General features: G+C 36.6%; 1 pseudogene; it reads right to left on the reverse strand.

The window, feature by feature from the left end:
* Nucleotides 1-4,272: 4,272 nt before the first annotated feature.
* LOC130019328 (BTB/POZ domain-containing protein KCTD20-like) lies at nucleotides 4,273-146,750 on the reverse strand (annotated as a pseudogene).
* Between the last annotated feature and the right edge of the window lie 141,608 nt (nucleotides 146,751-288,358).

The following is a 288,358-nucleotide window of genomic DNA, read 5'->3' on the forward strand; positions in this document are numbered from 1 at the left end:
CTTCTCTCAGTCACCAGTTCCTGGTAACACTGGCAAATTCCCCTCTACAGCTTTCTAGTTCACTCACACCCTATAGGTTGGAGCTCAAAGCATACCAGCTCAATCTGTGTATGTTATGTGGAAAACTGGAGCACCACGAGGATGACCTAGTTTTGAGAGCCCAAAGAAAAGAATCATTTACACAACATAGTACAAGTTCATGCCATAATTCTATATCTGGATTTTGGCTTTTTCAAAGGACTGATTAGTATATTAGTGATGACTTGCTTTCACTTACTTAGTAGTACATACATTATATTAGCACATATTATGCAGTCCAGTCACGCTTCCTTGGTGGTAGCATGAAAATTGAAAGTATAAAGAAACCACCAAACAGTTATTTGGGATGGCCAACTACTGGTGGATAAGGTCAAAGCCAAACCTGACCTCTGATATAGGTTTTACATATCACTGTATCACTGTCATCCCATTGTTCCTCAATTTACTCGAGCAGGTGCCAGTAAGGTCTGTATTCCTCCCAGCCTGAGATTTTAGCAGCCTTCCTTTATTCATCTTTCCCAACAGTTGGAGGATCTTTCAGGGTCAGGGGAATGAGACCTGTTATAGTTACTGGTTTTGGCATATCGAATGTGCCACAGGGAACTTGCCAGGCTCTGTCTGTGTGGGTGGGATACTCTTGGTAGCTTGGTAGCTTTCTGGGCTCTCCAAGATATATATATATATATATATATATATATATATATATATATATATATTCCTCTCTGTGATTTTGTAGTGTAGTAATTATGGAAAATGGGTAGGAAGTGTCTAATGTGTCGTGTGACCACAAAGCTGCCACATGGTCCAGAAAGCATCCTGGAGTATGGTGGCTGTTGGGTAGTGGAGGTTGGCTGCCAGGGCTGGGTCTGGTGGGGCGTGGAGGGCTCTCATTCGCCACACTCTGGGGTGCCTCAAGTTAAAACAGCCAGGCCCGGAGTCCGCACAGAGTCTGCTTCATCCCCTGACTCCTTGGTAGTCTGCTAGTGGGATACCCTCAACTCTGATCCTTTACTTTCTCCTGTCCCAGAATCCGGCAAGTTCTCATCATGCGTGAGTACATCTCCATCTACGTTCACCAGGCTGGTATCCAAATTGGCAATACCTGCTGGGAGCTCTACTGCCTGGAATACAGCATCCAGCCCAATGGCGAGATGCCCAATGACAAGACCACTGGGGGAGGAGATGATCCCTTCAACACCTTCTTCAGTGAAATGGGTGCTGGCAAGCATGTGCCCAGGGCAATGTTTGTAGACTTGGAGTCCAGAGCCATTGATGAAATTTGCACTGGCATCTTCCATCAGCTCTTCCACCCTGAGCAGCTCATCACAATAAATAATAAATAAATAAATAAATAAATCCCAAAACCCACTGGCTACATAAAATGACCCTAACCTTAAATCTAAACCCTGGCCATCAGCCCTGCAAAAGTTCCAGTGGTAATTAGAATTTCCGGTGGAGGTCTTTTTTTTTTCTTTTTTGGTCACACCCAATGATGCATAGTGGTTACTCCTGGCTCTGCACTCAGGAATTACTCCTGGCAGTGCTAAGGGACCATACGAGATGCTGGAAATGAAACCCGGGTGGGCCGCCTTCAAGGTAAATGCCCTTCTTGCTGTGCTATTGCTCCAGCCCCTCAGGTGGATGTGACTCGGTTTAACCCCCTAAACGCTTTTCTGAGTAAGGAATATTGTAGGCAAATGCAAAGAACACTCTTCAAAGCCAGGAGAGCAGTTCATCTGACTTTCTCTTTGAAAGACTCTGACTGAAGCTGTCATAAAATGGAATCAATTACCACGCCCTTTATCTCTTGGGAATGGAATTTAAGAAAATCGTTTTCCTGAGGGAACATTGAGTCACCATTTGTGATGAATGGAAGTTTAGAAGGCTAACTTTCGCACTGAGAGATGTTCTAAGACATACACTTTCAGTTCTAGACTCTAAGCTCTACTAATACCAGCCATGGAAACACCAAAGGAAGGCAGTTCTTTACCAAGAGTGTGGGTGTGGGGGGAGGGCTTGGAACTTGTCATATAGCATATATGATTAGCAGCTGACATCCAAATTACTAGGTCCTATGTCCCTTTAGCTCATTCATCCTTTGAGGATGACAATAGTAATTCTTAGCCAGTGGTTTAACAGTGGAATACTTTAAAATCTAAAGTGTCCTCCTGGTCCTTCAAACTCCATACTATTAAAAAAATTGCACCAGGATAAAGCCAGGCTAGCTGATGTTTCTCTTCCAGTTTCACCCTCAAATGCTTCATCCCTTCCCTTAAAACTTTCTATTGAAAAACTGAGCATGTGTGAGAAATTTCCACCCAGATCTTGAAAACCTTTAAGTTGTTCGTTCTAAAGATCTCCAAACCACAACAACGAGCAATGAGCTATGCTGAAGAGTAGACCTGTGACTTCATACCAGAGTACAAGCCTGGATAGCAAAGTAGCTTTATCTGAGAGGTTCTTTCATTCCAAACAATCTGTTTGGGCTGAAAAACAAATTAAATCTTGAGTTTCATAAACATTTTGATACTATTATCCATCCTGTCAAAGAATCTATGGCTTTGGATTGTTCATTGCATCATAAAAAAATAAGTTGTTAAAAATTTCCTCTTGGACAGATTGAATGAGGTCTGGTTCTATCCAGAAGCCATCTAAATGCAGAGGCATTTTCTTTAATACCTAGTGAATATCCTGCTTGTAGAGCTAGAGATTGTCTCCTTTTGTTTGGTCCCTTTGCTGCTATGTCATTTGCCTGATATGAAACAAAACACAACAAAAACCCAAGGACAGAATTTCAAGAGTGAGGACAGCTCTGCTGAATATGAGGCAATAGGAGTCTTGACTTCCTTTCCTGCTCCTGGGGTTTTGTAGACTCTAAACAGCACCAACCCCCCAATTTCAAATTGGTGCAATGCTGGTAGTTCCATTACCAGTGAGTGCTTTTCCACCCCTGCTCCAGAGGCACAGACTTCCTGGAAAGGACACACATTGATTATGGGAGAAAGGGAAAGGATAGGGGAGACAAACCATGGAGAGAGTTAGCTTTGAGCATCCCAAACAGAGAAATGCTCCAAGGAAGGGTGGACCCACAGTTGGCCCTAATCCTGAAAGTCATTAAAGCTATCTGAGAAAGAGGGGCATTAAGTCAGTCCAGTTTATACACCTGTGGTAGGTGGTGCATTAATATATCCTGGTCTTCCAAGACATCCTCTCTAATAGCCTCCAGATTAGTGAGTGATTTTCTCCGAACACACAGGAAATCCACATAGCCACTCTTTCCTTCTTCCTTTTCCTATCACATCTGGATAAAGGGGCACTGCACATAGTTACAGATTACTTCAGATCGGCCACCAGGTCACCTCTTAATTTTTTCTTTACACAGAGGGTAACCTTCAATGTGAATGTTTTTTTTTCCTCTCTGGCCCTCTAATTCCATTTTTAAATTTTTTTTTCAATTTTTATTAGTGAGACACCATGAGGTACAGTTGTAGACTTACAATTTTTTTTCTTGGGTTTCAATTATACAATGATCGAATAACCATCCCTCCACCAGTGCCCATTTCCCACCACCACAGATCCCAGTATCCCTCCCACCCCCCATCCCCCTTCCCACCCTGCCTCTGTGGCAGGGCATTCCCCTCTGTTCTATCTCTCCTTTTGGGTGTTGTGGTTTGCAAAAGAGGCATTAAGTGGCAATCATGTTCGGTCTATAGTCTGCTTTCAGCATGCTTCTCCCATCCTGGGAAGATCCTCCCAACATCCTTTATTTGGTGCTCCTTTCTCTATCTGAACTCCCTTTTCCCCTAGCATATGTGGTTGGCCTCCAAGCCCTGGAGCAAACCTCCTGGTACTAATCTCAGCCACTCTTGGGTGTTGGTCTCCTATTTTGTTACTTTATGTTCCCCAGATGAATGCAATCTTTCTATGTCTATCCCTCTCTTTCTGACTCATTTCTCTTAACATGATACTTTCCATGTTGTACCACTTGTATGTAAATTTCATGACTTCATCTTTTCTAACCGCTACATAGTACTCCATTGTGTAAATGTACCAAAGTTTCTTTAACCAGTCATCTGTTCTCTGGCACTCAGATTTTTCCAGATTCTGGCTATTGTAAAATGTGCTGCAATGAACAAACAAGTGCAGATGTCACTTCAACTATACTTTTTTGCTTCTCCGGGATATATTCCCAGGAGTGGAATGTTTTTTAGGCTCTGTTCCTTTAACACTATTTTAGAGACATCCGTAAAGAATTTGGGAATATTCTTTGCCCATGGGTGAGGGTGGTCTTCATCTCAGTCCACAGAATCCTCATCTGTTAGCACAATGAGGTGGCACTCTTGCTCCCCTTTCTTGGCACATACCACCATGATGGGCAGGATGAGCTCCTCGAGGTAGTGATCAAACTGCTTGTGAGCACCATCGTTTGACAGTTCACTCAGCAGAGCACTCAGATTCTGACACCTGATAGTGTCGAAGTCAAAGTTAATGCAGAGGTAATCACATGTATCTCTGAGGTCGGGGATAGAGGTGCCATCAGGACAATTGATAATACCCATTTTATAATAGTTCAGCACAGTTTGGAATACGGTTGAGCTGATTCCTTCAGCAATCTCATACTCTACCTTCTCATTGGGCCTGGTGAAATTATGTTATCTTCCTGGTCCAAACATCCTTCCCAACATGGTATCTGGATGAGCAGTGAAAATGTGTGGATTCACTACAAAACGTGTGCCATCCACCAGAAGAGTCACTTTCTCCGGTGCCTGGGAATGAGTGTTACTGCTGTCGCTCATGGTGCTGTTTCCAAATCATTCTGGAGCAATAAAGGGTTCATGCTTCCATTTCGTCCCACTTTGGAACCAAGAGCTTTGGATATCTTCGGGAAGTGGCATTATGTGAGGGAACTGAGATGTGCTGGTGAGCAGACATAGTCCAGTGAGAGGTCTGACACTTGGGCCAAACTCGCCCGGGAGGCGTGCGCAAACGGTGCCGCCCCAGGAGCTACAGAGGGGACCCGCCACCATTGCCACAGTGGCGCGTGCCCCCATCCCTGCCTGCGCGGCCACGCAGCTGAGTCACTGGCACTTCTAGACTGCTTTTAAAATTGTTCCCTGACATCTAAAAATATGTTACCAGTAGAATTGAATGGAACATTTTATTCTTTCCAAAATATAAAGTATGTTGATGTAATAAGATGGAACTTTGACCTTGCTATTGGTGTATAACATTTATCTTAAAAGTCTAGTAACTGAAAAACATGACAATCATTGATTTGGCCCAAAAATCTCTGTTTAATGCTTGATTTATGAAAATTACTTCTAACTATTCCACATTCTATTGACAGTAGCAACTTTGAGTTGCAGAATCCACAGGTAAGAGGGATTGCACATATGCATTGCCAGGTGGTATATTGGATCTTAGTATATTGCATTACTCTGGTTTTCTCTTCATAGCATGATGTCTGAGTGATAAGACCCTGTACTCTCAACTAGACAGGGGAACCTCCTCAATATCTTTTTTCCTCCTCGTTAAATAAGGTTCTAGTCTAAATCTACAAGTCTCAATTCTGTCACATGTAATTAATCCAAACAGTTCTCTAATCTGCTAACACCCAAGCTAAAATAAACGGTCTCAATCCAGATAAAAAAAAAGTTTCTATATTTTGTGTCACTAGCCACTCAGAAACAATAATTACTGCTAAGAGTTCATGTGGTATATCATTTTTGTTGAAGATATGTAAATGATAAATCAGAGAACATTTGATTTTGAGGATTAAAGGAAATGTCAAATGCTAAACATAGGAGAAATCCAAATACACTGATGATTTATTATGTTTTATCTCAAATAATCCTCACAGAAAATGTGTGGGACATATAGTAAAAGTGAGGCAAGAAAGATTAGCTACTTGATCTCGGTCACCCATAATAGTCAGTTTAAACACAGATTTTCAACCAGGCTGCAATCAGCTATAACACTCTGTAGTATCCTTTCTGACACTTTGGTAGTTTAATTGAAATTCCACTGCTGAATTTCTATGAGCCTTTTCGAATTTTCAAATAAATAAATAAATAAGTTAGCAAAGGTAACTAATTCAACAACTTCAATATAGTTTCATTTTCTTATGAGTAAATACCTTTTAAAATATATTTTTAATTGTGCTGATAATTTCCATTTTATGCAAGCTTGTTTCACAACAACTGAACTTTTCTTCAACTAAAATATTTTTCCATATGAACAAGGTTGCAACTTTTAAGAAACTTCAGGCTCATATACCACTTATTTATAGATCTTAGATTTTGAACTTTCTAATTCTGATTAATTTAATTTTTAGATAACTTAATTTATATAGCATCAGTTTATAGTTTATGTTTTATGGGATATAATTTGACACCTCTAGTAGTTATATTTTTTCTATTTTTTCTTTTTATCATACGTAGTGCTAGGCACTCATGACAACAATGCACTGCAAATTTTAGTTTCATTTTATTGTGAAGAACATATTTGTGCTGTTAAGGAAAGGGATGAATAAGATTTCTAATTCTGGCTGAATTGTTATTTCTATGGCATTGCAATCTTTCATGGAATGAGCAAACAAAAAAGTATATACTGAATGAAGCAGACTCTGCCTTAAATTTGAAAAATAACACTATTTAAAGTTTTATTAAACTATAAGTTGATAAATAAATTGAACTGATATACATATGTTATATAGTATTGATTATATAACTTATTTATATAGCGTATTTATTATATTGAGACTGGTCACGGTCCAATCTAAGTCAAAATATGTTTTCAGCTCTGGGTATTAATCACCATGAAATAAGATAGCCACTTTCAAATTTACAATTGTTGAACACATATATAATAGACATCCCCAATAAAAAAATAAAATGTTGAAAAGAAACTGAGTATAATGGGTTCAAACTCTATATTCATCAGGGAAATATTCATTAAGTTTATATCTTAAGGACAATCATCTGTCCCTTGATGGTCTATCCTCTGTGATGCCCAGCACAAAGACCAAATATACTTTTCTGGTTTGAGGAGTAACATCAGTTCAGATCTCTGCATTTGTGACTTTCCTTCTCAAGCAGTTATTATTATTATTTTAAAACTTTATTCTGTCTGGTTTTGTATGTTCAAGTTGAAAAAAGATGTTTTGTTAACATAACTGTGTCTAACAGTTATGTTGGTATACCAACATACCAACATAAATACCAACAGCTCTGTTGGTATCTTCCCTGTTGCATGAAGGCTCATGCCACTTGAGAAGAGATTCCTCCGCAGATGATTTCTGAGAACTGTTTCTCTAACCCTAAATTCTCCTGGGATGATAGATTCTATCTACAATAACATATCTAAATATATGTAACAAACAATTGTCGAATAACATCTTGAACTATTTTCAGAATGTGATATCTGAATAACGTGATCGTATTCTAAATAATTAGATGCTGATACCTTTAAAATAAAATAGCAGATTCCTTAATTATCATTTATTTTGCATTTTACTCTAAGAAGTAAATCAGAGTGAAACTAATTATATAATCTGTACTTCTCTTTTAAAATTGTTCCGCCATAGATGTGATTTTCATACCTGTGATATCTATAGTCAGGGTTTTTTTTTTCACAACTGTATTTTTCTAAGTGCTATTTACATTTTCACATGACATTCTTTGTTTCTTTCTGTGTCTACTCTTCTTACATGAGCATTCTAGCCATTTAACTAGAATTAATTTTGGTTACTTATACTCGTTTTCATATATCATGATCCTATTTCCAAGAAGGTAACATTTTGAAGTTTTGCAAGAAGTATAAAGTTGTCATAACATCATATAATGTAATATAGATAATCCCCGTGGAACTTTTTTCTTTAACTTGTATATGTTGTCAAAAATGCAACTTTATTGGATACTTTAATAACTTTATTCACATAAAAATGGCTGATGTCTATTAACATGACTTTTTCATTTACTAAAGCAAAGGAACTCACTTTTACTGATTCAATAAAATATTATTTTATGTAATTAAAAATCCAATATAAATATCAAAATTAAATACGTGGTTTGAATATATAGAGTACTTTAAAGGACATCATCATTTTCATTTGACATTTAATATTCAATGTCATTTGGCATTTTATTATTTCTTACATATGTGCCTATCTTTCATAATATTATGTGCTTCTTTACTGCAGTGAAATCATTAGTTATTATAAATTTAACATTATTAAAAAATCCAACTAGAATATTTACTGACCCTCATAATCGACCCACTCACACTTGAGAATATATAAAAATAAGTAAAACTAATTAAACGAAGACTTCTGTTTTTCGATAGACTATAGTATATCATGACAAGTTAATCCTCATGCAGTAGTACGTAGAAAAAATCATAATAGGTATATTCTAGAAAATATAAAATTGCTTTGGAAGGAATAGAATTGCAGAGACAACATTTAAGAGGGAAAAATGCTTTATTTTTTTCTCAAGAAACTGGCAATCTTTAGCCTTTTTTTTCTGTAGGACGATTTTCTGCTGTGCATACAGACTGAAGGGTTAGGATAAGAAGAAGACTGTAGAAACCAGTAGATTGTTAATGTTTTTCCAGGAAAGTATAAGATGAATTTATTCATAAGAACACAAGTTTCTGACTTAGTTCATCCCCACAGAAAACTTACCAAGGTCATGTTTGGAAGACTGACCTTGGATAAAATTTCTAAAAATAAAAATGAGGTTTTCTATAGTAACCTGTGCCTTGGGAGATGCTATTCTACTATGGAGAAGCTGCTAGAAGCAGACACTCAAACATAGACTCGGTGACTACTTCAAGATACTTTTCAGACTTTGAATTTTTGTGGGCTCAGGAGAAGAAATGATAAACATGAAAACTTCTGAATTGTCAGAACAGAATTTCATGCAGTCTTGTAGCCCTGAGTCCTCTTCTGATCCACATATGACTATCTGACTATTGCCAGGGGCGATCCTTGAATACAGCCTAGTGTGGGTTAAAAACAAAAAACAAACAAAAAAAAACTTGATATGCTGTGAATATCATAGGAACATATTTGGATTTTATTCCAAAATTCTAGAGAGCTTTAATTCAAACATTTCTTATCTAAGGATTTGAAAAGACTGACTTGAATGATAAATATAGGTTGAAAGGGTTTGGTAAGAAAATAATACGAGTAAATAAAGAAAACACACACACTTAAATTGAGATTGATTTTCTTTGTTGTTGTACTGAGGTAGAAATAATGTATATTATTTGTACAAAACATGAACAAGAGTTTGGGCATACACCATTTGAAAATGAGAGCTTATTAAATGCAGGTAAGATTGATGAAAAGGCAGAAATTGACTAATAAAGTGATGGCAAAATACAATATCAGCTGTGTACCTGAGCTTATTATCCACCAAAACGTCTAGCATTTTTTTGTCATAAAAAAATTAGAATTACGATAGCACAGCAGTAGTGCATTTGCCTGCGCACAGCCAGCCAGGCCAAGCCGGGTTTGATTCCTCTGCCCCTCTTGGAGAGCCCGGCAAGCTACCAAGAGTATCTCACCCGCACGGCAAAGCCTGGCAAGCTACCATGATGTATTCACTATGCCAAACACAGTAACTAAAGTGTCACAGTGGAGACGCTACTGATCCTTCTCGAGCAAATCAATGAATAATGGGAGGATAATGCTATAATGCTAGTGCTATCATTCACTGACATAGAATTACTTTATGCCAACCCAGGTTTGATTCCTCAGCCCTTCTTGGAGAGCCCTGCAAGCTACCGATATTACCTTGCCTGCACGACAAAGCCTGGCAAGCTCCTCGTGACATATTCAATATGCCAAAAACAGTGACAACAAGTCTCACGATTTGTTGTGAGATATTACTGGTGCCTGCTTGAGCAAATCGATGCACAACGGGAGGACAGTGCTACAGTGCAGTGGTACAATGCAGAATAAAAGTAGTGAATGGTAGTAAATTATTCTCTCCCTTAGCTTTTAAAAGTTTCATTATGTCAAAAGGCACCCCTCCCTGTTTTCCATAGAGAACTGACAACTACTTGTATGTGTACAACTACTTGTATATACTAGTATATTGTATACAACTACTTGTACTAAAATAAAAAGCATACTACTGGGCTATGAAACTCACATAGAAACATATTACTTTTGATAAAATTAAACAATTATTTTATTGTTGACCCTTTTATTATTACTATTTTATTGTGGCTGTAATTGGTGTGTTTGATATCAAGCACTGCATACAATGCCCCAAATTCCACTGGGAGTGATCCTTGAACACAGAGACTCACAGAAGCCTTACACACTGCTAGCTATAACCCATCAACCAAATATACACACACACAAATTATTTTGTTTGAGGTTTTAACTGTAGAACTACTACAGTGTCTGTTTTGTGTTGACAGTTTTTTTATCTGGTATAGTGATGAAATCTTTGCTTATACCATAATCCAAACTAATACAAAAAACAGTCTATGAAAGTTCTATAAGATTTTTGGGGGGAGCATATGGGATGCTGGGAATCGAACCCAGGTCAGCTGCGTGCAAGGAAAACACCCTGCCCGCTGTGCTAATTCTCCAGCCCTCTATAAGAATATTTTTTTCTTTTGCTTTTTGGGTCACACCTAGCTTTGCACAGGGGTTATTCCTGGCTCACGCACTCAGGAATTACTCCTGCCGGTGCTCGGGGGACCATATGGGATTCTGGAAATCAAACCCGGGTCAGCAGCATGGAAGGCAAATGCCCTACTCACTGTGCTATCACTCTAGCCCCACCGTCTATAAGAATTTTTAAACATAATTTCCTCCAAAATTTTTTTAATGTTTCTGAAAACCATTTTAATTACTTGAAATAATCTCTCTAAACCATTGTTCAAATAATAAGATTAAATTTTGGACAATATTCAATGATATAATCATAGATTATATTGATGAGAAGCTTGTTATTGTTATTAAGATAAGATTTCAGTAATTATAACAAATTTGCATCTCATAAAATGAGTTGGGATTGTTTTACTATATAGATGATAATAGTTGTTCCAGTTAAATAAAAATGAACTTGGGTCTCATAATATTCAGTGCATGGAGTCCTCAAATCTGGGATATTCTCATTAATTGTTATTTGACAAGTTTTCCTTTATTGAATTTACCTTCTTGCTCTGTGGGGACAGCATTGATTCTTATCTGGGCACTCTCAAATTTATCTTATAGTTATTTGATATGCTGTTCATTTATTTAATGGCTTTACATCTTCTGTTGTTTTCTAGAAGGCACCTATATTTCATCTGGAGCACATTGATATCCGTCATCAGCTGTTATGATACTCTGATTCCAACCTCCACTGAGTTTTTAATTTTACCAACTGTACTCTTCAGTTCTGTAACTTCTGATTGTAATTTTCTCTGTCAGAGTCATTTCCAAGTGTGTGGGTTCAGCACAGGAGGCCTATGTGTGTGTATTTTGAAGAGTGATGAGTAGAGTTGTTGTATTGCCTCTTACACAATCACATGGTTCGAAGTAAAAGCAGGGTTCTGAGCATAGAGTCGGATGTGGGTCTGCAGAGATAGCAGAAGTCAGACATGGAAGCTTTTAGAATCCAGGTGCAACTGAAAATCAGCTTCCAGTCCCCAAAAGGCCTCAGGAGTATCAGTGTTAATAAATGAAGAAACTTAGACTTAGGTGTTGATTCTCGATAGCCACGGTTACAGAAAATGTGGTTCTTTTTTTCCACTAGAGCCCCGAACTTCTGGTGGGACGGGGCCAAGCTCAACTTCAATGACGTTCTGTAGTAACCAGAGTTATACTCAGTGATGCTCAGTGGGCCACATAATGTCGGGGATCAAACTAGATGTTTGACAGATACACATCATGAACTTCACAACTTCAGTTATTTCCACTGCTCCTGCAATTGCTCATTTCATTTTATATAGGTAAATATCTTATGTTTTCAAGCACATATGTTTTATATTAATTAGAATGGTGTACTGTATGGTATTATATTATTACAATCACAACCATCCTGTTGTTTGTCAATTGCCTCAAGCAGGCCCCAGTAACATCTCCTTCGTCCTAGCCCTGAGATTTTTTAAAAAGTGCCATATTAAAGGCTCTTCCAGGGTTAGGAGAATGAGAACCATCATTGTTACTGGTAATTGGCATATTGGGTTCACCACAGGGAGTTTGCCAGACTCTGCCATGTGGGCAGGTTACATTTGGTAGCCTGCCAGGTTGTCCAAAGTGAGAATGAGATAATAAGATCTCCCATGGCTGCAAATACAGCCACACGCTCCGGGAGCTGGGTTTTTTAATCTCTGGGTCTTGGCCGTTGATGGGATTACATGGCACCAGGGTGCCAGTTGGTGGACGTGTCCCCTGCCTACTGGAATTTGGAGGATCTGGGTGAAGGATGCTCAGCACCGATCCGAGCAGGCTTGAAGATCTCAGCCAGGGGACCTGCATGCCTTTGTTCCTCTGCTGGTACCTTCATGCGTGTGGAGAGTGGTCTCAGCATGGTGGTGGCTGGTTCTGGAGGTCTTCGGCTGCCTGAGCCCTGATCAGGGCGGGGAGGGAAACATAACCCGCTCCCCTGCAGGGGGCCCTGGCACGGACAGCTAGACGCGGGGGCAGGAGAGTCTGTGCTGCGCTGTTCTCTTCCGGGAGCTGGGTTTTATAGTCTCTGGGTCTCTTACATTATACAATCTTAAATTATTAATCATTAAAATTAATCATTAAAATTCAGGATGTTTATACACTGTATTAAGTTCACCACTGTAAAAAACTACGCACGCTGAAGGTTGTGTGTTCGTGTGCTCTCTGGATGGCTCTATCTCACCGCCCGCGTTCGGTGCCCTAGAGCCGCTGTGTGTGGCCTGCATCAGGACGGCTGTTGGCCAAGGGCAGATGAAGGAAGAGATGAGGGCCAGACTGGTTGATCTTTGTAGCAGTTTATTACAAGGAAGTTTATCCCATAGAAGAAATTTATGTTATGGAGGGCCTAGATTCTCTCAAGCACAAGTTCTCCTTGCTAGTCTCTTGGTAGTCCATCTTTCAGCCCTGCTCTTTCATTCTCTAGCTCCCTTCTAGTCTGGGCTGACACTCCACCCAGTCAGGTAGCCAAATCAACATAAGAAAGCCCTTCCTGACTGCTCAAGGGCAAGATACCTCTTAAGGTGTTTTTCTCTTTTCCTCAGTCCAATAAACTATCAACTATTCCTGAGGTTGTGCAGGAAGGAGAGAACAGTGTTATCCTACACACCACTAAATGTTGAGTGCAGTTTTTTACCATATAATAGATATTATTTATCCAATTTATCCACCTTCTTTCCACTTGCATCCCAATAACCACCAAATGGTTTCATAGTCCATAAACCTATCTCTGTTATATTTACTTTGTCCTTTTCTTTAATTTTCTCCACATATGAAAAAATACTACTCATCTAGAAAAAAGAATTAACTACTTCAATTTGCAATGGTGAGGGTAGACTTAGAGAATGGCACGCTTAAATAATTATACGTTAGATAGAGAAAGAGTGTAGGATTTCCTTCACCTGTATTATATAAAGAATTTTAATAAAAAAGCTTTATAAATCACTATTAAGCCATATATTAAATAATATGTTGTTTAAAGAAAATTAGTTAATTATGAGTATAAGTACACTATGAAAATGAATCTTTAATATTAAGCATACATATTTGGATGCAAGAAATTTCCTCCCTAAATATAGGCCTGTTTTGGGGGGTATGGTGCCTCCAGCAGGTCAATCTGTACCTGTGAGGTGATTGATCAACAGCCTGATGGCAACATCAGACTTTCAGATACCCCAAAATTGCTGCTGTGCCTTTGGCCAGACCCCAAAATTTTGGGGCAAAGTTTACCAAGAAAGTAAATGGCCAAAAGTTAGGTATATGGGAGACACACCCACAAACCACCTCTGGCCTAGCTATATAATTGGAGGCATGGCCTCTTTGTTCCTGATCGAACTGCTTAATGGCCACGATCCCAGAGACTCAGAAACTAATCTTGGAACCCAAAGGCTTTTGGCAGAAATGCGTCCTGTTCCTGCAGTAGGTTACTGGTGATGGGCCACTCCAGGTGGGAATAGGTTTCATGCCTTGGCCTGTTCCCCCTGGTGGCCTGGTGATCACCATCCTCCAGAGGCCACTTGAGAGTCAGGTTTGGGCCTGCAGTGACGAGACACACGGGGCCTCACCACATGGGGGTGGAGTCGACTCTTTCTCCCCATCCCAACGAGACCCCTAGTCGTCGCCTGTAAACAGCCTCTCTGGCTCCTGATCAAGCTGATCAATGGCCATGATACTGGAGACAGAAACAAATCTTGAAACCCAGCAGGTTTAGGCAGAAATGCATCTGGACTGAATACAAGGTGGCTGCTGGCTCAGAACTTATTGGAAAGCCAGGTATGAGCTGACAGTGACGGGGCAACTTCAGTCTCATGGGAAGGGGGGCGGTACCAGTTTGCCCTTCACGCCCTACTGAGGTCATGGGTTGCCCCCCAAGAAAGGCTCTCTGGCATGGCAATGGCTCTAGAAGCAAAAGGACTTAGTCCAGAGCCCAGCAGTTTGCAGAAGAAAAGTGAATGGACCATGCGTTAAACTACGGTGCCATGCCTCCCCAAGAGGGCAAGGGTGTTGCTCCGTCTGTCTTTTTCCCCCCTGGTAGCAAGGTTATTACATGCTGTTTATTATATAGAAATTATTTATAATTTATGAAAATAAAGGTATTGTATGACAGTGAATTTTTCATCTAAAATATATTCTATGATGTCAAATCACTTAATCACTTAACTTTCCGTTAGTCGTCGATTTGCTTGAGCGGGAGCCAGTAACATCTCCATTTGTCCCTGTTTTGTGCTAGTGTAGCCCAATGGCATCTGTTCGCTCTGGGAACATGAAGAGCCTCAAACCGATCGTTCATGATCTTGATGAAGAAGTCTGACCATCTGGTAGGTGGGTGGCCACGTGGTTTTTTGACATCCCATAGAATCCAGTCAGTAACAGCTCTAGTCCAGGGGTCATCTTTAAATCTCATTATGTGAACAGCCCATCTGATTTTTGACACCTTGGTAAATGAGACAGCGTCCCTGATTCTTGATTGTCGACGGATGTCAGAAATCGGGATTCTTTCTCTCATTTGAGTGAAACGTGATATTCCAAGCATAGCTATTTCAATTCTTCTTTGGGAGACCTGAATAACATTCTCATCCTGATTGCATAGGTCCCAGGTCTCTGAGGCATATGTTAATGCAGGAAGAACAGTGGAACAAAGAGATGTGACCGGAGCTGGAGATTCTTCGTCCTCTTAGCTATTTCTTCGACGTTCTTGAAGGCGTTAAAAGCCCCTCTCTTCCTCCTGCGCAGCTAGGGTGCCAGGTCATTTGTCATGTTGATATCTCGACCTAGGTACACATAGCTGTTGCATTCGGAGATGGTCGTTCCATTGAGAGCGAATGGGGCATCAGGAACGAGGCTGTTTCTCATAAACATTGTCTTTGTAAGATTCAGCTGTAGTCCTACCTTTCCACACTCACGGTCAAAGTCGGTCAGAGTTTGTGCCGCTTGGCTGATGTTTGGTGTTATTAAAACAATGTCATCAACAAAGCGGACGTGGTATAGTTGCCGACCATCTATCTTCACTCCCATTCCATCCCATTCCAGTCGTTGCATGATGTTCTCGAGGGTGGCACTGAAGAGTTTCAGTGAAATGGTATCACCCTGCCGAACCCCTCTCTTGACATCAATGATTACTTCTTTGTAGAATGGTGAGATCCTGGTAGTGAATCCACAATACAGCTCACGGAGGATATTGATGTATTGGGCTTGAATGCCCTGATTGACTAGGGCTTCAATGACCGCTTCCGTCTCAACAGAATCAAAGGCCTTCTTGAAATCAATGAACGTTAAACAGAGCAGCATCTTGAACTCCCGAGAAACCTCAATGAGCTTGGTTATCGTGTGGATATGGTCGATGGTGCTGAATCCTTTGCGTAACCTGGCTTGCTCGCATGGTTGTCCTTCATCTAGTGTTCTGCAATCCTATTTAGGATGACTCAAGTGAACAACTTGTCGATGACAGATAATAGGCAGATCGGGCGATAGTTGCCAATGTCATGGATGTCTCCCTTCTTGAACAGTAGTATGGTCCTGCTGATTTTCCATTGGGATGGAACCTTGCATTCAGACAGGTACCAGGTGAAGAGCCAAGCCAGTGTATTGATGAGTACTGACGGCAGGTTCTTCAGGTGTTCAGGTCTGACCTTGTCTGGGCCGTGTGCTGTTCGTTTCTTTACCGATGAAATGGTGTGTCGGATTTCGGAAGGGAGAACATTGGGAACAACATATCCATCCTGTGGAATTTGGTATGTCAGCAAGTGGACATGGCTATCGAAGAGATTTGAGAAGAAGTCATGGATAATCTTCTCCATTGCCGTTCTGGAGGATGTGATGGATCCATCAGGACGTCAGAAGGCAGTCATCTTGGTCTTGTAGTTGGTAAAGGACAGGCGGGCGTTACAAATACTTTTCCCAGTTTCTGCCACATCTACCAGCACTTCTGCTCTTCTCTAGTTGAGGTCTTCCTTGATCGCATCTCTGCAATGCTTTGCGAGCTCGGACGTTTGCTTGTGGTTGCCTGAGGCATGCGCCAAACCACGCTGGCAAATAAGCTCAAGAGTTTTCAAAGACAGGCATTTTTTTGTGGCTATCTTTCTCTTGGCGTTCCTCGCAGATTCATGGAGGTTCTGTACCAGTCGATCGTATTCCTCGTCAATGTTGTCAACAATGGCATCTTCCCACGTTGCCGCAATAGTGCCAAAGAGCTCCCAGTTGGTGGTCTTTCTGGGAGTTCTCTTTTTAAACTTTGCAGCCCTTTGTCCCTGTTCTGTGAAGTAGAATTTTGCACGAAGGAGATGGTGGTCCGATCCCGTTCGCAATTTTGGGACAACAGCGACATTGGTCAGGCAAAACCGTCGATTGAATATGATGTGGTCTATTTCGTTGTGGAATCGTCCTCTGGGAGACTCCCATGTCCAACGTTTAGTTTCTGCCTTCTGGAACTGTGAGTTACCATGGATTGTCCTGGTCGACATGATGAACTCAGACAGTCTCTCACCCTGTTCGTTCCATTCTAGGCGATGGGTCCCGATGTGAAGTTCTTCAGCTGATCTTCTCGGTCCTATCTTGGCATTAAAATCACCCACAATGATCTTGTAGAAGGTGTGGTCTTCTTTATAGAACTTCTCCAGTTCCATGTAGAGCTTCTTAATTTCTCTTTCATCATAATGAGATGTTGGTGCATAGACAACGAAGATAGAAACTGCAGGCAGTGAGCCACATCTATTCAAATGTAAACGTCCGATTCCGATTCGGGTTGTTAGGCATTCGAATGAATCAATGCTCTTGGCCAAGATTGTGTTGACAAGGACACCAACGCCTCCGACAACTCTTTTATCGCTTGTTCCAAGGAACAATTCTTCTCCAGTGTCGAAAACGGCATGGTGAGATCCATGCCTTCTTGTCTCGGTCAGACCAATGATGTCGTACTTGATCATTCGCGCTTGTACCATCAGGTCCTCGATGGATGCATCTGATGCTGGCATACGTGCATTGAAAGTACAGACGATCATTTTTGTCTTCCTTCGTTGTGGCAGCCTAGTCCGGCCTTGAGATTTTATCGGCCTCTACTTTCTCATCCTTCTCAGTGCTGCCATGTCGGTGAAGCCTTCAGGGTCAGGTGAATGAGACCAGTTGTAGTTATTGGTTTTGGCATATCGAATACACAACGGATAACTTGCCAGGCTCTTCCGTGCAGGCGGAATACTCTCGGTAGCTTGCCAGTGTTTCGGAGACGGATAGAGGCTTTTGGGACAACCTCTAATTGCCCTCGTAGGTGTTAACATATTGAACCCTATCAAATATGGTGCGACAATTCCGGAAGATGGGTATTTAGTGTCTTATGATGTGTCGAATAGGTTAAATTTACATAGATGGTTTTATTTTCTTACCTTTTATAGTATGTTTATATCATTTATAGTCATATATGTATTATATATATGCCCAATAGAATTAACAATTGTGGGTCGGTAGAGGAAAATGCAATATGTGGTATAGACAAATTTTGTGTCTAATATATGTGTGTGTATATTTGTGTATGTGTGTGTGCACGTGCATGCTACTGACATATTGGGATAGAAGTCAAAGATGGCCCAGATCATACCATGCAACATCAATGCCTTATATATTAATAACTTCTAGGTTGAAATAACCTGATAGTATTATCATGCAAACAGATGATATGTTAGATACAGACTTCTTTATTGTATTGCTTTTTTTTTTTACTTTATCTATTGTACTAATTGCTCTGATAATCTGTGGAAACGTGATATAATATACTTCCAGAGTTATAAGTTATTTGAATTTGTGAGAAACAGGTGAGTACAGGTGAATTTAAGGAAAAAAAAATTATAAAGCATTTTGCTCTTCAATAGCAAGCTCAACGTTATTTTAACCACCCATTAATTTCAATGAATTAAAGGTTATTATGGTTCACTTAACTTTATATTTTATGTTATGTAAAATATTTGCCATTCTAAGATATATGGTCAAAAAAATTACCAGAGGTAAAAATATTGTTCATATATCTAAAGTGTTAAAAGAATTCAGTATAATTAAAAGTAGTAAAAAGTAAATTGTATCAAATGGGCAAATGTCTAATGATTAATGATTAAACTAAGCAGTGGTAAAATAAAAGATCACAAATTTCATCATAAATGGAGGAGTAGAAGAATAATTAATTTTTTAAATCTTGAATTATTAGAAGGTAAACTGTTTTTTCTTTTTTAATTTATTGATTAATTATATATTTTTGCCTATCTTCATATTATAGTTGAAGTTTGGGGGAATGCATTATTGTATTTGTGTATATATGTAAAGGCCCTCCCGTTGATCGTCGATTTGCTCGAGCGGGCCCAGTAACGTCTCCATTGGAGACTTTGTTGTTACTGTGTCTGGCATATCGAATACTCTCGGTAGCTTGCCGGGCTCTCCGAGAGGGGCGGAGGAATCGAACTCGGGTCGGCCATGTTGGCCGCTTGTAAGGCGAACGCCCTACCCGCTGTGCTATTGCTCCAGCATGTAACCATTACTTCAAGTTGTAGTTTCCAGATAATAAAATTAAATAAGAAAAATTCATTAAAAATTCCAGCATGTATCATAATGTGCTCTTCATATTAGAAGAAACATTTAAAAATTTTATAGTTCTGTTACAGAATATGATAATTCATGACTTTTCATATTTAATTTAATGCTATTAAATATTATGATTTCATAAAATGCATTTATAATATAATTTAAAATAAATATGTTTATTGCATTAAATATTTTAACTATCAATTATTAAATATGTAAATTATTTTTCCAACATTCTAGTAATTATAAAATATATTACATATTTGCTTCAATTTTCTTGTTGAGCAGAAAATTTGTTTAAGTTAGTAGGTATCGTATTGAAATAGATCAGAAATACTTTTAATAGAATTTCAATCACATTGTAAAAACTGTAATAATCCTGACTATAATAAAGGCAGTTTAGATATTCCTTTTCATCTAGACCTTATTTATAAGCACACATTTTACTTTTTCTAGGATTCTCTGTTAGTAAAGTTGTTTAACATTGCTATAACTATAATTAGCATGATATTTATTCTTGTAATACATTCAAAGTGTTGTTTTGTAACTTTGTAATATATAGGTAACCTCAATATCCACTTGATCCTTTGGTGGAAAACTGGAAAATAAATCATTTTCCGTTCTCAAGATCTGTTTGCAGTATTATTGAGCATAATTCAAATTTTCTACATCACTTATATATACATTTAATTTTATGCTAATTAAAACAATATATTAAACTGCTTTACAAGATATATACATTTTATTTTGCTTTGTTTTTAACTTTTATTCTATTTTGTAATTACTCATAAAAGCTGATGACTTCTTAATTAATATATCATTATTGGGAATATATATTTTTTTATGAGCTACTTTCTCTTTTAGGAGGTTCACACCTGGCAGTGTTCAGGTCTTGCTTTGAACTCAGGTATCAATACTAAAGACAGGACTTTAGTGGATCATATGGGGTGCAAGGTATTAAACGAGAGGTTTGCTGCATGATAGTCAAGTGCCTTAGCTACTATATTGTTCGTAAGATCTCACTATTTTCTTTAGTGATTTATTTAGCAGATAGCCCAAAGGGTAGGGCGTTTGCTTTGCATGAGGCGCCCCTGGCTGACCCAGGTTTCATTCCTCCGCCTCTCTTGGAGAGCCTGGCAAGCTACCAAGAGTATCTCGCCTGCACAGCAAAGCCTGTTGTGAGACGTTACTGGTGCCTGCTGGAGCAAATCGATGAACAACCAGAGGACAGTGCTACAGTGCAGTGCTAAAATGAAGAGATAAACTTTTGTCACCAGTTCACCTTTTGATGTGTTTTAAGTTTTTTTTTTTTATTTTAATTGCTGGGGAAGATATTGGTTATAGTCAATGAGCCCTAAGATTTCCTAAATTTCAACATATTACATTGTTCCTTCAAAGAGGGCAAGGAAAACATTTTTGTTCAGATGCAAAACTACAGCTTCAGGGAGTAGAGTGTTAGTACAGTTAGTAGGGCTTTTGCTTTCTTTACTTGAAGCTATTCCAGGCTTGATCCCTGGCACCTCATATGGTACTCAGATCTCTCACAACTGTGATCTTCTAGCAGAGAGCCAGGAGTAAGGACAAAGCATTGTAGAGTTTGTTTGTTTGTTTTTTCCATTGTAGATGGAAAAAATAACACTAAGCAATTGGTTATTGATACAAAAAGTTACATAATGTTTTCTTTAGCACAGTAGCACTCTCCTCCTGTTCATCCATTTGCTCAAACAGGCACCAATAACTCCATTGTGAGGCTTTTTGTTACTGTTTTTGGCATATCAAATATACTGCGCGGGGAGTTTGCTAGACTCTGCTGTGCAGGCAGGATACTCACCAGGGTCTCCAAGAAGGACGGAGGAATCGAACCCAGGTCTGCTGCAGGCAAGGCAAACGCCTATTCGCTGTGCTATCAATCCAGCCCACATAATGATCAATCAACATTTTTATTCATATATTTATTTTGAGGATTGGGTGTCAATTCTCCCTACTTAATTCTATAGTTATGCATATCTAGCAAGATTATATGTTAAGATATATAGAAACTACTTCATTGTTGGTGGGAATGCCGACTGATTCAGCCCTTTTGGAAAACAGTATGAACGATTCTCAAAAAATTAGAAATTGAGCTCCCATTTGACCCAGCAATACCACTCCTGGGAATATAATCCCAGAGAGGCAAAAATGTATAGTCGAAGTGACATCTGCACTTGTTTGTTCATTGCAGCACTCTTTACAATAGCCAGAAACTGGAAGAAAACTGAGTGCCCAAAAACAGATGACTGGTTAATGAAACTTGGGTACATCTACACAATGGAGTACTATGTAGCTGTTAGAAAAGATGAAGTCATGAAATTTACATACAAGTGGTACAACATGGAAAGTATCATGCTAAGTGAAATGAGTCAGAAAGAGAGGGATAGTCATAGAAAGATTGCATTCATCTGGGGGATATAAAGTAACAAAGTATGAGATTAATACCCAAGAATAGCTGAGATCAGCACCAGGAGGATTACTCCATAGTTTAGAGGCCAGTTGGGTGTTCTATGGGAAAGGACAGCTCGGATAGAGAGGGGAGCACCAAATAAAGGGTGTCTGGAGGATCCTCCCAGGAGGGGAGAGGCATGTTAAAAGTAGACTATAGACTGAACATGTTTGCCACTCAATGCCTCTTTTGCAGACCACAACACCCAAAAGAATAGAGAGAACAAAAGGGAATGCCCTGCTAAAGAGGCAGGGTGGGATCGGGGGATGGGGGTGGGAGCGATATTATCCATGGTGGTGGAAATGGGCACTGGTGGAGGGATGGGTGTTTGATCATTGTATAGTCGAGACCCAAGCACAAAAATTTGTAAATCTACAACTGTACCTCATGGTGTTTCACCAATAAAAAAAAGGGTGGGGGGGGTGGAAGAATCATTAGGATCCCAGTACTGGGATCCGTGGTGGTGGGAAATGGGCGCTGGTGAAGGGATGGGTATTTGACCATTGTATAATTGAAACCCAAGCACAAAATTTGTAAGTCTACAACTGTACCTCATGGTGTCTCACTAATAAAAATTAAAAAAACAAGATATATAAAATAAATTTCACATCTTACTTCCATTTCAGTTCTAGCATTTAATAAAATCTCTCCATGATTTAAAATTTTACTGAGATGTAGAACTTAATGTTTCTATCATCTGTTCTACAATAATCTAATTAGACATTAAACATGGAGGCTGCCTCTAAATAATATCTATGCCATTCACTTGAAGTAAATGTAACATGGGAAGTGATGTTTTATTTATGTTTTAAAGCAATATGTTATGCGATTATTTCAGAGTATTATATTTGCATTTTTTCTTATTCAATTATAGATCATTTACTTAAACCAGTGTTTCTCAATATTTTTCCAAAACTGATCCCCTTCTGACCTTTCCTCCTTCCTGTACCTGTCCTGCTGATTGGCCCCTATTCCTTTGCTTTGTTTCCTGTTTGCATGTTTTTTTTTACCTGTGGCAACTTTAAATATACAGAGAGTTCACAGTGAAAGCCAGTTAACAATTGTTTTGCTCAGATGAATCATGAGATCCTGGTCCATTAGACAGAGAGTAATAATGACTTTCATCAAACTGAACTATGCAAAGTCTACAAATATGTTTCTTTGAGTTTGTATTATAATAATCATCAGGTAGTAAAAGAATAGGACATTTTTCTTAAAAATATACCATTCAAAAATTTAAAAATATATAACATTCAGTGGGAGAGTAACTAAAGGAAGGTTATGACTTGTCACATTTTATAGGAACTTATGAATATTATTCTTTCCACCAAGCATGATTAATTTAATTTGAAATGAAAATCTTGACTCATTTTGACCCCCTTATTATAAAACAGATAAATTAAAGGATTAATGGATTTTTAAGCTAATTAAAATCTACTTTAAACTGCACATACACTTCAAGAATGAAACTTTTACAAGTTTAAAAGATGAATTTCTATTAAACATTTTATAATGCAGTACAGATATATTTTTAATATTTTAATTGCTTGGGTTGCTTATGCCTACTTCATTTTTAAAAGTAAGAAATTTAAATCAACTTAGTCAAATCAATTTTGGATGAAAAATTTTTATCCATAATTGATAAGGAAATACACTAGAGAATGGAATTTGCAATAATAATTCAAAATTCACAAGGAATATTTTAATTTATCTGTCTAAATATAAACCTGTTATATCTTTTTTCTACAATATAATCTAAGAAGTCAACATTTTTACATAACTGAGGCAGGAAAGTTTTTATATATTTACATTGAGAAACCATGGGGCTGAAAGATAAACCAGTGGATAAATATGTCATGTCCCTGACTTGGGTTCAACCATTTGCTTCTCATATAATCCCTCTAACAAGGCCAGGAGTGATTCCTGAGTGCAGAATTATCAATAACCCCTAAGCATCACCAGATGTAGCCATAAAGAAGTGAGACATAATATCGTAATTTTAACTTAAAAAATTTTAAACATTAACAATAACATATAACTATAATTTGTTTTTTTAAAATTGCTCTTTTCCTAAACCAAATAAAACATCTATTTCCTATTCCAAAGGACACCCCCATTACTTATTGACGAAAATTCCAAAAACTAAACAAACATTAGAAATAATGCTAAGGTAATTGAATTGGTACAACTTTTTCTTTATTATAAGTAATTACTTGGAGGGGAGAAAAACAGAAAGTAGAGCCACTCTTTCCCCTAGTCTTAATTACTACTAAGTTCTAGAATCCTGCACCTCTTTCCTGTCACTGTCCTCCTGTTGTTCATCGATTTGCTCCAGCGGGTTCAGTAACGTCTCCATTGGAGACTTTGTTATTACTGTGTTTGGCATATTGATTACATCAAGGGCAGCTTGCCAGGCTCTGCTGTGCGGGCAAGATACTCTCTGTAGCTTGCCGGGCTCTCCGAGAGGGGCGGAGGAATCGAACTTGGGTCGGCCATGTTCGCTGCGTGCAAGGCAAACGCCCTACCACTGTGCTATCGCTCAAGCCCAAGGAGAAATTTGGACAATTTAATTCAAAATAAATATTAAACTTGTCTTTTCATTTGTTTATATATGTATATTAGTTAACTTAAGCAATGATATAAATAAACTGTAGCACTCGAATGCTGTTGTCCCATTGTTCATCGATTTGCTTAAATGGGCACCAGTAATGTCTCCATTATGAGAACTGTTACTATTTTTGGTATATTGAATATGCCACAGACAGTTTGCCAGGCTCTGCCGTGCAGGTGGGATATTCTCGGTAGCTTGTTGGACTCTTGGAGAGGGATGGAGGACTCGAACCTGGATCAGCCACTAGCAAGACAAACACCATACCTACTGTGCCATTGCTCCAGCCCCATTACATTTGCAGACACTAAAATAAGTCCAACAACTTATCAATATGTATATTATTCATATATATGGTGGACAATATACTGAATTTAAATTTTAGTTATGCTCATGGGAAGGGGGGCGTTCCGGCCCGTCCTTCATGCCCTATCGAGGTCACCAGTTGCCTCCCACGAGCAGCTCTCCAGCATGGCCACGGCCCCAGAAGTACAAGGACTTAACGCAGAAAACCAGCAGCTGGGAGCAGAAAAGCAAATGGACTATGTGTTAAACTGCGCCATCATGCCTGCCCGGAGGGGAAAGGGTGTTGCTCCATTCACCCTCTCCTCTCTGGAAAGAAAGATGGCGGCCGCATGGGAGCCTTGTGGACAGCAGGTTTGAGCCGGGGGTCGGGGGCGGCAAAAACCTCATGGGAAGGGGGGCGTTCCGGCCCGTCCTTCACGCCCTACCGAGGTCACCAGTTGCCCCCCACGAGCGGCTCTCCAGCACGGCCACGACTCCAGAGCACAGAAACCAATCTCTTAATTATGTAACTTTTAGTAGAAATACTTCCAGGGTTAATAAGTAAAATAGCAGAAATCCAAAACCGCGTGCAACATCATTTAATTCTTGAACCCAGCTGTAGAAAGCAAATCATTTCACAACGTTTTTTCAGCATGTCTGATTTGGGGGGGGGGGGGGGTCATAAACTCGAAATAATAATGGTGCATCTTTTATCGAAACAATGTATCTAGTCAAAGTAGATAGAGTGTTAACTAGAACCCATCTGCCTCACAGGAATTGGGAGGGCGTGGGAGGTGGGGTTCTATTGGGGTTCATGGTAAAAAATAAGTATTGGTAAAGGGAAATGTGTTTGATATTTACATGACTGAGACCTAAACCTGAAAGCTCTGTAACTTTTCCCACAGTGATTCAATAAATAAATAAATTTAAAAAAATAAATTTTAGTTATGAAAGATACAGGTAAAATTTATCTAGGATTATTATGTAGTCATAAGAAGTGAATAATCTTATCACTTGATCACTTGACATCCTGTTACTCATCCATTTGCTTGAGCGGGCACCAGTAACGTCTCCATCCATCCCTGTCACATGCTAGTGTAGCCCAATTGCATCTGCTCATTCAAGGAACAAGAAGAGCCTCAAACCTGATCGTTCAGGGTCTTGACAAAGAAGTCTGACCATCTCATAGGTGGGCAGCCACATGGTCTTGGACATCCCATGGAATCCAGTTGGTAACTGCTCTAGTCAAGCAGTAGTCTCCAAATCTCATTAAGTATCCAGCCCATCTGATTTTTGAACCCTTGGCAAACGAGACAGAGTCCCTAATTCTTGATCATAGATGGAGGTCGGAACTCCATAATTCTTTCTCTCATTTGAGTGAAGCGTGATACTCCAAGCATAGCTCTTTCGATTCCTCTATGGGAGACCCGAATAGTGTTCTCAGCCTGTTTTCATAGAGCCCTGGTTTCTGAAGCATATGTTAATGCAGGAAGAACAGAGGAATCATAAAGATGTTCCCAGAGCCGGAGTTTCTTCATCCTTTTATCTATTTCTTCAACACTCTTGAAGGCATTCCAAGCCGCTCTCTTCTTCCTGTGCAACTCAGGTGCCAGGTTATTTGTCATGTTGACTTCTCGACCTAGGTACACATAACTGTTGCATTTGGAGACGTTCATCCCGTTGAAAGCTGAGAGATAGTGTGTTGACAACATTCTCCTGTTGCTTGTCCATTTGCTTTCCTTGGAAAGCATCCAAATTAACAACAAAAATAACTAACAGAAAATATCGAAATATTATGATTCTGATAAAGTGACCTGAACATACATTAGCAAATACATAAATGCAGTGTTAAAATAACTATATCTATATAAATACATAAAATGTTATTATTAGTGAGTAATGAAGACTCTTCGGAATATGGTCTATTTAGAATCTATTCCTTTTAATATATTTTGTACATTCAGACTCTTATGATGAAGAAATGTGTGAGCAATAAGATTTTACAAAACAAAGTCAGGCTACAAAATAAAACCCAACTGAATAGAAGAAAATAATTTTACTTTTTATACCAGATAAAGGGTTAACATCCATCCAATATACATAAATTATTTATAAAGTTCAAAAAAAAGGAAAAATAAATCAGAGAAATAGAAAAGAAAAAACTTAAAAGAAAATAAAAATTGTAGACAAGCAATGAAATAGTATCCACAAAGTGGATATAGTATTGGCCAATAAGTATATGAAAAAGTGTGTATTGTCAATTATTATAAGGTAAATGCAACTAAAACTGAAGATGTGATATCACCAGTGAGAATGAGTTATATCAAAAAGACTGAAAAAAAGCAGTTTTAGTGAGGACATGGTGTAAAAGGAATGTACACTATTGGTGGGAATTTTGTCTGCATCAGCATTTGTAGAAAACATTATAGCTTGGCTAAAAGAGAGTACATAACCGTGAGGGGTTAAATATTTTTCTTGTTCTAAGTTAATACCCATTCAATGCCTGGCATTGCATATGATACCCTGAGCACTCCTATGAGTGAGTTATACTTGGACACAATGCTAGGAGTAAGCCCTGAACACTGCTATTCTGGCCTCAAAGCCAAAACAAAACACACACAAAAAAAATCAGTATAGGGATCTCAAAAAGGTAGCACTGTAGCACTGTCTTCCCTTTGTTCATTGATTTTCTTGTGGGGCCACCGGTCATGTCTACATTGTGAGACTTGTGTTACTGTTTTGGCTTGATGAATATGCCATGGGGATTTGCCAGGCTCTTCTGTGCAGGCGGGTTACACTTGGTAGCTTGCAGGGCTTTCCGAAAGTCTCAGAGGAATCGAACCTAGGTGGGCCGTGTGCGAGGCAATCACCCTACCCGCTGTGCTATCACTCCAGCCCCTCAAAAAGGTAAGAGTTGAAATTTCAAATACCCATTTATTTCATTTTTGGCATCTATCCCACCACACAAACATTAATTCAAGAAGAATTAGAAAAATGCACACTTTTGTTCATTGCAACAATTAGTTAAGATATAGAAACAACTCAGGTAAAAGAATAAAAGAGGTTTGGCATATACATTATATATATATGTATATATGCATATATTTGTGTGTATGTATGTATATATAACAAAAAAGTGTTAGGAGCAAATACTTTTTTTATGACATAATATTGTTGTGCACAAGTTTCAGATCTCCAATTGTGTAGAAACCAAGTCCATGCACGGTAATGCAGAAGAAAAGAAACTTTATTTCTAGCCCAAGCCAGCCCTAGCTCGAGCTAGGGTCCAAGCTTGATCCAACGCAGTGGAGACTTGACAAGGACCCTGACTCCAAGTCTCAAGCAGTTTATATAGGGTTCAAAGTTAAGAAGCAATTTATATACTGGTCTATTTTTAGCATCGGTACTATTACAACGGTGGTCAGGAGTTAGGCAATGGTTAGTAACAGTTTCTAAGGAGAGTGCAGTGACCCTTCAAGAACAGCCAGACCCAACTGCCAAATTCCTTATCTCAGCAAATTACTCAGCTGGGAATCTACCAGAAAATGCATGTTCTGCTCCGGGTAAACAGAAACTGAGGCCTAGCTGAGACTTAATGTTAGCTGGAACTTGTCGTGGCATCATTTTAACCTTCACAATGTATGTCAGAATAGTGGTCACTATTATCTTCTTAAAATTTACATATATATATATATATATATATATTGCACTGTAGCACTGTCCTCCCATTGTTCATTGATTTGCTCGACTGGGTACCAGTAACATCTCTATTGTGAAACTTGTTGTTACTGTTTTTGGCATATTGAATATGTCACGGGGAATTTGCCAGGCTCTGCCATCAGGTTGGGATAATCTAGGTAGCTTCCTGGCATATATATATATTTATATATATATGCATATATATGCATATGTATGCATATATATGCAAAAACACAATAACGAAATGCTATACAATCATAAGAAAAGATAACATTTTGCATTTCACTGCAATTTGGATGAAGTTGTAGAATATACTCTTATATAAATTAAATTAGAGACAAATAATAGTCTCACTCTTCTATAAGAGAGAAATCAAGAAATTAGTAAAACTGAGACTGATGAATAAGGTAATGCAAAGAAATCATACTAAATTATTCTATGTCAAATAAGCCTTGTATGAGTCTCTTCTAGAAACTGTGATTCAACATTAAAAACAAAAGAAAAATAGAAAACTATTTTGCACATTGTATCTGAATTTTTCACATAGATTTTAAGAAATTTGCAACTCTATTTATTAGTACAGTATCATAAAATGCACATATATATAAATTTAAAAGTTGATGTTGATAATTTATATCATAGCCATTAACATGAAGTTATATATAGCAGCCAGAGAGATGGTATAGTGGGTAAAGTGCTCATCATCACTGGGCATACGTGGGACCACATACAGTCCCCTGAGCACAGCTAGGAGTAATTCTTGAGAGCAGACTGAGGAATAATCACCACTGATTGTAGCCTATAAACAAATCAAAACATACAAAACAGTATTTGAGCAAATACTTATTTTATGACATAATGAAATATATCAGACTAGTGGTCACTTTTACCTTCTTGAAATTCATAAAAAATCACAAGGTCATAACATTAGATTCCCTATACTGTATCATCTTAATATCAGACCTACTTAATATACTATAATAATTCAAAAAGTATTAAAGTCTGAATTGGAGAAATAGCTCAGACCTTGAAGTGTGTGTCTTGCATGGACAAGGCCCTGAATTCAATTCCAGTGCTAAATGGATCCTAGAGTAACTGAGTATAGCACTGATGACCACTTAGTAACATGAAGTGAAATCTTGGTGTTTCTCAATGATGGTCAGCAGGGTGCTAGTGCCCATTTAAATACAAATGCACTGTAGCACTGTAGCACTGTCCTCCCATTGTTCATCAATTTGATCAAGCAGGCACCAGTAACATCTCCATTGTGAGACTTGTTACTGCTTTTGGCACATCGAATATGTCACAGGGAGTTTGCCAGGTTCTGCCATGAGGGTGGAATACTCTTGGTAGCTTGCCAGCCTCTCTGAGAGGGATGAAGGAATCAAACTCGGGTAAACCACGTGCAAGGCAAACATACTACCCACTATAAATAATTTAGATAAGTAACACTAACAAAAACACCAATTGGGGATCTGTTAATGTTTTTTGATCAAAAGTAGCAACAATGTTCATGAAAATAAACAGCAAAACTAATGGATTGGGGAAACCAGGGTAATATGACACAGGGAAACAGATTGAATGTGTCAAGTGGACTGAAGTGGAAGATTATTGGCATTTTGTGGGTAGGGCTGTCATAAAATTGTGCTCTTAAAATACATAATAGCACAGCGGTAGGGCGTTCACTTTGCACACAGCCAACATGGCCGACCCGAGTTTGATTCCTCCGCCCCTTTTGGAGAGCCCGGCAAGCTACCGAGAGTATCGGTAGAGCATGGCAAGTCACACGTGTTGTATTCGATATGCCAAACACAGTAACAACAAAATCTCCAATGGAGACGTTACTGGGCCTGCTCGAGCAAATCGATGAACAATGGGAGGGCCTTTACCTTTCTCTAAAATACATAAATACTGTTTTTTTATTTTTTATAATTTTATTTGCTCAAGCGGGCCCAGTAACATCTCCATTGGAGACTTTGTTGTTACTGTGTTTGGCATATTGAATACTCTCGGTAGCTTGCCGGTCTCTCTGAGAGGGGCGGAGGAATCGAACTCCAGTCGGCCATGTTGGCTGCGTGTAAGGCGAACGCCCTACCCGCTGTGCTACCGTGAGAGCAGTTACAAAGATTTCAGGTCTAAGGCTCAGTCATAAAATGAAACACCGGTACCTTCACCAGTGCCCATTCTCCACCACCAAAAACCCCAGTATACCCCCACTCACACCCTCCCCCTACCTGTGGGGCAGATGATTTCCACATTACTCTCTCTCTACTTTGATCACATTCAATATTTTGACACCAGACCCACCATTACTATTTGAGATTTTACCCCAACACTCAGATCTGCTGAAAAGGCAACTGTAGACAATTTGTGTTCTATTGCTGGTTATGAATAACATATGATGTCGCGTGGCTGCAGTTGGGCCATGTGATTTTGAAATTCTGAAGTTTTAACACTTAAATCTCGAGGGATTTCTGCCAAAAGCCACTGGGTTTCGAGATTTTTCCTGAGTCTCTGGGATAATGGCCATTGAGCAGCTTGAACAGGAGCCAGAGAGGCCATTCGTGGGCGATGACTTGGGGGTCTCATTGGGGTGGGGAGGACAGGCCCGGCTCCACCCATTTTGTGAGTCCCAACAAGCTTTGTTACTGTGGACCCAGACCTGACTGTCCAATGGCCTCTGGAGGATGATGACCACCGAGCCGCCAAGTGGGAGCAGGCGGAGGGATAACAGCCTTTCCCCCCTGGGGTGGTCTGGCAACAGTAACCTACTGCGGGGTCCGGATGCAGTTCTGCCAAAAGCCATTTAGTTTCAAGGTTTGTTTCTGAGTATCTGGGATCATGGCCGTCAAGCAGCTTGATCAGGAGCCAGAGAGGCCGTTCGAGGGCAATGACTTGGGGTCTTGTTGGGGTGGGGAGGACAGGACCGGCTTCCCCTACCCCATGCCGTGAGACCCTGTGTGTCTAGTCACTGGGGGCCCAAACCTGACTGTCCAGTGGCCTCTGAAGGATGGTGGCCAATGGGACGCCAGGGGGAACAGGCCAAGGAATGAAACCTATTCCCACCTGGAGTGACCCATCACTGTTAACCTACTGCAGGGACCAGACACATTTCTGCCAAAAGCTTCTGGGTTTCCAGATTTGTTTCTGAGTCTCTGGGATCATGGCTATTAAGCAGTTCAATCAGGAACAAGAGAGGCCGTGCCTCCAATTATATAGCTGAGCCAGAGGTGGTTTGTGGGTGTGTTTCCCACATACCTAACTTTTGGCCGTTTACTTTCTTGGTAAACTTTGCCCCAAGTTTTGGGGATCTGGCCAAAGGCACAGCAACAATTTTGGAGTATCTGAAAGACTAAAGGCGCCATCAGGCTGCTGATGCACTTGCCTCACAGGTACAGGTAGACCTGCTGGTGGCACCATACCCCCAATTACTATCTGTTTTTAAATCATTAATATATTAACATTTTTTGAAAAAACTTGAAACTGCAATAAAACTTGAATTCTGCTCCTGTTATATTTTTACAACCTGATCTATTAAAAAATAATAAGATTTTATGTCATCAAAGGGAGGTAAAGTCCTTCAAATATTGTTGGCAGTTGTTGTTTCCTAAAATCCACATGATTTATGTTGTAAAATTTCTGTGGGTGCATATTGATATAGTTGAAAATGTACATAAGTAGAAGCTCATTATATGTTCAATATAGAAGCAATTATATTTACTTATATTAATTTGTGTAAACTCAAAAAGAAAGCAGCAGCAGTGGTCTATCTCTCCCGCCGCCAGTGTTTGGTATTCTTACATTGTCTACCTCAGGGAGATCGATGGCGAGGGGTAGGAGAAGGAAGGGAATGAGGTCCAGGCTGGTTGGAGTTAGTTGCAGTTTATTCCATTCCCATCTCCATTCTCCTCTGACTCTCTTCCTGCTTCTTCCTCCCCCATTCTATTTTATTCTCCTCGACCCCCCTTCATTCTCCTTCTGGCTCTGGAATCTGGATCTGGATCCCCTTTCTCCTTTTCCTTCTGGAGTCTGGATACTGATTCCCCAGCCCACTCTTCCAGTCTAGTTAAATCCCAAAACCATGAGGGGTTGGGGTAATCATTACACATAAGTGTGGTCACAATCAACAGTGGTAAAGTTCTTTCCCTCCAGGAAAGCAACTTCTTAGGACAGATACTCTCTCAGCAGGATGACCCACCCTAGAACAGAATCCCACGGATGTGTTTTTCCTCTCCTTGTCCAACAAACATATAAGCAATCATAATATTAATAATTTTGTATGGACACAGTAAGAAATACACTGAGCTTATAGAATTGCTCTCCTAGGTTGATCTCAATCTCAAACTACAGTGCTCAGGCCATCTAGTCTTTCCTATCCCTAGCAGGGTCCTGGTTTTGTCGTTGCTTTTGGATCATGACAGCATTTGTCTGTGATCAAACTCTTAACTTATAGTTAAGAATCATGGCACTTTGGCCTGGCCCATTTGGATGCCAGGGTAGCTCACAGCCTGCCCTGGGTCCATTCAGTCCCTCCTCAGGACCCTGCTTTTGGGGTATTAGGAGCTAAGGGCAACTGAGGCTTAAGTTGAGAAAGCAGATGCCCGGGAGTGAATAATATTCAAAGCCAATTAAATCGTAAGTTACAAAGCATAATATTAAGGGTCTCCCTTTATCTATACAAAAGCGACATTGCATTAAAGTATTCAAAAGACATAAGGAGAGGAGAAAGACAATTTTAAAACTTACAATACAATTTCACTGTCCTAGAAAGATCTGACCTTACAAATTGAGAGATTCTGATTAGGGGAAATGCTGATTAACTGGTTGGGGAAGAGAGCAGAGAGAAGTGATTACAGATAAATGAAGGAATGGGAGTGACTCGGGAGCACTGTCATGGGTGTAACCTGATAAACCTAAGCTTCTTGTGGAAAGGGAGAAAGGACAAAGCAATGTCATCCTACAGTAATTAAAAATGTAAACAAGTTCAAAGGGAAGAAACTGTATAACACAACACGCAATATATGGGATATAACATAAACTTATTTAGATCATCTGAAAGTAACAATTTAAGCCTCACCAGATATTGTTAACAGAAAAGAAAGTGCATGGGGGGAATATTTAATATGCTACCATTTGTATAACTGAATACATAAAAATCAGATGTACTATCTATACAAATGTAGCTATTATTATAGCTACTATATACAGCATTATTATAACGTAATATTTTAAAACAGAAAGACATAAATGATAAAATGTGAAAAATGGAGCAACAAAAAGAAAAGGGAAAGTGCTTACTTTTCATGAAACAAAGAGAATGATGGAAGTTGAACTAAACTTTAAGTTTTTTTATTTTTTTTTTCTTCTCTGACCTTTGCTGGGAATGTAGCGTGAGAATGAATGTATAACTGGATGTGATGAATGGAACTCTACATAATTGATTAATGTCAAGCATGTTGAAAATAAGAAAGCACAATCTCTATTAGGATTAAGAAGAAAAAATTACATATCTGCCTATCTCTTTTTATATGTATATTTTTTTCTGAAACACTAGCACACATGAGAAAAGCAAATATCTCAAAAACAAAGCAAGGCAAAAACACACTTTTAAAAAGTTAGTAAGTCTATCAGAAGAACGACTCAGTAACTGGACAGAAAAATTATATTTTTATGGTGATGAAAGTAGAGAATTTTAGACTACAATGGTATAGACACCTTAGGAATAACTAACTAACTGCACTGTAGCACTGTCTTCCCATTGTTTATCGAGTTGTTTGTACGGGCACCAGTAATGTCTCCATTGTGAGGCTTTTTGGTACTGTTCTTGGCATATCAAATACGCCATGAGGAGCTTGCAAGGCTCTGTCATGTGAGGGAGATACTCTCGGTAGCTTGCCAGATTCTCCGAGAGGTATGAGGAATCGAACCCAGGTTTATCATGTGCAAATCAAACGCCCTACCCCATGCCCAAGAAAAACTAACTGCCACCTTAAATTTTGTATTGCTTTGTATTCAGTCAAAACTTCTTCCAGTTATTATTTTGTAAATATATTTTTGCAATTAAAATATTTATTGCATATTACCCCAAAGTATCTTAGTCACCAAAAATAATTATGATACAGAAAAGACTGGAGAAATTTTTCCTTAAATTGTTTGCTATGTGAAGAACTGGCTAAATCTAAATGGTAAAACAATAGGACGTTCACAAGAGACTGAAGCAAACCAGAATATAGTAGGAGAAAATCATCCTCTCCTCTGGCTACATATAAAGATGGGGGGGGGGAATGTAATGCAATACTTTAAAATAGAAAGAAATAAATATGGAGGTGAAATGAATCCCTTAAAGTAACTGGAACATTAGAATCTAACTGATGCTGCATTCAGATTATAAAAGCAAGTACTTAGAAATAGGACTGGAAACCATAATATGTTCATAAACAATTTTAAAAGGTGGATTGGCGAAATCGCATAGCTCTTTCCTGGTATGCTGCAGAGTAGGTTCGATCCCCAGTATCCCATACAGGCACCAGAGCCACATCAGGAGTGAACCTTGAATGTAGAGCCAAGAGTAAGAATAAATAAGCCCTGAGAACAGCTTATTATAGGACCCCCAAAAAACCAAGAAATGACATTAAACTTCCTTTTGTTTTTGTTTTTGTTTTTGTTGTGTTTTGTTTTGTTTTGTTTTGTGTATACCCAGAGATGCCCAAAGTTTCTCCTGGCTCTTTAGTCAGGAATTACACTTGGTGGTGCCATAGAAGATGCCAGGGATCAAACCCAAAATATCCACGAGCAAAACAGTCACCCTACATGCTCTCCTAATTCTCTGGTTCATAAATAGTTTTCTTATTCATATTCTGAAAACACATATTCACTATGAATGCTGCATATATATCAATGTTTCCTAAAGTTTATTAAAGTTGATAAAATACTTTATTTCAAAACTGGTTCAGTCCATGTTTATAATTTTTCAAAACTGGTTTTAAAAAATGTACATCTTGCCTTTCCTCCCACTAAATTATATCCTCAGTGAAATAATAGTTTTTACAGAGAATGTGTGTGCTCTTGTGTGTATGTGTGTTTGTGTGCATGTGTGTGTGTGCGGGTGTATGCGATGCATTAATTAATGTGATGATTGAAAAGAAGGAAATAATTAGAAATTTCCCCCTAGTATGCTGGGCTCACAAAACGTAACTAAACTCATCTACTACTTATTTGAAAGTGGGCTGAGCCAGGTCCACCACTCTGTAATTTCATCAGCCTTCCTCTACAGATTTACAACTAATCTTGTATGGGATGGAAGTTAAGTCACATTGGTCTTACAACTGAAAACTTTGGGCTTCCTTTGGGAGGGAGGCATGCTAAGTCCCTGTCTTGTCAGCCCTCCCTACACCCAGTAGCCATATCCACAGTTCATAGATGCTGCCATGTTAATAATTAACTCAATTGCTTCAGGACTAATCTCTGCAGAGACACAGAACTGATGAAATTTTTAAGTGTACCAGTTTTCAAGTTGAAAACTCTGGAGTCTTCTCAGAATGGGGTAGAGCATCCTCCCTCATTTCCCCATGTTTCCAGAAGCTCCCACACTCATATCCCACAGCCAATGCCATGGAAACTCACTAGGCAAGTCTAATATTTGAGTTTTTCAAGTGTGTAGCCACACACGCAGTCACATGACAATTCCAAATTCCACAATACTGACATGCCAGGTGGAGCACACCAAAATTAGATGGAACAGAAACATAAAAGGCAACTAAGCTCAATAAACAAAAACAATCACACCGAAGGCTCAACAAGCAGCAAAGAGCTTAGTAAGGTCCCAGACAAGGACTTAAGATCCCATGGTGGAAAAACAATTGGCACAAATTTTCTTTTACTGAAATATTTTATAATAATTTGTTTAGCCATACAGGTTTAATAAGTATATAACATAGTGTACTCTGTACTTACTAAGGGGGCAGACTTGGGGAATGTATAGAAAACGTGGGGCAGTGGTGGAGGTAAGGTTGCATTGATGGTGGGATTAGTGCTGGATCACTGACGATACAACTGTATTATGAAAAACTTTGTAAACATAGTGTTTAAAGATTTTTAAGATTTAAAATAAAATAATATGTGGGGTTGGATTAGCCTGATATTTATACTGCAAACTAGAGCAATGGCTACATTTTCTTAAAATTACAAATATGTGCTTAAAAAGGAGAGAAATTGGAATTATTTGAATTCTTCATTAGAACAATAAAATGCAGGAAATGTAAACAAAAGGAAGAAGTACATGGAAACAAATAATTATCATAGTGTTCATTAGTTCAAGTAGATCAACCACATAAAATGTAGTTAAATGTACATTAACGGGAATACAAAGCATACTAGAGGAAGTTTTAAACAATGTTTTAAAATTAAGAGCAGGGGTCAGCAGACAGTTCAGAGGTTGATTTAAGCACATGGTTAAGATCGGTTTATCTGGTTTCGGACACCATATGGTTTCCCTGTATCCTGGTAAGATGTTGGATGCTCCTACTGAGGTTTCCAATATTCCTGGAATAGCAGAAGAGGTGATTGCATCCTGGCACACTTGCATCTAATCTATGGCTCTGCCGGCTGAAAATCTCTTGTGGAGTCCTAGGGATTGAACCCAGCTGGGTCAGGTCGGCTGTACGCAAGGCAAAGGCCCTACCGCTGTGCTATCGCTCCAGCCCCATATATATATATATATATATATATATATATATATATATATGGAGCGATATATGGAGCGATAGCACAGCGGTAGGGCCTTTGCCTTGCACGCAGCCAACATGGCCGACCCGAGTTTGATTCCTCCGCCCCTCTCGGAGAGCCCGGCAAGCTACCAAGGGTATCTCGCCCACACGGCAGAGCCTGGTAAGCTCCCCGTGACGTATTCGATATGCCAGACACAGTAACAACAAAGTCTCCAATGGAGACGTTACTGGGCCCGCTCAAGCAAATATATATATATATATATATATGATATATATTTGTATAAATATATATATATATCAGATATATATATATGTGTGTGTGTGTATATATATATATATATATATATATATATATATATATATATATCTCCATGGATGTGAGTGGAGTGCACTTATTTATACTTTACAACCAAATGAAAATATAATAAACTACATAAAAGATAAGTAAAATTCTACTATGTAGACAGTGTATAGTTTTTAAAAAGCTCATTTATTCATAGTCATATGTATATGCATCTTCATAACTACTCAGACAAAAATAGTAAAGTAAGTAAAGTAAAGGCCCTCCCATTGCTCTTCGATTTGCTCGAGCGGGCCCAGTAACGTCTCCATTGGAGACTTTGTTGTTACTCTGTTTGGCATATCGAATACATCACGGGGAGCTTGCCAGGCTCTGCCCCATGGGCGAGATACTCTTGGTAGCTTGCCGGGCTCTCCGAGAGGGGCGGAGGAATCGAACTCGGGTCGGCCATGTTGGCTGCGTGCAAGGCAAATGCCCTACCACTGTGCTATCGCTCCAGCCCCAGACAAAAAAAAAGAAGTCAAATTTATTTTTATATATTTATTTAAAATTTTTATTAGTGAAACATCATGAGGTACAGTTGTAGACTTACAAATTTTTGTGCTTGGGTTTCAATTATACAATGTTAGGATACCCATATCTCCACTAGTACCTATTTTCTACCACCACAGATCACAGTATCCCTCCCACTCCCCTTCACCCCCATACCACCCTCCCTCTGTGGCAAGACATTCCCTTTTGTTCTCTCTCTCCTTTTGGGTGCTGTGGTTTGTAAAAGAGGCATTGATTGGAAATCATGTTCGGTCTATAGTCTACTTTCCGCATGCATCTCCGATCCTGGGAGGATCCTCCCAACACCCTTTATTTTGGCTCCGTTCTTTATCTGAGCTGCCTTTTCCTCTAACATGTGCGGCTGCCCTCTATGCCAAGCAGTGAGCCTCCTGGTACTAATCTCGGCTATTCTTGGGTGTTTGTCTCCTATTTTGTTTCTTTATATTCCCCAGATGAATCCAATCTTTCTATGTCTGCCCCTCTCTTTCTGAATCATTTCACTTAGCATGATACTTTAATGTAGTGCCACTTGTATGTAAATTTCATGACTTCATCTTTTTTAACAGCTATATAGTACTCCATTGTGTAGATGGACCAAAGTTTCTTTAACCAGTCATCTGTTCTGTGGCACTCAGGTTATTTCCAGTTTCTGGCTATTGTAATCATTGCTGCAATGAACAAATAAGTGCAGATGTCACTTTGACTACACTTTTTTGCCTCTCTGGGATATACTCCCAGGAGTAGTATTGCTGGGTCATATGGGAGCTCAATTTCTAATTATTTGAGAATCGTCCATACTGTTTTCCAAAAGGGCTGAATCAGTCTGCATTCCGACCAGCAGTGGAGGAGCGACCCTTTCTCGCCACATCTGTACCAACACTGGTTGTTTTTGTTCTTTAGGATATGGGCCAGTCTCTGTGGTGTGAGATGATATCTCATTGTGGTTTTGATCTGCATCTCCCTGAAGATCAATCATGTAGAGCATTTTTTCATGTGCCTTTTTGCCATTCAGATTTCTTCTTTGAGAAATTGTCCATTTCATTGCTCCATTTTTTGATGGGATTGGATGTTTTCTTCTTGTGGAGTTCAACCTGTGCTTTTTATATCCATGATAACAACCCTTCGTTGGATAGGTATTGTGGGAATATCCTTTTCCATTCTGTAGACTGTCTTTGTATTATGGTCAGTGTGTTTTCTGAGGTGCAGAAGCTTCTTTTTTTTTAAGATAGTCCCATTTGTCTAGCTCTGTTTTCACTTGCTTGGCCAGTAGCGTGATATCTTTGAAGATAACCATTAGCTTCAATGTCATGGAGTGTTTTTTGCCAACTTTGTCTTCAATGTACCTTATGGATTCCAGTCTGATTTTGAGGTTGTTAATCCATTTTGATATTACTTTTGTAGATGCTGTTAGGCAGAGATCTGAACTTGTTTTTCTTTGGATGTAGCTGTTCAATGTTGCCAGAAAAATTTGTTAAAGAGGCTTGCTTTGAACCACTTCACATTTCTTGCTCCCTTGTCAAAGATTAGATGATCACATGTTTGGGGAGAGAAGTTAGTATATTCAACCCTGTTCCATTGGTCTGCAGCTCTGCCTTTGTTCCAGTACCATGCTGATTTAACTATTACTGCTTTGTAGTAGAGTTTGAAATTAGGGAGCTTATTCCTCGCATTTTCTTTTCCCCTAGAATTACTTTAGCAACGAGGTATTTCAGGTCTGACATTTCCGTTTGTAATTTTATTTGCAGTTTCCTCGTTTCTACCATCAAATCCTCTTGTCTTTTATTGACATTGCTTTTCATTGTTTCTTTTAGCTCCCTTAGCATCCTCAGTAGCTCCCTTCTAAATTCTTTGTCAGAGAGGTTGTCTAGCACTTCATTACTGTTGGTGTGTTCTGGGCTAACCTCTTTAATAAATAAGCTTGGTGGGCTTCTGCATTGCTTTACCATTGTCACCTGTGTGGTTTAGACCTTCACATACACTCTTACTATTCTGCTTGAGATGCAGAATGAATTGAGATATGCTTGATAAATTATTGGCTAATGTGTTTCTGGTGGTTAAGCTAACCTAGTGAAATTTCCATCTAAGAGGGTAACTTATGGTTCCTATGGGATATGCAGGGGGAGAAAAACTCATGGCCACATTAGCAGCCGTGGTTCAACCTGTGCTTTTTATATCCAGGTGGGTACCTGGATGAGTGAGCAGAGATTTCCCGGAACGTTACAGGCTTGGGTGCACGTGGTGTGCCTCAATTCCCATTCCCCGCAGACCAAGGGTGAAAATCAGCCGTTCTCCGGGGATCTGGTTAGATGCACAGCCCCGGGAAGGGGCCCTGTCACTGGACGAGTACCTGGGTCATATAAGTCAAATTTATAATTCACTTAACAATAAAAACAAATGTTAACTTATGTTTTAAATTGCTTATTTCCATAAGCATCAGAAAATTAAAGGTTACATTAATTGAATTGGTGAAATAGATATACATTAATTTCAAGTAAATCAAAATTGGGGCGATAATAGAGTGGGCAGGAAATCTGTCTGAAAGAAGCTAAATGGGACACAATTGCTTATGATTCCCTGAGCTCACCAGAAATGACCCCTGAGCACAAAGCAAGGAGTAAGTCTCTGCACTAGGTATGGCCACAAAAACAAAGGAAAATAAAATGAAACAAAACAAAAAATGTTTCTAGAAACTCATGGTACTGATGACAAAGATTATTGGCACAATCACTTTCAATGTTATTTGACCCTAGAATATGAAGTTGAACTTTAACTAATACATACATACACACATACAATACATACAATACAATACAAGTAATACATGCATACATATAATACAATGCAATACAAAAATACAATACAAAACCACAATAATAAACATATACTCACAACAAACAATAATTAAAACAATGCCGATAATAATTAATTATTATTAAAACTTAATTATGGTAAATAACAATAAACATGATTTTTATTTGTAATATTTCAGTCATATCACAATGAAACATAACTTGTATTTTGTACAAGAAAAATACAGAAAAAAATCAAAGGGCATTAATAAAGGGATAATTATTATCTGGCATTAGATGTAAATACATATATATAAACAAATTCATACTTACATACATATATCACTGTGAGTAATGTGAAGTATTTTACATTACTTGAAAAACACTGTGAAGCCCCAAATTTAGTAAATATAAAAATTGTATAAAGTAATTAAAATACAAGAATACAAATAGAATAATTTTTATAGCATTTCTATTTATAGATATACATTTATAATATAAAATATCTATTTTATAGTTATCTACTATATGGTCTAAATACAAACATCATTATTCATTGATTTTATTTTTCCATGTGTATAATTTGTTGCTTAACTTTTTAAATTAAAATTCAATATTCATCTATTTTAACCAAGGTTTATTTTATTTTATGTTCTGTGGCAGTACCATCTGCTACCTCCCACTAAATCAGTTTTCAACTCTATGAAAATATCTTCAATCTAAAGATCCTGTCGAAAAATCATTCCTTTACTAATTCTCAATTTTCAGTTTCATGACAGGTATTACCAGATTAGTGTTAAGTAACAATTTGATGATGTATGGCACAGTGATTAAGCAAAGTTAAGCTAAAGCTTATTATGCATTAGTACAATTAACAAATGATATATCTAAGCAAGTACATCTTTGTTTAAATGTACTGTTCTTTTCTGCATCTTTAGTGATTCACAAAATGCTCTGTTTTTTACTGGGTGCCTGATGATCAATTGTTATCATGAAAACATGCACAACAATTTCTTATTATATTTAAAATGCATTAGAATAATAAAAAAATAAAGGTAGGACAAATAGCACACAGAGGATAGAAATCTAAGTTTAAATAGTATAAAACATGATTACATTTCCAAATGATTTAAAACCATTTTCAAACTCATTGAATATATTTGCTTCTTCAAAGGACTACTGGAGTATACTTGACTTTCATGGCACAAACTATGGAAAACAAATGAACAATCTGCATTCTTTTCTCAGTCCTTCGCTCATTTTAATATTACTCTTTCAGAGTTAACCCCTAACCAAATAAAACCTAATGCAAACCCTAATATTTCATTTTATCTCACTTTAGGCATTTGTTTCCATTTTTTAAATATTTTTTTCTGTGTGATTTTATTTTTTAAATGTATAGCTTCTCAAAAGTATCTATTGGCAGAGGAGAGAGAATTTACCTATATTTTTACTATATACTTTTGAAATGTAGTTGTCAAAAGTATATAATTGCAGGGGAGAGAAAGAAAGAGAATATAGTGGGTAAGTTACTTGCCTTGTATATACCATACATAGTTTCCTTTAGAACCATAAATTTATCACCAAGAACCATCAGGCATAAATCCTGAGAATAGGGCCAAACCACAAAGCAAGAAAGAAAATTAAAAAAGTGCAATTTTTAATCAACTCAATCATCACTTTAATTATGTGACTAATCTTGTCTTTTTAGTCTTTAAAATGCCCTCAAGTTGAAGTCCAATATTTCTTCTTTCATTTTTATTGAGGTCACACTCAGTGTGAGGTCACACCCCTGACACTGTGCTCATCGATCACTACCTTTGGTGCTAGTGGGACCATATGATACAGTAAACTTGGGACTCTAAAAAATATGTCCATTATTTCTTCTGATGTGCATGAAATGATTTTATCTATTAGATAAAATGTGATTTTTTGTTTAGTTGCTTGGTTGCTTGGTTGATTGGTTTGGGGACTTCACCTAGCAATGGTCAGTCTTAACTTCTGACTCTGCTCTCAGAATGGTTCTTGGAGGGTGTCATAGGACCATAATATTGCTGGGAATAGAACCTGGATCAGACTTGTGCAAGGGATAGTTCGTAACCCCTATATTATCTCTGCACCCAAAATGTTGATGACATTTAAAACAAGTCTTTGTTTCTATGTTGTCCCTAGTTATTTTCATTTCTAAACAATTCTAAGCAATATTGTTTGTATTTTTATATCCTTCCAGCCTCTAAAATATTATTTTCTAAAGTAATTTATGACTTAAAGAACTTTTTTTTTTAAATTAGGAGTACTGCTATTTGTTGAGTCACTGATTAGCTGATTGAATTGGGCATGAACACCACCTTACTTTTTTTTTCATTTTTTATAATTTTATGTATTGAATCCCCGTGAGAGCAGTTACAAAGCTTTCGGGTCTAAGTCTCAGTAATACAATGAAACACCTGTACCTTCACCAGTGCTCATTCTCCACCCCCAAGACCCCCAGTATACCCCAATCCCACACCCTCCCCCTACCTGTGGGGCAGATGATTTCCACATTACTCTCTCTCTCTCTCTCTCTCTCTACTTTGATCACATTCGATATTTTGACACCAGACCCACCATTATTATTTGAGATTTTATCCCAACACTCAGATCTGCTGAAAAGGCAACCGTAGACAATTTGTTTTCTATTGCTTGTTATGAATAACATATGATGTTGCGTGGCTGCAGTAGTGGCCACACGGTTTTGAAATTCTGAAAATTTTAACATTTAAATCTGGAAGGATTTCTGCCAACACCTGCTAGGTTCCAAGATTTGCTCCTGAGTCTCTGGGATCGTGGTCGTTAAGCAGCTTGATCAGGAGCTAGAAAGGCTGTTAATGGGCAGCGACTCGGGGTCTTGTTGGGATGGGGAGGAAAGGGCTAGCTCCACCCACATTCCACGAGGCTCCATGTGTCTCGTCACTAAGAGCCCAAACTTGACTGTCCAGTGGCCTCTTGAGGATGGCGGCCACCCAGCCATCAAGGGGGAGCAGGTGGACGGACTGCACCCTTTCCCCCATGGGGTGACCCCGAGACAGTAACCTACTGCGGGGTCCAGATGCATTTCTGCCAAAAGCCACTGGGTTTAGAGATTTGTTTCTGAGTCTCTGGGGTCATGGCCACTAAGCAGCTTGATCAGGAGACAGAGAGGCCGTTTGTGGGCGATGACTTGGAGTCTCATTGGGGTGGGGATGACAGGATCAGCTCTAGCCCCATCCCGTGAGGCCTGTGTGTCTCGTCACTGTGGGCCCAAACCTGACTGTCCAGTGGGCTCTAGAGGATGGTGACCACTGGGCTGCCAGGGGGAACAGGCCAAGGCACAAAACCTATTCCCACCTGGGTTGGCCCAGCACCAGTAACATACTGCAGAGATTGGACGCATTTCTGCCAAAAGCCGCTGGGTTTCTAGATTTGTTTCTGAGTCTCTGGGATCATGGCCATTAAGCAGTTCAATCAGGAACCAGAGAGGCCATGCCTCCAATTATATAGGTGAGCCGGAGGTGGTTTGTGGGTGTGTTTCCCACATACCTAATTTTTGGCCATTTACTTTCTTGGTAAACTTTGCCCCAAGTCTTTGGGGTCTGTCCAAAGGCACAGCAGAAATTTTGGGGTATTTGGAAGTCTGAAGGCGCCATCAGGCTGCTGATGCACTCGCCTCATAGGAACAGATTGACCTGCTGGCGGCACCATATCCCCTTAAAGAACTATTAATTAAAAAATAAATATCTAATAAAAATAATATTACTCTTAATTTTGGATATTTTGGAGAGCCATATATAAATAATTAACTAATTGACTATTTTGGCATTTTAATCACTTAATCCCCGTTATTCATCGATTTATTCGAGCGGGTGCCAGTAACGTCTCCATTCATCCCGGTTGCATGCTAGCGTAGCCCAATGGTATCTGTTCGTTCTAGGAACATGCAGAGCCTCAAACCGATCATTTAGGGTCTTGACGAAGAAGTCTGACCATCTTATAGGTGGGCGTCCACGTGATCTTTTGATGTCCCATGGAATCCAATCAGTAATGGCTCTAGTCCAGCGGTTGTCTGTAAACCTCATTACGTGTCCAGCCCATCTGATTTTTGATGTCTTGGCAAATGAGACAGCGTCCCTGATTCTTGAGCATTGACGAAGATCAGAACTCCAGATTCTATCTCTCATTTGAGTGAATCGTGATATTCCAAGCATAGTTCTTTCGATTCCTCTTTGAGAGACCCAAATAGTGTTCTCATCCTGTTTTCGTAGGGTCTAGATCTCTGAGGCATATGTTAATGCAGGGAGAACGGTGGAATCGAAGAGATGTGCTCGTAGATGGAGGTTCTTTGTCCTTTTAGTTATTTCTTCAATGCTCTTGAAGGCATTCCAAGCCGCTCTCTTCCTCCTGCGCAACTCAGGTGCCAGGTCATTCATCATGTTGATTTCTCGACCTAGGTATATATAACTGTTGCATTCGGAGATGGTGGTTCCGTTGAGAGCGAACGGAGTGTCAGGAACAAGGCTGTTTCTCATAAACATTGTCTTCGTAAGATTCAGCTGTAGTCCGACCTTTCCACATTCACGGTCAAAGTCGGCCAGCATTTGTGCCTCTTGGCTGATGTTTGGTGTTATTAGAACGATGTCATCAGCAAAGCGGAGGTGGTGTAGTTGCCGACCATCTATCTTCACTCCCATGTTTTCCCATTCCAGTCGTCGCATGATGTTCTCGAGGGTGGCACTGAAGAGTTTTGGTGAAATGGTATCACCCTGCCGAACCCCTCTCTTGATATGGATGATTGCTTCTTTGTAGAATGGTGAGATTTTGGTAGTGAATCCGCAATAGAGCTCACGAAGGATCCTGATGTATTGAGTTTGTACGCCCTGATTGGCTAGGGCTTCCATGACTGCTTCCGTCTCAACAGAATCAAAGGCCTTTGTTAAATCAATGAACGTTAGACAGAGCGGCATTTTAATATTTTTTGTAAATAAGAAACTAATAATAAGAACAGTGAAATTTTCTGTGTCACACATATGAGAGAGGCTTCTCTCACATATTCTGAGGGTAACATATTTTATACTACATTGTTTTGAAGGTCTCCCTGGGACATTTTACTTCTAGTCACCTTTCTGTAATAACACTGCTGCCTGTTAACTACACCCCACAATTACTTTCTTAGGAAGCTGCTAAGCACATTACAAAGAATTAGGATCCCCAGAGACTTGGAAACTTTTTTATAATGATTTTCATAAGCACCAGCATTTGAAAATATCAATAGCTTTGTCCTCTCTCTGATTATTTTCTCTGTGACTCCACAGAGAAAAAGTTAAGATTGTGGGTTTATTTTGAAACAACTAAAAATTGAAACTGAATTGGACATTCTTATTGAGATGTAGTCATTAAAATAAAACTTAAAATGTGATACTGGCTTGGCAAAGATGTAGCAGACAGGCCTTAACCAGAGGAAATTTTAACACAAAGTGAGGGTAAATATGTCATTGAAAGATGGCAGCAGTTAGTCAGTAGCGGGAATTTTGATATCATTATTTATGGTAATATACCATCAAATAGACTCTATATGATAAAAATGTGACTTTTGCTCTTAAGTATTGAGAAAAGTTGGGAGACTATATCTAATTTAAAAAATATTTTTTACTATGAAATTAGTATCTTGAGGAAATACATGGAACCAGGGTAAACCTGGGAAATATTTTCAAAGTATGAATTATATTTATTTTTTAAAAATTTTTTATTAGTGAAACACCATGAGGTACAGTTGTAGACTTATAAATTTTTGTACTTGGGTTTCAATTATACAATAATCAAGTACCTATCCTTCCACCAGTGCCCATTTTCCACCACCATAAAGTATCTTTAGAAAAAATACCCAATAAATCAACAGTACTGCAAGAAAAAGAATCTCTAGGAATCAGTGTATGGATGGAAGGAACTTTGTGGAGATTTTAGAGAAACATAAAGCAAATACGAATGCTTTTTCAAGTCAAAAAGTCCACCAAGAAATTAAGATCATGGTCCCCATGGGCCCATTTGACAAGAAAATTCTGAATTCTGGGAAGAATTGCTCCATCACTTCCGTACAAGTGTCTGTGGTAGATGTTAATTTTCAAAATACTTGTAACTGAAGTTGTGGCTGACAGAAGAGCACATAATTTGCCTATGAAAGACCTTGAGCTCTATCCCCAGCAGCAAAGGTCTTTACTAGAAGTGGCCCATGTGGCCTCATGGCCCAAAAACCTAAAAGAAATATAGAAAAATATATTTGAAGATTTAAACTCTATTTAATACAGAGCACAAACTTTATAGTATATGATCTTTTGTTTAAATGTTTGGGTACATGAAAATACACAGGCATCTGCTTCTTTATGCAGAAACAACTTAAAGTGTAAAAAAATGTTAATGAACATCCAGCCTTTCTTCTTGAAAACCAATATGGACATTTGTCCAAAAACTAGAAATTGAGCTTCCAGATGACTCTACAACACCACTTCTGGGAATATATCCCAAGGGTGTAAAAAAGCACAGTAGAAATGACATCTGTTCCTATATGTTCATCGCAGCACCATTCACAATAGCCAAAATCTGGAAACAACCCAAGTGGCCAATGACTGGTCAAAGAAACTTTGGTACATCTACACAATGGAATACTATGCAGATGTTAGAAGAGATGAAGTCATGAAATTTGCTTATAAGTGAATAGACATGGAGAGTATCATGCTAAGTTAAATGAGTCAGAAAGAGAGGGACTGCACTCATTTGTGGAGTGTAAAATAACAAAACACGAGTCTGACACCCAAGGATAGTATACACAAAGGTCAGGAGGATTGCTTCATAGTTGGAAGATTACCTTACAAGTGGTGGAGAGAAGGCACCTGGAATAGAGAAGGGATCACTAAGAAAATGATGGTTGGAGGGATCAATCCAGCTGGGATATGTGTGCTGAAAGTAGATAAAGGACCAAACATGATAACTTCTCAGTATCTGTATTGCAAACCATAATGCCCCAAAGTAGAAAGAGATTATGGGGAATATTGTCTGCCATGGAGTCAGGGGGAGGTTGGGAAAGGGGGGGTATACTGGGGCAATTGGTGGTGGGGAATGTGCACTGATGGAGGGATGTGTGTTTGATCATTGTATGAATGTGACTCAAAAAGATGAAAGTTTGTAACTGTATCTCATAGTGATTCAATAAAATTAAATAAATACATACATAAATAAAAAAATAAATACTCAAAGCTCTTAAGGGAATAATTAAACAAAGCTATAATTTAGAAAGATATATGAAAGTGAAAAAACTCTAAATTTTCTAAAGTAGATCATCCAACGTTTCTCCCTGAAAATCAGACAACTCTTTTGCAAAACACAACACCCAAAAGGAGAGAGAGAACAGAGGGGAATGCCCTGCCACAGAGGCAGGATGGGATGGGGGGGATGAGGGGTGGGAGGGATACTGGGATCCGTGGTGGTGGGAAATGGGCACTGGTGGAGGGATGGGTATTCGAAATAAATAAATTTTTAAAAATCTCTAAATTTATAAACACAGAGAGTAGTTTAAGAAACCCTAATTCGGACAGGAGTTAATTTTGATTGAAATGTAAGTATGTCTCAGGAGGTTAAACCAAGAACAAAGAAGAAAATATACAAAAGTCAAAAGTCACTACCAGAGATTTTAGTGAGAGAGAGGGTTGGTGGCAGGTGTATGAATAGTGCTGATGGCAGAGGGGGGTTGGATAATTGAGGTACTTAAATGAAACTTGAAAATTGAATGCATATAGAGCAGAAAATCTCCTACTTTGCTCCCACTGCTTAAGGAATATGTGTAATTTTATCCAAGTAACTAAACCAAAGATTAATCACACATTGTTTTAAGCCCTCTCTGAGTCTTGAATCTTTGACTCATGATATAACCATATAATTTTTGTGATATGATACAGTTCTCAGAATTTTTTGCAGGGCAGTTTGTTTAAAAGTGGCAAAAATTCTCTACTATTTAAATATTTTTTCTGACATAGAGGAAGAAGGACAAGGAAAGTAAAATAAGTGTATTTTTAGAGACAATGGGGATAAAAAGAACTTTCAACATAATTCAAGCAGATTTGATAAAATTGACCAGATCATGGAAGGATTCACATAGAAAAATTAAATATTTCTCCAATGCAAACAAAATGCTGATGCTTTATAGGACTTGTCATCAATCAAAGTGACAGTTCTGAGAAATACACATCAAGTTTTCCCATTAAAAAGAAAACTATAGAGGTTTCTAGAACTATTAAATCCAAGTATCTATCTTTTATCTTCCATCAATAATTTTTACTATTCCACTTCATCAAAATATATATTCTTGTAATATTTTGTTTTAGAATTCATTGATTTTGTGGGATTTCTTTGTCACTAAGAATATTGAGTCTCGGGGCTCGAGTGATAGCACAGCGGGTAGGGCTATCATGCATTTGCCTTGCATGCAGCCGACCCGGGTTTGATTCCCAGCATTCCATATGGTCCTCGGAGCACCACCAGGGGTAATTCCTGAGTTCAGAGCCAGAAGTAACCGCTGTGCAGCGCCGGGTGGGACCCAAAAAGCCAAAAAAAAAAAAAAAAAAAGAATACTGAGTCTCACAGAACAACATCAAAGAAGAAAAATATCTCTTGTCTGTTGGCATGGAGAGATAGCCATAGAAGAAGGAACTTAAGGAAGAAATGACAGTTGAGAAATCTGATTCCCAGAGGAACTTTGACAGTAAAATAATTAGCATATGAGCAAATTGTGCTTTATTATTAATAAAATAACGTTAGGTTGATTTCAATTTTTCATCTTTCATAATATAAATCAACTTTTATTAATTCTATACTTTAGAGAAGGTAATTTTTCATCAGAGCACATAATTAATGTTCATTTAATTATTGTTGTGTTATATACATTTATCATTTTATTCCTATTAGTTATAAAATACTAACTGATTTGAAAAGAATATGTATAGTGGTTTGCTTGCACTGTTATATGGTAAATGTGGGTAATGTCTGAAGAGTAATGGTTATATGCTTCATACAATGATAATGAAATATGTCATTTAATAATGAAACAAATAATCTTTACTGAAAGTGTAATATTTTTAAAAGAAAAAATGCATTTTAAAAGATCACTGAAAATAGTAGTTTGCTTCACAATATAATGCGCTTCAAAATTTCACAAATATTTACATTTTACAAAATTGAAGTGATTTCCATGTGTTTACCTGAGCAAAGATGAAAGATCACAGTAAAGGTTTTATTAAAAATGCATCTAATTTTTCTATTGAATTTACTTTCTCTAAGCTCTCATCCAGGATATTTTACATAAATTTCCCTAATAGTGCAGATTAGATTCATTACAAGAAATCTCTAACCAAAAGTGTCAAAGTATTAGACACTTATTCGTCAGTATTCTTGACATTTAGCACTGGCTTGGTCCATGGAAGGGTGGATGAAATAGGGCTAAGAAAGAGGTCGAACTCTTTTGTTAACACCAGATGTCCTCTTCTGATCATGTGGAATAAAAATACTTGAAATATCTCACCATTAGTGTTCTGCTTGGGAAGAAATTGAAGCAATCAACAGTTCATCCTATTTTGATCTGTGAATATTAGATCTTTCAAGAAGAGTGACCTGATGTAAAGCAGATTTTTTTAGCTGAGGATATCCGTGAAGGGGAAATCAAGGTTCTTGGCCAGTTGCAAGACAAGTACTTGGGACAAATACTAGAGACACCTTTTCTTGAGGATGCATTGCAGCAGATATCTCTACATAAAAATGGGGTAGGTCTAGCCAGTGTTATCAGTGAGGAACTAAGAAAAATGATCTGAAAAACATAAAAGGAAAGAATATTAACAGAAGATGGAATAAATGACTGTTTTGGATTTTTGCCAATTTTTCTCCCTGCGATGGACATAAAAAAAATCATGACAGAGATCAGTTAGGACTCAAATACTTCTTAATTTTGAAAAACAGAACAAATTGCTTTTCTTAGAGGAAATTATTTTAATACTTAATACTTTCATTGAGTATTAAACCAAAATGTATCTGTCATTTCCTTTTTTCTTTTTTGAAGTTTCCACGTAGCACAATTAAGTTTCTGTTAAAGGAGAAAGTAATTCTGAGTCTATGAAAGATACCTAGACATAAAAGATTTTATCTTAATAGGACTATTTTCATTGAAACAATCTTGATAAGGCAGTGATATCAATTTATAAAGAAGCCGTAAATTTAAACATCCAGAATAAGAAAATCTTTGAAGCCTAACTATACAAGCTTCCAGTAGAAATATATTCTTTTCATGCAGAGTGAATAGCTAATAATGATCATCTCCAAATCTCAAAATGTAATTATATAATCACCCATAGTAACCAAAGACCTTGTAAAATAGGATTTCAAATGATAGATGTATAAAATGAGTACAGAGTTGCTTTTCCTCAAAATCCTGCTTAGCATATAATTATATGGGTAATATACAATAAAGCAACTGACATAATACTAATATATTTTCCCATCATTACAATGATTTTTGCATTAATAACTGAAACCCTAGCACAAAATTTGTAAGCCTATAACTGTACCTCATGGTGTTTCACTAATAAAAAAAGAAAAAAAAGTTTGCATAGAGGAGGGAAAAAAAAGAACATAACAAACCCATAGTGAGATATAACGATTTTCACATTTAAGAATTTTTTTAATTTGTTGATTTTAGTGTGGTAACTTTGTTATCTAATAAATTTCAACTCTAAAATGTAAAAAAAAAACCAAAAACTAAAATTTGTATATTATGAGGGGTTAATTTCTTATAAAATCATTGACTAATGGTAAATAGATATTAATGTAGTAACGTTAATTTGAAATAAAATAACAAAATTTAATCTTTAAAAATGTTCACAATGATATTCAATAAGATGTTCTTTTTAATCAATATTTTATCTCTTCACCATGTTTGAAAAATTTGTTTATAGTTGAATTTCAGGCATACAATGTCCCAATATCATGTGTCAATTTTTTTAACCAACATCCCTAGGTTCTCTGTCCCCAAATCAGCTCCTCAACAAACACATTTTTAAGTTTGATTGTTGCTGTTTGGATGTTATGCTTTCAGATTTGCTGGTTCTGTGACTCAGGTTTATATTTATACAATATCCCTATACCGCTAATACCTCCAGGCTTTCTGCCTCTAGCCCTTGTTACCACATATTTTCCTCTACTTACTTTACCCCTTAGATTTCTTTCTTCCCATCATTGTCATTATTATATTTACAGATAAGGGTAATTTTGATAACTTTTGTAAAAAAACTATGCACGCAGAGGGTTGTGTGTTCACGGGCTCTCTGGACAGCTCTGTCTCACCGCCCCCCCCCCCCCCCTTCAGTGTCTTGAGCCGCTCTGTGTGGCCTTGATGGGGAAAGCTATTAGCCAAGGGCAGATGAAGGAAGAGACGAGGGCCAGGCTGGTTGATCTTAGTAGCAGTTTATTACAAGGAAGTTTATCCCATAGAAGAAATTTATGTTATGGAGGGCCCAGGTTCTTTTAAGCATGTGTTCCCCCTTGCTAGCCTCTCCTTGGTCCATCTGGCGGCCCTGCTCTCTCCTCTCTTTCTCCAGCTTTCTTGCCTCTCCAACTCCCCTGCACTCTGGTCTGACACTGCACCCAGTCAGGCAGCAAAATTAACATAAGAAAGCCCTTCCTGAGAGACCACCTAAAAGGTATTCTAAAGTCCTTCCAGACTGCTCAAGGGCAAAATACCTCCTAAGGTGTTTTTCTCTTTTCCTCAGCCCAATAACTATCAACATAACAATATTAGCTGTTTTTGTATGGACACAGTAAGAGATAACATTGAGGCTTAGGGCAGCTCTCCTGGAACATCTTGCCACTACAAGCAAGCACTATAGCAACTACAGCACTCAGACCAGATTAATCATTCCTAACCCTAGCAGGGTCCAAATCTAGTTATTACTTTTGGATCATGACCAAGCTCTTAACTTATAGTTAAGTATAATGGTGCTTTGGCCAGGCCCATTTGATGCCAGGGTAGCACATAGCTTACTACTTGCCCTGATCACATCCAACCCCTCCTCGGGACCCTGCTTTTGGGGATGCTAGGAAGTAAAGGCAGCTGAGGCTTAGGTGAGAAAACAGGTGCCCAGGAGGGAAATATTACTGAGAGTCACATTACAAAAGCATGTCTTCTTGTGTCCATACAAAAATGATATATCTCTGAGTAAACTATGCAAAGGACTTAGGGAGAAGAGAAAAACAATATTTACAAGTCAACAAAGCACAAGAAAGTTACAAATAAACACAGAGGAATGGGAGCACTGTGATGGGAGCAACCCAATAAACCTAAACTACCTAAGGCTATGCAGGAAGGATAATAGAGTGTTATCCTTGATCACTTGATCACTTGACTTCCTGTTAATCTTCGATTTGCTGGAGCAGGTACCAGTAACGTCTCCATTTGTCCCTATCCCGTGCTAGTGTAGCCCAATGGCATCTGTTCGTTCTAGGTACATGAAGAGCCTCAAACCAATCGTTCATGATCTTGATGAAGAAGTCTGACCATCTGGTAGGTGGGTGGCCACGCAGTCTTTTGACATCCCTTGTAATCCAGTCCATAATGGCTCTAGTCCAGCAACCGTCTCTAAATCTCATTACGTGACCAGCCCATCTGATTTTTGACACCTTGGCAAACGAGACAGCGTCCCTGATTCTTGATCGTCAGCGGAGATCAGAACTCCGGATTCTTTCTTTCATTTGAGTGAAACGTGATACTCGAAGCATAGCGCTTTTAATTTCTTTTTGGGATACCCGAATAGCATTCTCATCCTGTTTGTGTAGGGCCCAGGTCTCTGGGGCAAATGTTAATGCAGGAAGAACAGTGGAATCAAAGAGATATGCCAAGAGCCGGAGTTTCTTCATCCTCTTAGCTATTTCTTGGACGCTCTTAAAGACGTTCCAAGCCACTCTCTTTTTCCTGCGCAGCTCAGGTGCCAGGTCATTTGTCATGCTGACTGCTCAACCTAGGTACACATAGCCGTTGCATTTGGAGATGGTCGTTCCGTTGAGAGCGAATGGGGCATCAGGAACGAGGTTGTTTCTCATAAACATTGTCTTCCTAAGATTCAGCTGTAGTCCGACCTTTCCACACTCATGGTCGAAGTTGGCCAGCATTTGTGCTGCTTGGCTGATGTTTGGTGTTATTAAAACAATGTCATCAGCAAAGCGGAGGTGGTGTAGTTGCCGACCATCTATCTTCACTCCCATTCCTTCCCATTCCAATCGTCGCATGATGTTCTCGAGGGTGGCACTGAAGAGTTTCGGTGAAATGGAATCACCCTGCCAAACCACTCTCATGACATTAATGATTACTTCTTTGTAGAATGGTGAGATCCTGGTAGTGAATCCGCAATACATCTCATGGAGGATCATGATGTATTGAGTTTGAATGCCCTGATTGGCTAGGTGTTATCCTACAAACTTTAATTTCCTCAGACTGTTATCATATATATATAACTCATGAGTGAGATCATACACTTCTGATTTGCTTCATATTTTAACTCAGCTTAACATGATATACTCCAGTTCCATCCTATTCTCTGTTAATTGTATGATTTCATCTATCCTTTAATATACTTATTATTCCATTGTGTGTGTACACACACACACACACACACCATTATTATCCACTTATCCATGTTGGGCAACAGGATTGTTTCCATAACCTAGCAACTGTACTGCATGCTACAGTGAAGAGTGTTGTTCACATATAACTTAAATTTAATCTATTTTGTGACTTGGGAGTACAGTCAACTAATTTTTTTAAAAAGGAGTTGGGCATCTAGAGTAAAGTAAAAATAGCCTCATCAAAAAATGGGGCAAGGACAATTGAATAAATACATGTAAAAAGATTAAACTGATCTATATATAACACAACACAAAAGTCAATTCAATATGTATCAAAGACACGAAGATCAAACCAGAATTTATAAAATAGACTGAAAAAATGTAGACAAAATTTTCTATTATTAACATGTCAAAGGTATTTTTAGGGCAGGCCAACACACATCCACACACATACACACAGGATTATTTTCAATTATATTATACCATTGTCAAAGCCAATAGAAACAAAAAAATAAACAAATGGGACAACATCAAATTAAAGTGTGTATACATAGCAAAAGAAACACAGAGTAAAATTTAAGGACATCTAGCTGAATGGAAGAAGAAAAATGTCACTCAGAGCATCAGATAATAGATTAATATCCAAGTATAAGGGTACTCAAAAGATCATCAATGACAACAAGAAATATTCCAAAAGCACTATCAAAAGATGAAAAAAGGATATGAATCGCTCATCTCTGAAGAATACAGGAAGATGGACAATAAGCACATGAAAAATTGCTCACCATCATTAATCATCAAAATCAAGATGACAATGAGATATCACCTGATACCGGTGAAAATGGCCACATATATGATTATTGTGTTAGCAGGTATGTAGTGTAAAAGGTACTCTGATTCACTACTGCTGGGAATGTTTTCCGGTTCATAACATATTTACTTCCTTTGTATGTTTGGCAGGGTGTGGAGTGAGGGTTGGAAACTTGAACTTTACTTAGTGATTATATTTGACTCTGTTCTCAGAACTACTCCTGGGGATGATCAGAGTAACATAAATGGGTCAGTTGTGTGCAAGGCAAGTACACTGTACACTGCTATCTCTATCGGTCAGGTCATATTCTTAGTGAAATAATTCTCAAAGAAAGTAAAAGCAATGAAAATAGTGACATTTGTAGTTCTGTTCAAATTAAGAGTATTTATATAAATTTGTTTTTCATGGTTTTAGTTATCCTTGAACAACTGCATTCTGAAAAGATGACATACAAGATGAGATTTTGAAAGAACTCAAATACAATCTGATATTAAACTATATTTTGTATAAATGTTCTTTTTATTATTAGTTATTACTAATAATTGCCCCCTGTGCCTAATTTATAAATTACAATGTTTTTATAGTTATGCATGTAAGTGAAAAAATATATAGAATTCAGTATTATCTCAGTATTACTATGGTTTTAGGCAAACACAAGGTGCCTAGAGCATAACCCCAAAGATAAGGGAGATTACTGCATTTATGAACAACAGAGGCTTAATTAGGTGCTTTCTGGAAACTCAAAGAGGTCTGTGATGAATTTTAACATTCATTATTTAAACATTGAACAAAAATCAAGTTCCACAAAACTGGAATTTTCATTAAAAAATTAACTTCTGGCTTGCGGCTAATGCAAGTGAGTATTTTATTCCTAAAGTAGTTTTTGCTTCTTGCAAATTATGTGTTTAGGACAAAAATACAAAGTAATAATAACAATAACAAAACCCTCTAGTCTACAGTTCATGACAAACCTAGTGCTGACACATACATAATATTATAGTACAGTTTTGTTTTAATAAAACAAATAGGAATGAAGAATAAAGTAAAGATGACCATTTCCTTTATTTGTTTGTTTCTAGCCCACAACCATAGATGTTCAAGGCTAAGTCCTGGTCCTGGCTCTGCACTTAGTGATCACACCTGTCTTGTCAAGGTTGTCCATTTGTGCAGCAAACATCATACCAAGTAGATCCTATATTTTTCGCCAAAATATTTTTACATTGTTTTTTTATTTTTTATACTTACACTATTAAATTGTTCATCTAGTTTATATATTCCATTAAAACTTACCATTAAGTAGAGAAACATAGATAAAATTTTGTTCTATTAGGTGTTTTGTTTTTTCTTTTTTTGCTTTTTGGATCATACCCAGCGATGCACAGGGATTTCTCCTGGCTCTGCACTCAGGAATTACCCCTGGTGGTGTTTGGGGGACCATATGGGAAGCTGGGAATCAAACCCAGTTTGCCCACGTGCAAGGCAAACACCCTACCTGCTATGCTATTGCTCCAGCCCCTATTAGGTATTATTTTATGCATCATAAAACATATTATCTATAGACACATAATATCTATTTTCTCAATAGATTGAGTCAATTTATTCATAGAAAGTTTTATATAAATTTTTCATCTAATTATCACCAAGTATATTAATGATTATCTTTGAACTCATTATTTGTGCAGTTGAGTGAAAATAGTGATATTGGAATTTATCATTTATCTATGTCTTTTAGATGTAGTTACCTTATAATATAGCTATTTCCTTTATTAGTCTATAATAAACACCTTTAAATGGATTTACACACCAGGTCATAGATAATAAAAGAGTCGTAGATTCAGGTTGCATTCAGCATGCATTGAAAGGAAAAGGCCCTGAGTAAAGCTAGGTATTGCCAAAAAAAGCTTTCAATTAGAAAATCTTGCATCAATAATTCATGTTTTCATTTTAAATACAATTTCAGATCAAGAATTTAATATCTTAGTAACTGTCACTGTCATTGTCCTCCTGTAGTTCATCGATTTACTCAAGCGGGCCCAGTAATGTCTCCATTGTGATACTTGTTACTGTGTTTGGCATATCAAATACAACACGGGTAGCTTGCCAGGTTTTGCCATGTGGACGAGATACTCTCCATAGCTTGCCAGGCTCTCCGAGAGGGGCGGAGGAATCAAACCTGGGTTGGCCAAGTTGTCCGCATGCAAGGCAAATGCCCTACTTGCTGTGCTATCGCTCCATTGTAATTTATTGTTAAACACATTTTAAAATATATTAATTATGCACATGAGTGGCTATTTAAACTCTTATCAATTAGAAAACTCTGGTTACTACTGTAACCCTCATTTTAACTTTAGTTTCAATACCCTTATGCTTCAAACTAGATTTAAGAGAAAATATAGTTTCACTGCTTGTGATATTTACAAATAGCTAAAAGGCATGGCATGTTCCGGTATATTTATAATGCACTATTTTCTTATTATCAAAGAAGCATTATGGATGAATAAAGAAGAAATGTAAGTTGTCTTAGAGATCATAACATAAATTTAAAAAGAGAACACCTTTATCTATAAATTCAGATGCTAGGAAAATTTACAACGAACTATAATTTTCAGTGATATTTCACACTATACAAACAAAAATATACAGTAGTATGAAACGTGGATGCAACTCCTAAGATAAAATACGATATATTTAATGTCATTATATAAAGATAGTGTAAAGTAAATCAAAGTTAAAATTTAGTGTTCATTGATTAAGTGTCTCACCTACTGAAATAAATTTAATGACAGATATTTGGGTTAAGATAATTTTCTTCATTTAAATTTATGTTTGGGCTGGAGCTATAGCACAGCAGGTAGGGCATTTGCCTTGCACACAGCCAACCCGGGTTGAGTCCTCCGTCCCTCTCGGAGAGCCTGGAAAGCTACCAATAGTATGCTGCCAGCACAGCAGAGCCTGACAAGCTCCCCGTGGCCTATTCAATATGCCAAAAACAGTACCAGCACGTCTCACAATGGAGACGTTGCTAGTGTGCACTCAAGCAAATCAATGAACAAGTGGAGGACAGTACTACAGTGCTAAATTTATATTTCAATTTGTATATAAAATGTGATTGAATACTTGGGAACAATAAAAACTCTCTTTATTAGACATCCTACACTTATTAGACTTCCTACACTTCTGTTGAACCTCCTTTGAATCCAACACAATAAATATTTTCTATTTCTATCAGTATATTCTTTCCAAGAGAAAAGTAAGCTAGTAGTAGTCTGACCCCTATTGCTGACATTGCAAGAACAACCACTCACTGTTTTCTCTGTATTGACAAAGGAACATGAGGACTGTGTTCTGCTCTTACCATGCTTAGAACGGAAAACAGAAGTTCATCTGCTGATTATTACAAAGAAGATACATTTCAATATTTTGTCTGGAGTTTCATATCAACCATCGCAAAATTTCAAACAAGAACCCCCCTAAGTTTAGTTAAACAAGTCTCCTACCAGATCCTTTAAACTCCCTAAACATTGAATTTGTTGGAATACAGATTAGAGTCTCCTTGGTAATGATACCAAACAATGACTAGAATTCTTGAATCAGGATTTTATAGATTACATTAAGTCATATTATTACTAAGTTGACAATTTAAAAAATGTAAATTACGGGCAGTTTAAAATTAAGTGGTGTTGGGGTTGGAGTGATAGCAAAGCAGGTAGGGCGTTTGCCTTGCACAAGGCCGACCTAGGTTCGATTCCCAGCATCCCATATGGTCCCCTGAGCACGGCCAGTGGTAATTCCTTAGTGCAGGGCCAGGAGTAACCCCTGTGCATCTCCGGGTGTGACCCAAAAAAAGCAATAAATAAATAAATAACAAAATTAAGTGGTATTTGAAAAATTGACCTTTCCTAAGTTTAGTATATTTAAAAAGATAAAGATGTACATCTGATATGTTATTACACACAACCCAAACAAGACTATCAATATTGAAAATAGCTTTTAAAATAATTGAGTTAATATTTCAATTCCTCAGCCAGACATATAATACAAGGGATAAGAAATTTGCAATTTGAATATATGTGGCTGATCTGGATTTGATCCTCTACATCCTCCTACATTAGAGTTCCCAGAGTGAGCACTGCCAGCCCTGAGCAGGTTTGTGTATATATATATATATATATATATATATATATATATATAATATATATATGTATATGTATATATACACATGTATATAGATATATACAGACATATATTAGACATATAGAAATAGATATATCTACATATATTTATATTCCTACCTTGTTAAAGAAAATTATATTGGAATACAGCTTTCATACTAAGATTTGGTGTTTTGGACTCTGGTTTCTGTTTTTCATCCATAATCATCTACACTTCCAAGCCGCTGTCAGCACACGAAGGTCTAATATTTGATCATTCATGATTCAGGAGTGATAATAAATACCTGGGATCAAACCAGTTGGCTGCCTGCAAACCAAGAGCCTTACCAACTGTATTCCATCCCCTTACTTTTTTGTTTTTTGTTTGTTTTGGGGATACAGCCCTCTCGGAGAGCCCGGCAAGCTACTGAGAGTATTCGATATGCCAGACACCGTAACAACAAAGTCTCCAATGGAGACGTTACTGGGCCCGCTCGAGCAAATCGATGATCAAAGGGAGGGCCTTTACCTTTACCTTTTACCTTTTGGGGATACATGCCTGGAGGTACTTGGGGCTTGCTTTTTGGTTCGATTTTCAAAGATCTCTCCTGATGGTGATTGGGTGATCAAATGAGGTTTCAGCGATCCAAACCTGGACAGCTGCATGCAAGACAAGAATCCTGCCAGCTGTACTAACTGTACTAACAATAAAACCAGGCAAGATTGGGACAGAGATTGATACACAAATGTGCATGCACACAGTACACACACACACACACACACACACACACACTCACACACACAAACATCTTGTGCACAAATATATAAAACGTGCATTCTATTTTAAACATTTACAAACAAGCCAGGGGGATTTTACATTGGGTAAAGAACTTGCCTTGCCCTATTCCTGGTGCTGGTTACATTGGTGTTACTACATATGGCTCAATGAACACTGCCAGACATGATCTCTGAACACAACCAGATGCCACCCCAAGTCCATCTCTAAAAAAGTAATCACACACACACACACACACACACACACACACACACACACACACACACACACCTATTTTTTGCTTTTGATTACAGCACAGTATACCTACCTTATCACATACTGACCCATGTCATTTCTTGTTTGTTTTATTTTTGGCCCAAACATTGGTGCTCAAGACTTACTCCTGGCTCTGAAGTCAAGGATCAGTCTAGGCAGGTAAGCTCCGGCCTCCATTAGCACATTTTTAATTTTAATGCCAAAAGGTTTTTTGCTCATTTTTCAGAAATTTCAAATTTAACTCTATTGCAATTAATACAGTGCCTCAAATAATAATTATTTGATTCTTTTGTATTAATTTAAAAAGTAACAAATGACAGTCTTTATGGGTAGATGGGTAGATTTAATCAATCTACTTCTACTTTTAAAGGATGACAAGCAATAGACTTATTATCCTGTCCATTTTATTAACTTATTTTAAGTTAACATTAAATCATATTTTCATATGATTAAATGGTAAGAATTTTTTTGGGGGGGTCACATCCGGTGAGTTTCAGGGCTTACTCCTGGCTTTGAACTCAGGAATCACTCCTGGCGGTGCTCGGGGGACCACATGGGATGCTGGGAATCAAACCCGGGCTGACTGCATGCAAGACAAATACCCCACCTGCTGTGCTATTGCTCCAGCCCCAGTGCTATTGCTCCAGCCCCAGTGCTAAGATCTTTATTATGCCTTTTGATGTATGGGGCTGGAGCAATAGCACAGAGGATACGGCATTTGCCTTCCACACAGTCGACCCAGATTTGATTCCTCCGTCCCTCTCAGTGAGCCGGCAAGCTACCAAGCCAGTATCCCACTTGCATGGCAAAATCTGGCAAGCTATATGTGCCATATTCGATATGCCAAACACAGTAACAAGTCTCACAATGGAGACAATACCGGTGTGTACTCGAGCAAATCAATGAATAGTGGGAGGACAATGCTACAGTGCTACATGTATTTCAACATATATTGAATATGTGTAAGCTAATTTGCAATGTTTGCATTTTCATCAATGTATCCATCAATCAAATGCATAATAAGCACTTTACAACATCTTAATTTTCTAACTAAAACATTAGAAAATTGTAATATTAGAAATAAAATCATTATACAATTTTGTTAAGTTTTATTAGAAATTGTAGTGAATAGAAAGATTTGCTTCGAATTCCTTTTACTAACATTTTGAAAAAGTATTACTATAAGATTATAATAATAGCAAGTAAATAGTTTGGTTACAAGGCAGACAATAAGTGATTTCAAAATGTTTTACAACTTGTGAATAAACATAAGAACTGGTTTTCTATGAAATCAAATTATCAAGCCTTTCTATGGTCAATAAAAACAAGGGACACTTATTGATGCTTACAAAAATATCAGGTATAATTTAGAATCAAGCTTACATTTCTTTGAATTATATCAAAACTTACCAACCCGAAAATCATAACTGAAAAAAAAGTTAAAACTGTATGCAATAAGTATATCAAATGAAACAGTGATTATTTTTAAGCAACTGTGAAATGCTTAAATTGAATAAGCACCAAAATATCATCTGAAGCTATTAAATGTGGTTATACTGAATTCTAAAGTATCTATATTATTACTGAGATAATTTCTCTAATCTATTTCTATTGTATGTAATTGTGAAAATATTTATTATTAAGCAATACTAATATATATTATTGAAGTATGAATATCATAAATTTGGTTTACAATAAATTTCAGTTAAAGTGTTAAAGATAAATTATTATCTATGTTATTTATTGCATTAGTAATGAATAATTTGTCAATATATGTCTATATCATTTTCATTTTATAATGAATATGTTTGTTTATTTGTTTGATTTTGATCCACATTGGCAGTAATAAGAGCTAATTCCTGGTTCTGTGCTCCTGGATCATTCCTGGAAGTGCTCAATTGAACATATGTAGTGCAAGAGATTGAAACAGAATCAGCACATGTAAGGTGAGTGCTTTGCCCTTTGTTAATATATAACATATAATAAATTTTGTTAATGAACAATGAATACTAGTTTTATATTACAAAGTCATTTTGTTATCAGAAGTTTTTCTAATGAAATATAATTAAATATGATGGAATAAAGAAAAATAAGATCAAAATGATACATGCATAAATCCGTACTACTGTTATTCAATAAGATATAGACTTCAATGTTTTCATGTGCTTTCTTCCAGTATAGCCTTCATATTCTAATAACATACAATCAGTAACATACTTTTAGTAATGATACACATTTTGTCTTTTTTTCAATACTTATAAAGAGAACAAACAATATTATTCTATTTGGTCTGTCTTTTCAATATCCTCTGAAACTAATAGAATGTTATAGAATATATAAATAGAAATTTTGTTAACATTATTTCATTCTGTGGATTATAGTGCTTTGTGAATACTTTTATGGAAATTTTGAACAATAATTAAATATTATAATGAATGTATTCAAACATGTTATGTTTTATAAGCAATGAATAAGGAATATTTTCTTTAATATGTATTAGACATTATAATATTTTGGTTAAATATGCACAATGTGACTAAGATTTATCAAATCATGCAAACTGTACTAAATGGATAGAAAATGTTATTTAGATTTCTGATAAAAGATGATTGCAAAACTAAAAGAACATTTACTTTCTATAAAATTAATATAAAAATCACTTAATTTAAGGAATAGAACACAACCAATGATCACAACCATGATCATAAAAATAAAAACCTCAAACTATACAATATTATACTGAACAAAAATAATTATTTAAAAAATATCATCAACCACATACATTATGGTAATTTTTCAATAGCCTAGCCCCATGTTAAATTAAAAAATTAATGTCAAAATAACTAATAATAATAAATGTATGTTTGTTATTTTCTGCACTCTAAAAGCTTTCTGTAGCAAATTCAAAATTAAGCTTGAAGATTAATAATGGGCAAAGAATAAAAAGAAAATAGGTAAATTTAAAGGTTGAAATATAATTTAACAAAGCTATAATTAAGGCAAAAATGCATTCAATAGAATGCACTGTAGCACTGTCCTCCCGTTGCTCATCGATTTGCTCGGGTGGCCCCAGTAACATCTCCATTGTGAGACTTCTTGTTACTGTGTTTGGCATATTGAATATGTCACGGGTACTTTGCCAGGCTTTGCTGTGCAGGCAAGATACTCTTGGTAGCTTGCCAGGCTCTCTGAGAAGGGTGGAGGAATAGAACCTGGCTTGGCCAGGCCAGCTGTGCACAAGTCAAACACCCTATTGCTGTGCTATTGTTCCAGCCTTATTCAATAGAATATAGAATGTTAAAATTGTATTGGTACAAGATACTATCTGCAATAAAAATATCTTACTCATAAAACTTTATGAGCCAAATTACAGAGCACTAAAGTATATTATGCAGAAAATGTTAGAATTTTAGCAATATATAAAAATACACAAATGTACTAGAAGGTTTTTATACATTATTATCAGCCCATGAAACATAAAATATTGAAAAAACAAAGAGATATAATATTCTAGCTAAATATATGAGTAGTCTATGGTATAGTGTAGATGAAAAGTTAACAACCATGAGGTGAATGTGTTATTTGTAATCCAAGGTATTTATGTACATTTACTTTTGTGATATAATTTTAGGAATATGTAGAACGAGAAACTGAAAAATTATTTATAATTTCTTATAATTATCCAAAACTTATTTTATTTATTGTGTATAAAACAGTGCTATCACCCTTAAATAAAAATTTGATATTTCCCTTTTCTGTAACATTACTTAGAAATTTATCACCAAGATTATGTATTTCCAAATTTAAAATTATTTAGCATCTATAAAATATAAACTCATATTGTAATAAATTTATAGTTATTATATAATTTATTAGAACATATTAATGAATATTTTCCCACAAGTTTCTTTTTCAAAGGACACTATTTTGACTAAAAGTTTGGTTCCATACAGCCATCAAAAAGTGGGAAGAAAATATAAACAGAAACTTCCTAAAAAGAATACAAATGGCCAAAAGGAACAGTAAAAAAATGCCTTATATCACTAATCATCTAGGAGATGCCAGATCAAAATAACAATGAGATTTGTCACATCAAAGAGACTGGCACACATCAAAAAGAACCAATACAGGGGGCTGGAGCAATAATACAGCGGGTAGGGTGTTTGCCTTGCACGTGGCTGACCAAGGTTCAATTCCCAACATCTCATATGGACCCCTGAGCACTGCCAGGAGTAATTCCTGAGTGCAAAGCCGGGAGTAACCTCTGTGCATCACCGCCACGTGTGACCCCCAAAAAAACATGAAAGAACTATAACAACCAGTGCTGGTATAGACACAGGGAGAAAGGGATTTTCATTCACTGTTGGTGGAAATGCCTATTGTTTCAGCCTTTTTGGAAAACAATGTGGGCATTACTCAGAAAAGCAAGACATAGAGCTTACATAAGACCCAGGAATACCTTTCATTAGAGTATACCCTAGGGACCCAAAAACACAATGCTCAAAAGCCATCTGCACTTCTATGTTCTGGGTGCTTGAGAACAGACAACTGGATAAAGAAACTATGATACAACTACACAACGGAATACTAAGCAGTTGCCAGGGAAAATGAAGTCATTAAATTGGACATGGAGAGTATTATGCCGAGTAAAATGAGTCTGAGAGAGAGGGATAGATACACACTAATTGCACTCATCTGTGGGATTAGAAAATAAAACATAGTAAGAGACTAATAACCAAGGACAGAAGAAATGAGGGCCAGGAGTACTGGTTCATGATTGGAGGCCTGCCACAAGTGGGGAGCTGGGAAAGTAATCAAGACAAATAGGAGAACACAATGACAACAAAAGTTGGAAATAACAACTCTGTACAAGAATTTAGTGTTGACAGAAAGAGAGGGATAGACATAGAAAGATTGCATTCATCTGGGGGATATAAAGTAACAAAGTATGAGATTAATACCCAAGAATAGCTGAGATCAGCACCAGGAGGATTACTCCATAACTTAGAGGCCAGCCGGGTATCCTAGAGGAAAGGGCTATTCAGATAGAGAAGGGAGCACCAAATAAAGGATGTTTGGAGGATCCTCCCAGGAGGGGAGATGCATGTCGAAAGTAGACTATGGACTGAACATGTTTGCCACTCAATGCCTCTTTTGCAGACCACAACACCCAAAAGGAGAGAGAGAACACAGGGGATTGCCCTGCCACAGAGACGGGGGGATGGGGGGATGGGGGTGGGAGGGATATTATCCATGGTGGTGGAAAATGGGCACTGGTGGAGGGATGGGTATCTGATCATTGTATAATTGAAACCAAAGCACAAAAAATTGTAAATCTACAACTTTAAAAAAAAATAAAATAAAATAAAGGGGAAAAAAATAAAAAAAAAAAATAAAAAAAAAAAAAAAAAAAAAAAAAAAAAAAAAAAAAAGAATTTAGTGTTGAATGGAGATACAGGTATATATAAGTATATACATATATATATATATGAATGACAACCTTTCAGTACCTTTATTCCAAAATATATTGACCAAAATGAAGGACAGAGAGAGAGAGAGAGAGAGAGAGAGAGAGAAGAAAGAGGAGGAGTAGCAGAAGGAGGATAAGGAGGAGAAGGAGAAGGAGAAGGAGAAGGAGAAGGAGAAGGTGAAGGGGTAGGGGAAGGGGAATAAGGGGAAGAGAAGAAGGAGAAGCAAAAGAAGGAGAAGGAAAAGAAGGAGAAGAAGGAGAAGGAGAAGACTGAGAATGAGAAGAAGGCGGTGGCCAGAGTCAGGTTGGAGGAGTGGCAGGAGGGAATGTAGGGACAGTGATAATGGGAAAGGTACACTGGTAAAAACATGGGTGTTGGGATATTGTATGACTGAAACCCAATCATGAACAACTTTGTAACTATATCTCAAGGTGATTCAATAAAAATGGATAAACAAAAAGTTTAGATCTCATGGACTATAATCAGATATTATTTAATATATTGGAAAGCTATTGTCAGGTCTCTGGTAGTAAAGTAAACAGATGTCTTTTTTAGGTTTTAAGTATTTAATGTTAAGTCTACAGAGTATTTATTAACTAGAAGTGGATTTCAAAGACAGTCTTCCCTTAGTTTATATTGTTTCATTAGTTCTTATTTTCAGGATGGTAGAAGAAGACAACAGTGCATTTAGAAATTCTATGTCTCCCTTTTTCCTAATTTTTTTTGAGGATGTGTTCTGAAACTGTGCTTATGACATCTGAGCACCGGTCCTCCTTTAACTAGCAGTCCCTCTTTTAACAATTTTAAAGGCTTCTACATCTTGTCCTATTTTCTTTTTCTTTTTTATGCACTTTCCCAATCCGAGGCAGAAAAACAAAAGATCTATATGAGATTCTTTCCTTTCTGCTACTTGCTGGTCTAAAGCCTGACTTCATAAAGAAATGCAACAAAAACCATCTTGCCACATAAATTCCTTTGACCCAGATGGTCTAGCAAAAACTGATCTTGAACCTCAGAGACATTGTAGCTAATGGGCAACTCAGCATTTTGGAAATAGATCGATACTGTTTAAAGGATTTATATAGCCAAAGTTCAAACACAGTTTTTCATCCAAAAGAATTTCCAAAGCAGCCTGAGATTGAAATATGTGCCAGATCAGTTACTTAATTCAAAGTTGTACGAAAAACACACATATGAGTCATACTTATACAATGTGCATATACATATATGCTAGTATGAATATATGTATTTATGCACATCTATGTCTATGCGTACATGCACATATTATATCCATACACACCCTATTTTGTATTTATTAGGAAATTAAGTTTTATAGACAAGTAAGTAATCCACTTTCATGTTAAGTTAAAATTTTAAGATGATTTTTTGATTCACTATTAGAATTGTTACAAGAAAAGCTTAGGCACTTCTGTATCCCTTCACTAAACCTTCCTGGATTATTTGTGATCTCCATAATATTTCAATTATGATAATAAAATGTTTACATAAGTTTAGCATCAGTTATGCCATATTTTTGGTATGTGAATGATAACTTGATTTTCTTTCATGTTAAAATTTATATTAATTAATGCTATTAATCTTTAGAAAATGCCAGTGCTTAACAAACAATTTTTGATGTTATGAAAAATCCTATATATAACCTTATTTAGACAACATAGATAATATATCACAGACTCCTGACATAATTTATGAAAATTGTTTGTAAAGAATTATAAACATGTAACATGATCAAACAGTTGGAGTGAAAGAAAACTATTAGACATTCAATTTTAATGCCATTCCATATCATTTACTAATTAAAATCACATAATTTAAATCACAAATATAAAAAATGAGCAAATGAATAAATATGTTGGTTCATAATTAAAATATTATGCTTATCATTCATGCAGATAAATGTTCATTGCATAGAAAATTAACTACAATAAATTAACAAAGAAGTCCCTCTATAGGTTTAATTATTTCTATTTTGGTTTTAAAATTACTCATATAAGAAGAAATGGAATATTATTGAGCTTTTATATTTTATTATAATTCACTAAATATTTTCTTTATTAAATATTTAAATAATTCTGACATTTATTTTTTCCTATAACATTAGATTGTTTAATTCATGTATATGTCATGTTAATTATCTGACAGTTGAATTATCCTTGTCAGAAGGGAGATAATTTTTCAATTTTAAAGGACATGCCTTCCTCACTTTATATATTTGAGAACCTGAATTTTCCATGTACACTAATAAAATTCTAGTTATATTCTCGTTGGATTAGTGTTCTTGAAGGGCAAAAGCTAATTTACCAAATTTCATAGAACACATATTTGCAAGGAAATGACTGATAGCTCAGTGGTAGGACTTCTGCCTTGCACGTGGCTACCTGTTTGATTCCTCGGCAAGCTACTTGTGACCATATTCAATATGCCAAACACAGTAACAACAAGTCTCACAATGGAGATGTTACTGGACCCCCTAGAGCAAATTGATGAACAATGGGAGGACAGTGCTACAGTGCTACATATTTGCATAGTAGGGGAAAACAACTAAATTGACACACTTTAATCAAGAATCTATAGCAATTGTTGATCTCTATGTGTGATTTTAATCAAAAACTGTTAAATTAATACCTAGCTACCAACTATTATATGGACAAATCACTTATTGGTATTTCCTTCCTTCAATACATTTAAGCCTCCTACAGAGTCAAATTATCAAGGTAACTGTTGATATTAACAAATCTATGAAGTATTTGGAATAAAATTGTTGAAGCTACTCTAATCAAACAGTATATGATCAATACAAAACTGCAGGCATTAAAACTACAGTGATTCTGAACTGTACATTGTAATGAAATCGCCATGCTTGCTGTGTAATGCATCCAATAAATCTTTACATTTCAAAAACTATAAAAAATAATAGTAAATATTTCTCTTGAAAGAAAAGAGAAACAAAAATTTATACACTGAGTTATTGGAAAGACAAAGAAGAAAATGAAACAAAATATACCTCTAGAGTCTGGAAGGCAAATGTAACATTTTGCTATAGCTGAATTCAAAATCATTAATCAGCAAATTCTACTGAGCTAAGTTTTGAAGAATGTATGAATGTTTCTCTTATCTTATTTACTACTAGGATGAAAACTGCCAATCAGAAACATTTTCATTTGTTTTGCTTTTTAGATTTGGAGATACAGTGCAGAATACCTCAGAGAAACAATGAACAAAAAGTAAGTTACAAGCTTCCTGGTAACTGCTGTAAAACTAGTACTTTTTGAAAATAGATTTTTCTCTTTTTCTATATTAATTGCTTGTTTGTTGTATTCCAGGCTATATTTTAATGGGGGGGAGGGAGAGTTGAAGCATCTGCCAAATTTCCAACCAACTGAATTTTTGCTTACTCTTGTACTTTCTTTTTTTTTTGTTTAATATATGATATTTTAATTTTTTAACATCTAGTCATTTTAGTTAGGGTTTTTTTCCTTTTAATAGACATTTTATTTTATTTATATTTTTTAATTAGTGAGACATATGAGGTACAGTTGTAGACTTACAAATGTTTGTGCTTGGGTTTCAATGACACAGTGATCAAACTCCCATCCCTCCACCAGTGCCCACTTCCCACCACCATGGATCCCAGCATCCCTCCCACCCCCCATCCCCCCCATCCCACCCTGTCTCTGAGGAAGGGCATTCTCTTTTGTTCTCTCTTATTGGGTGTTGTGGTTTGCAAAAGAGGCAATGGGTGACAATAATGTTTGGTCTATAGTCTACTTTCAGCATGCTTCTCCCATCCTGGGAGGATCCTCCCAACACCTTTATTTGGTGTTCCCTTCTCTACCTGAGCTCCCTTTTCCCCTGGCATGTGTGGTTGGCCTCCAAGCCATGAAGTAAAATTCCTGGTACTAATCTCGGCCATTCTTGAGTGTTAGTCTCCTATTTTGTTACTTTATGTTCCCCAGATGAATACAATCTTTCTATGTCTATCCCTTTCTTTCTGAGTCATTTCGCTTAACATGATACTTTCCATGTAGTACCACTTGTATGTAAATTTCATGATTTAGTCTTTTCTAACAGCTGCATAGTACTCCATTGTGTAGATGTACCAAAGTTTCTTTAACCAGTCGTCTGTTCTCGGGCACTCACAAAAAACCCATTTCTCTCTTTTTCTTTAATTGACTTATTGAGAATCAGTATCAGCTGACCTTAATGATACACTTAAATTCATAAAAATCTATTTTTGTCATTTTGTCTAATTTTTTTCATGATTTCTAGTGATATTGTTGCAGGAGACTTATGTAAAGTGAGAAAATAAAAGATAGTGAGAAGAACTTTGAGAGTAGAGTTTACTCCTTCCTCTTTACCCACTGGAGTTGCCAGGGAATTGCTTTAACTTGGTTTAATTGTGTCAGGACTGGTAAAATCAGTGCCTGCACAGCTCAGCCCTAGAATCTCACCAGCTTCATGTAGCAGTTGTCAAATTTCTCTTGAGTTCCAACTAATCTACAAGGCATAGAGATTAATTCTTGCCATTCATATTTTGTTGTCATGGAACTAAGAGTATTTTAAAAAAGATGGTATGGCTATGGAGGCAGGCCATTTCCCACCAAGAAAAATGCAAAAACATCAACAAAACCAATTTATTTGTTTGTTTGCATTTGAACCAAGAGTTTAGATACTTCTAGTTCTGTTCTCAGATATCACTCCTGACTGGGGGCTCATTAGAACATATATGGTGCCAGAGATTGAACTCGGGTTGGCCATGTGTAAGACAAGCAACTTTCTCACTGTTTCATTTCTCCAGAAACATATTTCTACCTATATTTTCAACTAAAGTGTTGTGTTTGTTTATCTTGAAAAGAGTGTTTAAATCACTAAGCAATTTTTTTAGGCAGTAGTGTTATATTTGATCTTCAATTAAGAGTTCACTTCTCTTTTTTACGGTAATAAGTGCTCAAACCCATAATCAAAGAACCTAGAAAAAAATAATCAAAATTTCTATAATTTGTTTTGACAAATGAGTATAAGTTTTCTCCAAGGAACAAAAGGATTTTCTGGGACTTATTGAAGGAAATTCATATAGCATCATTCTCTTTATCCTAAAGTCAGTGAGGTCAATTTTTGGCAAGGTCTACAACATTGATTTGCTGTCTATGTCAGAAAGGAAAGGTTTACAAATCCTTGTTTCAATTCTAAGGTCATCTGAGTGAAAAAGTAACTTTCAACAGTTTTCAATGTTCTGCAGATTTCTTCCTGGAAACAAATCATATGTGAGTATTTGCATAGTTATAATTCTTAAGTTATTTTAAGAAAGACTCCTCACCTGATCAAATGAGTAATTTATTCTTGTGGTGAAGAAAAGTTTGAATTTTAGAGGTTTTATATCATTCATGCATCTATAGTTATGGATCTGGCTTGCCAACTTCCCTTACCTACATTTTTTAACATGACAGAGGCTGTTCACCTTGGAGACCTGCTGCAGATATGGGTACCGGCTGGTGCAAGATTTACACCCTCTCCCCGGGATTTTCAACGGCCAGCTAGAGCTCACCAGACACCGCCAGAACCGCAATGCTTTCCAATCCTCACACATGAAGGAACCCACAGAGGAAACCAGGTGTGCGGGACCAGGGGCTTAGATCGCCAAGCCTACTTGGATCGGGACTGGGCCTCCTCCGCCCAGATCCCCCATCTTCCAGTAGGTCAGCGTTACTTCCACCAATTGCCCCTGGGCCATGTAATTCCATCAATGACCAAGACCCAGAGACTATAAAACCCAGCTTCCGGAAGCATGCGCCCCGCAGATGCCTCAGACCTCTTATTATCTAGTTTTTATTATCTTATTATCTAGTTCTGGAGAACCTGGCAGGCTACCGAAAGTGTCCTGCCTGCATGATAGAGTCTGGCAAACTCCCCGTGGCGTATTCAATATGCCAAAAAACAGTAATAATGATGGGTCTCATTCTCCTGACCCTGAAAGTGCCTCGATTGTGGCACTTTCTAAAATCTCAGGACTAGAACGAAGGAGATGTTACTGGTGCCTGCTCGGGGAAATCTATGAACAACAGGAAGACAGTGATACAGTGATGCAACTATAGATCTCTACCAAACAGACCAAACAAGATTGACTGTTTATATTAATTTATTTGAAAAGTGACCATTTATTATCCTTAAAAGATTGAAAATTCATGTCCAATAAGACTATGATAATGCTTTCATTGAAGCCATTGGATATTATATTATACTGTTGAATTTAAAAATAATAAAAAACTCTATCTTTTTATTTTACAACTTTTCCTGAAATATGATAGCTCAAACTCTGCATCATAGAAATACAATATTATTTCAGTTGGAAATAAACCCAGAATCATCTAATAGTGTCTGAAATCAATTTATGTTTTATAAAAGTGCATGGAACTTCATAATGGCTGACATCTTCCTTTTATAAAAAATTTTAAATGGAAAAGAAGACAGCATTTGTAAACAGGTGAAGCAAAATCAAAAGGGAGTAGAAGACCACGACTTTAACTCCAGTTTATATTTTCTTTGGCTAAAGAGTCACCTACCATTACAAAGTCACAACTCCTTTAACATGACTAAACTAGGATTAACTATATTGGTAAACCATAGTATTTTCATGTTAAAGAATTATAGCAAGCATGTTTTAGAAAACCTTATTCCATTGAATAATGACACTTTAGAAAGCATGACTTTATTGCAGATGAGTTTATTAGGCAGATGCATAACTTTGTTTCTGTTCCCTGCATTTTAAATATATAATTCCCATGATTTCTAGCATCAATAGATGCTCCAAGTTATAAATAGTTCTTTTTACAACATAATAAGAAAGTATTTTCTACTGATATAAATCAAAGTTAAGATGAAATTTTGTATTAGATTCTTTAATCAAATGAACAGGTTCACGTTGCGCATTTCATTTTTTTTTTCATTTTGTACTTGACTCTATGGCTTTTAAAATATATTTTTTGATTGTTTTTATGGTGGAATGATTAATTTCAGTATCTCAAAGTCAATTAAAATAAATCCAAGGGATATCTAATATTTTCCTTATTGTTTTAGGGGAGAGAAGAATTCAGGATAACAACTGTCATGCTCAAAACTTACTCCTGGATCTATTTTCAGGGATTACTCATAGCAATCCTTGAAAGACCATATATAGTGAGAGGATTTGAACTAGCATTAGTGCATGCTGTAGTATTTCTCTAACTATAAAAACATTTCCTTTCCAACATATTTAGTTACTTAGATGTTTATAGTGAGAACATTATATAAGGAAAAAAAATGCTACAAAATTTTACTTAATTGTTCTAATGGAAGTCTTGAGACATATTTTTTGAATAAGGAAAAGTATTCTTATGAAAAGTTATTATTTACCTACCTTCCATGATGATAAAAATAGTCAAAATAAATAAAATGATTGTGCTTAATTATCCACAAAAGTGATAGAATTTGACTAAAAATAAGAATAAATGAATTGCATTTCAAATGTAAGTAGCTACAGCAAAGCTTGACAATTCTTTTTAAAATATAACTTGATACATATTTTCTAGTGTCTATTAATGATAATGCTGGTCAAAATAAATTGCCAAAGTAAAGAGAATTATACATTTGCATTGAGCTCAGGCTTCAATATATTTGATTTTGAAAAGATTATACTGAAACCAGATAACTGCTCATCTTGGAAGGAAAAGGCAGGTGTGTAGGTAAAAGGACACACTTTAAATTCAGTCTACTTTTAAATATCTTGTGTTTTCTGATTTTACATAGCACAATATCATCTGTTGAAAGTTATTGAAAAAATGTTTTTCTCTACAAATAAACTAGGAACAAACATCAATTAACTATAAGTCTGCGGATTAAGCAGTCAACCAAATATAAAAGATTTTTAATAAGTTTTAAAATAACAAAAAGATTAGAATAAAAACATATCAGATATGTAAATTTGTGAATTTATGACTATGTTTATTTAAATTTATTTAATTTTATTAATTTCATGATAATATTACAGAATTTAGAGAATTCAATAAATGTCGAAAGTCATAGGCATTGCAGTTTTACACTTGGTGCTACTACTAGACAGTTACACCCTCCAACTGCCGTGTAACCCCAACAAAGGCCAGGATCCAAAGATTATCACAACAAGCTCCCGGGAGAGCACAAGGCAGAGTCTCCTACCCTGTGTCTGACTATCCTCGCCAGGGCCCAACAGCTGAAGACTTCCAGGCCCCAACCAAGGCCTTACTGGAGCCACTCTCCACACACTTGGATAAGCCTCAGACATAACCGAACTGGCAGAGGAACCCAGGTGTGTGGGACCCGAGACTGAGATCTCTAAGCCTGCACGATTTGGGACTGGACCTGTCAGTAGCTAGACAGTTACACCCTCCAACTGCCGTGTAACCCCAACAAAGGCCAGGATCCAAAGATTATCACAACAAGCTCCCGGGAGCGCGCGGCCGCATTCGCGGCCTCGCGACTATTTATTTAATAATTTTCAGGATACCTTAAATATCCTTAAATATCCAACCCACACGGCAGAGCCTGGCAAGCTATCCGTGATCTATGCCAAATAGACCAAATTGATATGCCAAATCCAGTAATAAATGGATCTCATTTCCCTAACCCTGATTATGCAGAGTCGAGAAGGATATGGAAGGAGAAGCTGATAAAACACCAAGGCAGACATGGGCTGCCAAAACGCAGAAAAACAAAAATGATTGTCTGTACTTTTAATGCTCGTACGCTGGCATCTGCTGCATCCATTGAAGACCTTATGGTACAAGCACGAAAGATCAAGTACGACATCATTGGTCTGACCGAAACGAGAAGACATCAATCCCATCATGCTGTTTTTGACACTGGAGAAGAACTGTTCCTTGGAACATGTGATAAAAGAGGCGTCGGTGGTGTCGGTATCCTTGTCAACACAAACTTAGTCACAAGCATTGATTCATTTGAATGCCTAACAACCCGAATCGGACGATTACACTTGAATAAATGTGGCTCACTACCGGCAGTTTCTATCTTTGTTGTCTACGCACCAACATCCAGTTATGGTGAAAAAGAAACTGAGAAATTCTACATGGAGCTGGAGAAATTCTATAAAGAAGATCACACCTTCTACAAGATCATTGTCGGTGATTTTAATGCCAAGATAGGACCAAGAAGATCAGTCGATGAACTCCACATCGGAACCCATGGCCTGGAATGGAACGAACAAGGTGACAGACTGTCTGAGTTCATCATGTCAACCAAAACCTTCCATGGTAACTCACAATTCCAAAAGGCTGAATCTAAACGTTGGACATGGGAGTCTCCCGATGGACGGTTCCACAATGAAATAGACCACATCATATTCAATCGGCGGTTTTGCCTAACCGATGTTGCTGTTGTCCCAAAATTCCAAACGGGATCAGACCACCGTCTTCTTCGTGCAAAATTCTACCTCACAGAACGAGGAGAAAAGAATGCAAGGTTTAAGAAGAAGACTCCCAGAACAACCACCAACTGGGAACTCTTTGGCTCTGTTGCGGCAACATGGGAAGATGCCGTCATTGACAACATTGATGAGGAATACGATCGAATGATTCAGCACCTCCATGATTGTGCAAGGAATGCCAAGAGAGAGATAACCACAAAAAACCGTCTTTCTTCGAACACTCTTGAACTTATTCGCCAACGTGGCGTGGCACGTGCCTCAGGCAACCACAAGCAAACGTCCGAACTGGCAAAACAGTGCAGAAAAGCCATCAAGGATGACCTCAAAAACAGGAGAGCAGCAGTACTGGTAGATGCAGCAGAAGCTGGGAAAAACATTCGTAATGCCCGCCTGTCCTTCACCAACTCCAAAACCAAGATGACTGCCCTCCGACATCATGATGGATCTATCACATCTTCCAGAAGGGCAATGGAGAAGATTATTCATGACTTCTACTCAGATCTCTTTAATAGCCACATCCACTTGCCCACATACCACATACCACATGATGGATATTTCGTTCCCAATGTTCTCCCTTCCGAAATCCAACATGCCATCTCATCGGTAAAGAAACAAAAAGCACCTGGCCCAGACAAGATCAGACCTGAACACCTGAAGAACTTACCATCAGTACTCATCAATACATTAGCTCGACTCTTCACACGCTACCTGTCTGAATGCAAGGTTCCATCCCAATGGAAAACCAGCAAGACTGTACTACTATACAAGAAAGGAGACATCCACGACATTGACAACTATCGCCCAATCTGCCTATTGTCTGTCATCTACAAACTATTCACTCGAGTCATCCTGAATAGGATTAGCAGAACACTAGATGAAGGACAACCATGTGAACAAGCTGGATTCCGAAAAGGATTCAGTACCATTGACCATATCCACACAATAACCAAGCTCATTGAGGTATCTCGGGAGTTCAAGATGCCGCTCTGTCTAACGTTCATTGATTTAAAGAAGGCCTTTGATTCTGTTGAGACGGAAGCGGTCATGGAAGCCCTAGCCAATCAGGGCGTACAAACTCAATACATCAGGATCCTTCGTGAGCTCTAGTGCGGATTCACTACCAAGATCTCACCATTCTACAAAGAAGTAATCATCCATATCAAGAGAGGGGTTCGGCAGGGTGATACCATTTCACCAAAACTCTTCAGTGCCACCCTCGAGAACATCATGCGACGACTGGAATGGGAAAACATGGGAGTGAAGATAGATGGTCGGCAACTACACCACCTCCGCTTTGCTGATGTCATCGTTCTAATAACACCAAACATCAGCCAAGCGGCACAAATGCTTGTGGACTTTGACCGTGAGTGTGGAAAGGTCGGACTACAGCTGAATCTTACGAAGACAATGTTTATGAGAAACAGCCTTGTTCCTGACGCTCCATTCGCTCTCAACGAAACCACCATCTCCGAATGCAACAGTTATATATACTTAGGTCGAGAAATCAACATGATGAATGACCTGGCACCTGAGTTACGCAGGAGGAAGAGAGCGGCTTGGAATGCCTTCAAGAGCATTGAAGAAATAACTAAAAGGACAAAGAACCTCCAACTACGAGCACATCTCTTTGATTCCACTATTCTTCCTGCATTAACATATGCCTCAGAGACCTGGACCCTACGAAAACAGGATGAGAACACTATTCGGGTCTCTCAAAGAGGAATCGGAAGAACTATGCTTGGAATATCACGATTCACTCAAATGAGAGATAGAATCCGGAGTTCTGATCTTCGTCAACGCTCAAGAATCAGAGACGCTGTCTCATTTGCCAAAACATCAAAAATCAGATGGGCTGGACATGTAATGAGGTTTACAGACAACCGCTGGACTAGAGCCATTACTGATTGGATTCCACGAGACATCAAAAGATCACGTGGACGCCCACCTATAAGATGGTCAGACTTCTTCGTCAAGACCCTAAATGATCGGTTTGAGGCTCTACATGTTCCTAAAACGAACAGATACCATTGGGCTACGCTAGCACACAACCGGGATGAATGGAGACGTTACTGGCACCCGCTCGAATAAATCGATGAATAACGGGGATTAAGTGATTAAGTGATTAAGTGCTACTTCATACCAAGTGTCTGTACATTAAAATAATATGGAAAAAATATTTTATACTATCCATCATTCTGTCCTCTAAATCTGAACACTGTTATATCCAGAACATTAACAACTAAAATAATGTAAATATTTGCTTAAAATGAAATAAACAATACATTTCTAAATTGAAATAAACTAAAAATTGTTAGCCTAAAAATGAAATAACTGTAAATTATGAGGTCCTAAAAGGCATATATATTTATTAAAACACTATTTCACTTCAGGAGATAAAACAACATTACTAGACTTACATTTTTATAAATACGGGCCACCTGCAGAAGTTCAAGGGTGAAAGTTGAGGACTGGGGATTACTGCTGGTAATACTGAACCAACCAGCTGTTTTAGTGCCTGAGTGATTTGATTGGTCTCCACTATATCTTTCAGAGTATAAGGAACTAAACATTACATTGATAAGAAAAGTTTATTTTTTAATGGGCTCTTCTAGCAAAATTGATTTAGTCCATGGTAAGTAAAATATGTAGGAGATAAAACCTGTTTCTAAGGGGGATCATCATATATCACTCATTTTCTTAGTACCATGCATGACGCTGCATGGTACTAGGTTATTTTATGGTGAAGATGATGGAGTCACTGGAATTTTTTGTTTGTTCGTTTGTTTCTGAATCACTGTGAGATACAGTTATGAATCTTTTACATTTGAGTTTTAGTCATACAATGATCAATCACTCATCCCTCCACTAGTGCACATTCTGTACCACCAATGTCCCCAGTATACCGCCCCCCCTTTCCAACCCTTCTCCTGCATCCAGGGCAGACAATTTCCCCCCATTCTCTCTACTTTGGGGCAATGTGGTTTGCAATAAAGATACTGAGAGGATATCATGTTTGATCATCTCCCATCCCAAAAGGTTTCTCCAACCATCATTGTCTTAGTGATAGCTTCTCTATTCCAGCTGCCTTCTCTGCCAGTTCATAATACAGTCTTCCAACTATGGGGCAATATTTCTGGCCCTTGTGTCTACTGTCCTTGGGTATTAGTTTCATATTATGTTATTTTATATTCTACAGATGAGTGCTGTCTTTCTATGTCTGTTTCCTCTCTTTCTGACTCATTTCACTTAGCAAGATAGTCTCCATATCCATCCACTTATAAGCAAATTTAATTACTTCATCTCACCTAACAGCTGCACAGTATCCCATTGTGTAGTTGTACCAAAGTTTGTTTAACCAGTAAGTCATCTATTTTTGGGCACTCTGGTTGTTTCCAGATTCTGGCTAATAGGAACAGTACTGCAATGAACATAAAAGTGCGGATGTCTTTTCTACCGTGTTTTTTTCCACCCTCATGGTATATTCCCAGAAGTGGTATTGCAGGGTCATATGAAAGTTTAATTTCTAGTTTTTGAACTATGGTTCATATTGTTTTCCAAAACGACTGGACAATTCGACATTCCCACCAACAGTGAAAGTGCATTCCTTCTTCTCCACATCCACACCAACACTGGTTGCTTTTGTCCTTTTGAATGTGTGCCAGTCTCTGTGGTGTGAGATAATATCTCATTGTTGTTTTGATTTGCATCTCCCTGATGATTAGCGATGTGAAACATTTTTTCATGTGTCTTTTGACATTTGCATTTCTTTTTTGAGGAAGCATCTGTTCATTTCTTCTCCCCATTTTTTTTTTGATGGGATGGGAGGATTTTTCTTGTATAATTCTACTAGTTCTCATATATTCTGGTTATTAGTCCCTTATCAGATGGGAATTGGGTAAATATTCTTTCCCATTCTGTGGGCTTTCTCTGTATTTTCATCACCATTTCTTTCATCCTTAAAGATGCTTTTAGCTTCAATGTTATAGAGTGTTCTGCCTACTTTTTCCTCCATCTACCTTATGAATTCAGTTATTTCATTATAAATATCTAATATTTATTTATTTATTAAAATAAATAAATTTATTTAAATATTAAATACTAAATACTAATTTATTTAATGCAAATTTGTTTATTTAATACTAATATTAAAGGATTTAATCCACTTTGATCTGGCTTTTGTGCCTAGCAGGCTGGAGCGATAGCACAGTGGTAGGGCGTTTGCCTTGCACGCAGCCAACATGGCTGATCCGAGTTCAATTCCTCCACCCCTCTTGGAGAGCCCCGGCAAGCTACTGAGAGTATCTTGCCCGCATGGCAGAACCTGGCAAGCTACTCGTGATGTATTTGATATGCCAAACACAGTAACAACAAAGTCTCCAATGGAGATGTTACTGGGACCGCTCAAGCAAATCAATGAACAATGGGAGGACAGTGACAGTGACAGTGACAGTTTGTGCCTGGCATTAAACAGAGGTCAGAGTTTATTTTTTTGCAGGTAGCTGTCCAGTATCCCCAGAAGTACTTGTTGAAAAGGCTTTCCTTGTTCGACTTCACATTTCTTGGTCCCTTGTTAAAGATTAAGTGATCATATATTTGCCAGTCTGTGACAGAATATTCAACTCTATTCCAATATTCCATTGGTTCGAGAGTCTTTTTCTATCCCAATACCATACTGTTTTAATTACTACTGCCTTGTAGTACATTTTGAAGTTGGGGAGGGTGATGCCACCCATCTTTTTTTTTCCCCAAGGATTGCTTTAGCTCTTTGTGGGGATTTTTTTCCATATGAATATCACGAGTATTTTGTCTATAACTTTGAAGAATCTCATAGTATCCTGATAGAGACCATATTAAATATGTATAGTGCTTTGAGGAGTATTACCATTTTGATAATGGTAATTATCATTACCTATCCATGAGCAGGGTATGTGTCTCCATTTCCTTATATTTTCTTTTATTTCTTGAAGTAGTGTTTTGTAATTTTCCTTGTATAGGTTCTTCACCTCTTTGGTTAAGCTGATTCTGAGGTACTCGATTTTCTCAGGTATTATTGTGAATAGTAATTTTTTAATGTTTCTTTCTTCTCCTTTGTTATGTATATATGGGAAAACCATGGACTTTTGGTGTTGATTTTGTAGCCTGCCACTTTACTATACAAACCTATTGTTCCTAGGAGCTTTTCTGTAGAGGATTTAGTATCTTTCAAGTGTATTATCATATCATATGCAAATAGTGATAGCTGGACCTCTTCCTTTCCTATCTGTATACCCTTGATATCTTTTTCTTGCCTAACTGCTATGGCCAGAACTTCCAGAACTATATTAAATAAGAGTGGAGAGAGTGGGCAACCTTGTCTTGTGCCTGATCTTAGAGGAAAGGCTTTTAGTTTCTCCCCATTGAGAATGATGCTTCAGAAAAAAAAAAAGGAAAAAGAAAAAAAATAAAAAAATAAAAAAAGAGAATGGTGCTTGTCATGGTCTTGTGGTAGATGACTTTGACTATATTGAATAATTCAAAGTATCCTCAGAGATTGCTTTGAGAATATTTATGCCACAAAACAAGAAAATCTTGAGGAAGTGGATAAATTCCTGGATTTCTATAGCTCCTTGAGGCTGAATCAAGAAGATCTGGAATAACTGAACTGACCTATCACCAACAAGGAGATTGAAATGGTAGTAAAAAGTCTCCCAAAATACAAACGTCCCTGGCCCAGAGGGATTCACTAGTGAATTCTTGCAAATCTTTAAAGAGGACTTAATCCCAATCCTCTTTAATGTTTTCCAGGAAATTGAAGAATCAGAAACACTTTCAAACAGTTTCTATGAAGCAAATGTCACCCTGATACCAAAAGCAGACAGAGATATGACAAAGAAGGAGAATTACAGGCCATTATCCCTGATGAACACAAGTACAAGGATCCTCAACAAAATCCTAGCAAACAGAATCCAATGACTCATCAAAAAGATCATACACCTTTGTAAAAACTGTATCTTAGCGAGTGGGGGAAGGATGCAAAGATGGTGATGTGTTGTTGGCAGGCTCTCGAGGCAGCTCTCTCTGGCCTCCCACGTTCGGTGCTCTCAAGCTGCTGTGTATGGACTGGATCGGGATGGCTCCTCCTTTGTGCTTTGCTTCTGTGTGTGCTGCTGTGCTCTCTTCTGTCTGTCTCTCTATTTCTGACTCTATCTCTGTAGTCTCTCCTCAGGTCTCTTCTGATCTCTCTCTCTCTCTCTCGCTCTCTCTGGAGCTCTTCTGCTTCTCTCTCTGGAGCCCTTCGCTCTGGATTCTGACTCTCTCCCCGTGGATTCTGACTCTGCCCCTGGATTCTGACTCTGGCTCCCCTCCGCTCTTACAGTCCTAGTCTATATAGCAATCACATAGGGTGGTGACACAAAGGTGGGTTGAACATTAAAAATTAAAGAGAGGTAAGACCACTCTTCCAGGAGATTAACTCAGGGTAAAATCTCAAAAGATTACTCTGGATTACTAGGAGATCCGCTTAAGGGCGGGATCCCATTCAGGGTATGGTGCTCTCTTCTTTCCTCAGCTAGTAATGCGCTTAAACAGTTGTAGTAAATCTACTTCTAATATTTCTAGCAATGTCATTCTGTATGAGCACAGTAAGAGATGTATCAGCTTAAAGTTTGGTTCTTCCTGAGGATATTTTAACATAGTCCTCAGGCCACGTTAGTCTTCCTAACCCCAGCAGGGTCCTAGTCTCATCATTAATTCCGGATCATGACAGCATTTGTCTATGATCATGCTCTCAACTTATAGTTGAGTATTGTGGCACTTTGGCCTGGCCTATTTCAATGTCAGGGTAGCTCACATCTTGCCCTGGGTCCATTCAGTCCCTCAGCGGCACCCTGCTTTTGGGGTGCTAGGAAATAAGGGCAACTGAGTCGAGAGAACAGATGCCCAGGAGTAAATATTATTGGAGTCAATCAATTCCCAAGTTACAAAGCATAATATTAACTGTCTTTTTGCGCCCATACAGAAAGGACATTGCTTTAAGGTAAAATAAGTTCCCTGTGGCAAGGTTGAAAGGACAAACCCATTGTTATTCTAACACCTTGACCATGTTGGATTTATTCTTTGGATGCAAGGATGGTTTAACGTCTGTAAATCAATCAACATAATCAATCATACCCATAAAAAAAGGTAAAAACCATATGATCACAACAATAGATGCATAGAAAGCATCTGACAAGTTCCAGCACCTGTTTATGATGAAAAGTCACTTGAATGTTTTAGTAAATGATTTAAAATATGCTATCTAATGCCAAATAGAAATACATGTTTTTATTTAAAGACAGTAGGGAGAAAGTAATTTTTATCTTTATAATTCATCTTTGCCTTTTTTCTATAGAAGTCAATATTTTTTGACTAGGTCTGTATTGTACACTTTTCACATGAATAAGAAAATCATAAAAATCTTAAATATTTGCATGTTTAAGTTTTCTAAGCATAATAATTGGTATGGACATATTTTAATTGAATAATGATATTAATTTTATGATTTAAAAAATTCACATTGACAATGGCATAAACTATCCGATCTTACAATTAATATTAAAATAATACTGTCATTAGTTCTGTGTTAAAGAATTAAAATGTGAAATAAAACTTATACTCTGAGAAGAGACATAATCTATACATCTAAAACTAAAATGTAGTTTTGTGCATACACTGGTGATTAAAATGCCATACAGAAAAAATTTCAAGTGTCTCGATCAAGTTTCTTACTAGGTAGGGCGTTTGCCTTGCATGTGGCCAAACCGGGTTCGATTCCCAGCATCCCATATGGACCCCTGAGCACCGCCAGGAATAACTCCTGAGTGCAGAACCAGGAGTAATCCCTGTGTATCTCTGTGCATCGCCGGGTGTGACCCAAAAAAGCAAAAAGTTAAAAGTATAAAGTAAGTAGAATTTCTATGAATAATGGGGGTAATAAGAGTAGTATAAAATTTAAAGTTGGACAGTCTCATAATATGATGTTCATATATGAACTGTAGCACTGCACTGTGTTCGCATTGTTCATTGATTTGCTTGAGCAGGCCCAGTAACGTCTCCATTGTGAGACTTTTGTTACTGTGTTTGGCATATCGAATATAGCACGGGTAGTTTGCCAGGCTTTGCCATATGCAGATAAATGAAATAATTTAATAATATTGAGTGAATACAAAAGTACTTAATAATAGAAGAAAGGAAAATACCAATCAGTAGACTAAGAAAAAGACACCAGGGGTAAAAATAATATAAACCAAGGAAAATGCATATTTGAAATATATGGAATGATAGATGGTATGCATATTGTTTACGAGATATTCTCAAACTCAGAGAGTATGTGATTTTTGCAGTAAACATATCAACAATGTATAAGAGTATTTATCTACCAGAAGACACACTTTCCAGATGGCTTGGAAATCAAAAGAGACCTTACATATTAAGCAGTGATTAAGTTTTTAGTGATATAAATCATAGATGCCAAACTTTTCAGAGGAATTAATGACCAAGGCCTCATAGAAGACAGGGGTTTTAAATATGCCTATAACCTTATATAATTGTAATTGTTCTTCTAAAATTAAATAAAATGACCAGATGTTTGGTTGATAAATAATCCATGTGCATTCCAAAAAGGTCATTTGTGGTGTGTGTAAACATATATTCACACTTACATATTTTGGCAGAGGACATCAGATTTTAGAAATACATACATTTGATTTAATTTATTCTATTCTGAACAAAGTTATTATATTTATTATTAAAATAAGTAAATAAAATAATCTCTACTAAGAAATGTTGCAAAATTATAGATATTCACCTTAAGCGTGAAAATGATTTCTAGAGTTTAATTTCCACCAGAAGATAAAATATAGCTATTATTTTATTTTTAAATATATGTAGATATATTTTATACATACAATATATACATACACATATATACACTTATTATTTTTCATAATTGATCCTCAATTTTTTAGAAATTAGGAATAGAGTATACATATACTTTTAATTTTACCAATTTTTTCAATTAATTGAAATGTTGAGTATAAAATAAAATAAATAAATATCACTGTATTACAAATTTCAGAGATATAAACTAACCAGAACTGGGAGATTCAGCTAATTTCAGCAACTCTGAAAACTAATCATTTAGAACCGTAAAGACAAAGAGAACTGCACAAAAACATTTTGCTTAAATTGGCACTTATTTTTCCCACATATGATAATGGGTTAGCAATTCTGAGACTAAAACAAATTAAAAACAAAGGAAAATACATCATGAATAATGAAAGTCAGGTTTTTTATGGTAAGAAATGGAGAGTACATGATGTTAGATAGTACTGGGGTTAAGGCATTTGCCTTAAACAAAAATCAATATCTGATAATGCAAGTACCACCCAGAGTAACTCCTGAATACACAGTCAGTAGTAAACTAACAAAGGACAGAATGATGGCCTGTACCCCAGACACACCACAAATAGGAAGAAAAAGAGATTACAGATAAGCATTGGGTGATGGAAGATTTTAACAAACTGAGTTGTGTTGGATTAGCCTCAGACAATTATATTGTTCATTGTTGTTTGTCTATACCACTGAAAAAATTTGTCAAAGATAGATAAGTATAGATTTTGAAGATTTCTCTCAACATTCATGAAATACTTCCTAGCACTGTTTACTGAAAATTCCACAATAGCAATGAGCACAGCTATCACCCATATTTTCTATTAGCACTCTCCAGTAAAACTGAGGGATAGAAAAATGTTTTATTGGAGAAATTTCTGATAAACATATTATTTTTTTAAATTCTATGATATAAATAGGTATTCTAAGAATGACTGACTCTGAGCTCTTCACTGCAGAATCATTATGTGATCTTATTATCCACAATTTCATTAAAAATAAGCAAACTACCAATGATTTATATATGCTTAGGCTTATTCCACTATATGATGAAACTAGGGGAATTCAATTAAGAAGCCTCGTAGAATATCAGAAATTAATTATATAGAGCTTAATCTTAAATTTAGCAAAGGTGAAGACGAATAAATTTTTATATGTGTCATCAAAAGAACAACCTGAAGCTTTTCTGGGGATAAGTATAGTGCTCATCTCATTTAGCTAATTTTTATGAAAACAAAGAATTTATGCAATAGCTCATAACTAGTGCTTTATCATGATGTTGACCTTTGCCCACCTATTTTGAAGTAAAACTCATTGTACTGAGAGGAAAAAAAAAAACTATAAGAACACACAAAAAGTAAAAGTAAAAGTAAAGGCCCTCCCGTTGATCATCAATTTGCTCGAGCGGGCCCAGTAACGTCTCCATTGGAGACTTTGTTGTTACTGTGTCTGGCATATCGAATACACTCGGTAGCTTGCCGGGCTCTCCGAGAGGGGCGGAGGAATCGAACTCGGGTCGGCCATGTTGGCCGCTTGTAAGGCGAACGCCCTACCCGCTGTGCTATCGCTCCTCCACCCCAAGAACACACAAAAATTTCTTTAATTTTTCCTGGGTAACAGGAATTGGGAGATCTTTTCCAATGGTATATTTTTATAAACAATATTTGATAAATGCTTAAAATGAATAAGACAATTTTAGTTAAAGCTCTTAGTGGACAGGATGCAGGATATAAAGCTTAAAGGAATGATTCAATAAACATGCAAGAAATGCTCATGATTTGATAATTACTGATAATTGTGACAGAAAAAGCCACAGGAAACGGGAAAGTAATACTTTAGCAATAGAAAACAGAATCTATAGAGGATTATGTGTGGGATTAAGGCAATAAGGAGAAAATAAATTTTCACAACCTATTAATTTATTAAGCTCAGTGTATCTTTAAAATAAAAAAATGCAGACAGTTTTATCAAGAAAAAAATACATGCAGTCATATTAATTTGCCTTAGATAAAGCAATAATTATGATGAATAGAAAATCTGGCTCAAATACTTCATTTACAAGAAGAACAAGAAATTTTCACTCAGGGAAAAGAACATTTGGATTGGAGAGCTTAAACAAACCCAAAAAACCAAAACTATTCATCTTAATCTGAAGTATTTCAATCAAGCTATCATCATATATTATACAATATAAACAGGCATGAGTGTTATAAATATACGGGCCATAGGAAGTAATAAACTTGCATTCTACTAGTATAAACTCGGGTTAAATCAAAGTAAAAAAAATGTCTAAGTGAATCAGTTGTAAAGCCTGAAGTTCAAAGAGAGTAATGGGCAAACATATTGATAGCTATGTTACAGAAAACTAAAGCTAGGTAAATAATAAAAATTTATGTTAAAAATATCAAATTGTTATTGTAGTTAATATTTATCATTTAATAATTGCCTTATTATGCTATTTTCTTTAAAATTAATATTCTCCCCTATTATTAGTAAGGGCTGGAGCGATAGCACAGCTGGTAGGGCTTTTGCCTTCCACATGGCCAATCTGAGTTCGATTACTCTGACTCTCTCGAAGAGCCCTGCAAGCTACCAAGAGTATCTCGCCCCCATGACAAAGCCTGGCAAGTTTTCCTGACGTATTCAATATGCCAAAAATAGTAACAACAAGTTCTTACAATTTGTTGTAAAATGTTACTGGTGCCCACTTGAGCAAATTGATGAACAATGGGAGGACAGTGCAACAGTGCTATTTAGTATAATTTTATATTTTATAGACCAATAGGTATTCAATAATGTCCACAGTGTAATCTCCAGAACATTCATGAATGTTTTTTGACAGGGGAAAAGAAAATACAGTTTACAGAAGGAATTAAATTTGCTAGTCAGCTGACTTTAGGTAGGAACCGAGTATATGGTCCTCGGGAACCTTGATTATGCAAGAGAGAAGCAGATATGTGAAAGTGATGAAATTAAGAAAGACACAAGAAAGACACATCTGCCATCACCATCTCTGATGTTGGGAGAGAGCTAAGAGAAGAACATTAAGCATTCTCTAAAAACTGGAAAATGAAAAAGAAAATTCAGAGCATTATGCCATCTCGTTTTTAGCTATGGGAGATCTATTTATATTTCTGATCTCCAGATTTTTTTAATAAATCCATATTGTTTTAATATAGTGAAATGTGTTGATTTGTTTCATCAGCAATAAGAAACAACTTTACACACAATAAAAAGATTTCTCCTAATAACTGAGTGAATAATACTGTCTGTAGTTGTAGAATTATGCAACCCTCCTTTTTAGTTCTATCGGGATTTTTTTGGGGGGATATCTTTTGAAACTCTAAGGCATACTGAATTAAACTTGTTACTGAATTACCCCATTTACTATTATGTAATTTTCCCTATATTATAATATTTTTTGCTTTGAAGTCAGCTTCATATGACATTGAATTAGACAAACAGGCTTCCTTGTGCTGTTGGTTTGATGTGCTCATATTTTCACCTTTTTTCTGTCACCTCGGGTGCTTCCATAGAGAGTAGATAATTGGGTTTTGCTTTACTTACTAAATCTGATTGTCTTTCTTTTGGCCAAACCAGCCCTTATTAATGCTTTCCCAAAATATGTCTATAAGTATTTTTTGCTCACAACCCTATAGTAGTTGCCTTATTGAAAACATAATGTCCTGCCCCACAATGACACAGATAATCTAACTGAGGCAAGCATCTATGGAGAAATCCTATAGAGGTCTCTTACATCTCATTTATTTCTTCTCCAAACACCGCATTGGCTATATCTCAGATTTCTTTGAGAGTACAGATTTTCATCTCTGCTTCCATAACCGTTTCTCCAGAACAGATGGCAATGTCCTGCTTCGGGAAATTCTTCAGAGGTTGGAGTGACCATAGGATTGATCTTGTGAGTTTACCTTTAGTCTGGTATTGTCGCTTGATGATATCTATTTCCTGTTACTAAACATGTGGCCTTCTATGTACAGTTCAATATGAACTTGCTGTTAAAAGTGAGTTATTGTTTCAATTATTCTTGCATATCTAAGACTGAAAATTACTTCCTTGTTTTTTTGGCAATTATTATTCTACATGCTAAGAAGGAGTGCTAAAATCTTCAATTTTTATAAATTTTGTCTTTGTTTTGTAATTCTTGTCATTTTGTTTCATGCTTTTGAAATTCTTTTACATACACATATTTTATGGATAGTTTTATCTCTTTTTGAAAAACTAATTTTAGAGGTCAGAAATAATTCATCACATCTAGTGGTACATTGCAGCTTTTTCAGTTTATCTCTTTGCTTATTATATAAAGGGTGCTAAGGGAAGTTCATAGGGGCTATTCCTAACTTTACGAACAGAAGTTAAGCTTGGCTATGATCAGGGTAGTATATATAGTGCCAGGGATTAAAACAGGTTAATCAAAGGCAAGCAAATCACTCAGTACAATTAGGCCAATAATACTTTGCATATTTAGGCAATATTTATTTTATATAAATATAGCACATTATTTTGTAATAAGCATTTCTATTATGTATCATTTCTTATTCTTTATAAAAAAACTTTTGGAAGACTATTTAATGTAAAATTTATATTGTTGGAAAAATAATATACTCATATTTTAATGCCCTCTGATAATTTTACCACATAATTATGATGAATATGATCAGATCCTAAAGAGCTTAATGCTCTTTTTCTACTTTCTTTCTTTCTCAATCTCTTTTATCATATTATGATTTTTTAAAAATTTTAGTTTTGATGGCAGTATGGTAACATGGTTACAAATGGTAATAGACTATAAATGTATGGTTTTGATGTAGAAAATACTAAAACTTTCCCACCTCTTATTCCCAAGACCCTTCATCACAGCCTTTTAAAATTATACTATATGTCTTCTCTTGATGTCTAGTTTTATGATTATTTCCCTTTATAAAAAGTCAAATTTCAATTGAAATCATGAAGTATGAAGCTATAGTCTATAAAAACAAAGTGACTCATGCCCTGTTCAAAGATTATTTCAAATTCTAGCTACATTTTTTTCAGCAAAAAATTTTGTACCAATATCCACAGTAAGTGAAACTCTTATCTTTCAGTGATGTTTATAATCAACATTTTTATTTGGTGATAATTAGACATTGAGTATAATTAAACTCAATTTGATATGTTTTGAATCACAAAGTTTAGAATCAATAGTGGTTTAATCATAGGTATCACTGTATCACTGTCATCCCGTTGTTCATTGATTTAATTGAGCAGGTGACAGTAATGTCTCCATTGGTCCCAGCCCTGTGATTTACAGCCTGTCCTTACTCATCTTTCCCAACACTGCCATAATGGAGGCTTTTTCAGGGTCAGGGGAGTGAGACCCATTATTGTTACTGTTTTTGCATATTGAAAATGTCATGGGGAGCTTGCCAGGATCTGCCTTGCAGGTGGGATACTCTCTGTAGCTAGCTGGGTTCTCCAAGATATATATATATATATATATTCCTCTATGATTTTTTGCCTACTGTCTGAACCCCATCAAATACGGTGTGCTAATTATGGAAAATGGGTAGAGAGTGTTTTATGATGTATCCAGGAATATGTTCACTCATATATGAGGCTCAGCCCGAGTGTATGGAAAGCGACAGTTGGGTAGTGGAGGTAGGCTGCTGGGGCTACATCCCTTGGGATGGAGAGGGCTCTCACCTGCCCCCCCGGGGCACCCCAGTGAAAACAGTCTGGCGCAGAGTCATAGGTAATAGTCATAGGTAATCATAGGTAAGTTTCTAAAATATAGTGGTATTTATCAATGAAAGTAATGTTATCTAGCTCTCATATTCTTACTTCTACTTCCTCTTCTTTTGAAATATTTTTTAATTTGTAAATTTTACAGTCAAGTTTATCCTTTTTAATTAGTTGTGATTATTTGTTTTCGTCCAATAGTGAGTTTTCAGGAGTTATAATTTATATAAACTTATCACAATCTAAATTGTATTGACATTACATCACGTTTATTAGAATTTCATATACCTATGGAGAAATTGGAATATTTATTTATTTTGATATTTTTTCTTCACTTTTGCCTTAAAGTATACATGCATTTTTTCACTAACTAAAATTGATTTTTAAAAATCAACAAAAATTTAAAATATTACATTTACATAGGTTTATTGTTTTGCCATTTTTAAATAAATTTCTATAGATTTGAGTATTTTGGAGAACCTCTTCAGCAATGTGTGGAATTCCAAGTGCCAAGGTGTTGGTCTTGGCAAGTGTCCCTCAGTTTTGGGGCTTCTTAGGCTTATACCCAGTTGTGCTCATGCTCAGTAGGCTATAAGGTGTAAATCTTGATCATCAAGGATTCACACAAGTAAAGCGCATGTGTTTCATTACTTTGAGCTATCTCCCTGTCATTACATAGAACACAAATTTTATCTAGAATAAATTTTCTGTCTGGATTTTAATATTTCATTCTTTAATATAGCATATATCTAATATTTTTGACAACTAATTTTTTTCCTGGTACTTATGATAAAACATTTGTATATAATTTGACATTTAAGATAAAAATATGTTTATGCTGATTATTATGTTTAGCACAAAACTAGCACAGATTTGACATCTTAAAATATTTCTACATAGACTGGAAACTTATTGAGAGTGGTCAGTGTAGGATACTTCTAACTCCTTTAGAAGGAATTTATGCCAGCTTGATGAATTGATTAGAAAAATATTTATGAAATCAGTTATTTCTTTGGGCTATAGCAATTACTATTGATTATGCCTAGTTATCTGCTTTGTGTGACAATATGAAAATAGGCACAATCTGCTTCTACTGATTTAATGTCCAATAAGTAATTATCATTTTTTATTTATTGTTTTGTTGTATAGTTTTATGATTACACTTCTCAAATTATTTTACTTCTTTATTCTTTGTGATTCAATGTCAGTTTTTGAAACTGAATATTTATACATAAAAAATGAAAAGTCAGATATTATGCCTGTCAAAGTACTTCCTGGTCTACCTATTTTATGTGACAAAGTCCGTATTACTCTGACTATTACCATCTACTCTTTTAAACATATTGACCAAATTTCACTACCTGGGCTGCTTTGATTGATTATGGAAGGTTTCAAGTGTTCCAATGTTAAATGTACTTCATTGTAAGAACCAGGACAAGACATCTTAGAGGAAGGTATAAGCTTTAGAGTTCCAAGCAGGAAAAGGGCCAGAGGAGCACGTTAGGCAATTCTCCTGTTTTCATCTCAAAGTCCTGTCACATGTATTACTGTTGTAATGATTCTGACAGATCAGCAATAGAAGTATACTCACGTTGTAGTGACTTGAAATGCCGGAAAAGCTGGGAAAGACACCAAGTAGGAATTTCACTTATCAAATGTCAGGTCAAAATTACTATTTATCAGTTAAAAGTCACAATTTATAAAGTATAGATGCAAAAAAAAATTAAATATCTGTGAGATGTAGCACTGCACTGTAGCACTGTCTTCCCGTTGTTCATTGATTTGCTCAAGTGGGGACCAGTAACATCTCCATTCGTCCCTATCACATGATAGTGTAGCCCAGTGGTGTCTGCTCACTCCAGGAACATGAAGTCAGATTTGATGTTATTGTTTTTGGCATATTGAATACGTCATGGGTAGCTTGCCAGGCTCTGCCGTGCTGATGGGATATTCTCAGTAGTTTGCCAGGCTCTCTGAGAGAGATGGAGAAATCTATCCCTGTGCCACTGCATGCAAGGCAAACACTCTACCTGCTGTGCTATCACTCCAGCACAACTGAGTATAAGCATAACAGTCCCCACAAGTGAGGAACACTTGCCAAGACCAACACCTTGGCACTTGGAATTTCACACATTGTGAGGAAATGCCCTCCAAAATACTCAAATCTATAGAAATTTATTTTAAAATGGTAAAAATAATAAACATAGGTAAATGTAATGTTTTAAATTTTTATTGAGATATATCAACTAAAATATATTAATCAGTAGATGGTACTGATAGAGTGCCTCTGAAATATTATATAAATTTCAGCTTTCTATTGTGTCAAGTGAACAATGCTTTACAGCCTGGGTGTGAAGTTCAGAAGGAGTATTGTTCAGTGAGGATTGCCAGAAACTTGATCTCAGAAGAAGTGGGACCCTTTTCTCTGCACATGAATGCCTGCTGAAAAACCTTGGCCTAATCTTTCTGCTTCTACTAACAAACTAGTCTACAAAAAGTTCACCATAGTCACAACTTTCCCTCCACCCTATATTGTTCTTTTTTAGGAGTACTGCTATTTATTCAGCCATTGATTAGCTGATTGAATTGTCCACCCTATATTGTTGTCTGACTCAAATGCTTATGCTGCAATGTGTACTCCAATAAAATTACGCATGACTAAATGCAAATGGCTGAGTTGCGAAGTGAAACTTTTAACTCAAAGGTGAAAGTTATCACTCTTGGTATCCATCAAATTGCATATTTTTTACTGCAACTTATTGGTATCTGTAGAAATCAATATTGGGCTGGAGCAATAGCACAAAGGGTAGAGTGTTTGCCTTGCATGTGGCCAGTTAGCCAACCCGAGTTCGCTTCCGCCACACCTCTCTCAGAGAGCTCGGCAAGCTACCAAGAGTATCTCGCCCCCACAGCAAAGTCCGGCAAGTTAGCAATAACATATTTGATATGCCAAATGCAATAACAATAAGCCTCACAATGTTACTGGGCCTGCTTGAGCAAATCGATGAACAATGGGATGACAGTGCTACAGTGCTACAGAAGTCAATGCTGGAGTTTGTTTTGCTGATAGACAAAACAAATAAAAATTAAAATATGGCAGACGATCCCTCAAATTATATCCTTTGAGAATGTGGCTCCTTTTGAAGATGAGTATTTTTCTTTATTATTGAGAATACTCACTAAGAAGGATTCTTTCTGTTGTGCTATTAAGATGAAATCATTTTTTTTAATACTCACTTGAGTATGGATAAAAGCTCATCTTAAGCATGACGTAATTATGTGTTTTGTCTACAGGAACACCTGGCTTCACATTCTAAAGGAAGAGAATTATAACCAAGTTCACAAACCAATTTAGATGTGTTCTTGTTTTCTTTTTGTAAAACTAGAAAACATGCAGATGCCTTCGAAATTTTAAAGAATGATAGATTATAATTATATCTTACTTAGATTTCTGTAAACAATGAGAACAATTAATGTCTTTTTGTGGGAGGTCACACTTGGAGAAATTCATGGTTTACTCTTGGAACTACTCTTGGCCATACTAAGAGAACCATGTGTGATGCTGAGAATGGAAGCTGTGTCATTTGCTTGAAAGGCTGGTGCCTTACCTGCTGTACTATTAGTAAGGCTCCTAATCAATGACTTTAATATCCATATCAAAGGAACTATGATTAAAAAGTACATGCAAGAATTGGGAAGATAGCTAAAGGGACAGGAGTTCATACTTTGTAAGTGTGAGGTTATGGATTTAATCCCTTCAAGGATAGGGTTCACCAAGCATGGCTGAGAAAGGTCCTGATGAACACCAGCACCACTGGGTCCAAGCGGCGCTATGCCACCAAAAATCACATTGAAATAGTATGATTCCAAGTTGAACTGACAGGTTTGAACTATCAAGTTTGCCCATCTGAGTATTGCCAATTGTTGCCCTAGAACTTTAAGAATCACTGAGAAAACATAAACATACTCTCCCCCCCCCAAAAAAAGTCCATATAAATGTAAGAAATATTTATTGTAACAATTTATTGTAATTTTTAAAGTCATAATGATTAAAATTAAAATAATTATCTAGTAGTAAAAGAATGATGAAGTAAAGCAATGGTAGATTACCCAACCTGATGACTTATGAGAATGAGAGTATTAGTATAGGTTTTTGTCCTAGAGTAAATCATTAGGATTAAGACAGGCCACTTATCATGACCCCTGAGTTTACATTGCTGAATTTCTCTGGGTCCTGATGAAAGAAAAAAAAATGTTTGCACATAGGCAATCTTATCTTTTTGCATATAGGCAATATTATCTTTTTGCATATAGGTGATCTTATCTTTTGGAGTCACACCCACCAACTGGACCCCTGGTGCCGTGTAATCCCATCAAAGGCCAAGACCCAGAGACTATAAAACCCAGCTCCCAGAAGAGAACAGCGCAGAGTCTCCTCGGCCTGCACCTGGCTGTCCTCGCCAGGGCCCAGTGGAGGGGAGCGGGTTGAGTTTCCCTCCCCGCCCCGAAACGGGGCTCCAGGTGCCAAAGACCTTCCAGAACCAGCCACCAACATGCTGAGACCACTCTCCACACGCATGAAGGTACCGGCAGAGGAACAAAAGCATGTGGGTCCCGGGGCTGAGATCTCCAAGCCTACTCGGATCAGGGCTGAGCATCCTCCACCAGATCCTCCACCTTCCAAAAGGCAGGGATCACACCCACCAACTGGCCCCCTGGCACCGTGTAATCCCATCAACAGTCAAGACCCAAAGACTATAAAACCCAGCTCCCAGACATCTTATTCTCTCATTCTTACTTTGGACAAAATGGCAGGCTACCGAATGTAACCTGCCCACACGGCAGAGTCTGGAAAACTCCCCGTGGCGTACCCAATAGGCCAAATACCAGTAACAATAATGGGGCTCATTCTCCTAACTCTGACAGAGCCTTGAATATGGCACTTTTTAAAAAATCTCAGGGCTAGGACGAAGGAGACATTACTGGGGCCTGCTCGAGGCAATCTACGAACAACGGGATGGTCGTGATCATGATCGTGATTTTTTTTGTTTTATTCTTTTGGGGCTTTACTTGACTATACTCATGGATCATACTTGGCTGGGCCAAGTAATCAGTGGGGGTATTAGAAGTTCATTTGAACTGGCAACAGATAAGGCAAGCATCCAACCTTCTTTGCAATGTCTCTAGCCCATATTCTTACCTTTATATGTATAATATGAGCTAAGCTGTTAAAGGGAGCTAAAGGCTAAGGGTCCCAAGGGTAGTCCATATTTTCCCCACTTCCTAAAGGATTGGGAGACCAGTTCTAGGTACATTATTTAATAACTGTTTTATTTTCAACTCATCTGGTTGGTATTATTCAAGTGAGCCAGAAGGTAGACATAGGATGGTGCCAATGGGAAAACTGGTTGTATTTACCAAAGCCTGAGTGGATTCATGATTCCTCATGATACAGAATTTATAGACTTTTAATTCTAAATTGTTCGGTTTGCCAAAAGAGATTCTCAGGACTGAGGACAATCCAAGGATCCCTAAGATCTGGAACAAGAATTAAGTTTATTCTTAAACAAGCAGCTAAAATATCACTTTTCATCCAGAAATAAGTATAGATTTCCTGAATACCATTTGCTTCTTCTCCTTGAAACCTCTCTGCCATGTGATACAAAATTGTTTATAGAAACAAGATGGGTGACTAAATTTTTCTATTGACTGATACAGGCGGCACCTCCCTTCCTCTCCACTACAGGTATATAACGTACAATCTACAGAAAAGGATGAGCACAGTCTTTCTGATTATATCTTTCAGGAAATATAATATCACATCCCAAGTTAAGAGGTTATTAATGCAGTCTCTTATGGATGAGTTTTGGGAAGTATTTCCCTAAGAATTTCCTAACAATTTTAATGAGCTATTTAGTTTTAATTGGATAATTTCTATGCATACAGGAGATGATCAGAATATTAAACTTTTCCCCCTGTTGACTTATCTGATGTTAATTTAATTATAAACCATCTTGAAGAAACCAGAGGGGAAAAGGAGTTGTTGATTGTAGCGTTTTATTTTAAAAATAGTCTTCTCTTTGTAAGTAAACAAGCATTTGAGACTCTATCTTTTTTCTCACAAATGTGTTTTACAGTCCTATTACTCCTTGATCTTTGCTTTTTCTTCTAATCTTAAAAGATGCTCTAATGCTCTGTGTCTTTGGTATATCAGGTGCAGTTATGAATGAAAGTGGTAGGGGGAAAAAACTCAATATGCTTCCCTCAGAAAGATTCCTGATTCTCAACAGACTCACTGGTCCAGCTGACCAGTTATCCATTATTTTCTGCTTGTTTACTTTCCCAAGTAGCCCTACATAAATTCCAAACAACAGCCTGAGAGTAACATGGGTATTTAGGAAAAGAAGTACATCTTTACAGGTTGTTGTAGTTTGAAGAAACACTCTCTTTCTTACCCGGTCTCCCTGTCACCCTACCCTATCCACTTACATGTACATAAACCCTTGCAAATGGCCATGTAGTGTCAGCACTTATATTTGGATTAAGCATTTCTACATCCAACACTTGTAGTAATCTTGACAGCAAATGCATTTTTGGTCCTAGGACTCTACTTGATTAGAAATTTGGGATGACAATGAGTAATATAAAAACTATTAAAGATGAACTTTGAAAAAGATATTAAAACATTTATTAAAATGTAAAATTTTTTTGGCAAACTACGATTTCTATGTGTAAAATCTTATCACGCCGAAGGTTGTATGTTCACGGGCTCACCCGACGGCACTGTTTCACCACCTGCGTTCGGTGCTCTTGAGCCACTGTGTGTGGCCTGGATTGGAACGGCTGTTGGCCAAGGGCAGACGGAAGAAAAAACGGGGGCCAGGCTGGTCTATATCAATAGTAGTTTATTCCAATCCTCTTCACTCCTGTCTTTCTCTGCCTCCTTCTCTCCTGGGCCCCAGTCTTGGAAGCTCTCTGCTTCTGGCTCTGACTCTGGATCTCTGGAGCCCGAGCTCTCTCACCTCTGACCCCTTTTCCAAGCTTACGTCTTAGTTTATATAGCAGTCATATAAGGCGGTGACATAAAAGTGGGTTGAATACTGACGAATCAACAAAGAGAGGTAAGACCACTCCTCCAGAAGATTAACTCAAGGATAAAATCTCATCTACAGAGATTACTTCAGATTACTAGGAGATCCACCCAGGGTGGGATCCCAACAAGGGTGTGTTCTTCCTTCAGTTAGTAATCTACTTAAATATTTGTAATAAATCTACTTCTAATATTTCTAGCAATGTCATTCTGTATGAGCACAGTAAGAGATATAAATTTAGTTTGGTTCTTCCTCAGAACATCTCACTATACATTTCGCAGTCCTCAGGCCAGGTTAATCTTCCTAGCTCCAGCAGGGTCCTAGTCTCGTCGTAACTTACTTTTGGATCATGACAGCATTTGTCCATGATCATGCCTTCAACTTATAGTTGAGTATCGTGGCTCTTTGGCCTGGCCCATTTCAATGCCAGGGTAGCTCACTGCTTGCCCTGGGTCCATTCAGTCCCTCGTCGGGACCCTGCTTTTGGGGTGCTAGGAACTAAGGGCAACTGAATCAAGAAATCAGATGCCCAGGAGTAAATATTATTCGGAGTCAATCAACTCCTAAGTTACAAAGCATAATATTAACTGTCTTCCTGTGTCCACACAGAAAGGACATTGCTTACAATACAAGTTCAGTTTTCTTAGATGGGTGTGACCTGACAAACCTAAGCTACCTGAGGAAGGACAAAAGAGTGTTATCCTACATCTATGTACTTTTTAGAAAGTCTAAAATTTTTTTGGAAAGTAGTGTAATGACAAATAAGAAGCTCTATGTAATGAGAATTATGAAACTGAAATGAGAACTAAGAAAAGGTAATGGGGATTGGGAAACTGAAACTGACCCCTAGGTTAAACTAGGGCAAAAGGGAGTAAGAAGCATTCCTTTTATGACCCAAATCAACTGAGTTAAGGACCCACCAGACTAACAGATTTATAGGAAGTAGCACCTGAAAGCCTCACCAAAATGGGCAGATTCACAGACACTGACTGGTTTTCTTTTGAGCACCTAAAGGCCATACCATGAGGGACTGATTCATTTATTTTTTTTTCTTTTACTTAGTACCTTTGTATCCTCTGTTTCACTAAAAATAACATATGTAGATTGTAGCCCGCCTTTAGAGGATAAAAGAGAGACCCTCCCAGCAAGTAGGGCTTCAAATCTCTTTCTCTTTTGACTTGGGGTCTAAAACTCTGAGCTTCTAATAAACTCTCCTATCCTGAGCTGCCTCTCTCTCTGTTTATTCTCGGCTCTTGCCAGCACAAGAGCAGAAGAGAAAGGAAAGGAGACTCCTCAGTGAGAGAGGAACTTAGTATAGGAAGGTTTTGTATGAAGATTTTCAACACTGTTTATTGAACTGTGCTATGATACATTTAGTATTTATCACTGACAAAACACTAAAGTGCTTGAATATAATTATGACTAAAATCCTCTTTGGTTGACAGAGTGAAGTGATAAATTAAGTGGTTACTAAATATTATAGAGCTACAATATATTTGATTGAAATCTTAGGTTAAAGTCTTTTTAAACTATGATTTTTCTCAGTAGTTTGTACATTTAAGTTTCATTTATTTATTTATTTAATTGCTGGGAGCAGAGTTTTCTGATTAGTGCTCAGGATGTGCATGGGCCCCACCTGTGATTCCCAGTCAACCAGAGCAGTGGCCAGTAGTTCAATGCAAGGACTTGAGGATATGGTGCTTAAAATAACCTGAGCTAATGGGTTTAGAACAGCATATTGACAGAGATTAAATCCAGATCAGGCACAAGCTAGGCATGTGCCATAAACAGGACACTATTTTCTGATACTTGCATTCACTTCTTTTTAAATATACAAACTGTAAAAGGTTTTTAAATAAATCATTATTTATTTTAGTTATTATTATTTTTTCACCTTTTGGCTCACATCCAGAGATGCTCAGGGGTTAAGTCCTGGTTCTGCACTCATGAATTACTCTGGTTACTCCTGGCTCAGGGCACCATAGTGGATGTGAGCTGCATGGAAAGCAAAGGTCCTACCCACTGTACTATTATTATGGCCCCAATTTCCTTTTGAAGTAGGCAATAAAGTAGGTGATTTCCTTGACATTGCATTTCAGGAAATTATTAATCAAAGAGGTGATTTGTTAAATAGGAGTTTTCCTCCCCAAAAACAGCTCAAAGTGTAAAACAATCCAGCCTACATGTAAGATCAGCCTGGGGCTACAATTAAAGATGATCCAGCCCAAATTTAAAGACTGTAACCCATCAAGAAACAATTAAGCAGAAACAAAAGCCCTGGCTTGATTCAGATTGTAGAGAGACAAAGTTTAAACTTTTCCTTTGACACAGACCTACACTGACTCCTATTTTCATAGAAAGCCCTAGACCAACGCAATACGGAAAAGACAAAAATATTTAAAGTCATTGTGAAGTTTAATCCCCAAATTCCAATTTGGAGTGCTTATTTCTTAAGATTTTTCTTCTTGGAGTCTCTAATTCTTTGTTTCTTTCTCCTCATAGCTCCTATCAACCATTAGTCTTCTGAATTTGCTCCCTCAGGGGACAATAAACAATGAGCCTGAGTGAGACTGGGAGTGACTTCTGTGAAGAGTTTAAATTTGCCTCAAGTGAAAACTACAACTCCTAGAACATTTGGATGTTGTGGACCAACTTCCACATTGGACAGGTAAAGCTTGAGGAATGCCCTAAGGCTGGCAGATCTCGGGTTTCAAGTTGTGCAGGATGATGGGTAGATATTTATCAGTTCTGACCTCCTTAACTTTCAACTCATCAACAATTTTTTTTATGTCAGTACAAATATGACTAATTTTACCAGATACTAAATATTCTGATCTGCATCAACAAATAAAATAGCAAGGTAAAGAAAACATTATAGATTTTTCAAGATTGGGGAAGTTTACAATTTCCCAAGGCCAAAAATTCTACCTAACATCTTCTGGTTTGGGGGCAATACCTGGGCATATGGTGAAATATATAACCTAAAAGTTCTTAAATAAACAGTCCTCCCCAAACCCAATTTTTCTACAACTTAAACACACACACACACACACACACACACACACACACACACACCAAGCCATATTTAACTAAGTCCTATACTGTTTCTTTTTTTTGCTGGGAAGTTTCTTTATCTTGTACTTTCCAATACACTTTTCTGTTTTCTAGCTTTGTCTGAGCATCTTTATTACTGAGGAACCTAGGAACAGTGGAAGAACACAGAGATCCACTGTCACATCTCATGCATCACTACTCTGATATGGTTACTTTATTACATATGAAGGCACTTATGGTATTCAAAACTAGGCCCTGCTGAATCTTAGCTGTGATGTGGTAAAGGTAAAGGTAAAGGCCCTCCCGTTGATCGTCGATTTGCTCGAGCAGGCCCAGTAACGTCTCCATTGGAGACTTTGTTGTTACTGTGTCTGGCATATCGAATACTCTCGGTAGCTTGCCGGGCTCTCCGAGAGGGGCGGAGGAATCGAACTCGGGTCGGCCATGTTGGCCGCTTGTAAGGCAAACGCCCTACCGCTGTGCTATCGCTCCAGCCCTGCACAGCTGTGATGTGGTAAAATAATTAATTAAGGGCAAAATGGTTTAAGTAAGATCAAAGCAAATTTATTGAAGAGAAAGAGTTCACTGTTTAAAATAATGCCTGGAAGACTCCAGTGAAAGATGTCTATCTGGCATTCTTAGGATCTGCTTTTTATATCACATTTCTGAGCCACATTAGGTGGGGAACTTCAGCTTTCTATTGATTAGTTCGTCCTGGGAGGAGAAAAGAAAAAGATGTGTACCTAATTTTGAGGAGGACATAAATTGTATGTAAAATATTCTAAACTAATCACATAAAACAATAAGAAATACATACAATAATTATATATAACACATTTTTGCACTGAAATATTCCAACATTACATATATATGACTTGTGCTTATATTGTTAACAAATGTGTACTTTGAAAAAGATATTTTTAAAAATGTTTTTAGGCTTTGGGGTCAGACCTGCTAGTGTGCAGGGTTTACTATTATCTCTGTGTTCTAGAATCACCTCTCACAGGAGAACAAATGTTGGGCAGAGGAATCAAACATGCTACAGACATGTGCAAGACAAGCACAGTACCTGCTGTACTATCTCTCTAGAGTTACAAAAGCAGTTATTTAATTGTACTTCATTGTAAACTGTTTAATCTCCGGGGGCGACCAGGGAGAGGCCCCTACGGCTTTCCCCCCTTGCCGCTAGCGTTCTGGTGGGCCCACGTGACTCCCCGAGCCATGTTGGCCCGGGTCATGGGGCAGATGGAGGAGGAGACAAGGGCCAAGCAGGTTGATCAGATATCGTTTATTCCATTCTCCCCATGCACCTGCCCCAGTCTCTCTGATCTACCCATTGTTGTCTCCCACTGCTCCTCATTACTGTATTCTCCTGTCTCTCCCACTCATCTCTCAGTGCTCCATCTCGCAACCCGGGCTCTCTCTCTCCACAAGCCTGCCCCTGTATTCTTCTACATCCTTCTCTCTCTGTCCCCCTTGCTAGTCTCTCAGAGGTCCATCTTGCTGCCCTGCACCTTCTCACTTTCTCCAGCTCTCCTAGTCTCTCCAACTCTGCAGCAGCACTCAGGGCCAACCCTGCATCCAATCAGGTAGCCAAATTACCATAAGAAAGCACTTCCTGACTACCTATAAGGCTCAAAGGCAGAAACACCTCTTAGAGTTTATTCCAAAGCCCTTCCTGACTGCTCAGGCGCAAAATACCTCTTAAGGTGTTTTTCTCCTTTCCTCAGTCCAATAACTCTATCAACATCTTAATACTAGTTATTTTTGTATGGACATAGTAAGAGATACATTGAGGCTTGTAGGGCACTTCTCCTGGGAACTTCTTGCCACAGACATAGACTAGAGAGCTCAGGTCAGATTTAAGTTTCCTAACCCTAGCAGGGTCCAAATCTAGTTATTGCTTTCTGAATCATGACAGCATTTGTCCATGACCAGACTCTTTACTTATAGTTAAGCATTATGGCAACTTTGCCAGGCCTGTCTTGATGCCAGGGTAGCACATAGCTTACCACTGGCCCTGGTTCCATCCAGGCTTTTGTCGGGACCCTGCTTTAGGGGGTGCTAGGAAGTAAGGGCAGCTGAGGCTTAGGTGGAGAGAACAGATGTCCAGGAGGCAAATATCATTAAGAGCCATGTCACAAAAGAATAGCATCTTGTGTCCATACAAAAGGACATTACTCTGAATAAACTATACAAAGGACTTAAGTAGAAGAGAAAAACAATATTTACAAGTCAACAGAGCACAAAGAAAGAAGTTACAAATAAACACAGAGGAATGGATCATTGTGATTGGAGCAACCCAATAACCGTAAACAACCCGAGGCTATGCAGGAAGGACACAAAGTGTTATTCTACAGTAAGCTCAGATTAAAAAACAATGACTAATATATATATATTATATCACAAATTCGTGATATATATAATATGTATATATATATTATATATATCACAAATTCGTCGATTGCCTCGAGCAGGCCCCAGTAACGTCTCCTTCATCCTAGCCCTGAGATTATATTCAAGGCTCTTTAAGAGAATGAGACCCATCATTAGTACTGGTATTTGGCATATTGGGTACGCCACGGGGAGTTTGCCAGCCTCTGCCATGTGGACAGGCTACATTCGGTAGCCTGCCAGTTTGTCCAAAGTAGGAATGAGATAATAAGATGTCATAATAAGATGTTGCATGGCTGCGAATGCAGCCACGCGGTTCCGGGAGCTGGTTTTTATAGTCTCTGAGTCTTGGCCGTTGATGGGATTACATGGCGCCAGGGGGCCAGTTGGTGGGTGTGACCCCCGCCTACTGGAATTTGGAGGATCTGGGTGGAGGATGTTCGGCCCCAATCCGGGTAGGCTTGGAGATCTTGGACCCGAAACCCGCGTGGCTTTGTCCTTCTGCCAGTATACCTTCATGTGTGCGGAGAGTGGTCTCAGCATGATGGTGGCTGGTCCTGGAGGTCTTTGACTGCTGGAGCCCTGGTCAGGGCGGGGAGGAAAGCTCCACCCGCTCCCCTCCAAGGGGCCCCAGCAAGGACAGCCAGGCGCTGGGGCAGGAGACTGCACTGTTCTCTTCCGGGAGCTGGTTTTTATAGTCTCTGAGTCTTGGACATTGATGGGATTACACAGCGCCAGGGGGCCAGTTGGTGGGTGTGACACCTGCCTACTGGAATTTGGAGGATCTGGGTGGAGGATGCTTGGCCCCAACATATATATATATATATATATATATATATATATATATATATATATACACACACACACATAGAATTCAAAGACAGTTTTTGAGATTTTTTTTACTTGTTTTTTTTGTGGGGGAGGGGCAGCATACCTGGCTCTGCTCAGGGCTTACTCTGACTTTGCACTCAATGATGACTCTTGGCATTACTTGAGACATGATATGTGGTGCCAGAAATCAAACCAGGGTCCAGAGTATGCATCATAAACATCTAAGTAGCAGCATCATTTCTTAGGCCCAAACATTGATAATTATCTTGTAGGACATAATGACTTAAATGAAACAAAAATCTTCTGTCAGAAAATGTAACTAATATGGTGATAGATTTAAAGGGAATCAAATTTAATAAATTGATTATAGCTGGAAACTGGCTAGTTTCTGAGTGGGTCCTTGAGTATTGAGAATATGAATTAGCATGCAAAATTTTCAATAATGACGGCATTAAAACTTATATGATTAACGCATCTGCTACAGCCTGTGACTGATATCCGAGTCCTTCCCTGCTTTCACTTACCAATGTCTAGGTCTTGTTCTTTTTGTTTCTCTTTGTGGTCACTGGCATCACCCTGATCTCCTGCTGTTGTCTCTTCTCCCCTGCTTACAATGGCTAGGTCTTAGTCCTGCTGTTCCCAAGTCTGTGTATGTCATGTAAGTCTGAGGAAACATGGAGCTTGTGTGACTTTCTTGGTGCTTGTGGTTCTTTGTTTTTCAGGGCCTGCAGCCTGCCTCTCTGAAACTCTTTGCCCCTTTGGCTTTCCTTTGTTCTTGGGACATCTAGGAAACTGCTGCTTTCTGACCATCTACTCTAGGTATCAATGAGGAAGATATCTGCCCTTTCTGTCCTTTTAAATGTTCTCATCTGCCCCTTAGACATTCCCATTAGCTATCTGACTGGCTATCATTCATGAGGGTGGGATTTAAAATTTCCAAGTGCATTTATTACCCTTTCTTTTATTTTCAATCTCTAAATTAATACTTTGACTGGGTATATAGCTCTGATAGAGCAAATTCCTTGGATTCGTAGGGTTCTGAGTTTGATTTCCTGGTACTACAAAATGGTAGAGCACAGAGAGAGAGTATGTTTTACTATTTTTGCCAATGTCAGAACAGTTTAATATTGAGTGTTTAACTTTTTCTGTTAATATTTTATAAGTATCTGATGATTTTCCAAACAGAAAATAAGTTTCAATCAGAAAGTTACAAGAATTTATTTTAAAATGTTCACTGGCTGAAATTTAAAAAATAAAATGGAATGAAATAAAAGAAAGCTCTAATGAATACACATAATGAAAACACATATTTTAGAGCATCAAAGGAAGTGAGGAGGCAGAGAGCCAAAACTTCCAGTAGATAATAGACAAAATCAACTTTTCCAAATGTCTGTGAATTTGCACAGTAGCATCAAAGGCAAGTCCAAAATTATTTTTCATTACCACCATTATCACATCTAGCATTTCATTATAATCAAAAGATCTACGTCATTTACAGAAGTCTGAGGCATATTACCTTTCCTAAGAAATTGATACTAGGAATTTGAAAACAAGATGTTTACTTTTCTCTTACCTTTTCATCATACTCTCTGATGTTCTTTTAAAACTTCACATAGAGAGATCATACATGAGGGAGGTTTTGGCCTTGCGCACAGCTGATCTGCGTTTGATCTGCAGCAACACCACCAATTACCTACATATTGCCAAGAATGATCCTTGAGCAGAGGGCTGGGAGTAAGCCCTTGCACAGCTGGGTATGGCTCTGAAAACAAACACAAAACCCACAAATGATCATATTTTTTATTTACAGATGTATAATCTTGCATCACATAATTAAATAAAATTTATCACATAAAATTAAGTTATAGCAACTCTCTCTATATATATAGGTTATTTAGCCCAGTGAGATTCTAATTGTACAAAATAAATCAAAGTTCTTAGTATTACCTTAAAAAAATGAATTATTTCCTATTTCTAGGGTTATAGTTTTTTTCCTTTTAGATTTTCAGAGATTCCTGATGCCTGTTCAAGAGTCCTTTCTGACACTGCTGATAGCAGAGTGCTTGAGGAATGCACTGCATGATGTTTGGAGAGCATGTACTACTGGGAACTGAACTTGGCTCTCCTAGAAGCAAGCATGTGCTCACCCATTGAGTCATCTTGCACTTAAAGGTTCTAGTTTTTTAAAATAATAAATTTCCAATAATTATCATGATGATATGAACAATAGTCCAGTTTAAAAGCACGTGTTATTGTAATAGATGTGCAGCCTAAAAAAATTAGGAAAATTTCTATGATTTTAATGGACATATAGTTAAACGGAAAACAAAACTTTTCCTCTATCTAGCTTAAGTTTTTAGTTATGGGCCAAGGAGATAGACTGAAGTACTGGAGTTCATACTGGGTATATAGTATTGAACTCCAAATTCAATTCCCAGAAATGCAGTATCCTAAGAAAGACTGGCTTGAGCAGCACCAGAACAATTTACACGCAGGCCTTCACACCTAGCCAGAATATATCTAGAGTGGCACCTGAATTTTCTGAGCACTACTTAGGTAGAACCCCACAAATTTTAAAGCTGAGATTGCTCAGTAAAATCAAAGAATGTTTTAATGTGTGTTGTCCACAATATCTTTGAGTAACATCCATAAAAATAGTACATGGAAGCATCATTTCAGAACCCGTGCTTATATTACATCTTAAACTAGGTATGTTGGGTTAACATTTCAGGACAAAGCAATAATTTTTAGGTTTCTATGAACAGCAAAATATAGGAAAGAACAATTGCAGTGTGGTTAATTTGGGTTTTTGTGCCCTGAGAGCTGATAAGATATTCTCCTCCCCAAAATGTAAAATGTATACGGTATTGTTAAGAGAAATGTGTGGGGTTGCAGGAAAAGTGCATGTTGTTTTTAATTGTAAGTAAAAATAATTTGATCTGAGTCATATTTGGGTAACTTATTCTGGTTTCCCTCATAGGCTACAAAACACTGTTCAAGAGAAGAGTTTGATAGGTCAGCTATGTGAGAAGAACTTAATGACAGATATCACAGCATTAGCCATTATGTTCACTTAAAAAGCTCGCAGGGATTTGAAGTCATTATATAACAGAAGTCATTATATAAGTTATTTCTTTTGTTTTAGAAAAAAATTATATAGTTGATCTTTGAGTTTTTTTAAAAATGGCTTAAAGTAATAGCAATAAGCTTTGGAACACAATGCATAAAATTTATCACAGAAAAACAAGTATGGCTTTTGCAAAAACTATGCCTGAGGAAGTTTGTGATTTTTAACTTAAACATTACAGATTATATGTAAAAAATTCATATTTATTAAGAAAATAGTATTACCCTAGTGAAATGGAGTCAGCCTTAATTTGAGCTTTAAAATGAGTCGGCCTTAATTTCAAACTGAAAGAGATGGAGAAGACCCAGAGAGTCATAGGGATAAAATAAGAGTAAGAATGTGTCATAAATCCAGATGATACATTTTTTAAGTATTTTACTTACTTGAATTTGCATGATTTTATCATCTATTTACACAGATCAATAAACATTTTTTGTGGTAATGCTTATAATTTTTTTCTGATAGTCTCAATTATTTTGGAGTTCATTTGCAATCAATTAAAAATTGGTCACATTGTTAGTTTTAAAAATAATATTATTAAGATATATATAATTTTCTATTGATTAAATTTGTACCAACTAGTAAAGTAATTTCTGTATCTATGTATGTGTGGTTGGAGCAATAGTACAGCTGGTAGGGCATTTGCCTTGTATGCAGCCGACACAGGTTCAATTCCTGTGTCCCTTTTGGAGAGCCCATAAAACTGCCGGAAGTATCCTGCCCACAAGGCAGAGCCTGGCAAGCTCCCCATGGCATATTCGATATGCCAAAAACAGTAACAACAAGTCTCACAATGGAGACGTTACTGGTGCCCACTCGAGCAAATCGATGAACAAGGGGAGGACAGTGCTGCAGTACAATAAAGTAACTTCTGTACCTATGTATGTGTGGTTAGTATATATGATAAATCCTTTTCATTGTACTTTATAGATACTCGTAGTCACAGACGAATGGCCAGTGGTAATTTTTCCTCATGCAAATCTATTTATGTCACTTTTTAAACTCCATGTACTTACTTGGCATTTCACCAAAGAGACAAATACATTTACTGTAGAGAAACAGAATATTTTCTGTAATCTTCACAGTATTTGCAATTTCATTATTTTTCTGATATTTTCACCTGTGAACAGTGGTCTTTAAGGCTATAATTAGAATTATTTGTGGGAATGACAACTGGTTTCATATAAGATTGGAAACTCACAGGACAAAAATATATGTGTTCCTTAAAGAAACTTTGGTACATCTACACAATGGAGTACTATGTAGCTGTTAGAAAAGATGAAGTCATGAAATTTACATACAAGTGGTACAACATGGAAAGTATCATGCTAAGCAAAATGAGTCAGAAAGAGAGGGATAGACATAGAAAGATTGCATTCATCTGGGGGACATAAAGTAACAAAATATGAGATTAATACCTAAGAATAGCTGAGATCAACACCAGGAGGATTACTCCATAGCTTAGTGGCCAGTCGGGCATTCTAGAGGAAAGGGCAGCTCAGATAGAGAAGGGAACACCAAATAAAGGGTGTTTGGAGGATCCTCCCAGGAGGGGAGATGCATGTCGAAAGTAGACTATGGACTGAACATGTTTGCCACTCAATGCCTCTTTTGCAGACCACAACACCCAAAAGGAGAGAGAGAACACAGGGGATTGCCCTGCCACAGAGGCAGGGGGGGATGGGGGGATGGGAGTGGGGGGGATATTATCCATGGTGGTGGAAAATGGGCACTGGTGGAGGGATGGGTATCTGATCATTGTATAATCAAACCCAAGCACAAAAAATTGTAAATCTACAACTGTACCTCATGGTGTTTCACTAATAAAAAAAAATTAAAAAAAAATATATGTGTTCTGACAGCTTCACAGAACAAATGAAAATTCTGGTCATTTGCCCTCTTTCCTCTTACCCCTCTATTCTCTGATAGACAATAATACATTTAATACTATACATAATAATACTGATTTCAGGCCAGTCAATTAGTAGTAGTATTTTACTGCTAAGTCTTCTTGTTTATTGACATGATATTGCCAGAAGTCAAACTTAAAAAATGAGAACATAATACTGTTTCATCACCTGTAGGGGTCAGGGAGACCAAATATATATGTCTATACATTATAGATATCTGAGTCAAATCCCATTCACAATCAAGTGTGGTCCTAGTAACTCTTGACCATCACTGGTTAAGAATTGCTGTGGATAGCTCCATTCATCGAAATACTGCTATTGGAGATACTCTAAAATAAAAGGAAATCTATAAGTAAATAAAATATGATAATTTTCTAGCATATCTTAGAGATATTGTGGATTATTTTGCATTAAAATATTGCTAGTGAGAAATATTTATGCTCTATGTCATGATATAACTTATAGTGACACATATATATTTAATAGTCCTTTTTCTCAAAGAATAACTTCTTTCAAAATTAAAGTAAATTCTCTCAAACCCCATCAGTTGTTTAAAGTAAATGTAATATTCTAAGTGTTTATTATTATTTCAATAACATCTTCACCAAGAGTACTTTTTATCTCAAGAAAAAACTCTTTTTTTAAATTTTTTTATTTTTATTTTTTTTATTAGTGAGACATGTGAGGTACAGTTGTAGACTTACAAATTTTTGTACTTGAATTTCAATTATACAATGATCAAGAAAAAAACTCTTTTTTGATCCACCATATAAAGCAAGGGCTGGAGCGATAGCACAGCGGGTAGGGCGTTGGCCTTACAAGCAGCCAACATGGCCGACCCGAGTTCGATTCCTCCGCCCCTCTCAGAGAGCCCGGCAAGCTACTGAGAGTATTCAATATGCCAGACACAGTAACAACAAAGTCTCCAATGGAGACGTTACTGGGCCCGCTCGAGCAAATCGACGATCAACGGGAGGGCCTTTTATTATTGTTATATAAAGCAATTTCTCAATAATAAATATTTCATCAGGAGATTATACCGATGAAATAACAAATACAGACCAATTTTAATTTTAGTTTTTCTATTATTTCTACTATGTCTGCAATCAATTACACCCATTAGAGTCTTGAACTTCTAAATAAAATTCATATGTTTGTGTTAGAATCAACTTTCAATATCCTAGTATTGTTGAAAATGCTAGTACATCTCATAAATTACAAATGTTCTTAATGAAATATAGAATATTAAAATTTCAGTTTTTTAATTGACTCACCAAGGTCTATCAGGTGAGAAACAGTAGACAATATAGCTTTTTGAAGTGTCTTAAGTAAAAAAGACCTGAATTCTAAAAGGGAGCTTTTTAATATATGAACTATAACAAGATGCTATGTTAGACATAAGATCATCGATTTCTTTGTGCATCTCTGTGAGAAGTTTTGTATGACCAGGTATATTGTCACAATGCAGTTTTCAGAGCAACATCATTTTTGGATTTAAGGGTCACCCACGACAGTGTTCAGGGCTAATTCCTGCCTCTGTGCTCAGAGATCATTTCTGAAGGAGATTGAGGGACCACAAATTTTGCTGGGGATCAAACCCAGGCTCATGTTTTCAAGGCATATGTCACATCTGCTGTACTATTAACCCATTCCCCAGCATGCTCTTTTTTTTTAAGTGTTGTCATGAAATAAAACTACACTAAAGATAATTGAATTTTCTAAACTATGTGTAAAAAATTTAAAAAATTATAAAACTGTGGAATTTAATATAATTATAGAATTTTGTGGAGATATTATGAAGATTTTTCTACTAAAACGATATAAGCCAGTATTGTTTAACTGTGTAGGAATTGATGATATTAGATACACAGTGAGCATTTGAAAAGTTACATAGTTATTGACAGCTTCTCCAACTTTATTCTATACAAATCTTCTAAATTCAAGAAAATGTCTAGGAGTCATAAATCTGGAAGATAGAGGGGATCATGTGTGATTGGAAAAATATATTGTAGCTGAGATAGTCATAGAGATATACTCTAGTATACAAAAGTATGGACCTAAATAATTATATTATTAAAATGTACACATATAATCACATCTTTTGTATACAATTAATTACTTAAAGTCAACTAACTATTCCTCATAGTGTTATCCCTGTCAGCAGTGTCCTCTTGTTTCTCATCGATTTGCTCGAGTGGGCACCAGTAACATCTCCACTGTGAGACTTCTTGTTACTGTTTTTGGCATATCAAATATGCCATGGGGAGCTTGCCAGTCTCTGCCATGCAGGCGGGATACTCTCAGTACCTTGCTGGGCTCTCCGAGAGGGATGGAGGAATTGAACCTGGGTTGACCACATGCAAGGAAAACACCCTACCAGCTGTGCTATCGCTGTGAAGAAATATAATTACAAAAGTTCTCAAAAATGGTCTTGAGATCATTTCTATTATAACTACAAGGTTTAGCAATGATAGATACAGATAGATACAGGTAAGTATGAGCAAACAACTTTTCTTGGATTTTTAAAGCTTGCAGTGCTTTTCAGGGTCTCTATACATTTTAATCCACAATAAATGACTTTATTATGTATATGTATGAATATGTATCACTGTCACTGTCCTCCCATTATTCATTGATTTGCTTGAGTGGGCCCAGTAACGTCTCCATTGTGACAATTGTTACCGTGTTTGGCATATCAAATATGTCAAGGGTAGCTTGCCAAGAATTGCTGTGTGGACAAGATACTCTCGGAGAGGGGCGGAGGAATAGAACTAGGGTCGTCCATGTTGGCCGCTTGCAAGGCAAATGCCCTACCCACTGTGCTATCGCTCCAGCCCATTAATATGTGTATATGTATTAATATAAGTCTGCCTTTTTTAATATAAACATACATACATGTTTATATTAAAAAAGAGGCTGGCTCATAGATTGAAAAATTTTGCACACATTCTTTTTGAGATAATATTGATAAATTTTAGTTATCAAAAATAGGAATTCAATAACAAATATTCGACAGGAGTAAACTAAACCTATTTTGTCAAATAGGATATTAACCTTATTGATTATATGGCTTTACAACGAATATTTTTTCTATATTCTTAATTAATTCCGTGCTTTCTAGAGAGACACAAAGTTAATATTTAAAACTTATCAGAGCAGTCTGTAAGTCACACAGACGGATTTTTTAGTCTGGCTTCTGACACTGTTTCTTTCTCAATTTGATTATGCTATTTAAAAGACCATTTTTAGTAATATACTTACATGATTGCTCATAAAAATATAATTATATTCTTTGTCTTCCAGCTCTCTACATTCCTGTCCCATTAAAGTAAGTCATGAGCTTTATGCTTTTTCTTCTAAACCACTACATCGCCATAAGCCAAATATGACGAGTGAGAAATTTATCTGACAAATGCATGGTGAAATTTCTGGTCTGCAAATAGTTTTAAAATCACGGAGTAAAACGGAGCCTTGGGAGATAAGTCTACAGATTTTTGGAATATCTCTTTAAAAGTCGCCAGAATAATCTTCTGCATGACCCAAAGCAGGATGTAAATTAAGAAGCAATACACAATGGGTGTAATGGACCATGTACTTATAGATTCATGGTCCCATTCATTCTCATACAGCTCATACTTTGCACCTCCCAGGAACAATTAGCCAACTCTAAAGAGTTTGAAGTTATGAATGTTCAGATAAACATTTCTGTGCATTTTTGAATAAATTTGGAAAGCTTAAAATGTGTATGATTTTTAATTGTTACATCGCTTTCTAATTGTATATTTTGTAGTTGAAAGTCAAAAGAATTGAAAGAGCTTTGAGCAAAATTTGTATAAGAGGTGTTCTTATTGTCAGTTGAAAGTAGTAGTTTGCTGGCCTGTTGTCATGGTAGCAGTGTGTCTCAGGACCAGGTAGGACATTAGCATTCAAGAAAAAACTAAGTGTTTAGTTTTCAAAGTGCTGGAAGCCACATTCATTAAATAGGTAAGTATTGACCTTTTCAGGAAAAAAAGGAAACAAAAAAATACTCTTAACAGAGTGAGAGAGGACAGAACAAGAGATGTCTTATATAAGAGGGTTTTTTTTTTAAGTTTCTCTGAATATACTATCAAATGAAACTTTCAAAAACCCATCCAAATTAGACAGTAGTGTTATAGGTATGAATAAACACATGTGGCGTAATTTGGAAAAGAACAAAGAGAAAGATCGAATTAGTATTGACAGGAAGTTTACTGATCATTAAACCTAAAATTTAGAATTATAAATTCAAAAACTAATTTTCAAGGATTTAAATGATATTTATATTTTAAACAGAATGTTATTAAATATAACTATATATGTGAAAAACAAAAATAAAATATTCCTCTTTGACCATGTATTATAAGAAAAAGTATTTTATAAAAACAACCAAAGGACCAGAACTGTGGGGTTTATTAATTTTTAATCATATTTTTGGTTTGGGGGCACCCTTGGAATTGCTCGGGGCGTACTTCAGACTCTGTACTCAGAGATTGCTCCTGGTTAGGTCTGAGACCTTATGGCATGCCATAATTTTACTCTGGTTGGCACCTTGCAAGACTGCTCCCCTGTACTATCTGCCCAGTGCTTAAATTTTATTTTATGTTTTGGATCAACATTAAAATCTTTAAGATTTTGGGGCCGGAACAGCAGCACAGTGGGTAGAGCGTTTGCCTTGCACGTTGCTGACCTGGTTTCGATTCCCGGCAACCCATTTGGTCCCCCAAGCACTGCCAGGAATAATTCCTGAGTGCAGAGCCAGGAATAACCCCTGAGCATCGCTGGGTGTGACCCAAAAAGCAAAAAAAAAAAATCTTTAATATTTTGTACACCAAATGTAAATACCAGAAAGTAAAAGACATATATGTGTGTGTGTGTGTGTATGTGTGTGCATACTAAAACATACTTTGGTAAGAAAACTCTAGAATACCATGTCAAATAATCATTTTGATAATTTTAATAATAATAAAATCAATGTATTTAAGGTCTTAGCTAGAAAGTATTGAAATTTTAGTAGCACATCAAATAAAAGAAAACAACAAAGGGGAGATATTGGCAATGAAGCAATATGTTTTTCATGATGCTGCATATTAAAAAAGAATATGTATAATTATGTATAAATATACTGTATGTAAACATACATGTATGTATATTAAGCTAGCTATGTGGTTCATAATTGTATCTCTAACTTGAATCCTTTAATAAATGCTGCATTCCGTTTGCTTTTTTTTAATCTTCCTCTACAGTGAGAGAAATCTTATGTCCAATATCAACCATTCTTTTACTAAATTGTTCCATTCAAAACAGTATCTCCACAGGAAACTCTTTTTTTTTTTTAATTTTTGTTAGTGAAACACCATGAGGTACAGTTGTCGACTTACAAATTTTTGTGCTTGGATTTCGGTCATACCATGATCAAATACCCATCCCTCCACCAGTGCCCATTTTCCACCACCAAGGATAATATCCCTCCACCCCCATTCTCCCCATCCCCCCCGCCACTGTGGCAGGGCATTTCCTTTTGTTCTCTCTCTCCTTTTGGGTGTTGTGATCAGCAAAAGAGGCATTGAGTGGCAAACATGTTCAGTCCAGTCTACTTTCAACTTGCATATCCCCTCCTGGGAGGATCCTCCAAACACCCTACATTTGGTGCTCCCTTCTCTATCTGAACTGTCCTTTACCCTAGAATACCCGGCTGGCCTCTAAGTTATGGAGTAATCCTCCTGGTGCTGATCTCAGCTATTCTTGGGTATTAATTTCATATTTTGTTACATTATATTCCCCAGATGAATGCAATCTTTCTATGTCTATCCCTCTCTTTCTGACTCCTTTCGCTTAGCATGATACTTTCCATGTTGTACCACTTGTATGTAAATTTCATGACTTCATCTTTTCTAACAGCTACATAGTACTCCATTGAGTAGATGTACCAAAGTTTCTTTAACCAGTCATCTGTTCTTGGGCACTCAGGTTTCTTCCAGTTTCTGGCTATTGTAAAGAGTGCTGCAATGAACAAACAAGTACAGAGGAAACTCTTTTTGTCGAACTTTTGCACCACAGTGCTTATGTGCAATTTTTATTTTGCTACTATAAATTTGTTTTTATCTTACAGTTTAATTCATCTAAAGTAATTTAGGTTACCAGCTTTTTTCTTGCCACCTTTGGTTATGAATTTTAATACATTTATAATACAATTTAATTTTTTGGTTACAATCTCTGCATCTGCTAAATATATATATATATAATCTTCTAAAATTGAATCCATTTTTTGTACTATGAAAATTTATGATTTTTAGACAAGTGTGCAATGCCGTTTACCTGTGCTTACAAAATCACTTATTCCAGTGTTTTAGAAAGTAAGTTTCGCTTAAGAAAACTCCTATCTATGACATTGGCTATTGGAAATCAACAACTAATTTATTTTTTTGTGCAGTTTTGCATGCACATGATGTAATTTAATATATGTGATATAGTATATAGTCTTTTCAAGTTATTTTTGTTTTATTTAAAATTTGTATTGAAAATTAGTGGGCTTCACATGGCTTGATAACTCATGTACTTCTATTACTGAATAGTATTCTTTGAATAGATGGACCAGATTATCCATTCACCAACAGAACTACATTGGTTTGCATCCAGATTTGGGGCAATTGCAAATAAAATTGCTGTGAATTGACATGTCTATGGCAGTGATTACATTTTGGAGAATTATATATTGATACAAACCTTTTAAATAGTTTTCTAAACTATTTGTGCCATTTTTCATTACTGGTAATAATCAGTGGTACAGAATGTCTGTCTGCATAATTGTTATACTAAGTTATATATTCATTGAGAATTGAATGTTGGATTTGAATTCTAGACTTGGAATAAATTCCGGCTTCTGTGGGCTGGAACCTGCCTAGCATCTGGAATACAGGTTCAGTTCTTGGAAATGTATCCTTAGACCCTTGCATTGAACTCCTAGCAAGGGCCCACCAACCTCCTAAGTACTGCTAGAGAATCTAAATTTTAGTGGCAATTAATATACAACTTCCCAGATTGTATAGTGTACAGTAAAAGTAGTTCATTTAATTAGAAAATGTGTATACACTGTATCAGTGCATCCAATAGAAAAAATCTAAATTCAATACTCTACCTTTCTATGTCAGGAAAAAAATAGAAAGAAAGATTTTATATTAGGGCAAGTTAAAGGAAATAGTCAACATAATTACAACATGGGAGATAGTACAGAAGCTAAGGGTGATGCTTTGCATGCAGTCAAACCCAGTTTAATCTCTAGCATCCCAAATGGTTCCCTAGCATTAGAAGTCAGTCCTGGAGATCCCTGAACACTGCTTGATGTAACTGGGGTAGTCCTCAATATCACAAAGCAGTGTTAGACCCAGATCATCCTCAGACCCTGACACTTAAAATGATAGTTCAGTTGACTGAGATTTTCCGGAAGTGACACTGAGCATACTTGGAATGTACACCATCCCACACCAAATGCTGCAAAATTTATTAAAATATAAAAACATAATTAATAGAAAAAATGAACAAAACTAATGAATAGTTCTCAGAAATATCAATAATTTGATGGACATCTAACTAGTGTAACTTAGAAAAAGGAGGTAACTTTTACCAAAAATAAAAGAAAGGTCACTAACATTGATCTCATAGCCATTTAAATTATAATGTAAAATTATAACAACTCACTAGTCTCATAAATTTTACTATCTTATGTGCAGTAAATCAATTTCTTGAAGGGCCTTTCAAAACTGAGAAAGGGAGTGATAAACCGAGTTGGTCTATGACTATTAGCTATTTAAGTTGATAATTAATAAATTTCCAAATAAAGAAATAGCCAGTCTAGGTGGTTTAACCAGTTTATTTTACAAAACTTGCAGAGAAAAAGTAATCCTTCTTATTACCTTTCAGAAAACAGAAATAGGGGAATAATTTACAGCAATAATGCAAAATAAATCTTTATAAAAGAAAAACTGCATATGGATATCTTTATGAAAAATTTTAAAAATACTTTAGGAAAATATTATCAAAATCAGTCTAACAAGTATGAAATTACTTAGCATTATACTATTTCAATGCTATAAAATCCCTCACTGTATTTGCTTAATATTTTTAAGTCTCTTATACGCTTTATTAGAATGTGGATCATTCCTGAACAATTTAATTCTCATTCTTCCCTAGTGTCACCGTTGTGTCAGACATCAAAATTTTATCACCGTCTTATATTCTATTTTGCATATATTTATTGCTATAAAATCATCTTTCAAAATTTTAAAAAATAAAAATTAGTGCTGAAGTTTTTCTTTGGCTTTTGGGCTCTGTGATCTTATGAGTTATTCCTTGCTTTTTCTCAGAAGTGACCAAAAGCATTACTAAAGGAAACATCTGTGGCACTGAGCTGACATTGTAGCCATGTACAGTGCAAATGCCTTACCTTCTGTATTCTCTCTCTGTCCTGAGCTGCTTTTTCTTTTAATGCTTTATTTGTTTTACAAATTTATGTGATATGTCTGTGTGAATATATATGTATATATGCATACATATATGCATGCATACTGTTTCAAAATGATATACTGACATTGTATACAGACGTATACATAACTGCATCCTTCACAGTCAACCCCCAGGTGGCAAACATTAAGTTATTATAAAAAGCATTATTATACTAAAAAAAAAAAAGACAGCTATGTATTTTATATTGTGCATATTCGGTTTAAAAGGATAATTTTCACTATTAAAATTTCTGGTTTATTCATTAGTTTCTATAGAATCATGGGAGTTGGAAACAAATAACAATAATAAAATTTTACTTTTTAAAAATTGTTAGGGACATCAGTTCAGTGAAAGTGTTTCGGGAATACTGAGCTGTTCTGGCACATGGTTCTGGAAATATGTGGAAAAGCCTATGGCCCCAAAAGTCTTTTTTTAAGTAATATTTCTTCTTTTAGCTCGTAAGCTGCAGATTCTATTTGTTTAAGTAAAATAAGGCAATACCCCATGCCAGAAAATATATACTTAATGATTTTTTAATCTTTCACAGAGAAATTATATTCTAGGAGTAGAATTATCTCCACAACATCTACAAAAATAAATGCAATGGTTTTATTGTTTACATGCATATTTAAAAGTGGTAATTTATTGTTTTATTTTCAAAACTCATCCATTAACAATTGGAAATTATAGAAATTACAAATATTTAGAAGAAATTATAATCTTGGTTAAATTCAAATGTTAGTATATAGTAAATTCATAAAATTTTTAGTAGTATATACTACTATTGCACAGTATGCATATTTTTTTACATATATATTTCAGCATATAATTATTATAACTGATTATAGCTTCTAATATTATAACTGGTTATTCTAATATATATACATAATACAGCTGTATACAATATATCATAATGTAAGATGCATAATACAACATATAGAGAGTGATATATATTCTATCATACATAGCTGATTATCTTCTAATATATATGTATATAGTATTAATTTTGGGATCTAATTCAGTGGCGTTTGGGGGTTATTCCTGGCTCTGCACTTAAGAATTACTTTTACTATGCCCACAGGAATATATGAGATGCTAGAGATTGAACCCAGGTCAGCTGCCTGCAGGGCAAGTACCCTACCTGATGTACTATTTCTCCAGTATAATATATTTAACACTGGGCTGGAGCGATAGCACAAAGGGTAGGGTGTTTGCCTTGCATGCAGCCCACACAGCCGACCCAAGTTCGATTCCTCTGCCCCTCTCAGAGAGCCCGGCAAGCTACTGAGAGTATCTCACCCATACGGCAAAGACTTGCAAGCTACCCGTGATGTATTCAATATGCCAAACACAATAACAAGTCTCACAATGTTACTGGGCCCGCTCGAGCAAATCAATATAATATATTTAACATTTTACATTATGCCTTATGTCATTTTGTCTTTAACGTCAATAAAGCTGAACTGAATAGCATTGACAATAATATCTTTATGGTTTTTATAATATTTTTGAATATATAATTCAAATAAGATTGAGGCTAAAAATTTATTTAAGGTAATATTTTTATTCTGCAAAGTTCAAATATTTAAACTTATAACCATTGTATGTATGTTTATATGTATTTATGTATGTGTGTACATACATTCATTACTAATGTGGAGTTAAGTTGTACTGCTACGTAAAAGCTTATAAACTTAAACATGCATCTATAATTTTCATATATGCATAAGTACTTATATATGTATGAGCTCTAAAATGCATATCTTTGTCTCTCTTTCTCTCCCCCCCACACAAACACACAAACACACATAGACACACCCATAATTACAAATAATAAAACTTTTATATTTATTTATTTTTGTTTTTTGGCCATACCTTGCTGTGCTCAGTGCTTATTCCTGGCTCTGTGCTATGGGTTCACACTGGTGGTGCTTGGGGTCTATCTGAGGTTCCAGAGATCAAACCTGGGTCAGCAGCATGATAGACAAGTGTGTTCTCAAGTGCTTTCATGCTAGTACTTCTTACATTAAATAAATCATGGAGCTGTAAATTGATTTTTTTAAGTTATATCTTCCACTGAGAAGTCATTTGTAATATCATTGTCCAAAATATTTGATCATTCATATTTTGGAGAGTAATAACTGAATATTCAATGTTATATTCTCTTTTGAGATGTTTACATTTGTTGATCCAATTTCTTGGAAAAAAATCATTTTGTGTGGACATTTGAGTCATACCCATAAGCGTTCAATTTTACTCCAGACTTTGTGCTAAGGGTGCCCACCCCCCCCAGAGTTGCTTATGGGAGCAAATGCCTTGCCAAAGATCTAAACAGGGTTGGCCAAATAAAAATTAAGTGATTTACCTTCTGCACTATCTCTCTTCCCTCAAAGTCTGTCTAGGGAAAAATATGTGCTTATACTTACAAAATAATCAGTTACAATAGTTATATACTAACATATTTTCCATATTAAGAACAAAATTTGTTGTTCGTCCTCACATCCCCATCCCTCAGTCTTTATTTGAACACAGGACTTCACTCTCCCTGTGTACCCACCCCAGGCTTCCTCTATGACCCCAAGCTGCCCACCAACATTGAGCCTCTTCCTTTTCGTTTCCAATGCTGTACCTGATCTCTCCATACCTCAGGTTGGACCCCCCCCCCAAACAAATCAAGTACACATAAAGGGCATAATCACTGCATAAGTGGGTGCGGCCGCTGCAGAAGTGGGCATGGCCTAATTTTGGACCTCAAGTAAATTAATCACACCCAGAAATCTTGTGTAATTCTCAGTCTCCACACCTCTACACCAACATGAAGAAACAACGCAAATCCCCACAACGAGGAGAGGATGACGAAAAGAATCCAGAAGCCTTATTAGGTGTTACTAAACTCAAGGACCTCTCTGATAAAGAACTCAGATATGAAGCAATGAATATGTTCAATGAACTCAAAGAAACAGTGACACAGTTGTCCACTAAATAAAATGAGGACATAAAAGAAACAATGGATGGGACAATAGAGAAATTACAGGAATAAATGAGAGCGGAAATTGAAAAGCTATGCACAGAAGTGTCACGAATAAAGAATTCGGTAGATGAAATAAAAAGGTCAGTGTGTGCCCTCAACAGTAGAATGGCTACAGCTGAAGACAGTATCAGTGAACTGGAAGATCAGCTGTACCAAACATACAGGCAACAAAAAACGATGGAAAGAGACCTCAAAAAAGCTCTACAGTGAATCAGAGTCCTAGGAGGTGATTCCAAGAGGAACAACATTAGAATCATTGGAGTACCAGAAGTTCCGGGGAACAATAGAGTGAAAAAGTCACGGTTAAACAAATCATTGCTGAAAAACTCCCAGAGCTGAACAATGCAGCCATTCAGATTCAATGAGCCCAGAGGGTGACAGAAAAAAGAGACTAACAAAAAAACTCTAAGACATATCATAGTCAGAATGATGGATGTTGCAGATAGAGACACAATACCGCAAGCATCAAGGTCAAAGAAGGAAATCACATACAAAGGAGCACCCCTTAGATTTACAGCAGACCTATCATAGGAAACCCAGCAAACCCGAAGGCTATAGTGGGATATAGTGAAAAAACTCACTGAAATGAATGCTTCACCAAGAATACTCTATCCGTCGAAACTCTCACTCAAATCAATGGAATGCTACACTATTTTTTGGATAAACAGCAGCTCAGGAACTTCATAGACTCAAAATCAAACCTAAAAGAAGGGCTAAATGGGCTACTATAAAAAAAATTCAAACCCTACAATCACAAAAAACCCTTACAGAAAGAAGAAACAAAACCCCATAACAATAATCTCTCTTAACATCAGTGGTCTAAATTCACCAATTAAGAGACACAGAGTGGCAAAATGGATTCATAGACAGAACCCAACATTCTACTGCCTATAAGAAACTCATGTGAACAGTCAGAGCAAACACAGACTCAAAGATAAAGGATGGAAAACAATTCCTCAAGCAAAAATCTCCCTTCAAAAAGCCGATGTGGCCATACTAGTATTCGACAACATACACTTCAGGTGGAAAAAGATTAGAACAGACAGTGAAGGCCGTTTTCTATTCATCAAGGGATAAGTACAACAGGGAGAAATCACACTTTTAAATGTATAAGTATCTAATGAGGGGACAGCTAAATATTTAAAACAACTGCTAATAAGATTTTAAGGAGGACATTTCTAGCAACACAATAGTAGCCAGAGACTTCACATCACCTTATCACCTCTGGATAGATCAACAAGAACAAAACTCAGCAAGGAAACATTGGCTATGAAGGAAGTAATAGAAGAGAGATGACTTATAGACCTATATAGAGCTTTACACACCAAAAAGAAATAATACACATTCTTCTCCAATGCAAATGGAACATTTTCCAAAATAGACCACGTGCTAGGCCACAAAACATTCCACATTGGAATCAGAAAGATAGAAATAATATCAACACTTATTTTCAGACCAAGATGCACTGAAGATAGAAGCGAATCACACACAGACACAGAGAATCAAATCAAACACCTGGAAATTAAACAACTCAAGGTTGAACAACGATGGGTCAGGAAGGAAGTCAAGGACAAAATCAAAAGTTACCTGGAAACAAATGAGAATGAAGACATGAGCTACCAGAACCTACGGGACGCAGTTAAATCCCTTTTAAGGGGAAAGTTGATAGCTCTTCAAGCATTTCTCAGGAAGAAATAAAAGGTCCACATAAACAACTTGACTTCACAGCTCAAAATCTTAGAAAAGGACCAAAAAAAGGAGCCCAAACCATGCAGAAGGAAAGAGATCATAAAAATTCAAACAGAAATCAACAACATGGAAACCCAAAAAACAATCCGAAAGATCAATGAAAACAAGAGCGGGTGCTTTGAGAAAATAAACAAGATAGATAAACCACTAGCAAGACTCACAAAGAAAGACAGAGAGAGAACCCTAACAAACCGAATCAGAAATGAGAAGGGGTATAGGTAAAGGTAAAGGCCCTCCCGTTGATCGTTGATTTGCTTGAGCGGGCCCAGTAACATCTCCATTGGAGACTTTGTTGTTACTGTGTCTGGCATATCGAATACTCTCGGTAGCTTGCCGGGCTCTCCGAGAGGGGCGGAGGAATCGAACTTGGGTCGGCCATGTTGGCCGCTTGTAAGGCAAACGCCCTACCCGCTGTGCTATCGCTCCAGAAGGGTATATCACAAAAAAAAAAAACCAAAGAAATTCAAAAGACCATGAGAGACTACTTCAAAAGTCTGTATGCCATGAAACAAGAGAACCTAAAAGAAATGGATAAATTACTGGATTCTTTTCATCTCCGAAGGCTGAATCAAGAAGATCTAGAATACCTGAATAATCCTATTAACATCAAGGAAATTGAAACTGTAATCAAAAGTTTTCACAAAAACAAAAGCCCAGGTCTAGATGGATTCATCAGCAATTTTTTCCAAACATTTAAAGAGGACCTACTATCAGTTCTTCTCAAGGTTTTCCAGGAAATTAAAGAAACAGAAACTATCCCAAACAATTTCTATGAAGCTCATATATCTCTAATTCCAAAAGGAAACAAAGACACTGCAAGAAAAGAAAACTAGAGGCTGATATCCCTGATGAACACGAATGCAAAGATTCTCAAAAAAAACTAGCAAATAGAATTCAAAAACTCATCAAAAATATCATATACCATGAGCAAGTGGGATTCATCCTGGTGGATGCAAGGATAGTTTAACATTCAGAAATTAATCAACATAATCCATCATATCAACAAAAGAAATATAAAAATCATATCAATGCATGCAGAGAAAGCATTTGACAAGATCCAGCACCAGTTTATGATAAAAACCCTCCCCAAAATGGGTATAGAAGGGATTTTCCTCAATATAGTTAACGCCATCTACCACAAACCTATGGCAAGCATCATCCTCAGTGGGGAAAAACTTAGAGCCTTCCCTCTAAGATCAGGGATGAGACAGGGATGCCCACTCTCTCCACTGCTGTTCACTACAGTACTTGAAGTACTTGCAATAGCAGTCAGCAAGAAAAAAGATATTAAGGGCATTCAGGTAGGAAAGGAAGAAATCAAGCTCTCACTATTCACAGATGATATGATACTATTCTTAAAGAACCCTAAAACCTCTACCAAGAAACTCCTAGAAACAAAATACTTTTAAAGTAATTTGCATGCTGTAAAATCAATACACAAAAGTCCATGGCTCTCCTATATGCAAATAATGAGAGAGAAGAAAGTGACATGAAAAAAATCAATTCCGTTCACAATTTTGCCCCAGAAAATTATGTATCTAGAAATAAGCTTAATTAAGGACATAAAAGACCCGTACAGAGAAAACTACAAAACGCTACTTTAGGAAATAAAAGAGGACGCGAGAAAATGGAAGGAATTCTCCTGCTCATAGATGTGGAGAATTAACAATGTCAAAATGGCAATACTCCTCAAAGCATTGTACAAATTCAATGTGATCCCTATAATGATACCCATGACATTATACAAAGATATGGATCAAACACTCCTGAAATTCATATGGAACAATAAACACCCACGGACAGCTATATCAATTCTTGGGAAAAAGAAATGGGAGGAATCAACCTCCCCAACTTCAAACTCTACTACAAAGCAATAATGATTAAAACAGCATGTACTGGAACAAAGGCAGAGCCGCAGACCAATGGAACAGGGTTGAATATACTGACATCTCCCCCATGAACATATGATCATCTAATCTTTGATAAGGGAGCAAGAAATGTGAAGTGGAGCAATGAAATCCTCTTTAACAAATTGTGCTGTCAAAACTGGAGGGCTACGTGCAAAAAAAAATGGGCTCAGACCTCTACCTAACAGCATGTACAAAAGTAAGATAAAAGTGGATATAAAGACCTCAATATCAGACCAGAATTCATAAGGTACATTGATGACAAGGTTTGCAAAACCTTCCATGACATTGAAGCGAATGGTATCTTCAAAGATGTCATGCCACTGGCCAAGCAAGTGAAAACAGAGACAAATGGGAATATCTTGAACTAAGAAGCTTCTTCACCTCAAAAGAAACACTGATCAAAATACAAAGACAGTCTACAGGATGGGAAAGGATATTCGTCCAATACCCCTATGACAAGGGTTTGTTATCAAGGATATACAAAGCACTGGTTGAACTCCACAAGAATAAAACATCCAATCCCAACAAAAAATGGGGTGACAAATTGAACAATTTCTCAAAGAAGAAATCCGAATGCAAAAAGGCACATGAGAAAATGCTCTATTCTATTAATCATCAGGGAGATGCAGATCAAAACAAAAATGAGATATCACTTCACAAAGCAGAGATTGGCCCACATCAAAAGAACAAAAGCAACCAGTGTTAGCGCTGATGTGGGAAGGAAGGGACTCTCATTTACTGATGGTGGAAATGCCGACTGGTTCAGCCCTTTTGGAAAACAGTATGGATAATTCTAAAAAAAATTATAAATTGGGCTCCCATTTGATAGCGGGCTGGAGCGATAGCACAGCGGGTAGGGCGTTCGCCTTACAAGCGGCCAACATGGCCGACCCGAGTTCGATTCCTTCGCCCCTCTTGGAGAGCCCGGCAAGCTACCGAGAGTATTCGATATGCCAGACACAGTAACAACAAAGTCTCCAATGGAGACGTTACTGGGCCCGCTCGAGCAAATCGACGATCAACGGGAGGGCCTTTACCTTTACCTTATTTGATCTAGCAATACCAGTCCGTGGAATATATCCTGGAGAGGCAAAAAACTGGAGTCAACGTGGCATCTGCACTTCTATGTTCATTGCTGCACTGTTCACAATAGCCAAAATTTGGGGAAAAAAACGAGTGACTGAGAACAGATGACTGGTTAAAGAAACTTTGGTATATCTACACAATGGAATACTACGCAGCTGTGGGAAAAGATGAAGTCATGAAATTTACATACAAGTGGTACTACATGGAAAATATCATGCTAAGTGAAAAGAGTCAGTAAAAGAGGGACAGACATAGAAAGATTGCGTTCATCTGGGGAACATAAAGTAACAAAATAGGAGACTAACATACAAGAATGGTTGAGATAAGTACCAGGAGGTTCTCTCCAGGCTTGAAGGCAGCCCCACATACTAGGGGAAAGGCTCAGATAGAGAAAGGTACACCAAGTAAAGTGTGTTGGGATGATCCTCTCAGGATGGGAGATGCATGCTGTAAGTAGACTATAGATCAAATAAGATTGCCACTCAATGCCTGTTTTGCAAATCTCAACACCCAAAAGAAGAGAGAGAACAAAAGGGAATGCCCTGCCACAGTAGTGGGATGTGATGGGGGGTGTGGGGCAGTGGGAGGGATATTGTGATCATTGGTGGTGGAGGATGGGCAATGGTGTAGGGATCGTTACTTGATCATTGTATAACTGAAACCCAAGTACAAAAGCTTGTACCCGTGCAACTGTACCTCATGGTGTTTCACTAATGATTTTTTTAAAAGTGACAGAAATAAATAAAATTTTGATCAAATTGTTTCAAATTTTGTCTGTTTTAAAGAGGCCTGCAAAACTTAATGGGGTGGAACCACTCAACAGAAATGCATAATAGATCCAACAAAGAATTGCTTTTTCATTATGAAAAATTTAGCGATTTGAGTAAACTCTAATGGGTGGAAACAATTTGGCTAATTATACCAAACCAAAGTGCAAAGATAGGGAAAAATAGTATTTTGAAGGGTTTGCAATAGTAGGCTCAACTAATGCGTAATGAAATCAATACAGTGAAGAAATTGATATACAAGAGGACTTTAAAGGTCATTTTGAAAACACCTTTAACAGGATAATTTGCCAAATCCCAATAAGGAAAATGGAATGCATTTAAAAAGTGTTCAGTGATGGGTAACAGAAATCAACACAATGCCTCAATGTAAGCCAAGTTATTTACCTAATATGGAGAGAAAACATTGGCAATAATTATAGAAAAGGATTTATAAATAAGAGCATATAAATTCACAACCAGAAAATATATCGTCCTATTGTTAAATACATGAATGTGACACTTTAAAAGTTGAGAAAAATTATGTTTACATATAATTTATTAAATCACACTTCATTTATGCCAGGTGTCATTATTGATCCCTTATATGATTCAGGCTTTACAATAGAATTTTTCACATACATTTTTCCCAATACTATGTAATAAAAATATATAAATACATTTACATAAACCAGTGGCATTTAAACTGATATAATGATAAACAAGTGGAAAAATAGTTTCTAAAACCTAAAACAAACTTTATTTAATGGTACTAAGACACAAGAGATATTTAACTTTGTTAGAATTTTTTTTTATTTTTTTAAATTTTTTTTAAGCTTTTATTTTTTTTATTTTTTTTAATCTTTTTTTTATTAGTGAAAAACCATGAAGTACACTTATAGACTTATAAATTTTTGTGCTTGGGTTTCAGTTATACAATGATCAAGTACCCATCCCTCCACCAGTGCCCATCCTCCCCCACCACGGGTCCTAGCATCCCTCCCATCCCCCATCCCCCCCCCCCCCGTCCCACCCTGCCGCTGTGGGAGGGCATTCCCCCCTGTTGAAAAGGAAGCTCAGATAGAGAAGAGAGCAACAAATAAAGGGTGTTGTGAAGACCCTCCCAGGGTGGGAGAGACATGCTGAAAGTAGTCTATAGACCAAACATGATTGCCACTTTGTTAGAATTTTTTAAAGTTTATAAAATATAGCCTACTAAAAAATTTGGCTCAAATTATCCTAAGCCTCTTCCAGCTCCTTTGCACAGGCAATTCACAATAAAGGTATTAGTAGACATAATAAATAAAACCCTGTATCATCCTCCACCACACACACACCCATCACCCAACACACACATGTACATAAAGGGAATTAAAAAGACAATCAGAAAAAGTACTCATCAGGTTTGATTGTCTAGTAATCACTGGTGGTAGGGTCAATGGATGACTTTCATTAAAATTTGGCTTAAAGAAAACGTTTTGTTGGAAGGAGACAAGCTTCCAAAACCTCTCTTGTAAAAAATGTGCTTTGAAAGTTCAGGAGAAATAATGACATAGGGTATCTGAAGTACAAATTCTGTGCCCAGAGAACTAATGGAAATGGCATTTAATGAGGGATTGTAGTACTTCTACTACCTATTAGAAGTTATATCTTTTAGTGGAAGTATCAATTGGATTCTCAATTACTTACTAGAAAAATTCTCAAAGAACATAAAGTATCTGTTATAATGATGTGACCTAAAGGCAGGCATGCTAAACTTGCAAATCTAATCTTTAATTTATAAAAAATATGCTTTAGCATCTATGTGGATAAAATTGATTGTGGAAAATTGTATACTATTTCTAAATGTCTTAGTAGTCATTTCTGTCAAAGTTATTAGAAAAAATATTTGCTATTTTTAACGTACTTGTTTTAAAATTGTATGTTTGTATATGTAATAGTATATGTAACAAAATGACAAAATGGGTTTATTTATGTTAAATTATTTATTTAGTTTTGATTTGGGGACCACACCCTGTGATGTTCAGTAGTTAATTCTGGCTCAATCTTTTTTTTTATTTTTGGGTCACACCCAGCGATGCACAGGGGTTACTCCTAGCTTTGCACTCAGGAATCACCCCTGGCAAGGCTCAATCTTTTGAGGTCACTTTTGGCAGTACTCAGGAGACTTGATGTAGTTCTTGATACTGAACCAGAATCTACAATGTGTAATGTAAACTCCTTAAACACAGTAATATTTCTGCAGTTTCTTCAAAGTGGTGTTTTTATATTTTCTCTGTGATTTATTTGCTTAAAGTTTCAAATTATTTTATTATTTTAATGCATCTAAAATCATTGTAGACCACATATATTCAAGACACGATTCTCAGATCAATGTATCAGATATCATGTTAGGAGGGATAGTGATATTATTCTCCTATACCTATATCTTAGAATGCCCTACTGGGAGTGAAACTCAGCATTTCATCTGAGATTCAGATACTCTCTGAAATTATTTCTAGGTTCATCTTTCATCTAACCAATCTTTAAATATTTTCATGTCTAAATTATTGTGTAAGTCAATGTCGATGCAAAAGCAAACATAGTAAAAGACTAGCTGTTATTTTGAAGTCTAGCTCCTAGGTTAAATATCAGTGAAAGAGAAAAAAAAATTTTTTTGGTTTTATTTAAGATAGTAATTATAATTAAAAATAAAATACTGAGAAAAATCTAGTTAGTAGTTATTTCATTTTATCTCCAACTGAAAAGCTCAGAATTAGACATTTTAGGATGTTTTTTGGTTCAGTTAACTCAGATGATATCAAAGTTTCAAAGTTTATCAAATCTGAAAATGTTTTAAGTTATGTAAATTTCAGTCAAACTTTATTATAATCAAGTTCTGAATTTTGAGTTACTATAGTTGGTCTTTACATGTTGTTACTTTTTAGAAGAACAATTTCATATGAAACTAGCCATAATTATTTACTAACTTGTCAAAGATCAAAAACCTTGTGAGTACATTACAATAGTCTATAATTTATATAACATTTGAACAAATGTCAAATTCCTGGTTGACTTTCAGAATTGAAAATGAAAACATTTAGAAATCTAATGAGCTTCACAGCCAAGTTGTCAAGCAGAAATAATGAGGTCTCTCCTACAATTCTATTTTTTCCATTGAAGTAATTCATATTTTATTTCTGTTACTGACAGTATTCTACAAGTAATACATAATTTTACATCAGATGCCTAACTGACTTTTAGTAGGGGCTAAGTCAGTAGTGTGACAGATTTTCTATACAGAAGGCTTCAAGGGGTACTTGATTCTCACCGACTTAGGTTCTTGTATTTCTTTACCTTTTTTGTTTATGTGTACATATTGGCTTTACCTTAAACATGATCCATTTTATGATTAAAAAAATTGTTCCATGAACCTTGAAATTAGTATTTCTTTTATTTTTTTTCTGGAGAGAAAATTCATTTCTCTTTAATGCTAATAAAATCTATCATCTTGGGACAAATCACTTTTTGATCAAACTTACTGTTATATGTGAAGCTCCCAGTAATTATGTATTTATAAGTACAATAAGAAAATTCTTGATGAGTAAATATTTATGCAATCAATATATAATTGGATTCCAATGATACAAAACCTTTTCTAATTTGCAGAATCGTTTAAGACACAGATGGATATTTATAAATTGCACTTTTAAACTCTTCAGGTTATTTCTAGCCTATAGTAGAGAAATGGGTTTGTATCTTAAGAAGATTCAACAACTTGGAATGTCTTTCCTTATAGCTTAGACCCTCAACTTAATGCAGCTAGAAGAACTCACCTCTACATTAAATATGTAAGAAACATGATAATGAGGCAAAAAGAACAGAAACTCGTTCTAAAATATGTCCAGTTGTTGGGGTACAAGGTGCTTAGGTTTATCAGGTTGCACCCATCAGAGTGCTCCCAAGTTACTCCCATTCCTTTGTAACCACTTCTTTGTGCTCTCTTTCCCAACCAATTTGTAAGGTCTCATCCTTCTTAGACACTGAAGCTATACTGTAAGTTAATATTGCCTTTTTCCTCTCCTTATGTCTTTTGAATAGTTTGCTTTAATGCAATGTCCTTTCTGTATGGACACAGTAAGGAATCCTTTGAGCTTAGAGAATTGCTCTCCTAGGGCCATCTCGATCTCAGACTGCAGTGCTCAGGCCAGATATCGTTCCTATTCCTAGCAGCCGGGTTCTAGTCTCGTCGCTACTTTTGGATGATGATAGCATTTGCCTATGATCAAACTCTTAACCTATAGTTAAGAATCGTGGCACCTTGGCCTGGCCCATCGCGATGCCAGGGTAGCATATAACTTTGAGATGGCCCTAGGAGAGCAATTCTACAAGTTCAAAGTATTTCTTACTGTGTCCATACAAAAAGGACATTTTGTGAACTGTATTATAAATCTTCATTATATATTAATATATATTATTTAAAGTTCATTATATATTTATAGATATATATGTAAAGGTATACTATGTAGCTTTTCTGTTACTACTTTTCTGATACAGAGGATATAAGTTTTGTCTGTTTTAGGACCATGCCTGGTGATACTCTGGGCTTTATCCTGGTTTTGTGCTCATTTTGTGCTCATTGATCACTCTTGGAGGTACGTGGGAGACTATAAGAGGTACAAGGAGTTGATTTTGTTTCCAAAGCATGAAACACATGCTCCTTAACCATGTACTATATTTTTGGCTTACCATTAGATTATTAAAAGCCAAGTAGGATAACAATCTTTTTTTTTTTCCTTTTTGGGTCACACCTGGTGATGCACAGGGGTTATTCCTGGCTCGTGCACTCAGGAATTACTCCTGGCAGTGCTCGGGGGACCATATGGAATACTAAGAATAGAACCTGGGTCAGCCCCACGCAAGGCAAATACCCTACCTGCTGTACTATTACTCCAGCCTCTAGGCTCTAGGATAACAATCTTTCAAGATATATATATATATATATATATATATATATATATATAATGTTTGTTGACTGATTTATAAATCTTTCAAGAGTGGAACAATGAGATGTAATAGAAAGATGAAGAAGATAATACTTTCAGAAATTGAACTTTATATAACATTTTTAGTTAGGATCAATTGAACATAAAAAATAATATAATGTCATTTTGCATACTGCATAGAATAATACATTTCATTAACAGCATACTTTAAACTTCTGAAAATATGTTTGTACTGCAAATTATTTCCTGAGGTACTCTAATTTGGAATTTTGAACTTATTGTTTGTTTTCAGTATCATTGAGATACAATTAAAATTACATAAATTTCTAGCACAGTGGTAGGGTGTCTGCCTTGCACACAGCCGGGCTGGCTGAGCCAGGTTCGATTCCTCCACCCCTCTTGAAGAGCCTGGCAAGTTGCTGAGAGTATCTCGCCTGCACAGCAAAGCCTGGCAAGCTACCCGTGACGTATTCAATATGCCAAACACAGTAACAACAAGTGTCACGATGATGACATTACTAGGCCCGCTCGAGCAAATCGATGAACAATGGGAGGACATTGCTACAATGCTACATATTTTTTAAGATACAGCTATAGTTTTTCAGTTAAAATCATTAATCTACCTTTAGTTTGTCTCTAGATTTTTCTATATATGGATGTATAATATAAATGTAATCATAAAAATATGGCATTTGGCAACTGTATTATTCTATCAGCATAAATAGTTCAAAAATTTTCCATGCTATTTCTGCTACATACCATTTCACTCAGGGAGCCCCAGAGCGGACACTTGGACCACACCTCACACATGAATAAAGTTCCAGGGAACCCAGGAAATGCAGAACTTTGTGACCTTAGAGTCTGGGTTCAACTAGAACCTGGAGCAGAGATCTTCTGCTTGCTTCCTCCAGTCTCCAGTGACCCAGGGGTCACACCCATAAGCCACTCCCTACCGAGGCCAGAGAATCACCTCAATGGTCACCCTCCAGAACTCATTGGCTGCTATTCCTGGAAGGGAGCATAAAATGAGGCGCCCATAACCATGTCATTGGACTCTGCGCCAGGTTGTTTTCACTTGGGGCATTCCAGAGTGGGGTGGGTGAGAGCCCTCATCGCCCCAGGGGACCCAGCCCCTGTAGCCAACCTCCACTACCCAACCGCCACCATGCTCCTTGCTGTTTTTAGGACTGCTCAGCCCACTTTGCAGCTGTGCAACATATCATAAGATACTTCCTACTCATTTTCCATAATTAACACACCATGTTTGATGGGGATCAAACATTAGACAACAAAATATATATATATATATATATATATATATATATATAAGAGCCTGGCAAGCTACCGAGAGTATTCGATATGCCAGACACAGTAACAACAAAGTCTCCAATGGAGACGTTACTGGGCCCGCTCGAGCATATATATATATATATATATATATATATATATATATATATAATTATATATATATATCGGAGAGCCTGGCAAGCAACTGAGAGTATCCAGCCTGCACAGGCAGAGCCTGGCAAGCTACCCGTGGAATATTCGATATGCCAAAAGCAGTCACGATAACAGGTCTCATTTCCCTGACCCTGAAAGAGACTCCATACATTGGGAAAGACGAGTAAGGAGAGGCTGCTAAAATCTCAGGACTGGGAGGAATATAGACATTGCTGGTGCCCGCTAGAGTAAATCAATGAACAATGGGATGACAGCGATACAGTGATACATTTTATTATCAAATAATATTCCAGTTAACTATAGCTATATATCATATTACATTTATCAGTTTATAGACACTTCTATTGGCTACACAAGTGTTGACCCTACAAAATAAAATATCTTTTATTGATAAAGTTTATTTTTTATGGAATTTGTAATTATCTTTGATATTTACTAAAGACTGAAATTTCTGGGTCAAATGAAAAACTTAAGTTAACATTTTGATGAACTATCCAACTAATTCCCCACATCTGTGTGTCATTATAAATTCTACCAGTAATCTATTTTTCTATATTTCAACTGTCATCTTATTTCATTCACTCTGCCTTTGATAGTCATTAGCACCCTGATTTGTAATGCTGCTACTGGTAGAGTTTTGGGCATAAATTTTGTGCATACATTGGGCTAGAGTGATAGCACAGCTGTAGGGTGTTTGCCTTGCATGCAGCCACCACGGCGACCCGAGTTTGATTCCTCCGTCCCTCTCGGGAGCCCGGCAAGCTACTGAGAGTATCTCGCCCGCCCGCACGGCAGAGCCTGACAAGTCCCCCGTGGCGTATTCAATATGCCAAACACAGTAACAACAAAGTCTCCAATGGAGACGTTACTGGGCCCGCTTGAGCAAATTGACGAAAAACGGGAGGGCCTTTACCTTTATACATTGTTTCAATACCACATCATCTACCAGAGTGCTCACTTCCATCCTCACCACGGATCTCAGTTTCCTCTACCCATCCTTCCTACCCTGCCCGTCCCCCACCAAACTCATTTTTGTAGGTCACTTCTCTGGTTCTATTGTATTTCAGCATTTGTTATTTCCTTACTAGATTTATTTATGTTCCACATATGAGACAAATTCTTTCATTTCTGTCCCTCTCCTTATGGCTTATTTCACTCAGCACAAAACACTTCTGTTCCATCCAAGTAGCAGCAAACTGAATGGTTTTGTTATTTCCTACAGCTGAATGTATTACACTGAGTACATGTACCATAATTTCTTCATCCAATCATCTCTTCTTAGACACTTGGGCTTTTTCTAGGTTTTGTGCTATTATGAATAGGGCTGCAATGAACAAAGTGGTTTATTAGGAAATTGTTCCAAACATCATGTCAAAAAGGTTCTAAACCTTTAAAAAATATCTATTCCCAATACTTTTTCCGTGGCTTCCAGAAAGCAGGAAAAACAAAACAAAACAAACGAACAACAGAAATTCTCCAAAACTCTTTTTATGAGGCAAATATTACCCTGACACCAAAAGCAGACAGTCATCATTAAGACATAAAATCGGGGCTGGAGCGATAGCACAGCTGGTAGGGTGTTTACCTTGCACACAGCCGACCTGGGTTCGATTCCCAGCATCCCATATGGTCCCCTGAGCACCGCCAGGAGAAACTCCTGAGTGCAGAGCCAGGAGTAACCTCTGTGCCTCTCTGGGTACAAAGAACAAAGAAACAAAAAGACATAAAATAATTAAACCTATTTCCCTGATGAATACAGATAAAAAGATACTCAAAAAAACATTAGAAAACCAACTCAAACAATTCATCAAAAACTTCACACACCTTGACAAAATAAGATCCATTTCACCGATACAAGCATGGTTAAATATACACATCATTAAATACAGTACACTATATCAATACAAAGGAAAATAAAAGCATTTAATGATATCAAAGATTCAGAGAAAGGATTTAAATGAAAATTAAAAGAAAAGGTAAATGAATCCTTCCTTAACATAGTTAAGGCCATTCACTGTGAACACTTAGCAAATATATTCAATGCTTAAAATCTGATAATCTTTCCTCTGAGATAAGGCATAAGCAAAGTTTTCCACTCTCACCATTATCATTCAGTATAAACAATATCTATATTTGTGAGAAATGTCTACTCAATTATTTGAGTACTTAGTTTGACTTTTTTCTTTGGACTTTTCTCCTTCCCTTTTCTGTTGTTACAATGACCTGGAGAAGCAGAGTTTAGTTATAGTATTTGTTAATTTCAATGCTCACACAAACTTGATTATGATATTCCAAAGATCATACATTTCTCTTGTGATACAAGACGCCCAGATTTGGAGTGCTACCATGATTACAGTGGGAATGTGTGACTGTGTTAGGAACTGAATTATGTCAGATACTCCACCACTGTGTCATCCCTCCTCACTCTTGTAGGTTAAATTGAATTGTCTTTTAAGACTATTTTATTTGGATACTATGAATACCAGTTCCTTTCTTTCTTTTGAAATGTAAGATGCTATTTTTAAATGTAAAAATATGCTTTTTTTAAATGTAAGAAAACATCTTTTAAAAAAAGATGCTTTTTTTAAATGTAAGATGCTATTTATTCATTCACTGATCAAGCTGACTGAAATGGGCATGAATTCCATTCGATACTTATTCCTTAATATATATATGTATATATATACATACACATACATACATACATATATAGCATTTTATATATATTATTTTATTTCATATAATTTTAAAATATTTTATATGATTTCATATATAATATATGAATATAATATATATACATATTTTATGATCACGATCATCCTGTTGTTTGTCAATTGCCTTGAATAGGCACCAGTAACATCTCCTTCTTCCTGGCCCTGAGATTTTAAAAGAGCCATATTCAATGCTCTTTCAGGGCTAGGAGAATGAGACCTATCATTGTTACTGGTATTTGGCATATTGAGTATGACACAGGAAGTTTGCGAGACTCTGCCGTGCAGGCAGGATACTTTCGGTAGCCTGCCGGGTTCTCCAAAGTAAAAAAAAAAAAAGTATATATGATTTTTAAATACTTTCTTCCAGTACATCATTTTGCTTTGTTAGTGGCATCCTTTAGGGTAAACTATTTTTAAAATTGTGGCAATTCAACTTATTTTTTCTCAAGGTACAAGTGTTTTAATGCTTTAATAAATAAATCATTGAATAATCCAAGGTCACACTTTACTCTATGTTTATTTAAAAAAAACTATAGCTTGGGAACTGTAAAATTAGGAGAGTATGGAGATTTAGGGTGGGAGAAATGTGCTTAAATTGTAAGTCAACCATCATTTGATCCCAGCATCTCTCATGGACCTCTGAGCACCTCTGAAAATGACTATGACCATAGAACCAGGAGAAAGCCCTCAGTAGATCTGCGTGTGGAGTAACACCCTTAATTTTAATGTCTAGATATTTTCTGCCATTATTAAATGTATTCTAGTTACCTGGCTTTATCATGGAACAATAAGTGGGATTGTTTTTCTGATTTGTTTCTATAGTCACTGTCACTATCACTGCCCTCCCGTTGCTCATCAATTTGTTTCTATAGTATTGTTTGAATAAAACTATGTGGCAGATTTTGTATATTTACATATCTTGTTGCCTGAAAATTTATTGTATAGGTGTATATTGTGCCAGAGGAAGGAAAAGGACATATGAGTGTTTATGGTAGCAAGAAAAGGTAGAGCAAAAGAAAAAATAATCCCCAGGCCCTGACATTGGTAAGACAAAAGGATTAGGGATCACTGTTAATCAGTTGCTTCTTTTAGGGAAAAAGCTATCTTTTAAATGACAATGCAATAATTAATAATAGAATGGGGTCTAATGTAACTGTTTAATCTGATAAAAGCAACCACAAAGACTATTCTTTCAGATAATAGAACACAAAACACTAAATGTGCACACCTGCGCTAACTGCAGTATTATTTGCAGTCACTCTCTGGAATAATTCACATGCCCAAAGATATGAATGTGTATAAAGAAACTGCAGTGCAATATTATATAGTACACTTTTATATTTTTAGGTATTCCAAATTATTTTCAGTTCAAAGAATATTTAACATATTCTAAACCAGAAATATTTATTCCCACTTTATGTCATCATGTCTAAATATTATACTCTTGAAATGGCAAATATATAATTACAGTTTAGTTTGCCCTCTGATTTAATACATTTCGTGACATTACTTTTTGCATTAAATACTTTTCAGAGATTTAATATAACACCATGGGGATGTGTTGTCAAATTAGAGAAAATTAAAAGAATATTAATGATTTGTTACCACTAGTTGGAATAAATGGCTAAATTCATGGTTAAAGACATGATGATGACAAACATGAACATATATAGGATAAATTGATAAAAAGCTCAAGATATAGGTATGCCGAGCTTTCTAAAGGCTGGTGGCAATCAGTATCTGAATTCTTATAATAGTTTCAATTAATTTACTGTCACTTTGGTTGAGATTTGGCAACAGATAATGCCTTTCTAGGTGAAATATATCAGAGAGAGAAAAAATACCTAATGGTGTCATTCATCTGTAGTATATAAGCAAGCAGAAAATGGGGATAGAAAATATTGATTTAAGACAGACCAAAAAAATCACAGAAGTGAGATTAGGGAATCAGTAGGGAAAGGGGTAAATAAGATTCAAAATGATATGAAAACAGTATTGGATGGACTTGGGCACTTTGGAGGTTAAGATGCAATAACTTTGCACACCAAAATTACAATTAACAATTGTAATTTGTTAACAATTTGTTTAACAATTCTGCAATGATAATACCTAAACTACAATAAAATATTTTTAAAAATATAATAAAAATTCAACTACTTATAATGATGTGTGAGTAGTGATTTAAGTAGTCAAATATAAATATTCAGATGTTTAAATTATAGTTTTAAAATGAATACCATATTGATCTCAAATTGTGTATAACTCTACTTTCTAATTTTGTTTATTCCACATTGTAGAAACCAGTTAAACTATGTAATTTAAAATCGAGATAACAAAGAAATAGGATGCTGGTCTTAAAAATAGAAATAGAACATCTATGTGTGAAATTTGATGTCCCAAAATATGTGCTCTATGGGAAAAATATAAAATTCAGAGGGACCAAAACAATACCTTCCAATGGCTAATAATTTAATAGCATCTGTTAGAAAAAGAGATAACTTATTGAATCATTGGTTTTTAAAAATTTCTGTAAACAATGGGTATAAAAGTACAAAGGAATGAGATCATTATATATAGGGAGAATGTTCCTTTTAGAAAAATGTAGTTGTTGTTTAATGTTTAATATTATTTATATATAAATGGCAAAAACATTGTGATTATTTGATCATGATTGATATTTGCCAATATATTATGACATTTTGGATGAGAGTAATGAATTCAAAGTAGCCTTGTGCCTATTTTACTAGGTTTGTTTTTAGAGATTTTTTTTTAATGGAGTTGTATGATATACAAGTTTATTTCCATAAAACTATGGGTTGTTAGCAGCTTTCTTATCTTATATCAAAAAACATGCTTAGCAATTCTGAAGTAAAATATTTCCTCTCACTCTTCACATTCTCAAGTATCAGAAACATTATTTCTTTTGAATATGTGAAGTGTTCTCAAAGAAGTAGATGTCCTCAAAATATTGTTAGAATTTGAAATATTTAACAAACTCACTCAGAATAATTGGATAGAAAAAAATAAAACATAAAATTTGGTTAGCAGAAGGTAATTCAGAAACCAAGAGTCAAATCAAATAATTAAAAAATGTCTCAGTACTGTAACACAGCCAAAAGAACAAGAACAACCAGTGCTGGTGGGAATTCAGGGAGAAAGGGATTCTCATTCATTATTGGTTGTAATTCTGACTGGTCCAGTTTTTTAGGAAAACAGTATGGACATTGCTCAAAAAAGTAGAAAATGAGCTTCCATTTGTCTCAACAATACATTTGGGATATATTCTGGGGGTTCAAAAATAACAGCAGAAATGACACTTCCACTGGTATATTGATTTTACCACTGCTCACTATCGCCAGAATCTGGAAACAACTCGAGTGCACCGACAAAAGTTACAGAAACTATGGTACATCTACATACTGGAATACTTTGCAGCTGTAAGAAAAAATTAAGTCATGAAATTCTCTTATGAATGAATAGACATGGAGAGTAGCACGCTAAGTGAAGAGTCAGAAGGAGAGACAGAGACAAAGAATCACTGCACTCATTTGTGGGTTATAAAATAACAGGCTATGAGAGTAACACCTAAGGACAGTAGAAACAAGAGGCAGGAGGATTGGTCCACAGTTGGAAGCCTGCCTCAGGTGTTGTGGGAGAGGGCAGTTGACATAAAGAAACAGCCACTATGAAATGATAGTTGGAGGGACTGCTCTGGATACGAGACGTGTGCTGAAAGTGGGTAAAGGACCAAACATTATGGCCTCTCAGTGTCTATCCGTATTGTAAACCAGAATGCCCAAAAGCATAGAGAAAGAAGAAAAGTGCCTGCCATAAAGGCAGGCGTGGGATTGGGGGTAAAGGTGGAATAGGGGTAGCAGGAAGAATACTAACGATATTGATGGTGGGAAATGTATACTGGTGGAGGAATGGGTGTTGGAACATTGTGGGAGCAAAACTCGATTATGAAAGCCTTATAACTGTGTATCTCATAACAATTCAATAAAAATTAAAAACTAAAAATGTAATAAAAATGTCTCAGTAAATACTCAGTATATGCTATTCCTGTAAATGGGTGTCATTTTCTGCGTATATCCTATCTTTGAATTGTGTAGATTTTAATTGTGACCATTTATCTATATTTCTCTAGAAATTATGTCACCATTTTAATGCTCACTGTTTCACTGTATCACTGTCATCCCGTTGGGTGCCCGTAACATCTCTATTCATCCCAGCCCTGAGGTTTTAGCAGCTTCTCCTTAATGGTCTTTCCCAACGATTGGAGGCTCTTTCAGGGTCAAGGGAATGAGACCTGTTATTTTGGCATATAGAATACGCCACGGGGAGCTTGCCAGGCTCTGCCCATGCAGGTGGGGTAAATATGTTAAATAACCTTAATATATGCTTTTTCTAAGTCAGAAATATGCTAGAATATCCCACCACCCTTCTTTCAAAAGCCCTGGCAGTCATGCGCACTTCCTGGAGTCATCACCATGTGACTTCCATCAGCCCTTTTCTACCAGTCTCCAACTCTATCTCTAACAGGATTCAAGACAAGCAGCCAGACTTCATTGAAACACTGGTTACCGCAGGTGAAAACTCCAAGGTGATCTCAGGAGGCTGAATACTCGCCCTGCCAAAGCCCTACAAAAAGCACCCATATGCCACCAATGCAATCGTGCTAAAAGCTCGATTTCATCACTTCACAAATACTCTCCACAGAGACACCAAACTGTGAATAATTTCAGTACTCCAGTGTCCAGGCTAAAAACTCTGATATCTTCTTCAAGTTGTAGTGAACAGCCTCCCAACCACCACGCTCTTCTTGAAGCCAGCGACCCTCATGCACCTCCCAAGTCACTGCATGTAAACTCAATGGCACAGACCAGAGATCCTGAAGTCTCTGGACCATGATACTTTCTAATTCCTCAATACTGGAATTTCAGTCAGAGCACCCATAGTTAGATGGGAAACTAACATAGAACCTAAATATACTGAACAAACAAAAATAATACAGACTGCTCAACTAGCAACAAACAGCTCAAATTCTTAGAAAAGGATTTGAAAACCTCGTGATGTTTTATAATAATTTTCATATAAAAACAATTTTCACGTATTGATTTCAATATTGGAGCTTTGCCATTTAATTAATTTCAAATGCCGAATTGTAACAATTGTGGCTTATGTCTACATTAAAATGAATTTTAAAGATTAAGAGGAAAAATATGTTAAAATATATCTTACAGGAGACATGTATCCACGGAGAGTAGAAACAAGGGCCAGAGTACTGGTCCACAGATAAAATCTTGTCATAAGTGGAAGGGCATGAGGAAGGGTAGTTCAGATAGAGAAGGAACCACTATGACAGTGATAGAAGTGATCACTCTGGACACGAACCAAGAGCACACATACATATAAGTATACAATATATATCACGCATTATATACATGATAACCTCTCAGTACATGTATTTCAAATCATAACATCCAGAATGAAATAGAGATTGAAAAAGAAGAAAAGTGCCTACTATGGGGGTAGTCTGGAGCAGAGATGTAGAGAGGTGGGGAGGGTATCAGGAGGGAAACTTGGGGCATTGGTAGTGGGAATGTACACAGGTAAAGAGATGGGTATTGGAATACTCTATGACTGAAACCCATTCATGTACAAATTTGCAACTGTATATATCACAGGGATTTAATTTAAAAATAGAGTATACCTTAGAAGAAAAAGACATATTAATCAATTGTCAGTGCTTTTGAAGTGTTTAGGAGAAATACAGAAAAGAAAATTTCATAATTTTATTCTAGTATGACAAGCTACTCACTCTGCACACATTGATAAAGCAATGTAATACACAATTTCTAGTACCACTAATTATGTTTACTCAAATATCATTGAGAATTGCTTTATTTTTCTTAAGTAAAATTGAAGAGGTGAAATGATCACAGAAAAAATGTAGGTATGCATAGAGATGTACCCAGGATACAGTCTGTTTCACTGTTACTATAGGATTTCCTTAAAACTAAAATGGGACTTTGCATCACTATTTCTCAGCTTTGATTCTTACTTCTTTATATCCATGGAAATACAGTTTTCTCACTATCTTCTGAACAGCAATCCTTCATTGCTTTTAAGGTAAACTGTAAGAAATCTTATCACAGTATATAAAGTTTTTTGATCAAACCTCTGTTGACCTTGGTGTATACACACACACACACACACACACACACACACACACATTCAAGCATACTCATACACACACTCAAACACACATGCATTTTGGGGGTAATCTTTGCTATATTATGAAAGTCTTTAAGTCAAACCAGTTACTATATTAATTTTCTTATGACATTTATGATTTCTATAGAATCTAGGATCACATTATATTTATCTTTCTTTTGGTCTCTACTCCTTAAGATACTATAGCAGGAATTCAAATAATCATAATTTCAGTTAATAACTAGTTTGCTAAATTTTATATATTTTATTATAGTATAACAGCTTGATATTTGCAGGACATATTATACCTGCATTTTTATATAAAACTAATTTATGGATTAAATTTAATCCTGTCTCTGTGAGACTGAATGTTCCCTAATAATTATCGTATACATACACACACACACGTAGTTTTATTATTCAAGCTTTTGCATTTATTTTCAATTAGTCAAGTAATGTGCTACTTTCAAATGCAGTTGACAACCATCTTATTGGTTTGGAGCTAGACTCGTCAATTATATTATTTACTTGAGTCACACTCAGGACGTTTTTCTAGGTTCAAATAACTTTAACTACCTTATCTTGCTGATTTAAAAATTTTAATTACAACATTACCTTTATCATTGTGCCCTTGAAAAATCTATTACTGAATTACTACTTCTCTATGTGCTCAGATATTTCACTTTCTCATTTACTTAATTTATAACATGGGTCTTGTCTGACATGTGTTCTGTTATCAACAGTAATATTATCTTTATGTTATCTAATTTTGCTTCTGTATCTGCTCTTTCATTTCTCTAGATATCTTATGTTCTCTTTAATAAGTAAATAGATTATTCTTTCATATGAAGCAAGTCTTTAATATTCCTAATGTGATACTTTTATTAAACAAGATAATTTCTTTTAGTAGCCAGAATCATGTGATTTTTTAAACAGTAAATAAAAATCGTGTGGTTCTTGGGACTGAAGATTTTGTTCAAGGGCTAGAGCATAAGTATCATAGTTCCTGTGTACCATGCTGTAATAATCCTCTGTAATACATGATCTCCAATAGACTGCAAGTTGACTCCTGATCATTCATAAAAGGTTTGCATTAATGTAGTCTAATATAAATCACTTCTACATGACCCGAATTCTAAGTAGAGCTGATGAATGTAGCAAAAAGACACATAGTTCACTTAAGTAAATATGCCAACAGCAATATCTTAAAACTTATTCTTACTATAATGTTTTGCATAGATATTTTCAATATTGCATTTTTGCCTTTAGTTATCCAAAAATCATTGCTCTCTAAATGAACTCTTGAAAAACTTATTTTTTTTTACGGACTCATTTTTACTTTTATAGCTTATCTTTGCCTGTCTTTGTTACCTCTGAACTTAGCCACCTTTTTAAGGAACAATTTAATAACTAGTTTAGTGAATTTTATTTAATTCACTAAAAATCTTTAACTGTTTGGGCTGGAGCAATAGCACAGCTGGTAGGGTGTTTGCCTTGCACGTGGCCAACCCGGGTTCGATTCCCAGCATCTCATATGGTCCCCTGAGCACTGGGAGGAGTAATTTCTGAGCGCATAGCCAGGAGTAATCCCTGTGCATCGCCGGGTGTGACCCAAAAAGCAAAATAACTAACTAACTAAATAAGTATTAAAATCTTTAACTTTCTGATGTTTTTAAATGGTTCTTCTTTAAGATAATCTATAAATCAATTATTTTTATACTATTTGCATTTAGATTAATGTTTAATTGAAGAATGGCCACAAAAATACTATCTTTTTATTTTTCTTTTTTAGAAAGTTAAAAGAGCCACTCCTGGTGATGCTCAGGTGTTACTCCTGGCTCTGCACTCAGGAATGACGCCTGGTAGTGCTTGGGGTACCGTATGGGATGCTGGGGGATCTGATCCATTATTGGCCATATTCAAGGCAAGGACCCTACCCGCTGTGGCCCCTTCTAGCCCCCGGAACAAATATTTTAAATATATATTCACGTGATTCCATTTGAGCACTGGACTATATGATAAGGGTAAGAGTTTCAATGTAAAATTCTCAGGAAGATATAGGAGAGTCAGTTAAGTAGAGAAATCTGTAGTGTGTATTAGTATCACTTTATCCCTGTCACCCCATTGTTCATAGATTTACTCGAGCAGGCACCAGTAACATCTCCATTTGTCCCAGCCCTGAGATTTTAACAGCCTCTCTTACTGGTCTATTAGAAAATAAGCTATTTTAATTTTCAATAAATAATTTCAATCAATTATTTAGAGGAAGGAAATTTTATTTTAAAATGCTTAAATGTTTATGACATAAGTTCTGTTTACAAATTTTTTTGTTGTTGTTGCCGTGCTTTCTTCGGGGGCAGGGGTGGTTGCACAGCCAGAAGTGCTCAGTACTTACTCCTGGGGCTCTGCATTCAGGGATTTCATTTGGCAGGGACTTGAGGGGGGCTCATTTGAGGTGCTGAGGATCAATCATGAGTTCGTCACATGCAAGGCAAGTTCCCTGATTTACAATTTCTTTCCTTTCTATCATTATCATCCCTTTCTCCTTTCTCTTTTCTTTTCTTTATTTTGTAAACACCACCTCTTATTTCTCTCTAAAGGGAAATAGAATGCTGTATTTAAGCAAAGTGTCACAGTTAGATCTTCTTTTTGGCACTCGTGTGCTAACTGCTAATAGTAATCTTTAACTACTCTCACAAATCATTTTCTCTATGTAAATTTGGATTTATAAGACCCAGGGAGTATAAAAACCCAGCTCCCCGAAGAAAACAGCACAGAGTCTCCTTCCCCCACGCCTGGCTGTCCTCACGGGGGCCCCTTGAAGGGTGACGGGTTGAGTTTTCCTCGCTGCCTTGAGCAAAGACCCAGTAGCTGAAGACCTCTGGAACCAGTCACAGCCATGCTTAAGACCGGTCTCCACGTGTTTGGATGAGCCTCATGCATGAAGGAACCGGCAGAGGAACCCAGGCAAGCAGGACTTGGGGCTGAGATCTCCAAGCCTGCTTAGATTGGGAGTGGGCCTCCTCCATTCAGATCCCCCATCTTCCAGTAGGTAGGCGTTACACCCACCAATTGCCCCCGTGTTGTCCTATCAATGGCCAGGACCCAGGGACTATAAAATCTAGCTCCCAGAAGCGTGTGACCTCTTACTGTCTACTTCTCACTCTTGGAGAACCTGGCAGGCTACTGAGTGTATCCTGCCCGCAGGCTACGAAGTGTATCCTACCTGCACAGCATCGTTTGGCAAGCTCCCCATGGCATACTCAATATGACAAAACCCAGTAACAATGATGGGTCTCATTCCTCTAACCATGAAAGGGCCTCCAATGTGGCACTTTCTAAAATCTCAGGGCTAGGATGAATAGAGACATTACTGGTGCCTTCTCAAGGAAATTGATGAACAATGGAATGACAGTGATATAGTGACAGTGATAAATTTGGATTGACAGTGCAGTCAACATAAGATCATTGCTGCAACAAAATTTGATTATATATAAGACATATTTAGTATCTCAATTATAATAAGTATTTAATAACATGATAATTATAATTATTTACCATATCTTGAAATAATTTTTTTCCAAGTCATACTTTGTCTCCTTAATTGCTTCATTTTTTGAAGCTTCTATGGACATAAATTTATTTCTTATAGCTTTCCTTGGTGTTGATCTTCCTCTCAATTATGAGTTCATTTTAATTTCTATATTCTTAGCTTATATTTAATACTTCTTATCAGTTAAACAAACAGCACATTTTCTTATCTGGGGATTTCTTTAATCCAACTTTCAGGGTTATTATTTTTTCATTTGTTTTTTGTTTGTCACACCAAAAGAATAGAAAAAGAAGCATCAGCTATGAAGTATTTGTCTGATAAATATAAAAATATTGGGGAATTTGATTATATGTTCTTAATCAAAATAGAAAGAAAATTTTCATTAATCATTTATAGGTGTGGGAAGAGGCTTACTCCATTGCTTCTTGATTAAAAAAAACTTCTTGAATTTTTTTATTCAATATCTATAGATATAAAAATTATTAGTTACATTAACAATATATTCAAAAGTTATTGTTTTAATTAGAATTTAGTATATTAGTTTAACTTAAAGATATTTTAATTAATTTTAAAATTTTTATTCAAAATTGTATAGTTAAACAAATCTGTATTTTATTTTAACCATTTTCCCTAAGCTATTTAGATAATGACGATTCAGTTTTTCACTTAACAAAACAAAACAAAACTTAAATTAATACAAAACAACATCCCAGAATTTAATAAAAATTATTTATGGATAAAAGTATCTCATATCTAAGCATAGCATAGCTTGTACATAGCAATTTTGGTGCTTACATGATTGTGTACATTACAATAAAAGAAAGAATATTAAAATAAAAACAATTTAATCAATAGATAGAGAATTTAATTCTATATGTCTAATTTATTGGTACTTTCTGAATATTCTAAAACAAATATGTGATCATGAATACAGGAATACAGGGGCCAGAGCAATAGTAAAGCAGGTAGGGTGTTTTGCTTATACGTGGACAACCAGGGTTCGATCTCCAACATCCCATATGGTCCCCCAAACACCACCAGTAGTAATTTCTGAGTGCAGACCTAGGAGTATTCCTCAAGTATTACTCGGTGTGACCCAAAAAGCAAAAAAAAAACCCCAAGAATATATAGAATGAAAGCATAATAAAAAGGAAAATGCATTATCAAAGATGGAAGACAAACAAGGGATAAAATACATAAAATCATGTTTAAATAATTTTGAAGTGAATTAAATAATTTGAAAGTAAGAGTTCATTGTGAGGAAAGTATAAGTATGAAGAAAACTCAATATTAAGTCTGCAATAAATATTCTAGGCTAAGATTTGAATTGTTACTTAGTTTTTTTTTTCAGTTTTTTTCAGACAAATGCAGGTAATACATACATGAAACAATATTTTGAAGAAAAATTCATACGAGAATCTATTGAAATCTTATATGCCCTTTCCTCACTTCTACTCTACTAATTTACTTAAAAAATAGCTGTATTTATAAAGAGTGGATACAGTTAGAGAGAGAAAGATAGAGACAGATGAAAGAGTGGAAAGAAATAACTTGGAGAGAGAATGTAAGAAGGAGAGAAAAGAAAGGAGAAAGAGAGGAAAAGGATGGGGGTAGGATGAAAAGGAGAAAGAAGGCTAGAGCCAGTAAAATATGAGAGAGATGGGAGGGTGGAGATAAAAAAAAGGTAAAGAAAGATAATTATACTAGGTAGTGAGAACAGGGAAACAAAGGATACAGAGAGGACAGAGTGACAAGAGGAGGGAAAGGAGTTTGTGTGTGTGAGAGAGAGAGAAGGAGAGAAAGAGAAAGACAAAGAAAGAGAAAAAGAGAGGGAGAGGGTGAAGGAAAGGGAGAGGGAGAGAGAGGTGAGGGTGAGAGGAGAAAGAAATAGAGTGAAAAAGAGAGGAGAGAGATAAATAAAAGATATTCATGTTAAAAAGCTTCTTTTAAAAAGAACAGAAATTATGCAACCTGAGTCAAAAGGTTGGCACTTAACATTTCCAATTCTTTTTTTAGTAGTAGGAGTCAACATATAAAAAGTGATACGTAGATAGACCAATTAATTAAACTTGAGTGGTGGTTAGTTTTAATCATTTAAGTCAAATACACTCATTAGAGAATTATAAGCGATTCAGAGACTTTTGTTAACCTCTGACACTGACAACTGTTAAGCTTGGCTTTTTATTATTTATCTTATGCGAAATTCTAGAGACAATTTGTGTTTGCATGTTTAGCTTCCTGCATGTATGATTACTCAGGTTCTTCACATCTTCCACATAATTAATTACAAAGTCCAGTGGTTCTCTTGAAACATTTTCGTTGTGGGGATCTAAGTCAGATCGTGACTGACGCTGCAAACAAGTGGATTCTGACGTCATTGTGAATCCCCTACTATTCCACTCTGAAAGAGAAGCTTGAACAAAAATGTTTTCATTCTTAAACTTTTCTTCCCTATCTCCTCATTTCTTGTCTATGTTAACCCTTTGGTTCTTCTCCTTGGTACAAAAGTCTTTCTACCACTCCTAATTGTCAGTTGGGGGAACTTTGTGTTATCCCAATTATGGTTCATTTCTGCATCTTAATCTTCTATGCAGAGAAAAAAACAAGAATCTACGAAGCAGAGAAAAACTAGAGTATCTTAACTATCTTTTCATGTATTTCTCTATCCTCCTCTTTCTGTAAGTTTTGAAAAAGTAAAATCACCCTATTCTGATGTGAACACATAACTACCAAACTCCAGTTGGAAGACAATATCATTTGTATATTGCTTCTTAAAAAAGGGCTTGGCTAGCTCTTAAACCAGTATTCTCTCTTGAGCTCACCTTTAATTTGCTTCTCTCTCTTTCTATTCTCTGTCTTCCTCCTTGAATGTATTTCTCCTCTTCCTCTCATCTCACATCTTTCCAAGCAAGTTTTGCTCAATAAAAAATAACTGACTTGAAAAAAAAATTAAAATACGGTCTTAAAAATTTGACTATAAATTATTTAGTGCTATCTGTTTAACAATATTCTGAAAATTGATTTCTTGATATTTAATTTTAATCCTCAACTTGACAGATAAATAAATTAGCTGAACATGGGTAAAACATTTACTAAAAATTCAGTGTAACAGTATATTTTTCCTATTATCCATCTTACATATTATTGAAGTTACTATAAATGAATATACTAAAATAAAATGCACTCTCCCACAAGGAGATTATATCACAATTTGTTTTAAATTTTTAATATACTGTCAGGTTTATCTATTAACTTCATTATCTTAAAAAATAGTTTTAACTAAATCCTGAGCAATCTCTTTTATAAATTAATGTGCTAATACAATTTTCTAGAAAAACATTACTTCTATATTGACTTACTTTTGCTATTGCCTTATTTCTAGAATTCATCATTCCATATTTGGTTAATAAGGAGTTTTCAGATCAGTGAGGATATTTATGAGAAAAATGCCAGAAAGTATATCAGTATCACTGTGCCTTTTCACTCCATAGAATTATTTTTTTACTTGGTGTTTTGTTATAATTTTTATCTATGCATGGTAGCATGCTAAATATTATTATGCCTACTTTAATAAATGATATTTAACTCATGAGAAACATAATTTTTGTTAAAAATATGTATTTTCCAAATGCAAGAAAATAATACTAAACATGAATAATCATTTCTGTACTCAATATTCTTTATGTGAACCTAGTAAAGAAATATATTCTTTCCTGGTATTTTTGTAGCTGCTAAATATTTTAAGGTTGTTACTTTCCAATATAAAAATTCTAATTAGTACTATCTTTTTCCCTTAAGTATGATCTCATTTTTTTTTTTAAAAAGTGCTTTGGGAACCAGTTGTTTCTATGGTAACTAGGAATTCAAGTGGAAATATAACCTGCTGAAAAAGGATCCATTTGAACAATTCTATGAAAGGGATTTAGAAAATTACTATCTAAAAAGCAGCAAGCCATAAGTTTTTTTGCATATGTTCTTTGGGGAGTGGGGGTTGGGAGGGGCTGTGGGGGTTCTCATATTTGTGCTTACTGTGTTTAGAGTAATAAATATGACAATTTTTAGTCAAATTCAATTTAAAGTATAATTAATTATAGGAATATGATTTAGAATATTTTTATTGAAGTAAAATTTAAAATATGATATAAAACCTATATTAAAGGTTCAGGGTTAATGTTTTCAAGTTTGCAGCAGTATACAAAATGACATCACAGAATCTATAAGCAAATATAAATTGAATACTTAAAATCACAATATATCGAACATAGAGAACTAATAAAGTTTAGAAAATAAAAATTATGAAATTTTAAATTTTGGTCTGAATATCCTCAATTTCCTCAAATTGTCCTATAATTCTCTAACTTTGAAATGCAGGTTTGAAAAACAATAGACTAGCATGAAATATGAGATGTATAATTAGACTATAACAACTCTGAGTCAAAGAGGAACAAAATGACAGCACATAAAAAAGTCCAACTGTTTTTCTGACTATTAGTACTGTATCCTGGCATTTGTGTTTCCTGTCTGCTAAGCATTCAAATACTGTCATTTCGCTTTAATAAAATCAAGGTTAGTACAAGCAGAAAACAGTGGGGGGAGAAACTTAGAATTAAACTCTTCTAAATGGATTCCTTAAATCTATATACATACTTCATTCACATATAAGTTATCTAGCATTATTAGGCTCAAGTTTTACTTTTATAAGAACTAGATTAGCTATATCTAGTATTTTTATGTAACTTATATCAATTCTCTATATTCTTGTTTCTTCAAACACATGATTTTGATTGTAATGATGAATAAAACTTAAATTGAAAAAAATATTTGTTTACTAGATAATTTTGTTCACTTGAATGAAAAAGATTTACATCTAGTATATTGATTGTCAAATTAAGCATAGTAATGCTAAAAATCTAAGAAAACTATTTTGAAAAATAAAAGCACAGCGGGTAGGGCGTCTGCCTTGCACGCAGCCAACATGGCCGACCCGAGTTCGATTCCTCTGCCCCTCTCGGAAAGCCCGGTAAGCTACCGAGAGTATTCGATATGCCAGACACAGTAACAACAAAGTCTCCAATGGAGACTTTACTGGGCCTGCTAGAGCAAATCGATGATCAACGGGAGGGACTTTACTTTACTTTACTTAAAATTCATAGTAGACTATAAAATAGTTTACAAACTAGTTTATAAAAATAAGATGGAGTTAAATTTTAGCTAAAATTATTATACCTTACAATATAATAAAATCTTCATGTGTGTTTCAGAAAAAATGTTATACAGACTTATTTTATATATAAGAAACAGTTCTTTTTAAGAATTTCAGTCATAATATATTTTAATGGCCATTTCTAATGCACTCTTTAATTATGTGATACTGTATATGTGATACTCAAACATGTGATACTGTATATGTTGAGGAAAATACCACAGTTTTGTTTCTTAAAGAATATAAAAAGTCAAAAACAATGGACTGGTATTCAAGTAGCATATCATACTGTAAAAATAATCCTCAATATTAAAGTATAATTAAAATCCTCAATATTGTCATGAAGGCAAAGATTGAGCTCATCATGCTTTAAAAATGTCCGAATAAGCTTAGAATGTCGAAACTTTGCTTTTTTCATTTTATTTATTTTTACAGATTATGCCTTCATGCACCTATAGTTATGCTTCTACTCCATTTCTTTGCTTCCTCTTATACTATGTAGTAAACAATTCATTACAGAATTTAATAGCTATAATTGTCTTGCAGGGAAAGGCAGAATTATGAAGATTTTTCACCAAAATTTGCAATTTAATTTTTAATTTTTGGTGGAGTGGGGAGCAGGTTGGTCCATAACTAGAAGTACTCAGGGCTTACTCCTGGCTTTGTACTCTCAGGGATCACTCTTTTTTTTTCTGCTGTTTGGGTCACACCTGGCATGCTCAGGGGTTACTACTGGCTCATACACTTAGGAATTACTCCTGGCAGTGCTCGGGGGTCACATGGGATGCTGGAAATCAAACACAGATTGGCCTCCTGCAAGGCAAATGCCCTACCTGCTGTACTACCACTCCGGCCCCAGGGATCACTCTTGTAATGCTTAGAGAATCATATGAAGTGCTGGAGATGAAAGCAGGTTCAGCTGCACATAAGGAAAGTGCCTCAACCTCGTACCCTCTGGTCCTAAAAGTTAGTAATTGTATAACTTAATTTTCTTCCCCACTTTCAACTTTTTCATTAGTTCTATGTACTCCCAAGATACTAACATTTAGAATTAAGCAAAAGGAGTGAACACTCTATCTCTTACTTTTTTACTTTTTATTTTCCACATTACAATTAAGAATATTTCCTCATTGCATAAAAGTATCTTAAAGAAACGTAAAAATAATGCAATAAGCAGTTTATATTAATTAAAATTATCATCCAAGAATTTGTTTAAATATGTAGGCTTTTCAACTTACATATTTAAACATGCTTTTATTACTATCAATCGAAATTTGTTAGGTTGTTCATAGAAGGATCACATAGAGCCAAATAATATGTGTCCAAATAAATATTTGTTAAGTATATTTTGACATCTTATTATCTAGGTCTTACTCTAGAGAACTGGCAGGCTACCAAAAGTACCCTGCCCACATGGCAAACAACCCGTGGCATATTCAATATGCCAAAAACCAGTAACAATGATGGGACTCATTCTCCTGACCCTGAAAGAGCCTCGAATGTGGCAATTCTTAAAATCTTAGGGCTAGGATGAAGGAGACATTACTGGGGCCTGCTTGAGGCAATCGATGACCAACAGGATGACAGTGACAGTGATATTTTGCTATTCTCATATATTTTGTTTTAGATTATCTGGGGAGTTGGCACTTTGTTATTTACCTGGTATCAAAAACTTCTATGTAGAATATGTATTTGTTGAAACTGAAAATAACTAGAAAATATTGAAACTTAAACTGTATATACCATTAAAATTAATAGCATTTGAAATTCAATATAAATTATTCTACCAAATATTTTTAATCAAATCGAGTAATTTTCCTATAAGGAAAAGAATAAGTTACTAAGCTTTATCCATAAGTGCTAAATGAACTTATTTTCATTCATAAAAACAAAAGAAAAATACATCATTTTATGATAGTATTTAAAATAAAATAAGCAACTTAGTAAATCAATAAACCAAAAAATGAGAGTTGTCCTTTATTCATAATAATGATAATGTTCAGCTCACTTTCTAGAAGCATTTATTATTTGAAAACTCTGTAATTTTGCTTTGACGAACACAAGGATAAGAGGCAGAACTTACCATCAAGGAAATTTACATTTAATGAGGAACTGTGCATAAGTAATTTTTACTCATAGTTACAGTAAAATTAACTGAAAACCTCTATGACTATGACATGCTATGTCAACACTAGTACTCTTTGGAATATGTACCTTATTATATTGCATATTCTACTCTTGCCTTCATGGACCTTAATTTATTCTACCATCTAGCCCTTTCCTTGTTGGAATTCATGGGACTATTACTTTTTGCTTTCCAGCTGTATTATTATTATTGATCTCCACATGCCTACTTTCAAACAGCCTATTATATAAATTCTTGTGTATCTAAGATTTAAAACAGTTTCCAATTTGTCTGCCATCAATGTGATTCTGTATTTTCCTTTGAAAACATTTCTTTCCACTTCATTTTTTTTACCTAATTAAGAAACATCATCATTCGGGTTTCTAAATTAACCTTCTTAAAATCATTTGACCTTTCTAAGCTGTGACAAACTCCAAAACTCTCTTTTAAGATTTCAGCAAGTTTCATCAACTATAAGTTCAATTAAATTTTATTTCTTCACAGCCCCTTTACTTAAAAATATCAGTTCAACATGATCTTTGACAAATTGTGACAATGTTTGCCTTACATTTTGCAATTCTATGCCAACCTCATAATTTGTGTATGCAGTTCCATGACAAAATTTATGGATAGTATACTACAAAGTTAATTATTTAGTTTTTTGTTAGGTATTTATGAATGTCTGTCACATAGATGGAAGAAAGTCTAGAAATGATGGTGATATTTTCATATTCTTAAAGGTTCAATGCGATAGCACAGCGGTAGGGCGTTCGCCTTACAAGCGGCCAACATGGCTGACCCGAGTTCGATTCCTCTGCCCCTCTCAGAGAGCCCGGCAAGCTACCGAGAGTATTCGATATGCCAAACACAGTAACAGCAAAGTCTCCAATGGAGACGTTACTGGGCCCGCTCGAGCAAATCGACGATCAACGGGAGGGCCTTTACCTTTACCTTTACCTTTAAAGGTTCAATAATTTTTAAATTTAAGAATCCCTTTTTAACAGTCGTCTGCTTAAAAATAATTTCTTTATGATTAATGGCATCAGCCTAGTTCATGGTGGGGATTCGTGTTGTTTCTTCATGTTGGTGTGGAGGTATGTGGTCTGAGATGTTACACGAGATTGCTGGGTATGCGTAAATATCCTGCTGCCAAAAATAGGCCACACCCACTTCTATAAAGGTCGCAACCATTTCTAGAGAGGCCATGCCCCCTACGTGTACCTGATGAGTGTGGGGGGCACAACCTGGGCGAGGAAGAAGACCTGGCACTGGATTGGGGACGAAGAGGAAGAGGCTCAGGGATGGTGAGCATTCAGTGGTCCAAGAGGATGCCTGGGGTGCGTATGTGGGTTAAGCTAAGTCCTGGGTTTAAATTACTAACTTAGGGGAGGAAGAAGACTGGGCACAGCGTTGGGGACAAACAGGAAGAGGCTCAGTCAGGGATGGTGAGCATAACAGGGTCCTATAGGACCTATATGCAGGGGGAGTCAAGTCCTGGGTTCGAATGACAGAATTGAGGGTGAAACAAGTTTCAAATAATTTGATATTTTTCTAATTAATTATAATACATAGTAAGCAACTTCCTTATACCTTAAACACATTTCCATTTAGATACGACCTATCAAGAAACTAACTAAGATGTGCTACTTTTTTATTTTAAATAAATTCTTCCAGTGAGGATCATGAATGATACAAATATAATAAGAAAGTAACAGTTTATTATTATTTAAGTAACAGTCATCTGACCTTGTCTGGGCCGGGTGCTATTTGTTTCTTTACTGACAAAATGGCGTGTTGGATTTCGGAAGGGAGAACATTGGGAACGACATCCATCCTGTGGAGTTTGGTATGTCGGCAGGTGGACATGGCTATCGAAGAGATTTGAGTAGAAGACATGGATAATCTTCTCCATTGCCATTCTGGAAGATGTGATAGTTCCATCAGGACGTCGGAGGGCAGTTATCTTGGTCTTGTAGCTGGTGAAGGACAAGCGGGCGTTACGAATACTTTTTCCGGCTTCTGCCTCATCCACCAGCACTTCTGCTCTTCTCTTTTTGAGGTCTTCCTTGATAGCATCTATGCACTGCTTTGCAAGCTCGAATGTTCGCTTGGAGTTGCCTGAGGCATGCCCCAAACCACGTTGGCAAATAATCTCAAGAGTTTTCGAAGACAGGCATTTTATTGTGGCTATGTCTCTCTTGGCATTCCTCGCACAATCATAGAGTTGATGAACCAGTCGACCCTAATCCTTGTCAATGTTGTCAACAATGGCATCTTCCCATGTTGCTGCAATAGTGCCAAAGAGCTCCCAGTTGGTGGTCATTCTGGGAGTTCTCTTCTTAAACTTTGAAGCCCTTTCTCCCCACTCTGTGAAGTAGAATTTTGCACGAGGGAGACAGTGGTTCAATCCCTGAAGAACCTGCCGTCAGTACTCATCAATACCCTGGCTCGGCTCTTCACACGCTACCTGTCTGAATGCAAGATTCCATCCCAGTGGAAAACCAGCAGGACTGTACTACCATACAAGAAGGGAGACATCCATGACATCGGCAAGTTTCACCAGATCTGCCTATTGTGTGTCATCTACAAACTGTTCACTCAAGTCATCCTGAATAGGATTGGCAGAACACTAGATGAAGGACAACCATGCGAGCAAGCCGGGGTCCGCAAAGGATTCAGTACCATCGACTATATCTACACGAAAACCAAGCTCATTGAGGTTTCTAGGGAGTTCAAGATGCCACTCTGTCTAATGTTAATTGATTTAAAGAAGGCCTTTGATTCTGTTGAGAGGGAAGTGGTCATTGAAGCCCTAGCCAATCAGGGCATTCAAACTCAATACATCAGGATCCTCCGTGAGCTGTATTACAGATTCACTACCAGGATTTCACCATTCTACAAAGAAGTGATCATCCATATCAAGAGAGGGGTTCGGCAGGGTGATATCATTTCACCGAAACTCTTCAGTGCCACCCTCGAGAACATCATGCGATGACTGGAATGGGAAGGAATGGGAGTGAAGATAGATGGTCAGCAACTACACCCCCTCCACTTTGCTGATGACATTGTTTTAATAGTAAAGTAAAGTAAAGTAAAGGCCCTCCCGTTGATCATCGATTTGCTCGAGCAGGCCCAGTAACGTCTCCATTGGAGACTTTGTTGTTACTGTGTCTGGCATATCGAATACTCTCGGTAGCTTGCCGGGCTCTCTGAGAGTGGCGGAGGAATCGAACTCGGGTCAGCCATGTTGGCTGCATGCAAGGCAAATGCCCTACCCGCTGTGCTATCGCTCCGGACCAAACATTAGCCAAGTGGCACAAATACTGGCTGACTTCGACCGTGAATGTGGAAAGGTCAGACTATAGCTGAATCTTACGAAGACAATGTTTATGAGAAACAGCCTCGTTCCTAACGCCCCATTCTCTCTCAACGGAACGACCATATCCGAATGCAACAGCTATGTGTACCTAGGTCGAGAAGTGAACTTTACAAATAACCTGGCACCAGAGCTGTGTAGGAGGAAGAGAGCGCCTTGGAACGCCTTTAAGAGCATCGAAGAAATAGCTAATAGGACGAAGAATCTCTGACTACGAGCACATCTCTTTGATTCCACTGTTCCTTCTGCATTAACATATGCCTCAGAGACCTGGAACCTACGCAAACAGGATGAGAACGCTATTCAGGTCTCCCAAATAGGAATTGAAAGAGCTGTGCTTGGAATATCACATTTCACTCAAATGAGAGAAAGAATCTGAGTTCCGACCTCCATCGATGATCAAGAATCAGGGAGGCTGTCTCATTTGCCAAGGCGTCAAAAATCAGAAGGGCTGGTCACGTAATGAGATTTAGAGACGACTGCTGGACTAGAGCTGTTACAGACTGGATTCCATGGGATGACAAAAGTCCGCGTGGCCGCCCACCTACCAGATGGTCTGACTTCTTCATCAAGATCATGAACAATCGGTTTGAGGATCTTTGTGATCCTAGAGCAAACAGACCCCATTGGGCTACACTAACCTGCGACAGGGACAAATGGAGACATTACTGGCACCTGCTTAAGCAAATAGATGATTAAAGGGAAGTCAAGTGATCAAGTGTGACAGTCATCATACACATTGATGACCTTATACCAGAAAGATATCTTGTTAATTTTCTTAAATGTGATTAAAAATAGAATATTTAAATACTAAAACTAAGAGCACTGAATACTAGATTATCTTTCTAAAGAGAAAGGTACAGGAACCAAAGCTATTGACCAGACTTTGCTGCTCGTAATGCCAAGTCACCTGTCACTGTCACTGTCCTCCCATTGTTCATCGATTTGCTCGAGCGGGCCCAGTAACTTCTCCATTGGAGATTTTGTTGTTACTGTGTTGGGAATATCAAATACAGCACGGGGAGCTTGCCAGGCTCTGCCGTGCGGGCAAGATACTCTCAGTAGCTTGCCGGACTCTCCGAGAGGGGCAGAGGAATCGAACTCGGGTCAGCCATGTTGGCTGCGTGCAAAGCAAATGCCCTACAGCACCTAGTGACTTCTATTTGTTACGGGAGACATTTACTTAAAAATAGAACCTTACTATTTAGATACTTCACACATGAGTTTGAAACTTATATTCCTTTAAAAACTGTGTGGCCTAAAAACAAAATATTAAAAAAAATTGATGAATTTTTATAGCATCTTCATCCATTATGCCTGAAACTGATCACTACTAAGTGATTTTCTACATAGATGAATGAATAAACATGTTATACATCTTTACAATGCTACAATAATTACAACATCAAAGCATTCAGAGTAGCTACTGGGAAGGACTAAAACTAGAAAAATCTAAGCAAGAAAATACAGTACTCTTTGATGTTTATATCATCTATACATTATAGATTATAATACAAAGTTAAATAGCATTGTAGCACTGTCCTCCCATTGTTCATCGATTTGCTCAAGCAGGCCCAGTAACGTCTCCATTGTGAGACTTGTTACTGTGTTTGGCATATCGAATATAAAATAAAATATATTACAAAAATATACTCATATACATTAAACAGTAGGGAAAATATCCATCTCTCATACAGAAGAATGCCAATAACTTATTGAGACTACTTCCTCAAAGAGATCGATTGTTACTACCCATTCTTTAAATGTGATCTAAACCTAAGTTTTTTATTTTTATTTTTATACCTCAGTATCAACATTACATATTGTTACACAAACCACCACTTAATAACCACCTCAGTCGTCCAGAAGTTTTTGACCCTTTCACATATTGATGCTGAACACAAAAGCTTAAAAAACAGTGGTCTGAACAATAAATTTTTTCCATAGAAGACAAGTAAATATGAAAAAACAATGGCCAAACCATGCAAAAAAAAAAACCTGCCTCAGCCACATTCTATAAGTCAACATTCCTGGTAGCAAGTCATGTTTATAGCATGCACCACTATAAAATACTAAGAAATGTGCTTTTTCTTTGTAAAGCAATATATTAATCCTAAGAGGCATTCAATGAAATATCTGGCCAAATTTTATAATTTTTGTCATAAATCCTAAAGTTTGAGAAATTATCTGTCAAAGGAAGCTGAATGACAATGCAGCATCTGTGAGAGATGCCTCTGGACCCTATGCAGGCTGATTTGTCAGGGGCACCCCAGAGCGGGGCAGATGAGCCTAGCACCCACCCAGAGCCCCAGCAGCGGAAAAGCTCCACACTCCACAATGGCTGCCATGCTCATGCTGAACTCCACTGTTAAGTTCGAGCTTCATACAGAAATTAATCTGTTGAAAAACCCAGGTATGCAAGTTTTGTGACTAAAATCTCTAGGTTTTCACAGAGTCAGGGATGAGCTACGTCCTCGCATCTCCTTGTGTTTCTGGAAGCCTCAGTTGTCATGGCCATGAACTGCCTCTGGTGCCAATCAAGCTCATTATAAGGCTATGACCCAGAGACGCATCAATAAATCTTGAATGTGATCATCAAACAGCAGAGATGCTTCCAGATTCCATGCCAGACTGAGTTGTCCAGACAAACAAAAGTCACCATTCAGTTAAAACTTCCAAATGTACCACCCCATTAAAAATTTTGGAATTCAATGAGAGCAGGGCCAGAATTGTTTTTCAACTCAAAAATATATTCAGCATTTTAAAAGGTTATTTTAGGGACTAGTCAAATCTTACTAAAATGTTCTGAGTTAACATTTTGCATTTGTAAAAAAAAGACAAAAACCCTATATATCTAGACATAGATGTATTAAGTTTTTTTTGTGTGTAATTTAATATGCTATTATATTGAAACAAAAATATGATCAAAGTGACACTTTTTATTTTTTAGTAGTAGACATGCAACAAATATTTATATTGAATATTAAGAGTGTGGTGAGATCCTGGTAATGAATCTGTGGTATAGGATCTGTAACACAGAGCTGGAGCGATAGCACAGAAGGTAGGGTGTTTGCCTTGCAGGCGGCCAACGTGAACTACACCGGTTCGATTCCTCTGCCTCTTTCAGAGAGTGCAGCAAGCTACCAAGAGTATCTCACCCACATGGCATAGCTTGGCAAGCTACCTGTGACGTATCTGATATGCCAAACAAAGTAACAATGAGTCTCAACAAGGGGGCCGTTACTGGGTCTGCTTGAGCAAATTAATGAACAACAAGAGGACAGTGCTACAGTGTTGTAGGTGAGATTCTGGTAGTGAATCCATAATACAGCTCACGGAGAATCCTGATGTATTGAGTTTGAATGCCCTGTTTGGCTAGGGCTTCAATGGATGCTTCAGTCTCAACAGAATGAAAGGCCTTCATTAAATCAATGAACATTGGACAGAGCAGGATTTTGAACTCCCCAGAAACCATAATGAGCTTGGTAACAAAGTAGATATGATCAGTCATGCCAAATCATTTTTGGAAACTGGCTTGCTCACATGGTTGTTCTTCATCTAGTGTTCTGCCAATCCTCTTCAGGATGACATGAGTGAATAGCTTATAGACGACAGACAACAGGCAGATCGGGCTATAGTTGCCAATGCCATGGATGTCTCCCTTGTTGTACAGTAGTTCAATATTACAGTCCTGCTGGTTTTGCATTGGACGGAAGCTTGCATTCAGACAGGTAGCATGTGAAGAGACAAGCCAGTGTATTAATGAGTACTGACAGCAGGTTCTTCAGATGCTCGGGTATGACCTTGTCTCGCCCTGGTGCTGTTTGCTTCTTTACTGATGAAATGGCATGTCGGATTTCAGAAGGGAGAACATTGGGAACAACATATTCATCCTGCAGAATTTGGTATGTGGGCAAGTGGACATGAATATCAATGAGATCCTACTAGAAGTCATTGGAAATATTGTCCATTGCCCTTCTGGAATATGCATCAGGACTTTGGAGGGCAGTCATCTTGGTCTTGTAGTTGACGAAGGACAGGCGGGCATTGTGAACGCTTTGCCCTGCTTCTGCCGCATCTGCCAGCACTGCTGCTCTTTTCTCTTTGAGGTTTTCCTTTATTGCTTCTCTGCACTGCTTTGCAAAATCGAACATTCACTTAAGGTTGCCTGAGACTTGCACCAAGCCACGTTGCTGAATGAGCACAAGAATTTTCAGTACCAGCATCTCACCTGGTACTTAAAGTGATTCTACAAGGAAGTGATTATCCATGTCAAGAGAGGGGTTTGGCAGGGTGATACCATTTCACCGAAACTATTCAGTACCACTCTCAAGAACGTCATGTGATGACTGCAATGTGAAGGGACGGGAGTGAAGATATATGGTAGGCAACCACACCACCTCCGCTTCACTGATGACATCTTTCTAATAACACTAAACATTAGCCAAGTGGCACAAATGCTGGAAGAATTTGATTGTGAGTGAGTAAGGGTAGGACTACAGTTGAATCTCACGAAGACAAAGTTTATGAGAAATGGTCTCGTTCCTGATATTCCATTCGCTCTCAATAGAATGAACATCATGAATGCAAAAGTTATCTGATCCTAGGTCGAGAAGTCAATATGACGAATGACCTGGCACCTGAGTTGTGCAGGAGACAGACAGTAGCTTGGAATGCCTTCAAGAGTGTCAAAGAAATAGCCAAGAGGAAGAAGAACCTTTGCCTCCAGGCACATCTCTTTTATTCCACTGTTGTTCCTGCATTAACTTACACCTCAGAGATGTGGGCCCTATGAAAATAGGATGAGAATGCTATTCGGGTCTCCCAAAGAGGAATTGAAAGATCAATGCTTGGAGTATCACTCTTCACTCAAGTGAGAGAAAGAATCCGGAATTCTGATCTCCATTGATGATCAAGAATCAGGGATGCTGTCTCATTTGCCAAGGCATTGAAAATCAGATGAGCTGGATATGTAATGCGATTTGGAGATGACTGCTGGACTAGAGCTGTTACTGACTGGATTCCACTGGACATTAAAAGATCGTGTGGCCGCCCATCTACTAGATGGTCAGACTGCTTCCTCCAGACCCTGGACAATCAGTTGGAGGTTTTTTGCATTCATGGAACGAGCAGATGCCATTGGGCTATACTAGCACACAACAGGGACAGATGAAGACATTACTGGCTCCTGCTCAAGCAAACTGATGAGTAAAGGGTTGTCGACATATCCATCCTCCTTAATTGGGTATGTTGGCAGGTGGATGAGGCTAACGAAGAGATCTGAGTAGAAGTCATGGATAATCTTCTCCATTGCCCTTCTGGAAGGTGTGATAGATCCACCAGGACGTCAGAGGGCAGTTATCTTGATCTTGTAGTTGGCAAAGGACAGGTGGGCATTGCAAGTGCTGTATCTGGCTTCTGCCACATCTGCAAGTACTGCTGCTCTTCTCTCTTTGAGATCTTCCTTGATCATTTATCCTCACTGCTTTGCAAGCTTAGACTTTCACTTGTGGTTGCCTGAAGCTTGCGACAAGCCATGTTGTTGAATGAGCTTCAGAGTTTTCAAAAACAGGCATCTTTTTTGTGGCTATCTCTCTCTCGGCATTCCTCACACAATCATGGAGATGCTGAACCAATTGATTGTATTCTTCATCAACGTTGTCAGCGATGGCATCTTCCCATGTTGCCACAATAGTGGCAAAGAGCCCCCAGTTGGTGGTTGATCTGGGAGTTCTTTCCTTAAACTTTGCAGCCCTATCTTCCTGTTTTGTGAAGTGAATTTTGCATGAAGGAGACAGTGGTCTGATTCCATTTGGAATTTTGGGACTACAGCACCATTGGTCAGGCAAAACCATCAATTGAATATAATGTGCTCAATTTCATTGTGGAACCATCCATGGAAAGACTCCCATGCCCAATGTTTAGATTTGGCCTTCTGGAACTGTGATTTACCATGGATGGTCTTAGTCTACATGATGAACTCAGATAGTCTCTCACCCTGTTCATTCCATTCTAGGCCATGGGTCCCATTGTAGAGGTCTTCAGCTGATCTTCTTGGTCTTATCTTGGCATTAAAATCACTCACAATGATCTTATAGAAGCTGTGGTCTTCTTTATAGAATTTCTCCAACTCCATGTAGAACTTGCAATTTCATCTTCATCATAATTGAATGTTGGTGTGTAGGCAATGAAGAAAGAAACTGCCGGCAGTGTTACACATCTATTTTAGTGTAATTGTCAGATTCGTGTTGTTAGGCGTTTGAATGAATCAATGCTCATGGGCAAGTTTATGTTGACAAAAACACCAACACCACCGATGCCTCAGATGGATGTGTCATTCCCAACATTCTTCCTTCTGAAATCCGACATGCCATTTTGTTGGTAAAGAAGCGAGCAGCACGTGATACATACAAGGTCAGACCCGAGAACCTGCCATCAGTACTCATCAATACACTAGCTCAGCTCTTCACAATCTACCTGTATGAATGCAATGTTCCTTCCCAATGGAAAACCAGCAGGACTGTACTACTGTACAAAAGGGAGACATACATAACATTAGCAACTCTCACCCAATCTGCCTGTTGTCTGTCATCTACAAGCTGTTCACTCGAATCATCCTGAATAGGATTGGCAGAACACTAGATGAAAAACAACAGTGTGAGCAAGCTGGGTTCCTAAAATGATTCGGCATGATCGACCATATCCACATGATAACCAAGCTCATTGAGGTTTCTCAGTTGTTCAAGATACTGCTCTGTCTAACGTTAATTGATTTAAAGAAGGCCTTTGATTCTGTTGACACTGAAGTGGTCATCAAAGCCTTAGCTATACAGGGCTTTCACACTCAGAACTTCAGAATCCTCCACGAGCTGTATTACAGATTCACTACCAGGATCTCACAATTTTACAAGGAAGTGATCATTCATGTCAAGAGAGGGGTTTGGCATGGTGATACCATTTCACTGAAACTATTCAGTGCCATCCTTGAGAATGTCATGCAACAGCTGGAATGGGAAGAGATGGGAGTGAAGATAGACAGTTCGTAGCTAAACCACCTCTGCTTCGCAGATGACATCATTCTGTTAACACCAAACATTAGACATGCGGCACAAGTTCTGACCAACTTTAACTGTGTAGTGGTAAGGTCGGACTACAGATGAATCTCACAAAGACAATGTTTATGAGAAACAGTCTCATTCCTGACGTTCCATTAGCTCTCACTGGAATGAACATTTCCGAATGCAACAGTTATATGTACCTATTGTCGAGAAGTCAACATGATGAATGACCTGGCGCCTGAGTTGCACAGAAGTAATAGAGCAGTTTGAATGCCTTTAAGAGCATTGAAGAAATAGCTAAGAGGAAGGAGAACCTCCAGCTCCGGGCACATCTCTTTGATTCTACTATTCTTCCTACATTAACATACACCTCAGAGACCTCGTCCCTAAGAAAACAGGATGAAAATGCTTTTTGGGTTTCCCAAAGAGGAATTGAAAGAGCTATACTAGGAGTTTTACGCTTCACTCAAGTGACGGAAGGAATCCAGAGTTTAAATTTCCATGGACAATCAAGAATCAGAGACACTGTCTCATTTGCCAAGGTGTCGAAAATCAGATAAGCTGGACACGTAATGCAATTTGGAGATGACCGCTGGACTAGAGCCATTACTCACTAGATTCCACAGGACATCAAAATATTGCGTGGCTGCGCACCTACCAGATAGTCACACTTCTTTGTCAAGACCCTGAACAATCGGTTTGAGACTCTTCACTTTCATAAATGGAGCAGAACTCCTTTGGGTTACACTAGCATGCAAAAGGGACGAATGGAGACATTATTGGCACCTGCTCGAGCAAATGGATGAGTCACGGGATGTCAAGTGATCAAGAGATCAAGAACGGAATGTCATTTAATCAAGTGATTAAGAGTATAGCATATTTTCAGGAAATCTTTACAATGGAATCTATATTGCCTTTGTGGTAAAATTTTATCTTGTATCCTAATAAAAATATGAAATATAATATATAATATCACTTTCACTTAAACTTATCTTCCCGTTAGTCGTCAATTTGCTTGAGTGGGTGCCAGTAACCTCTCCATTTGTCCCTGTCATGTGCTAGTGTAGCCCAATGGCATCTGTTCGCTCTGAGAACATGAAGAGCCTCAAGCCGATCGTTCATGACCTTGATGAAGAAGTCTGACTATCTGGTAGGTGGGCGGCCACGTGGTCTTTTGACATCCCATGGAATCCAATCGGTAACAGCTCTAGTCCAGCGGTCATCTTTAAATCTCATTACGTGACCAGCCCATCTGATTTTTGACACTTTGGCAAAAGAGACAGCGTCCCTGATTCTTGATTGTCAATGGATGTCAGAACTCTGGATTCTTTCTCTCATTTGAGTGAAACGTGATATTCCAAGCATACTTCTTTCAATTCTTCTTTGGGAGACCTGAATAGCATTCTCATACTGTTTGCGTAAGGGTCAGGTCTCTGAGGCATATGTTAATGCAGGAAGAACAGTGGAATCAAAGAGATGTGCCCGTAGTCAGAGATTCTTCATCCTCTCAGCTATTTCTTCGACGTTCTTGAAGGTCTTCCAAGCCGCTCTCTTCCTCCTGCGCAGCTCCAGTGCCAGTTCATTTGTCGTGTTGACTTCTCTACCTAGATACACATAGCTGTTGCATTCGGAGATGGTTGTTCCTTCGTGCAAAATTCTACTTCACAGAGTGGGGAGAAAGGGCTGTAAAGTTTAAAAAGAGAACTCCCAGAAAGACCACCAACTGGGAGCTCTTTGGCACTATTGCAGCAACATGGGAAGATGCCATTGTTAACAACATTGACGAGGAATATGATCGACTGGTACAGCACCTCCATGAATGTGCGAGGAACGCCAAGAGAGAGATAGCCACAAAAAATCACCTATCTTCGAAAACTCTTGAGCTAATTCGCCAACGTGATTTGGCACATGCCTCAGGCAATAGCTAGAGAACCTCAGAGCTTGCAAAGCAGTGCAGAGATGCGATCAAGGAAAACCTCAAAGAGAGAAGAGCAACAGTGCTGGTAGATGCAGCAGAAGCCGGGAAAAGTATTCTTAATGCCCGCCTGTCGTTTGCCAACTACAAGACCAAGATGACTGCCCTCCAATGTCCTGATGGATCCATCACATCCTCCAGAACGGCAATGGAGAAGATTATCCATGACTTCTACTCAAATCTCTTCGATAACCATGTCCACTTGCCGATATATCAAATTCCACAGGATGGATATGTCGTTCCCAACGCTCTCCCTTCCGAAATCTGACACGCCATTTCGTCAGTAAAGAAACAAACAGCACCCGGCCCAGACAAGGTCAGACCTGAACACCTGAACAACCTGCTGTCAGTATTCATCAATACACTGGCTCGGCTCTTCACACGCTACCTGTCTTAATGCAAGGTTCCGTCCCAATGGAAAACCAGCAAGACCGTACTACTGTTCAAGAAGGGAGACATCCATGACATTGGCAACTATCTCCCGATCTGCCTATTGTCTGTCATCTACAAGTTGTTCACTCGAGTCATCCTAAATAGGATTGGCAGAACACTAGATGAAGGACAACCATGCGAGCAAGCAGGGTTCCGCAAAGGATTCAGCACCATCGACCATATCCACAGGATAACCAAGCTCATTGAGGTTTCTCGGGAGTTCAAGACGCTGCTCTGTTTAACGTTCATTGATTTAAAGAAGGCCTTTGATTCTGTTGAGACAGAAGCGGTCACTGAAGCCCTAGCCAATCAGGGCATTCAAGCCCAATACATCAAGATCCTCCATGAGCTGTATTGCGGATTCACTACCAGGATCTCAGCATTCTACAAAGAAGTAATCATTGATGTCAAGAGAGAGGTTCGGCAGAGTGATACCATTTCACCGAAACTCTTCAATGCCACCCTCAAGAAATCATGCGACGACTGGAATGGGAAGGAATGGGAGTGAACATAGACGGTCAGCAACTACACCACCTCCGCTTTGCTGATGCCATTGTTTTAAGAACAACAAACATCAGCCCAGCGGCACATATGACCTTGACTTTGACCGTGATTGTGGAAAGGTTGGATTACAGCTCAATCTTACGAAGACAATGTTTATGAGAAACAGCCTCGTTCCTGATGCCCCATTCACTCTCAAGGGAACGATCATCTCTGAATGCAATATATAATATTAATATACAATATTATTTTGATGACTTGAAAGCAAGATACTAATTTACTCTTTACTTATACACCTAAACTTAGAGAGAAGACGTATTTTTGTAAACATAATCACCTGTTTCTTGTTCTTATTTTCTGATGGAGAAATATTATCATAAAAAATGCTTCCAAATATAGAAATAATGGAGATCTTTTCTCACTTTTTATTTGATTTCTCATGCATTAGTATATATACTGAATAAGCCAATCCTTGTTATATAGTTCTCCTTAACGATAGGTATATTTTGAAAAATAAAGTATCTGTCTTCAAAAATATTAAACATGTCATTAAGCAGTGACTTCAAATAAAAAGAGATAACATATATGGTAAATCATAATAAAATTGAAAATACTGATGAAATTTAGTAACTGGTTTTTCAGATTGAATAATTTCTTTTTTAAATTTTTATTTTTAAAATTAATTTACAATATTTGATTACATTTAATATTAAAAAACCAATCCCTCCACCATTATACCTTCCCACCACCATATTTTGGGTGTTTCCATCCCGAACCCTAATCCCTCCCCCAAAGTAGAACAGAAATAATATAATATTTCCTTCTAACATTTTAGTTTACTACTACTGTGAACACATCAAATATGGTGCGGTACTCTTGGATTATGGGTAGAGTATGTTCTAAGAAATGTCCTGAAGCCATAAATATGGCCTCGCAGTCCAGGAAAAGCTTCACTCATGGGTGATGCTCAGCCTGAGCATGTGTTGAGTGTCCTTGAACAAGGCAGCAGTTGAGATCTGGAGGTTTTCATCTTCTGTGGTTGGGTCCCTTGGGATGGAGATTGGTCTCACCAGCACCACTCTGGGGCACCCCAGTGAAAGAGCCTGGCACCAATGTCCAGTGGCATGATTATGGCAAGTATCATGTTTCTCCCTCTGGAAGAGAAAGACATGTGATCTAGCTGATGACTGATGAGGAGCTTATCTTATGCCAGCCGGGGTTGGTTTATGGGCATGACTGCTGAGTTGCCAGAGATAGGGATGGTGGGGGGGGGGGGGGGCGTCATATGAACAAAGGATCTACATTCTCAGTCCCAGTGAAAACAGAGTTCTCAGTCACAAGTCCTGCATACCTGGTTTTCTGGGGTTTCATTCATGTTTGAGGCTCTGCCCGAGCATGTAGAGAGGAGCAGTGAGCAAAGCTGAGTCAATTCTTAATGAGGCATATCACCTTGTTATATTTTAAATATGACTAGTCATGGCAATGCTTACCAAAATATATATAAATATATTATAAAATTCTGAATAACACTGCATTATATGCAAATGATCAATGACTCACTATATCATGGTGCTCAGAGATTATTTGTGAGCTTATTTACTCTACAATTCAGAGTTATATTTTAACTTCCAAATACTAGTGGCTTTAAGCCTGATGTAAGTAATGTCCAATGTGGAATCTATAGTCACCAGAAAATCATTTGTTTTGGTCCTGACACATGAATAAAGAGGTACATACACTTCTCATCAGCATCCTGGGGCTTGTGAAATTGTATTGTATGTTCTGAAAATTATTTTAAAATTCTCAAAAGGCCCCAGGCAGAAAAATGATTTCCCACCTTTGCTAATTTGTTCTATTTTTGTTTGTTTGTTTGTTTGTTTTTCGGGTCACATAACAGCGATGTAAGGGGTTAAATCTGCCTGTGCACTCAAGAATCACTCCAAGTGGTGCTCGGGATACCATATAAGATGCTGCAAATTGAACCCCGGTTGGCCATGTGCAAGGCAAACACCCTACCCGCAATGCTATTACTCCAGTCCCTGCTAAGTTGTTCTTTAAGTGAAAATTTATGGTATTTATCTTTTGATAAATATTTATAAATATTTATCTCAATGGAATGAACATCTCCAAACGCAGTAGCTCTGTGTATCTGGATCAAGAACTCAACATGAGGAATGACTTGGTGCCAGAACTACATAGGAGGAAGAGAGCAGTGTGGAACACACTCAAGAGCGTTGAAGAAGTTATTAAGAGGATGAAGAGCCTCCAGCTCCGGGCACATGTGTTTGACTCCACCATTTTTCCTGCACTAACATATGTCTCAGAGACCTGGGCCCTACAACAACGAGACAAGAATGCTATTCAGGTCTCCCAAAGAGAAATCGAAAGAGCTATGCTTGGAGTATCACGCTTCACTCAAGTGAGAGAAGAAATCTGGATTTCTGACCTCCATGGGCAATCAAGAATCAGGGACGCTGTCTTGTTTGCCAAAGCATCGAAAATCAGATGGGCCAGACACATAATGCAATTTAGAGATGACCACTGGACTAGAGCTGTTATTGACTGGATTCCACAGGATGACAAAAGGATGTGTGACCGCCCACCTATGAGATGGTCAGACTTCTCCGTCAAAACCCTGAACAAGTGGTTTGAAGCTCTTGGTGTTCCTGGAGAGAGCAGATGCCATTGGACTACACTAGCACATGATAGGGACAAATGGAGACATTACTGGTGCTTGCTTGATTGAACTGAAGATCAATGGGATGACAAGTGATACAAGTGATCTTTTGATAATGACAATAACATTCTGATTGAATTGTGGCTTTTACTAAAGATCAGACATGAAGAAAAGTTTGCTCGATGCCAACTCATAGCAATAAGGAATGAAACTAATTTTCCACATAAGTACAATTCTCGGTCAAAATTCCAAATAGAGTTAGAATGCATATTGTGCACACATTTTAGTAATACCCTTGAGTATGAATCCTGTCCTGTCCTCCTGTTGCTCATCGATTTGCTTGAATGGGTCCAGTAACATCTCCATTTTGAGTCTTGTTGTTACTGTGTTTGGCATATTAAATATGTCATGGGGAGCTTGCCAGGCTTTGCCGTGCAGGTGAGATACTCTCGGTAGCTTGCTAGGCTCTAAACTACACACTTGAAAAGCTTTGAGATTTTACATTAAAAATTATAAATTTTTTCAGTGAATAAATAGACCAATTCATTGTTACTTCAATTTCTGACTGAACTTATAGAAGAATTGGAGAATTCGTGAATAAATAAAATTCATGTGAAATTTATAGATGTTGTTTTAAAATAAATATTAAACATATATTAGAAAAGAAACTTATCATGCTTGATATGGGTAAGCACAAAGTTAAAGAATCTCTGCACCAGCCCACCAAACTCTTAAAAATTTAATTATGTCCACTAATGTATACCATTAATATAATCTCAATTTCATAGTGCCAGCTCACAGCTCCATTTTTGAAAACACTTCCTCAATAAGAACTCTGAAGTGAATGCACATTCTATGTTTAATGGAGGAAAGAAGAGATTCTGATCATCATTTCTGCTCTGGGGTCAACTAGCATTTATTGACCTTCTTTTACCTTCTCCAACATGTGTATGTATTAGAGTATTTTCTGTGAGAGTGATATTCAGATTGAGAGATATTTACATAAGGAGGAAAATGATCCTTGTTATTTACCTAAATGTTTAGGAATAGAAGCTCTTAGTAGTTTTGAATTGAGTATTATAACTGACACAGCTATTTGTCATATTTTTCTTCAAAAAATATATTTATCAGATTATTTGCCACTTGATATTCGTCCAATAAATATATTGGTAAATATGGCATTAGTGTCATTTTGTTTAACAAATAATTGCCACTAAATTGCCACTAAAATTAAGACTTTGATTTAAAAGAGAGGAAATAACTCAGGAATGTGAAGTAGATAATAAAGCAAGAGAAAGAATACATTATGTTGTCTTTAAAATCAAGAGAATAAAAATATTTTAGGGGAAAGAAAAATTTTTCCTGAATAAATTTAATATATTCAAAAAAGATAAAATAACACACATGAGATTTAGCCATTTTACTTTAGAAAGTGGAAACTGGTTCTGGCAACTCTGCTCACTCATCTAGGTATCTGCCCTGCTGCAGGGCCCCTTCCCAGTGCTGTGCATCTTACGAGATCCCCTGAGAATGACTGGTTTTCATTCTTGGTCTGTGAGGGACGAGAATTGAGGCACACTGCACAAACCTAAAGCTGAGCCATTCCGGCACCCTCTGCTCACTCATCTATATACCCGCCTCGTGGCAGGGCTGCTTCCACACAGGCAATAATGATAAAGCAATGCAGAATCCCACCAAGCTTACTTATTGAAGAGGCTATCCAAGAAGACAACAACAGTAATAAAGTGCTAGACAACCTCTCTGACAAAGAATTTAGAAGGAAGATACTGATGATACTTACAGAGCTAAAAGAAATAATGGAAAGCAATGCCAATAAAAGACAAGAGGATTTGATGGTAGAAATGAGGAAAATACAAATAAAATTACAAACGGAAATGTCAGACTTGAAAAACCTGGTAGGAGAATTGAAAAACTCAGAGAAAGGCATCAACAGCATAGTAACAGCTGCTGAGGACAGAATCAGTGAGCTCGAAGATGAAGTATAAAGACTCTCCAGAAAAGAGGAGAAAATGAAAAAGAGACTCACAACTCGGGAACCGATGGCAAGAGAAGATCGTGATGAAGCCAAGAGGAGTAACATAAGAATTACCGGAGTCCCAGTGAGACAGGAAGAAAACCCTGATTAAGAAGAAATTTGTGAAAGACATCATTGTTATGACGTTTCCAGAGCTGAAGAAAACATGTGACCACATTCAGGAGGCCTGAAGGGTACCAGCTAGAAGAAGTTTGAATTAAAATAGCCCAAGACACATCCTGGTCAAAATGACCGAAACCTTATATAGAGACAAAATTCTGAAAGCAACAAGATCAAAGAAATAAAATTCCTATAAAAGAGCATCCTTAAGATTCACAGCTGATTTTTCTGATGAAATACTCATGACCCAAAAGCAGTGGTGTGATACAGTGAAAAAACTCAATGAAATAAATGCCTCACCAAAAATAGTTTACCCAGCAAGATTCTCATTCATAACTGAAGGAATAACACAGTTTCACAGACAGAAAACAGCTCAGGAACTTCATAGACTCAAAACCATGGTTATAAGAACAACTAAATAGGCTACTTTAAAACAGGACAGGAGGCCTGAAGGCCTCAAATACTCCAAATTTCAACAGAAAAATGAGATAAAACTCCATAAAGATAATGTTTCTCAATGTCAATGGGCTAAACACACCTATTAAAAGACACAGAGTGGCAAGATGGATTAGAAAATTGTACCCAACATACTGCTGCCTTCAAGAAATGCATCTTAATAGTCAGAACAAACATAGGTTCAAAGTCAAAGGCTAGAAAACAATCCTACAGGCAAACAAGTCCCATAAAAATGCCAAGGTAGCCATCATAATATCAGACCACATTGATTTCAGACTGAAGAAGGTCACAAGAGACAGCGAAGGCCATGGTCAAGGGATCTGTACAACAGGAAGAACTTACAATACTAAATGTATATAGACCTAATGAGGGACCAGCAGAGTACTTAAAACAACTACTCATAGACTTGAAGAAAGACATCAAAAGCAACACAATACTAGTGAGAGACTTCAACACTGCATTATTACCTCTTGATAGATTAACCAGACTCAAGCTTATCAAGGAGATATTTCATCTGAGGGTAAAAAATTGAAGAAAGGGACTTAGTAGATATATACAGGACACTTCATCCTCAAAAAGCTGAATACACATTCTTCTCAAGTGTGCATGGAACATTCTCCATGATAGACCACATGCTGAGCCACAAAACATACCTCCATAAAATTAAGAAATATTGATTGTATCAACAAACTTCACAGATCACAATGCACTGAAATTAGAAGTAAATCTCACACACAAACAAAAAACTAAATCAAACACCTTAAAATTAAACAGCTCACTGTTGGAAAATGAGTGGCTTAGAAATACAATCAAAGAGAAAATCAAAAGATTCCTGCAAACAAATGAAAATGAGGACACGGGTTACCAGAATTTATGGGACACAGCAAAAGCTGTGTTTATTGTTCTACAAGCATTCCTTAGGAAGGAGGAGCGAGCCCATATAAGTAACCTAACCTCACAGCTTAAGGGGTTGGAGAATGGCCAACAAAAGGACCCCAATTCGAACAGGAGGAAGGAAATAATAAAACTCAGTGCAGAGATTAATGAGATGGAAACCCAAAAAACAATCCGAAAGATCAATAAAGCCAAGAGCTAGCTTTTTGAGAAAATAAACAAGATCGATAAGCCTCTAGCAAAACTCTAAAAGAAAGGCAGAGAGGAAACCCAAATTAATAGACTCAGAAATGAATTGGGTGACATTACAATAGAAACTACAGAAACTTGAAGAATCCTTAGGAGTACTTTGAGAATCTTTATGCAACGGAACACGAAAACCTCGAGGAAATGGATAAATTCCAAGATTCCTGTAGCCTCCCAAGGCAGAACCAAGAAGATCTGGAATACCTGAACAGACCTATCTCCCTCAAGGAAATTGAAATGGTAGTAAAAAGTCTCCCCAAGCACAAAAGTCCTGGCCCAGATGGATTGAACAGTTAATTCTTGAAAATCTTTAAAAATGACTTACTCCCAATCCTCTTTAAATGTTTCCACAAAATTGAATTACAGGCCAATATCCCTGATATTGGCTAGCAACAGACCTGCAGACCAATGGAACAGTGTTGAATATTTTGTCACAGACCCCAAAATATTTTGATACTTAATCTTTGACAAAGGAGCAAGAAATGTGAAGTGCAACAAGGAAATCCTCTTCAAAAAGTGGGCTGGAAAAACTGGATAGATACCTGCAAAAAAAATGAACGCTGACCTCTGTCTAATGCCAGGCACAAAAGTCAGATCAAAATGAATTAAAAACCTCAATCTCAGACATAAATCCATAAGGTACATAGAGGAAAATGTAGGCAGAACTCTCCACGATATTGAAGCTAAAAACATCTTCAAGGATGAAACAGCACTGACCATTCAAGTAGAAGCAAACATAAACAAATGGAACTACATCCAACTAAGAAGCTTCTGCACATCAAAAGAAACAGTGACCAAAATACACAAAGAGCCTACAGAATGGGAAAGAATATTTACCCAATATCCATCTGATAAGGGATTAATATCCAGCATATACAAGACACTAGTAGAATTGTAGAAAAAAAAACCTTCAACCCCATCAATAATGGGGAGAAGAAATGAACAGAAGTTTCCTCCAAAAAAAATACAAATGGCCAAAAGGTACATGAAAAAATGCTTCTTATCGCTAGCCATCAGGGAGATGCAAATCAAAACAACAATGAGACATCATCTCATATCACTGAGACTGACACACAATCAAAAGAACAAAAGCAACCAGTGCTGGCATGGATGTGGGGAAAAAGGGACACTCTTTCACTGTTGGTGGGAATGCCCGCTAGTCGAGCTTTTCTGGAAAATAATATGGACAGTCCTTCAAAAACTAGAAATTCAGCTTCCATATGACCCCACAAATACCACTCTGGGAATATATCCTGATGATGCAAAAAATCACAGTAGAAATGACATCTGTACCTATATGTTCATTGTAGCACTGTTCACAATAGCCAAAATCTGGAAACAACCCAAGTGCCCTGGAATAGATGACTGGTTAAAAAAAATTTGGTACATCTACACAACGGAATACTCTGCAGCTCTCAGGAGAGATGAAGTCATGAACTTTGCTTATAAATGAATAGACATGGGGAATATCATGCTAAGTGAAATGAGTGAGAAAAGAGGGACAGACATAGAAGGACTGTGCTCATTTATGGTGTATAAAACAACATAACATGACGCTGTCACCTAAGGAAAGTAGATACACAGGACAGATAGATTGCTCCACAGCTGGAAGACTGCCTCAAGAGCAAAGTGGGGAAGGCAGCTGGAATAGAGAAGGGATCACTAAGAAAAAGATGGCTGGAGGATTTATTCAGGATGGGAGACATGTACAGAAAGTAGATAAAGGACCAAACCTGATAACTTCTCAGGCTCTGTATTGCAAACCACAATGTCCCATATTAGAGAGAGATTATGGGAAATCATATCTGCCATGGAGGCAGAGAGAGGGTGGGAAAGGAGGGTTATACAGGGGATATTGGTGGTGGGGAATATGCACTTGTGAGGGATGGGTGTTTGATCATTGCATGATTGTAACCTAAACATGAAAGCTTATAACAATCTCACGTTGATTCAATAAAATTAATAAAAAATAAAGTAAGTGGAAGCTTCTATGGAACAATAGAGGGGACAGATATGGTTAGAAGGTGCTTAAGCAAGAATAGCACTGAGTAATAGCTATCATATAAATATAAAATTAATTGAGAAGTCTGGTTGGAAGCTAAGAAGACAGAGATGAATGAGCAGCAAAAGTTCCAATTGGAATGAGTTGCTGAACATATTATAATTAGAAAAATATAAGTACTTTTATGTTCATAAGAGTGACACAGAAAACTCAATTATGTAGACGGGAGCTGGAAAAGTTACTAAAAGGATGAATGCTGGCTTGGTGTGAGAGGGCTTCCAAGCAGTTTCAGAAGCCTGAGCCCTCAGTGATTCTCAGCCAACCTGGCAGTTGATTCAACATGAGAGTTTAAAGACGTGGTGGACTGATATACCAAGAGCAGCACACCACGTTTGATGGGGTGTAAAGTAGAATGCAACCCATTATATATATGAGTTTCCAGGAAAGGCATTGTGGCACTCGGAACTCAAGCAGTCGTTTGCCAAATATAGTTCCTCTGGCTGGCCCATGACGATAGACAGGCGAAGGATCAAGGAATAGACAAACAGGGACCCAGGCTTGTTGCTAGTGAGTTTATTTAACTCTCCTCCCCAGTGTAGTCTGATCTCTCCCCTTAAAGAACAATCATAATCGTAGTTTTGGTCGTAGTCCCAGTCATCATAGTTACATCATCCTAATCTCACAGAACTCAAAGTCCTCTTCTAGTTCTTATAGTTCTAGTCCCCTCTTTTCCCTTACAGCATTGTTATATAGAGATTTTTGAAAGGTGGGGGCACACATAGGTGGGGTTGAGCATTGTCATAAAAACAAACAGAGGTAAAGTCACTCCTTCAGGATAAATTCTAGGAAATTAACTCAAGGACAAAATCTCATCGGAGGGTTCAGCACTGTAGATTACTAGGAGATTCGCTCAAGGGAAGGATTCCATCTAGGGTGTATTGCTTTCTCCTTTCCTCAGCTAGTAATCTATTTAAATAACCAAAGTAAATTTACTTTTTATAATATTTTTAGTCATTTTGTATGAATACAGTAAGAGATATATTAATCTTAAAGGTTGGCTTTTCCTGGGAAAATCTGACTATATATTCCAGACTACAGTCCTCAGGCCAGGTTAGTCTTTCCTAACCCCACCACGGTCTTTATTCAGTTACTTCATTTTGTGTCATGACAGAGAGTTTATTCTGTGAACGTGCTTTTTAATTTATTATACTGATGTGCTTAGCTTGTCCCATTTAGATGCCAGATTAGTTTACAGCTTGCATTGGGTCCATCAGTTCTTTCATTGGGACCCTGATTTTGGAATGCCAAGGAAGAAGGACAACTGAGGCTTAAGTCAAGTTAATATGTATGCCTAGGAGTAAATATTATTTTGGAGTCAATTAACTCCCATGTTACAAATCATAACATGAATTGTCTTCCTGTGTCTATACAAAAAGACATTGCTAAATAAAGCATGCAAATGACATAAGGAAAGAGAAAAGCAATATAGGATTATTAGTGCTTGATGGACTTGAGTGTGCCTCAGGGGAACTATTGTGGGCGTAGCTCAATAAACCTAAGATCCCTGCAGTAGGAGAAAGGACGCTGCAGTGTTTTCCAACATCTAGATATGCATATATATAAGCACACGTGGCTCAACCTTTAACAACATGTTAATAATATTTATACAAGGGTTTAATGGCTCTAAGTGTCTTCACACACTCTCCTCTAAGGTAACTCTTTTCTGATCATTTTTTTTGTAGATTATTCATAACAAGCAATACAAAATAAATTACATAGGCCCTGATTTGGGGCAGGATTAGGAAGTCTGGGTGGAAACATTTAAAATATAGTGGTGGGTAGGTGTAATCATGGGATTGGTGTTGAAATATTAAATGTATCCTATTATTGTGGACTTGTTACTGTGGACAACTTTATAAAAATAAAATTAAATTAAAAAAATAAAGATGTGGTTGAGAATGGTTACCTGCAAGGAAGCTATTTAACACATGAACTATATTTTTCACCTCTAGAATGATGAAATTTAAGAGGAAAAGGAATATTATCAGTAGTTTAGTTAATAAACAGGAAAGATGTGGAAAAATGATTAAGAGTGGTACTCAGTATGATCACAATAACTTGTGGAAGTTCTGTGCTATTTTCTTAAGTTACTTAGAATAGTAAGAATTCACTTGGAGATATTTTAGTAAAAAATAATAGGTATTTGAGAAAAGAGATATAATCTGACTCATCCTTTAGAAGTGTTGAGAACAGTGAACAAGAATTGTGTATAATTGTCAGGACGCATTATATTTTGTGGTTACCAGTTAACTAATTCCTGTTACATTTACACAGCTTTTGATGATATTTATAGGCATATACATTCTCACTGGTCTGGAGCAATAGCACAGAGGGTAGGGCATTTGCCTTGCACAAGGCCAATCCGGGTTTGATTCTTCCGTCCCTCTCAGAGAGCCTGGCTAGCTACTGAGAGTATTTGCTCTCCACGACAGAGACTGAAAAGTTCCCTGTGGTGTATCTGACATGCCAAAAACAGTAGAAACAAGTCTCACAATGGAGACATTACTGGTGCCCGCTTGAACAAATTGATAAACAGCAGGAGGGCAGTGCTACAGTGATATATGTTTTCGTTATTTTTTAATAAGAAAATTACAGCTAAGTAAACAGTATGGAAAAGAAGAAAGGGAAAAAATCCTTAGTCTACAAGAAAAAAAAAACCTTGTGATGTTTCCAGTGGTATTATACCTTTAAAAAAAAAAGAAGTCTGATATTTGAATCACTGTCACTGTCATTGTCCTGGATAGCTTGCCAGGCTTTGCCATGAGGGACTCTCGGTAGCTTGCCGGGCTCTCTGAGAGGGGCAGAGAAATCAAACTCGGGTTGGCGATGTCAGCTGCATGCAACGCAAATGTCCTACCCGCTGTGCTTACTGGTAATAAATGTGGATCCAGATACTTTATGAGAACAAAGTAAAATCTCATAAGAATTTTATGGTTATATGTACAAGGAGCTAATCTAGAAAATTCAAGCTGTAGAACTCATGAATATAGTAGAGCTGTTTTAAAAACAATACTAAATTTATTTTTAGTCTGTATAAACTTTATAGACAATTTTAGCATTAATTATTATAGAAATATTTCTCTGAAAAACTTAATAGGGCATGTAAACAGAAAGACTCCTATAAAGAAATGCCATAAAATTTATATATCTCCTACCTGTTGCAAACATTAATTACGTTATAATAGCAACAGTATATTGCATTTACTTTTCCTTTAATATATATTAAAGGTTCTTTATGCTTTGTATAATGATAATGTTGACTATAAACATTGGCTATTTTATTTTCTCAATGACTTTCTGTTTTAAACAGCATATTTTATAAGGGCCCTAGGGAGAGGATTAATTTAAATATTTATTTTATAGCATATAAGGGAATATATATTTATTTATTTAATTATTTGAGTAGCTTATTTTTCCTCTCTTTAATATTATTTATTTTACATTTTGGCTATTTTGTGCTGTTCACTCGCTTTTTCTAATAAGGATTCACAGCAGTATTTTTTTTTCTAATAATAGAAAATCTAGTTGAAATTAAAGGCAGGTATAAATTAGAATTAAGAAAGTTGCTAGTTCTCCTATCAAGGTTAAAAAAAAAGTTGCTAGTTCTCCTATCAAGGTTATTTTTTTGTTATTTCTGGGAATAACCAAAAATAAATATCCTAATTCATTTCTTTTTTGAAATAGAGAATTCTAAAATTTCATATTGAATGGGCTGGAGCAATAGCACAGCGGCAGGGCGTTTGCCTTACACGCAGCCAACATGGCCGACCCGAGTTCGATTCCTCCGCCCCTCTCGGAGAGCCCAGCAAGCTACCGAGAGTATCTCGCCCGCAAGGCTGAGCCTGGCAAGCTCCCCGTGACGTATTTGATATGCCAGACACAGTAACAACAAAGTCTCCAATGGAGACGTTACTGGGCCCGCTCGAGCAAATCGATGAACAACAGGAGGACAGTGACAGTGACAGTTACTTATAATTTTACTACATGTATTCGTATTTTAATGATAAACATGTTTACAAGACTAAATTTATATGCCTTTAAATTTAGTTAAAAGTAAAAGGTAAAGGAAAAGGAAATGAAAATGGCCAAGATCGGCAAAATAAACAGTACAAATATTTTCATATTTAACTGGCATCCATACAGACTACCTTATAGAATATGAATGTCTCCATGGATAGGAAGGTAGTAGGTGAATAAATACATATATTTTAACTTTTGATTTTTTTTTTGGTTTGGGGGAGCCACACCCAATATTGCTCAGGACTTACTCCTGGCTCTGTGCTCAGCTATTACTCCAGTAGGGCTCAGGGGATCAAGTGTTTTACCAGGAATAGAACCCTGGTTAACCATGTGTAAGGCAAGTGCTTTACCTCATTCAGGACTCAGGTAAGCATTTAACAAAACAATTCTCACATTTTCTTGATGTGCAACCTGAGTTGTTCTGTCAGAACTGAGAACTTTTCACATGCCACTATTAAATATTCTGATTAAAAAATTTAGTAGCTAGTAATTCAACGCTAGTAAGTATTTTGATGACATGAGTGATCTTAAAATTTTTAGAACGTGAAAGAAATGAGGCTATTTTCTAGAGACATCCACTAACAATTATGTCATTTAGTATTTAAACATAAGTCTCGGAACTACTATGAAGACTTAGATAATTATTCAAATGAATGCAAAGAAGAAAGATACTGAAAGCACTATCGATATCTGTCAGTTGCAGAAGCAAAATAGTCTTGGGGAAAATATAAAAAATTATTTAGATTATTTTAAAATTTACATAGAAATAATTTATCTTTCTGAAACAAAAGAGCACTGATGGGGAAAAAGAAAGGATTATGGTCATATTATTTTGTATTTTTATTTTCATTCATTCATTCATCATCCTGTTATTCGTCGATTGCCTCGAGCAGGCCCCAGTAACGTCTCTTTCATCCTAGCCCTGAGAGTATTTTCAAGGCTCTTTTAGGAGAATGAGACCCATCATTGTTACTGGTATTTGGCATATTTGGTACGCCACGGGGAGTTTGCCAGACTCTGCCCTATGGTCAGATTACATTCGATAGCCTGCAAGTCTGTCCAAAGTGGGAATGAGATAAGAGGTCATAAAAAGATGTCCTGATAAGATGTCGCATTTGCGGCCGCGCGCGCGGTTCCGGGAGCTGAATTTTATAGTCTCTGAGTCTTGGCCGCTGATGGGATTACACGGCGCCAGGGGGCCAGGTGGTGGGTGTGACCCCCGCCTACTGGAATTTGGAGGATCTGGGTGGAGGATGCTCGACTCCAATCCGAGTAGGCTGGGAGATCTCGGCCCCGGAACCCGCGTGGCTTTGTCCCTCTGCCGGTACCTTCAGGTGTGCGGAGAGTGGTCTCAGCATGGTGGTGACTGGTCCTGGAGGTCTTCGGCTGCCAGAGCCCTGGTCGGGGCGGGGAGGAAAGCTCAACCCGCTCCCCTCCAAGGGACCCTGGCGATTAAATTTTTAAATTTATTTATTTAATAACCGTGAGAAAAGTTACAAAACTTTCAAGTTTGAGTCTCAGTCATACAATGATCAAACACCCATCCCTTCACCAGTGCACATTCTTCACCACCAAGAACCCGAGAATACCCCCTTTCCCACCTCTCCTGATGCCTGTGAGGCAGATGATTTCTACTTAACTCTCTCTCTACTTTGATTACATTCATTATTTCAACAAAAGATGCACCATTATTATATGGAATTTCCTCCCTACAATCAGAACTGCTGAAAAGGCATTCTAAAATAATGTTTTCTATTGCTGGTTATGCAGACCATATGATTTTTGATTTCTGATATTTTACTAATTAAGTCTGGGGGGATTTCTGCCAAAAGCCGGATAATTATGAGATTGGTTTGGTGCCTCTGGGGCCATGGTTGAGCCAGAGAGCTGCTCGTGAGGGGCAATTCATGGCCTTGGTAGGGCATGAAGGATGTGCTGGTTCCACCTCCCATCCCATGAGGCTGCAGTTGACCTGTCACTGCCAGCTCATACCTGGCTATTCAATAAGCTCTGAGGTGGCTACCACAGTTCTGGTGGTGGGGGAGGGGGGTGGGAGGGGAGGCAAAAGAGACAGACACCCTTTCCCTCCCGGGGGAAACAGCACCATAGTTTAATGCATAGTCAATTCACATTTCTCGTGCAAGCTGCTGAGTTCTGAATTAGGTCAGTGTGCCTCTGAAGCCATGGCCGTGCCAGAGAGCCGCTTATGAGGGGCAACTCATGGCCTCAGTAGGGCATAAAGCATGACCATATTATTTGTCCTTGTTTATCCACCCTTGTTCAATGATTCTATCTGATTTTGGAGTACAAAATATCAAAAAAATATTCAGCACTCACTTCTTTTAGCAAGTAGTGCTATCATAATCATTTTCCTGTATTTATAAATAACAATTTTATTCTTGTAACCAAACAAACACAGACACACACATATACACACATGTAGAGAGAGAGAGGGAGAGAGAGAGAGAGGGAGAGAGAGAGAGTTTCTCCTAATAACTCAGTCATAAATAAAAGGCTGCTGCTAATAATACTTGTCTTTTCAGATTTAATTTTCATGAAAGTAGTGTTCATTAAAGCAATTCTCTCCAAACCTGGATATGCATTTTTTGTTTGTTTATTTCTGTTTTGAGTCATAACCAGTGATGTATAGGGCTTATATCCTGTTCACCACTCAGGAATCACTTCTGGCAGTGTTTGATGCTTGGTTTATACTTTATTCCTATTAAAGTATATCCTTAATGCTTTGCTCTCTGGATATACTTTAATAGGAATAAAGGAAAAAACATATTAGGATGTCTACTTTGTGATATCTTAATCTCTCCAAATATCTGGTTCTGTTTTATAACCTGTATAATAATTTTGTTTTAATATGATGCAAATTGCAGTACACAATGTAAATATGCATCCAAGCTGGATACAAAGCATGAGGATAAAGTATTTGCCTTGCAAGAGTTAACTATGTTTCAATCCCCAGCATCACATAAGCCCCCCAGAGCACTGTCAGATGTGATTTCTGTGCATAAAACCAGGAGTAGCTCCCAGTACCATCTGGTATGGTCCAAAAACTATATGTTAAGAAATATACATATACAGTGACTATGAGTCAAATAAATATTTATAATATTTAATATAGTAGTTAAAATACTAGTTATGGGCAATAACATATACTATAACAATATCTTTTTTTTCAATTTTTATTAGTGAAACACCATGAGGTACAGTTGTAGACTTACAAATTTTTGTGCTTGGGTTTCAGTTACACAATGATTGGGCACCCATTCTTCCACCAGTGCCCATTCCCCACCTCCAATGTTCCCAACATCCCTCCCACCACCACATCCCACCCACCCCTGTGGCAGGGCATTCCCTTTTGTTCTCTCCAATTGGGTGTTGTGGTTTGCAAAAGAGGCAATGGTTGACAATCATGTTTTGTCTATAGTCTACTTTCGGTATGCTGCTCCCTTCCTGGGAGGATCCTCCCAACTCCCTTTATTTGGTGCTCCCTTCTCTATCTGAGCTCCCTTTTCCCCTAGCATGTGTGGTTGGCCTCCAAGTCATGGAGTAAAATTCTTGGTACTAATCTTGGTCATTCTTGGGTATTATTCTCCTATTTTGTATTATAACAATATCTTAATTGTAAGAAAATCTATATGCATTAAGATGCTTTATAAATGGCCACATAATACCTTCAGTTACTTACAAACACAATGATGAAATTTGTTTTTCTTTTTGATTTTGAGTCACACTTGACTGTACTAAAGGCTTACTCCTGGCTCTATGCTCTTGGATCACTCATGGTAAGCTCAGAGTATCTAAGCTCAGGATCAAATCCAGGTCAGATAGTACCTTACTAACTATACTATGTCCTCCCCAGATAAATAAAATAAATTTTATAATCAATATATATTATGCACCTATATATGTATATAGAAAAAAATCGAATATGTATAGTCAATACATATGAAAAATCATTTATCACTGATCACCTGTGGTTTTTTTTTTAAATTAAGTAATATGTCTATGTCAGAGTGAAGTTTTCTGAAACTAGTGTACTGTCTTTTACGCAGTAATTTGAAAATATTTTAATGCACTGTTATTTCAAAAACTGTTGGTACAGCACAGCTTTTTTCAAGTTTATAAACAAAATTAAGTTATTGATTTAATTAAAAATAAAAATATAAAACTATAAGATTCTGATTTCTTATTTAGGAAAAACATTTTAAAGTATATCTGTTAGGTAATAAATGGTGCCAGCTCATTTGAATTAACTTTGTAACGCTTAATGTGATTATATAAGATTCTAAGGAGGTAATTTAGGTGCAACTGAATTCACAAAGTATGATCTTCATCCAACTGAATAGGTGTCCTTATAAAAAGGCACTGTGGATTTCTCTTTTTTTCTGCTCACATATAAGGAAAACTGAGTGATAAATTGGAAGAAGCAGTGTCTAAAACTGAGGAGAGAGACTTCCCTAGAAACCAGTGCTGACAGACTTTTGATCATAGACTCTTAACATACAGCACTATGAACAATATGCATTGTCTAGATTATGAAGTTTATGATAGTTTTTTATGAGCACCTGATGATTATGGTAGATTTTATTCAAGTGGGGTGCTTCTATAATACATTTTTATAATGGGGAAATTACTTTAAACAGGATAATGGGTAGAAGAGTGTTGTGGTACATGACCATAAAACGTGTGATTTGTCTAAAAGAAATTGATGGTGAAATTATCCCTTAAAGACAACTATTGTAAGAGGTAAATAAGAGAAGTACAAAAGAGTATGCTTGTGTTATTTTATGAAATACTTTTTTCTTGTTGCTTAATTTGGGGGCCACACCTAGCTCAATGGTAAAGATTATCTTTAAAATTTAAGATAAAATAGTGTTGGCTTTAATAGCTTTAAAATTTGTTTGAAACTCATCATTTCTTCTGGATTGAAGCATTAATATCGTGTCTCACAGTTGTTACATACTTCTTTACAGGCTCACAGCTGGATGGGAATTTTGCCCCAGGATAAATCATACCTTTTGATGAATAAAATCATGCCTGCTTTTGATGCTATTTAGATGAACTTTTTTTTTGCCTCATTTTGATGCTGTAATAGATTAAGATATTTTGGCTACTATGATGTAAATATGGGACATTCACTGAAGTGGGGCAAGAGGTTAAACTATGTTGGACTAGATTTTATATCTTAAATAGGATATAGGACAATTGGTGAGATAATTAAGGCTAAATTAAGGTCCTAGCATTTGACCCTACTGCAATAACCTATTTTTTCAAGAGGATAAAACACCATAACCGTTTTTCTCTTCCCGTGTGCAGAGAAAGGGCTACGTGAAGACATAGCAAGAGAGCTTTAGCAATAATCCAAGGGCAAAGGCTTCATTAGAAATAGCCCTGGAGAAATTTTGACCTTAAATTTGTTATCTATAAAGCTGTGAGAAAATTAATTTCAGATGCTGAAGTCACCTCGCTAGTGATATTTTGTTATGATAGAAGAAGAAACAAAAAGAAAACTGGAAAAAATGCAATCTTCTGACTATAAATTTCAAGTTTATATATTTTTGCCTGAAAAATGAGTCAAACAAAATTATAATAAAAAGATTATAAATAAATAATATCTAACAGCTTTATTATTCCAAAACTCAGGCCCATTTTCCTCCTTGGCAATGCACCAAGCAGAGAATGAGGCATATCATCGGAGGTGAGGGAAAGTGTTTAATTTTCAGAGATTCTCAAACTAAAGCCTTCACCATTTAATGTAGGGGAGGACTGAATAAATGAAGAACAAGAAAAGTGCTGGGAGCAGAATACTGTGTAAAATGTCAAAGTTTATAAAACTGTATTTAATTCCCTACACTTCTTCTTGAATACAGGCAAGCTTCAGCTATAGGCATTCTGAAGGAAGGTTTTCCATCTAGGAATATAGATCTACCTGCAAAAAAAAAAAATCCTTTCAAATAATAATGAGTTCTTAAATGAAACTCACTATAGCTCCCTGGGCTGCAGTACCTATGAGTGTTTACCGCATTTGGTGTTGGGTTGGCATCTTTCCCCTCTGAGGAATATCAGGTCCTCAAGATTTGTTGAACCTAAGAAAAAATAGATTTTTAGACAAAGCAGGACTCATCAGATTTGTGTTCTCAAAATTTTGATTTTATCGGGCTGGAGAGATAGTATGATGTAGGATAATATTGGTTTGCCCTTCCTCCCTGGCCACTGGGATCTTGTGTTTGTTGATTGCCCCCCAACCTGTCAATTACCTTTGTCTCCTGATCAGATTCTGACTTGTAAATATTGTCTTTCTCTTCTCTTTAAAGTCCTTTGCCTGGTTAGTTATTTCAGAACAATTGCTTTTTTTGTGTGGATACAGGAAGACAGTTAAAAAGACAAACCTGTGGCTTGGGAGTTGGTTGACTCCAGATAATATTACCTCCTGGACATCTGCTTTCTCGAGTTAAACCTCAGTTTCTCTTACATTCTTGATTCCCCAAAGCAGGGTCCCGACGAGGGGCTGGATGAACCCGGGGCAAGTGATGAGCTAACTACCCTGACATCGAAATGTGTCTGGCCAAAGAACCATAATGTTTAATTATATGTTAAGAGCTCGGTCATGGACAAATTTTGTCATGACCCAAAAGTAATAACTATATTTGGACCCTGTTGGGGTTAGGAATGATTAATCCAGCCTGAGCACTGTAGTCTGAGTCAGTAGCAAATGCCCCCAGCAAAGTCACCCTACAAGCCAAAAAGTGTCCATTACTGTGTCTATATAGAATGGTAACTATTAGGAAGGAGAATTAAAGGTGTTAATCAAGTTGCAAGTTTAAGGAGAGGAGAAAGACACCTGAAGGGCTGTTTTTCCCTTTGGGGGCTACAGGTGGTTGGGAAGACTGGAAGAACATTTAGATTGCATTTCCTGTGGGTAGGCATGGTTGGGAAGGTGTGGTTAGAGAAGAAAAAAAGAGGCTGCTAGGAGGAGGTAGAAGGTTGCTCCGAGTGTTGAAGAGGACAGGAGAAGAGAGACAGAGACAGAGACAGAGACAAAGACAGAGACAGAGAGAGTTGGAGAGAGCTGGGAGAGATGAGAGACTGACTAAACGGCAACTGATAAGCAACCAGCTGGGCCCTCATTCTTTGTTTGTCATTCCAAGGGAACAGCTGCCTCGGGTGGAGAAGTGGTTCGAGAGCACTAAACGGGGGCAATGAGAGAGAGCCACCCGGAGAGCCCACGAGTACCATTTAATGTGTAAGCCCCAAGCGAAAGAGTTTACACAGATCCGTGAGAGGGTTTTTAAAGACCCAAAGAAATTTTACAATATGACAGGTAAGGTGCTTGCTTTGTAGGAGGTGGACCTGGGTTTCACTTCCAGCATCTCATATAGTCCCTTGGGGACCCTAGTAGTAACCTCCGAGTGCAGAGCCAGTAGTAACCCTTGAACATAGACAAGTGTGTCCCAAAACCAAGCAAACAACAACAAAAAAGATTTTATAATAAATATTGCGCATACTTTGTATTTGTATTATATTTAACATAAAATTTAAAATATAGAAGTTAATGATCATCATCTATGACAAATGAAATAAATGAATTTTTGTCTTTATAAATAGTAAATTATTATCAATCTATGCATTGTTTAGCAAGATCAAACAGCAACAATAACATAATATCCCAGATGCTGTGCCAAGTTTATAACAAATATAGTCAAAAGCTCTGAGGCAAAACTATTGAGAAATAAAGTTTGAATTTTATGCTCAGATTATAAAGTCTAGGTACTAGGGACAAGAAGAATTTACAATGGAACACCTGTAAATAAAACAATGCTACTAGTCATTTTGGAAGGAAAGTTAAATAATTAAAATTTGAAGAAAGTTAAATAATGAAAATAGATTCAGATCTAAAATATATGTAATCTTATTGTTAACCTAAAGAGTCATAACATACACTGTTATAATTTATGGCATTATTGAAGTTATTAGTCTCAATTGAACTATTCCCTTTCTATAGGATTTCTAAAGTTTTTTAGGCAATTGTGGGAACAATTCTAAACTTATTACACAAATTAAAATTTCTTGATTCAAAATTGCACTAGCAGTAAGAGTACACTTATGTGCATTAATTTTTTAATCAATAATGCTTTGTTTATGCACAGCAATGTTTTCCATTTCATTATTATTTTTAACTTTATAAAAAAATTGTGTAATTTATGTGTACTCTGAATCTGTGTTTGACTTTTATGTAACAAATAAGGAAGTAAAACAAATACAAAAATATGAGTTTATATCCAAAGCTTTAAGCATTCAAAAGTAAATATTTTTCATAAACTCCCAGTTTAAAAAATGAACTAATACGAATTTTAAGTGTAACTTACTTAAGCTGAACTCATAAAGCTGTTTACTTTCCATTTTATTAATGAGAATAAAAGTTAAATGCTTTGAAAGAGACTAAATGGGCATATCAAACATATCTATACATAAAAAACATGTTTTTCTCTCTATATTCATTAATGATCATTTTGGAAAAAATCAAATTGGGAGCTAAGAAGAGACATAAATACTGGTTTTCCAAAATTGATAAATTGAATCAGAGTTACTATAAGCAAAACTGACTTGGTTATTTTTTTAAAGTCTGCTTTTTAACTTCAGAATGGCTTGAATTTTGAAAGGCAATATCATGATTAGTAAAATAATTTGAAATAAGAAAAATAACTGAATCAGAAGCAATAATTATTTCCTATTCTGTGGGAAAGTAAATAAAAATACTGGTACAGTGATACACATTGAAATCTATGATGAGGGACAGTTGAAAAAGAGGCGACACAAAAATCAGTAGAATTAAAGAATAAATTGGTTGTAGATAAGAGGGAGTGGTGAACAGTAATTCTGAAGTTTCAAATCTAGTTGACTGTTGCTATCTTGATAGATAAATTGTAAGTCAAGTTTCTCTGAAATTTAAATAGTCATGATTTTATTAAGCTTGCCCAGGTTCAACTGACTTGGGTAATTAATCAGTTTAATCACATAATTGTTAACATGAACATAATACAAGTAAGAACTTTGGAAATATATATCAAACATTTCACATATGTGAAAAGAGTGCATGCATATGAACATGAGAGAGAGAGAGAGAGAGCAGTGAACATGAATGAAAAGTAGATGCAATAATAATTAGCATATAATCAACAATATTCTCTATGTCATATACTCGTATCATACTCAGTGGTACTCAGAGTTTGCTCTCCTCACTCTGTGATAAAGGATCACTCTTGATGGTACTCTGACCCTACACAGTGTTACGGATTGAACATAGATCAGCTAAATGCAAGGCAAGTGCCACACCTTTCATACTACCTTTCCAGTTTAATCAATATTAACTTGACTAGGGAGGTTATGAGGAAGGGTGTGGGGAATAGGGCAAACCTGGTTGTGATCAGATCTTATACCTAGATCTGTACTAAGAATAGCTCCAAGGAGTACTCAGGACCATATATGGTACTGGGGATTGAACTTTGGTCAGCTGTGTGAAAAGCAAACACCCTACCTGCTATACTGTCTCTCTGACTAGAAGCAATATTCTTATTATAACTTAGCTTATATGAACCCACTCAAATGACAGACAAAATAGTGAAAAATAATGAATACTTGCTACTATCTTATTTTTTTTACAAATTAGGAAACCACATTAGAGAACCTATATGTTTAATACAGGGTAATATTTCAAATCATACTAACTTCAAGGTCAGCAATTTTTCACAATAATCTTCAGTATCCAAACTCAGAGTGGTTGAGAGGAATCATAAAAATCTTAATCACAATCCTGGTTAAAAATGTATATATTGTGTGAATTTAACCTTTTGAGGTCAAATAGATCTCTGGGGAGTGAGTTTTGCTGGCTAAATTAAAATAATTTTTAAAATAAATTATTGTTTAAAAAGCAATTTACAGCAAATAGTTGGACTTCTATACTTGAAGTAGAAAGTTAGAGAGCTGAAAGAAAATTAATTAGGTTAATTCTGGCTGTTTATATTCAATATCTCCTCTCTAACTTTAATCTACAGACTTTTATGTTTTATTTATTCATTTTTGCGTCTTTGTTTATGTTCACACCCTGAATTTGAGCTCATGAATCACTCTTGGTAGGTTCAGGTGACAATGTGGCTACTCAGGATTGAACCTAGATCTGCAGCATCAAGGCAAGTGACTTAACTGGTGATCTTTCTCTTCGGACTTCAGAAATTTCTAGTATGTAATTGAAAAGTTACCGAATGGCATCCTGAAAGAATTGCATATAAATTGTGTCCTTAAAATAGCAGCTCAATATTGCCAATCTGGTATGATTCATATTGATGTTAATAATAAGGGAAACACGTTATTAACCTACATGAATATTTTAAACTTAGATAAGGCATAGAGTCTGTGGACCATGTCATTGAAAAATATTTTAGAATTCTATTTTTTTTCCAAAAAGAAATAGAGCATGTTATTTTTGTTTTGACTACTATTTCATGATCATGAAATGACAAATACAGGTAATTAAGGGTAATAATAGTTTACTTTCAAATGTGTATACATATATACATACACATATACATACACATGCATATGCATATATTATATGTATATATATGCATATGTATGTGTGCATATATATGTGTGTACATATATATGCTCATGGCAGTGCTTGGAGGATCATATGGAATGCTGGGAATCGAACCTGGGTCTGCCACTTGCAAGGCAAACACCCTACCCGCTGTGCTATTGCTCCAGCCCCAAAGCGAAATAAGTTTTATCAATAACATAATTAATGTATTGGTAGTAGTAATTTTTTTCATTCAGTTTTGGAACATGAAATAGTGATAGATATATTTGCATATATTTTAAGTTCTATATATTCTGTAGCACAGCGGGTAGGGCGTTCGCCTTACAAGCGGCCAACATGGCCGACCCGAGTTCGATTCCTCCGCCCCTCTCGAGAGCCCGGCAAGCTACCGAGAGTATTCGATATGCCAAACACAGTAACAACAAAGTCTCCAATGGAGACGTTACTGGGCCCGCTCGAGCAAATCGACGATCAACGGGAGGGCCTTTACCTTACCTTTACCTATATTCTGTGTCTTTCAGTAGACCCTTACTCTTCTTGAGCTGAATTTAGGTTACTGCACTTTACTTCAGAAAAGGTAATTCCACAAAAAGTAGGAAAAGAAAAATGTCTTCCTTTCATTATGACCCACCATATTAAACTCTACACGTTGAGTAGATAAATGAGGTAAATTTTCTACTTATTCTACTTATCCCCATAAGTCAATTTTAATATCTTTAGAAATCTTAGGCAAAGGTTTAGTAATTTTTTGTGCTGAAACCTTTAATCATGCATTGTGCCTGAAACAAAAGGATAGAACTTATTGAACTTATTTCACAAACTAGCATTCTTGTCAATTGGACTAAGAAAGAACTCCACAATATTAATAGATCACTGTGACAGCTTCTGTGGTCAGACATAGGACAGTGGCTAAAGACAGAGTATTCTTTCCATTTATCTTCCTTAGTAGTATAGACAGGTCAAAGAAGAATCTGAAATACAGATATTTCACTCTGCTTGAACAAGAAAAAATATATACATTTTTATCTGATGGTTAGATGCTATGTTGAAAGATAATAGAGCTCTTTATTTTGTCAGTTCTCAGGATTGATCCAACATCTAATCTTTTTATTATCTTTTATTATTTCCATAAGTGATTCTTGAACTGTTGTGTTTATTAAAATACTGTGTTAGTCAGCACTGCTTTAAAAGTAAAAACTGAAGCTAGCTACCAAAAGAAAGAACTAAAAGATATAAACAAAACATTCAACAAAATTTCAGAATGATTTTCAGTTAAATCATTTCCCCTAATTATATTATTATTTCTGATAATGCCACTAAATGCATTTTGACAAAGCTTAAGAGTTTCCTATATATTTTACTTGTCCAAAACTGAAAATTAGACTGAAAATTACCTTAGAGGGAAAATTATATAAAATCAAGTTGTGTGATAGACAGGAATTAAATAAGGCACATGCTTTCTGTAAGGCTGACCCCATTGTGAGGCACTGCATGATGTGGTCCCCTGGGCTTCACTAGACTTAGCCCCACAGAACCCTGAACAGTGGCTTTGGTGTTCTTGGCACCAAAGGACCCTGTCCAGGTCACACACTTTAGGCCCTCACATTGAACCACATTAACCTCTTTCACAAGAATCACGAGAACGGGCCTGAAGGTCTTCTGAGCACCACTTGGAAATCCCCTTCAAAACTAAATCTAAAAACTCCAACTCACTAAGACATTACAAGGGTGGGGCAAGAGTGATAGTACAATGAGTAGGTCATTTGCCTTGTATGCTGCCAACCTGGTGACATCCCATTGAGATCTTTGAGCACAGCCAGGAAGGAGAAGAATCAGGAGTAAGCTCTAATAACTGCCAGTGCGACCACAACATTAAAAACAAACAGACAAAAAAAAACCCAAACATTTATAAAAAATAATGAAATATTAGTAGGCATCATGTGGGAGTAACATGCAATGAATGTTAAGAATATGTTATATAAAACAACTTAGCAAAAGCAAAATTTCCTTATATTTCTGTTAAATTAAATTAAAGTGACCTAGAAATGTTTTGTAGACTTACTTATCTTCCTAAACATGATTATTATTTATTAGAAAACAATTTTCTCCTTAAATAATGATCATTAAAGAGGTTTCACCTGTAATAAGTTTCTGCTTATAAAAAGATATTACTTACTGTAGAATCATTTACATGCAGAAATAACTATTACATCAATCTTACAATAATTTGTGCTTGATTTCAAAGAATGCCTTTTGTTGATTATCACAAAGACTAAAAATAAGGTCTTAATTTCAATGTTTTAGGGATTTAGAATTTTCTCTAATGAAAATATATTCTTACTAAACTTATTATTTATTTTGTTGTTGTTATATTTTCCAACAAAATATGAGTTTTTATTTTGTATGAACTAAATATACAGTAGCTATTACAAAGAAAAAATAATACACAGTAGTTATTATAAAATAAAATAAATCACTATCTGCTGTTGAATATAGCACTAAATACCTTGAAACAAGCACGATACCTATCGATCAGAATTATATCAATAAATAGTGGGAGTTCTTAAATTTTTGCATATAATGAATTTTTCTAAGAAAATAAAACAGGGCACATCTCTAACCACTATCCACCACAAATTTCTTTGTAAGTTAAATTTTTAATTCAATGTTAAAGAACCCATAATTGGTTTATGATCTAATGTTAATCATATTACTACTGTCTATATTGTAAGAATTTGTACCCATGATTTACACAATGCTTATTTAATAATACTAAGCATATTATTTGGATAAATTAGATCATAATTAAAGACTTTAAATCAAAGAGTCCAGGGATTAAAGAATAAAATCACATTTTGGGTGCTAGAGAAATAGTGCTTGCCTTGCACATGTCTAAACTATTCAGTTCCCTGGAATTCCCTGAACCCCACTGGAAAAATCCATGAACACAAAGCCTGAGCACCACTGGGTGTGGCACTCCAAAGTAAATAAAATCACATTAAAAGTCAGAATTCATGTTCTATTTCTAGTATTCCTAGGTACTTAATGATCATTCCATTTTTCAAAAATTTAGCTGATTTGTAATTGATGTGCAAATAAACAGTCACAGTTGTGTGTTTTTTTTCAAATCACAGCTGAGAATTATTAGTGTACAAGTTTTTCAATTAATGCACTAATATCCCTTAAGACATTGCCAATATTTGTCTTCCCTTTATGCTGAAATTTTGCTGTCACTGATCTACTTTCTGACACTGTAGATTAATTTCAGTTGTACTAAATTTGGTGTTGTGCTGGAGGAGTGTTGAGCTACATCTGGCAGAGACCAGGTGTTACTCTTATCTTTGCTTTAGGGCTATCAGGGATGTAATAAGAGTTGCCTGAGTACATGACAAGTGCCTTATCCCTTACACTATATCTCCAGGTCTAAATTTTATATAATTGGACACTTAGTTCTCATTGCATCCAATAATGTTTTGGATCTGTATATATATATATGTGTATATATATATATTTGAAATACATTGTTTTTAGATACACAGTAATTTTAATAGTATAAAAACAAACTATCACTGTCACTGTCCTCCCGTTGTTCATCCATTTGCTCGTGCAGGCCCAGAAACATCTCCATTGGAGACTTTGTGTTACTGTGTTTGGCATATCGAATACATCACTGGTAGCTTGCTAGGTTCTGCCGTGTGGGCGAGATACCCTCGGTAGCTTGCCTGGCTCTCCGAGAGGGGCGGAGAAATAGAGCTCCAGTTGGCCATGTTGGCTTCCTGCAAGGCAAACGCCCTACCGCTGTGCTATCGCTCCAGCACTAAAACAAACTATAGAATTAGAAAAATAAAGACACATTTTAAAAAGTAGGCATATAGCAATGGCACTTGAGAAGATGCTCAATGGGGCTGAAGCGATAACATAGTGGGTAGGGGGTTTGCCTTGCATGAGTCTGACCCAGGTTTGATTCTTACCATCCCATATGGTCACCTGAGCACCACCAGAAGTAATTCCTGAGTGCAGAGACAGAAGTAACCCCTGTGCATCACCAGGTGTGACCCAGAAAGAAAGAAAAAAAAAGATAATGCTCAATAGCTATATTTGGTAGAAAATGGAAGTTAAAATTAAATTTTCAAACATGGCATACCTATGAAATGACTAAAATTGTTTTATAAAAAAATTTACTTGGGACTGGAGAGATAATGCAGTTGATGAGGTGTTTATTTGTACATACCCAAACTCGTGCATCCCCAAAATCCTATATGATCCTCGGGCATCACCAGAGTGCAGATCCAGGAGTGATCCTTCAAATAGTAAAATATTATAAATTAGAAAGTAGACAAAACCACTGTCAGTCATATATTTCTCTGGGATATTAAAATTGAGGAGTTTGCCGCTCTAGTAAAACACCTTGTCAGTTTCTTTCAACAAACAACTAAGCAATTGCTCTCCTGTGAATTTATCTCAGAGAAATGAGAACACACAAAAAAAACTGTAATATAAATATTTATAATCACTTTATTTGTAGTGGTTAAAATTATTAAACAATTTAGGTGTTCTTCAATGAGTGAAACCTTCACTCTGGTATAACCATAGTAAGACATATTACTCAGCAACACAAAGGGATACACCATTGCTACAGACACAACACATTGGATAAGTATCCATAGATTTATTTGAGTGGAGATAAAAGTAACCAAAAATGTTATGTATTGATGTTTTATTCCTGATATAACAAAAAGGAAAATATATTAAAGTTTACCAGGGTAAGGAGACGGGGCAGTAGTTAGTGTTTATTAAAGTGCAACTTCAGGGATACTTGAGATAACAGGCAATTTTCTTCATCTAGACTTTAATACTGTCAATATTTTGATATTTTGGTTGTAAAATTATACTTTTAGAATCATAACCTCTCACTTTGTTTGATGTGGTTAAAGTGCACTTCTCTGAAAAAATTATAATTATTACTATTGATATATGAGTACTATTTGATAAGTAGTATGAGAGTATAAAAAGCAACTGTTTTTTGAAGACATGCTCTACATTTTATTCACATTTCAAGACTAACTTTAACCTCCAAATCACATAGCCATACACCTATTTCCCTTTTGTTTATTTCACTTAAACTTACATGCATGGTTTGTCAAATACTGTAAATATTTACCATGTCTCCTAAATGTAACACACAGGAACAGCTTTTAACAGAAGTTCATTGAATTCTCCATGACTGTTTTTTTTTTTAAATTAATAAGTACAAGTTCTTCCTGCATTAACATACGCCTCAGAAACCTGGGCCCTACAAAAACAGGATGAGAATGCTATTTGTGTCTCCCAAAGAGGAATCGAAAGAGCTATGCTTGGAGTATCACATTTCACTCAAATGAGAGAAAGAATCCGGAGTTCTGACCTCTGTCTATGTTCAAGAATCAGGGACACCGTCTCCTTTGCCAAGGTGTCCAAAATTAGATGGGATGGTCACATAATGAGATTTGTAGATAACTGCTGGAATAGAGCCCTTACCAGCTGGATTCCACGGGATGTCAAAAGACCACATGGCCGCCCACCTACAAGATGATGAGACTACTTCATCAAGACCCTGAATGATCGGCTTGAGGCTCTTCATGTTCCTAGAATGAACAGACACCATTGGGCTACACTAGCGTGCGACAGGGATGGATAGAGACATTATTGGCACCTGCTCTAGCAAATTGATGATTAATGGGAAGTCAAGTGATCAAGTTAAGTACAAATATCAAAACAATCCTGAACTTACTTTTGATACTACTACTAATGATCACCTTCTCTGCTTTATTTATTTATTTTTTATGTAGGATTACTGCTACTTATCAGCCACTGATTAAGCTGATTGAATTGGGCATGAATTCAAATTTACTTTTTTTTTTCAATTATTATAAAGTAAAGGTAAAGGCCATCCCGTTGATCATCGATTTGCTCGAGCGGGCCCAGTAACGTCTCCATTGGAGACTTTGTTGTTACTGTGTCTGGCATATCAAATACTCTCGGTAGCTTGCCGGGCTCTCCGAGAGGGGCGGAGGAATCGAACTCTGGTCGGCCATGTTGGCTGCGTGCAAGGCAAACGCCCTACCCGCTGTGCTATCACTTTTGTTTATTGAATCACCTTTAGAGCACTTACAAAGCTTTTGGACTTAAGTCTCGGTCATAAAATGAAACAACCGTACCTTCAACTAGTGCCCATTCTCCACCACTAAAGGCTCCAGTATATCCCCATTCCACAGCCTTCCCCTACCTGTGGGACACATGATTTTCACATTACTCTCTCTCTACTTTGATTACGTTCAATATTTTGACACCAGACACACTTATTATTTCGGATTTTACCCCAACACTCAGATCTGGATTCTATTTTGAGGATGCCATGTTCATGACAGTGCCTTAACAAGAAAAAAAAATGTGCTGCATCTTTTCTCCTGATACCTGAGAAACTAATGGGTGTACATACAACATTTTTGAAAGCATGAGGTTTGTCACATTAAGTTGTTTAAAACATTTTATTTCTTTTTTTTTTGGGGGGGGAGGCTCACACCCAGCAATGTTCAGGAGTTATTCCTGGTTCTGCATTCAGGAATTACTCCTGGTGATGCCTGGGGGATCATATGGGATGCTGGAGATCGAATCCGGGTCAGCTGCATGCAAGGTAAATGTCCTACCCACTGTACTATCTCTCTGGCCCCAAACACTTTATTTCTTGTTTTTAAAATTAACCGTAATTCAGATAGTGATTACAATGATATTATCATTTATGGCCTTGTTACCCAGTTACCTCACTTCATCTCCACCCAAGTCCTCAACAAACTCAATTTCTCCAATCCACGTCTCTGTGGACTGAAGGTGACACAGCATAAAGTAATTATTCTGTTTGAAGTTCTATTTCATTATTCTTATTCAGCAATTGGAAAATATCAATGCATACAAAAATTCTCTGAGAATCTTGTGAAGAGCATAGTAGACAGGTTGGAAAATAAGAATCAGTTTGTAAAATTGTTATTTATTATGCCCTAACAAATCCTAAGCAAACATTCAATTTGCAAATAATTTTATATTAGGAATTCTCTAATTTTATCTTTTAAAAGAGCTAAAATATGTAGAAGCTTCAGGTACTTACGTTTGCCATGCACGCAGCCAACATGTCCGACCCGAGTTTGATTCCTCCGCCCCTCTCGGAGAGCCCAGCAAGCTACCGGGAGTATCTTGCCCTCACGGCAGATCCTGGCAAGCTCCCCGTGACGTATTCGATACGCCAGACACAGTAACAACAAAGTCTCCAATGGAGACGTTACTGGGCCCGCTCGAGCAAATCGATGAACAACGGGAGGGCCTTTACCTTCACATCTTATTTCTTGCAACTATTATTATGAGATAGAGTTTTCTCTACTGTCCATAATTAACTGCTGATTTTTTCACATTTTCTTTTGTAAGGCACTTGGATCTTTCCAATCACTTGATCAGTTGATCATGTGACATTCCGTTGCACTGAGTGGGCACCAATAATGCCTCCATTCGTCCCTGTCAGGTGCTAGTGTAGCCCAATAGTGTTTGCTCATTCTAGGAACAGAATGAGCAAAAACAGCCTCAAAGTGATCAATCTGGGTCTTGACGAAGAAGTCTGACTGGGATGGAAGCTTGCATTCAGACAGTAGCGTGTGAAGAGCCGAGCCGATGTATTGATGAGTACTAACGGCAGGTTCTTCAGGTGTTTGGGTCTGACCTTGGTTGGGCCAGGTGCTGTTTACTTCTTTACCAATGAAATGGCATGTCAGATTTCGGAAAGGAGAACATTGGGAATGATATATCCATCCTGCGGAATTTGGTATGTGGGCAGATGAATGTGGCTATTGAAGAGATCTGAATAGAAATCATGGATAATCTTCTCTATTGCCTTTCTGGAAGATGTGATAGATCCATCAGGACATCGGAGGGTAGTCCTCTTGGTCTTGTAGTTGGCAAAGGACAGGCGGGCATTGCGAATACTTTTCTTAGCTTCTGCCACATTTGCCAGCACTTTTGCTTTTCTCTCTTTGAGGTCTTCCTTTATTGCTTCTCTGTACTGCTTTGCAAAATCAAACATTCATTTGCATTTGCCTGAGGCTTGCACCAAGCCATGTTGGTGAATGAGCTTGTTAGTTTTCGAAGATAGTTGTCTTTTTTTGTCTATCTCTCTCTCAGTGTTCTTCGCACAATCATGGAGGTGCTGAACCATTCGATCGTATTCCTCATCAATATTGTCGATGACGGTATCTTCCCATGTTGCCGCAGTAGTGCTAAAGAGCTTCCAGTTGGTGGTCTTTCAGAGAGTTCTCTTTTTAAACTTTGTAGCCCTTTTTCCCCGCTCTGTTAAATAGAATTTTTCAGGGAGACAGTCCCTTTAGGAATTTTGGGACAACAGCAACGTCGTTCAAGCAAAAAATTCAACACATTGAGTATAATGTGGTCAGTTTTGTTGTGGATCTTTCAGAGCTTACTTAAGTGGAATATTCTATTGTGAGCAATGTGGGAGGGATGGGTACCTGAACATTGTTTGACTGAAATACAATATGAACGTTTGTTAATTATGCAACTGTATCTCACGGTGATTCATTAAAATAATAAGCACAGCGGGTAGGGCGTTCGCCTTACAAGTGGCCAACATGGCCGACCCGAGTTCGATTCCTCTGCCCCTCTCGGAGAGCCTGGCAAGCTACCGAGAGTATTCGATATGCCAGACACAGTAACAACAAAGTCTCCAATGGAGACGTTACTGGGCCCGCTCGAGCAAATCGACGATCAACGGGAGGGCCTTTACCTTAATAATAATAATAATAATAAAAAAAATTCAGCGATTTGAAACATCATTTAGTCTGTGTCTTTTTTACCTCTCTCATCCTATTTGGGGATCTTAAGGTTTTGAGACCACCGTTCTTTAAGATTTGTTTTCCATTCCTAGATTCATATCTATTTCACTCTCAATAAAATTGCAGCTATGATCAAATGTAGGCCCATCTCTTTTTTACCGTGTAAGACCATTTCTGACCATACCATTCACATTTCCAATGAAAATAGGGGTCAGGAGTCATATATATGATTTTTTTCCTAAGAAGCTCGCTGTCATTTTGAAGGATTTTAGAGTATTTGTCCTCTGTGTGGCCTGAAGCGATAGCACAGTGGGTAGGGCATTTGCCTTGCATGTGGCCAATCTTCGCTGACCCAAGTTTGATTCTTCTGCTCCTCTCAGAGAGCCCGGCAAGCTACCAAGAGTATCCTATCCACACGACAGAGCCTGGCAAGCTACCCATGATGTATTTGATATGCCAAACACAGTAACAAGTCTCACAATGGAGATGTTACTGATTGAGATGTTACTCAATCAAATTGATGAACAACAGGAGGACAGTACTACAGTGTTACAGTCCTCTGTGTGAATTACTGCTCTCTGCAAAGGAGTTATCTCCATAATTCCTACAATCATGCCAGACACAATAACAATCATTCTGTGATTGTAACTTAAACATAAATGCTTGTAACTATCTCAAGGTGTTTCAGTAACAATAAAGTCTCCAATGGAGACGTTACTGGGCCCGCTCGAGCAAATCGACAATCAACAGGAGGGCCATACTAAGTAATACTGACTGCTTGTGATTGTGAAATAAAATGGCAAATGTATCTCCATTTTATACAATTTGATTCTCTGATAGCTTGATTGTTTATAGAACATTTTTAGCATGCATAGCCTCATATAAGTGTAGTTAAAGGTTTTTATTTCAACTACTTATTTTATATGTTTGGACAAGTATTACCAGACTATAAAAAAATTTATTACAAATTATCCCCCAAAATGTGTTCCTTTTAGGCCAAATAATTGGTGAAATAGTGGACGTATTTGAGTGTAGAAGTTACAATTTCAGTATTTTTTAGGAAGTTATTTTGTTCTAATTATTGGGTTTTTTGGTTGTTATTATTATTCAGTAAGTTCCCAAAAGGATTTTTTGCAAAGAAATTTTGCCTGCATATTACTTCACATACTGACAAAAATAAAAAATTTGTACCAAATATGAAAGATAGTAGAGAAAAAAGTATAATGCTATATTTTAATTTGTCCCCCTGAAAAAATTACATTAGCTACCTAATCAGAAATTGTTATGCATTGATACATTGCTATATAATCTTTAAATTCTTGTTCTAGATTTGCGTCTAAGGTATATTTCAAAATAAATTGAACAGATTCAATTTTTTCCTGTAGTTTGGTCTGTCTGAATATAATATTTATGAATCACATTTTACATAGTTTGCTATGTAATACAATTTCTCTATAAATGCACACCAGATAAAAACTAAATGGGTTCAAACATGATAACCTCTCAGGGTCTGTATTGCAAACCATAATGCCCCAAAGTAGAGAGACATTATGGGGAATCATGTCTACCATGGAGGCAGAGGAGGGGTGGGAAAAGGGGGTATACTGGGGATATCGGTGGTGGGGAATGTACACCAGCAGAGGGATGGGTGTTTGATCATTCTGTGATTGTAACCTAAACATAAATGCTTGTAACTATCTCACGGTGTTTCAGTAAAATTTAAAAACAAAGAAGAAGACATATTTTAGGCAAGCTTCCCCAGATAATTTTCTAGAGATAAATGTTTAGAGATCAGTGAACAAATTAATATTGGCCAACACTTGCATTTGAATAAATTTTTGTCAACTTCAAAAAAATAAATAAATGGATTCAGTAAGATAAATATTTTGTTTCAAATAGTTCATATGTGTAGGACAACATTGTTTTGTCCTTCCTGCATAGCCTCAAGTAATTTAGATTTATTGGGTTGCTCCCATCACAGTGCTCCCATTCCTTTGTGTTTATTTTAACTTCTTTCTTTGTACTCTATTGACTCGTAAATATTGTTTTTCTCTTCTCCTTAAGTACGTTGCATAGTTTATTCAAATCAATATCCTTTTTGTATAGACAGGAGAAGACAGTAAATGCTATGCTTTTGTAATGTGGAAGTCATTTGACTCTAAATGGTATTTTCCTCCTTGGCATCTTTTCTCTCTGCCTAAGCCTCAGCTGCCCTTACTTCCTAGCACCCCCGAAGGCAAGGTCCCAATGAGGGACTGGGTGAAACCGGGTCAACTGGTAAGCTATGTGCTACCCTGGCATATAGATGGGCCTGGCCAAAGTGCCATAATACTTAACTATAAGTTAAGAGCTTGGTCATGGACAAATGCTGTCATAATCCAAAAAATAATAACTAGATTCGGACCCTGCCAGGGTTAGGAATGATTAATCTGGCCTGAGCTCTGTAGTCTGAATCTGTGACAAGATGTTCTCAGGAGAGCTGCCCCACAATCCTCAACATATCAACGGATCTCTTACTGTGCCCATACAAAAGTAACTAGTATTAAAATGTTGATTGAGTTATTGGACTGAAGAAAGGAGGAAAACACGTTAAGAGGTATTTTGTCCCTGGGCAGTCAAGAAGGACTTTGGAATACTCCAGGTGTTGTTTCCCCACCCTTGAGTCTAGAGGTCAGGAAGGTGTTTTCTTATGTTGAATTGACTGCCAGACTGGGTGCTGGTGTCAGCCCAGCCCAGAGTGCTAGGGAGTTGGAGAGAAAAGAGAACTAGAGAGATGAGAAATAGAGCTGGGCGGCAAGATGGACTGTGGAGCGACTACCAAAGGGGGTCAGAGGGATGAGAGTTTAAAAGAAGAATACAGGAGCAGCAAGTGGAGAGAGAGAGAGAGAGCCCAGGCTGCGAGATGGAGCATGGAGAGATGAACTGTAGAGATAGGAAGAGATGGGAATGAGGAGCAGTATGAGATTAGAATGGGGGCCTTAGAGAGACTGGGGCAGGCTTGTGGGGAGAATGGGATAAACGACACCTGATCAATCAACTGGCTTGGCCCTCGTTTCATCTACCATCTGCCCCATGACCTGGGCCACCCAGGCTGGGTGAATGGCCCTGGTCCCTTGCCCCCCCCCCCCCAAATTTCAAGACCTCACAAGAAAATGAAAACTGACTACTTTCTAAAACATATAAATAAAGTAGATTCCAAGGTTCTATATTTCAAAAGCATATTTTCCCAAGATCTAAAAATTCAGTTTCTATAAATTTCCTAATTTATCTTGAAATTTTATTAACTTGAGCTATAAAATGCTCTGTAAAATCAAACTCTTTACTTATTTCTGTTCTTGGATGTGATTATAATAGATTTTTTTTGTATTTTGAAAGATTGTATTACTAAACATGTCGATTCTAATCCAAAGAACTAAGTATTTTGCCTTGTGAAATTACAAATTAATTAATGATTAACAGTACATAATATATTTATGTAGACAAGTAGGGTCATCAGTAATATAAATGCTTTCTGATTTAACATAGAAAATAGTTATTTTATTTCTTATAAAGATGGAATCTATATTTAAAAATTACTTAACCCCATTTAAAAAACATTGCTCTTTTCATCTTTTATGATTCTAAAAGGGGCAGGTAGTGGTGGACTGCCATCTCTGAATGACCCATCAAGAAACAGAGGTTCAAAAATATTGCATATAATGCTGAAAACTGCAGTACTATTTATGCTGTTCTTTGTTATAGAATTAAATAAAAACTAGGATGTTGATGTTAATCCGTTAATGATATGGAATAATGGAACCATTAGCATTTATAGAGTTTTAAAATGGAGGCAAAATGTTGTAAATTGCTTGCTAAAACAACTCTATTTCTTTAACTACTAAGGAGAAATTGATCTCAAAGTTCCAAGGAAATAATATTTCTAATTATCAAAGTATACTTTATAATAGTCATGTCAGTGCACTGTCCTCCCATTGTTCATCAATTTGCTCAAGCGGGCACCAGTAACATCTCCATTGTGAGACTTGGTGTTACTGTTTTTGGCATATCTGATATGGCACGGGTAGTTTGTATATAAGAAATTCTGAATGTTAAAATAATAATAACTGATGTGATATCAACATTAAGATACTAGGATTCATTTTCAAGTTGAATAAAATTGAAAAACTTACTTTCAAAATTTCACTTCTACAATAAAATGTTGAAAGTACAAAATAAATGGTCCATTTCTAAGTTGCATATTTTTAATTGTGATATTATTGTACTTAGACTTAAATTGTAAATTTTGTTTAATAGAGTTCTATCTTTTTGTTTGTGAATGCATTTGTGGAACTTGAGTAATTATTAAAATTGATTCACATTTTTTTCATTTTTTCCCCAAATATGCTTTCCATTAGTATCTTCATACCATAAATCACGTGCCCCACAACATGGTCAATGTATTGTTCACCCCCTTGCAAAACCAGGGCACATAACAATGACTCTCCCACTGGACCACATCTCCGGCCTTCTGAATATTTATTATTATTATGTAAATGGCACCTATATAATGATTATATGTTAAAAAACTGCATATATTTTAACAAAATAAGAAAACCAAAAAGGGTCCATCAAAATATTGCATTGGTTAGAGTTTAAAATGCTATAAATATTTTAAACATGTACTTAATTTCCTGGGCTGGAACGATAGCACAGAGAGTAGGGCATTTGCCTTGCACGCAGCAGACCAGGGTTCAATTCCTCTGCACCTCTCAGAGAGCCCGGCAAGCTACTGAGAGTATCTTGCTCACACGGCAAAGCCTGGCAAGCTACCTGTGATGTATTTGATATGCCAAAAACAGTAGCAACAAGTCTCACAATTGTGAGACTTGACTGATGCCGGCTCAAGCAAATCAATAACAACAGGACAGTGCTACAGTGCTACGGTGGTACTTAATTTCCTAGAGAAGTGCAAAGTTCAACTAAAATTGATTTGATATTTTTTTAAAAGTTTGTCTTTAAAAATAACCAAAATAAAATACTTTGGAAGCCCACATTTGAATATAACGTGTAAATAACATTATTTAAATCTAAATAAATCAGAATATATTTACTATACTTTAGTTGTGAGAATCTTAGATTCAAAAGAATACAAAGTTAAATGACTTTATTTAATGTGTAGACACTGGGTAAAATATTCAGTTAATATTTTCATGTATTAAAGAATGGCACAATAATTATTTCTGATATTTAGAACAGTTATAGGAATAGATATTTATATATATAATACACCATATAATTCACACAAAACGTTGTAAAACCACATTAAAGATTTAAAACTAACAGTTACAATGCTTTTTTTCAATTCCCATTTTTTATTTTTTTTGCTTTTTGGATCATGCCCAGCAATTCTCAGGTGTTATTCCCAACTCTGTACTCAGGAATTACTCCTGGTGGTACTTGGGGGACCACATGGGATACCAAGGATAGAACCCAAGTCAGCCACATGCAAGGCAAAAGCCCTACCCACTATAGTATTGCTTCGACCCACAATTCCCACTCTTATGTGTAATGTTATTATTTTATTTTGGAATATGGGTCTTAAAACTATAATTTTATTAAATAGTTCAAGAAGTTATACTACCCTTCATTGTTTAATATTATGATATCATTTAACTAATTTTCTTTAAAACATACCAATGCTAAAACAATAATTATTAATAGTTTATGGAAAAAGAATGGTTAGTTTGGTTAGAATGGTTAGTTCAATATAGACTAATCTATATTGAAATAAAAATGTTTAATTAGAATTTTATATAACATTTCCCCTGCTCTATCTTGTTTATTTAAATCGCATCCTATTTTCTACATTTTATGTATAAGACATTTTAAAAATGTCATTAATCAATATTACTAAAATCATAAATGTTTTATTAAATTTTGAAAAACAAAAAACTTCTTCAGTATTAGTTGTAGTGCACTTTAAGAATTTTTTCCTAATACATAAAGAATATATGTGTTGGGAAGAATTCTAAAATATTCCTCAATATCTGTGCTTTCAGGGTATCATGAAGAAAGTTCTTCTTTGAATCAATCCGTGAGTAAAATGGGATGGGTACTCCCTTGATTTTTTCAAGTTATATGTTAAAAGTGCTGTGCACTAAATCTCCAAATTACAACAAACTAGCCAAAATGAAGACGGTACTTCCAGCTCTGAAGAAGTTCACTGATATGCTGAGAGAATTAATAAAGAGAACGTCAGTGCAGGCATGTAAGTGCAAATGGAATATTTTCTCTGAACAAGTATTAGAAGGAAAACGAGGCATTGATCATGTCACTGCAAAGAACAAAAGGTGGCTAACACTGAAAAACTAGGAGAATAGAGTAGAAGAGATTATAGCCTTTTGATTTGACCCAGATGAGAACCTGACAAGAAGTCACAATTTGCTTATTTTTGGATTTCCTATTTATGGACATTATAATATAATGTAGCTTGTCATTTTAAGGGTACAAAAATGTGATAATTTATAACATTAAAAACTTGTACACATCATGAGATAAATAGTACAAACTCTTCATTGTCTTTCAGTAGCTTTAGGTTTGTTCTGGAAGCTAAAGAAACATGGAATAAAATGCTTCAAACTGAGATTTTTTTTCATATATGAAGAAAACAACATCATCTTTATAAAAATTTTGTCGTGTATATATCAACATCAAATACTGTTATAGTGACTTTTGTTAATATATTATTTAAGCAACGATTGTGTATATAAATAAATATAATTATATATAAAAGTTATAACTGTATGTATATATTTATATTAAGCAAACATAAGGGATCTTTAGCTAGGGTTTGAGGTTTGATTTACAAACTTTGGTTGAGGTTTGTGGACTGTTGGTTTGTCTCTTAACTCTGGGCATCAGAGAACCATACAGTAGAGGAGACTGAACTGGCTGCTGAAAGTCATATCCCTAAAGCCTGCGTCATCTCTCTGGTCCCACAAAGGTTCAATGAGTACAATATTGAGTCATTCAGCTAAATTTATTTCTGCTTACTTGATTTTAAACTGAGAGTTTAGTTCACAAAATGTAAAAAGAAAAGACATAAAAAAAGATCATAAATGCATATATAAGTGATTCCATTGGTCCCAGCACCACAGCTCCAAAGTCTCTGTTTGCTGCCACATCCTACTAGCATCAATAAAAGCAAACCCAATGAGGAATGCACAGAGAAGCCCACTGAGCTCGATGAATGAATACAGTAATATGGAAGCCTCAGTGAACTCCAACAAGCCATTGAATCTTCAGAAAATGTCTTTAGTTACACCATGGTGAAGTCATTCAATGAGCTCCAAAAAATGATAGCACAGGTTGCCTAACACAAGAAAATATGAATGTTGAAAGAGAAAATCACAAGACTAAAAAGCATGGTAGCAAATATAAAGTACACAATAAAAGTTCTAAGCAATAGGTTAATGCAACTGAGTAAAAGATCAAGGAACTCCAATATAAGATGGAGGAAACTGCTAGAGAAACAAAAGAAGGTGGAACATAGTCTGAAAAGAAATAAATAGCATGCCACTGAACTATAGAATGAGTAGAAGAGGATTGATACTAGAGTCATCAAGGACACTGAAGGATAAGAATGCAAATTAAATGAAAATAAAATAGTTAAAAAATAATAGATAAGAATTTACAAAGTTGAGGAATGTAGGCTCCAAGATCCAAGAGGCCCAAAGGGTGCAAGTGAAAAATTTCAAGACGAATTATACTAAAAATGACAAAATATAAAAGAAGAGACAGTGTAATGAAAACAGCAAGCTCAAGAAAGAAAACTACATAAAAAGGAAAGTCTATAAGATGCACAGCACACCTATCAAATGAGACTTTGCAACTCTACAACCAGAAGAAAAATGTGGGATATAGTAAACCAAACAAGCAAGCAAAAACTCAGCAAAATGAGCACCTCACAAAGAGTACTAAATTATCATTTATATTTTAAGGAACCATACAGCGCAGCAGGTAAGGTATTTGCCATGCACGTGGGCGACATGGCTGACCTGGGTTCAATTCTTTCATCCCTCTTGGAGAGCCTGGCAAGCTACAGAGAGTATCACGCCTGCATGGCAAAAGTCTGGCAAGCTCTCTTTGACGTATTCAATATGGCAAAAACAGTAACAAGTCTCACAATTTGTTGTGAGATGTTACTGGTGCCTGCTCGAGCAAATTGATGAACAACTGGAAGGCAATGCTACAGTGCTATATAGAATTTCATGGACTGGCAACAGCATTTGTGAAGTGATATCCTTGAAACCAGTTTTTAAAAAAGTTGTGAAAATAATTTTTTTAAAGAATGAAACTCTTGGTTTCATAGGGCTGGAGCGATAGCACAGCGGGTAGGGCATTTGCCTTACAAGCGGCCAAGATGGCCGACCAGAGTTCGATTCCTCTGCCCCTCTCGGAGAGCCCGGCAAGCTACTGAGAGTATTCGATATGCCAGACACAGTAACAACAAAATCTCCAATGGAGACGTTACTGGGCCCGCTCGAGCAAATCGACGATCAACGGGAGGGCCTTTACCTTTACCTTTACCTTAATAATGAAACAAACATCACACATGTGTCATTGTGTGTGACACGCATCATTGGTGCATTTGGTTGCACTCTACTAGATTAAGAAAGGTATGTTCTTCATCTTACGGAAACAATGGAAGAAAGGGACTTAGTAGATATATACAGGACACTTCATCCTCAAAAAGCTGAATACACATTCTTCTCAAGCGTACATGGAACATTCTCCAAGATAGACCACATGCTGAGCCACAAAACATACCTCCATAAAATTAAGAAGATAGAGATTGTATCAACAATCTTCTCAGACCACAATGCGCTTAAATTAGAAGTAAATCACACACAAAAACAGAAAACTAAATCAAACACCTGGAAATTAAACAGTGCTCTATTGAACAACGAGTGGCTTAGAAAGGAAATCAAAGAGGAAAGCAAAAGATTCCTAGAAATTAACGAAAATAAGGACATGAATTACCAAAACTTATGGGACACAGCAAAAGCGGTCTTAAGAGGAAAGTTTATAGCTCTACAAGCATTCCTCAGGAAGGAGGAGTGAGCCCACATAAATAAACTAACCTCACAGCTTAAGATCCTGGAGAAGGACCAACAAAAGGACCACAACCCGAACAGGAGGAAGGAAATAATAAAACTCAGAGCAGAGATTAATGAGATGGAAACCCAAAAAACAATCCGAAACATCAATGAAACCAAGAGCTGGTTCTTTGAGAAAATTAACAAGATCGATAACCCTCTAGCAAAACTCACAAAGAAAGGGAGAGAGAAAACCCTAATAAACCGAATCAGAAATGAAAAGGGGGTCATTACAACAGAAACTACAGAAATTCAAAGGATCCTCAGGGAATACTTTGAGAAGCTTTATGCCATGGAACATCAAAACCTCGAGGAAATGCATAAATTCCTAGACTCCTACAGACTCCCAAGGCAGAACCAAGAAGACCTGGAAAACCTGAACAGACGTATCACAATCAAGGAAATTGAAAAGGTAATAAAAAGTCTCCCCAAGCACAAAAGCCCTGGCCCGGATGGATTCACTAGTGAATTCTTCCAAATCTTTAAAGAAGACTTACTCACAATCCTCTTTAAGCTTTTCCACGAAATTGAAATATCAAAAACACTTCCGAACAGTTTCTACGAAGCAAATATCACACTGATACCAAAAGCAGACAGAGACACCACAAAGAAAGAGAATTACAGGCCGATATCCCTGATGAACACAGATGCAAAGATCCTCAACAAACTACTAGCAAATAGAATCCAACTACTCATCAAAAAGATCATACACCATGACCAAGTAGGAGTCATCCCAGGGATGCAAGGATGGTTCAACATTCAGAAGTCAATCAACATAATCCATCATATCAACAAAAGAAAAGATAAAAAGCATATGATCATATCAATAGATGCAGAGAAAGCATTTGACAAGATCCAGCACCCCTTTATGATGAAAACCCTAGCCAAAATGGGTATAGAGGGAAATTTCCTCAACATAGTTAAAGCATCTACCACAAGCCTACAGCAAGCATCATCCTCAATGGGGAAAAACTGAGAGCCTTCCCTCTAAAATCAGGGACGAGACAAGGATGCCCACTCTCTCCACTGCTGTTCAATATAGTACTGGAAGTACTTGCAATAGTGATTAGGTAAGAAAAAGATATTAAGGGCATTCAGGTAGGAAAGGAAGAAATCAAGCTCTCACTATTCACAGATGATATGATACTATACTTAGAGAACCCTATAACCTCCACCAAGAAACTGCTAGAAACAATAGACTTGTATAGTAAAGTTGCAGGTTATAAAATCAATACCCAAAAGCCCATGGCTTTTCTATCCGCAAACAGTGAGAGAGAAGAAAATGACATGAAAAAAACAATCCCGTTCACAATTTTGCCCCAGAAAATCAAGTACCTAGGAATCAGCTTAACTAAAAAAGTAAAGGACCTGTACAGAGAAAACTACAAAACCCTCTTTAGGAAATAAAAGAAGACATGAGGAAATGGAAAGATATCATCTGCTCATGGGTCGGGAGACGTAACATTGTCAAAATGGCAATATTTCCCAAAGCATTGTACAAATTCAATGCAATCCCTATAAGGATACCTATGACATTCTTCAAAGAAATGGAGCAAACACTCCTGAAATTCATATGGAACAATAAACCCTCAAGAACAGCTAAAGCAATTCTTGGGAAAAAGAAAATGGGAGGAATCAACCACCCTAACTTCAACATCTACTACAAAGCAGTAATAATTAAAACAGCATGGTACTGGAACAAAGGAAGAGTTGCAGACCAGTGCAACAAGATTGAATACACAGACATTTCCCATCAATCATATGATCATCTAATCTTTGATAAAGGTGCAAGTAATGTGAAGTGGAGCAGGGAAAGCCTCTTTAACAAATTATGCTGGCAAAACTGGATGGCTACATGCAAAATAATCGGTTTAGAACTCTACCTAACGCCGTGTACAAAAGTAAGATCAAAATGGATTAAAGACCTCAACATGAGACCAGAAACCATAAGGTACATTGAAGACAAAGTTGGCAAAACCCTCCATAACGTTGAAGCTAATGGTATCTTCAAAGATGTCACACCATTGGCCGAGCAAGTGAAAACAGAGATAGATAAATGGGACTATCTTAAACTAAGAAGCGTCTGTACCTCCAAAGAAACAGTGACCAAAATACAAAGACAGAAATACAGAATGGGAAAGGATATTCGCCAAATACACATCTGACAAAGAAAGGGTTGATATCAAGGATATATAAATTACTAGTTGAACTCCACAAGAAGAAAATATCCAACCCCATCAAAAAATGGGGCAATGAAATGAAAAGAAAGTTTCGCAAAGAAGAAATCCGAATGGCAAAAAAGCACATGAGAAAATGCTCTACATCATTAATCATCAGGGAGATGCAGATCAAAACCACAATGAGATACCATCTCACACCTCAGATACTGACCCACATCCAAAAGAACAAAAGCAACTGATGCTGGCGTGGATGTGGTGAGAAAGGGACACTCCTTCACTTTTGGTGGGAATGCCGATTGGTTCAGCCATTTTGGAAAACAGTATGGACCATTCTCAAGAAATTAGAAATTGAGCTCCCATTTGACCCAGCCATACCACTCCTGGGAATATATCCCAGAGAGGCAAAGATATATGGTCGAAGTAACATCTGCACTTGTTTGTTCATTGCAGGACTCTTTACAATAACCAGAATCTGGAAAAAGTCTGAGTGTCCGAGAACAGATGACAGGTTAAAGAAACTTTGGTACATCTACACAATGGAGTACTATGTAGCTGTTAGAAAAGATGAATTCATGAATTTTACATACAAGTGGTACCACATGTAAACTATCATGCTAAGCAAAATGAGTCAGAAAGAGAGGGATAGACATAAAAATATTGCATTCATCTGGGGGTCATAATGTAACACAATAGGAGATTAATACCCAAGAATAGCCACAATCAGTACCAGGATTACTCCATGGCTTAGAGCCAGCCGGGCACTCTAGGGGAAAGGGCGGCTCAGATAGAGAAGGGAGCACCAAATAAAGGGTGTTTGAAGGATCATCCAAGGAGGGGAGATACATGTTGAAAGTAGACTATGGACTGAACATGATTGCCACTCAATGCCTCTTTTGCAGACCACAACACCCAAAAGGAGAGAGAGAACAAAAGGGAATGTCCTGCCACAGAGGCAGGGTGGGATGGGGGGATGGATATGGGAGGGATACTGGGATCCATGGTGGTGGAAAATGGGCACTCGTGGAGGGATGAGTACTTGATCATTGTATTATCAAAATCCAAGCACAAAAATTTGTAAATCTACAAGTGTACCTCATGGTGTTCCACTAATAAAAAAAAAGGTATGTTTACTTCTAGCTTGATAATTTATTGTGTAAGTTTTTCAATAATGAATCAATGTCTCATTTATAATGCTTATTATATCTCCGATCAGGTTTTATTATATCTGAAGGTGTTTTTGAATTATAATCTTACATTTACTAATGTAAATTAAACATTATCTATAGTATAATATTTTCTAACATAAGAGAAATATTATTTTTCCTTAAGATAAAACACATTTTGTTGGTTTTTAGGAGTATGTCCGTGGTATGCTCCTGGCTGAGATCTCAGGGATCACTCCTGATAGTGCTGAAAGAACCATACAGGAAGTCAGGGATTGAATACAGTAGGTCACATAGGCATATGCCCTGTCTGCTCTGTTATCTCTTTCTTCCCAGGATAAAACACACTTTCTTTCTTTCTTTTTTTTTTTTTGGTCACACTCAGCAATGCTCAAGTATTACCCCTGACTCTGCATTAAGGAATTACTCTAGGCAGTGCCAGGATACCATATGAGATGCTGAGGATCAAACCTGGGTGGGCCATATCAAAGACAAACACATATATACTGTCTAATGGATTCAGCTCCTAAAAAACCACACTTTTATATGTCTATAGACCTATTAAGATTCTCCTATTGATTTTTTTCTTAATTCTCTTTTCACTTTTACTAATTTGGCATATGCAGGATATATCTATTTCATGTAAATACTAAAATGTATTCACAGAATTAGTCATGATATTAATTTTGAAGTTATATATCTGAAAAAATATAGGTTTGAATGAAAAGGGAATAACAAATGGTAAAAATAATAAGAACACAGTATTTTGTCTATAGTACTGATTTTACATGGTTGGGCCTAGGAAGGAGTTCTTGGGACACCAGTTGAGGTCTGTGGGTTCTATGATCTGGGTATGGTGTTAGGAAGACATGTTAATCAAAAGTCTGAATGACATTATTGTAAATCCCAGGATCTACATAAAATACAGAGTGCATATATATTGTGGCTTAACTAAATTCTGAAAAATTTGTTAGTAAGACTGGGTAGATTATTATCATTTATCTTTTTAATTTAATGAAAAAAGAATCTTTTGAAGGCTAAATTCTCCCAAGCACATCCTTTCCATTGAGAGACTTATTTCTATTTATGTTCAGGCATTCATTATTGCTATTTTATAAATATAAATAAGGAGACCAAGGCAAGGACAACACTCTACAGATATTTTATTAACATTATTATAATTACTGTCATAATGATGGTGATGGTAATGATGGGGAGGATGATAATGATGATGGTGATGATGATGATGATGATGATGGTGATGATGATGATGATGATAATGATGCCACTAAAGTAAATGCAAACACTCTGCTAATCTGTTATTACATACATGAAATTCCAAAAAAAAAAAGGGTAAGAAAAACCGCTGGACCCACAGAAAAATACTATGTATATATGCATGAATATAAACCTAACAAGGTAAATTTAGAGAGCTAACATAAATTTCTCAGGCTTACAAGGCTGGCGAGGATTACTAAAGGTCAGCTGGCCCAAGGTACAAGGAAAACTTGTACCTAAATCTTCCCAGCTGACTTTTATTTCTAAAAAGGCCTTGATGTTCTATTACCTCACTATAAATAAATATGCACACTCCTATTCTATGAAAAATATATTCTTTTTATATACCCTCTAGTAAAACACACATTTTAAAATTGAGAAAGATTTTATAGGAACCTGTACTAAACTACATATATACTAATATTGAAGAATAATGTAATCTCTGATACATGTTTAAATCACACAGAACTTCTACAGCAAATAAGCACTTCCTGTTTCTGGTGTTAGGATGGAAATAGAAAATTACAGTATCCTGATAAATATTATTTATGCTTATTAATCTTAATTCTTCTTCATCTAATTACAATTTTACTCTCTTGTATGTGGATTTGTATTATTAAATAAGATTATATAGCAAATAAAATGTACCCACAAGTAATAATAGTTGATTATAAGGTTGTCTGCTTCCACCAAAAAGTAAAAATGAATTATGTTTCATACTCATCCTCTGCCTTTTCTCTTGATTGGAAACAAAGAATTACAAAGTGCTAAAATAACATCATAAAATACAAGCAGAAGTATATTATTTTGAAGGAATGTCTAATCTTCATTGATGTTTGATGTAAACAAAAGTAAAACTCATAGATCCATAATTTTTTAATTAAGCATTCAACAATCTTAATTCAACATTTTTATATTTAATTAAATTTTTTAAATTTTGCATATGGGAATTTATTATGAAACAGTTTTTCAGTACAGATTTGTGTATCTGTAAATTTGATAGATTGAATAATTTGTTTATGCATTAAATAAGTCATCCAAATACTCTGAAATTTAGAAATAATTTTGTATACAATACATTTTTGTACTATATATATATAGCTTTATACTCAGTTATATATTGCTTTATACTGGGTTCAACCTAGTGCTTTTCATTTTCATTCATTTTGTTTGTAGGACATTTTGATTTATGTGAGATATATCTTACTCCCATTTGATAATGGATTTGATAATTGATCATGGATATAATAATTATGGATAATCAGCGGTAGGGCGTTTGCCTTACACGCGGCCAACATGGCCGACCCGAGTTCGATTCCTCCGCCCCTCTCTGAGAGCCCGGCAAGCTACCGAGAGTATTCGATATGCCAGACACAGTAACAACAAAGTCTCCAATGGAGACATTACTGGGCCCGCTCGAGCAAATCAATTATAATTAACAATTTTTCATAAGCCTTTTGGACATATTTATATTTTATTTAATAAAGTGCCTGGATTGTTCCTCTTCCTACTTTTTCAATAGGCTATAATTTTATTTTAACCCAGATTTCTTCTATCCTGAAAAAACTTACTAATTTTATGTAGTCCCATATGTCTATTCTTATCTTTGTTATTTTTGTCAATATGATTATATTATTGAAAATATATTCGAGTTCCAAATATTGAATTTTATTATAATATTTTCCTAAATATATTTAATGGAATTGTGGTTTAATCAACGTTTGTGATTACCCTTGAATGTGAGTTATGTAATGTGAATATATGCATTCATCTTAGTACATATTGGCCATCCCTAATTAATATTACTTTGCTTAGCTAAAATGTTATTGACCTGACATAAATATAACCATTCTCACCTTTCTATCCTTACCATTAGTTCATATAATTTTTTTCGCATCCTTTAACTCTGAACCTGTTTATCTCACAAATTCATGTGTATTTCCAGTAAACAGCAGAATAATGTTTCCTTTTTATATGGGAGTTTAGACCATTGAATTCAGAGATATTATTGATATAAGGGACTGTTGCTCTTTTTCTATATGGATTGCATTGTTTGCAATTCATCGTTTACTTTTTATAAATTGCCTTTCACTAATTCATGAAGGAATATCCTAGATTTAATAAATCTCAGTCCCTCCTTTCTGGTAATATTTTTATACCTTCCTCAAAACTAAATAATGTCTTTTCAAGGGATGTAAACACTAAGATGTATTTTTTTTCTTTTCTTTTTTTTTTTCAATTATTTCAATAAACTATTCTATTTGCTTCCTGCTTGTATGGTTTCCTATAGGATATTTGTTGTGATTTATTATATCAAATTTCTTCTTTTTCTTGGTGTTTGATTTTAATTTTTTTTTTGTATTAGTAGATTACCTCTCTCTCTGGTTCTTGTAATTTTGATTACAGTATGAACTGTTGATTAGTTCTGTCTGAATCTATTTTTGTTACTTTTTGGGACTTAAGAATCAGGGCAGAAAATCCCTTCCAGTGACTAAGATATTATCTAAGCTATTATCTCTTTCACCATACAATCTCCCCCTTTCTCTTTTCCCTCTCTCTCTGTTTCTCTTATAACTTGGAGACTATCTCTCTTACTGTTATCCTGTGAGCAGCTTACATTTTCTTCCAATTTATTCCATCCCTTTCTTTCACTTCATACTTACTGTTTTATAACTTGCATTTTGTCCTTGTATTCAGTACTCAGCTCCTTCAGTTCCATTTAAATTGATTATTTCATTACTGTCACTGTCCTCCTGTTGTTCATCCATGTGCTCGAGCGGGCCCAGTACCGTTTCCACTGTGACAATTGTTACTGTGTTTGGCACATCGAATACGTCACGGGTAGCTTGCCAGGCTTTGCCGTGCAGGCGAGATACTCTACGTAGCTAGCTGGGCTCTCTGAGAGGGGCAGAGGAATCGAACTTGGGTCAGCCGTGTTGGCTGCGTGCAAAGAAAATGCCCTGCCCACTGTGCTATCGCTCCAGCCTGATTATTTCATATTCTGAATGAATTCTACTTTGAATTGCTTGAATTTCTTTTCAAGTGACTACTTATTTTCCAGTACCATCGTATAGGTCACAGTCAAGGTCATGGTCCTCCCGTTGTTCAATGATTTGCTCGAGCGGGCCCAGTAACGTCTCCATCATGAGACTTGTTGTTACTGTGTTTGGCATATCGAGTACGTCATGGGTAGCTTGCCAGGCTCTGCTGTGTGGGCGAGATACTCTCGGTAGCTTGCCGGGCTCTCCGAGAGTGGCGGAGGAATCGAACTCGGGACCATCATATAGAGTGTTGACTTAAGTTCCAACTTTTCCTGGATTGAGGATTTTGATAAAGTTGAGGACTTCTGTGGATTCTTGTCCCTTTCTGCTGTAGCAGCTCAGTTACTTTGTGTGCACATTGTAATTAATTGTCTCTGAGTGTTGACAGATTTTGCTGTCTAATGTAATTATCAACATGATGACAAAGTTACTCCTCTTCAGAACCCCATGAGACTCTTTAATTTAATAACTCTAGACTGCTTTTTTTATATATCTGCTCTGGAAAATAAGGACTTCATTATTCTTTCAACAATGTAGCCTTACATATTCTTCTTTAATTTCATATTGCAATTTATCCAAACATTGTTCAGTCAGCTGAGAAACAGACTAATGCCATTTTAATTTTAAAGTATTTATTTGATATATAAATATTTTTAGATATATCCCAATGTTATTTGATACATTCAAAGATCTTTGATAGTGTTTCGTAATCAAATGTCCATTAAGTGTACTGAAACTCCATTTTTACTGTTAAATTATGATGTACATATAAGGACTTGATAAAGATTATATATAGTCAAAGTATTATCCCATCTTCCTTTGTTGCATAACATATTGCTAGTTGTTTAATCCTTTAACTGTTATAGACTCTGTTACAGAGTTATGGAAACTGTTATAGAGTTATAGAATCCAGAGGTCAGTTTCCCCCAGGTATCAGAACAACTTTTCCCCTCTGATATCAAGAGGCCTAAGTTTTTATCTCTTGAATTCCTTCAATAATTAAAACAAAATTTCTGCCTTACTCAAAATCAGTGTGCCCCCAAGATATGTCCCAGGTTCAGAATTTACTTACACTTCACAATTTATGAATTTTTTTTTTTTATTTTGACCTTTGATATTTCAACTTTTTACCACAAAAACTATGCTTCCAAAAAAATAAAGAAATATCGAGGCTAAACTGAGCATTACAGGGGATAAAGTCTTGCACATGGTCAACACTGATTTGATGTTTTGTATCACATATTTACCGGAGAGCTATGCTAGGTATGTTCCTTGAGCACAGAGCTAGGAGTCAGCATAGTTAAATGCCCCCAAAACAAATGTTCAATGTAGTTGAATTAATTATTAAACATCAAAACTTTTTGTTAAAAATGAAAGTACTAACTATGAATTTTTAATATTTTAAATATGAATTCTCATTTGGGATCTTTCTTGGTGTGTAAATCAAATTTAATACCAGAATGAATAGTAGTATGGATGGTATGTAATATGAATTCAAGTAATAGCATAATAAAATGGAGTTCGTGTCCTAGAGATATTGCTTATCCAGGAATTTAATTCTCACTGATATGTATATTTTAAATTACTGAATTCTTATTGTTAAAATTTTGAACTAAAAGACTGATAATTACCCTCCAATCAAACACTGCCCCAAAATTCAAATTTTGACTTTTTTATGACAAAGAATGCAGAGAAATAAATCTCTGTAAATGTAATTAAAGTACAAAGATGTATATTGTACAATGGTGGTTCCAAATCTAATAGAAAGGATTCAGAAATATACAAGCATAATGGTCTTCTGACTATAAAAGCAGATACTACTACTATTATACTGAAAAAAGTGTTGTACTCAACAGAAACTGGCAGAGATAATGGAGGGTTTTAGGGACTCACTAAATATCCTAATATGGGTCTTCCAGGCTCTTGAACTGTGAACACACAAATTTGTCATTTTCATATATTATGTAATTTTTACATCATTTGTACTGACCCTGGGGGGGGGAGAAACAGATGATTTGCAGGAAACTGATATGTTAGTTAGCTAACATCCCACATTTGAAAAAATATATTCTTACTTTTCAGAGACAGTGAAAATTTAATACCAAGTAAGAAGCATGAAGATACACTAGAAAGAAAAGTTTACAGTTTGTTTTGCTTTACTGACATCTTGGACTTATTATTGCTACATGCATGTTTTTCTCTTCACCTCAATTCCCTAAATTCTAAAATATGAGAAAGAAAAGTCCCTATCCCATCAACTGTTATGAATATCAAGAAAATATAAATGGATAAAGAATATAAGATATATATTTTTTCCAATTCTATAGAAGGTTTCTCAACATCTTTGTCAACCTATTTAAACCACTTTTCCTCTCTAACTTCACTGAACATGCCATTAATCTCCTATCAAGCGTCTGTCTGTCTGTCTGTCTGTCTGTCTCTCTCTCTCTCTCTCTCTCTCTCTCTCTCTCTCTCTCTCAGGCATACACATTTAATGAACATTCATTAGGCAGATGTGCTATCAAGAAAAGAGAGGAAAAAAGCTTGAAGAACTGAAGATGTTTTATTAAACCAATGAGAATTTAATGAGGGGACTAGTAATAATTGAAGTCAAAGAAGTCCGAGATATCACAACATGGAAGGCAGCTCTTTTGCAAATATAATGAAAATACCAGTTATAATTCTGCACAAAACAGATGACAAGAGTTTCTAGAGCGTTCACAGAACAAAGAGGATGCTTGAATTGAACATGGCATATCCGAGATGAATTCCTAGCACTATATATGGTCCCACAAGCAGACCAGGAATTATCTTTGAACACAGAGCCAGGAACAAACCCTGAGCACTGTTGGGTATAGCCCCCCAAACAAACAAACAAAAATAAACTTGGAGATAAATGATGGTGACTGGTCACTGAGAAGATAATCACAATAGAGATGACTAATGAATGTGGGCTATATTTTGATAATAGAGACACTAGGCTTTTCTAGCTCACTGAACATAGTCTATGAGATAAACTCTATGGATCATATCAACCATTAAATCTTAGCAAATAAAAGTCAAAATTTCCTCTATGAATTAAATACTGAGGTATAAAAAAGCTTATTTTTTATTCAGTGAAAATAATATGCCAATTAGACTTCCAAATAATTTTGTTGAGGAATATCTGGTTAAATGAATTTGGAAATGTTAAAAGTTACTATTGTATTGATAGCAGGAAAGATTTAAGACACACATTAAAGATAATGAAGTAGAAAGTAAAGAAAGAAAAGAGAAACTCTTAAAAAGGTTAGCATGGTCAAGTAATACTTTTTATAAAGTTTGAGTCATATATTTAAAATATATCTTCAACCTTTTTTGGGCATACACTAGGTGTTCTAGATATATTAGGTTTTTTTTTTTTTTTGCTTTTTGGGTCACACCCGGCCATGCTCAGGGGTTATTCCTGGCTCATGCACTCAGGATTGCTCCTGGCGGTGCTCAGCGGACCATATGGGGTGCTGGGAATCGAACCTGTGTCGGCCATGTTGGTTGCGTGCAAGGCAAACGCCCTACCCGCTGTGCTATCGCTTCAGCCCTGATATATTAGTTTTTTAATTTATTTTCCAATTTGTCATAAGTTCAGATATTTAGAAAGTGTTTATTTCCTCCCATATTGATATTAACTTATCTTCTGATTATGCATATTGGATTATCATTGACATCAAAGATACCATATGCCAAAGAAAACTCTATTCATTGTTCTTTCACTGACTTTACTTATGAAGTTTGTGATTTATTCAACATACAGTTTGCTTACAGTGAAAATCAATAAATATTTTTGTTTGTATTGAGATTTCCTTTAGTTTATATACCATAGAAAATCTCTGTTTATTAGAGTTCTTAAAATTAAATATTTTGTTTATTTTGATCCGTTTTAGTCAATCATGGACCAAGTTCTGTTTAGATGAATAACACATTTAAGTAAATACTTTTTATAACTTATCTTTCTCAAAAGAGTGTTTATTCTTTCACTTGTTTTTAAGTTCTTTTTTGTCATTCAAATTATTTTTGAAACTTTTAAAGTATATTTGACTTAAAATGAATCAGAGAAAAAGCATTATTTATCAAAATAAACAGGACTAATCCAGTTCCTTTCAAGCCATTGTAAATTTAAATAGGTGTTTCATGACTGAAGAGATATAAAGACTTTGTTTTATTTTATATCACAGATGGAACCCCTGCATATACTTTTACAGTGAAGTTATGGAACCCCGGGGTGGTTTTAAAAATGTGAGTCATGTGGGAAGATTTAGGTACAATTTTTCTAAAGAAAAAAAAATGAGCCAAATGACCTTTAATAATCTCCACCAACCATGTATTTCTGTGACATTTCTGTTCACTCTCTAAATTTACTCTGTTAGGATGATATTATATTCACTTTGTATTGTAAGTAAAATGTCTAGAATATTTCCTAATATTCCTGTGAGTTTTCTAGAATTAGTATTTTAACTATTTTTATTTTTCCAGTTACTTAAATGGCATAGTAATAGTAGAATTATCAAGTAGTTGTAGCAATAGTTGTAGTAAAAAAAAAAAACAGTGAAACATTGCCTCTGCCTTTCTTTTTTGAAAAAAAAATAGAGTACTTAAAATGAGTATCTTTAATTATGTAGTCCTAAATATGTTACTGGAAAGAATGAGGCTGGAAAGTAGATGGGAACTGGGCCTCAGTTTAGTAAACTGACACATATCAATTCAATCATAAATTATTAAGAGTTGGATTAAAATCCCCAAATCAACATAACAACCACCACATAGAAATGATTAAAACAGCCAACTGTATCTATTAATTTCACAAAAAAACCCCAGAGATCAGAGTTTGTAATAACTAGTTTTCTATGAAGCAAACAAAAATCTTGACAATTTTGTAATAGAGCTAATAGAAATCATAAGTTTTCTAATAGCTAATAAATTAATAGCAAACTACTAAAAGCCAAGGGTTCACATAAACTGAATATAATGTACTGCAATAGATCCCAGTGTCTGTTTTGGCATTCTTTACAACACTGTTTTTGCTTGTTGTCACTTTAGCTTTTTATAAACTCAGCTTTGCTTACTAATCCTCTTAATCCTCTTATTTTTGGCTTTCACTCTTGTCATATGTCTTCCTTTCTCCACTGATAACTTTTTATCATCTCTAACCCATCCATGTCTTTCTTATTTCTGTTATTAAACTTACTTCAGAGTAGGCTCAATTTTTCTCCTGCTTTCCTATGAGTATACAAACAACTATGGTGTGCTCAAATCATTACATATTAAACACCCATAAAGTGAAATTCTTTTCTCCAAAATTAGAGCTTATAAAGGAAGACATAGCTTTCTCAAAAAAAACACTACTAATTGTCCTGTGTAAATGAGATGAGGTAACTTTGCAGAATAGCAACAATATTCATAAAATTTCCTGAAATTTTATGTCCACAAATCTCAGTATGTGTGAGAAAAATATCCAACATACATGGCAGGGTTTAGGCAGATAAGCATTCAAGTTTCTGAGATAACATCCCTTTGTCCTTTCCTCCATTGCTGCAAGAAGCTTAGGTTTATCCAGTCACACCTATCAAAGTGCTCCCCAGTCCCTCCCATTCTTTTGTTTATCTGTACCTACTTCTCTATGGGCTCTTCCTCAAACAGTTAATCAGCTTATTCCCCTAACATGTTTCTGTTAATTTGTAAGGTCATATCTTTCTAGGACACTGAACTTGTATTGTAAGTTAATATTGCCTTTCTCCTCCCTCTCCATATGTCTTTTGAATAGTTTACTTTAATGTGATATCCTTTTGTATAGACACAAGAAGACAATTAATATTATGCTTTTGTAACTTGGGATTTAATTGGCTTTGAATATTATTCATTCCCGGGCATCTTCTTTTTCAATTTAAGCCTCAGTTGCCCTCACTTCCTAGCTCCCCCAAAAGCAGAGTCCCTAGGAGAGACTGGATGGAGCCAGGGCAAGTGGTAAGCTATTTGCTACCCTGGCATCGAGATGGGCCTGACCAAAGCACCACAATTCTTAACTATAAGTTAAGAGCTTGATCAAAACAAATGCTGGCATGATCCAAAAGTAAGGAAGAGACTAGGACCCTGCTAAGGATGGGAAAGACTAATCTGGCCTGAGAACTATAGTCTGAGATAAAGATGAGCCCAGGAGAGCAATTCTATAAGCTTAATGCATCTCTTACTTTGTCCATATAAAATGATTAATATTATGAATGTTAATATGTTTGTTGGACAAAGAGAGGAGAAACACACCCATGGGATTCTACCCTTGGGTAGATCATCCTGCTGAAAGAGAATCTGTCTTAGAGGCAGCATCCTGTGAGGGAAAGAACTTTGACACTATTGATTGTGACCACACCTATATGTAAGCCCAGCCCCTCATTGTTGGGGGATCTAACTAGACTGTAAAAGTGGGCTGGGGGAGAAGATCAAGTGTGAGATCCAGAGTCAGAGCCAAAGGGAGAGAGGGGTTCCAGATTGAGGTCCGGGAGAAAAGGAGAAAGAGAGAGAGAGAGAGAGAGAGAGAGAGAGAGAGAGAGAGAGAGAGAGAGAGAGAGAGAGAGAGAGAGAGAGAGAGGAGTGAACAGGCATGAGAATGGAATAAACAGCATCTGATCAATCCACCGGCTTGGCCCTCGTCTCCTCCACCATCTGCCTCAGGGCCCGGGGTGCCCCAACTGGGGGTGAGGGGGCAGCCCGGGCCGCCCAGAACCTGGGCAGCCAGGAGAAGAGCCGTTGGGGCCACCTCCTGGCCACCCTCAGAGTTTTTTACAATGAGAGCCTAATATTCTGCCATATTTGAGCAAATTGAACTTGCTCGTTTTCAGCAATAAAAATGTTTTCACTCTATTATTAATTTATCTTCTTTTTAGACTTTATCTTCTTTTAATTATTCTTTTAAGTATTCGAATGCTTGTTTGGTGAGAGGAGGCACTCTTAAGAAGTTTTCAGAGGATCCAGAAATAATTCCCGGTGATGCTGGCAAAACTGACCACTTGGTTAACTGCAGGGCCTGAATAGGCTGTTCTACTGAGACCCTTGAGTACTGTGAGGCCACCCTGAGTAGCTCCTGAGACTAGTAGTGCTGGGATCAAACCTAGGTTACACATGCGGCTGCAAAGTGTCCTAATATCTCTAGTACCTCCCTGGACTCTCATAACTTTATTTTAAATAAATCTCAAGAGTATCTTTAGTTATAATTGTGACAAATATAATTCTATTTAAGTTTTGATGGTCTATGCCAAAAAAAATCACAGTATTTGTCCTTGTGATCTGTGAGTTTTAGACTAATAATTAAGCCTAAAATGACAGTATATTTCTGAGGCATAAGCTTCATAGTTTCCAACTTATTTTCTTTTCAATAGAAGAGACAGGATGGCTACAGGAGACTATGATTCCATATTTTTCTTCTCCCTGATCAGTTTGGTTCTAATAATACCCTGGCAGGATAGTATCTGATTAACTGATTTAACCCCAAGGACAGGATTTCTTCAGAACTACAAAGTGCTTTGAAATATTCCTGTAAATGCTTCCCCCCCACCCCCCTTGCTTGATGGGAGCACCAGGGGTTTTTTTCTCAGGTATTTACTATAAAAATGTAGTAAAGATCCTGGAAGTAAATTTCACAATGTTGTGCGTGTTATGGGTGTGAGGTAAAGGGCTCCCTGTCACTGGGTCCCCTTAACTGAGCCTGCAGCAATTAATCAATTATGGTTCAGATTTTTTACCCTGGCACTTGTTCCCAGGAGGTTTCTGCATGAGTCTCTTTTTTCTCTAAGTCTGTCCCAATCTTGAGAGTAGTATTTTGCCTTGTGTGCTTTCTCCTTTATAGCTCCCTCAAGAGTTCTTTATTTTTCATTCAGTTCAACATTTTATTTATTGGTAGCATAGCTCAGTGACTTAAAAGATCCGTACATGTGATTCTGGCAGGGGAAAATAAAGCATGATTTTTCAATGTACATATATACAATATAACTTCTTTCCTTCAAAAAAATTTATTTTCTGATATTCCTACACAAATACTGAGTCATTAGTTATGTATTAATATGTGACTACTTTGATTCTGATTTAAAATAAAAGTTAAACATTATTTTAACTTTCATTTATATCTGAATATAATTAAGAGTGCTCTTTTTCAGCTATTTTTTTAAATTTTTTTTAATCACCGTGAGATAGTTACAAGCTTTCATGTTTGGGTTACAACCACACAATGATCAAACACCCATCCCTCCACCAGCGTACATTCCACACCACCAATATCCCCGGTATAATCCCCTTTTCCCATAGTCCCCCGCCTCCATGTCAGACATTATTCCTCATAATCTCTCTCTACTTTTGGATAATATGGTTTGCAATACAGACACTGAAAGGTTGTCATGTTTGGTCCTTTATCTACTTTCTGCACACATCTCCCATCCCAACCAATTCCTCCAGCCATAATTTTCTTAGTGATCCCATCTCTATTCCAGCTGCCTTCTCCCCTTTGCTCTTGAGACAGGCTTCCAGCTATGGAGCAATCTATCTACCCTGTGTATCTACTATCCTTAGGTGTCAGCCTCATGTTATGTTGTTTTATAGTCCACAAATGAGTGCAGTCCTTCGATGTCCATCCCTCTCTTGAGGTACTAAATTTTCTGAGGTACTATTGTGAACTGAATTTTTTTTAATGTCTATTTCTTCTCTTTGTTATTTGTATATATTAAAGCCATGGACTTTTTGGTCTTGATTTCATAGCTTGCCACTTTACTAAACCAACCTATTGTTTTTAGGAGCTTTTCTATAGAGTCTTTAGGGTTTTCTAAGTATAGTATCATATCATCTGCAAATAGTGATAGTTTGACCTCTTCCTTTCCTATCTGTATTCCCTTGATACCTTTGTCTTGCCTAAATGCAATGGCAAGGACTTAGAGTACTATATTGAAAAGGAGTGGCAAAAGTGGGCAACCTTGTCTTGTGCACAATCTTAGAGGGAAGGCTTTTAGTTTTTCCTCATTGAGAATGATACATACTGTGGGCTTGTGGTAGATGGCTTTGACTATATTGGGGAAAGTTCCTTCAATGACTATTTTGCTGAGAGTTTTCATCATAAATGGGTGCCGGATTTTGTCAAATGCTTTCTCTGCGTGTATTGATATGATTATATGGTTTTTATATTTTCTATTGTTGATATGATGGATTATGTTCATCAATTTCCAAATGTTAAACCATACTTGCATCCCTGGGATGAATCCTACTTGTTCATGGTGTATGAACTTTTTGAGGAGTCGTTGAATTCTATTTGCTAATAGTTTGTTGAGAATCTTTGTGTTTCTGTTCATTAGGGATATTGGCCTGTAATTCTCTTTCTTTGTGATATCTCTGTCTGCTTTTGTTATCAGGGTGATATTTGCTTCATAGAAACTGTTTGGAAGTGTTTTTGATACTTCAATTTCGTGGAAAAAGCTTAAAGAGGATTGGGAGTAAGTCCTCTTTAAAGATTTGGAAGAATTCACTAATGAATTCATCTAGAACAGGACTTTTGTGCTTGGAGAGACTTTTTATTAACATTTTAATTTCCCTGAAGGTGATAGGTCTTTTCAGGTGTTTCAGGTCTTCTTGGTTCAGCCTTGGAAGGCTATAGGAATGTAGGAATTTATCCATTTCCTCGTGGTTTTCCTGTTCTGGGGCATAAAGCTTCTCAAATATTCCCTGAAGATCCTTTGAATTTCTGTAGTTTCTGTTGCAATGACCCCCTATTAATTTCTGATTTGGTTTATTAGGATTTTCTCTCTCCCTTTCTTTGTGAGTTTTGCTAGAGTCTTATCCATTTTGTTTATTTCCTTGAAGAAACAGCTCTTGGTTTCATTGATCTTTTAGATAGTTTTTTGGGTTTCCATCTCGTTAATCTCTGTTCTGAGTTTTATTATTTCCTTGCTTCTGTTCTGATTGGACTTCTTTTGTTGGTCCTTCTTCAAGCTCTTAAGCTGTGAGGTTAAGTTGCTTATATCAGCTTGCTCCTCCTTCCTGAGGAATGCTTGTAGAGCTATAAGCTTTACTCTTAACACAATTTTTGCTGTGTCCCATTAGTTCTGGTAACTGGTGTCCTCATTTTCATTTGTTTCCAGGAATCTTTTGATCTCCTCTTTGATTTCTTTTCTAAACCACTCATTGTTCAATATTGAGCTGTTTAATTTCCAGGTTTTTTATTTAGTTTTCAATTTGTGTGTGTGATTTACTTCTAATGTCAACACATTGTGGTCTGAGAAGATTGTTGATACAATCTCTATGTCCTTAATTTTATGGATGTATCTTTTGTGGCTCAGCATGTGGTCTATCATGGAGAATGTTCCATGCACAATTGAGTAGAATGTGTATTCAGCTGTTTGAGGATGAAGTGTCCTGTATATATCTACTAAGTCCCTTTGTTCCATTTCCCCCCTAAGATAAAGTATATCCTTGCTGTGCTTGAGTCCTGTTGATCTATCAAGAGGTGATAACACAGGGTTGAAGTCTTCCACTAGTATTGCGTTGCTATTGATGTCTTTCTTCAAGTCTATAAGTAGTTGTATTATGTACTTTGCTGGTCCTTCATTAGGTTTATATACATTTAGTATTGTAAGTTCTTCCTGTTGTACAGATCCCTTGATCAATAAGAAATGGTCTTCACTGTCTCTTGTGATCTTCTTCAGTCTGAAATCAATATGGTCTGGTACTAGGATGGCTATCAGAGCATTTTCATGGGAGTTGTTTGCCTGTAAAATTGTTTTCCAGCCTTTTCCTTTGAACCTGTGTTTGCTCTGACTATTGAGATGTGTTTCTTGGAGGCAGCAGACTGTTGGGTACAATTTTCTAATCCATACTGCCACTCTATGTCTTTTATTTGGTATGTTTAACCCATTGACATTGAGGAGATTATTGTTATGGGGTTTTGTCCCATTTTTCTGTTGATAATCGTTGTATTTGAGGGGCCTATCTTGTCTTAAATTAGCCCATTTAGCTGTTCTTGTAACCATGGTTTTGAGTCTATAAAGTTCCTGAGCTGTTCTTTGTCTGTAAAACTGTGTGTTGTTCCTTCTGTTATGAAGGACAGTATCACTGGGTAAAGTATTTTTTGTGAGGCATTTATTTCATTGATTGTTTTCACTATATCCTACCACTGTTTTTGGGCCATGAGGGTTTGATCAGAAAAATCGGCTGTGAATCTTAAGGATGCTCCTTTATAGGAAATTTCTTTCTTTGATCTTGCTCCTTTCAGAATTTTGTCTTTATCTAAGATTTTGGTCATTTTGATCACAATGAGCCTTGGCTTATTTTTATTCTGATTTCTTCTAGCTGGTAAACTTCGGGCCTCCTGAATGTGGTCACATGTTTCCTTCAGCTCTGGAAACGTCATAGCAATGATGTCTTTGACAGTTTCTTCCTCCTCAGGGTTTTCTTCCTATCCCTCTGGGACTCCAATAATTCTTATGTTACTTCTTTTGGCTTCATCACAATCTTCTCTTGCCATCTGTTTCCGAATTGTGAGTCTCTTTTCCAGTTTCTGCTCTTTTCTGGAGTGTCTCTATACTTCATCTTCAAGCTCACTGATTCTGTCCTCAGCAGCTGTTACTCTGCTGCTGAGGCCTTTCTCTGAGTTTTTCAATTTACCTACCAGGTTTTTCAGGTCTGACATTTCCATTTGTAATTTTGTTCCATTTTCCTCATTTCTACCTTCAAATCCTCTTGTCTTTTATTGGCATTCCTTTCCATTGTTTCTTTTAGCTCCCTAAGCATCCTCAGTAACTCCCTTCCAAATTCCTTGTCAGAGAGTTTGTCTAGCACTTCATTACTGTTGGTGTCTTCTGGGAGAGCCTGTTCAATAAGTAAGATTGGTGGGCTTCTGCATTGCTTTACCATTGTGACCTGTGTGCTTTAGAACCTCAGTCTCACTGTTACTATTCTGCTTATGTTCCATAATTAATTGTGGTGGACTTAATGAATTATTCGCTAATGTGTTTTTGGTGATTAAGCTAACCTAGTGAAAGTTCCATCTAAGAGGATATCTTATGGTTCCTATGGCATATGTCAGGGGACAATACCTTGCAGTTGTATTAGTGGACACAGCTACAGGAAGGGACCCTGCCATCAGTCGGATACCTGGATTAGTGAGCAGATGGTGCCTGGTACGGTTCAGCTTTGGTTGCGAGCAGTGTTCCTCAATTCCTGTCCCCTGCACACCAAGGATAAAAACCGGCCGTTCTCTGGGGGGTCTAGTTTAATGCACAGGCCTGGGAAGGAGTCCTGCTGCGGGCGGATACCTGGGTGGGTGAGCAGAGGGTACTCACAACCGCTTTTGCTGCTCTTGAGTGGTAGATTTCACATAGGTCTGCTACAATTTTTTTATAATATATAGTTCAAATCCAACATTTTCTTCTACTTTTCAGTTTGATTTATGCATTCATTGATTAAAGTGAAAAACAGAAATCCCTTTTATTATTGTAGCAATATTTCCATTACTTAAATTTTGGAGACATACTTTGTAGTGCTTATGGCTTATTCCTTATTCTGTGCTCAGCAATCACTGCCAGTCGGTCATGGGATAACATATGGGATGGCAGGTATTTAACCTGAGTAAGTTTGGCAATTGCCCTATTGAAGTTACTATCTCTCTAGCCCCCCAAAATTCTTTATTATTGTTGTCTTTTTTTGTTTGTATTTAGGTATATATAGTAAAATAAATACACACCATATTTGGTGTAAAGGTCATTTTGGCTTAAATAGTATATAATATTTTATATAATAATATGAGAATACATTGAATGAAGGCGTTTATAAATGTTTCTATTCCATATAAGATTTGTATTTGCCTTACACAACTTTTAACATAGATATAATCTTGATGACAAAATTATAAACTTAATTATCTTGGATGTCTAGATTGAACAAATTTACTAGAAGTGTTTAGGAATGTTTGCTCTAACATCAATTTTAATATAACATACACATGTATCATAGTTTTTGCATTTTGATACGAGCCAAACTTCATCAAATAATAATACTTTATCTTTTAATGTATAAAGAATTAAAAAAAACATAGTTGGTACCTAGCGTAATGAGGAAGTATTGATAAAATTGAGTTAATCAAGGGTTTAATTGTTTGACAAAAGTTGAAATGTTTGAAGATTTATTTTACTAAAGTCAGTTTTGACTAAAAAGTATAATATTTAATTAGTTTGTAATTGCTGAACTGTGCCTTAAAATAAAATTATTCCTAAAACTCAAATAATTGACTTTCTAATTTTTTTGGTTAATAATATTTCTAACTCTAATGTCTAGTTAGACAATATAATTTAGAACAAGGAAAAGACAATACTCAATGGTTTTATTACTTTGGTAGATTATCTTTCTGTTACTTTTTAATACCTGGTTGGACATATTTATACATTTTATAAATTATCTCAGAATACAGTGCCAATAAAGTTATTAGTCCCCTATGTCTATTTGATCACTGATATAATTGTCTTGCAGTCCCCCAAGTTGACTGAGAACGTGTGTGGATTGTATAATATTGAATCTGTGGTATGTAATAGAGCATCACATACATAGCAAGAATACAAGCAGTATATGTTATGAAAAAGAATGAATCACAAATTTACTGACTCAAAATTTTTGACAATATTTTATTATATTCACACATAACCCATTTAAAGTTTGATAATAGGTTGAGACCGTTTTGGCCCCAAGACCTCTAATCATTCACTTTACTGAATAAAACTGTATGGGTGGTCATGTGAGAGCTAGAGCAATAGCACAGCAGTAGGGCATTTGCCTTGCATGCAGCCAGCCTGACTGAGCTGGGTTTGATTCCTCCACCCCTCTCGGAGAGCCCAGCAAACTACCGAGAATATCTAACCCACACGGCAAAGCCTAGCAAGCTACCCATGTCGTATTCAATATGCCAAACACAGTAACAACAAGTCTCAAAAAAGGAATCGGTACTAGGCCCACACAAGCAAATCGGTTAAAAACGGGAGGACAGTGATAGTGACAGTGACACATACATTACTAAATACAGTTACACATATTACATAGAATATATTCTATATGCATATTTTATTTTACTATATTAAAAATATTGATATTAGGTTTTAAAATTCTAAAAATTTATTGAGAATTTTAATTACAAATTTGAGGTGTTGATCAGTATTGAACAATCAATAGAAACCAGGATTGAGTACATTACATCCTATAATAGATATTTTACATGGGAACTAATAAGATTTAGTTATCATGGTGAAATAACATAATTGAGTAATACTGTGTATCTCAGGATGATGTATAAATGCTCACTTGATCACTTGACTTCCTGTTAATCATCGATTTGCTTGAGCAGGCGCCAGTAACGTCTCCATCCATCATTGTCGCAGTCTAGTGTAGCCCAATGCCGTCTGTTCGTTCCAGGAACATGAAGATCCTCAAACTGATCATTGATGATCTTGATGAAGAAGTTTGACCATTTTGTAGGTGGGCAGCCACGCGGTCATTTCATGTCCCGTGGAATCCAGTCAGTAACGGCTCTAGTCCAGCGGTCATCTCTAAATCTCATTAAGTGTCCAGTCTATCTGATTTTCAACGCCTTGGCAAACGAGAGAGTGTCCCTGATTCTTGACCACTGAGAGAGTTCAGAACTCTCGATTCTTTCTTTTATTTGAATGAGACATGATACCCCAAGCATTAGTATCTTGCTTTCAAGCCATCAAAATAATATTATATATTATATTATATATTGCATTCGGAGATGGTCGTTCCCTTGAGAGCGAATGGGGCATCAGGAACGAGGCTGTTTCTCATAAACATTGTCTTCGTAAGATTCAGCTGTAGTCCTACCTTTCCACACTCACGGTCAGAGTCGGCCAGCATTTGTGCCGCTTGGTTGATGTTTGTTGTTATTAAAACAATGTCATCAGCAAAGCGGAGGTGGTGTAGTTACCGACCGTCTATGTTCACTCACATTCCTTCCCATTCCAGTCGTGACATGACGTTCTCGAGGGTGGCACCGAAGAATTTCAGTGAAATGATATCACCCTGCTGAACCCCTCTCTTGACATAGATGATCACTTTCTTGTAGAATGATGATATCCTAGAAGTGAATCCTAATACAGTTCATGGAGGATCCTGATGTATTGAGTTTGAACGCCCTCTTTGGCTAGGGCTTCGATGACCACTTCCATCTCAACAGAATCAAAGGCCTTCTTTAAATCAGTGAATGTTAGACAGAGCAGCATCTTGAACTCCCAAGAAACCTCAATGAGCTTGTTTATCATGTGGATATGGTCGATGGTGCTTGCTCGCATGGTTGTCCTTCTTCTAGTGTTCTGCCAATCCTATTCAGGATGACTTGAGTGAACAGCCTGTAGATGACAGTCAATAGGCAGATTGGGTGATAGTTGTCAATGTCGTAGATATCTCCCTTCTTGTACAGTAGTACAGTCCTGCAGATTTTCCACTGGGACGGAACCTTGCATTCAGACAGGTAGCGAGTGAAGAGTCAAGCCAATGTATTGATGAGTACTGACGGCAGGTTCTTCAGGTGTTCAGGTCTGACCTGTCTGGGCCAGGTGCTGTTCGTTTCTTTACCAACGAAATGGCCTGTCAGATTTCGGAAGGGAGAACGTTGGGAATAACCTATCAATCCTGCGGAATTTGGTATGTGGGCAGGTGGGCATGTCTACCAAAGAGATCTGAGTAGAAATCATGGATAATCTTCACCATTGCCTTTCTGGAAGATGTGATAGATCCATCAGGACATCAGAGGGCAGTCCTCTTGGTCTTGTAGTTGGTGAAGGACAGGTGGGTCTTACAAATGCTTTTCCCAGCTTCTGCCGCATCTACCAGCACTTTTGCTCTTCTCTGTTTGAGGTCTTCTTTGATCGAATCTCTGCACTGCTTTGCAAGCTTGGACGTTCGCTTGGGGTTGCCTGAGGCATGCGCCAAACCACGTTGGCGAATAAGCTCAAGAGTTTTCGAAGACAGGTGTTTTTTTTTTTTTTTGTGACTATCTTTCTCTCCTGGCATTCCTCGCACAATCATGGAGGTGCTGAACCAGTCGATTGTATTCCTCGTCAATGTTGTCAATGGCGGCATCTTCCTATGTTCAGCAATAGTGCGAAAGAGCTCCCAGTTGGTGGACGTTCTGGGAGTTCTCTTCTTAATTTTTGCAGCCCTTTCTCCCCGCTCTGTGAAGTGGAATTTTGCATGAAGGAAACGGTGTTCTCCTTCTATAATAAAAATATAACATGATAAAATCCTCTATAATATTAAATATTCAGTATTGTATTTTTATTAAATCTTGCAAGCTACTTTGTAATATGAAGCGAGACTTACTCTTCCCTAAAAGGAAACCTTTACATTTCACAAATATTCTTTATCTTTCCTCATGTTTATTTATTCAATTTTAGTATACTGATTAAAACTGGCACATTTGAATTTGAGTATTTCTTGCATTGTGTCAGAGCACATGCAAAGAAGAAATTGTGAAAGTGCAATATAACAACTGATTATAAGTACATTCAATTGTTATATAAAAACCAAGCTATGACAATGAAAAATCCTGCCTTATAAATTAGATACTCCCACTCATGCCTCTAAATAAAATTAGTGGAACCTGAATGAAAGCACAAAAGGTAAGGCACTTTTTTTGCACTTACCTGACTGTGGTTTTATTCCCGGCATCACATGTGGTCCCTAAGTTCCACCACGAGTGATTCCTGAGCTCAGAGCAAGGTATAAATACTGTATACAGCTGAGTTTGGACCCCAAACAAAGTCATAAATAATTATTTCATTTATGGTAATAATTTGGTTATTATTTTTTACTATAATGCATGTACACATTCCTCAGCAATATAGCTGCTTCTCATTTAAATGCAGATCTATACACTAGTTTTTGACTGAATATTTTAACTTTTCTAAGCATATAATTCAACAAATTTCATCATTTTGAGTCTATTATTATTTATTCATCTAATGTTTGATATTTATTTTGTGTTATTATTTTGTGATAGCATTAGTCTTATGACTTGTTTATTCATAAACTGGTACATATAAGTATACAATTTACAGACATTATAGTCAAAAAAGAAAATCGAGGTTATAAAATGTCATTTACTATTTTTAATGCTAAAAATATTGGAAACACCACAATTTATTTTAATTATTTGTTTCAGATGAGTTCTTATTTCTCTTTGGATGAGAGTATAAAATAACCTAATAATATTCTCTTTAGAATATAAGTATAAAAGAGAATAAAATTGAAGAGTAAAAACCATATCATTTTACCTCACATGATGTCTAGAGACTAAGAAGGTGATATTAGACACTATTATAAGATCAAGATAAGTACTTAATATTTTTTGAAAATAAGCATAGTGTGTTATATTGGAATTTCTAGTCTAATTATCATTTGATGCAGGTTACTTTACTTTTTCTTCAATAGTAGAATTTCTAGTCAATTATTTTAGACCATAAATTTTAATGTCTGAATCCCAGTGCTTAAATCCTGTTTTACTGTGGTTATATTGCATTTCTGTTTGTACTTTTTAATATAATTTTTCTCTCTTCATTACAGAATAAGAATAAAAATAGCCTTTCAAATATTCTAATACATTCACTGTGCAATTAAATTTTAATTTGTTAATAACATTTTAATTGAAAAAAATTTACTTGAGGAGGAAATATTATTGGACTCAGAAATTAATTATAAATGATTCAGACTCTCCTAAGACAAAGTTCTAAAGCCAAGATTCGAAAATAAGTCATAATCAAATATAGGTAGTATAAAAGAAAAGTGGAAGTAGAAGTCACACAATCATTGATTATTAAGATATAAGTTATTGTCTTAAAATGAAAACTGCTTTTTAAAGTAAAATCTGCAGTTAATCATAATAAAGGTATTGTTCTTATCATAATAGATCTCCAGAAAAGATAATTCTTTGTTTTCTCTTACGTCAGACAGTAAATTGAACAATCTTTTTTTAATTTTTATTAGTGAAACACCATGAGGTACAGTTGTAGACTTACAAATTTTTGTGCTTGGGTTTCAGTTATATAATGATCAAATACCCATCCCTCTGCCAGTGCCCATTTCCCACCACCATGGATCCCAGTATCCCTCCCACCCCCATCCCCCCATCCCACCCTACCACTGTGGCAGGGCATTCCCCTCCGTTATCTCTCTCCTTTTGAGTGCTGTGGCTTGCAAAAGAGAAATTGAGTGGCAATCTTGTTTGGACTATATTCTACTCTAAAAAGTGAACAATTTTTTAAAGGCATATCTTTTGTGAAAAAAATGGCAGACTATCAATTGATTTAAAAAGTGCAGTTTCTTATTAAACTCAGTGATCTTCAGTAATCACTATAATAAAATAAAAATTTTCTATGAAGTTTCTTATTCCTCATCACAAAACTTAAAATATTCAAATAAAATTCCTCTTACCATACTTGAAGTGACCTCAATATCAATGAGATATCAGAAAAATATGAATTAGTTGTGAAAACAAAATGTTAAGCCTAAAATATTTTAATATATCCTGATAAAATAAAATATTTTAATTAAAAATAAAAAGATTAGGAAAACATTTGTTCTTAATTTCAATTGAAAATTTTACATACCCCAACCAACTAAAATAGATGATGAATTTATTAAAGATTATAATATTGGCATATTTAATATGAAATATCTGTTTCTTTGAAATAAGATTATAATGATATTTGATTAAATAAAAGAAGAAATATCAATTTTAGCACTTTTAGTTTACTTACATGATTTTATTAGTTTTCCTATTTATGTTCACGTACTCTTTTTTATTTCTTCATTTATTTTTAGGAGCAGACTCCGCCACACTGAGGGTTTACTCCTGGCTCTGTTCTTGGGATCAGTCCTCCAAATCTTGTTGGAACATATGTGGTATCAAAACCCAAGTTAGCTGTGTATAAGACCAGCAAGAGTTCTTCCTCCTCCGCCCCATTTATTCTTTATATATTTTTTCTATCATTACTTTATAAATTGATGACAAAAAGAATCCATATACTCCTCTGCTAATAAATTTCTTTGCCTAATTTTATATGTTTAACATATATTATTGGATTTTTGACTTCTGTTTTGCTCAGAAAATTTAGATTTGTGATAACATACTAGCCAGAGTGAAAAAAAGTGAAACTCTAAATATTTGATCAGGCACTGTCAGATTATCTAGGTAAAATGATGCAGTTAACAAGTTGACAAATACCAAAAACCTTATTTGCCACAAATAAAATACTTCATTGAGGGTGACGCAGGTTCAAAGAACAATCATCTCTTGAATTTCTATCTTAAAATTTTTCTGGGTATTTTGATCAGATATTCCCTCATCTGATGAAAAGGAAAAATGATCAATTATTGTTTAATGTATGTTACTCTCAAGAACACTAAGGTAAAGGTAAAGGCCCTCCCGTTGATCGTCGATTTGCTCGAGCGGGCCCAGTAACGTCTCCATTGGAGACTTTGTTGTTACTGTGTCTGGCATATCGAATACTCTCAGTAGCTTGCCGGGCTCTCCGAGAGGGGCGGAGGAATCGAACTCGGGTCGGCCATGTTGGCCGCTTGTAAGGCAAACGCCCTACCCGCTGTGCTATCGCTCCAGCTCCCTCAAGAACACTAGTGTGAAAAATAGTAGCTTATTTTCGTAGGTTGATACAGCAAGGTAAAAACTGCAATTATAGCTCCCTAGATATTAGTATAGGCATTTCAACTACTGGCAATAGAGGCAAATACTTATGTTTGTACAAATACTGAAATCTAGTTGTGTTCTAATGGAAGCAAAGATTTACGCTTTTCAAAGGAGTTGATGTTGAAGGGAGCTCTTTTTGAAGTTCAGAATAAAAAAAATCAGTCTGCAGATGATAACAGAGAATTTTTAAAAATTTGTTACCAATAAAAGAATTTAGAAGACTTGCACTTAAAAGGGGAGGGAGGGAATGACAGAGACAGAGAGAGAAAGAGGTAGATAAATAGAGAGAAAGTGGGAGAAAAACACCTATTAATCTATTTATGGTTGTGAGATTGTGCTGTGAATTGAGTGAAGTATTGCTATAGTTTTTGGTGTAATGGAAGAATTGTACAAGGAGAAAAAAAGTGTGTGTGTGTGTGTGTGTGTGTGTGTGTGTGTGTTGCAGGGAGTGGGGCAGAGGAAGACCCAGTACAACGAAAAGCTCAAGGTGTAAAGCTTTTTTATGATGAGGAAAAAACAAAAGAAATAATCTGAAAAATAAAAGAGAGGGTCTGGTGTAACAGTACACTGTGCAGGGCTCTTGTCTTGCATGTAGTCGACATGAGTTCAATTTCTGACAGCCCATATGGTTCCCTGAGAATTTCCAGGAGTAATTCCTGAGAGCAGTGCTAGGAGTAATCCCTGAGTATTGCCAGGTGTGGCCCAGGGACCAACAACAACAAATAGAAGGGGGTGAGGGGGCAGAGACAAAGAGGTGGTGATGTTGGGACTAAGAGCATATAATATTTGAGAGAATCTGTTGGAGGGTGGAAGTGTACTTGGTTACTTGGTTATTTATGAGAAAGCTGTATTAAAAATAGAATTGAGCCAGATTGGGATATGAGATGGAGATTCACAAACATCTTATTTGAATCTCAAATACAAACCTTGTTGAGAAGGTGAAAGGGAAAAGACAGCCGGGATAGAGAAGTGACCACAAAGTCAATGATGCTTGGAGGACCCTCTTGGGATGGAATATGCGTGCTGAAATTAGAATATGGACCAAACGTGTTGGACACAAGTACCTGTAATGCACACCATAACACCCAAAAGGAGAGAGAGAGAGAGAGAGAGAGAGAGAGAGAGAGAGAGAGAGAGAGAGAGAGAGAGTAAAAGGAACCGTTCCTGCCCCAGGGCATGCAAGGTGGGGGTGGGTGGCTGGAGGGATGCTGGGAACACTGGTGGTAAAGAATGGGCACTGGTGGAGGGATGGGTACTAGATCATTGTATGACTGAAATGTAATCACGAAAGTTTGTATGTAACTGTATCTAATAGTGATTCTTTAAAATGAAAAAAAAATGAATTAAGCAAAAAAAAAAATGAAAGGTCTCACCATATATCTCTATGTATTCCTTCTTAAAAATCAGATAATGGATTTTTGTAACTTAAATAAAACTTCTATGCAAAAGACTCCCTCTCTCTCTCTCTCTCTCACACTTTTTAATAGGGAGAGGAAGCACACCTGAGAGTTCTCAGGGAAATCCTGCCTGGGAGACCATTTGGTTCCCAAATTCCACATGAGGTATTTGCGTGTAAGGTATTTGCCTTCCTTCCTTTATTATTGCTAGAGTCCAGGATGTTATCATTTGTTCAGAAAAGAGCTCTCCCCCACAAAAAGTTATTTAGCATAAAGATAAATCAATTATCCCTTCAAAGAAGCTAATAATAAATTCTAAGAATTTTCATTCAGGGATATTATCAGTCAATGTAGAGGTGCAGGATAAGGTCTGATCAAAAAGAATCAGGAAATTCATTACTTACTAGGATTAAAGCAACTCCCTGTTCTACTACAGACAAATGACTAGAGGACTGCACTAGGAGTTAAGATTTACCATCATGTGTCTCAATTTTTCCTTTCATGAGGATAAAAGGGCAGAAGAAGTGAGCATGAATATTTGAGCACAGGAAACAGAGGACAGTCAGCATTCTGCATACCTCATAGAACCAGAGACTAGCAGTTATTCTGAAACTTTGATAAGCAGACAATTTATTCAGAAAATATTATAGGAATACAGAAAATGTGTCCATTTAGAACTCCACAACAGTTCAAAATCAAACAGAATAAAATAAAAGTAGGGCACACAGAATCTATTCAAAGTTGGGCAGATGGAACAAACAATTGGGAAACAAACTAACATATATATATGTATATGTATATATATATATATGTTTTCCACACTTAAAATTCTTTTACTATGGCTTTTTATTGTGTCCCAAAGTTCCTTCTATTCCATGTGTATGGATTCTTTAATATTCTATATCAAATCTTTGAGTTGATTGAATCAAAGAAGTGATTTCTTAATTTCATCTCAGTTATAACTTAATTTCCATTGACACTGCATAGATTGTCACTTCAAGCACTTCAAGCTCATTTCAACAAGTTTTGAACATTTGAAAGAACTTGAAGACTTACCTAGACTTCTGAACCTATTTTCTAGTGAAGTTAATTTCCTTTGCTCCCTCATAGTTCTTAGAGTTTTGTGGGTGCTGGCAGAGGAGCTTTGGAGTTCTGCTTACAAAAGTTCTGATTTGATCAGTTATTTATACTAACTGGCTACTATGTGTGTCTTTGTTACTCAGAATATTTACAGTTACCATTTAATGGCATATGAATGTGAGAGGGAGGTGTAAATCTAGATTCGCCCATTTTTCATAAGGGCATTTAATTTCTAACCTGCTTGTAAAGTGTGTGAACTGTGTGAAGCAACATTTCATATGGTTCTGGGTTTTGTTGTGGCCATAAGGCTACTAAGGTGACCAGGATATAAGGGGACATTTCTCAATGCCCTTCAGGGCACTTGGTTGGGCACTTAGTACAATTTCCTAGACTGGGAATGGCAGATTCAAGCATGGCCTTAGGGTTATGTTATAAAGTTGCCCAATGCTAGGGCCCAGGCAAATTTCTTAAAACTTAGGTCTTCTGTCACTAATTTTAGCTTTAGTTTCAGTGTCAGAAATTGAACCCAGAGCTTCACATATGCAAGTCATGTGCTCTACAGCTTAGTCACATTTCCAGGCCTTTAATTATTTTTGATGGACCGATTTTGAAGAAACAGCCTGTAAATACTTTATTTTATATTTTGTACACTTCAGTTAGGACTGGAATGATAGCACAGCGGTAGGGCATTTGCTTTATATGTGGCCACCCCGGGTTTGATTCCTCCACCCTTCTCAGAAAGCCCAACAAGCTACCAACAATACCCTGCCTGCACAGCAAAGCCTGACAAGCTACCCGTGACATATTCAATAGGAGGACAGTGCTACCCTTCAATTAGTAAACTCAATCGCACTCAATATAAATCAAGCAGTCAGAAATATACTTTTGGGTTAGATCGGAGAGCCCGGCAAGCTACCGAGAGTATTCGATATGCCAGACACAGTAACAACAAAGTCTCCAATGGAGACGTTACTGGGCCCGCTCGAGCAAGATTAGAATGATTTGTACAAATATATAAAGATTTGCTGGTCCTCAGCTGCTATGACAAAATATTATAGATGCATGGCTTATGCATCTGTAATTATAACAGAGAAGTTTATATCTAGTTCTATATGCAGAATCCTGAGATTAAGATACAATAAGCCTTTTTTGTTTTTCTGCGGAATCTCTTCCTTCTAAATGTATATCTTCATCTGATGTCTTCACATATACTTTATTCTTATCTTTCTGTATCAAAAGTTCTCTTCTTAACATTACACCATCTCTTCAACTGGAAGTCAACAGCTGCCATGCTGCCAAATTGTCCCAGATAGATTAATTTTCAGACTGAAAATTCTGTGTCCTTCTTGAAGTGGGAATGGGCAAATACCCTCGCTTAAGGCTACTCTCAGAGGTCTCAGCTAGTCCCACACCCTACCTCCTACATGAGATAAACAGTTTAGCTACACAGCACCTGGAGTGTGTGGTCTCAATCCATGGCTGCTGAACACTTTCTTCTAATTTTGAAGTTCTAACAGTCCAGCAGGAGCCTGGAAAATTTGATAGGAAAGTTGCATAGTGATCCACCAAACTCTGAGCAAATATTACACAGAAGGCTCAACCAGCAGTGACTAGCTCAGTAGATTCTCAGATAGTGATTTTAGTAATTCCATTGTGAGATATAGCAATAATCACACATTTACTTTTATTGTATATTTTCTGATAATTACGGTCCTCCCGTTGTTCATTGATTTGCTCGAGCAAGCCCAGTAACCCATCATGAGACAGTAACATTTTCTGATAATATCGTTTACTATTATTTTTGTAACAAACAATATGAAGTAAAATTATCTGTGCCTGCTAAGACATCAGTCTTCCGGGGTGGGTGTGAAATTGAGAACATTGGTGGAGGGCAAGTCATACTGATGGTATCAGAACACTGAATGCCAAAAATAACTGTACTATTAACAACTTTGTAAATTATGGAGTTTTTTTAATAGGAAAAAATGACACCACTTGTATTGGACAACCACAACCTTTATGATTCCATTTAACTTAATTTCCTCTTTAAAGACCCTGTCTCCAAATAGTTACATATTATGGCATTGGAGGTTAGGCCTTTGCTGTGAATTTTAGGGAAACACAGCATAACAGAGTTTCTGGGGCCATGTAAATTCTTTATCAATCACTTAATAATGTATCTTTTGTCTATATCTAAAAATACATATTTCTGGGCTACACTAGCATGCGACAGGGACAAATGGAGACGTTACTGGCGCCTGCTCGAGCAAATCGACGACTAACAGGAAGTTAAGTGATTAAGTGATTAAGTGATATATTTCTGTAACATGTTTCCCAAGTCATTAGAGACAATTCTCTATGCATTCCAATATGTGCACCTGCAGACTTGCACACACACACACACACACACACGCACACACACAAACATACACACACATGTAAATATAATTCACAAACTAAATTATTCTCTCACTCAAGCTGATTAGCTTTTTTTGTTTTTAATTTTGTTTTTGCTTTACTAAATCTGATGAAATAGTATTGTTTTGACTCAACAAAAGCATGATAATGAGGTTATTAAATCAAGTGCATGCAGTACATGATTAGTTGAGATAATTACAAAGTATATATTATAAAATCTTGCTTTCACTTGATGTTCATACAATTTTGAGAAAAAAGTTTACGGTTATATAATTGTTTAAATATTCTATTTAACAAAGAGCTTTATTCAAATGATTATGAAGGTAGAAAAATCTTTTCAGATATCAAATAGAAAATAATCATGTTTATCATCACTTTACCTTTCTTGAGGTGTAGGTAAAATTAAATTACTTCAAGATTCTTCTAAGTAGAATTGTATGCACTCAGAGGAATATGGTAACAGTAAAGTTTCTTCTAAATTTGGAAGCAATGAAAATCTCTGAAAACACTAGACCAAGAAAATTGGATATGGCCTAACAAGCAGAAAGAACCCAACGGTATTATTTACAGCATCTTTTAATATATAAACTGGTCAGGCATTGATAATGATAAAATAAATTTGGGATGTCATTTTTCTGTTGAGTTCATATGCTCTCAAGGATTTTAACGACACAAAATAAGAATTCACAATAAAATGCTATATAATTTTTAAATTTTACTGTAAAATCTGGTTTTACCAATATTGACAAAATGTCAATATTAATTTAAAAAATTTATTACTTTTAAAAATTCAAATTTCATTTTTTAAAAAAAATTTTATTAGTGAAACACCATGAGGTACAGTTGTAGACTTACAAATTTTTGTGCTTGGGTTTCAGTTATACAATGATTGAGTACCCATCCCTCCACCAGTGCCCATTCTCCACCACCACCAGTCCCAGTATCTCTCCCACCTCCCCTCTCCCCAATCCCACCCTGCCTCTGTGGCAGGACATTCCCTTTTGTTCTCTCTCTCTCTCTCTCTCTCTCTCTCTCTCTCTCTCTCTCTCTCTCTCTCTCTCTCCTTTTGGGTAATGTGGTTTGCAAAAGAGGAATTGAGTGGCAATCATGTTCGGTCTATAGTCTACTTTCATCATGCTTCTCCCACTCTGCGAGGATCCTCCCAACACCCTTTATTTGATGCTCCCATCTCTATCTGAGCTGCCATTTACCTAGCGTGGGCGGCTGAACCCCAAGCCATGAAGTAAACCTCTTGGTGCTTATCTCGGCTCTTCTTGGGTGTTACTCTTCTATTTTGTTACTTTATATTCCCATTATGAATGCAATCTTTCTATGTCTGTCTCTCTCCTTTTGACTCATTTGGTTTAGCAAGATACTTTCCATGTAGTATCACTTGTATGTAAATTTCATGACTTCTTGTTTTCTAACAGCTACAAAATACTCCATTGTGTAGATGTACCAAAGTTTCTTTGACCAGTCATCTGTTCTCAGACACTCAGATTTTTTCCGAATTCTGGCTATTGTAAAGAGTGCTGCAATGAACAAACAAGCGCAGATGCCACTTCGACTATACTTTTTTGCCTCTCTGGGATATATTCCCAGGAGTGGTATTGCTGGGTCAAATGGGAGCTCAATTTCTAATTTTTTTGAGAATCGTCCATACTGTTGTCCAAAAGGGCTGAACCAGTCGGCATTCTCACCAGCTGTGAAGGAGGGTCCCTTTCTCCCCAATTCCAAGCAAACACTGTCTGCTTTTGTTCTTTTGGATGTAGGCCAGTCTCTGAGGTGTGAGATGTTATATGATTGTTGTTTTGATCTGCATCTCCCTGATGATTAATGATGTAGAGCTTTTTCTCATGTGCCTTTTAGCTATTCGGATTTCTTCTTTGGGGAAGTTTTTGTTCATTTTGTTGCCCCATTTTTTTATGGGGTTGGATATTTTCTTCTTGTGGATTTCAACCAGTACTTCATATATCCTTGATATCAACCCCTTGTCGGATGGCCACTGGGCGGATATACTTTCCCATTCTGTAGACTATCTTTGCATTTTGGTCACTGTTTCTTTTGAGGTGCACAAGCTTCTTAGTTTAATATAGTCCCATTTGTCTATCTCTGTTTTCACTTGCTTGACCAGTGGAGTGACATCTTTGAAGATACCATTAGCTTCAATGTCATGAGGATTTGTGCCAACTTTGTCTTCAATGTACCTTATGGATTCTGGTCTGATGTTGAGGTCTTTAATCCATTTTGATCTTACTTTTGTACATGGTGTTAGGCAGAGATCTAAGCCCATTTTTTTTTTGCATGTAGCTGTCCAGTTTTGTCAGCACAATTTGTTAAAGAGGCTTTCCTTGCTCCACTTCACATTTCTTGCTTCCTTATCAAAGATTAGATGATCATATGTTTGTGGAGAGATATCAGTATATTCAACCCTGTTCCATTGATCTGCAGCTCTGCCTTTGTTCCAGTACCATGCTGTTTTAATTATTACTGCCCAAATTGCATTTTTAACTTATCTTCCTAATGATTTCTTCCCTGATAATGTACTGTATTTTCATAATTAATTATAGGAAATAATTCACAGTTAATAAAAAACTCCACCAATATATTAACCACCAATATATTATTTTAGTCACTTTTGATCTATTATTTGGAATGCAAAAAGGAAATTATTTTATTACATATTTTATTTTATGAGAATTTTAACTTATTACAATATAAGTTTTCTTTTCCTTTTTTCCTTTTTTTTTTTTTTAGAAGTAGCTTTTGTATCCTTAAAGGAAAATTTTTTGTGATACTGTCTTTTCTATTAGGTGCCATCTATGAAGATGTTTAAGAAAGGTACAGATCATTGTTTTATTTTAAAATAAAAAAAAGAAGTGAGATATCTTTTCAGCTTATGAGATTTCCATTTTGGGTGATTAATAACTCTCTTAATTTCTGTTTTAAACATTGTCTATTTCAATTCTGTCTTCTCTGTGCATTTGCTTTAAAAATCCCTGCTTCTTTCTTATAAGTAGTTATATCAATGTGGTCAAAGCACCCAGATAACCCATGTTAGCCTTCTTTTCTATAGATTTTTAATTTAATCATGTATCATATATATGTATATGTATTTACATATATATACACACATATATACACATATGTGTATATATAAACATACACTCATACACACACACATGTATATATGCATTTACATGTATATGAGAAAGACTTATTTACCCAGCATTGTTTCTCATTTTTATTAATTACCTTACACCTTGTTATTAACCATGTAAACAACTTTTTCACAGAAAAAAAATAAATGTAATGATTATGAGATTAGATGAGGTGCCAGGAATCTTGCATTTTGTTTGGGTTAAAAGGTAAAGGTAAAGGCCCTCCCGTTGATCGTCGATTTGCTTGAGCGGGCCCAGTAACGTCTCCATTGGAGACTTTGTTGTTACTGTGTCTGGCATATTGAATTCTCTCGGTAGCTTGCCGGGCTCTCCAAGAGGGGCGGAGGAATCGAACTTGGGTCGGCCATGTTGGCCGCTTAATCATGTGCAAACTCTACAACACTTTCCAGTCAAAATCTTTTTTTTTTGCCGGGGGGAGCGGTCATACCCAGTGATGCTCAGGGGTTATTCCTGGCTCTGCACTCAGGAATTACTCCTGGAGATGCTCAGGGGACCATATGGGATGCCGAGGATCGAACCCAGGTTGGCCATGTGCAAGACAAACACCTTACCCACTGTGCTGTTGCTCTGGCCTCTCCAGTTAAAATCTTTACAATGACTTTCAATTCATGCCTCAAGTGCTATTTGTACTTGGAAAAACACAATAAAGGAAGATTTTGGACGAATTTTCACTTCACACTCCCCTAAATAATTAATTTTTGTATAATTTACATCTCTTAATTTTGTGTCAGTTTGTATGTGTAGTCAAAACATGATATTTTCTAAAATATTTTAGTTGGGAATAATTTTAAATGATAAAAATCAAAGAACATGTGTTTGTTTTCTTAAAATAATAGTGCCCTTTCTTGGGAAATTTTTGAAATGCATTTTTAAAAGATAATGTTTTAACAATGTGATTTATTAAAATCTTGTAGTCTAAGAAATAATTAAACAGAATATTGAGAGTAAGATAAAAAGTGAATTGAAATACCCTAACAATTTTATGTCTAAGAGTAAATCTAAATATTTCACTTGCATTTCATTTCATTTCATTTCATCATCCTGTTAATCGTCGATTGCCTCGAGCAGGCCCCAGTAACGTCTCTTTCATCCTAGCCCTGAGATTATATTCAGGGCTCTTTAGGAGAATGAGACCCATCATTGTTACTGGTATTTGGCATATTTGGTAGGCCACGGGGAGTTTGCCAGACTCTGCCCTGTGGGCAGGCTACATTCGACAGCCTGCAAGTTTGTCCAAAGTAGGAATGAGGTAATAAGATGTCGCGCGACTGCGAATGTGGCCGCGCGGTTCTGGGATCTGGATTTTATAGTCTCTGAGTCTTGGCCGCTGATGGGATTACACGGCGCCAGGGGGCCAGGTGGTGGGTGTGACCCCCGCCTACTGGAATTTGGAGGATCTGGGTGGAAGATGCTCGACTCCAATTCGAGTAGGCTTGGAGGTCTCGGCCCCGGAACCCGCGTGGCTTTGTCCCTCTGCCAGTACCTTCAGGTGTGCGGAGAGTGGTCTCAGCATGGTGGTGGCTGGTCCTGGAGGTCTCCGGCTGCCGTAGCCCTGGCCGGGGCGGGGAGGAAAGCTCAACCCGCTCCCCTCCAAGGGACTCCGGGAAGGAACACCGAGGCGCGGGGGCAGAGACTGCTCTGCTCTCGTCCGGGATCTGGATTTTATAGTCTCTGAGTCTTGGCCGCTGATGGGATTACACGGCGCCAGGGGGCCAGGTGGTGGGTGTGACCCCCGCCTACTGGAATTTGGAGGATCTGGGTGGAAGATGCTCGACTCCAATTCGAGTAGGCTTGGAGGTCTCGGCCCCGGAACCCGCGTGGCTTTGTCCCTCTGCCAGTACTTCAGGTGTGCGGAGAGTGGTCTCAGCATGGTGGTGGCTGGTCCTGGAGGTCTCCGGCTGCCGTAGCCCTGGCTGGGGCGGGGAGGAAAGCTCAACCCGCTCCCCTCCAAGGGACTCCGGGAAGGAACACCGAGGCGCGGGGGCAGAGACTGCACTGCTCTCGTCCGGGATCTGGATTTTATAGTCTCTGAGTCTTGGCCGCTGATGGGATTACACGGCGCCAGGGGGCCAGGTGGTGGGTGTGACTTGCAAGTCACCAATATTTACAATATTTACAAACTTTTAATTGAAATTTGTGTACACTACTACATGCAAATATTACTTTCATTTTACAATTTTCCAGCATGAAACAAATGTTGCAAACTTTTACAAATAATATAAAACCAAAAATATCTCATTTTTAATATATTTTTTATTTCTGTGTCTAATGATTTATGAAATAATCTGAACGAAGCTTCTACTGTCAGAATGATTTAAATAATTTAGTTAATAGAATCTCTAAAATGTCCTACTTCATATTAGCAATTTTAGATATTATCTAAAGTGGTCACCCTAGATAATGTAAAATATCTAGGAGATAAATGCTAATTTTATTATCAAATATAAAAACTATGATATAGAATTCTAAATTGGCTTATATATGTTCTCAGTGATTTTCAAAGTATGATTTGAATCAAGACCTTACATCTGTATGCTTGATAATAACCTGAAATCATACTCATTTCTGACACAGCAGGTTTTTGATAGCTCTGTAAAAAACAGAACATCATTACTTCAGGCAAGGTGACAAGGATAATCACTTTCTATAATTCATGTTTAATACCTGAATGCCAGGAAGAAATCATTATGTCCTTGGCCCCAAATTTTTAACTGTACTAGATCATCTGCCCTCCAGAAAATATTTGTGTGAATTACTAGTGACTACAGTTCAAAGAGACTGCATTAGATTTTGTCAGCTTTTGAAAATGTTGTAATTCAAAGTAATACTTGAACTGTGAACATGCAATACAGACTTTATAGCTTTTTTGCCGTAGTAACTCTCTTCAGAAGTCTAGAAGTCTGATGAAATCTTTTTATCTGTACCTTTTGTCAAATAAAGTGGCATTTCGTAAAAAAGTAGTTGGAAGCATTTAGGATATAAAAATAGTTATGTATTTTTTCTTAAGAGCTAGATTTAAAGCAACTTTTTTTATATGTATTTTTACATAAAGTCCAATCAATTTGCCTTATTCTGTTGACATTTTGTCTAGAATAAAATAATTTAAATAATCTCTATTAATACATTTTTAAAAGAAAAAATTTGTGCATAGAATCATCTTGTGTTTATAATTCAGGCGTTATTACTTTGTGGTGGTTACCAATATAACTTGATACACGGTTATAAATCCTTTAGCCCTTGTATACATCCTTCATTCTCTTCCACTGAGGTAAATAGGACTATAGAAAACAGAAGTGAATAATAAAATAAATTTCAGTGTTAATAACAAAAGTATCTTCTAAAGGCTTGATTCTTTAGAATATGAATAAAGAAGTTACTAATTATGATTCCTGAGTATTCGGCTTGAGAAATTTTCTTAGTCAAGACAAGTTGATACCCAGGAGAAAATTTTGTTTTCAAATAGGTTTGGTATAATTAATCTGATAGCCAAATCATCACATTAATGAAATAAATCCTATTTAATCAAATATTTTTAATTATGATAAAACATAATCTATTGTCTAGTTATATTAGTTAAGTTGCATTTTAAAAACTTATGTTAATAAAATCTGTTTAAAATTTTTCTCAAATGGTTCTATATATTTGCTTTTTGTGGTGAATCATTAAAGACTTGTATCTCAAAATTGGTTCCATATCATTTTTATAAAAGTGTCCTCTATAGATGATACACCGAGATACAAATCATTTTTCTGGATAATTCTTACAAAGATCTCTTCAAGAATATTTCCAAATAATTCTATAGTCATGCTATGCTATTACACAGTTTCAACTAAAAATGTAACATAGTTATTATTGTATGTTTTGTCATACACTGTCTTTATGTATTTAAATGCCTCTTAGATAGAAAACAATAGAGATTGCCAAACACTTTAGCATGAAAGACTTATTCTTTGTATTTAGTGATTCAGCATATTTTAACACAGTATTGTTACAGGTGGAGTGAATGAAAAGGGGGCTATGGAAACTAACTTAGTGGGTCCTTTAAAATTCTCCCAGGATGAGAGAAGCATGCTGAAAGTATAGACCAAACATGATTGCCACTCAATGACTCTTTCGCAAACCACAACACCTAAAAGAAGAGAGAGAACAAAGGGAAATGCCCTGCCAGAGAGTCAGGGTGAGATGGGGGGGATGGGAGGTGGGAGGGATACCTGGATCCATGGTGGTGGGGAATGGGCACTGGTGGAGGGTGTGTATTTGATCATTATATAATTGAAACCCAAGCACAAAAATTTGTAAGTCTACAACTGTACCTCATGGTGTCTCGCTAATAAAAAATTAAAATAAATAAAGAATCCAAGAGTTGTCCCCCCCCCAAAAAAAAATCTCACAAAAAATTGTATCTAGTCAAAATAGAAAATGGTATGGCTGGGGTGAGAGTACGAGATTAAAGAGATTCCTCCAATAGGAGACATCTTTCTTCCTGTCTCCCTTACCTGTCACACCTGTCATGTATCTGTACAAGGCCATGAGCAAAGACAATAAAGCCAAGTGGGCAGGAAGCTTCTGTAGAATAGCTCAAGGCAGGCACAGTAACAGAATACACAAGAAGCTACAATAAGCAGACACAATTACAAGGTCCCAGTAGCAAATTTCAGACCTGGGATGCACCTAGTAGACAGAACTCATAAAGATGTGTCCACCATATATAGGAGGAATGCAGATCCTACAGACACATGACTAGGACAGTTTAGCTGTACACTGGGAAAAAGAGAGGCCTGGACACTTGGTCATTTAAATCTGCACTAGAAGCTGAAAGATCTGGATTAAATGACTTAAATTGTATAAAACTTTAACTTAAGCATTATTATCTGAGTTTTGCATGAAACTTGAAAACTCATGAGACTGATAAAAATCCACTCTTTTAAACAGTATCTATATGCCCTCAGGATATAAAATATTAACAATTGTGTACAATCTAAAGTAATAATTAGTAGGTTTTCTTGAAGAGCTAAAAGAAAAATCATGAACATTAAAGAAATAATTTTAAAAGTTATTTAGTAATAGAGAACACTTAGTTGTAGATTAAAAACCACTATTGCTTGCACATTTACTAATGGCACAAATCATTTAATGTTTCATATAAAATGGAATATAAAAAATAGTCACACAACTTAAAATGGAATATGTCCCTGGAAATGTGAACTACATCACAGACCTAATAATAAATTTATGAGATTTTTTCTTTACAATTTAAGATAAACCTTACATATTTATTTAAAAAGGTTCATACAGGTGCAGCTTAAATTACCATATTTGATATAAAATGCAAATTTACATTTAGATAGCTTTATTTCAGTCGAATAGAATTTTTATTTATGATAAGATGATGTTCCTCACAACCATTTATAATAATTTAAAAAATATTTAAGATATCTTCTACCACAGAAGTATTCTTATCCTTATAGTGCACAACATAGACTTTTTCTAATTACATATATATAATTTAAAAATATATAGAAAGAGCAAAGAGTAAAATTAAAATGAGTCCATCTATACAGATAACATTAATATTATATTATTGTCAATATCAATATTTGACCTACATGTCTATTTGTGTTGCTATGAGATCAAATAATAAAATATTTTCTCTCTATAATATGCTCTATACTTGATTAATATGTGCATTTTTATGATAACATATCAGTTTCTTTGGTGAATCAGAAGGTTGTATTTATAAATCATTTTTCCATAATTATTTAGTGATTTTGTTCAGATTTTACTATTCATTGTCTCTTTTATCAGACTCAGCAAGTTACAATTATAAATTGCTTTAAAATATTTCCTAGTTTTTTTCAGTTAGCAATTTGTTATAGCACAGTGGGTAGGGCGTTCGCCTTACAAGCGGCCAACATGGCCGACCCGAGTTCAATTCCTCCGCCCCTCTCGAAGAGCCTGGCAAGCTACCGAGAGTATTCGATATGCCAGACACAGTAACAACAAAGTCTCCAATGGAGATGTTACTGGGCCCGCTCGAGCAAATCGACGATCAACGGGAGGGCCTTTACCTTTACCTTTTACCTTAGCAATTTGTTAATATTAAAACCAAAGAAATTGTAATAACTTTTATTCATAGATAATTAATACTAAATTTATTATTAGAAAATCTGTGTTAGTTTTGAATACATATATAAACCTAAATATTTTATATTTAAGGGTGAAACAATTGATATACAGAAGGGTTAAGTAAACTTTATTATTGTCTCTATCTAGAATTCAAATAGTGTTTTCCTACTACTGTATTATGTATGTTATCTTTAGGTTAATTTTTATTATTGCAATGTATCTCATATAAAATTGTGGACTACTTTTTGAATTGTAAAATTGAGATATTCATAGAGCTCAATTAGCAATACACACAACTTCTGTCAAAGCCCTGTTCTTGGCTAGGATTTATATAAGATTTCTCCTGCTTCTGTTTTGAAGAGAAGTTGTTGAAACTAGTCAATTTTCACAAGTTTGGTGTGAAAGACAGCTTAATGTTCAGATCCTGTAATTAAAAGAAGTGAATTGAGAGCATTGAAGTTTGTCTATAAATGGGTCTCTAATCCACACCTATGCATTTGCATCTAAGCAGAGTAATAAAGAAATAGAAGTAAATAGTAACTGATTATTCTGTTGGCACTAAAATACTGTTTCTTTGGGACACAAAAGCATTGCTTTGAGACCCAAACAATAGACTCCTAGTGGAGTCACAGACACCCATTGTTAACTCTAATCTTAGTAGCACTGTTCAGTTGTTCACCAATTTGCTAGAGTGGGTACCAGTAACATCTCCATTGTGAGACTTGTTACTGTTTCTACGTTATATCATATATGACACAGGGAGCTTGCCAGGCTCTGCTGTGTGGGCAAGATACTCTTTGTAGCTTGCCAGGCTCTCCGAGAGGGTTGAAGGTATCAAACTCAGGTCAGCTGCTTTCAAAGCAAACACCCTACCCTCTGTGCTATTGCTCCAGTCCATCTTAGTAGTGCCCTATAATAATTTCTTGCCAATCAAAATCTCAAAACAATAAAGTTGTTTAAATTGTTCAAAAATCATAATAAATGATTAATGACATTCAGGCCATAAAAATAATTGAATTTTGGTCACTGAAAACCCAGTTACTAACTCTTGGCAGAGTAGGTGCTATTCAAACCTTATGCCTTGGATTTTCTAAGACTATTTAAAACTGCCTAGAGAAGAATACCACAAGAGTTTGAGGAATTAAAGTGACCACAAATCAATAATGGTTAATATTGAAATGATTTAGCATTGAAAAAATTAACTCTGTATTACAGAAATTAAGATATTTGCATGTTACTGATTCTATTGTATCATCACCCAGCATATGGTCCCTTGAGCCCCACCAAGAATGAGTGAGTGGCACATAACAAGATACCCAGAGTACAGCTAGGTATGTTCCAAAGGGAAAAAAGCAAAAAAAAAAAAAAATCAGCAAGTGTGGACTAGAAATATGGCTCAGTAGTTAAGATTACATCTCACATCTGTGAGGCCTGAATTTGTTTCCAGACACTATAAATTAGTTAACAAATTAAGATCAATGTTTTTATTTTTAAGAACAGAATTATATGGATAATTAGCAGAGTTAAATTTTGATAAAAGAACCCTGCACCCTCACCCCCAGCCCCACACATGATATCAAGTGACCTATTTGCTAAAAGATTTATTTGAGAAATATTTTATTTCAGGAGAATAAGAGCCAAGTCCTGTCATAACCTTTAATTGTATAATCTTAAATGAAAAATTTAAAACTCTTGTAGTGGTATATGCTATTCCTTAATTTAAAATTTTAAAAGATAAATTAAAACATTGCTAATTCAAAGGGAAGATAATGAAAGATTATCATCACTAAATAGTGATTTTTACTCCTAAGGAAAACATTTTTTTTTTTTGCAGAATATATGGTGAATTCTAAAACTGTGTTGGACATTTTAAGAATATCTCTTGACTTTCACCTAATGTTTTAACTACCTAATTCACTTGTCATAATGATTAAACAATGCAGGTATATCTCACTAGCTCTCACGGAGTATGCAAGGCACCATTTTAAGCTCTGTGAGTATAAACTCATTAATCTTCATCAAACTATAAAATATAGCAACAATAATTATTCCTACATAGAATAATTATACTAGTAGATCTACAATAGCATTTTCATAGGAGCAAGACACTCTGCTTGGGAATTAGACACATTTTGTATAGATGGGAACCAAAAGCACTAGTATAGCATTTTTCTGAACAGTTCTTAGCTATTCTTTGAAGAAAGAGACTACTGACATTAACAGTCAAGCTCCCGAGGATCATTTATTCAACATTTCCTAGCACCTTATGTAAAATACTCCATATGTATTTAATACTATTTCATTATCAATTTATTTTATTTATGAAAATGATTCAGTTAATATGTTCCTAACTTTCACAAATAGAAATTAAAATAATTTTAGAAATATATCTGGGCACACAGCGTATAAACATCAGAACAGATGTTTTCTTTTTTTTCCTTAAGAAACTGCATTTATTTATTTTTGTTTGTTTTGGGGATCACACTGGGTGATGCTCAGGGTTACTCTTGGTTCTGCACTCAGGAATTACTGCTGGCGATTCTTGGAGGACAATATGGAATGCAGAGGATCGAACCCGGTTCAGCTGCATGCAAGGCAAACACCCTTTCGCTGTTCTATCAATCCGGCTTTTATTTCCAATATTTAACCAACACAAGTCTAACTACTTCTCTATTTGTTAACTGTTATCCAACTAAAAGAAACTTAATTTTAATAAGAGCTCCACTAAGGGAAATGTTGGTTAAAGTAGATCTCTGGTTCGACTTTAGGGTACATACAAGGAGATGCCAAAATGATTTCCCTTTGCTTCACGAAGAATAAATAGTTTAGTGTGTTTGCTACAAGTATATATTGTTCTTTATAATTCAGAATTTGAAAAATTCACTTTCGAACCAAATGTTTGACTGGTTTTCTCTGGTACAGAAAAATAAATACTTTTGCCACCTATGTATGATCAACATACCTAAGATAACAAAAGATGCTCCTAAAAAAAACACAAGTCTACCATATTTAATCTTAATCTTCAATACAAATAAGTGTTTATTCAGAGATTTTTTCTATTGAAAATGAAAATTCAGTAAAAATTTTAGCATGAATTCAAGTACCTTCCCCTTATGTCAAGAATAACAATAGTACCTCCCCCCCCCTTTTTTTTCTTTTTGGGTCATATCCAGTGATGCTCAGGGGTTACTCCTGGCTCTACACTCAGAAATCACTCCTGGCGGTGCTCAGGGGACCATATGGGATGCTGGGAATTGAACCCTGGTCAGCCACTTGCAAGGCAAACACCATACCTGCTGTGCTATCCTCCAGCCCTGATTAACAATGCTTTTAAGCTTAAAAATGCACTTATACTTTTATTGGATTCTGAAGCTTGCCACACTTAGTAAACATATACTTTTAGAGGTTGGAGAGATGGAAAAACAGTGAAGCAGGAAAGATGCTGGCCTTGCACGTGACAGACCAGGGTTTGATCCTGAGCATCACCTAGGTTCATCAGAGCACTGCTAAGAATGATCATTGTTCAAAGAGTCAGGCATAAGTCCTGAGCACAGGTAGGTGTATCCCCCAAACCACAAGTAACTTTTTTTAATTGCCTTATAATTGCTGTACTATTATATTTCAGCAAACACCTGAGTGCCCATATACTTCTTATTCTTCCAGTTCGTATCCTCACACAGTATTACTAGCATTATCTTAATCATTGTTTCTATACCCCACATAGAAGCATATCATCTTTTTTTATATGCCTTTTCAGTCCTATTCATTTCACGTAGTATGAGACTGCCTCCAATTTCATTCAATTGCAAAAAGATGCAGATTTTCATATTTTCTCATATATGTGTATTATTGTTTTGTTCATATTTAACAACAATTTGCAATCACCTGTTGTTAAACACTTGGCTATTTATAGTTCTTTTCAATTATAAATAATGTGGTGATGAAGTTAGGTGAGCATATATGCTTTGAATTAATATGTTGGTGTTCTTGCTGTTCCCAAAATTATAGTCTAAGGTTTTTAGAAATTCAATGATTACTCTTTGACAGGTCTCCAAGACATATATATACTGCATTTTGGGTCACACCCGGTGATACATAGGGGTTACTCCTGGCTCATCCACTCAGGAATTACTCCTGGCAGTGCTCGGGGGAACCTATGGGATGCTGGGAATTGAACCTGGGTTGGCTGTGCTCAAGGCAAACACCCTATCCACTGTGCTATCACTCAAGCCCCTCCAAAACATATTTTAATGAGGGCAAACCAATTGCTATCCATGAAGGTGAATTCTTTTTTTTTCTAAATCCTTGTCAGTTCCTATTTTTTCTGATACAGACCATTCTCATCGGTATTAAGTGATATCTCTTTATCATTTTTATTGTGTTTCTCTAATAATAATTGATGGATAATTTGATTTATATACCAATTGGTCATCAAATTACCTTCTGTGACAAAGTATTTCTACATTCCTCTCTCCAATGTTAATTTAGCTTTTCATTTTTTAATGAGAAAATTTTCAATAGTTTATTTAAATTGTATATTAATTATTTTTCTTACTAATTTTCTCTCAATCAGTAGGATTTTTTCCTTTGTTAAAAAAATGGACCTCATATCTTGCTGTGAAAAAGTTTTTAACATTGATAAAACCCCATTTGTTTATTTCTGCTGCGTTTTTTATTGTTGTTGTTGTTGTTATCTTTGCTATCGAAGTCATCTCATTGAAGATTCCTTTGAAGACAGTATAATAAAGAGTCCTGCCAATATTTTCCTCAGGGATTATTCCTGTTGGGGTCTGGAGAACCATATAGGGTGCCAGAAACAAAATCCAGATAGGTAACATTTAAGGCAAGCAGTCTACCCACTGTGCCATCTCTCTGTCTGCAGAAATTGTGTTTAAGTAGCCTTGATCAATATTGATTGCTATGACTTTTAATATAGTTAAAGTCTTAGAACACAGAGTTTCACTTTTTGTTTCAGAATTGCTTTGACTATGTCAGGAAGAAAAAAAATAAGAGTTTTAAAAGGTCGACCAGTACTTTTTAAAGTACTATTTTAAATGTTTTATTTTATCTTAGCCATTGTGTGGACTGAAATTAATTTTTACTCATATAGAGTATATTTAAGTTTCTTGTTGAAAATAAATGATGCTAGACTATAAACACATATTCAACCACATATTTCTGTTATATTACCACAAAGGAAAACTGAGAATGAAGTTTTAAACATCAGGTTTTATCAGTTCTATTCCCTATACTTAGGCTGTAGTATAAAATTTTCGCTCTTATCTTCAGTGAATAACTACAATTTAATTTTCAAAAACTAACTTTTCATTTCTCAGTGAAATCCTTAACTTGTTTGAAGTTATAGTGGTGGTTAATAATATTAGTTAGATAATTAAGCAATAAAAAATGTATTTGGAAATTACCTTTTAGACTTATGCAACATATACACCTGTACTACACACACACACATACACACACACAGATATATAGAATATATGTTAGATATGGTAGATCTTGTTAACTTTATTAGCTCCATTATGCTTTGCTTAAAACTTTGGGGTCAATATGTCAAGTACTGTTAAAAAATAGTTCACCTACATAGAATTATATTACTTAAAGCAAATACCAATGATCTACCTCCTCTACAAGGTCTCAGCATGAATATTACAGGGTGTATGTTTTAAAATTACAAGGTTCCTGATATGATTTATGCAAATGGATTCAATATTGAAGTTTCAGGTGTTTCTATGTAGAGATCACTTCTCAGATTATTCTGAATAACTTACAATCAAACATTCTGAGTCATGGAGTTGGCACTGTTTCATTAGCTAGAGTTAGAATCCCTGGCAAGCCATTCTCTGTTTTTCCTATAACCCATCAATTAAATTAAAAGGCATTATCCTTCAAATACCTTTTATGCAACTGCATTTGCACATTTATTATGCATAACACCTCCCTAAAGCCCTTATATTGTCAATAAGAAACTGTTAGAACTACCAGATAAAGGCTATTTGAAATACTTATCATTCTACTTCTGTATGTGTGTTTCCCTAGAGATTTTATTTGAGAGAGTGGTATGAATGCAAATATTCTATTAGTATGGCTTTTGTTAAATTAACTGGGGCTGTCAGCTCTCATTCTTTGTATACATTTGCTTTAGGATACCAGGTGAAGAATAATAGGTATATTCATTAAGTGTGATAGAATCACTGTTTTTTTTTTAATTTTATGTAATCAACAACTACAGGCTGCAGATTTATACATTTTAATGTTATGCTTTACATAAAAATTTAAAAGATAATTTTTGCTACTTTTACTTTCAGGATAATATACATTATAATTTTGATCTGAAATTATACAATTTAATAATTAATAATTTTGATCTAAACTTTGTGATTTTATATGAATTTGATAGTAATTTAACTGAAATTCTATGATCATGTTCATGACAATATTTATATTGATAATAAATTGCTAATATACTGCCAACTCTATCATCATCTAAATATTCTATGTACTCAATTATTAAAAACTTCCAGAATTTTTTACACCCTGGTAACTTGACTTAGAAAAATATTTTATTATATAATTTCTATAACTACAAACTATAAATTCATAATTAAGAAATAATTTATCTACATCAGGGAAAATAATTCTATTCCAAAATCTGAGGATGTTTTATTATCACATCTCTTGATCACTTGATATTTCGTTACTCACCAATTTGCTAGTGCGGGCTCTGGTAATGTCTCCATTTGTCCCTGCTGTGTGCTAGGTAGCCCAATGGTATCTGCTTGCTCCAGGAGCACAAAGAGCCTCAGACCTTTTGTTCAGGGTCTTGAAGAAGAAATTTGACCATCTTGTAAGTGGGCGGCCACACGATCTTTTGATGTCCAATGGAATCCAGTCGGTAACGGCTCTAGTCCAGCAGTTGTCTCCAAACCGCATTGCCTGTCCTGCCCATGTGATTTTCGATGCCATGGCAAACAAGACAGCATCCCTGATTCTTGATCATCGAAGGAGGTCGGAACTATGGATTACTTTTCTCATTTGAGTGAAGTGTGATACTCCAAGCATAGCTCTTTGGATCCCTCTTTGGGAGACCCAAATAGTGTTCTTGTCCTATTTCATAGGGCCCAGGTCTTTGAGCCGTATGTTAGTGCAGGAAGAACAGTGGAGTTAAAGATATGCATCGGGAATTGTAGGTTCTTTGTCCTCTTACCTATGTCTTTGATGCTCTTGAAGGTGTTCCAGAGGATCATACCCAGAAGCCTACCCTTCACTACCTCCACTGCCCAGCCACCATCATGCTCCAAGGCCACTTTCTGGACCGCACAGCCATGTACATAATAAGACACTTAATACCCATCTTCCAAGATTACCACACCATATTTAATGGTGTTCAAATATGGTGTGAACCATGGGAACTCCTCCAAGGGCTATTAAAGGCCACTTTAAAACCCTCCATCCCTCTCAGAGAGCCCGTCAAGCTACTGAGAATTTTCTGCCCACATGGCAGAGCCTGGCAAGCTACCCGTGGCATATTTGATATGCCAAAAACAGTAAAAACAATGATCCTCATTCATTATCACATATCCTCCATAAAATAAACACACTTTACTCATATTTTTAAACTAGTCTATATCAATATTTTACTATACAAGCATTTCCTTTTACATTATTCATAACATATAACATAAAGAAAAAAGTAAAATATTTTAAATATACAGTTTGAGGGGATAGCCAAATTCTATTAAAGTATATATATATATATCCTTAAAATTATTGAATTTTTACATTAGATACTGGTAGGAAAAGTCACTTAAAGGAACCTTTATAGAAATATTAAAATATGTCATTGTATCTGCATATGATAAATTTTATTTTCTCAATTTACAAATGTGTATAGAACTTGGGCAAGTAAATAGTTCATTATTTAACACAAGTTTTTAGATGACTCCAAATATATATAATATAACTAGATACTGCTTTATTTTTTTTCTCCCATTGTCACTTACTTGCTTTGACCATTTTTTTTTTGTTCTTTACAGGGACTACATCAAACTGCAAGGTTTCTGCATAAAAAGAAAGCAGCATAGACTAAAACTAAAGGGATTTCCTACAGAATGGGAGAAAATATTTGCACTCACCACCTCAGATAAAGGGTTGGTATTCAAGATATATAAAGTTCTATAATTGTCAATGGCACCAAAATATAACTATATCAAAAAATAATGTGGAGTGAAAATTAACAGACATTTCTCTTTAAAATGCAACAAACTACATACACACACACACACACACACACACACACACACATATATATATACTATGTATATACACATATATACAAATTACATAGAGAAGATATATATATATAAATGCATTCATTGAATACTATTAGGGAGATCCAAATCAAGAAAACAATAAGTTACTATCTCACAGCAACCAGAATAACAATTTTCAAAAACTGAACAAGTGTTATTGGCTGGCAAGTGGTAAAAGAGGAAGCCTCAGTTTACCTTTTCCAACAAGAGGAGAGTTTTCCCTCTCTAGTAGACCATTTCTCCCCCTCAACTGACCACACCTCATCCCCAAGGCCCTATTTTGACATTCCTGGAATTCCCTAGGACCCTATTATTCTATCCCAGAACTAGAAATCATAAGTTTAAGATAATGAACAATACCCAAGGCAAGTGACTAGAAAAACAAACAAGCCCAACCAACCCTGTAGATTCCTTGTATTCTCTATCACACAAATTTTTGGTTTTTCTATAAAGATGTCACAATAAAGAGCCAAGTTAACTTAGTCCTATCTATCCTAAGTTCCTTCCCACTTGGGGAGCTCTTTTTTTATACTCTTCTAGTTTTCTTTTTCTTTTTTTAAATTTTATTTTATTGAATAACCGTGAGATAGTTACAAGCTTTCATGCTTGAGTTACAATCACACAATGATCAAATACTCATCCCTCTACCAGTGCATAGTCTCACCACCAATATCCCCAATATACGCGCCCCCCCTTTCCCACCCTCTCCATGGCAGGCAACAATCCTCATACTCTCTACTTTTGGGCATTATGGTTTGAAATACAGATACTGAGATGTTATCATGTTTGGTCCATTAACTATTTTCAGCACGCATGTCCCATCCTGACCGTTTCTTCCAACCATCATTTTCTAGTGATCCCTTCACTATTACAGGTGCATTCTCCCCTCTGCTGATGAGGCAGACTTCTAATTATGGAGAATCTTCCCAACCCGTGTATCTACTGTGTTTGGGTTTCAGTCTCACGCTATGTTATTTTATACTCCACAAATAAGTGCAGTCCTTCTAAGTCTGTCCTTCTCTTTCTGTTTCATTTCACTTAGCATGATACTCTCCATGTTCATCCACTTTTAAGCAAATTTTATGACTTCATCTCTCCTGACAGCTGCATTGTATTGCATTTTGTAGATGTATCAAAGTTTCTTTAACCAGTCATATGTTCTAAGGCACTTGGATTTTTTCCAGATTTCGGCTGTTGTGAACAGTGCTACAATGAAATTATATAGGTACTGATGTCATTTTTACTGTGCTTTTTTGCACCGTCAGTATATATTCCCAGAAGTGGTATTGTGGGGTCATATAGAAGCTCAAGTTTTAGTTTTTGAAGGACTATTCATATAGTTTTTCCATAAAGACTAAACCAGTCTGCATTCCCACCAACAGTGAAAGAGTGTCCCTTTCCCCCACATCCACACCAGCCCTGGATATCATATTACACCAGAGACTGGCACGCATTCTTCTACTTTTCAATAAACTTTTCTACCCTACAACTCTGAGTCTGAGCATCTCTCTGATTCAGTATTTTCATTCCTGAAAATCTGGAAGGAACACAGAGACTGACCACCACTGTTTCTGACTTTCCTGCATCACTCTTATCCTCTGGTTGTGGGAATGTGTTATGGTTAAACCCATATGGAAAACAATATGGATATTTCTAATAAATAAATAAATAAATAAAAATAAAAAGCTTCCTTATGACCTAGCAGTCCCACTTTTATTTACACCAAGGCCAAAATAAAACTTGATTTAAAAAACAAATGGAATACCATTGTTCATTGCAGCACTCAGTGAAATAGCTGGCAGATAGAATCAATACATAGTCCAAATATAGATTAGTGGGTAAAGTTACACACATATACACACACACACACATACACACATACATACATACACACACAAAGGGATAATATGCATGTGCAATGCATGATTAAATTATGCAGTATGCTACAACTTGGATGGAAACTATAGAAAATCATAAGTGAAGAAGTCAGAAGAAGGACATATACCACAGTGAAGGATTTCACTTACCTGATATGTAGAGAAAAACATAATAAGAAAATGGAAAGTATTTTTGGGCAAACATTTGTCCTAGACTATAGGAATGAAAGGCTAGTTACAGAGAGAAATGGTGGGAGAAAAGGAAGAAGAGGGAGATGGCAGATAACAGGAACAAAATTTAAGGATTTTAGGAACACTGATGCTGTAGAGTCATGGTATATGTATATATCTAAAACAGAGACAAACACACTGCAAGCATCAGATCAAATATCTGAACAAAACGAAGCAGCAAAAACACACACAAAAGTACCTGTTAAGAAGGCCGGTTACAGATGGAAGGGAAACTGTACAAAGTTAGAAGAAAGTTGATAATAATAGTTAGAATTATACTTGAATTATTAAGGACATTTTTGGAAATCTACCTCCACTACCTCCACTACCCAGATGCCGCTACACTCCAGGATGCTTTGCGGATGCTCGGGCTGAGACTCACAAAGGAGTGAAGCCCCACAGAACCAGGTAAATGGAACTCTGTGACCTTGGACTCCAGGCTCAATGGTATCCGGGAACAGAGATACTCTGCCTGCTCCAACCAATCTCCAGTGACCAAGAGATTAAACCCAGAAGCCCCACCCTACCCCGCCCTGTCTGCTTCCACCAACCTCCAGCATTCCTGTGGGATTACACACCGAAGACCCACCCTACTGGTACCAGATAACTATCTAATCAGCAGACCTCCATACTTCCACTACCTCCACTACCCAGCTGCCGCCACGCTCCAGGATACTTTCCATACCGTGTGGCAGTAAAGCAGCCGTACAACACATCATAAGATATTTAATGCCCATTTTCCAAGATTACCACACCATATTTGATAGGGTTCAGATATAGTTTAAACTAGTTTAAACCATAGGAACACCTGCAAGGGCAAATAGAGGCCACTCTAAAAATCTCTATCACTCTCGGAGACCCTGGCAAGCTACCGAGAATATCCCACCTGCACGGTAGAGCCTGGCAAACTATATGTGGCATATTCAATATGCCAAAACCAATAAATAAAATGGGTCTCATCCTTCTGACCCTGAAAGAACCACCAATACAGCTGTGTTAAGAAGGATGGGGAAGGAGAGGCAGATTAAAATCTCAAGACCAAACTAGGCTGCCAAAACAAAGACAAAAATGACTGTCTGTACTTTCAATGAATGGATGCTGGCATCAGATAGATCCATCAAGGACCTGATGGTACAAGCGCAAAAGTTCAAGTACGACATCATTAGTCTGACTGAGAGGAGAAGGCATTAATCACATTAATCACATCAAAGAGAGAAGAGCAGCAGTGCTGGCAGGTGCGGCAGAAGCTGGGAAAAGCATCCACAGTACTGGCCTGTACTTCTCCAACTATAAGAACAAGATGACTGCCCTTTCATGTCTTGATGGATCTATCACATATTTCAGAAGGACAATGGAGAAGATTATCCATGACTTCTACTTAGATCTCTTCGATAGCCATGTCCAACTGCCCACATACCAATTCTGCAGGATGGATATGCCATTTCCAACAGTCTCCCTTCCGAAAACCAACATAGCATTTCATCAGTAAAGAAGCAAACAGGACCCAGCCCAGACAAGGTCCGACCTGAACACCTGAAGAACCTGCCATCAGTACTCATCAATACACTGACTCAACTCTTCAAACGTTACCTGTATGAATGCAAGGGTCCATCCAGTGGAAAACCAGACAGACTGTACTACTGTATAAAAAGGGAGACATCCAGGACATTGGCAACTATCGCCCTATCTGCCTGTTGTCTACAAGCTGTTCACTTGAGTCGTCCTGAATAAGATTGGCAGAACACTAGATGAAGGACAACCGTGTGAGCTAGCCGGGTTCCACAAAGGATTCAGCACAATCAACCATATCCACATGATAACCAAGCTCATTGAGGTTTCTAGAGAGTTCAAGATGCCGCTCTGTCTAATGCTCATTGATTTAAAGAAGGCCTTTGATTCTAATGAGACAGAAGCAGTCATCGAATCCTTAGCCAAATGGGACATTCAAACTCAATACATCAGGATCCTCCATGAACTGTATTACGGATTCATTACCAGGATCTCACCACTCCATAAGGAAGTGATTATCCATGTCAAGACAGAGGTTAGGCAGGGTGATACCATTTCACCAAAACTCTTCAGTGTCACCCTCGAGAATGTCATGCGAGAACTGGAATAAAAAGGAATGGGAGTCAAGGTAGCTGGTCGGCAACCACACCACCTCTGCTTGACTGGTGACATCATTCTAATAACACTAAACATTAGCCAAGTGGCACAAATACTGGCCGACTTTGACCTTCAGTGTGGAAAAGTCGGACTGCAGCTTAATCTCACATAAACAATGTTCATGAGAAACGGTCTCATTCCTGATGTTCCATTCGTTCTCAACAGAATGAACATCTCCGAATGCAACAGTTATGTGTACCTAGGACGAGAAAACAACATGTCGAATGACCTGGCACCTGAATTGCGCAGGAGGAAGAGAGCATCTTGAAACATCTTCAATAGTGTGGAAGAAATAGCTAAGAGGACAAAGAACCTCTGGCTCTGGGCACATCTCTTTGATTCCACTGTTCTTCCTGTGTAAACATATGCCTCAGAAACCTGGGCACTATGAAAACAGGATGAGAACGTGATTTGGGTCTCCCTAAGAGGAATCAAAGGAGCTATGCTTTGAGTATCACGCTGCACCCAAGTGAGAGAAAATTTGGAGTTTCGACCTCCATAGACAGTCAAGAATCAGGGACGCTGTCTCATTTGCCAAGACATCCAAAATCAGATGGGCTGTACATGTAATGAGATTTGGAGATGACCACTGGACTAGAGCCGTTACCGACTGAATTCCATGGGACCTCAAAAGATTGCATGGCCGCCCATCTACGAGATGGTCAGACTTCTTTGTCAAGACCCTGAACAATCAGTTTGAGGCTATCTTCATGTTTCTGGAGTGAGCAGGCACCATTGGGCTACACTAGCATGCGACAGGGACAAATGGAGACATTACTGGTGCCTGGATTCATTACTGGTGCGCACTCGAGCAAATCAATGTGTAATGGGATGTCAAGTGGTCAAGTGAAGTGATTTTTGGAAATCAGGTGGTCTAAATTAAAAAGAAAAAATATATAAAAATAGCCGTCCCGTGGGACTGGGGCAATGGCACAGCAGGTAGGGCGTTTGGCTTGCATGCAGCCGACCTGGGTTTGAGTCCCAGCATCCCATATTGTCTCCTGAGCACTGCCTGGAGTAATTCCTGAGTGCATGAACCAGGAATAACTCCTGTGCATCGCTGGGTATGACCCAAAAATAAAACAAAAACAAAAACAAAAAAATAGCCATCTCATATCACATGCAATCCTTGGTATCTATCTTCCACAATAAAAAAAAATTGATTCAAAGAGATATTTTCACATTACATATAATACTGTACTTAGTACACTAACTAGTATATGGAAAAAAACCCACATGCCCAGTAACTTAAGAACAGATAATGAAAACTTGATAAAGATATACAATAGGATATTATGCAAACCAGAAGCAATACTTAACTCATGTAATTTTCTAAGAGTTGGATGGAATGGAGGATCCTCCCAGGAGGGGAGATGCACGTCAAAAGTAGACTATGGACTGAACATGTTTGCCACTCAATGCCTCTTTTGCAGACCACAACACCCAAAAGGAGAGAGAGAACACAGGGGATTTCCCTGCCACAGAGACAGGGGGATGGGGGGATGGGGGTGGGAGGGATATTATCCATGGTGGTGGAAAATGGGCACTGGTGGAGGGATGGGTATCTGATCATTGTATAATTGAAACCAAAGCACAAAAAATTGTAAATCTACAACTTTAAAAAAATAAAATAAAATAAAGGGAAAAAAAAACCAAATTTTATGTTAAGTAAAGGAGTCATAAGGACAGGATAAACACTGGATGTTCTCATCAATTGTGGTATATATAATAACATATTTAGGGTATATCTGTCACTGTCACTGTCCTCCCATTGTTCATCGATTTGCTCGAGCGGGCCCAGTAACTTCTCCATTGGAGACTTTGTTGTTACTGTGTTTGGCATATCAAATACATCACAGGTAGCTTGCCAGGCTCTGCCGTGCAGGCGAGATACACTCAGTAGCTTGCTGGGCATTCCGAGAGGGGTGGAGGAATTGAATTCGGGTCAGTCATGTTGCCTGCGTTGTGGAAAAACTATTGGGTCTAGATTGCAGAAACAAAAATTCCAGGGGGGGATATAATAAAAGGCAGTCTGGAAATAACATTGGAACAAATGAGAAGGGTCTTAGACTCATTTGTAATATAGATGTCAGGAAACTATATATCTAAACTACTAGACCCAATACCATGGAAGCATGTGGCCCATACTACAAAAATTAAAATTAAAAAATATGTCTTTTGAGGAGACAAGTGGGGAAAAGCATGGGAGTCACTAATGGATGAATGGGGTCACTGGTGGTGAAATTGCAGTTGAAACTCTGTCTCACTGAAACTTTATTGTTAGCAGCTTTGGAAGTCACAGTGGCTAAATAAAACTTAAATTTGCCCCCAAAAAAGAATAAAATAAGAAAATTTATTGTGAAAAGCATTTGTTTCTTGTCAATTAACTTCCACTGTACCATTATTCATGTAACATGTCACAAAATATACAAGTATTTTCTGCCAAATTACTTCATGGTATTAACCATTATTAAAGTATTTCATAAATGTATATATTATATTCCAGTTTTTAACTGAATATATTTATAACATGTAACAAGTAAATTTTTAAATAATTATGTTTTTATGTAATTTTAATCATAACATTTGCGATTTTTGTGAGCAGAGCCCTGACAGCTGAAGACCTCTGGAACCCAGCCGCAGCCATGCTCAAGACCACTCTCCACACGCTTGGACGAACCTCACACATGAAGAAATTGGCAGAGGAAACCAGGTGTGCAGGACCAGGGGCTGAGATCTTCAAGCCTGCTTGGATCGGGGCTGGGCCTCTTCCACTCAGGTCCCCCATCTTCCAGTAGCTAGGCAGTTACACCCACCTATTTTCCCCGGTGCCATGTAATCCCATCAATGGCCAAGATCCAGAGACTATAAAACCAAGCTCCCAGAACCTCGTATTGTCTAGTTCTAGTTCTTGGAGTATCTGGCAGGCTTCCAAGAGTATCCTGCCCGCATGGCAGAGTCTGGCAAGTTCCCCATGGCATATTTGATATGCTCAAACTCAATAACAATAATGGGTCTCATTTCCCTGACCCTGCAAGAGCCTCCAACGTGGCACTGTCAGGAAGGACTAGTAAAGAAAGCCTGCTAAAATCTCAGGGCAAGGAAGAATGGAGACGTTTCTGGTACCTGCTCAAGCAAATCAATGAACAATGGGATGGGAGTGATACAGAGATACAGTGAACATTTGTGATCTTACCATGTTCATTCTATAAGTTTTTGTTTATATATGTATATATATATATACACATATGTATTTAATTTTATTGAATCACCATGAGATAGTTATAATCTTTCATATTTGGGTTACAATCACACAATGATCAAACACCCATCCCTCCACCAGAGCACATTCCCCATCACCAATATCCCCGGTATAACCCCTCTTTCCCACCCTCCCTCTGCCTCCATGGCAGACATGGTTCCCCATAATCTCTCTCTACTTTTGGGCATTATGGTTTGCAATACAGATCCTGATAGGCCATCATGTTTGATCCTTTATCTACTTTCTGCACACATCTCCCGTCCCAACCGATTCCTCCAGACATCTTTTTCTTAGTGATCCCTTCTCTATTCCAGCTGCATTCTCCCCTTTGCTCATGAGGCAGGCTTCCAGCTATGGAGCAATCTATCTGTCCCATGTATCTACTGTCCTTAGGAGTCAGTCTCACATTAACGTTATTTTATACTACACAAATGAGTACAGTCCTTCTATGTCTGTCTCTCTCTTTCTGACTCATTTCATTTAGCATGATACTCTCCATGTATCCATTTATAAGCAAACTTCATGACTTCTTCTCTCCTGACATAGTATCGCATTGTGTAGATGTCCCAAAGTTTCTTTAACCAGTCATCTGGTTTAGGGCAGTTGGGTTGTTTCCAGATTTTAGCTATTGTTATCAGTGCTGCAATTAACATAAAGGTACAGATGTCATTTCTACTGTGCTTTTTTGCATCCTCAGGGTATATTCCCAGAAGTGATATTGCAGGGTCATATGGAAGCTCAATTTCTAGTTTTTGAAGGACTGTTCATATTGTTTTGAAAGGCTGGACTAGTGGGCGTTCCCACCAACAGTGAAAGAGTGTCCGTTTTCCCCCACATCCATGGCAGCACTGGTTGCCTTTGTTCTGTTGAATGTGTGCCAGTCTCTGTTGTGTGAGATGATGTCTCATTGTTGTTTTGATTTGCATCTCCCTGATCGCTAGCGATGTGGAGCATTTTTTCATGTGCCTTTTGGCCATTTGTATTTCTTTTTTGGAGGAAACTTCTGTTCATTCTATGACCAATTAAGTAAGATAATTACTAGGGCAAATGTCTAAAATGAACATTTTTATTTTTATTTGTATTATTATTATTATTATTTTGCTTTTTGGGTCACACACAGCGATGAAAAGGGGTTACTACTGGTTCATGCACTCAGGTATTACTCCTGGAGGTGCTCAGAGGGCTATATGGGATGCTGGAATGAAACCCATATTGGCCGCGTGCAAGTCAAACGCCCTACCCACTGTGCTATCACTGCAGCCCCCAAAAATAAACATTTTAAAACTGGAGAGTCCAAAGTTCACCAAGATATACTTCATCTAGGTTGTCTTTCTTATTTATTTATTTATTTATTTATTTATGGGGGAAAGGGGCATGTAGAGAATGCTGTAAAGGTCAGGGATTACTCCTGGTTCTGTGTACGCTAATCACTTCTGGCAGGATCAAAGGATATCTAAGCGTGCCTGGAAGCAAACCCAAGATGGCTTCATGCAAGGCAAGTGTCCTACCTCCAGCCCTGATGATTCTGTTGCACTTTCCTTGAACTGTCCTGAATATTTCACTTTGAAAGTAAATTGTTAAATTTCTTAGAATAGCAATTCAACGTAGATATCTCAATAAAAGCCACAGAATTTTTTTTTTATTGATTTAACTACCTTTCCACTTGACATGTCAAATATTTATCAAAAAGATATTTAGGTGACCAGAGCAATAGAACAGTGGGTAGGGCATTTGCCTTGTACACGGCCCACCCAGGTTCAATCCCCAACATTCCATACAGTCTCTCAAGCACCACCATGAGTAATTCTTGAGTAATTCTTGAGTTCTGAGCAAGGAGTATCCCCTGAACATTGCTGGTTGTGACCCAAAAAGCAAAAAAAAAAAAAAAATTGAAATCTTCAGATGCAGGAACTACAATAAACTCATTTGTTTATTTTAAAATAATAAAATGTTACTTTTTACTTTGTGTCAACAATTTAGAACATATTTTTAATACAACATGATGGAGTATACAATTTTGATATGTGTTGTATATTAGATATACAATTTTGATATTTGCATCAAAAGATGATGAAAACAACCCCTTCATTTGTTTATACTCTATAATCTAAGTGAAATCATGTAGGTGAATCTAAAGGATTCGAAAGCCAAGTATTAAATGAAAATTATAATATTAACCTCCATGTAAACTAAAATGTAAATGGAAATAAAATTATGAAATATGCTAATTTGAAGTTAATGTACACATTATAAAACTTTAAAAGTACCTATAATAGCATAAATTGCATCAATATTTTTATTCAAATAAATATATATTTTTCAAGAAGATATTTTATCACTGACATTATGTAGAATTGCTTAACATGATGATAATTAAAATTAAAGTTGACTTGCAGTTGCTTGAAATTGTTTTTAAGTTCCTAAAATATGTTAACACATGACCTGTAACCGTGGGAAACCACTAATCTTTCCTTTTGTGCAATTATTAATTTGATATCTGGTAAAGTGCCGCCTAATATCTGGCCAGTCTTTTTGTAAAGCAAATTTAGACTAGTTAGCATAAATGGGCTAAAAACATCAATCTAAAAAGGAAATATCCCACTAGAGCAAAACAGAAGGTCCTAAACATTTGAAACTAGAATTAAAAAGTGTACTATTGATTAGTTGGGCTGGAGCTATAGCACAGCGGGTAGGGCGTTTGCCTTGCATGCAGCCAACATGGCTGACCCGAGTTCTATTCCTCCACCCCTCTCGGAGAGCCTGGCGAGCTACCGAGAGTATCTCGCCCTCACGGCAGAGCCTGGCAAGCTTCCTGTGACATATTCAAAATGCCAAACACAGTAACAACAAGTCTCACAATGGAGACATTACTGGGCCCGCTCAAGCAAATCGATGAATAACGGGAGGAGCGTGACCCATGACTATTGATTACTTATCAATCATATGGATTCATGCTTGTATACATTTGTTCTTATGGGCTGTAATTTTTCATATAAGAATGTCTATGTGCTGAGTATTGGGGGCATAAATTGTACTAAATAAAGAACTAAAGCCAGACAGTCCTTTTCTCGATCAATGACATGTACAGTTACTGTGTTTGTCTCATTCTGTGGGACAAAGTCTGCAGGACACTGTTGAAGAAGCTGACTCAATGGAAATCAGCTGTGAGCGCTCTCTCTCTCTGTCTCTCTCTGTATATATACATAAATACATGCATACATATATATTCTTTTTACATAAATATCTCTTTAAATAATATATACAAATTCTACAGACGAGGCATATACTTTAAATGTTTATGTTATACTATTATTATTATTTCCTACAGTCCACCAAAACTCTCTGAACTGTAACATAAATTCTACATATGCCTTTGGAGAAAATATGACTACATCATTATTAAATTAAAAATATTCAAGGAACTATATTCTAATTGAAATACTTTGCCTCCAAAGTAAGAGCATTTATTATAATAATGCCCCAAGTGTTCTTTAAAAAACTGTCCAATATTATTTATTTAAAAATTATTAAAAATATATTCTATGACTTTCATGGTTCATTTGAATTCTCTGGTAAGTGTTAATCTTACTATAGATTGTTACCGAAATAGGTGTGCAATCAAAGTAAAAAGATTCTAAATTATTCTCCCATTCATTAACTCCAGTTTCTTAAGAAAGTATAAAAAGACAGACAGGTAAAAATTTACTGGCAAAATACAAGGTAGTAAACTTCACTGACCTCGTGAAAAGCAATGGTGCTTTTCCAATCTTCTACTTTTGAGATTCTAAGAAATCATGTCCAATTTAATTGTGGGAAAGAGATAAAAGGCATTAAGTTTGGAAGTTGCTTTATAAGGAATGTACTTTTAAAAAAATCCAGATTAATGTGAAAATAATTCACCAATTCAATTACCTGAGAAAATGAAGATGGGAGTTTCTGGTGTAATTGATGACAATAATGGAAAGGAGAACAGGAACAAAGAGTTTAATTGAGCGTATGTGAGGAGACAAAACTAGCTTAAATGAAAGTAAAGGTCAAGTCCAGGTCTTCCCCTAGGACAAGAGACTTTTGAAAGTACATATTAAAAGATAAATTAAACTCAGAAGTATGAACAAACATCTTGAATGGAAGAAGAGCAACTGTTAGTGCAAGGTTAAGCAACTTCATAAAACACCGTATAATAGTACATAAAATACAGCATTTTGTGATGTGGGAGTTCATAAAGTGTAATAAGCTTCTCATTACTATGCTTTATTGTCATTTATCAGGATCCTATTTTATTCAAGGGATGCCTATAAGGTAACAATTACAATTGTACTGTAATTTTATCCTTGAAGATTGACTGAACTAAAGCAAGAAGTCAAAATAATGGTTTCATTAACAATTCTGTTTATTAGGCAGCAAATAATGATAGTTTTTTAAATGTCTATAATGCAGTATTAATCAGATCTTATTTTTGGCCCTGTCTTTATTTGTTGTCCATTTATATCAGAATTTGTATGTGTTTAAAGGCAAAAATAAATTTGAATGTGTGATGAATAAGGATGGTAAAAAAGATTATCTTTAATTCAACCATAGTGGCAAATTTTTATAAAGTATTGTTTATGCTATTACCATGATCTCTTCTTTAAGGATCTATAGATAGATAAATATTTGAAAATGCTAATAAAATTATATACTATTTTATAGCATATATGTGGTATATTCATACAGTATCACCTATAAACCACTTTCTATATTTATTTATAGATGCAAAGCACAGAATCCATGTAGTGATTATTATCCCATTCAATTAATTACGTAGCTTTTCATAATATATATCTTATCAGATCCCCCTCTATTTTGTCTTTCCTTGTTAAATAATCTTTCATTTAGATGGACTTTTTTTTTGCTTTAACGGTATTAATGTATTTACTGAGTAAAATGATATAATTTAAGAAGATAATTTTGTACATAAAGCTAACTATTTCCACATCTCAACTTTATTGAATTAGAATAATTGAGCTAAATATAGGTCAGAGATATAATTCAAGTTTACATTTATAGTTAAGGTGTTTGACTTGCACCAACCTGTCTAAATTAGATCTCCAGTACCACATATGACCTTCTGAGAACAACGGAGTGATCCTTGAGCATTCCCAGGAGTAATTCCTGAGCACTAAGTCAATAATAATGCCACAATAATGCCAATGGTGCCCCCCAAACCATATATATATGGTTTATTTTATAAATATAAAATATTCATTATACACAATATTGTACGTTTATTATATATTTGATATAAGTAAAATAACCAAATATTTCTATCTAGTAGTAGGACTAACTATAAAAATAATATATTAAAAATAAATTAATTATTACCAATAGAAAAGTCTACAAGTGTAAATATTTTAGATATTCTCTATCCAATTTATGACCTCATCTAACTACAGAAAACTAGAACTGTGTATTTCATGGTCACAGTCCTCCCATTGTTCATCGATTTGCTCAAGCGGGCCCAGTAACGTCTCCATTGGAGAATTTGTTGTTACTGTGTTTGGCATATCTAATACATCACGGGTAGCTTGTGAGGCTCTGCTGTGCGGGAGAGATACTCTCGGTAGCTTGCCGGGCTCTCCAAGAGGGACTGAGGAATCGAACTCGGGTCGGCCATGTTGGCTGCATGTAAGGCACATGCCCTACCTGCTGTGCTATCGCTCCAGCCCTGTGTATTTCAGGATAAAGAAATTGTATTTTCAATATATCATAACATTAATATTACTAATTAAATATTCTTTGGATCTATTTGTGAATATACTGGTTAATTTACAAAGATGATAAAATTTGTTTCATAATATATAGTTTTAAATACTATGAATGTTGATTTCCAATAATGAATGAATCAAAAGTATTTTGTGGACAACTTGCTAATTTGTAACTTTTCTGATATCTTTTTTTGGATAGAGTATTGTAGCACTGTAGCACTGTCCTCCCATTGTTCATTGATTTGCTCGAGCGAGCACCAATAACATCTCACAACAAATTGTGAGTCTTGTTGTTACTGTTTTTGGCATATTGAATACACCATCAGGAGATTTCCAGGCTCTGCCATACAGGCAGGATACTCTCAGTAGCTTGCTGGACTCTCTGAGAGAGGTGGAGGAATGGAACCTTAGTTGGTCTAGTGCAAAGCAAATGCCCGACCCACTGTGCTATCACTCCAGCCCCTTCTAGAGTATTAGATATTGAAAATTAAAAATAGGGTTAGAAAAATGCTGTGTGCATGTTTTGCAAGGGACGACCCGTTTGACCCTAAGGTAGTTTAGTCCCCAGGTGCAGCTGAAATCATCCTTCAAGCACACAGTTGGGAGTGCCCTCAAGGATTACTGAGTATCCCCTTTCAAAAAGAAGAGTGGTATATGGAAGAAGGGCAAAGCAGATATATATATATCTGCCTCGATTATATATATATACTATATATATATATATATATATGGTAGGGTGTTTGCCTTGCAGTGGTAGGGCGTTTGCCTTGCAATCGGCCAACATGATCTACCCGAGTTCTATTCCTCCGCCCCTCTTGGAGAGCCCGGCAAGCCACTGAGAGTATCTTGCCCACACGGCAAAGCCTGGCAAGCTACCCATGACATATTCGATATGCCAAACACAGTAACAATAAGTCTCACGATGGAGATGTTACTCGGCCCACTCGAGCAAATTGATGAACAACCGGAGGACCGTGAGATATATATATATATATATATATATATATATATATATATATATCATATATATATATGAAGTTCTATGGAAAAAGAATTTCTGAAAAATAATAAATTCAGTAGCACTGAAACTACAAGAATTAAGGCCTAGGCCTCATAAAATCTTCCTGCATCCAGTGGCAGATGCTGAGGAGGCTGGACACCACTGAAACACAAACTTCCACAGAAACAGAGACGGCAATGAAGGACTGGAAGGAGATTTAGGACACCTGAATGACCTCGGCCTCTTGCCACCACCACACACACCTCCACCTTCCAAGAGAAGCTCCAGCAGGAACAAAGGCCACAGGTCACAGGAAAGAATTTCAAACAGGACTACCAACTACTCCCAAACTACCCTCCTTGCAACCATCCTAACAATGGACTCAGCTCCAGGTGGAGCACCTTTGGGAAAACCCTATAAAAGCCAACTTGAACAAAGGAAGGGCACGTATATGCATTTACTGCCTGAACCCATGTGCTGCTTGTGCCTACCTGGGCCAACACACAAGCTGAATGCATCTGCCCTCTCAAATTGTGTGCTGAGGCTGTCTCTGCCTTTGGAAAAGCCTCCGTTCTCCATGATACTCTCTTTCCCTTTGCCCTCTGTCTTTTGCCTTCTTTGCAAACCTTCCAAATAAAAATGTTTTCATTTCACTGTCTACTTCTGAAATCATTTTCTGCCAGAAAAGTACCTAAAAACACTGGGTATAGACTAGAACAGACTTTTCAGACTTTATCAGCAAGGACTGATACCGAGATACTCTCGGTAGCTTGCCGGGCTCTCCGAGAGGGGCGGAGGACAATCTATATATATACTTATATATATATTTATATATTCATATATATATTTATATATTCATATATGCATTATATATTATATATCTATATAAAAAATTCATATATTTATATACATATAAATATATCTAGCTCAGCATATATATTGCTCAAAGTTGCTCACTTCTTAGCTCGGGACAAGTGTAGCTAACCTAAAATTTGACATTGGCACCTGCTTATATGTTTCAAAAAGAAAAGATCAGCAAAGATAACTTCTTTTTTTATTGTTGTTGTTTGAGGGGGGAGGGTTTGGGTTATACCTTGTAATGCTCAGGTGTTACTCCTGGCTCTGCACTGTGGATTCACTCCTGGTGGTGCGCTAGGGACCATACAGGATGCCAGGGCTAAACCCCTTGTGCAAGGCAAATTCCCTACCAGCTGTAAAATCATTCTGGCCCAGCAAAGGTATCTTCTAGCAAAGTTTAAAAAAAGTTGAAAAATTGTGGCAAAAGCTGTACCTGATTCTGATCCCAGTTTATTTTAGTTTCATGTCTCTCATTCCAGTGTTGTAAGAGTTACACTATAGGTTTAGCATGATGACTTTGTGGCTTAACCCCACTTCCTAGGGCGGTATGTTTGTGATTCAGCATTCTCTGCTTCACTGATAGTCTTCAGAGCAATGTGTCCTTATGTCCTATAAAGAGGTAGTACAACTTAGCCATATCTTTAGGACATCAGCTTATTATAATATGACAAAGTTTCTTTCTATATTAGGAAATAAAGCATTTCTGTACCATGAAAAGACAGGATTTTGCATTTTATCATCATTTTGGTGTAGATTTTGTACCATCACAAGGGAATGATGTCCATATTTTCCCTAGTTGATTTCTTTTGGTTTGCCCTCTCTAATATGACTAATTTTACAATCATTCGATTTGAAATTGAGATCTGATTTCTAACCAAAGCACTCTATTGATAAGCATTATATGTAAATTAATGATCCCAACTAATAATACAGGATATATATAAATTATATACAGGCTTTATGTATACATATAAGCTGCATATTATTATATGCACATCTATATATATTGGTCAAAACATATGAATATGTTTATAACTTGAAAATAAGTATAAAAGCTACCTTGTTATGAAACTATCTATTAATACAGGTCTATAAAATTCACTTGGGAAATCCTGCTGCCAATGTCCTAATGTTAGGACTTAACATTTCTTTTTTCAGACTTATTAAATTTTTTACTTCTACTAACACAAATTTCTTCTTCGACTGAAACTTAACTTTATAATCATAAATATTCTCAGATTTGATCATCATCTTCCAAAAGCACTGGCAGAATGGAAGACACAGGAGTCTCCTTCAAAAGTCACATCCTTTTGCATTTTAGCCTTAAGCAAGTAATTGTGATTGAAAACTGCCTAGCTCACATGACTGTAAATTAGCTTCAGCTGCAGCTATAAAAGATCCTCAAGTAGTTTGTTCCTTCCCCCTTGGAGAGTAGGGATTCATAAGTATGGAAATTTTACAAACTTAAAAAGGATGTGCGAAGGGTGCATAATTCGGCCCCTCTATAGACATTCAGAGTTCATTGTTAATAATGTCTTTGCAAATTCTAGAAAAGAAAACTGGATCTTTCTTTGTATGGTCTTTATAGGTGTCTCCATGAGTCCTTTGAAAACCTTAAGTTTACTCACTAAAATATTAAAGGTCTCTTGTCCCACTAACAGGCACCTTAGATTCCCAGCTTCTCTTATATTTTGCATCAAAGCAATCTTTTCTAATAATAAGATTTCAGCCTATTCCAAGCTTATAATCACTTGATCACTTGACTTCCCGGTAATCATCGATTTGATGAGCGGGCAACAGTTCGCTCTAGGAACAATGGCGTCTGTTCGCTCTAGGAACATGAAAAGCCTCAAACCTACCATTCATGATCTTGATGAAGAAGTCTGCTGATCTTTTCTTTTTGAAACATATAAGCAGGTGCCAATGTCAAATTTTAGGTTAGCTACACTTGTCCCGAGCTAAGAAGTGAGCAACTTTGAGCAAATATATATATATATATATGCTGAGCTATATATATATTTATATGTATATAAATATATGAATATTTATATATAGATATATAATATATAATGCATATATGAATATATAAATATATATGAATATATAAATATATATATAAGTATATATATAGACTGTCCTCCACCCCTCTCGGAGAGCCCGGCAAGCTACCGAGAGTATCTCGCCCACACAGCAGAGCCTGGCAAGCTACCCGTGATGTACTTTATATGCCAAACACAGTAACAACAAGTCTCATGATGGAGATGTTACTGGGCCCGCTCGAGCAAATCGATGAACAAAGGGAGGACCGTGACCGTGAGACAGAAAGTAACATGATGATGTCTTCTAGGGGTAGAGTATAGGAGAGCAAAATGTCACTATAAACATGAACTTTGAATATATAGGCTTAGTTGTATATATATATATATATATCCCGGTCACAGCCCTCCAATTGTTCATCGATTTCCTTGAGCGGGCCCAGTAACGTCTCCATCATGAGACTTGTTGTTACTGTATTTGGCATACTGAATATGTCACGGGGAGCTTGCCAGGCTCTGCCGTTTGGGCGAGATACTCTCGGTAGCTTACCGGGCTCTCCGAGAGGGGCAGAGGAATCGAACTCAGGTCGGCCATGTTGGCCGCTTTTAAGGCAAATGCCCTACTGCTGTGCTATCGCTCCAGCCCATATATATATATATATATATATATATATATATATATATATATATATATATAATGAGAACGCTATTCGGATCTCCCAAAGAAGAATCATAAGAGCTATGCTTGGAGTATCAAGTTTCACTCAAATGAGAGAAAGAATCGGAGTTCTGACCTCCGTAGATGATCAAGAATCAGGGATGCTAACTTGTTTGCCAAGACATCAAAAATCAGATGGGCTGGACATGTAATGAGATTCGAAGACGACCACTGGACTAGAGCCATTACCGACTGGTTTCGAAGGGGATGTCAAAAGACCGCGTGGCTACCAGATGGTCAGACTTCTTCATCAAGATCCTGAATGATCAGTTTGAGGCTCTTCGTGTTCCTAGAACACACAGAAGCCATTGGGTTATGCCATTGGGCTACGTGTTCATAGGAACACGAACAGCACGCAACAGGGACAAATGGAGACATTACTGGCGCCCACTCAAGCAAATCGATGATTAACGGGAAGTCAAGTGATCAAGGGCTGGAGCGATAGCACAGCGGGTAGGGCTTTCGCCTTACAAACGGCCAACATGGCCGACCCGAGTTCGATTCCTCCGTCCCTCTCAGAGAGCCCGGCAAGCTACCGAGAGTATTCGATATGCCAGACACAGTAACAACAAAGTCTCCAATGGAGACGTTACTGGGCCCGCTCAAGCAAATCGACGATCAACGGGAGGGCCTTTACTTACTTACTTACAAGTGATCAAGTGATAGGCTGAGCTTAATATATATATATATATATATTAAGCTCAGCAAAAAATATTTAGTTCCTTGTTGTCAAACATCTGACAGCTTGAAGGTATGATGACTGGTCTTTTACCAAAGATCTAGCTTTGTCTTAAGTCACACCTATCCCTCAATCCACTGCCCCCCTCATACATTGATTAGTACAGACATGAGCAGACCTGATTATCATAGTAGGGCAGTATGGTGCATTCCAGGGACTGAGAAACTTGAAACCTGCTTAACCAGTCACATCCTTATAATATTGCTTCACAGGAGATCTGGGAATTCAGAATCTTGTACATTAGGTAGGTCCACAAGCCTTTTTTGACCTTGGTACAGACCTGTTAATGTACAGTTGTGGCTACAAAACACTGACCATCCTCAAAGCTTGTGTGCACACATTGCCTCTTGTTTTGAATATTCATTGCACTTAGGCAGAGAGAAACCTGTTACCAGAGGCTTTTACAAATATCTGATCTTTTCATTCTAGGATATTGCACAGGTCTGCTAGACTACAGGATGACAATTGCTGCCAGGTATGCAAATACTAATACTCTTGGGTCAAGGTGAGTTTCTAGATGCTAGAGTTGCTATCGAACACTTCGATAGTGAAACCTCAGTTGACGCCCAGGCTCTCCGAATTTCAGCATCAGAGACACTGTAAGGTACAGGAAAGTGTTCAGACTGGGTCAAAGACCAGTTTGTTATAGTCACTGCAGAGTTGTCCAGGTCCTCAACAGCATAGAATCATTGTCTCTGTTATAGAATTAGTGAACATGAAACCCAGATTTCTGCCTTTGCCTCTCCCTTTCACATTAAACTAGCACAATGAAGAAATAGAGGAATTCACTGTGTTGAAGGATAAAGCTAAAAGCCCAGGAAGGACTTCAAGCACATCAGTGACTTTAAAATCCTTGTTGAAGACTGTAAGCAAAAATCCTAAAAGGCTTCCTAAAATAAGAAAATAATTAATGAGATAACTCCAACAGGACCAAAGGAATTATTAGTGAAAGCATGAGAGAAAATTTGAAAACAGAAATCATAGAACTTAGTAGCTGGTATACAAGTGTTACATAAACAGCTTTAAAATATTATAACCCTGAACTCTGAAATTCTAATCAAAGGAAACTATAATAAACTCATTGAATAAATCATTAGAATAACTTTTTTAAGCAGATGAATTGTCTTATTATCAAAGTGATATGAAAATAGATAGCAATTTCAAAAGAATAACTATATATGAACATTATTATACACATAAATTTCTCAGTATTTGCTTGTCTGAAATCAAATTAGATTCTCATTAAGGCATTAACTTAAGAATATTATCATAAACCATTTATTCTTAATAAAATACTTGGTCATTATATTATAGATTTCAGATTAATATATTTATACAACATCTTTATCATAAACCATTTATTCTTAATAAAATACTTGGTCATTATATTATAGATTTCAGATTAATATATTTATGCAACATCTTTACTCAATGTAAAATTTGTCACAAGAAGTCCAATTTCAACCGATTACTTTGCAATTAACAGCTTTTACCCAACTTACTGTTTTCTAAGACTTAATTCTGTTTACCATGTATTAGTGAGGTCATGAGGTATATGTTTCCTTTCACTTATTTCATAACCAAGACATTGTAAGCATATCCATGTTATTATAAATGGCAAGAATTTAAATTCATTGTATATACTGAAACTTCTTCTTCTCCTCAATCAGTGGACATTTAAACTGTTTTAACTTTTTAACTGTTGGGTACTGTGAATAGTTTTGATAAGCTGAAGTGTGTGTGTTCATATCCATATATATATATATATATATATATAGTCAAGCTACTTTTTATACTCTGAATAATTATGAAGCAGGGAATAGTTGATAGTTGGATCACGTGAAATTTCTATATTTAATTTTTTGAGAAAATTTTATCCTGCCTTTCACAATATCTGTTCCATTTTCATTCCCACCATCAATACATAAATATTCTCTTGTATTAATGCTATCTTCATTACTAATTTTTAATTTTTTAGCCATCCTTAATAGGTGATAATAATAGTATTGTGGTTTTGTTTTGTATTTTCCTAGAAATAAAATATTTATAACATCTTTTTATATGCCTGTTAGTCATCCATACAAATTTTTTAAAAAATGTATTTTCAGAACTTTCTGCTTAGATTTTACACGTGTTTTTTTTTTCCGATTAGTTTCCTGAACTATTTCAGATTTAAATGTGGATCCCTTTTTCTGATATGTGGTATTACTCAAATTCATTTTGCTATTTATTCAGTTAGACTATTGTTTTAAGTAAGTTTTTTATATACCATAACTATAAACTGCATAGTTTGTACAAATTGGCAAAGAGATTAACTTGAAATTGTACTTATTTATTTAGTTTTTAAAATAAACAGATTTTATTAGGTGGATTTTTAAGTTGTGAGGCAGAGAGATTGTGAGAAAGTAACGTACTCAAGAGAGAATACAGGCTTCTCCAAGGGCGGAGAGAGCCTCTACACACATACCAGCATTAGACACGAAAGCATGAAAGTACACATCCCAAGAGGGGAGATACGGGCGACATATGTGCTTGGGTACCACATGTGCTTGGCTACATGGGCGCAAGCACACATGGACTCAGGAGGCATGTGTGCTTTAAAATTGTATTAAAATAAATTATATAATTTATCAAATACAGTAGATAGGAGGCTAAAAAACTATTTAATAATCAAAGTATAGTGCTTAGAAATAACAGACTGTAAAATTTCAGAAAACGTGAAAATCACTATGTGGATATTTTTATAGAATTGCTTACAATAAATCACTTTAGACTTGAATAAATATATGAATATATTGTTGTAGAGAAAATATATGAGTTAAGGTATATGCCTTATATGTAGAGAACATGGTTCAGTCCCCAGTATCATATGGTCCTCTGAGAATTCCTCCGTACATCTCTAGGCCTCCAGTTATGGCCTTACAAACTTTCAAGTACCACTAAGGTGGCCAAAGTATTCCCTATAACTATAGGGCTGAGGCAATACTGCATATTCAGGCTCTTGGATTGAATTGTTAATTGAGTAATCCAATTAACCAAGAATTGACAGAGGGTTCTCTAGATCTTCCAAACTCTGCATTGGATACATATATATGTACTTGCGTATGTCTGTGTGTTTATGCACATGTGCGCTGGGACACACACACACACACACACACACACACACACATATATATATATAATTTTTATTTAAAATAGAAATGAAAGTAATTTTCTTATGAGTAGTTAAACTTTTCTATTCCTCTGCCCCTCTCAAAGAGTCCGGCAAGCTACCAAGAGTATTTTGCCCACATGGCAAAGCCTGGCAAGCTACCATGATGTATTCCATATGCCAGAAACAGTAACAACAAGTGTCACAATTTGTTGTGAGATGTTACTGGTGACCGCTCAAGCAAATCCATGAACAATGGGAGGACAGACAGACAGACAAACAGCTAAACATAAGAGCATCATTAAAGTCTCAGGTAGGACAGTGAAAAAAAATTATATACTTAAAATATAGGTAAAGTTGTTTGGTCTTAAAGTAAGGAAAATTTCTTGGAAAATATCTGAATTAGTATTTTAGCTTCCATGAAGTAATCAGAAGCTAACCTCCTTCTTTCTAGAGCATTTATTAAAAGGTCCACTAAAGTGCCAGAGAGGTAGTTTATTGGATAAAGCATTTAGCTTATCAGCAACTAATCATGGTTTCATCCGTGGACCACAAAGTCTCCTGAGCACTGACAGAAACCAACTCTGAGCTGGAGTAACCTCTGGGCACTATCAGGTATGCCACAGTCACCCCAATCTAAAATGAAAAGAACTATTGAGTGTCTTATTCTGATCTTAGAAATGGTGCTACTTCTCCAGTGTTCTACATTTGCAATGCCTGAGAAACAAATTGAATAATAAGACATAAAGATTTAGAAGTCACTTGAAGGAGACCTGGGATTATTTAAATTATTGCCTAGGGATGGTGGCTATATGTCATTATCCCTATCTATACCCATATCTATATTATATATCTAAAACTATTAAAAATTTAACGACATATGTCATATTTATCAAACACATTTAAATAATTGGTTACATTTAACCATTTTTAGAATTTATTTTTTAATGTCAATGGAACAAGCTTAGCAAGTGGTAATTTTAAGCCCCTTCAAATTATGGATAATTGTGTATTAAGTGCATTTATTGAATATAGTATTTGTCTTTTCAATTTATAACTATATCACTTAAGGTTATTAAATAAAGCTCAAAAACATTTTCCTCTTTGGTGCTTCTCAATATGTAGCAAAAATAATTTTAAAAATAATAGTACACATGAGATAATGATATGACCAGCTAACTAGCAGAAATTCATAACATGATTTATAAGTAACTATGATTGTCATGTCAATCAATATTCATACTATAAAAAACCAACCCTACTGACTTTTTAACCGTGCATTGCATTTCTAACTTTTTTCTGCCAAGATATTTAATGAGCAAATGTATTTTTATGTAGCTATATAGCATATGAATTCATGTATTGTATGTAGTTGGACATCTGTTTTCTAAGCTATCCTAAATATCTTTTTGTTTTGTTTTGATTGGTGTTGCTCAGGGATTACTCCTGGGTAGGTGTTCAGTGAACACTCCTGGAGAGCTCAGGGGACCATATGCTTGGGATGGAACCCATGTTGACTGTGTGCAAAGCTGGTGCCTTGCCCACAATAACATCTATATGATCCCTGTTATAAATATCTTTTCTGTTCATCATATTAGACCTCGAACCAGGATAAATTATGTCTTATGTGTGCTGAAAGTGAATAAGGAATTATCAATTCCCACACAGACATATCTAATTTCAATGATGTAAAATAAACTATGATTGAACACTGAACTCAATTCTTTAAGTTCTTTGTTTTTCTAAAATAAAGGTCCAAATAGAACACTGTACCTCTTGTCTACCTGATCTGAACTAACAATTTCAATGTATAAAAACTGAAAATGAAAGATAAAAGGTATGAAATTTGTCCCATTTCATATTTTAAAGATATTTTAAAATCAGGGTTATTAGTTTACAAAACTTAGACTTTTAAATAGAGGCAATATCATTTCAAGGTAAGTCCAAGCAACACAAGGGGAAACCTATCACTTTTTACACCCCTCTTAATTTATTATCATCTTTAAAAAAGCTAACTCTATGTGTCTCTTTGCAAAAATTACCTTAGAGAAAAAAGTTTACATTACATTATCAATATAACTTATTTTCCTAAACTGCTCAAAGAGTCAAGAAATGTGCACAGCAGTTTTCTTCTAAGTATTTAAATAATAACAAATTATTAATAATTCATTAATCACTCTAATGTTACATTTAATATGGACTACTGTATTGAATCTGATTAATAACTGAACATTCTTAAAGATGTTTTAAGTTATCTGTTTCTGTATAAGGCATGATTGGGAGTATTACCATTGTATTTATCTAAATTGCTTATTCGAACTCTAGACACAAATGTTTCAGGAAAAATCAGATAAACCAAACATAATTTATCCATATTTTTTTCTTAAAGAGTCTGTAAAATTAAGTATTATTATTAAGTGAAACATTGTCAACTGCAAATAAGATAAAAAACTATGAATACAGTAGAAAAGGATTTAGAAGAGAAAAATTGTCTGATCAGCTACTGTTCAATATAAAAATCAACACTTAAACCTAGATAGATGTATAGAGCAGAACAATCTTGTCTAAATCCTACTGTCTATAATCAAAGCAGTTAAACTTTCTGCTCTTCATTATGCATATCATTATAAGAAGTGCATCAAAGATAAAACTAAACTAAAAATAATGTTCTTTATGAATAACAGAGTATTTGTTCATCAAAACATTGAATTTAAATACTTCTTTCTTATTTTTTCCTTTGCTTATTCACTTTGTCTTTTCATTGAGAACAAATTTTATAATTTTGGGCTATATTTATTCTGGAGAATTTATGAAGCTTTAGATTCTGATAATTCAGTTGCTTGAGCAAATGCAGTTGGGTGGAGTTTAAAGTTGTAGTCAAAAGAAATTCTTTTCCCTCCTCTACTGATAGTGTTGCAATCATATAGGTTCTGTTCCACTGCTCCCTGGTGACCAAACAAAAGGCAGATAAAGAAGAGCTTTACAAACAACTGGTAGGACCAATGACTAAAGACTTATATCCTGAAAACAATCCTCTAGTCTTAATGGACACCAGAAGGGGTTGTTAGAAAGAAAAAGAAGGTGAAGCAAATTCTTAGGAAGGGTGAGTTCCAAACTAGTGGACACAGAATGAACAATAAAATCTTTTTGGTTTGGTCCTCTCAAAATAATTATGTTTAAAGGTTAAAAAAAAAGACAAACTATCCTTAAGTTCTGGGGCAATAATGACCTTTGACATGTTCAGTGTAAAGATTCATAGGTCTCTTAGCACGTTTAGTAATATAGAGGTTTTCTATAGAAAATCTTTAAACATTCTATGTGTTAGCAGAGATAATTAAGGCAGGAGAAAATATAGTAAATTTTGATTATGCTCATTGAGAATTATTAAATGTAGGATATTTTTTCACACTACATTTTTAAACATTTTACTATAGGAACAGAAAACAAATGCTCAAATTTTCTAAAGCTCAAATCAGCATCAGGATTTTATGTGGCACATTTATGAGACAGTCAAGAAGCACCATATGACAATGCTCTATTCTTATTTTATTGATCAGAAAAGGTAAGCACAAAAAATTGTTAAATAATTTTCTCAAACAAAGGAAATATCCAGGAATTATAATGTCTAGAAATTTTCAGTTTAAATTCAAATATTCACTATATACAATTTCTGGAGAAGTTCAATAAGACTTTGTGCCTAAAGTATGTTCAAAACATTTTATAGACCTTTATAAATCCTTTTACTTCCCTGTGAGGATAAAAAAATCAAAATGGTTTATAGATAGCACAATGAATCACAGTGATTTGTACTACATTTACAAAATGCTTACACATCAAAACCATCTCCATGGATTTCTATTGACCCTCAGTATTTGCAAAATAACAGCATTTCTAGCTTAGAAGTATAAATAAGTCAACAGTCAAATGCAGCAGATCACATATATCTATAAATACATATATATTTAAATTTTTCTTCTTATACTAATGTACATTTTTTAAGGTTAGTTCATTATCCCATTATTTAGAGTCTCTATTTTCTGTGGCCTCAAAATCAACACATTTGGAAAGCAACTTTAGTAAACATTTTGAATTATTTACATATAGAATAATTCAACTTTTTATCTAGGATAAGTCGACTTTTTATAGTAAAGTTTTATTGTACACATCTTAAAGTAAAATTTATTAAATAAATATACTCCATTTCTTAAAGTAAAACTTATTTAAATTTAGCAAATGAAAAACAAAACATAGGAAATTACATACCATGAGTAAATCCAATTGAATATACAACACTGAATCATAAAAATGTCATAGTCAAACTCGTGTGTGGGGTACAGACTCAGTCTCAGAATCCTGATTTTAGAGCCATTTTTCCTCTGAAATTATTATTTAATCTGCATTCTCAATCCCAATTACAGTTATTGACTTTGTTCCCACAAATTCTACTTCATATGAAACAATTGATTTATATTCTGCCTCTTTTCAACAGTACTGGGTACTGACTCCAAAATATTTTTTATGCATTTATTTAAAAGAAGATAGTAAGACCCAGTATACTAATAGTATATTGTGAATCACTTTCAAAATTTACTCAGTTCCTTAAAGCAGACATGGAGTCTATAGCCTTTATTCAGCACTCCATCCTTGGTTCATATGTTAATAAGATTTTACTGTATAATAAAGTTAAGCAGACTGCTTTGGTAGACTCCCTTTTTCTTCTAAAGTCATTAGCTGAATGAGGTCATAAATGTTCCAAATAAAATCTTGAATTGGCGAAAACAACCATTACCTACTTAAAAAATAAAAACACTGAGAGCTCTAAAAATTTCACTTCAAAATGCCCAGAGACAAATCTATTTCTCTACTTACTAGAAACTAAATTCTTAGATTTCCTAGTGATATAGCTGGCAGATAGACAGGGAAAGGCCCATTGGCAATGAAATTTCTGGGAAATAAAGTCACTTGAATTTACAATGAAATTTTGGGGAAGTAAGGCAGACCCACCTTGTGGATACAGAAAGCAAAACCTGATAAGACCTCCAGCAGCACACTCTGAGGAGATGAGACCATTTCCTAGAGAAAGGGCCTGAAAGAAAATCCTGGAGAATCCTCAATCCCCTTCTTTAATCTGATTAACTCTTGTGATTCAGCCCCCAAAGACTCCAAAATATCCCAATACAAGGCAATGGAAGAAGATGTTCATGTACAAAGGCAAAGACAGTCCTAAACGCATTCAAGAATACTTCGACCTTTAAAGAATCCTGAATTCTCTCTTGAGCATGTCTCTGTCTCTGTCTCTGTCTCTCTCTGTCTCTCTGTCTCTCTGTCTCTCTGTCTCTCTGTCTCTCTCTCTCTCTCTTTCTCTGTGTGTGTCTCTCTTTGTCTCTCTGTGTGATCCCTCTCTGTATCTCTCTCTGTCACACAAACACACCCACATACACAAACACACACACTTTCCCTCCTATCCCTTCTGAAAATCCTATAAAATCTGTATTATTTATACCTGAAATTTTTTTCTGTGCAGCAAGAAAAGGACTTGGTAAACCTGGGCAAGGCTACAAACTGACTTTTCTTTCCTGCAAAGAGTAATTCCTCACCCCAACCTATGTCCATAGCTTCCCAAGAAATGGGCTGGTGGGGATCAACTCCCCTTCCAAGAAGACCAAGTGGACATCAGGTGTTGCTTGACAACCACCTCCTGGGGATTATGGTGTTCAGTCCCACGCTGCACAAGGACTCATTGAAGATTTTATCAGTCCTAAACTTCCCAGAGACCTTTGGGGTGTCAGATAGATCGGAGAAAATGACCACCTCTGCACTCTCCACCTCACATAAGCCACCCTTGGGGACCACCTTCTTCAATAGGAATAACTGGTTATTGCCATAGGTAGAGATTAGTTTTTGTTCCCATTACTACCCACCTTGCTGATCTCTCAGATGTTATTCCTGAACCTGTCCTTTAGAGGCGCTGACTTATTACAGCACCAAATATATTGTTGGGGCCATGAGAATTACTCAAGTGGTAGAGCACATATTGAGCTATATTCTTTCCCTGAACTGGATCTCCACCACTTACTCCAGAACACAGCTAGGCATAGACCTAGTGGCTCCTGAGTTCTGCCCTGAGTCTAAATAGTAGAAAACTGAAGCCAGCAGTGAATTGTCAGGTGTTGTATCATCAGAAGATTTCCTATCCCTTCAATATTTCTGGGTTTGGCTCCTACAAAACTTTACATTTGTCTGCACTCCTGCTCTTGCCCATCTAATTTTGAAAAGCCTGTCCTTCTTTGTTAACATGAACATGATCACTTGATCACTTGACTTCCCTTTAATTATCTATTTGCTCGAGCGGGTGCCTGTAATGTCTCCATTTGTCCCTGTCACGTGTTAGTGTAGCCTAGTGGTCTCTGTTCGTTCTAGGATCATGAAGAGCCTCAAACCAGTTGTTCATGATCTTGAAGAAGTCTGACTATCTGGTAGGTGGGCGGCCACACGGTCTTTTGACACCCTGTGGAATCCAGTCAGTAATGGCTCTAGTCCAGCGGTCGTCTTTAAGTCTCATTATGTGACCAGCCCATCTGATTTTTGACACCTTGGCCAATGAGACAGCGTCCCTGATTCTTGATCATTGCCGAAGTTCGGAACTCCGGATTCTTTTTCTCATTTGAGTGAAACGTGGTATTCCAAGCATAGTCCTTTCAATTCCTCTTTGGGAGACCCGAATAGCATTCTCATCCTGTTTGCATAGGGCCCAGGTCTCTGAGGCATATGTTAATGCAGGAAGAACAGTGGAATCAAACAGATGTGCCCGGAGCCGGAGGTTCTTCGTCCTCTTAGTTATTTCTTCAACGTTCTTGAAGGCGTTCCAAGCTGCTCTCTTCCTCCTGCGCAGCTCGGGTGCCAGGTCATTTGTCATGTTGACTTCTCGACCTAGGTACACATAGCTGTTGCATTCAGAGTTGGTCATTCCGTTGAGAGCGAATGGGGCATCAGGAACGAGGCTGTTTCTCATAAACATTGTCTTCATAAGATTCAGCTGTAGTCCGATCCAAACATGAACATGATTGGATTTTAGCAGTCATTTTCAGAAAAAACTTTCTCCTATGTACATCTATATTTTTTTCTTACTCATAAGACCTTTCAGTTATCATTTATTCCAGAGTGTTCGGGAGATAAAGGGCACTTTCCTACCACTGCCATCCATATTGACAAAGGCGATGCTCATATTAGGCTCATTCATTCACCTGAATGTTTCCTATTCTATGTCTTCTCTTTTTTAAGAACATCATTACTCTTCTACATGGCAAAACAATGAGTAAACACTTTGACTCATTGTTCTATTATCTTATAGTAGCACTGTAGTACTGTCCTTCCGTTGTTCATTGATTTGCTCAATTGGACACCAGTAACATCTCACAAGAAATTGTGAGGCTAGTTACTGTTTTTTGCATATCAAATACCTCATATGTAGCTTGTCAGGTTTTGCCATGTGAGCGAGATATTCTCAGTAGCTTGCCGGGCTCTCCAAGATGGGTGGAGGAATCAAACCCAGGTCGTTGGGGTGCAAGACAAACGCCCTTCACACTGTGCTATCACTTTAGCCCATTATCTTATGGTAGTATTACATATTAAATCCTTTCATTTTGCCTCCCCTCTCACTTGATATAGAATGCTACCTTGTCCAACACTTGTCCACTTACCATTGAAAGAGTCTCCAAGTCATGGGAAAACCTTTTATATACCCCTTTAAATAATCCAGTCTTTAGGAAAAACAATAAATAGTACAGTGGGTAAGACACTTGCCTTACAAGTGACCAACCTGGATTTGAACTCCGGCAATACATATGGTCCAACAGCACTAGTAGAAGTGGTAAAAATCTTAGAGTATAGAGTCAAGAGAAAATCCTGAACACCACAATATGTGATAAAAATGAATTAACAAATAAATGAACAAGTAATTCAGACTTAACATGGGTTTTAAGTTCTATGAATATTCCTATGGCTGGTGGGCACATAGATCAATGTACAAGCTATTCAACTTTACTTCAATTTTTTTAAATTTTTTTCTAAGCTTGTCCTAAACTGATATATTCTGAATAATGATGGGATTGACAGAAAGCCTCAACATACTTCCAAAAATGGATCTCTCCCCAGTCTATCTTGTAGTATTTTTACTTTTGTTTCAGTTTTCGTTATTTTGAGGACCATGTGATAATATCCTCAGGGAATGAAGCTACTTCTGGAATTCTCAGGGTCTCTATGGGCACATGCACTAATACAGAGGGAGTGAGGAGATACCGATGTTATGGAATGAGTCCTTAGCTTCCACTTGCAAGTCACGTGCTCAATCACTTTTGCCAAGTCACCCGTGTCTACTCAGTTTTTTTTTTTATTAGTGAAACACCATGAGGTACAGTTGTAGATTTACAATTTTTTGTGCTTGGCTTTCGATTATACAATTATCAGATACCCATCCCTCCACCAGTGCCCATTTTCCACCACCATGGATAATATCCCCCCCACCCCCATTCCCCCATCCCCCCTGTCTCTGTGGCAGGGCAATCCCCTGTGTTCTCTCTCTCCTTTTGGGTGTTGTGGTCTGCAAAAGAGGCATTGAGTGGCAAACATGTTCAGTCCATAGTCTACTTTCGACATGCATCTCCCCTCCTGGGAGGATCCTCCAAACACCCTTTATTTGGTGCTCCCTTCTCTATCTGAGCTGCCCTTTCCTCTAGGATACCCGACTGGCCTCTAAGTTATGAAGTAATCCTCCTGGTGCTGATCTCAGCTATTCTTGGGTATTAATCTCATACTTTGTTACTTTATATCCCCCAGATGAATGCAATCTTTCTATGTCTATCCCTCTCTTTCTGACTCATTTCGCTTAGCATGATACTTTCCATGTTGTACCACTTGTATGTAAATTTCATGACCTCATCCTTTCTAACAGCTACGTAGTACTCCATTGTGTAGATGTACCAAAGTTTCTTTAACCAGTCATCTGTTCTTGGGCATTCAGGTTTCTTCCAGGTTCTGGCTATTGTAAAGAGTGCTGCAATGAACAAACAAGTGCAGATGTCACTTCGACTATACATTTTTGCCTCTCTGGGATATATTCCCAGGAGTGGTATTGCTGGGTCAAATGGGAGCTCAATTTCTAATTTTTTGAGAATCGTCCATACTGTTGTCCAGAAGGGCTGAACCAGTGGACATTCCAACCAACAGTGAAGGAGTGTCCCTTTCTCGCCACATCCACGCCAGCATCGGTTGCTTTTGTTCTTTTGAATGTGGGCCAGTCTCTGAGGTGTGAGATGGTATCTCATTGTGGTTTTGATCTGCATCTCTCTGATGATTAATGATGTAGAGCATTTTCTCATGTGCTTTTTTGCCATTCGGATTTCTTCTTTGAGAAAGTTTCTGTTCATTTCATTGCCCCATTTTTGGATGGGGTTGGATGTTTTCTTCTTGTGGAGTTTAACCAGTATTTTGTATATCCTGGATATCAACCCCTTGTCAGATGTGTATTCGGCGAATATCCTTTCCCATTCTGTAGACTGTCTTTGTATTTTGGTCACTGTTTCTTTGGAAGTGCAGAAGCTTCTTAGTTTAAGATAGTCCCATTTATCTATCTCTGTTTTCACTTGCTCGGCTCTGCCTTTGTCCCTGACAGATGTTATTAATTATCAGTCAAATGTCCAGCAATCTGCAAAAGACAAATTGATGGAAAAGAGTGCCAGACAATTACCATATGGGTTATATATTGGACTAATGCACTTCCTGCAGCTTCCCTTCTCTTGACTTTTTGGCTTGCATTTATTTCCATCAGATGAGACATAAGAGCAGATATGGAAAGTGAATGAACTAACAGATAATTGTTGTTTCCTCTAAATCCACAATAAATTACTTCAAGTTACTGTTTGTAAATCTCACCAAATTTCTGGAGGATGTTGATCTATACCTGGAAGTCTTCCTAAACCTAGACTAACAATATTTTGTGGAGATTTTCAATCAGTTTTAGGTTTTGCCCACTGTTTGGTTATTTTCTCTATATTTAATGAATGGACAGAATATTTTCAAACTAGATCTGCTTGAAGAAACCTGTTCTTAAAATCATTCATTATAGATTAAGTTGAATTAGGTTTTCATTTCACAGCCACGACAAACTTTTGGCTTGAAAATATTCCAAGATTTGGAAATTAAAGGAAATTTAAAGACTAGTATCTCATTGGCAAAGGCAACAAAACCAAAAATAAATAGGTAAGACAACTTTAGATATAAAAGTTTCTTGATGGCACAAGAATGAGTTAAAACTAAAAGTCGTTCAACTGAATGGGAGAAAATCATCACACTTAGCACATCATATAAAAGGTTATTATGAAATATTATAAACTACTCATAAATAGCCAGGGATGGAGTGGTAGCACATCGGGTAGGGCGTTTGCCTTGCATGCGACCAA

The sequence above is a fragment of the Sorex fumeus genome, unplaced genomic scaffold (genome assembly GCF_029834395.1).
Source record: "Sorex fumeus unplaced genomic scaffold, SorFum_2.1 ptg000008l, whole genome shotgun sequence".
Lineage (NCBI taxonomy): Eukaryota > Metazoa > Chordata > Mammalia > Eulipotyphla > Soricidae > Sorex > Sorex fumeus.